This window comes from Triturus cristatus, chromosome 12 (genome assembly GCF_964204655.1).
Source record: "Triturus cristatus chromosome 12, aTriCri1.1, whole genome shotgun sequence".
In the NCBI taxonomy this organism is placed as follows: Eukaryota; Metazoa; Chordata; class Amphibia; order Caudata; family Salamandridae; genus Triturus; species Triturus cristatus.
In genome coordinates, this window is record NC_140595.1 from 779620445 (window position 1) to 779897343 (window position 276899).

General features: G+C 46.7%; 1 protein-coding gene across 2 annotated transcripts; it reads left to right on the top strand.

Annotated features, from left to right (window-relative positions):
* The first annotated feature begins 98558 nt into the window (after positions 1-98558).
* On the top strand, positions 98559-222175 carry SLC25A35 (solute carrier family 25 member 35). Of its 2 annotated transcripts, none has more exons than XM_085637847.1 (5): positions 98559-99193; positions 129024-129089; positions 154502-154654; positions 163565-163699; positions 220468-222175. In XM_085637847.1, exons 1-5 carry the CDS (start codon positions 98837-98839, stop codon positions 220630-220632), a joined length of 876 nt encoding a protein of 291 aa, XP_085493973.1. In that variant the 5' UTR covers positions 98559-98836; the 3' UTR covers positions 220633-222175. The 2 variants fall into 2 exon arrangements, with proteins under 2 accessions (XP_085493973.1, XP_085493974.1); XM_085637848.1 differs by lacking the exon at positions 220468-222175 and adding an exon at positions 170846-171309.
* Positions 222176-276899: the final 54724 nt, after the last annotated feature.

The window sequence follows — 276899 nt, forward strand, 5'->3', positions numbered from 1 at the left end:
CTTTCCCATTTCAGAATGCAAAGCCGGCGATGGCTTGCAGGCCACTAACCCTGTATTTATAGCCAATCACAGGGGGTCCCAAATTGCAACCTGTTAGTTAATATTCATAAGGCAGGTTGTTCTGTGACCCATAGAGAATGGTGATGTTGCAGCATGACATATTAGTACATAGTCGCTTTAAAAAATCAGAGTCTGTCACTAAAAAGTCAGTGCACATTTAGCAACTGTTTTTAGCAAACAGACTCCGAGTACACCAGGCCCACTATTTTTCCACTGCTTTGACTGAAATATGTATCGTGCATTAAAGCAAGCACCGGCAATGCAGATCGTTTTGTCTTTTGTGTAGTGGAAAGTTAATACAGAGCTTCACATCACAACAAAGATACAAAGTGGGCAGCCGAAGCACAACAGTCCCTAACCACAGAATAAGTAAAAGAGAGAGCGCAGAAGCAGAAGGGAAATCACACCTTTCTCTCACACACACAGAACAGTACATTTTGCTAACACATTAAGGAGGAAGTGAGCCTCACTCAGTGAGGAGAGTTAAAGGACTGATGTATGCTCTCCATGAAGAGACATAAGCATACAAGAAGCTCAACAGTCCAGGAAGAAACAGCAAAATCTCCTGTGGAAATACCATACATTCATAGGACGAGGAACCCTCAACTACCGAGTGTGGTATACTTTGCGACATCTAGTACCGGGAAGCAACTAAGGGTACTATTATTCACAGCGAGTACATTCTCCTTGTTTTGGTTTCCCTAGTTTGGGTGAGGTTATGTCAACATATATGTTCTCCTTTTGATAAACTCAGGCATATATTGAAATTGTGTGGTGGTCAGCTAACCATGTTTTTACTGGTATTTCCCTACTACAAGATTCAAAACAGGTGGGTAAAGCAACAGACAACGCTTCTCTTTTCCGTTAACATGTTTCGCCACTCGACTATTGCCCCTACAGGGTCATGAAGCCTTACTCAGGACTACAGGTCTTGGTATCTCATATCAAACATTGTGAGACAATTCCTGATTCATAGGAATTATTAAGCAGGTGCATTCAACATACCCCTTGTTTTTAGTGTAAGAGCAGTGGAAACAACCCCTCTCCATAGAACAGGTACGTCTTGGGCAGAAACAGTTATGCTTACATTCATTAGAAGAGGTGTACAGCTAGAGCAGGAGTAATGCAATTTTTCCCATCATAGGGCATGTACAAATCAGGTAGAAGCAGTGCAAACTTTGCTCCCTTACAGAACAGGTACAGCATAGTAGTAGCAAAGCAAGCTTCCCTCTCTCACAGGAAGCAACGAGTGGACCCTTCCATTCCCCGCAGAAGAGGTTCAGGAAGGCAGACTAGTTAGTACAAGCTTTCATCACTCACTTGCACAGTCAAACATGAAGGACATGTAGCCTACAGACAGATCTCTGCAATGGGTGCCTACCTCACTGACAGTAACGTATAGGTAGATGAGCGAGTGAATATTCACGTTCTGACACCATTCTCAGGTGATATTCATATCAGCATCAAGTCCTACTGCTGTCACTTGGAGACCTGCTGTCACCGCTGCCACTCCTGATGTCATATCCTGCTGTCGCTTTATTTAAATCCAATAGCTGCCATTCGCTTGCACATTTATCAAAGGCTAGACTCTTGCTGTTGCAGCTCTTTTGTTCTCCACCCACCATTTTCCCCTTTGGTCTCTATATTCCTTCTTTTTCTATTAAATATTGCCTTCTCTATGCCTCTATCCATCCCCCTTTATTCTACCTTTTCCCTCTTTACCTACCTCTCTCGATGTGCATCTCTTTGATGTACAGTGCTATCTCTTCTCAGCCGCGTCTCATTTTCTCTTGTTTCACCTTCATTTGTCTTCTCAACCTTTTCTCTCATCCTCAATGCCCTCACACTCTTCATTCCCACCTGACCCTGGCCCGCTTCTATCCAAATTTAAACTATTATACATAGTCCTATCACACTCTTCTTATTTTCCCACTTTTACCCCTCACATACCCCGTGTCTTTCTCACTTTTCCATACTACTGTTATCTTAGTCTGTTCCACCTAGGACAAGCACAGAGAATTGTGTAGCCCCTAGTTCAAGGTACATTTTTCTGTACCCCCCACCTTTCACGATGGTGCCCCATCTGCTGCTTGTACTGGAAATATGACACCCCCTGCTGCTGGCTGCCTACCCATTCACCACTATCTTCTTCCCCAAAACAATTCCCCTGCTCTCATGTGCCTCACACTGTTCTCTCTTCTCACAACAACTCCCTTAAACTTGTTTTTTCATCCCCCTTCTTTTTCTTAAATGCATAACCCTCACACCTTTTCTTCTCGACCCTCCATCCCCAACGTCCTCTCTCACACTTTTCATTCACACACCCATTTCTTTTTTTAATTTCAATAAGATTTTTATTGAGATTTTTGTCATGTAAAAAACAAAACAGAAACACACAAAATTCTATCTATCCTCCGATACCCCGCTCGCTGTACCCTTCTCTCCTCCCTCAACTCCCCACACACTTCTTTTCCTGACAATCTTCTCACAATTGTATCTCATACACTCCTTTCTGACATCTTCCTTGCCCATATCTGCTAGTTTCACCTTCTTACACTCTCCTGTCAAACACCCTCTTTTCAGTCCCACACACTCCTCTCACCATCCCATTGTCACTCACAAGCACTCTCACGCAGTCACCTCTCAAAGAAATGCTCCTCTCACAAACACATGCACAAATCCCATTGCCCTTTTCAGATCCTTTTTCCCTTCTCAAACCCCACTTACTTACCCTTCTCACACACTTAACCTTCTCTACACTGAGCCTTCTTTTGCCCTTACCATTCACTTGCTCACAAGCACTTTCCCATTCGCTCTCTCTGTCTTACACAGACGAATATTCTCAAGTGTGGCTCTGTCTTTTATTTTTATTTTTTCATGTTAAAGGATCATTTTGAAAATTACACTGGTGAAAATAAATCTGGATTACTCATTTTTGCAAGTCCAACTTAAGGGCCCTGATAACAAGGTTTGAAGAGAAAATCGTATGCAGGTTTGTAGAGTAAATTAAGACAATGGCGATTTCACGTTGACACATGGATATATGTATTTGGGAAATTGGATCAAAATGAAAGCTTTGGGACCATTTACAAAGTACTGGAGTATATGCTGAGTCTTTGGTTTTCCACGAGTTGTTTAGTAGCAGTTACCTAGGAGGTCACTGTTAAGTAACTATGGGCCAGGTATACCAAACTCAAGTCGCAAAATAATGGCTGCAATTTGCGACCAGTAGTTTTGTGACCAGTGTGGTATTTTGCAAACAGACCTATTGTTGAGGATTAACAACATGAGACGGGTGTAACTTCAACTCCGAGGTTTAATTCTCTCACAAACAGTACACAACCGTCCCTGACCGACTGCTCCTCCATCACAGTCGGGTGACATTCCAAACATGAGGTTCCATTGATAATGGAACTAAAGTAAACCCACAACACATCTTCCCCCTTAACAGACCTAAAAGCGAGTAATTAGAACTCATAACCCAAACATAGACCAAAAAAAAAAGAATGAAGATCTATACAAATAACTAGATGAAATAACTAATACAATACATATTTACGTAAATACGAGGGGCGAACAGTATTCCTCAAGTTGCATCCCCTTCCAGCTTCCGATGAAGTGCACCTAGAGTCATAGGCCCCATCCTGACAGTACACACTCCCTTCACCAGCAGGGCTGGCGTCCAAGCTAGGAGATGGCACACCTACGGGCAAAGGCCGGAGATCCCCACCCGCTTCACCCAGTAACTCCGTTTGACCAGCTCCACTCACGCCCTCCACCAACCACCAAGCATTGACTTCACCAGGTAGTTTTTGCGTTTACGCAATCGCTATGTGAGACTCTAGTAAGAGGGGCATTTCAAAGTGCTCCCAAAAGTGGATTGCATGGCGAGCACGCGCACAATCACGTGCATCGTGCCGCCATGCAATCCGTTTGAGGAAGCGCTTCAGCCCACTGGCGCGTGCACGTGTAGCCACAGCGTCGGCATCATACTTCAAAGGGTCCGCTCCCCCGCCTGGAATGCGGGGGGGGAGATTGTTTCCTCATGGCGCCTCTCACAACTGTCCCTCCCCCACCACAGGGCTAGTTTTCCATGCGGCGGGTACAAGTTAACTTTGCTATATTTTAACAAAGCATCAGGCATGGACATGTTTTTTTCCATTTTGCTCAGTATTTCAGCCGCGTTCTTCCCCCAACTAGAAGTGCAGCAGATTGGATAATCTGAACTTTCACTTGACTTGGTCCCTGGCATGAGCTGAATGCAGATTCTGGCATGAGAAACTAATAACAGCTGCTGGCATTTATTGTAAGGAAGAGGCTCGGTACTCCTGCAGCCCTATACTTGACGTTTCTCAAAATGCCAGACTGCAGAAGGGCAAAGTGCATTTGCTTCCACCCAAAAAAAATAAAAATTAAAGATGACACACATTATTTTCAGACCATCTTTCTCACCCTCTATTTCACAGTCACAGCAGCTGTGTGGATATTAGCGGCTGATTTCAGCATTCTGATGCTATGTGAGACAGACACACTTTACAGCATGTCTATCGGGCTCTCACTACAGAAACTGTATTCGCGCAGAACAAAAAAAAACAATTTGCACCAATTTTGCTTCCTCTGTAACAGAATGTGAAGTCATTATTTGCATCTTGCAAGCCTGGCACCAACTCATTTCATGCTATTACGTTTACATAAAGTGGGAACATGCAATTTTGCAATTTTTTAAATGTAAAAGATTGAATTATAATTGAGAGAAAATCGCTTTATCCCATTTTTATTTCACGACTGGTCATCCTGTCTATCTGCAACCCTTCACAACTAGTGAGACACCTGGGAGCTATCTTCGATTCAAACCTGTCAGCGATTAATACGATCAGGTGAACATTGCTATGAAAATGCTTTCCACCATCTTTGTATCCTGGAAGGATTCCTGCCTCTGCTGCTTGGCCTCAAAGGACAGGCACTGCTCTAGCAGTGGTCACCACCAAGGCAGACTACTGGAATGGGTATATGGAGGTCTTCTAACCAACCAACACAGGGTGGACAACCATGCAGTTCAACTCATCTTTGGTCTGGCACACAAGACCATGAATTGAATTCAAGATGTGTGCCTAGTGCACAAAGTACTGATGGACATGCATCCTATATACATTTCCAACTACATCACTACCTACTGACCGACCATTCCCTTGAGGTCGACCTCCTAAAATATACTCTCCACCCACCAGCTGACATGCAAACATTTTTGGAGTACTCCATCCACGTGCAAGGTTCCTCCCAGTGGAAAGAGACTCTCAAAAGCCTAAATATGTATTTCCACCAGTCTTTTGAATTTCTCCGAAGCTGGCTGCTCTCTGAGGTACTGGAGTGTTGATCACCCGATCCCCAGCCTAATCAGGGGAAAGGGAGGCTCAGGGACGGGCCTACTTAGCCTTTCATCTTTTTGAGGTTGATAAATGAGTACCTTTGTGTTGAGTGACAATAAACTTCTTTTATTCAGCCCCGGGATGCTCCAAGGGGTGAATGTGCACTTTACAAATACACTTTATGTTATGATACAAAAGGTTAGGTCTGAAGATGCCTGCCTAGCCCTCTTTATTTCTTTTTTCTTCCCTTGGTAAGCACTTTGAAGCAGTCTTAGGCCAGCATAATTGCTCTCTAAGTACAAATAAATTTTAAAAAAACATCTCCAAAACAATACAAAACTAGTTTGTTCTGTTTCTTTCTTTATTTTATTTTTTAAAGAAAATAGGTTATTTATGTCCTGTTATTTCTATGTTAAATTCTGGATTAGCCAGTTGTGCATAACCTAGAATCAAAACATGTGTTACATATCACTGGAGTTATAGAGCTTCATCTTCTACTTTCTTTTGGCAAACGTTTTCCCACATTTAGTTTTAAATCACATAAATGTCACAGCAACATGAAACAAACAAGCATTTGCAATGCAATAGGTCTCGCATTATTAAAGTTTGAGCTATTGGCATTGCTAAATAATGGAACACCAATAGCTCAAACTTTAATAATGCGAGACCTATTGCATTGCAAATGCTTGTTTAGGTCTCGCCTAGCTATTGCGTTTACGCAATCGCTATGCGAGACTCTAGTAAGAGGGGCATTTCAAAGTGCTCCCAAAAGTGGATTGCATGGCGAGCACGCGCACAATCACATGCATCGTGCTGCCATGCAATCCGTTTGGGGAAGCGCTTCAGCCCACTGGCGCGTGCACGTGTAGCCACAGCCTCGGCATCATACTTCAAAGGGTCCGCTCCCCCGCCTGGAATGCGCTCCCCCGCCAAGCGCGCGCGCCACGCTCCGCCGCGTCTCGCCGTAATTGTAAACATATGACAAATTTGCTTTCACTTTCGCGCGGCGGGCGCTCGCGTCCGGACCACTTTAGAAGCCGGGCTTGTCTTGTTCTGTTTTTAGCTGGTTAATCCATTTGGCTGCTTCTTCCTGTGCCATACCGCCGTCGGGAGTTTTTCAGCAGTCTGATTATTTCCATGACAAGATAGTAACGCTTATTTGTTCAGTAAGCCCCGATCTCAGTAGCTCTTGTTCTACTTGTCCTAATATTTCTACTTAGTGCGAACAACATATGCCCTAAATAATCCTCCTTTGCTCTGATTATTCAAAATATGATGACAGCTAATCTCAACTCAATTAATTTTGTTTCCCCTTTAAACTGTTTCCCTGCTAAGCTTATCAAAAGGGTTGCACCTACTCTATCGCCTTTCCTAGCATCCTTATGTAACTCCGTCCTGATTTCCGGTACAGCCCTAGACTCTTGGGGGGAAAAAAAGCATAAATAGCAGCATTGTTGTAAAAACCAAATGCAGAGCCATCTACGCTGTCTAAATATTGGCCATTTTCCGCTAGTCGCCAAAATCACTGAAAAATTGTTATTCTTCAATTATTGTCCTACATTGAGGACATTATTTATTACATTTCTTGTACTCTGGGCTGCAACCACATTTAAGCACAGAAACATTATTATTTACATCTGAATGGTTCTAGATGTTGGAGCTGCTGCTGCCCTTATTCTTTTAGAACTCTCAGCTGCATTTGACACCATATCTTAGACATTCTTCTCAATCAGCTTTCAGATATTGATGTCCAGGACACAGTCTGTTCATTTTTAGCCCTTCTTTTCAATCGGCTCCTTTTACTGTCCTTTCAAAATCATTGCATTTCATTCCTCTTGACCTTTTATTTGTGTTTTTACATTGACTCCTTTATCTAGTTAGTGAACACTATTTGCTGAAACTACTTTCTTCTCCTTCCAGCTGTTGTAGACAGGACACTCTCTCCGGCAACCGCAGTTATTTTTTTTATATACCAGCAGGCATGCCTAATGTTATACAGCTTCCAACATGTAAAAGAAGCAGCATGACGCGAGGGCCCATCGCGTAGCTGAAACATTTTATTTGTTTTTACCAAACACACACATGCTTTATCTTTACCACCACGCCTGCTTAAAAAAAAAACCATTTTATTCTACCCAGAATGCATTCAGTGCTTTATTTATAACTCGGGTGCACACCAGAAGCGAGGGTAAACAAACTTTTTGAAGCCATTCCGCCTTTTGTAAGGCGCGGCATGTTCCTTGAAGCTGCTTTTGCTTCCCCACTCCTGCTTCGCATTATGAGCCCTCCCCCACCCTCTGAGCATAAACTGAGCCTTTCTCAATCAAGTGGCAACGCTTCCTCAATCCTCCTCCCATAGCCATTCCCTGGTCTGCCTGACCCCCTCCCTCACTCCCAACACCCCCTCCCCCCACTCCGCACGGGTCCCTCGGGCACCTACAAGGTATGGGCTTCACAGTGGCATCTATATTTTTAACAAGCATTTGCAATGCAATAGGTCTCGCATTTATAAGAGTTTGAGCTATTGGCATTGTAAAATTACAATGCCTTTTATTTATGTTTTGGTTTTAAAACAAATAAAAGGCATTGTCATTTACAATGTCAGTAGCATAAACTCGCATAAAAGCAGTGTGTGGAGTGCAGCAGTGTGCGGCGTGCAGCAGTGTGCGGCGTGCAGCAGTGTGTGACGTGCAGCAGTGTTTCGTGTAGCAGTGTGCAGCGTGCAGCAGTGTGCGGCGTGCAGCAGTGTGCGGCGTGCAGCAGTGAGCGGCGTGCAGCAGTGTGCGGCGTGCAGCAGTGTGTGGCGTGCAGCAGTGTGTGGCGTGCAGCGGCATGCAGCAGTGGGTGGCGTGCAGCAGTGTGTGGCATGCAGCAGTGTGTGGCATGTAGCAGTGTGCGGCGTGCAGCAGTGTGCGGCGTGCAGCGGTGTGCGGCATGCAGCAGTGTGAAGCGTGCAGCAGTGTGAAGCGTGCAGCAGTGTGAGGCGTGCAGCAGTGTGAGGCGTGCAGCAGTGTGTGGCGTGCAGCAGTGTGTGGCGTGCAGCAGTGTGTGGCATGCAGCAATGTGTGGCGTGCAGCAGTGTGAGGCGTGCAGCAGTGTGAGGCGTGCAGCAGTGTTTCGTGTAGCAGTGTGAGGCATGCAGCAGTGTGCAGCGTGCAGCAGTGTGCGGCGTGCAGCAGTGTGTAATGCAGCAGTATGTAATGCAGCAGTGTGCGCAGCAGTGTGTGGCGTGCGGTAGTGTGCGGCGTGCAGCAGTGTGTGGCGTGCAGCGGTGTGTGGCGTGCAGCAGTGTGTGGCGTGGTTTGTAAACAACAAGAAAAGCGGACATCAAAGGAAGGGTGGGAGGGAACGAGCATATGGGGTGTGAGTTATAACGAAAGTTAATTGTTGTAAGAGGGGATGCAGGATGTGAGGCCGAGCGCTCGCTGGAGAAAGCAGTCTGCTGCTTTCAAGTCAGATGCCAGATGCCAGCTTCGCGCTTGAATGCCTCACATGCACTGGCCATAAACCGCATTCCTAAGGTCTTGTGCCCCTTACTAAATCTCTCTGAATGCGTGAGGCGGCGCACGCGCAGGAAGTAGCTGGTGACAAATGGAATGCGCGTGGTTGTGCGCGTAACCGCCACCCGATCCGCCTGAGAAACCTTTGGGAGCATTTTCTGAAGCCCCTACATAAGTCTCGCTGGGCGATCGCTTACGCGATAGCCAGGCGAGACCTAAAAAGTACAGTGTTAAAACATTTCCATTTGCTGCTCAGCCCGACCCCTCTCTCGCTCCCAACATGCCCATGCACAGGTCCTGCGGGCACTGTAGCACTTGTATTTTCAAAAGAGTAGCGTGTGTAGGCATTTGCAGTTTGTAAATGCTCTGTCACTGCAGGTAAATAAATATTTAAGGGCATGGACTGTAGCATATGAACTGCCAGAGCCGCGAAGAAATGCTTTCACATTCTTCCCAAGTGTCGGATTCGTGCATGGTGAAAAGGCAACGAGAGACTTGAGCAAAGCTGTCCTTTTAGACAAGTGCTATTTAACTCATGGGATGAAGTGCTCAATGCAGGCAGCGTGCGATCAAAGGGCGAGCAGACAAATGGACTTGCCATCCCTGCCTGCAACGAGTACTGCCACTTCTGGGCTTGTCTGCTTAAGGACGCTATGTTAACCAAGAGGGCGGGAGCTGGACATGAGATAAATACAACACTGGAATAAAGGAGCAAACCAATCGCCTACCACAGAATTTAGTCTTCCACCCCTGTACTCTTGAATCTTCTTTTCACTGACTCTCCCTTTTCTTTTTTAGCCTTTCAGAGTGACTGGACTGATTGGAAAACGTTTTATTTCCCATCAATCTACTCCAGTGTTGCAACCATCTCGTTAGCCGTGAACACAAGGTGGCCTGATCGCTTTACTCGTGATTTGTTTTATGCTCTGAAACTATCTAAGGAGCTAAATTGTTTCCTTGTAAAGAGCTTACTGTTTCTGCTAACATTTCACATGCCTTACTTAGTCTTGCATTAACAATAAATGTTTGCTTTTTACAAGCATTTTGTCACCTTTTTTTTCCCCAGGCAACATATCACTCTTGTCTCCCTTACCTCATAACCGATTTTCAGGTTCTTCAGCGACAGTCATACAAATGGCAGTAGCGCTATGCAAATATTATTATTCCATTGAAAATGAAGACAAAGGTAAAAACATTGACATTTCACCGCCAAGAGTGGTAACTTACCCAAATGCGAGACCTATTGCATTGCAAATGATTGTCCTCACTTGCACCAGAACCACACTCATGATCCCCTCTGATGAGGGCCGCCTCACTCTTTACTACACCATTTACCATTTTTCACCAAAATGGAATGATTGAAAACTAAACTCTCCGCTCACATTCCTCTCAAGAGGCCAACCATCAGAGATTCACTATCCCAAAATGGCTGAACAACTGACTTTCTCAGCGTGCGCTTTGCAACATGAGATGGTTTTGCTAGCAATTTCCACACTGTCCACCTTAGCAAGCACGCATTCAGCCTCATCCACTCTCTCCTCCACTGAGCCTTGAATGGGACACCTGGAAAGAAAACCTGCTCCGGCGTTCTTTGCACTTTGGATGTGTTTTACATCAAAATTGAATTCATACAACGGATCGACTTGTAAACCCGAGGTCTCAACCTACCGAAGCAGCAAGCGAGGCACTCTTTAGATTTGCAAAAAAGGTGAGACATTAACCCCCCGAAAGAAATAGGGATGTTATATAAAAGCAAGTGTCTGTCAGTCGCTACGTATGGAGCGGGACGAAGGGGGTATGCCCTGGGGTCGCCCTTACAGACAGTAGAGAATACATTTCTATTCAAACTTTTAGGACTCCCAAGATCCAGTGGCGGCCGGCGCAGGTAAGCGTGGTGAGGTGGTGTAGGGGGAGGAGTCGATAGAAGACAACGAGGGAAATTAAAATGAAATAAAAAATGAAAACCACTTAACTTGGGCTCTGTGTTGCGGCGAGCACAAGGTAACCGTAAAGAGGTTTTATCTTCTTTCACTATGTACCCTTTTGTAAATGCCTGACTCCACTGACTTCTGCTGAGAATACTTTCTTATCTTTTGATGTATATTTATGCTTTCATTGTTATAATGATATGGCCTCTAGGGAATAACAGTTTTTTTTAATTAAATCTTGGTTTCGACCTCTTATTTCTTTATCGACTAGCGATGACTGTTGTTACCACCCTTGATAGTCACATCCTTCGATACTGTTCTTTCTTTCGGCCTAGACTTAGGATAGCTGCCCTTAGGTGAAAACTGGTTTACCACTGTGGTTTCCCCAGACCAGATTTTGTGACTTCTTGCCACTTGAATCTTTCATGCGACCCACTCACAGCTAGCCTCCCAGAATTTCATCCAATCAGCAGGGCTTATTGTTTTTACTTTCTTCTACTAATAATAAAGGTTTTGCAAGTTTGCTAACATTAGGGCCTATGAACCCATGTCTAGGCCACTAGGCCAGAGGCAAAGACTTTAAACGCTTCTTCTAAGAGGGCAGAAAAGTCAGTGTTCAATTATTCCGTGAAAAGTGCACTGTTTTTTTATCTCCAAAGTGCGCCTTCATATGTAACGCTTGCGAAAGATTTGCACAACAGTGCTGTGAACCGTGAATAATGTCACTCATTCAGAGACACTCAGGTTAGACATTACCAACATTAGACCACACTTTCTACAACCAGTAAACACTGAGATCTTTCCTAAACCAAATGACTGCTGAGGTCTCCTGATGATCAAATACCTTCCATTCTAGGTGTGATAAAGATAACTAGAAGGGAACATGATAAAAAGTCAACAAGCATTTGCAATGCAATAGGTCTCGCAGTTACGCGAGTTTAAGCTATTAGCATTGTAAATTACAATGCCTTTTATTTATGTTTTTAAAAAGAAAACAAAAATAAAAGGCATTGTTATTTGCAATGTCAATAGCTCAAACTCGCGTCAATGCGAGACCTATTGCATTGTAAATGCTTGTTTTTGCTGCTATAGCTTTACAGCATTGGCAAAACTCATTGGCAACGCGAATAGGTCCTAAACTGGAGACCTATTGACCTTGTCAATGTTTTAGTACAAGCCAATCAGTGCAAATGGTGTCCTTCTTTGGTCGTTGTTGAGAATATTGGTGACAAATTGACCAGAACCAGTGTAAATGCCATGATATCTCCCATGCTGCACTTTAATGTATCTTTAGAATCTAACATTGATTCCGTCTGACCTGGAATAAGTCGTGTTCCCCACCTGCTACCTCAGCAGTACCATCTCCTTTGAACATCCGCGTCAGGAAACGAGTTATTTTGCACAAAGCAAGGGCCACAGTGTTAATCCCACCGCATCCTTACAGAGCCAATTTCAATTTCCAGGTGGCATGTCTTGTAGATGCTACTTCAAAAGGTAAAAGGTGATCGCGCAACTCACTGACTGACCTGTGTAATCTTTTAGGGCATCTGGGCTCCCGTGTATTGTCAGAAGGAATGTGTGTGTGTGTGTGTTTTTCTGTATTCCCATCTGCAGCCTGTGAAAAGGAAATGCGCTTAGAGGAAAGGCTCTAATGACCCGTATGACCTTTCTCAAAGGAGCGTTTAGCACACTCTGTCATGGCGTCGAATCGCTCACACCGCCCCCAGAGACAGAAATACAGTAGCGCGCGCACACTGCTGCAGAATACGAGTTGCCATCAGAGCAGGGCAGTAAACTGGAGGCGTGCGTCGTTTCACAGCTCAGTTGCTCGAAGACAGGCTGTCCATTACACGCAGCAGCCGCGGAATCTGCACCCGCTCCCCCCCCTCTCTCATTCCAGCCCTTTACAAGTGTAACTCCTTTATCGATATGACTCTTATTTTGCTGTCCCTCCTCGGAGCGTATAATGCGTTTTTTTATGCCAAAGCTCAGCATCCTGAAAAGATAAACACTGGATCTGAACATACAAAGCATGTTGATTGATTCACCTTTCTGTGCAGCATCTCACTCCTTTGGAATGCTGCTATCTGCAGCGTTTCTTTTTCCTCCGCTCAGAACACCGCTCTGTGATTCCTGGAACTCTCTGCGCCGTGTAGTATTATGAACACCGTGAGTTCAGCAGACTTAAAAGTGGTAGGAATGGAATAACTTTACAGAAGAGCATACATGCGCAGGTGCCTGGGGCACTATCTGCGACTCTGTAGCACTCACATCTTCTTATTGCAAATGTATTTTAAAAGAAAAATTAAGACTTTATAAACAAGCAATGGCTAAACCAATAGGTCTGGGTCTAAGGTACAAATGCATGGAAGTAGAAACACAAGCTTAGCACAGTATCGCCAGATATATCTTCAAACAAGAGACAGACTAGACTGCGGTAACATTAGGAAATGAGTGGTGCGCGCGCGCAACAGCGAGCAATCTGTTTTCAATTATCGCGCCCGTGTCTGGGCACAATAATTGAAAACAGATGTCGGCGTGCGGGTAACAGACACCAATAGGCCATGGGCAGAGCAACGCGACCGCCTTTGGCCTATTGCGTGCTGTGTTTCTAAAGAACAAGCATTCACAAGCCAATCCCATAACACCAAAGAAAAAGCACACGCACAAGCGTGTGCGATTCCAGGGTCCGTTTTGGAACCCTCCACAAAAGGGCTCTCGCCTGCGCGAGCAGTGCTACGCACTGCATCGCTAGGGGCGAGCCCTAAAAAGGAGGTTTGGGGAGTGTGATGGTTTGTGGTGATAGGCTGCTGGCAGGATGCATAGGTATCAATGAATTTCAGGTGCACATGACACCATGCTACGTCATCTATCTTAAAGGGGCCATCCACCCTAGAGAATAAACAGTCTCTTTCCCCAGTCCTGCATCTTTAACAATCACCAACAACAGGCATTCTAGAATGTTACTTTGTTTGATGACGTCTGCTTGGGTTTTGAAACGTATTCAATACACGCCAACAGACCCGTGCGAGGCGGTAGACTCCCCATTTTTAAAGCCAAAAATGGATTTAATTTAGTCTTCTTCTGCACGAAATCGTCGCCACTTCAATAGAAGCCAATAGGTTAACTATATCCCTCTGATTATTAAGTTTTAATTTCCCTCTTTCTAATTTGCAAATTTTGTCTTGTACGGCATTGTTATATAATTTACTGGAAGGCCCCTTTATGAATACCAGGGCTGCACTAGCAGTAATGGATAATACGAGCAGTCTCAGCAGCATTGCTATACTTAGGGTAGACAGCACTAGCACCGCCCTACAGTACCATCACACTTCTAAAGGGACAGCTACACTATTTCTTTGAAGGAAGCAGATGTTTAGTAACAACTAAGTAGTTTTGGAACCCTCAAATAGTTGAGCGCTCAAGTACACAGGAATAATGCAAATCCATACATGCAAGGTTCTCGGGTTTTACTGATTTTCATACTAAATATAGGCAGGAAGCAATGTGTTTCCTGTCTGCATATTTTTAAAAATAGAAACATATCGATAATTGGGATTATTTTGATTGAACAATCATATTGACACTCATGACTTTCATTCCAATATCTGTGTAAAGTGGTAGCGCGAGAAGTAAAACAAGCATTGGCAAAGCCAAGACGCCAGCCTTTGATACCAGACGCCGAATCATCAGCTTTGTCAATGCTGTTGTTTTTGCAGGTATTCATGTCCGCCACCTTCTATGATGATTAACAAGTTGGCAAAAGTGGCATATGTGCCATTAGAAAAACCATTACAAGATGGCTGCCGTGCATGCACATGCATGCTCGGTGGCAATATTGGACTGATTACTTTCAGCTTTATGAAAACAATAACAAGATGGCCACTATGCACCTGTGTACATGTTCTGTTGCCATCTTGTAATGGTATTTTATAAAATATAAGAAAATCCATTACAAGATGGCTGCCTTTCATGCTCAGCAGCCAACTCGGAATGATAATTTTGTCCATTTAAGAATGGCTTGATGATCTATTTCCATCGCAACGCTTTGTACATCTTCCCCTTTGCAAATCAATTACCTCCTCCCTTTAGATGTTTGTAACTGATCAATGGTTTTGTGACTGCAACTGTGGTCACAAACCATTGATACATGCCAAACCGAATCACAATTAGAAGAGGACGCCCATTTAGGCCCTTTCTTAATTGAGATCTGGTATCATTCGCTTAACCCATTTTGTGAGCTTTTCTGACATGAAAAATGGGGTTATATAGGTAAAAGCCATTTTGCATTCGCAAACCATGTAATTTTGCAAGTTGTCTTTGTCGGTGTGGCCCATAGTTGCATGTCACAATTCAACGTATGAGAAGAACCTGAAGCCGAGAGCTTGCCACATCCCCTCTTTTCACTCGTGCTCCAGATACTTTAATGAAAACTGCCAAAAAACAAGAACTGACATAAAAAATGGATTCCAACGAGTATCCTTTGAATGCCATTCTGTAGCAATTTTCCAAATATTTTAGATATTATATTGGTTTGTTAGTAACATACTTTAAGCCAGTGGTTTTAAATAGCACTACTTGCCCAGGATGCTGAGCTGAAAAATAATATGCACTTTTCATTCTGCAAATTTAACCATGAGCACATTTATAACCAAAGGTGACCTGAGGTGACATCACATTATACACACCAATAAAGTGCCTTACCTTTGTATTATACAGTTTTCTGTAAAGAGACGACAAATCAATATGATAAATATATACAAGATAAGTGATGTGGTAAAAGCAAAAATGATTGGTACAGGAGGGAATTGCTCTTGTGGGTCGAATACCAAATGTGATATGTGGCATATTTTGTTGGATTGCCTAAAAATCAAACAACAGCGGAGACAGTGGTTTCGCCCAATATTCCTGAAAAATGGAATTATGACTCGAGGGCACGCTGCAGAGTTTTCAACTGATATGCACCTTTTAGACATCGCATGTGCTATTCGAAGATTCACGAGGGCAGCCAGTGTAGTGTTGTTGAGAATTAGTAGGAGTGCGGATATTTTTATAGGATTCCCTGTAGAGTTTATTGGAATATATATTTTACATGGGTAACTTTTTAATGGTTTTATTAGATGAAATGTATCATTATATATGTATTTGCTATTATATTTTAATGTGGTGCTATTTAAAGGCCATTGGTCTAAATAAACATATCTTTGATTTATTGATTGATAAATATATTGGGTGGTTAGAGTCGCATTTGTTGAGTGTGGAACCAGTCCTTCAGCCTTTATACGCATAGGGCCAGATGTATGAAGCATCCAAATAGCGATTTACAAATGTACAATAAAACTCATATGTTTTTTTCCCTGAGTCATTATTTATTCGGTACGCTATTTAGGTAATCGAATTTTGCGATTCTCTAACTTGCGAATCAGTTTGCAAATACCAAACATACTTTTTGGCATTCACTAAAAACATCACAAACAGGGAATGTTGCTCATTTGGAAACTGGAGAGTATTCATCTTGAAGAGTGAGATCAGGGTCGGACTGGGAACCAAAACCGGCCCTGGCAAAGTGCTCGGCCGCACCCCCGGGGGTTGGGGGTGCAGCCGAGCTGTTTGCAAAGGGCCGGTTTTGGCAGATTTTGTTACAGCGGCCAATATTGTAGCTATGCTGCAAAAACGGTCCTGAAACAAAATCGTCCCCAAGGGGCCCAAAACCGCCCCCCAACCCTGGCGGCCCACCGGGGAAAGGCCCGGTGCCCGCTACGGCCAGTCCGGCCCTGATTGAGATCAGTATCCAACTCAAATCTTCCTGTTTTTTTCCCATCCACCATTCAAAAATAAAAGAATATCAATAAAGGGCACTGAGAAGGAGGCTGAGGCCAGAAAAAGAATATTTACATTTTCTGAAAAATAACTTGACATTTTGACAGACTGTGCTGGACACCAGCACGAACTGTTTGGCAAATCATCTCTTACAGTGCCTGAATCACAAAAGAAAGTTATTTGGAATGCAATGCAGGAAAAATCAACTCTGTTGGAGTGGCAAAGTGATCAAGAAAAGAAATACAAAAGCAATGGTTTAATTTCAGATCAAGGACTTAAGTGAGGCAAGATCAACGGGAGTTGGACACCCCACTGTTCTCCCACCAACTGCAATAGAAGAATTGGTGCAAAGTACTCTGGAGCCTTAACCTGTTTGTGGATTTAGTTCAATTGATACATCTGACATTCTAGGAACCTCTCAAGGTAAGTGTACAGATGCACTGCTAGCCAAATAATTTTTTATGGTTTAAATCTTTTTATTGAAGCAATGCAAGAAACGAAAGGGCATCAAGACGGGCTACGCAGAGCCTCATAGTTTGTATCGACAATTGCATTTATGAAGAAAACAATAAACAATAAGTAACTGAAACCTTCTCACATCTCAGCCAAAGAAAAAAGGGGGGAAGGTGGAGAGAAGAAGAAAGCTCAGAAGAAAACCCTCCCACCCCCACCTCATCCACTGAACTCTATATGTCGCAGCGCGGCGCTAGGCAGCCTCCCAGAAGCTGGTCCTGCTATGTGGAAGGATCCGGTGAGTTAAGTCGCAAGAGGTATAGGTATCTGGGGCAAGTCAACTCCCGGAAATCGTGAGCAAGAAGAGTCAAGAATGGCTGCCAAAGTTCGCTAAAGGTTGAGCCCTTCCCAGCCACTGTAAGTGAGATCTATTCCATGCCTAAGATATGCCACAGCCGCTGAAGCCACCCTGTAAGCTCTGAGATACGGGGGATCTCTAATGTATCCGTTTGTTCTGGATGGCGGTGACAAGCGCTATTGCAATCTGCTTTCCTCTCCTGAATTTCAAAGGGTAAGTGAGCGGGTTTGGCGTCCCAGGATCACATATGCTGGGAGCCGGGGGAGTTCCGTGTCGAGATATTTGTCAATGTCGCCAAGTATTTGCGTCCAGTAAAGTCGTAGATGTTCGCATTCCCATAAAAGGTGGACTAGTGTGCCCGTCTTCCCACACCCCCTCCAGCAGTCTGGGCTTTGAGCAGAGTCGGCCCGGTGGAGCCTCTCTGGAGTGTAGTACCAATAGTACACTAGTTTGGTGAGTGTTTCGATGAGGCCAATATGGCTCACAGTGTAGCGTGCTCTATAGCATGCTCCTTCCCACTCAATACTATTTAAATTGCGACCAAGGTCTTTTTCCCACCGTACTCGGCCTGCGTTGTAGGTGTGCGTGTAACGGGACAGAAGCATTTTATATAGGACCGAGGTCAGTTTCTTGTCTGAGGGCCGTGTGATAAGCCATCGTTCATACGTGGTGAGGCGTCTGCCTGCCTGTGATTGATTGTCGGGGTGCATGGCCCAGTGCTGCACTTGTAAATAGTGCAGCCGTTCAGACTCAGGGAGGCCGTAGTCGGTCCGAAGCTGGGAAAAGGGAACAATGCCCTCTGTGTCGAATAAAAGGCCCAGTGCTCAGCACCCGGCGGCTCTCCATAACGGGAAGGACGTTGCGCCCATTCCAGGGCTAAAATCAGTGTTATCAAAAAGGTGCGTGAGCGGAGGAGGGAAGGTTGTCAACCCATGGCGTTTGCTGGTCTGGTCCCAGACCAAAAGAGTGGCGCGTGTCACTTGTGCTTCTCTCCATTCGACCAAGTGCTGAAGCTGTGTGGCTTTGTAATAGAGTGTGAGACATGGGATCCCGAGTCCCCTTTCTTTAGGTGGCAGGAAACTGACCGTCTTTTTCATCCTCGGCTTGTGCCCTTGCCAGATGAAAAGAGAGAGTTCCGACTGTACTCAATGCAGCCAGCCTGTAGGAGGATGCAAGGGAAGGGTCTGAAAGAGATACAGTATTTTACGGAGGATCGCCATTTTAATAGCCGCAATACGTCCTAGCCACGAAATCGGGTAGTGCTTCCAGCGCCACAGGTCGTTGCGGATTTGCGTGTGTAGCTGGGAGTAATTGACCGTTCTTATTGCCTGCAGGGTTGGGGCCAGCTGAATGCCCAAGTATGGTACTGTTTCATGACACCACTGCAGAGGATGCTGGGCCTGAAGAGTTACCCACACCTGTGGCGGCAGCGAGAGATTAAATGCCGTGGATTTTGTAATGTTAACCTTGAGCCCGGAGGCCCTCGCGAAGGAGTCCAGTCCCCCCAAAAAGGCTCCCAAAGCAGTCCCGGGATCTGTCAGAGTGACTAAGACGTCATCCGCGTACAGGCTTATGGTGTGCGTGTCCCCCCCGAAGCGGATGCCTGTGATGTGAGGGTGGTCCCTGACTCTCTGCACCAGTGGCTCCATATTGAGGGCGAAGAGCAGGGGCGAAAGAGGGTATCCTTGCCTTGTGCCTCTGCTAATAGAAAATGGGGTGGGATGTGTGCCCGTTGACTCTTACCATTGCTGTGGGAGAACGGTAACAATTGAGAATGTGGGTTTGCATCTTTCCACCCAGACCAATGCGGATCATTGCCTGCTCTAGGTAGGGCCAGTGAACCCGATCAAAGGCTGTTTCGGCGTCTATGGTGAGGAGCGTGTAATCCCCTGGGACACGGGAAGCTTTCTCTATGAGATGCATAACTCTCTTTGTATTGTCGCTCGTCGGCCTCTGCGGGATAAACCCGGCCTGGTCAGGGTCTATAATCCCAAACATATAAGGTGCCAGCCACGCCGCCAAGATTCCTGTGTACAGCTTCAGGTCGACGTTCAGAAGGGAAATGGGCCTGTAAGCCCCGCAGCTTGTCTTATCTTTCCCTGTTTTAGTGATAACTGCAAGGGCAGCCTCCAACATAGAGGGGGGATCGCCCCGGGAGACACGAATGAGTTAAAAAGCCACGTGAGCAGGTGGGTGAGCGTGGAGCAAAATTGTTTGTAAAAAGCTGCCGGCCTTATCTCCATCTCTATGTGTTCTGGGGTCAGTGTAGGATGACGGGCCTGAGTCAGATATGCATCTATGTCTGCCCTCTCCAGGGGTTGCTCATCATAAAGTTGAGCATAAAAGGTGCGGAAGGTCTCGGCGATAGCCGCATCCTCCGTGAGCACTGTGCCCGTCTGGTCCTTAATTTCCTGGATGCTCTCGCGCTGCCTAACCTCCCTAAGTTTGTCTGCTAACAGGCGCCCGCACTTGTCTCCCCCCACATAAAAGGAGTGTCACAAACATAGTGCAGTGTATTCCGCTTTGTCGCGTTCGATGGCTGCCAGCTGCGACCGAGCCGTGGTCAGTTGACGACAGAAGAGTGGGGCTCCTGTGCGTTGAGCCATCTGTTCCAATTTGCGCACCTTCTGTGTAAGGTCCCCCCTCTTCCTTTTACGCTTTGCATTGCCTTTAGAGCTTCCCACCTAGTGGACATGGGTGTGTCAGGGTTGTCGTTGTGTACCAAGTAGTCGTCCAGTGTACGCTGTATCTGAGCAACCGTGTCCGGTCGATGAAGGAGAGTGACGCGCAGGCGCTATTGCCCAGATGGCCGTTGGGTCGGTGGAAGTTCCAGGGTAACTACTACTGGAGTGTGATCGGACAATGCTGTGACTAGGATGTCTGTGGACGTTGTGATGTTCTGGATCATCTTCGAGCCTAGGAAATAGTCCAACCGGACGTAGGTTTTATGGGTATTAAAATAGTATGAGAACTCCCAGGGCTGGGGATGGTGGAGTCTCCATAAGTCCACCAAGCCCAGATCGTCTAGAGCCCTGCGCGCGACAGTGCACCTACTTGACCTGTGCGCTGCGCCGATCTGTCTAATTCATTGTCGAAAACCAGGTTGAGGTCACCCCAATCAATAATTTTCGCTCCTGAGTCTAATTTGCGCTCCTGAGTCACCGTGGCTTCAGTGAGGGCTACGTGTAGAAATCTTTCTTGGCCTTCATTAGGTGTATAGGGGGAACAACCTTTACAACGCAACTTTTACAACGCACTACCATTACAACGCATTTTTTACAACGCATAATCCATTACAACGCATGACATTACAACGCATGACACTACAACGCATTTTTAAAAACTACCTTTACAACGCATTCCATTACAACGCATACTACCATTACAACGCATACCATTACAACGCATAATATTACACTATACTATCCAACACTTACCCTACTGATGCACCCCCTGGAGTTAGAATAGTAATTTTTACCCCTACACTATCCAACACTTACCCTACTGTTGCACCCCCTGGAGTTAGAATAGTAATTTTTACCCCTACAGTATCCAACACTTACCCTACTGTTGCACCCCCTGGAGTTAGAATAGTAATTTTTACCCCTACACTATCCAACACTTACCCTACTGTTGCACCCCCTGGAGTTAGAATAGTAATTTTTACCCCTACACTATCCAACATTTACCCTACTGTTGCACCCCCTGGAGTTAGAATAGTAATTTTTACCCCTACACTATCCAACATTTACCCTACTGTTGCACCCCCTGGAGTCAGAATAGTAATTTTTACCCCTATACTATCCAACACTTACCCTACTGATGCACCCCCTGGAGTTAGAATAGTAATTTTTACCCCTATACTATCCAACACTTACCCTACTGATGCACCCCCTGGAGTTAGAATAGTAATTTTTACCCCTATACTATCCAACACTTACCCTACTGATGCACCCCCTGGAGTTAGAATAGTAATTTTTACCCCTATACTATCCAACACTTACCCTACTGATGCACCCCCTGGAGTTAGAATAGTAATTTTTACCCCTACACTATCCAACACTTACCCTACTGTTGCACCCCCTGGAGTTAGAATAGTAATTTTTACCCCTATACTATCCAACACTTACCCTACTGTTGCACCCCCTGGAGTTAGAATAGTAATTTTTACCCCTACACTATCCAACACTTACCCTACTGTTGCACCCCCTGGAGTTAGAATAGTAATTTTTACCCCTATACTATCTAATACTTACCTTAAATGTAATTTAATATTATGCGTTGTAATGGTATGCGTTGTAAAGGTAGTATGCGTTGTAATGGTAATGCGTTGTAAAGGTATTTTTTACAAATGCGTTGTAGTGTCCTGCGTTGTAATGTCATGCGTTGTAATGGATTATGCGTTGTAAAAAATGCGTTGTAAGTGCATGCGTTGTAAAAGTGTGCGTTGTAACGTCATACATCCGGTGTATAGATAGACCCTATAATTACTGTGTGCCCCCTATGGCAAATTGGTATGTAAGCAGTCTGCCCTTTATCTCAGCCTCCTTCTGTACCACTTCCCCCTGAAAGACCTGGAAACCAAGATAGCCACCCCCGCAGTCCTGAAAGGTCCAGAAGAGAAAAACTGTGTCGGAAAGGCACGGGACGTAAGCTGTTGGCAGTCTTGTGAAAGTAGATGTGTCTCCTGTAGGAGGCAGATATCAGCGTCTGTGCTATCTAAGTAAGAAAGAATCGCCCTGCGTTTGATGTGGTTATTAAGCCCTCTCACATTAAGTGTGAGAACTTTAAGTGTGGATGGTGACATCTAAATCAAGGGGCTGGGTGTGCTGTGAGGTGCGTTAACCTGGAGACTGTGTACAATGGTCAGGGCCCGCGGAAGGGGACGCCCGGCACGAGCACTGCAGATATGTAAGTAGTTGGACTCAATGGACGGAAAGCCCCACAAAGAGAGAAAAAGGGGAGAGGAAGGGAGAAGAAGGTGAGAGGTGGACAAAAAACCGCAAAGAATGAAAAAACAGGGGCACAACAGGTGCCTAGGAAAGTCTGAAGTTCAGTCACCAGTCCGCCATCCATAGATGATCAGGATCGAAGTCTACAGGGGAATCATGTGGCCAAGTGCAGCCCCTCCCCCCGACCGCCCAAGGCATCGGGTAAATGAAATGTCACTTAGTCCGGGCTCGTTAATGAGGTTGATGTCTTGGCTAAGGCTTCTGGCAGGGCTTCAAGGGCTGCCTGCTGCTCCCTCTTGGCAGCCTCAGGGTCCAGACGGTTAGTTCGACGTCTTCGCCTCTGCTGTCTCCATCGTGGTTGCCCGTCGCTTGGCTCGCGGTCAGAGCGGTCGCCATCTTCGCTATCTTCTGGGATGTCTATCCCTAGTAATCTGCTTTCTTCCGACAGGGAGCGGAGTTGATAAAGCTTGCCATCATGTCGAAAGATGAGGCTGAATGGGTGCCCCCAGGAGTATGTGATGTTGCGTTGGCGTAGGGCATCTGTGATAGGTCAGAAAGCCCTACACTTCTGAAGCCTGATGGTAGCTAGGTCTTGGTAAAGGACTGGCGTCTGGTTCCTGAATGTAATCGGGGGAAGTGCTCTGGCCTTGCACAGGATCTCTTCCTTGGTGCGGAAGTCTTGAACACAGACTAAGATTTCTGCAGGTGGAGCGGCGGCTATGTGGGGAGGGCCCACCCTGTGTGCTCGATCCAATTTAAGATCAGTGTCCAGCGGATTACCCAATACATGATTAAAAAGGTCTCTCATATAGGTGAAGATATCGCCAACATCTTCATTGGACCTCACCCCCCTGATTCTAATGTTATGGCGACGCGAGCGATTCTCGAGGCCCTCCAGATGAGCTTGTACGTCCACCTGCTGATCATGTATTCAAATCACTTCCTGTTGCAGGACTGCCACTTCAGCGTCCCTGGCGTCGCTCTTGTCCTCCAGCGCCGCCACACGCTCCTCTATGCAGTCCATGTCTTTACGGACATCCTTGATCTCTGCGGTTAATTCACATTTCAGTGTTTGGAGGTCATCTCGCAGGGTCGAGAACAAAGACTCCAGGAAGGCCCGTTTCACTGGCTCCTCGTTGGGGGCACCCATCTGTGCCATGGTGTCAGGCAGTGTAGGGTCCCCCGCCCCTCCACCTTGGGCCCGTGCAAAAAGTTCCTTAAGTGTTTTGTCCTTCTTACCTCGGGTGGAAGTCATGTTCATTGCCCACCAGGGAGGATGGACGGCGTGAGAGTGGAGCTGTGGGTCTCTCTTCAGCTTCCCACTGTGCGAGCCGTGGACGTGGTCTGGCTTCGAGAGAGCCCCCCGGCGTGATGATGGCTGGATCTCTGAGCCAATGCGTGAGCAGGTGGAGGAAGACCCAGAGCCAGCGCCTGACCTTCGATGTACTTATGGAAAAACCACCACCAACCATAGGGGGCCATGGCCGACTCTCTCCTTGATACCCTGGGCGTAGGCCTTGCGTCACTGCGCCCTTCAAGCTACCCGCCGAGGGGACTTTGTGTTTAGTGCCACTGCTGTCGTCGTGAGCAGCCGGGGATGCGCCCTCATCTTTTGTGCTGGTCCGGTATGGCAGGTCTGGGCAGGTGCTGGGGATTGCAAATCCATCTCTCCACCCCAGTGCGAAGTGGGCCCACAGAGCACGGAACGCGCCTCTCCCGGTGTCCGGCTGGGCCATGGTCGAGCGGGGGGCCCCCAAACGTGCCACAAGCCGCACCTGGGCCTAGCCAGGCCGCTTCCGTGGAGCGCTGAGTCTCACACTCAGCGACTGCCTCTAACGGCGACGGCGCTCGAGTACCCCCAGCCCTAGCGTTGTGCTCGGCAAAAGCTGCTCACCTCCACGCCACAGGTAGGAAGGGCCAGCCAGCTGGCTGTCAGGGGGTCCCTTTCTGATGCTGTGTGTCGCGTGGAGGCTAGCGGTGAGTGTGGCCTTCTTTGGAGCCCCTCACTGGGAAGGTGTTCCGCGCTCGCGTCTGTGAGCGTGTCGCAGGCCCCACCAGTATGGGAACACAGCCCCTCATGCGCTCGCCATCGACTGGACCAGGTTCCGCCGACCCAGCATTCTCCAGGGGCGGACACAGCACGCAGCCCTCACCTCCGGTAAGGCTCCTGGCCGAAGCCGCCCCCTCCCGTAGGTAGCCGGTCCGGCAATACGGTCGATGAGCAAGATGGCGGGTGCTATCTGTGGTCTCTGCCGGCTCCAGGCCGCTCCTCCAGAGCTGTAGCGCAGGGTGCTGCGTGCCGGGGCTCCCTCGTCCAGCCAGCCCCGGCTCCTCCGAGTGGGCCGCAGCGCTGCTCCCGGCGGCCGATGCCACCCACCCCGGAGCTGTCAGCTTGCAGCTCCGCATCCTGGATGGGCCGCCAGGACCAAGCCCGGCAGGCCTCAGCTCCGCCCACGGCCGCTGAGTCCAGCCGCGGCGTGTTGATGGCTAGCTCCGGCGTCTGTCGCCGAGCAAACAGTAATCTCGGAGTGCCCCCGGCCGGTGCCCCATCTAGGCGTCAACTAGGGCTTAAATCATGGCTATGAGCGGCCCAGAATCGGTGCTTTCCTCAGGCGGCTGACCGGAGAGGCAGGGAGACGCGTCCTACCTCGTCGCCATCTTGGCCACGCCCCCCCAAATAGTTTTTAAAGGCTTTCTTAAAACACTTAGAGGCTAGATGTATGACCCTTTTTTTGTGCTTGCAAATGGGAGCTCGGCCCATTTGCGACCGCAAAAAAGGGCAATGGCATGTACAAACACTATTTTGCGAGTCACTGACTTGTAAAATAGCGTTTGCGACTCTCGCAATTAGGAAGGGGCGTCCGTTCCTAATAGCGAGACTCACTGCCATGTACTATTGTTTTGCGACCACATTTGCGGCCGCAAAACACTCGCAGTTTATCACCTACTTCAAGTAGGTGGTAAACCACTCGCAAACGGGAAGGGGTCCCCACGGGACCCCTTTCCCTTTGTGAGTGTGTGAGAAAATATTAGAAAATATTTTTTAAGAGCAGGCAGTGGTCCCAGGCACAACCACTGCTTGCCCTTAAAAAATTAAACAGAAAAGTTTAATTTTTCTTTTTTAAATGCAGCCCGGTTTCCTTTAAGGAAAACGGGCTGCAATTAAAAAAAAAACTGCTTAATTTAGAAAGCAGCCCCAGACATGGTGGTGTGCTGACCTCAGCAGTACAAAAGGGGGTGGTGATGGACGGAGCATCAGAACCAATCAAACACTCACACCCAGTCAACAGATCTGGGTTTGATCCATCACCGTTCTTTAGCCCACTCTGCCACCCCAGTTCAGACATGGCCATATGCAAATCAGTCTAACCCTGTGCCTCATGGGAACAGACCAGCCCGAACTGCCAAGCCATGCCTTCCCTGGACCGGAAACAAGCTTTCTAGGACCGGTTTCTGGCATTTCAGCCGTGTTCAGCCAGGCTTGCTTGAATCCAATGGCAAAGTGAGCAAGGGACTCATGTCTGAGCATACCCTTCCAACTTATGGCGAACAAAGCGGTACAAAAGGGGGTGGTGATAGACGGAGCATCAGAACCAATCAAACACTCACACCCAGTCAAGAGATCTGGGTTTGATCCATCACCGTTCTTTAGCCCACTCTGCCACCCCAGTTCAGACATGGCCATATGCAAATCAGTCTAACCCTGTGCCTCATGGGAACAGTCCAGCAACCTCAGCAGGCCACCATCCCTGGAAGTGCTAGCCATTCCCAATGGGGTCACAAATTGTGCTTGCCTCATGAATATTAATGAGGCATGCAATTTGCGACCCCATTGGGAGTCGCAAACAGTGTCTGAGACACTATTGTACATTCACTTTTATGAGTCGCAATTCGACGCAATTTGCGACTCGAAAAAGTGAATGGTCGTACATCTGGCCCTTTTACCTTTAGACAACCTTTCAGGTTCTTGTGTCTCTAAATTGCAAATGTATTCAGTATAGTAGGTTAACATGTAAATTTAGTGTACTTTCATAGAGGAAGTTTACAAAAATGGCCATTAGGTAATGTACAAAAACGTTCTTTGTGCCAACAAACTTAAACCTTAGTTAGCTTAATAAAAAAAATGTGTTATTTCATTTTCAAACAGATATCCCTGCTCAAGGAAGTGATGCTTCAGAAGGCGAGGGCCACGATGAATCTCGAATGCAACCTGGTGGTCTCATTTATATCGGCAGCTGGGACCCTACACCCCAGGCTGCAACTATGAGTCCCGAGGTACACAACGCACACAGTCACTTGGAGGAGGTGTTGAAAGAGACACACAGAGTGCCATGCAGGAACATTCTAGTGAGGCATACATAACTGCGGGGGAGATTTGGAGCTCGCTCTCGCTGTGCTGCCAACACACAATTCCAACAAACTTTGGGTGATGTAAATAGTGCAGAAAATGTACAACTCTTCAGTGGATTGGAAGCCTCAATGCTGAAGGTTCAGTGCCTTCAACAAAAATAAGCAAAACTTGTCAATCAGAAACTGATAACCATGAATAAAAGCAGCACATCTGGCTTCAACTACGTGGCAAATACTCTTTCTGAAAACCAGGTAACCATGAATGAAAAATTTGATAAATTGGCTGATGCAATAAAGAGTTTATGTTCGTAATTACATCCGAATAACATGAGTTAAAGACGGAGGGAATGCCATTACTCAGTCCGTATTGATGGATTATGCTGGTCAATAAATAGCCTTGCACATGCCACATTGTCAAGCCACAATATGAGTTTACAAGTCCTCATTCAAATAACTAATGCTGTGGAAACAATGTAAATATTACAAATTGCAAGTGGCAAACAAGTAGGAGTGGCAGAAATTGAGGATCCGCCCAGTCAGTAGCGGCTGCTACCGGATGGGGGTAGTGGGGCGGCGGGGGGGGGAATGAAAAAAAAAGGCTGTACCTGGAATGGTTGGCCGCTGCCCCTCCTCCATCCCCGTCCTAGTCCTCTTCCTTCTTCGTACAGTACCGGCCGGCTGCAGGAAGCACCCGGGCACACAGGCTCCCCTGAGCCAATCACAGTGCTGCATAGTGCCGTGGTTCGGCGCTCAGACGGGGACAGGGAGCATGTGCATGTTCTTCACCAGTCTGTGTAATGCAGCCAGGTGGGAAACATGCAAAGTGCGCACGTCTTTTTGGCCGGCCCAAGAGGGCCGTTAAACAGTCATGAACACTTAGGTTGTGCAAACTTCCCCCTGCTACGTCCAGCCCCACCCCGCCACTGACTGCAATAGGGAACATAAAATGATATTAACGTTGCGTTATTATCATTTTATTTTTCCTTTTGAGCGGTGGGGTGACGCACCTCCACCTTAGCAGCGGAGCTGCCGCTGAGTGCTGTGTCAGCAGTATTTCTGCAACAAACAGTATGAATCTTTGTAGAAGCAGCAGTTGTAGTAGAGCTGGGGAGAATGTAGCAGTTACAGCTTCTGCTCGAGGCAAATGCAAGCCATAAACAGTTGTGTTACCGAAGAATTTTGTTTATGTGCATTGGAAACATTACTAATGTTAATGTTTACTTACCTTACATAAAGTTGCATACCTGAAAATAAAGGAATATCATGGTTACAAACCTGAACATAATTTTTCTATTTATATAAAACTTACCCTAAAAATAATGTTTGTTATGTTGGTACATCTTACTCGCCTTTCTTCTGCTCTTGATGCATCATCTGGTTGAGGTGAGGGCATCTCCTCTCCCTCCTCATAAGACTCTGACATCCTTACTTCGAAGCCTTTTCTTGTCGCTATTTTGTGCAGAATTGAACATGTTGCTATGATTTTGAAACAAGTTTCTCGTGACTATTGGAGGGCACCACCACTTTTATGTAGGCATCTGAATAGACTTTTAGAAGTCAAAAAGTTAGATCAATTACACCTCTTATTCTTCCTGCAGAAGGGAAAAAATAAAGAGTCATTATCTAGGATCTTATGGCATTGGCAGGGTCACTTACAACAGCAAATACCATATTAACAAAGAAACTCAAATAATATGTAATGCATTGGTACAGTGACTTTAACAAAAATTACCCAATAAACATCCATCCTGAATTTTTTTTTCTAGCCTTGTGTAAATGCCACAATGTCAAAAAATAAAAGAATGATGAGTGCAGAACAGTCATTGCGCGACTAATCGCAATTTGCAAATGAGTTTCACATAAGTACAGCGAATCGCTATTACAGATTCGTTAAATGCTACTGGCCATTTTGAGTTGCAAAAATAATAATTTGCAAAAAAAAGCGTCAAAAATAAAAAATAGATGAGAACGCCTTTTGTACATACGAAACTGGTGTTTTTACGATCGGTACTCAGTTTGGGACTGTTTACCGATTCCACCCGTTGTACATATGGCCCATATTCTTTGGACATTGCCAATTCAAATGCCAACATTTCCGTCCACAAACCTTTCTTAAAAAGTGTGATAAATCCCTGCAGGTCCCTGCAGCGGTTTGCATTGAGCCTCAAAAGCCCGTAAATGAGCCTCAAACGCAAGAGGTCAAATCACAGTTTAAATTCTCATATGCCAGAATGAAGCCATGGACCTGTCCGGTGGACTGAAGGGGTGCACCAAGCGTGCCCTCATTGGACTGACACCTGGCTACCATCCCTTTAGCATCTAGAGAGGTGGTGGAAGCATACCGTGTTTTGCGAATCAGTGGTTGTGATTAGACCTTTTTATCCGTGTCACTGGAATGGAGGCCTACTAGCCCACATGTGAAGGCTCTGTGTCAATACCCTAGCACGGAGTCTGGCACTAACATCCCAAGTGCGTGATATGCATGTGCTTGTGTGGCCTGTGTGATACATATGTTGTTGGTGTACAAGTTAACCAGAGTAGTGGAGGCCTGTGCTTTGCCTTTTCGAAGCCCCTGGCCTGCTCCAAGACAGTGGAAGTGTATTGCTGGCATTCCTGAAGGTGGAGGAAGAAGACTTCGAAAAGAGGAGACACAGCTCTATTAAGAAATTCAATCCGGTGATTTTGCTCAGAGGGGTGGCGCCTGATTAGTCTCCCTGAGCTCTGCCTTTTGGTAGATTGTGGGGGTGAAGGGTTGGTCTGCAGTCTGAGTTGTTCAGACTGTGAAGTTGCTTCAGTTGAGGCCGGTCTTTTGCCTCTTTCCTGGTCACTGTTAAGTGTGGCTGTTGATAGCCATGTGCATAAAGCTCACACCTCTTTGTGGCTCTGTTGTGGGTACTCCAGGCTGGAAACTACCCTGCTGTGAGGAGCATCACTCTGCACAAAGGCTGTGTGTGGAAAAGGACAAATGAAAGTAGAATCCACCCAAACTGTTTCTTTTGCCGTTACTGAAGAACATCCATATCTCCACAGAGAGAAGTAGTTAAAATGTGGATTTATGTTGCTTATTTTTAACATTTCCCTCCTTTTTAAGCATCTATTTTCATTTTAGTGTCAAGTCCACGGGAACTTCTCGGAATCCGCTCGATGCTCAAAGGGGTCCACCTCGCGACATCCCCAACTCTAACACCTGAGGTACAGAGTGTTGGGGCGATCAAGTGTGGGAAAGGAATTAGGGTGAGAACAGCCGGCAAAGGGATACCTGCAACCACAAACACATAGATTAATACATGCCTGCAATTCTAGCTACTGTAAAAAATGTCTCACTAGGGGGAAACTAGTACCTGTAAAACAGGTTCCACCAGCTGCAGTATTTCTTTGTGATCTCTCTACCTCAGGCACGATTCGTCTCGCACAGGAGGAAAATACACCTATAACAAAAAGCACACAGACAACTCTCTCCACATCAAATGCCTCTCTCGCGGATTCAGAATTACGCTCGCAGCTTGACGTGCGCTCTCGAGTGAAATACCAGGAGGCCCCTCCCACCAAGGCCTTCTTGGAATTGCAGTTCTTTTGGGAATAGACAGGGAACAGCACGCAATGTAGGCGCACTGGATCATACCCTGACATTTAGTGGTATTTATCCCAATGACTGTCGATAAAAGAAATTAAATGCACACATATAACACAGTAAGTACACACTTCTAGCAGTACTGGTGTGGATTAAATCTGTTGATTGCCACCAGGCCTCTACAAAATGTTGTTGCACGATTGCAGCCCAAGGGCCGGACGTGGCCCAAGGGCATTAATAAAGGCTGGAGTGACTGCTCTGGCCTCTCCAGAAAAACTAGCAACTGACTGCATCTGTGCCAGTGATTTTTGTTATATAGGGATAGCAGGCTACCTCATCAGTGGTGCAATGAAGACTCCACATTTGGCGACGAGGATCACCCGTCCTGGGATAGTTCTGTGTGCAAGGCCATGTCGCCGGCCCCTTCTGTGCCAGCTGTGCTGTAGAGAGTGTGGCGAAGAGCTTGTGGTGTGGCCTCTGAGCTGGTGCTTCATTTTAGAGGGGCTGAGTTGTATGAACTGTTCAAGAACTGTCAAGAACCTGCCCAACACAGGTGCCGATGCGGACTTTTGATGCTACCATGGCGGTCCCAGACAGGCACTTCGACTCCCAGCTAAACCCAGACTATGAGCGGCTCAAACTGCGGCAGATCAGACAAGCTGAGGGTGAGACCATCGTCGTCTTTTACACATGTCTCAGGAAACTGCCAAGCACATGCGTAAATATTGACCAACCCGAGGAGATCTGAGCACAGCTGATTCAAGGCTGTAAGTTGGCGATCCTGCAGAGGCTCATTCTGCACCAGCCAGGTATCACTCTGGATGTTATCTTGGGGGAGGAGCATTGTGATGCCCCGATACCAGTAGGCAGGAGTAGGGGAGTTAAAACATCAAGGCCACCAAGACATGGTGAAAACAAAGTCACAATTGCGAAACAAGGTGTGGTTCCCAGGGATGGACGCCATAGTAGACGTGAAGGTGCAGGGTAGTCATTCTTGTCCGACCCCCATAATAACTGAAGAACCTTGCCTGAGACCCTGGTACCAAATCAGCATGGACTTCGGAAGTTTCCCTGATGGGGGACTCACAACAGTGCTACTGGAGAGTCGCATAAAGTACCTGGCGGTGGTGCTGGTGCAGTCCACTGCTTTTTCAAAAGTAAAACCTTTCCTGGAAAATATTTTTGCAATGTTTGGGTCCCTGATTAAATCAAAACAAAAAAGGACCTCCATTCCAGGGGCAGGACTTCCAGCGGTACTTGAGATCACTACGCATGTGACACCGAAAGGTGACACTGCAAGGGCCCCAGGCGAATTAAAAAGTGGAGTGTTTTAAGCACACGCTGAATTGGGCACTTCACATATGAGTGGAGCACGGTGAAGACCCAGAGTGCTGCCTTCAGTGGTTTCTGAGAGCATAGCGACAGACTTCGCATAGCACCACAAACTGTGTACCCATGGGTTTGCTGATGCGGCGGTCGACTTGAGATGAACACCCCCAACAGAGCAAGTCAGGCCTGGCACGCTGCCTCCCCTGAGCTATCTGTAAATCATGAAGTGGTCATGCAGGATCACCACCCTGGGTGGAGGTCCCGTACACCGTTCGAGAAGGTGGTCAGGAAAGTCGTTGACATCCAAGGAACTATGGTCACTGTGCGGAGTGGGCCAACCACCGTGTCCGGGAATGTGTCCTGGTTCAAGCGAGTACCACTCTTACACGAGGAGCAGAGCTACAACCCAGCAGACCAGGAAGAGAGAGTGACTGACACAGAGGTGGCCAGTGGCCCCAGAACTGCTGTTCTCCACAGTTGTCAATACCACACAAGTACTACGGCGGTGTCGCTCTCTTTGGCTGCACCCCAGTCTGGAGAGCAAGACGAAGGAGCTCGGAGCCAGAGGTATGGTCTTCGCCCTAACCCAGCACCGAGCCAGCTGCTCTGAGACTATGTGTATATGGTGTAGGTACAATGTGTTATCATTCAGAGTAAATGTTAGATGGGATGTAGGGTGCCGCCAGGCCTCTACAATATTTTGTTGCACTGTTGCAGCCCGAGACCTGGGCATGGGTGTAGGGTATAACTAAAGCCTGGAGTGACCACTTGGGCCGCTCCTGAAAAAACAGCAAGTGACTGCATGTGTGCAGGGGAGTAGCTTGGTCAATTACATTGGGGCTGTGAGCTTCAGATTTCCAACAATCACACTGGGATATCTTTTAAAACATATCATATGAGAAGCACAACATAACGGGGGCATAAAGGGCAATGGAAAGGAAGAGGAGGGTGGATTTTTAGGGGAACTAAAAACAGGAATATTTTCCCAACTAATCTACATTTTTAAGAGCCTCAAAACAGACGAGAAAGAGTGTGGGTGTGTTTTTGTCAGTGCTGGCATGTACAAATTCCAGGTGAAATTCGACAGACACTTCATTATAACCAACTGAAAGAACTTTCACCCAACTATTTACAATTGAATATATTTTTTAATGGGGTGTAACACCCCAAACAGCCCCCCTGAAGCTAGGCCCCTGCGTGTGTTTTAGTGATTCATGCTAGATAGCGATAGTGGCCTACCTCATCAGTGGAGCCACCAGGATTCTACAAAATCCTTTCTTGAAAGTTGGAAACAGGCAGGGCCTCTTCTTCTAGATGTGACTTTTGGACTAGGAAGTTTAGGGTTCCACTGGGCCCGAACACTCAGCCCTACACTCATGCCTATGCATCCCCACTTGCCAAACTCATGAGACCTTTTAGGTTGGCATTCTAGGACTTGTCAGGACTTGGCCAAGGGGTAAAACTCGAGACAAGTTCTGGTGATATTCTACCAACCTCCACCCTGTGATGACAGGTAGGTGCACATTTAGATAGAGACTTCCCTCAACAGGGGAGAAGGGGGTAAGAGGTTTAAGAGATAAAAAAGAAAAAACACACCTGTTGCACCACTTGTATTGGACTCAGTAAGGAAGGGATTTCATAACAGGTTATCAGTGGAACAGCTCACAGTAGAAAGGTGACATCTTTGAGGAAAAAGAGAACACTTATGTGTATGTCGATTAGAGCAAAGGCGGGAGGAGAGCGTATGGCAAGGTGGAATAACCCTCTTTAATGGAACTTACCAAGTCAAAGCCCTAAAAGAATAGAAACATAAGAAGGGAGAGGAAAACCAACAGATGTGCAGGAGCAAGTTTTCAAAGCACCGACTGTTTCACGCTGCCCCCACTTAAAATAACTGGAAAGTACCCACCATATCTGGATGACTGAAAGGGCTTTACTCATTGGTTCCTTGACTCAGGTTATATACACCCATCTACTACCGATTCCAACCCTGCCCAGATCTCATTCTATACATTCTGGTGTGGTCTATGGGACAATCTATTAGTAAGTCTTTCTCTCTTCTTTCCGACCTGGCTAGACTCTGACTAATTGTCTCTTGCCTGGAATAGGTGGATGACACGCAATTCTTCCTAAAAATGAAGGTAGACTCTAATGACAATGCAAGAGTCCTTCACAACTGTATGCTCTCTATTGCCACATGTAGGGCCAATAACATGTTTACAGTGAATCTGTGTAAGAAAGTTGGTATGGTGTGGGGCCTGGTGGCCTCAGACACTGTAGGTACAGTAGTATCCTGTGTGTGCCATTCCCTGTATGTATTAGTTGGTATCTGGAATACTGAGAGTAAATGATGTAATAGAATGTTGGCGTGCGGCCTGCGGTCAACTAGGAGATGAAGAGTTGGAGGGAAGACGGAGCCCTGACAGCACCGACCTGCTGTTGCTGTAACCCAAAGGCCTAACGTGAAATAAAGAACACACCTCCTACTTGAATGGCTCCAGGCTCTTGCATGAAGACTCTGCCCTCTTCCTTCAACAATAGCATCCTCTCCAACGCCCACAATTTAGAAGGTTTCTTGGCTACAGCTCTTGCACTGGCTCTCCAGATGAGCAGAGGAGCTTCCACCTCTTTCTGGCTCTTAAAGCCGCTTTGGAAGGCCATTCTTCTTCTCTGCAGCCAGTAAGCAGGCGAGCAGCCTTGGCAGGGAAATCCTCTCTCCTGGACTATCGCAGTGATATTTATTCAGGCGTGCCCAAGGCCCTTGGCGCCTGTACGCCAACAATTCCAGTCATCAAAGTCCTTTGTTTTTGCAGAAGGGTACTGTTCACTGCATGCCCTGCTTTTTTGGCCTCCCATTTGTTCTCTAATCCCCTAGGTGTACACCATGGTCGGTTACGCAGGTCCTATTACCAATCTTCAGAATTGGTCGCTTCGAGATTTGGGCCAGATGGTTCTTGCACGTTAGACCCAAACTTTGGGAACTGACACCCGCTTCACAAGCTCTGATCAGCTTTCATAAGATACTGCAATGATGGCTTTCTTAGCTATGGTTGGATGCTGTGAGCCAGCAGACACCCAGACTGTGTGAAGGGACCATCCATTGAATGACGTCACAGTAGGTTTACAAACCCTAGCTCACATCATAAACCAAAGGAGCATTATGGAGTGCGTATTGTTGGGGGTGGTGATGCGGGAGTGGGGAAAGAGCACACTTTGTTTCACCCCTGGATGGCCCCTTTAATAGAGACCCAAGTAAGCTCAAACATCGATTGCCCAAACATGCATTATGCACATGGATGCAAACAGCGTTGTGTGTCACACAACATGCTAAACTTTCTTTCATTCGTGTCGATGCAGAGCCCACGCCACGCGCATAAAAATCACCTTGTACCTAGAGGAGGTCACTCCATTGGCTGTAGGACCAAGTCCTGACTCCCACAAGCTGAGGCAGGAGGAGGTCAGAGCACAAGCCCCACACACTACAGCCCATCCAAGATGGTAGCCGAAAGCGCCCGCTGCCCATGCTGCAAACCCCAGAGAGAGGAATGTAGCTCAGCAGCAGATCTGTGCAGTAGGAGGATCAATGGTGCATATAAAAAGAGCAGCTGTACACTCTCAGTCTCATTGGCCAGCACTACGTTGACCTCACAACACTCTTGTGCACTCTCAGTCTCATTGGCCAGTTCTTCGTTGACATCACAACACTCTTGTGCACTCTCAGTCTCATTGGCCAGCTCTTCGTTGACATCACAGCAGCTAGGCAGGCCATCTGATGTTTTAAAGGAAGGGATGGCAGCAGCACAGCGCATGCCTTGTAGGGGCGTAGACAGATCCCACACGGACATCCTTAGCAGATGCACTGCCAGACATTACTACACAGTGCTTCATTTGTGCTGGTGTTTTCTGGTGCTTGGCACCGACACTTAATTCCTAACATCAGCACTTTTTTTTTTATTGCAGTCCAGCACATGGTGGCGCTGTCTGCCTATTTTCAGCAGAACACATCAGTTCACAGACTTAGCGATTGAATATACACTAATAGTAATAGCAGACTGCCCAGACCACCAGTAGTGTCATTTTGCATCACTAGTAGGGGCGGTGTGGGTGCAAGCTGCAGTGGCATCCTAAGTGGTAGCTTGGGCCCTGGCACTTATTTTTGGAGAAATCAAGCACTGTGCCTGGCTCCATGCGGATATGGTGCCTGGAAACAAGACCTTTACAAGGTGCTTGTGACAAGTGTCAACTACCATTAGGCAACTCTGTGACATAGGGCAGTGCACCCTACGGCCAGTAGTGAGAAATCCAGCACTGGAAGAATTCCCCTCCCTATGTGCCAAACCACAGGAGCAACACTACTCTCAGAAGGGAGACCCATGGCAAAGGAGTTGACCATATACCCGCCCCACTAGGAGGCATTAGGGACCTCTTTCTTCTGTTCACACTTCACTTTATACTTCAGTGTAATATCACACAGGTTTTGATTTTTACTCCAAGATGACACTGCCAGGCCACTCGACCATGAGTACATTTCCTGCAGTTGTCATGGTTCATTGAACAGTCTCTCTGCCTGCTGGAGATGAAAATAAAAAGCAACAGCAGATCTCAGATCTGTCAGTGTCATCACACTCTGCACAAAATAAATCAGAAATAACTGTGTGCCACCCTTCCTCCTAGCACAACCTTCCCTCGCTGTGCCGCAACCTGCACATGTAGAGCTTCACCATCGCCATCTACCTTGCCATCTCCCTACACTTTAAAGGCAAACTTCTGTGCATTGCTCTGTTGTGCAACAGAACACACATGGCTGTGACTTTACAGCATGTCAGGTTCACATTGCAATGATCCACTTGCCCTCTGGCTGCACCCATGACTGGGCATGCTCCCTCCGCAGCACTCCTTCTTCTGCACCTGTTGCAGCTGGGCTGTCTGCCTACAAGGGGGTGTAGGCACGGTGTGTGAGGACCCACCATCCTAACAGTACGAAATCCCTGGGTCTCAACAAAAAAGGAATGCAAAAAATGTGTAAAAACTACATAGCAAGTTAGAAAACTAAAGCATCACAGATACCACCAATATAAACTGGGCATTTCCCTTTTTAGGAAGAAATCCCTCACTCACCATCAGGTGACATGCTTCATCATAGGGACTCTCCTCTCAAAGGAAAAACCTAGTTCCTTTGAGGGCTACAACCCTCTCATAGGGAGAGAGGAGCTCAGGGATGTTTTACATCAAAGGATAATCTAAATCCTCTTATGAAGAGCACTACAGTTGTTATGGAGTAAGGGCGCAGCGCAAAAAATGGGAAAAAAGTGCAAGTAAAACTAGCTAGGAGGTGTCAACTGCTCAGTTTATTCCAAGACACCAAACTGCCAGGGTTAAAAACAGAGCACCATCGGTGTGAATTTATAACCGCTATGGTGGAACAAAACAGTGGTCAACATGTTTCAGCCATCCTACCCAAACGTGGGTTAGGCTTTCTTCAGGACCTCATATAGGTGCTGCTGCGGAAAGAATAATTAATCAGTGTGACAAAAAAGGATAATTAATCAGTGTGACAAAAAAAGGAGTTGTGTGAGGACCCACCCATGTGTGCAATGGGCACTGTAACTCAGTAAGCAAAAATGCAGTTTTCCCATAGATAGACATTAAACCAGCCTTTACACCCATACGCACCACCTCCCACTCGGTGATGTATAGTGCTAGGGGGGTGTTTTACTATTCCGCCTTTTTATGGTTTCGCTTCCAACACAAAGTACCTGCACATTCAGTGAGAGGGACCCTGCCTATGTTTTTTAAATGGTGGTGTGTAGAAAACATTGGGCACAGCAAAATATGTGTGTTGCTACAACCACATTGGGAGAGTGTGGAAAGTGGTGGGGGCCCTCCTACATATTCTATAGGTGAGCAGGAGTCTCAGGGGAGTGGGTGTGTGGTTTGATGGTTGGAAGCAAGGAACAGACAAAAGGGTGGAGTGAATGCGACATGTGTACTCAGTGAAATCCCTCCTGAGATGGAAGCTCTGAGTTATAAAATCCAGGGGCAACTGCTATAAAAGAGGATTGAGAGGAAACAATACCCTCCGGCTGTACCCTATGTGTTCATTGTGATCTAGCCCAGCTAGTACCCAGGGCTACCAACAGTAATAATGTGCACAAGGGTTGGGGTTCTTTGATACTCGGTGTGCCATGTTCCGTCAGTGGAAATGCTTAGGGATGAGATCAAATAATACGTCTTGCAACATGCATTGGCAAAGCCAACAGGTCTCACCTTTCAGGCCTATTGCATATTAGCTATACTGCACACCATTCAAGATGCTGTTCGCCAGTGCTTTATTCGGAATATATATAAGTGCCAGGGCTCTCGTCTGGAGGCCACTGCAGTTTGCATCACACATTGTCCCTGCTAGTGCAGCTTATGACACTACCAACATAGCTACTAACCATCTCACTCCTACAAGTGTGACAGTTTAGGCTATTCCAAACCCCCCAAAGCTATAAGAAAGGCTATGGCAGCGGGCATTAGTCATTTTAATCTATGTTGAAATAATAAACAACTATAGTTGTGCTCATTTCTAAATTAGTCAAACACCGCCACCATGTGTCAGACTGTCATGTGTGCCAGAGTGGACAATTACGTACCTGTGCCGAGCACCGGAAACCACTGGCTGAAATTAAGCACTGTGTTCAGCATGGCTAATAAACAGGGGGGGAAAACATATGGCTGGCTTTTATTTTGTAGGCACGTGCACCACACATGCATACACCTACAAAATCACGCAGGCGTTTTGTTTACTGATCCAAGTTACATCAGTAAACATTAAAAACAAGCATTGGCATAGCCAATAGGTATCGCTTTTGGGACCTTATAAGTGTTTAGCCATGCAACAGTTGATGTTGTTGCATCAAGGATATTGTGCTGCATAACTAAATACTTATAAGGTCCCAAAAGCGAGACCTATTGGCTATGCCTAAACCTGCTGGGACTTGTAGTTTTACTTGTCGCATAAGAAAGATGGACTACCAGTCCCAGCATTCTCACTGCTGCTTTTTGAAATGCCAAGACCGGCTTAAAGTCTCCCGCACCACATGGGGATAATTGAACTAGCTGTGCTTGATGTGGAAGTGTGAAAGGAGGTGTAGGGAAAGGAAGACCTGATGTGTGAGTGACGACAGATGAAGAAAGGAAAAGTAAGAGTCGGAAGGAATATTAGATCAGATGAGCGCTTCGATGCCTCATCAGGGGTAGTAAGCGCTATATAAATGCAATTATAATTGCATTATGTGTGTAGGACAGAGGAGGTTAGAGACAGATGGAAGGGAACATTAGCCATGAAGTGAGTGACAGAAGGGATGAAAGATAGAGGAGGGGAAAGAAGGCGTGGTGTGGGAGTTGAGGAAGACAGAGTGAGGCAGGTTGGAGGTAAAGGAAAGATAATATGCCATGGGCAGGAAAGAGGAGGCACGACGGAATGGAAAAGAAGACCTGTGAAGAGAGGGTGACAGACTGGAAATAGCAGAAGAAAGGGAAACCGATGAGCACCTGGTGAGCAAGGGCCTGATATGGAGGAGAGTGGAAGACAGAGGAGAGAGGGCTGGGTTTGTGAGTGGGGGTAAGGAAGACAGAGGCAAGAGAGAGAACAAAACCAAATATGTGGGTGCCAGAGTAGGAGAGGGAGACAGAAAGGCCTAATGAGTGACGGGTGAGAAGAGAGAGGAGGTGGCCAAGTGGCTGGAAACTGTGCTTGAAATTGAAATATAGAATTGCTAGTACTCTGGTTGCAGAGTAGCTGTTTGCTGCTGCTAAGTGTCGGTACTCTCCCATTACAAGCATTGGTGCAGTGCTGAAAGGGGCAGGTACCATCCCTCTCTAATGAAAGAAATGCGGGTTCTTAGTTCTGATAGCGCCCGCCCATTGAAAGCATTGGTTGGAAAGGAAGCCTTGGTGTGTGAGTGACGGGGAACGTCGGTTGGAATGGAGTTAAATTAACACCCGATATGCGTGTGATGGGGAGGAGAGAGAGACAGAACAGAGGGAAAGGAAGACTTAGTGAGTGAAAACGGGGAAGACAGGCAGGAGTGGGGGGGCATTATGACTGGCGTGAGGAGACAGAGCGGAAGGAGACAAAGACACGGTGTGTTAGGGAAAGAGAGTTAAACAGGAGTGGACGGAAGGTAAGTCCTGGTGTGTGAGAGGTGGAGAAGGAGATAGAGGTGGAGGAAGGCCTAGTGATGAGAACAGAGATGAGGCATCTGAATTGAGGTGAAGACGCGGTGTGTGAGTGATGCGTAGAAAGACACGTGGAGGGAAGGAAAGACATGGAGTGTGACAGAAGGGGAGGAGAAGTGGGCGAAACCGCGAAGAATGAAGACGAGAAGGAAGACAATGAATATGACAAAAAAGGAGCAAGGCTGAACTGGAGCCGCCCGGCTGTCTGTCTGTCTGTTACCGAGAGCTGCGTGGGTGAACACGCGTGCGTGTGCAGGTGAGAGGTGGACATGTGACAGCCTCCTCTGGGGAGGACCTGGGATGTAAACTCCTGACATCCAGTAGACCGGCCCTGTGACAGCTGCAGATCAAAATTATCAAGTCAAAGAGGGGGGCAGGGGCAAAGAGACAAAGAACTGGAGGGCAGGTGCTCGAGGATGCACGTGGGGGAGGCATAGCGATAGACACATTCTCACTGAGCTCCGAGACTCCCTGTTCGCCAGGCAGCCTCCAGAAACTAAGCGAAAATCTCACAAAAACGCGCGCCTCACGCTGCAAGTTTTAAAAAAAACAAAGCATCGGCCGCGCGGCCGTGAAAGAGACACAGCCGTGCGGCCGCAAAAGTGAAAGTGATAGCGATCAAGCACGGCGAGCGATGCGCTTAATGAGCATGACGAGGAAAGCCATATGGCGCCTCTGCTCGTAAGCGTGCGCCCGCGCACATGCACGCAAGCTGTAAGCCACAGTGGTAGCATTTTTTGGAGCCCTTACTAAAAGTCTCGCCAGGGCAGGGCAGCAAAAGGAATATGAGCAGGTGGGGTGGGAAGCAATGCGAGTGTAGGAAAGAGCACATGTAGGCTAAGAACGCAGGTGGGGGTAAGCAATACGGAGAGTGTGCTAAAGCAACTTGGTGTGGGTGCAGGTGAGTGGGAGAAGCAAAACTGCAGGCCTGGGTGTGGGAAGCAAACAGAGACATGGCAATATAGAGGGGGGGTTTGAAAGCAAACGAACAAGAACAAGCAGGATGAGAAAAGAACAAGGAGGGGCGAAGAGAAGCCAATTAGAGTGAGTGTATCATGGAGTATGGCCAGTCAGACAGCAACATGAGTGTGATTGATGGGGAGAAGTACACAAGAGGGACAGCTGGAAAATACATGAACCCTCATAAAGTGGCTAGACAAAAAGAAAAAATAAGTAGAACCTGAAAAAGTGAGCCTATTAGGCAAGACCTACACATCTGTACTCTATAGTTCTTCCTGATTCTACCTTTTCTTGAATATCCGCTCCCTTTATCTCCACCTGTACTCATTCTCAGCTGTCTGTAGCCGCACTCATGTTAACACTGTGTAGGCGCTGGTGTGGTGTCTACACGTTACGCATTTTGTGGTTTCTTTTAAACTTTGCAATATTTTGTGTGTGGGTTGGGCTTGTGCAATTATCTACTTTTTTCCCAAACCTTTATTTAATGTTTTTCCACACTACAATGATATTCATCTGTATATCGAGGCTATCAATACCCAACTTTACTCCCAACCATGGTCTCCTCCCTTCCGCTGCCCCTTGCAGCCAAACAGTTGAACAACTAATTTTGTATACTCTTGTTTAGCGATATTCACAAATTGCGAACTCATTTTGCAGGGTGACTTTGCGACTCTGTACATCTGTGGCGCCATAGTGAATCAGCCGCAGGATCTAGGCGAGCGGGGTATGATTGCATGTGTGTTTCCGTGGATCTCTGTGTTCAGGTTTATATGTACATGTGTATGTTGACGTGCATTTGTGTGTGCATCCGGTGCCTGTACATATGTAAGCATGTTAGAGAGGACAGAAGTGTGCAACTTTGACAATGAGGAGGGCATGGCAATCTGTAACAGGAAGCAGGCTGTGGATATTTTGACCGACAGAAGAGGTATGTGGGGGTGAGGGACGCACTTGCCCAGGGCACAGAAAAGGAGTTGTCTATGTTGACAGTAAGGACAAGCAATTGTGCACGTGTTAATGAAGAGGAGAGATGTGTGCATGCGTAACTGAGGAGAACAAGTGTGCCCAGGTGACACGCAGGGGCGGCTCCTACATGTGGGCGTAGGAGCGTCACCCCACTGCTTTCTTGCAGTGCTAGAAGCAAAAACATAAAATTGTACTATAAATACCAGTTTATGTCTCTGCTTCTCCCACTGTGAGAAAGCAGAAGGGTTTGGTTGGGAGCAGGCGGGCGGGTGGGTGGTCCTGTTCCAGGGCAGGGGAGGAGTGGCTTGCCCACTGTTGTGGGCGCTGACTGTTTGGTCGGCCCCAGGTCCGCTTTTTCTATGTAGGCTGCATGCAGCCTATATGGAGAAAATGGCCTCCCCACAGCTGCCTATGCGGTCAGTGTCCCAGCCAATCACAATGCTGCCATTGCAGCTTTGTGATTGGCTTGGGGGAGGGGAAGGAGGCTGCCTGCTTCCTGTATGGAGCAGAGAGAGAAGGAGACGCAACGCAGGACCGGACTGGGCCGACGAAGGTAAGTTAACATTATTTTTTAAATTTAAAATGACCCCCCCCCCGCGGGACCACCACCCCCGCGCCACCCACTGCCCTCCCCCGCGAGTTATTCCGGCCATGAATGACAGTGAGGGGAAGACGTGCAGGTGTGTGTGTGCACGTGAGAGGGAGGGTGCGTGCCTATGTGGCATAGAGCAAGGAGAGGTGGTTGTCCCTGCCCTGGAGGTGTGTTGCAAGTGTTATTTGAGTGTAGCAGTGTGGGAGGCGGCATTTCACATCAAACAGTGAGGGTAGAAGTGTGTATGCATATGACAGTCAAGGGAGAAATGTGTGGCTGATGGTGGCACAGAGAAGTTTGTTGTATATGTGAATGTAAGAGGCAAGCTGGAAGTGTGCTGGTGTGCTTAGTGGAAAGTAAAATGCGTGTGTGCCTCGTGAACTGGAGTTGTGTGCATTTGACAATGACTGTGTTATTAGGAGGAGATAAAAGAGAAAGCCTGAGCGTGAAAGTCTGAGCGTGAAAGCCTGAGCATGAAAGCCTGAGTGTGAATGCCTGAGTTGAAAGCTTAGGTGTGAATGCCTGAGTTTGAAAGCCTGAGTGTGCAAGCCTGAGTGTGCAAGCCTGAGTGTGAAAGCCTGAGTGTGAAATCCTGAGCGTGCAACCTGAGCTTGAAAGCCTGAGCTTGAAAGCCTGGGTGTGAAAGCCTGGGTGTGAAAGCCTGAGTGTGAAAGACTGGGTGTGAAAGCCTGAGTGTGAAGGCCTGAGCGTGAATTCTGAGTGTGAAAGCCTGAGCATGAGAACCTGGGTGTGAAAGACTGGGTGTGAAAGCCTGGGCATGAAAGCTTAAGAGTGAAAGACTAAGTGTGAAGGCCTGAGCGTGAAACCTGAGCGTGAAAGCCTGAGTGTGAAAGGCTGATTGTGAAAGCCAGGGCTTGAAAGCCTGAGTGTGAAAGCCTGGGCATCAAAGCCTAAGATTGAAATCCTGAGCGTGAAAGCCTGAGTGTGAAAGCCTAAGAGTGAAAGACTAAGAGTGAAAGCTTGAGTGTTAAAGCTTGAGTGTTAAAGCCTGAGTGTTAAAGCCTGAGTGTTAAAGCCTGAGCGTGAAAGCCTGAGCATGAAAGCCTGAGTTGGAAGCTTAGGTGTAAATGCCTGAGCATGAAAGCCTGAGCATGAAAGCCTGAGTTGGAAGCTTAGGTGTAAATGCCTGAGTGTGAAAGCCTGAGCTTGAAAGCCTGGGTGTGAAAGCTGGGGCGTGAAAGCCTGAGCCTGAAAGCCTGGGTGTGAAAGCCTGAGTGTGAAAGACTGGGTGTGAAAGCCTGAGTGTGAAGGCCTGAGCATGAGAACCTGGGTGTGAAAGCCTGAGCATGAGAACCTGGGTGTGAAAGCCTAAGAGTGAAAGACTAAGAGTGAAGTCCTGAGCATGAAACCTGAGCGTGAAAGCTTGAGTGTGAAAGGCTGATTGTGAAAGCCAGGGCTTGAAAGCCTGAGTGTGAAAGCCTGGGCATCAAAGCCTGAGATTGAAAGCCTGAGCGTGAAAGCCTGAGTGTGAAAGCCTAAGAGTGAAAGCCTGAGCGTGAAAGCCTGAGTGTGAAAGCCTGGACATGAAAGCCTAAGAGTGAAAGCCTGAGTGTGAAAGCCTGAATGTGAAATACTGAGCGTTAAAGCCTGATTGTGAAGGCCTGAGTGTGAAAGCCTGGGTATGAAAGCCTGAGCGTGAAACCTGAGTGTGAAAGCCTGAGTGTGAAAGGCTGATTGTGAAAGCCAGGGCTTAAAAGCCTGGGTGTGAAAGCCTGGGCATCAAAGCCTAAGATTGAAAGTCTGAGCGTGAAAGCCTGAGTGTGAAAGCCTGAGTGTGAAAGCCTGAGCGTGAAAGCCTGAGTGTGAAAGCCTGAGCGTGAAAGCTTGAATGTGAAAGCCTGAGTGTGAAAGCCTGAGTGTGAAGGCCTGAGCGTGAATGCCTGAGCGTGAAAGCCTGAGCATGAAGATGTGAGTGTGAAAGCCTGGGTGTGAAGGCCTGAGCGTGAAAGCAGGGGTGTAAAAGCCTGAGTGTGAAAGCCTGTGTGTGAAAGCCTGTGTGTGAAAGTGTGAGCGTGAAGGCGTGAGTGTGAAAACCTGTGTGTGAAAGGCTGGGTGTGAAAGGCTGGGTTTGAAAGCCGGTGTGTGAAAGCCTGAGTGTGATAGTCTGGGTGTGAAGGCCTGAGTGTGAAAGGCTGGGTGTGAAAGGCTGGGTGTGAAAGCCTGTGTGTGAAAGCCAGGGTGTAAAAGCCTGAGCGTGAAGGCGTAAGTGTGAAAGCCTGGGTGTGAAAGCGTGTGTGTGAACGCCTGGGTGTGATAGCCTGGATGTGAAGGCCTGAGTGCGAAAGGCTGGGTGTGAAGGCCTGTGTGTGAAAGCCTGGATGTGAAAGCCTGGGTGTGAAAGCCTGTGTGTGAAAACCTGTGCGTGAAAGCCTGAGCATGAAGGCGTGAGCGTGAAAGCCTGGGTGTGAAAGCCTAGGTGTGAAAGCCTGTGTGTGAAAGCCTGTGAGTGAAAGCCTGAGTGTGAAAGCCTGTGTGTGAAAGCCTGTGTGTGAAAGCCTGTGTGTGATAGCCTGTGTGTGAAGGCCTGAGTGTGATAGTCTGGGTGTGAAGGCCTGAGTGTGAAAGCCTGGGTGTGAAAGCCTGAGTGTGAAAGCCTGTGTGTGAAAGCCTGTGTGTGAAAGCCTGTGTGTGAAGGCCTGAGCGTGATAGCCTGGGTGTGAAAGCCTGGGTGTGAAAGCCTGAGTGTGAACGCCTGAGTGTGAAAGTCTGGTTGTGAACGCCTGAGTGTGAAAGTCTGGTTGTGAACGCCTGAGTGTGAAAGCCTGAGATGCCCGTATGGAGGTGATCAGGGGTGAAGAAAAAAACATAGGAAGGAGGCAAGGCGGGTAACTATGTCTCCTCCCGGGTCAGACCCTGAACAGAAAGTGAAGGGAGGAGGCAGAGTGACGGAACAAGTTATCATCGTGAAACTGGAGGACGTGTCAACGCCCACGTGCAGGACAGGTTGTTATTATGAGCACGGATGAGAGGCCATTATTCTGAAACGGAGGGTCATGCAGACATTCTGCAGACACAGGAATGCAGTAACTCTGAAAATATATCTAAAGGGGATGGAATGATTCTGGAGTCGGGAGAGTCATGTTTCCTTAACTGTGAGACTTGTCATAAGAATACAGGTTACCACCACGGAGACAAAGGCAACACACTTCACTTACACACCGCATCTACAACAACAAGCACCACAACTCGCGCACATTCACTCCAGTGACACTTAGCACTACAACACATACCACAACCATAGCTGCCAAGTTTTAGTCTGCTAGTGTGGGCAAGTCCCAGAATGCAAAGCAGCCACCTGGATTGGATATGACACTCATACATGAACCCGGGAAATGAGACAGCTCTGCATACTCATAGCAGACATGCCCCCCGTCCCCGAATAAAAGGTTGCCATCTCAATGCTTGTTTGGAGGACACTACTTTTAAAGTTCTCTGCTTTCCAGTTACAAAATATTGTTTTCAGATGCCTGAGTCCACCTGGGTGAAGGACAACAAAGAGTAGAACTCACAGAAAGTGAAGCTAAGTTAAATGAAAGGCCAGAATTTGAAAACAGGCCTTCCCCTGACAATGTAGGTTGTAGCAAGGGCACTGCAGCCCTTTGTGGGAGACAAATCATGTTAAGTGCTCAGGTTCTTCTCCAACAAATAACAGAACGAAACTAATACATATTGATGCTGAACACAAACTATTTAGTAAGTAGAGATAGGTCTGCAAGACTAGTCAGTCGCTGTGCGTGCACCCTGTTCTCCCCAGCCTTGCTCCCCCCAGCCATGCTCTCCCCAGCACTGCTCCCCCCAGCCCTGCTCTCACCAGCCTTGCTTCTCCCAAGCTCTGCTCTCACCAGCACTGCTCTCACCAGCCCTGCTCTCACCAGCCCTGCTTCTCACAGTCATGCTCTCCCCAGCCCTGCTCTTCCCAGATCTGCTCTCCCCAGCCCTGCTCTTCCCAGCTCTGCTCTTCCCAGCTCTGCTCTCCCCAGCCCTGTTCTCCCCAGCCCTGCTCTCCCCAGCCCTGTTCTCCCCAGCCATGCTCTCCCCAGCCCTGTTCTCCCCAGCCATGCTCTCCCCAGCCCTGTTCTCCCCAGCCATGCTCTCCCCAGCCCTGTTCTCCCCAGCCATGCTCTCCCCAGCCCTGTTCTCCCCAGCCCTGCTTTCCTCAGCCCTGCTCTCATGCCCTGCTCTCACCAGCTCTGCTTCTCCCCAGCAAGGCTCTCACCAGCCCTGCTCTCACCAGCCCTGTTCTCCCCAGCCATGCTCTCCCCAGCCCTGTTCTCCCCAGCCCTGCTCTCCCCGGCCCTGTTCTCCCCAACCCTGCTGTCCCCAGCCCTGCTCTCACCAGCCCTGCTTCTTCCCAGCCCTGCTCTCACCAGCCCTGCTTCTCCCCAGCCCTGCTGTCCCCAGCCCTGTTCTCACCAGCCCTGCTTCTCCCCAGACATGCTCTCACTAGCCCTGTTCTCCCCAGCCCTGCTCTCCCCGGCCCTGTTCTCCCCAACCCTGCTGTCCCCAGCCCTGCTCTCACCAGCCCTGCTTCTTCCCAGCCCTGCTCTCACCAGCCCTGCTTCTCCCCAGCCCTGCTGTCCCCAGCCCTGTTCTCACCAGCCCTGCTTCTCCCCAGACATGCTCTCACTAGCCCTGTTCTCCCCAGCCCTGCTTTCCTCAGCCCTGCTCTCATGCCCTGCTCTCACCAGCTCTGCTTCTCCCCAGCCATGCTCTCACCAGCCCTGCTCTCACCAGCCCTGCTTCTCCACAGCCATGGTCTCCCAGCCCTGCTCTCCCCAGCCCTGCTCTCCCCTCCTCTCCCCAGCCCTGGTTGCCTTTCGTGTACATGGCAAGTGTTGATTCTAAATCTGAACTGGAGTCTGTGGTCTAAATGAGCTTGGATTAGTCAAGGGCTGGAGCCTGAGGCCTTGAAGGGCTCTTGCCGCCACTTCAAGAAGCTGTCATTGTTTGCTAATGTTTTAAACACAAGGCTTGCATTTGCATGCAGGTCATTCTCCCCGGATGCAGCCCCTCTGCCACGGGGCAGCCCCTCTGGCACTGGGCAGCCCCTCTGCCACTGGGCAGCCCCTCTGGCACTGGGCAGCCCCTCTGGCACTGGGCAGGATGCTCTTTCCAAGCTGCACTGGTCTGAGCTGGTCATGTGGCACTTTGCAGGATGGGCCCCTCTGTTGGCCCCCAGTCTGGCTCTCTCTTACAGCAGTGGCCCCTCACAGAATAGAGGGTTATAAGGGGGTGTCACGGTCCTGCCACAGCCACTTGATCAAAACAGGCACTGGCAAAGTCAATAGGTCTCAGCAATGTGAGAGCCACTGTTGCTGTGAATGTCTTTTAGCCATGTTGTATATAGCAACACATCTGCTGTTCGCCATAGCTGAAAGTCTCGGTAAAAAGCGCTATGACATGACCAACACTGGCGATGTCATGACGCTTTTTATGTGGCATGAGGGGTAGGACAAGCAACACGACATGGGAGGGCGAAGAGACAGCACACACACTGTGTAGCCGAGACCTAAAATGAATGTGTCCTTGTGTAATGGAACTGTTGCTCATGTAAAGCGCTTCAATACGTTCAGGTTGAGTTTGTGCTACAGAAAATTGCAAAAACATAAATATGGAGTTCCTAACTGTGCCTGCTGGGCATGGCCAAAGACAACGCAAAAGAGGCCGAGAGTAGAAAGAAGATGGACAGGGAAAAGCCAAACACGAGTGAGGTGGGGGGGTTTAAAGAAGAAGCGGACGGGGCAGGCGGTGAGAGGGAAACGAAACAACAGGGCGGGTGTAAGAAGAAAAGAAGCAACATGAATGGGGGGGGGGCAGTGGGAGGGGAAAGGAGCGACTGAAAACATGAGCAATCATTGGAGTGCTTAAACACAAATAAAAAAGTAGCTCCTAAAATGGGAGCAGTGGATAGGCACAAGTACTTGGTCAATGCTCCAAGGGAGAGCCGAACACAAGGACAGCCATGACGCATGCATGTCATGGACAAATGAGAACGAAGGGAAGGAGAGCCCATTGAAGCAAACAAATGGTAAGCCTCCAGGCAGAATGTAGCCCTCTAACAATAAACAAAATGTCTCGAAGAGACTGCGCATGCCATCTGTCTAGACGAAGCCTAATAAAAATAAGGTGGGTCAGGGAGCCTGACTGTATCCACCGCAACCTCTCGCCTCTTCTCGTCCCTGGGTATTCTGACAGCATCTGGGCACCAGGTAGTGGGAACACTGAATGACAGATCCAGGAAAATATTAAGGAGTTGTGGGACCTCGAACAATACATATTTTTGTGCTCCTTGTTTGGAAACACTTTGACTTTATTACCCTTTTTCAGCTCATTCAAGCCCTTGCTATTAAACAGCATCACATTAAATGTACAACCTTCAGAAACTGGGCTATGCAAAGCCTACGGAAGCTCAAGCTGCCTGGTGTCTGCCAGCCAAATAGTACCAAAAGAAAGCTTGAACAAGCATTGATAAAGCCACTTCTTTTTAAGTGCCAGATATTTCTTTACTTGCAACAGCATTGCATGTGTCTAACCAGCTTGTTTCTCCCATTGTAGGGAAAGAATGCTAAGCCTGACTTGACAGACGTGCAGTGGGCCAGTGCATGATATTAAAATAAGACATGTCCATATAGCACCTGATATTGTAACTTTGTTTGTTGGATGTATGTATTCACCAATCTATTCCCTTTCAGTATTAACGTTTTTGCTGCAAGCAGTGAAAAGTGTTGCTCTTTTCAACACTCCATTGGGTAAAATCTGATCATTTTATCCTCAATTCTCTTGACCTACCTTGTCCCTCTTACCCTATTTGCATGTGTGCACTTCTCTGGTAGACAGTTACCTCTGAGTAAGAGAAATTGGACAGGGCAAGCTACCGGAGAAGGACAGAGACATAATGAGAAGAGCATAGCAATAGACGTGAAGTACTGGGAGAAGGTGGTAGGGATAGAGAAGGCATAGAAAGATATATGAGGTAGGGAGAGATGTAGAGTATGTATAAAAAGGTGAGGTAGCCAGAAGGAAAGATAACAAGAGGTAGAAAGAAAAACATGTAGGTAAAGAGGGCAGTGGGGAAGAGAGAAATATAGTGAGAGGGGTAAAGGGTCGAAAGAGAAATGTTGTTTAGAGCAAAAACAGGAAGTTGATGGACATATGTGAAATAGAGAAAGAGACCTGAGGTTGATACGGAGATAGACAGAGTTGTGAAATACAGAAAGTAGAAGAGGAGGTGAGGTAAAGAAATTGTTAATGAAGAGGTAGATAGTTAAGGTTGAAGGGGTAAGCAAAAATGGAGAAGGAGTTCCAGAGATTTATGTCTTTGTGCATGAAAGAGCAAGAGAGAGGAGTTTATAACAGAAGTAGAGAAATCGAGGTAGCTGGAAAGGAATAAGCTATTTAAAGAGGCAAAGGAAAGGCAACATGGTAGAAGGAGAAAGGGAAGGTGGAGTGGTGTGGTCTGGTAGTGAACTAATGATGAAACTGACTGAGAGCTATGGGGTAGACAAAGGTAAGGCAGTGAAGATGTGAGGTATAGAGAGAAATGAGATAGAGAGGTTAGGTGTGTGTGGTGCAGAGAAACAGTCAAGAAAAAGGTAGAGAGATGTATGTAGTAGAGACATGGATTGAGAGGTATAGAGATGTAGTTATGCGAGGGATGAAGTACGTGGAGGAGAGATACAGGAAGGCATTAGGACACAGCGGTAGGGATGAGACACAGAAAGAGAGGAGGTGGAAAGCGTAGATTGAGAGTGACAGATGTGGAGGTAGGCACAGAACTGACAGAGAGGTAAAGTCATGAGATAGCAGGAGAGAGAGAGGTGAAGTTGAGTGAGATATATGGGTATATTGAGAGACAGGTGAGGTAGACAAAACTGAGTTAAAGGGAGCTGAGATTGAGAGAGAGGATGTAAGCACATGCAGCTGTCAAGAGAGAGTGTGATTGACAGAGCGGTGTATGGTAGAAGAGGTGAGGTTAAGTAAGGAGTGAGAAAGGACACAGAAACATTATTTTTTCAATGTAATTGCTACCAGCTGCCTGGGAGTGTGAGGGTTAATGCTGGGCGGGCCAGGCATGCACACTAAGTTACAGATTTACCAAAACTTTGAGCTGGTGCAATGTCACCAAAAGGGACACAAACTGGTGCAAAATGTTGATTTGGGATCTACTTTCCAGCACAAAACGCGTTTTGCACTGGAAAGTTGTGAAAAAGATGAAGTAGTGCTATGCACTGCTGTACGTTACTTTGCATCCAGGGGGCATTCCATGGGTGGTACATAGGTGTTCCCACACTACCTCCCATTGTTTATGCCAAGTCGTATCTATTAACATTTGCAGACATGGCTTTGGCCCAAAAACACACCCCTTTGTGTTCCAAATTTACTGAGATGTGTTGTTCTTCCAATCGGCATGCATGCTGCACGGTACTGCACACGTGCAAAGTGGGAAAAGCTTTAAAGATGGTCTAAGCATAGCATTTTGTGCAGGAAGGCTGCCCTTCTAAAACAACAACACCCATGCTAGACTCACGCACATACCCTCACACGATAGTGCAAATGTGTGTGTGGTACAAGGCTGCCAAACTGTGTGCGAGTGCTTAAAAAGAGAGCAGCTGCACGATATCTTAGTAAATATGGCGTTGTCCTGTTGTCTCCCTTTCATGTAATGCAGAGCAGCAGATATGGGAGCTGCACTGAGCTGCGTCAAAAAATAGTACATTTGCCCCCATGCGTCTGTTAAGCATGTTCAGCTGTCAAATTAGAAAAAGAAGCTGTTTTATGAACATGGTTATTATGGCAGGTATTTCACCTGTCCCGTTCACTTAACCAGGGGCTCCTTGGAAGGTGGGCCCTTAGGCAATTGTCCACTTTGCCCATGCCTTCAAATTACTCTGAACAGATCGCATGGTCTGTAATTCGTGTGATGACTGCTGCAGGATTCACTGCGTCAGGCGCTACACAGAGCAGCGCAAGTAAAGCGTGGCATTACATTTCAGTGCGGTAATACACTGAAATGGGTTAGATGAACCTGTGCTACATGGAACTTGGTAGTGGTGCACAGCAATGCAGTAAAACACACTTCCAATGCATTTATTTGCATACGCTAGCATAAATATCACCCAGTGGCAGTTGCCACTGGGTAGTTATACTTAGGACCACTTTTCCATAGGAAAAAGCACTTTTTGGTTTGCTTATAACTTTGGTGCCATTTGACAAATCTTCCCAAGCTTCCCCAAAAAACAGTCTCATCCACCTCAGCTCCTTCCTGGAAAATTGTTGGGTGATCTGTCGAGTGAGGACCAAGAAAAAGGGAGTCCCCAAAACGTGTTTTCCTCACTCATTTTTAAATAGGAAAATTAGACAGGTACAGGTAAAACAAAAAGCACAGACTTTAGAAAAAAGATCCCCCCATGGTGGGCCAGGGCCTGGGGGTGAGGGTGGCAATATGTTTTAGAAAGGGGAGGGGGTGTGAGACCCCCCTCCCGGGTCATATTTAGGCCCCAGGGGCCCAATCCCCGATTCATGTAAAAAGTTGAATGGGCATGCACCCCCCCCCCCCCCCCTCTCCAGGCCATTTCCAGGCCCCAGGTACCCCATCTTCTGGGGCGCAGGTCCATAGTCACGGGGGCAGCCCATATTTATCTTTGTCCATATTTATCTTTGGCCCCTCAACTGACGGAGGCAGCTGGCACAGTATTTAAAGGTGCATGAGTTTTGAAGGTGAATGAGCAATAAAAATGACTTTAAATGTTGATGTTATCTTGTTCGATTTGGCGCATGTTTCAAAACAGGTAAAATGTCAGGCTAGGTCTACTGACAAATTGTGTGGCGATGCTGTTTACTTTTCTTTCTTTGACTGAAGCTACGCCATATAGGGTAGTGTGTGGTCGGAAGGATGTTGTCTTAGTTTTGTGATCCTGTGTGGGAAGTGCTTCCATGTTGTGCGTGATGACCACCGGTTATTGTGTTACGCAATGCATCGTGTAGCTGTGTCGTGGATGATGAGCTGTGGAGACACAGATGCTTTTCTTTTGGTTTTTCAGTATGCCGGCAGCTTTGAACAGCTTTGCAGGAGCCTTTATGGGGTTTCATATGATATAGTCTGCTTCGCTGGTTACTGCACTGAGATGTCCAATCAGATATTTGGGGCAAATGTCTGGGGTAGAGGTGGTATTGCTGGAGGGAGAGAGTAGTTAGAGCGATCTGCTGGGATGTGCATTGTTACTAGCTTCTCATACATGAAAGCCATTGTGAGATGTAAAGTAGTGCCATAGTGTGGGACCTACAGTCATGGACTAGATTGAACAGCTGTGTGGACAGAGCTCTTCAGTTATTCCATGCCTGTTTATTTGGTGATGGCTGGTTTATTGTATGCACAGTACTGGTGATGGGCACCCTCGTAGCAAATATGTCTTAGGTGAATGTAAGAGGCGTAAGTTACAGTTGACTGCTGATAGCTGAGTGTTATGGTATTAGTATTATTTTGAGCCAGAAATGTTCTGTATGAACTTACATAACTACATACTAACTATACAGTACCCCAGCGAAGCATTAGTCAGCCCTCCTTAATTTACCAGCTTATCGAATGTAGTTTGCTGGGTGGGTTGTTTTCAATCTGTGGATTGTAAGTAGGGCTCCCGGTTTTATGGTATTTATATTTTAGTCATTTCCGTCTGTATTTATCCATATTTATTTTGTGCTAATTTTACAAGTATTTAGCCATATTTATTTAAGGTTTTGTGAAAAAATGAAGCTGAAATGTGTATATTTCTGCATTTATTTAACCAGTTAACGTGCACTTGTGCCAGAACGCCTGACAAGTTTCAATAATATATACACAATCAGATGATAAAATATGCACTTATAAGATATCATGCAAATTTTAGTATCAAGGTTGTGCAAATCTGTTTATGGCTCTTTATTAAATTTCCTTTATTTTTTATAATCCCCTTGCCTGTCAATCTGCACAGCTATTGGCCTGGAAGTCATGACTGATATCATTTAGAATCACTCAAAAACAACCCCATTTCCATTTTTATCCACATTTAAAAATAAATACAGACAGGAAAATAAATGGATTTCTGTCTGTATTTATCTGTAAAAATCAGTAAAAACGGAAAACAGGGAGCCTTAATTGTAAGCTATAGACTGGAAATATGGATTTTTCTGGTCAGTTATGTCCCCTATCTTGGACCCCAACGGTTCTATGTGCATGTTACAAGTACATGTATGTTCCCTCCAGTTCCAGTTATGAAGACGCAAACACATGTGCGTCCACCGTCAACATGTCCTCTGTCAGATCCGCCATGAATAGGCTGGATATTCCATTCCTAAGTATGAAAAGCCACCGGCTTTATATGGTTCACCTATGCCATTTTACAGTCCAGGCAAGTAGGCCCTGATTCTGTCGTCAAACTCTTCTTGCCTTCTGCCTCTGAAAACTCCAGTCTGAGCCTGCATCTGTGACCATGAACTTTGTCTCATTCTCTGCGCGGCTCACGAAGCCTGACATCAGCCTATTCTCTGCCAAGAACTGTATTTCACCTTCGAGTTATCTGCTTCCCCCTCAGCCGATGCATTCCTGTCTAGTAGTTTAAATAAACATTCTTCCAGCTACCGAGCAATGGCCCGGCTTCTCTGTCTTTATACAAGTAATTCATAGCCCTGTTACTATGGAAGATTCCTGCCTCCGCATTTAGTGTAGACACTTAGACGCTTGTACACGCACGCACAGTCAGTATAGAATAGATTCTGTCCGAGAGTCCTTCTTTTATGGATAACATAGTTCTTTAAACATAGGATGTTAGATATGATTTGGGATTAGGTTGACTTGACCCCCCAGACTTTTCGTCTCCACATGTAGAGCTAAATGTCAAGTCCCCTTCACCCCCTAGTTGTACGTCAATTACACGTCATGCTGCTGCGCGCGCATCTATGCCAAGTATTATCTTATAGATCCACCTATATGTGACATCATAACCAATTATGTTCCTTTTTACTCCTTATTACACCCATTTTCGGTTACGCATATGAATCGTCATTTTCCTTACCAATTGTTACGCCTACTGTATTCGCTTCATTGTAATGTATGTACTATAAAAGTCATTTCTTGTCAATAATGTATGTACTTCACTTCCTGAACCTCCGTGGTGATGGAACTTGGAGCAACCGATTATAATCGTTCATTGGAATAAAGCCCATTCCGAACCTCTAATACCACGGATTCTGCCTCTCATTTTACTGAGCTGTTTTATTATGTTTCCGTATCAAATTAAGTCCCGGTAAAGGAATTTTATTTACCACATGAATGGCGCCCGAATAGGGACACTTTCTCATCTCACGCGCCGGCGGTGAGTTGCAGGCCCGGTCTCCTGCCACAGCTGGACGGACAATAACGCGTACCAGCAGGATTTCCTGTATCTCCCTCCGGTCAAGCGGGGGCGACTGAGGCTGCGATCAACACCCAGACGAGGCGGTGAGAAGTGCGAAGTATCCCGACCAGAGCCTAGCTGAGAGAGCAAGATCCGAGGTATACAGAGGCCCACCAGTTCGAAGTCGAGTCCAGTTTCCGACGAGTCGAGTCGAGTCCAGTCCGGTCCAAGTTCAGTCTCCGAGGCCTTCCGTTTCCGAAGCTACCCGGTGAGTACCATTACTGGGGAGGCATTTCTGACGTGCACATAGGTTGTGCCGGTCAAGACGGGTTTGGGTACACAAATCCGGTCTGCACTGTTTTAGCAGTGTATATGTACTGTTTAGCAGTATGTCAAGTATTCCGAAGTATCTAGTTATTGTCAAAGAATTATGCTTGGTGATTAGTTATGCAGACGATCATCATTGTTGGTTATTTTAAAGGTTAAAAAATGTTTAATGTTTAATGTTTAATGTGTTAAACGTCCTGCATATTGTGGTATGAATGGTTGTTCATTATTGTGCTTTTGTACTAAGTGTGTTCAAGATCAAGTATCAGATCAGTTCTCAATATGCCGTTCTTTTCGAAACTAAGACAGATCACTACCAGAAAAGGGGTACTCGAAGAAGCCGTTCCTATTCCTCCTAGGGACACTCCAGGGTACTTCATGTATCATAAACATGGCTTAGATGCTATATTATTTCTTGATTTATGGGTAGACTACACCAAGGAATTACCAGAAAGTCAGAGGTGGCCCACAGCGGGAACCTGGGATGCAGAGTGCATCATGAAAGTAGAAGAAGAGTTATGGAAAAGGAAAGTCAGACAGTCACAGAAAGATGCCATTGAATTATGGCGTAAAGAATCACATAGACGAACAGAAAAAGCACGTAGACAGGAAGAGAAGAGTAAAGAGAATTCTAATGAAGTCCGAGAAAATCTATTAATTGAGGAAGGTATCCGAGTGAAATCAGAACAAGTAGACAGACAAAGGAATGCCCTTATGAATGGTATGTATCCCCTTCTGGCCGAAGGATTACCTAAAGCTACTCCAGAAATACCGAAAGACTTGCCGCCCCCATTATTCCCAATAAAGGTACATCCTAAGGGGCATCCTAGAACCGCAGAAGATGTCTTTCTTTCCTCATACTTAGATGACGCAGCTCCCGAATATGCTAGTTCCGCCCCACATAGACCGCATACCAGGGAGATTCAACGCCAAGATCCAGTGCCCGTATCCCTACAGCAACAGATCGTGTCACAAGTTCCGGCAAGCACATCTGTTTCTGCATCTGTTCCTACAGCTACTTCTATAGCTGTGTCCACACCTATAGTTGCTGTGTCACGTTCAACGAATCCTTTCACACCCGACACCCCAGATGGGGCTACGGGAGGTGCTACCAATATTTTTTCTACGCCACCCAGAATAAATAAACTTACTTTTCAAGAGTCAGCACATTCACGTACACCCAAACTCATAAATGCCCGTACGCTTAAGGAACTTCTGATAGATTGTAGATATGACCCTGTGCCCGGAAAAGAGGACGAAATGACCCTAGCATCATTACGTATCAGACGAGCCGCAGTGTATTTAGGGAAATTACCAGGAATGACTGCGCATCTAGATAAAATATACCATTTTGTCCAAACAGGGCGAGATCCAGAATGTATTAACAGAGCTATGGAATACCAGAAAGTGGAAATACAAGGGGAACTGTTACGTTTCCTCATAAATTGTGTGATCAGAAATGAAGACCGACCGGGGGTAGACCCGGAAGCAATGCAAATTCTTACCAGATGGAGCCAGAATATATCAGAAGGTAGACATGATAAACAAAATTGTATAATAGCCATGTGCCGAAAGATCCGTAAAGAAATAGAACGCCTACACGAAGAAAGATTAGCGGTAGACGAGTTCGAACAAAACGAGGAGGAAGGATCAGGACTGCCCGCAGGACAGTCAGACACCATAGCCTATGTAGGTAAAGGAAGATCTTGTAATAGTAATAGATGTCCTATTGACCCGATACGTCCGATATGTCCAGATAATAACAGGAATTTCCAAATACCTATAATTAACATCAGGTCTAACGAGCATTCGTTCCAAGCCGCCGACAAACTACTCCGAGAACGAAGGGGTTATCATTTCCTCGATTCTATGGATGAACAAGATTTAGCTAGGGCAGCTGTCCATTGGGTGGACAGTCCCGGAAAATATAGTGATGATACAGTAGCACGCACATTTTTGAATCTCACCCCAGATGAACAGCGGTTAGCTGGGATTTATATGATTCAACAACTCATTATACTATATCAGAGTCAGCATTCAGATCCTGGTCCCTTACCTGATATATTGACTGAATTACTCATGAATAGATGGAGAGGTTCAGGTACTAAATTAATTAAAGAAATTCTAGGATCAAGAAAGCAGTATATTCTTTTTGTATGTTCAGACCGTGTCTCATTGCCCATCAAGGAAAGAACCACGTATTACATGGATAGACAGAATCCTTTACGAGAAGTGCACCCAATAAAGGGCGAGGACAATGAGTTTAAGCGCGTATTTGTATACACGCCCATATCAAAAATAGAATTGTTAGAAATGAAGAAAGTGGTACCCAGTCATGACAAAGACCCAGCGGGTTTTCACCGAGAAATTAAAGACATGTTACTCATGGGAGAGTATACTTATCCCGACATTATGACAATATTAAAGGTATTGATGCCCGCTGGCATTTATGAGAAACTCAGGGAAAAAGAGTGGGAGGTAGGAGACCAAAAGATAGAATGGTCAGTATTAGAAGCAGAAGAAAAGGCCCGAACTGCAGGAGCAGGACTTGGGGATAAAACTAAAGCACTACCAGGTTTATTAGTACAGGTACTGCCACGTTTACTAACTACAAAAAAGGAAGATTGGGGTACAATTTCAGCCTGTAAACAGAAGCAAGATGAAGACACTAGTGATTACTATGCCCGATTTGAAAAATGTTTTGGTATAAATAGTGGCATAAAAGCAAGTAGCGAATCATACCCACATCTGTTTGTAACAAAATTAGTAGAAAATGCCCTACCCCAAGTAAAGAATAGAGTATTAAAATTCGAGAGTACCTGGCAAGGTAACACTCCATCACAAATGTTACAAATGTTACAATACCATCACAATAGAATTAGAGAGGAACAAGAACATGAACACAGACGCATGAAAGACACGAAAATGAAAATGCTAGTTTCTCAGACAGTTCCAGCTGAAGGACATAAGAAGGGTATGACACATTCCGGTGATTCAGCAGGACCTGTAAAAGGGACATGCAATTATTGTAAAAAGCCAGGTCATTACGTACACGATTGTCCAGTTTTGAAACATAATATCAGCATAGGTAAAACACAAGAAAGACCACGGCCACCTAGACAGGACCAGAATGAACAAGGAGCTCCGCAGCATGCACAGTCCATGCCAGCTTCACAACAGTCTATACAGTTTGTGCCAGCTGCACCAGCGCTGCCTGTCGCTGCCACACAAACCACGACACGACAACTGTACCAGACCGCACAGTACGACTATCCTGATTATCAACGATACGCATGAACCAGCCTAGAGAGGGAAGTTGACTTACCCCTTATCGAGATCCCTGTAGATCAAGAAGGACCTTATATACATAGTGAATTATTAGGCCAAGACAGAAAATTTTTACTCGATACAGGGGCAAGTCGAACGACCATAAAACGTAGTGAAGTTCCAGGGGCACCCCTCTCAGGCTCACAGAATATTTCCCTTGGTTTTTCAGGAAAACCTATTGTTAACGAAGTATCACAGCCTCTCCCACTTACGATAGGACCTTTGACCCGAACTACCGATTTATTGCTTACTAAATCATGTCCAGAAAATCTGTTAGGAATAAAAACACTGAAAGCTCTAGGAGCCATAATATGTTGTTCTCCGGAAGGAGTAAGATTGTTTTTACGTGATTTTAAAGGTCACTATGTATCTAGAGACATGGATCCCCGATTGCAGACTTTACCTACACATCTATGGGCACAAGGCCCTACTGATGTTGGTTGCATGAATATTACACCATATCGAGTCACATTAAAGGCAGGAGTGGTACTACCACGAATGCGACAATACAAGTTACCCCCAGATGCTGTAGTGGCTTTACTGCAAATCATTGACGAGCTCATTGCCCAAGGAGTGGTTGTGGAAACAGACTCTAATGTATGTAATTCACCGATAATTCCGATTCTTAAACGGACAGATCCAAAGGCCCCGCCAGTATATCGATTGGTTATTGATCTGCGCGAGTTAAACAAATGCATTGTGCCACAATTCCCTGTGGTCCCAGATATCTCGTCATTACTGACAGCTATTGATTCCGAAGCAACATTCTTTACTGTAATTGATCTCAAGAACGCCTTTTTCAGCGTCCCAATAGATCCGGAAAGCCAATATTTGTTCGGATTTAGTTTAAATGGACGTAGCTTTAAATTCTCACGCGCACCTCAAGGATTTACAGAAAGCCCCAGCATCTATAGCCAAGCACTGAAACGAGAACTTGACAGTATCCACATGCCAGTTAACACTGCTCTGCTTCAATACGTCGATGATCTGTTGATCACCGCGAGAAGTGAACCGGAATGTGAGAAAGCATCACTGACAGTTTTACAATTTCTAGCCGAAAAGGGGCACAAGGTGTCCCCTTCTAAGCTGCAATTCTGTGTCCAGCGAGTTATTTATCTTGGACACTCGCTGTCCAAGGAGGGAAGGCAGCTTACACCCGACCGCATTCAGTTAATAGCTAACATGCAAATACCCAAGACACAAAAGGAGGTGCGGGCTTTCATAGGCCTCACTTCATACTGTAGACAGTGGATCCCGCAATACGCATTATTAGCAAAACCACTCATTCAGTTGACAACACAGGAGGCAGCCACATCGACTGTTCTCCCTTGGACCCAGGAACATACACAAGCTTTTGAAAGCCTAAAGAAAGCTTTATGTCAAGCACCTGTTTTAGCAACGCCATGTTACAGAAAACAGTTTACACTCTTTGTTACAGAACGCGAAGGTACTGCCTTGTCAGTACTCACACAGGAACAAGCAGGAGCACACAAACCATGTGCTTATTTTTCTAGTACATTAGATCCCGTAGCTCAGGCTTTGCCTGCATGCCTAAAATCAGTGGCAGCGACAGCTTTAGCAATCAGACAAAGCGATGCCATAGTGTTAGGACATCCATTGACAGTTCAAGTACCACATGCAGTAGAGGTTCTTGTAAATAGAACGCAAACACAACACTTGACTATAGCGCGACTTACAGGGTACGAGCTTACATTGTTTCAGCCACATATAGAAATCAGACGCTGTAACACATTGAATCCTGCCACACTTTTGCCAGTAACCGGAACAGACCCACTAGCCCATGACTGTATTGAAGTTATTACAATAACGACGAAACCCAGACAAGACTTAACCGATGTCCCATTGTCAGACCCAGACCTGACATTGTATGTAGATGGTTCATGTATGAGAACAAATACAGGAGAGTTGGTGGCTGCTTACGCAGTCACAACAGATACTGAAGTCATTGAAACTAATCGTATAAATACTTTGTCAGCTCAAGCCGCAGAGCTTATTGCTCTGACACAAGCCTGTATTCAAGCCACAAATAAAAAAGTCAACATATACACTGATTCACGTTATGCATTCGGAGTTGTACATGACTTCGGCGTGCTGTGGCGAGAGAGAGGTTATTTAACTTCCCACGGTGCCCACATTCAGCACGGACCCCTCATTCATGCCTTATTAGATGCAATACATCTACCTACTGCAATATCAATTATGAAATGTAAAGCTCATACGAAAGTTACTGATATCATTTCTCAAGGCAATGATCTAGCCGACAGAACAGCTAAACAGACTGCTCAAGCTCAAACCTCCGACATGACAAAGACAATAGTCCCGATGCCGACACATTGTATGACAGTTAAAGATCCTACTTTTGACGTAATTGACATCCAGACACATGCTACACCAGATGAAATAAAGAAATGGACCGAATTAGGAGGGATCCAAACGGATCAAGGATGGATTCTGAAGGAAAAGTCTGTGTGGTTCCTTCCTGATTCAATGGTCCAAGTTATAATTAACACTATACATAGTCCAGCACACCTAGGAGAAAAAGCTATGCTAGATAGCATTCAACACATTTGGTTCAATAAACATTTGCGAGCAGCAGCCAAACAAAAGGTCCGTACCTGTATGATCTGTTGCCAGTTCAACCCAGGAAAAAGTGTTCCCGTAGAACAAGGTGGATTTCATCCTCCTAATCACCCTTTTGAAGTCCTCCAGATGGATTATATCCAGATGGAACGATGTCGAGGATTCAAATATGTTCTCGTAGTTGTCTGCGCTCTGTCCCGCTGGACGGAGGCATACCCGGTTTCAGATTACACTGCCCCGACTACTGCCAAACAGTTGGTTCGAGAATTCTTCCCACGATACGGTTTACCACGTGTTGTTCACTCAGATAACGGCCAGCCGTTCTCATCCGAATTAATGAAACATGTTTCACTTTTGTTAGGTTATCAGTGGAAATTCCACTGTGTCCGACACCCCGAGGCAGCAGGTCTCGTAGAAAGACATAACCAGATACTGAAAATCAGATTGTCCAAAATATGCAGAGAGAAAGGTGTCGACTGGGTAGTAGCACTACCAGTTGCACTCTTTTTCACAAGAATGGTCGCACACTCTCGAACAGGGCTATCCCCGTATGAGGTGATCTTCGGCAGACCACCAAATATGTGGGGGACGCCTATGCCACGAAAAATAACTGATATTGACTGTAATATGCTGACAGATTACTTAGCTTCCTTGATGTCTGCACTACAATCTTGTCGTTCACAGGTAGCTGCAGCCTTTCCCGACAACACTGAGGTGAAACCCCATGACGTAGTTCCGGGTGACCTTGTACTTGTGAGAAATTTCGACCGAAAGACTCAGCTGGAGCCCAGGTGGAAGACACCCAAGTTGGTCTTGCTGACCACAAGGACAGCCGTGAAGATCGAAGGCAGGAAAGGATGGATTCATTCAAGTCATATCAAGAAATTTCATGGACTTCCTTCAGATGTAAACAGCCCACCTCGTGTGTCCTCACCAATTGACTCAAAACTACCTCTGGTTGAGACCGACAGTAAAGAACTTTATAAACTAAAATTAAGGCCTAGACCGTCGGACGATTTGATTGTTTAAGTCCTCTCCTAGGTGAAGCGGTTGAATCTGTCTCCGACATGTATCGCCTAGACCTGAATCATGGACAGTCGCGAAAAATAATAAAACGACAGGCGTATTGTAAATCACTGCGTAGCCATTGCATAGTGACATTAATAATATTGTTTTTCTTAAGTCTTTTAATAATTACTGCAAGTATATTGTTACACATATATTACCCTATTGTCAGAAATGTTTACAATGTTACTGCTGAACATTCTTTTAGTGACTTACCTCCGCATGAATTGTCTTATAGACTTGCGCTGCGCAATAACACTTTCATTAGTATGTTACATCATTCCCATCAGACTAGTAATGCAACTAATTGTTGGGTGTGTGGCCGGCTCCCTCCCTATCAGAATTATGAAGGAGTCCTGCCTTTCTTTCCACATCCGTTTACACATAATGGCTCCTGTGGAGCATGGTTTAGTTTAATCAATTCCATAGACTCAGATACAGCCGTTTATCAAGACCATTGGGTATGGGGAAATTTGAACCTAGTTTTATTCAAAGTCTGTTACCCTGACAAGGAGGGTCGCCCCAAAGGAACAGGAACTGATCTAGAAAATGAAGTATATGGATTAGGTAACTTTACTCCTAATCTCATGGTTCTAAATGTCGAATCCGAAGTTGAACTAGTTTTACCAACCATGTCAGTATTCCCAGCGAAAGGTGAATTGTGTGTAAGAAAAGTTGGTTCCATACATATGGGCCATAGTAAATGCACTACTACAGTAGAATTCAGCGATCAAGGCAAATCTTCATTTAGAGCTTATCGCCACTCCTACTTTATATGTGGTCAGACTGCATATATGCGTCTACCTCTAGATTGGGATGGTACCTGCTACATTGCATTCCTTTTGCCACCTGTTTTCCTAGCTCCTCCTGATTATTATAGAAATATTCATTTAGTACACAACAGAGAGCGGAGAGATCTCCCAATTGTCGATTACACTGAAACAGCATGGGAAAAATACACAGATTTCAATAAAGGCATCTTTCCCTATATAGGTACTGTTACTAATAGTAAGCTGATACGTAGATTAACTAGAACCCTTGAAGCAGTAGTGAATGAAACTATTTCCGCCTTAGGCAATTTAACAGAAGAGCAGTCTGCTATGCGGATTGTTGTGCTTCAAAATCGTCTTGTCCTTGACGTCATCCTGGCTGATAGGGGCGGAGCTTGTAGGGTCATCGGATCAAGCTGTTGCATTTTCATACCAGAAAATTCGCCATCTGTATATAAAGCTATAACTCGCCTTCATAAGATTGTAAGCCAGATACACCAGAATCCAGGCACCTGGACTTGGTCCGGTTGGTTTTGGAGCGTGATATCAGCCTGGGGATGGAGAGTTCTATCCTTCCTAGGTATTGGCCTTCTCATATTATTCAGTTGCTGCTTATGTCTGCAATGTGGACCAGCGATTTGTGGTCTGTGTGCCACATCGTGTATTCCACCACCAAGATCTCATTCGTCACGGAAGAAGAAAGAAGAACAAATGATGTTATATGAACAGATCAATGGATTGATGAAGATTGATATCTCTTAACGGGCAAGTAGGGGACAAGGAGGGAATGTGGAAATATGGATTTTTCTGGTCAGTTATGTCCCCTATCTTGGACCCCAACGGTTCTATGTGCATGTTACAAGTACATGTATGTTCCCTCCAGTTCCAGTTATGAAGACGCAAACACATGTGCGTCCACCGTCAACATGTCCTCTGTCAGATCCGCCATGAATAGGCCGGATATTCCATTCCTAAGTATGAAAAGCCACCGGCTTTATATGGTTCACCTATGCCATTTTACAGTCCAGGCAAGTAGGCCCTGATTCTGTCGTCAAACTCTTCTTGCCTTCTGCCTCTGAAAACTCCAGTCTGAGCCTGCATCTGTGACCATGAACTTTGTCTCATTCTCTGCGCGGCTCACGAAGCCTGACATCAGCCTATTCTCTGCCAAGAACTGTATTTCACCTTCGAGTTATCTGCTTCCCCCTCAGCCGATGCATTCCTGTCTAGTAGTTTAAATAAACATTCTTCCAGCTACCGAGCAATGGCCCGGCTTCTCTGTCTTTATACAAGTAATTCATAGCCCTGTTACTATGGAAGATTCCTGCCTCCGCATTTAGTGTAGACACTTAGACGCTTGTACACGCACGCACAGTCAGTATAGAATAGATTCTGTCCGAGAGTCCTTCTTTTATGGATAACATAGTTCTTTAAACATAGGATGTTAGATATGATTTGGGATTAGGTTGACTTGACCCCCCAGACTTTTCGTCTCCACATGTAGAGCTAAATGTCAAGTCCCCTTCACCCCCTAGTTGTACGTCAATTACACGTCATGCTGCTGCGCGCGCATCTATGCCAAGTATTATCTTATAGATCCACCTATATGTGACATCATAACCAATTATGTTCCTTTTTACTCCTTATTACACCCATTTTCGGTTACGCATATGAATCGTCATTTTCCTTATCAATTGTTACGCCTACTGTATTCGCTTCATTGTAATGTATGTACTATAAAAGTCATTTCTTGTCAATAATGTATGTACTTCACTTCCTGAACCTCCGTGGTGATGGAACTTGGAGCAACCGATTATAATCGTTCATTGGAATAAAGCCCATTCCGAACCTCTAATACCACGGATTCTGCCTCTCATTTTACTGAGCTGTTTTATTATGTTTCCGTATCAAATTAAGTCCCGGTAAAGGAATTTTATTTACCACAGTTACAGTTGACTGCTGATAGCTGAGTGTTATGGTATTAGTATTATTTTGAGCCAGAAATGTTCTGTATGAACTTACATAACTACATACTAACTATACAGTACCCCAGCGAAGCATTAGTCAGCCCTCCTTAATTTACCAGCTTATCGAATGTAGTTTGCTGGGTGGGTTGTTTTCAATCTGTGGATTGTAAGTAGGGCTCCCGGTTTTATGGTATTTATATTTTAGTCATTTCCGTCTGTATTTATCCATATTTATTTTGTGCTAATTTTACAAGTATTTAGCCATATTTATTTAAGGTTTTGTGAAAAAATGAAGCTGAAATGTGTATATTTCTGCATTTATTTAACCAGTTAACGTGCACTTGTGCCAGAACGCCTGACAAGTTTCAATAATATATACACAATCAGATGATAAAATATGCACTTATAAGATATCATGCAAATTTTAGTATCAAGGTTGTGCAAATCTGTTTATGGCTCTTTATTAAATTTCCTTTATTTTTTATAATCCCCTTGCCTGTCAATCTGCACAGCTATTGGCCTGGAAGTCATGACTGATATCATTTAGAATCACTCAAAAACAACCCCATTTCCATTTTTATCCACATTTAAAAATAAATACAGACAGGAAAATAAATGGATTTCTGTCTGTATTTATCTGTAAAAATCAGTAAAAACGGAAAACAGGGAGCCTTAATTGTAAGCTATAGACTGGTCTTGAGGCTGCGACTGTCTTTTCAGGTTCTGCAGCCAGGATGTGTGGTGCGTTAGTTGTCTTGGAAATAGCCATGTTTTCATCTGTCTTCTGAAGCTAATATGCTCCTGGATGCTTTGAATGCTGGCTGTTAGTTCCACAGCTTGGTGGCTTATACTGAGAAAGCAGTGCTGCCTACAGATTTCTTATGGTAAGGTGGTTTGATGACAAGTGGTGCAAGCCTGGAGCGCAGTGTCCTGATTTGTTTCTATTGCTTGAATTTAGCTTGTAAGTATAGTTGTCCTTCTCTTGGAGATTCTGTGAAGAATGCAAAGTGCCTTGAACTTTGCTCTCCTAGCTATAGGTCGCCAGCGGAGTGATTGCAAGACTGGAGTCATGTGTTCTCTAGGGTGAAGGCAGAGAAGGAGCCTTTCAGCAGCATTTTGGATGAGTTGTATTTTGCGTATGATGAATGTGAATGCACCAAGGTGTAGACTGTTGCATAGTCAAGCCTGGAGATTATTCAAGGCATGGGAGGCTGCCACATAGTGTTTTCATTGTGTAGATGCCACTGTTTTACTTTCTGAACATGTGGTATTAAATACAGGTCTTAATCCATGGTTACCTCTAGGTTTCTGACTTCTTTTGATATTGTTGGAGGGGCCTCATGTTGGCGGTAGGCTTGTATTTTTGTCATTTTCCGCAGGTCATCATCCATGTGTTAATGGCCCGAAGTCATGTTTAAATTGTAGACAGGTGGGGTTGAATTATGTTTTCAGGATTGGTAAGGGGGTTAGGTAAATGTTGCATAATAGAGGGGATATAATCGACCCCGGTGGGACTCTGCAGTGTTGTGTGTGAGAGGTTGATATGAAAGGTGGTACCAACACTAGATCACGGTCACAGTTGAAAGGCCAAGAATTCAGTGAGCATTAGCTGAACTCCCTTAACACCTTTTGTTGGAAATTGGGTTACTGGTTGAGTGGGTTAAGACCCTACTCAAGCAGCAAACCCAAAATTAACCTGGGCTTAACCCTCTGGTAGCTTGGCACAAAGCAGTCAGGCTTAACTTGGAGGCAATGTGTAAAGTCTTTCTGTAGTACTTCAAACAGTAATAAAGTGAAAACATAACATATAGAAACTCCCACACCATTTTAGAAACATAAGAGTAAAATGTTGTAAATTGTTTGACACAAAAACGACAAAATTCCAATCAGTAGAACCAGAGATATGCCATTTTAAAGATTTAGATAAAAGCAGTGCCTAAAAGCACAAAGTGCAACTGTGGTGATCTGGTCGCTCTGGACAGGGACAAAGTCACAAGTTCAGGTCGACCACGATGGAATGCGGGCCAGATACAGGGACCCAGTTAGGTCCGCTTAACAATATACCTTAAATTCTGGTTTGTAGAGCATCGCGACATCCCGCATCGAGGATGTTTTTGCACAGCAGCGGATCTGAGGCAGCTGCTGAGCTACAATACAGAGTCCGGCGTCGTCATCCAGGATGCTGTCGATGAGGTGCTTGCAATTCGAAGGCCTGCATCGAGGGTGCGTTACGCAATGGCGGTTCAGAGGAGACTGCGGGTTGTGATGTTGAGTCCGGCACCAGGGATGCACCGGGCTACAGTGGTGCCGATGTGTCTGCAAAGAGATGCATCGCGCTGTGGCGGTTCTGCCTCCAATGATCTAGGACTGGAGGGGCACCTCTTAGGGGCCAAGACCTGCAACAAATAGAGTCTAGGGGCTGGGTTCAAGATGGTTTGAGCCTTTTCTGTCCCTGAGGCTCTGATCAGGAGACCAGCCAATTAGCCCTTGGAGTCACTCTGGTGGTTCTGGGATCAAGATGCAGGTGTACTCGTTTTTTTCAGGCAGCTGCGCAGCAGGCAGCTGGGCAGCAAGGCAGCAGAGTGGCAGTCCTTCTTGCAGAGCAGCACAGAAGTCTTTCTGAGTCTACCACAAGTCCAGAGGTCTACTGAACAGTTGGGCCTGAGGGTCCGTTAGTTATACCTGGTGCCAGCTTTGAAGTAGGAGATGGTTCTGGAGGTGTCTACCCCCAGAGGTATTTGGAATTTCCTGCCTTCCTGCCCCTAGCTTGTCTGGGGTCAAACAGAATAGTGTCAAATTCTTTGTGAATGTGGTCAGGCAAAGCTTTTGTGATGTGCATGTGTGGTAGGTAACAGCTCCTCCCCCTCATGAAGTCAGAGGTGGCGTATCCTGCCAGATCGAAATGGCAATTTAAACTGCACACAAAGGCTGCAAAGGCCAGCCGGAGGCATGTTTCGAGGGATACTTAAGTGGGAGGCACAATCAGTGCTGCAGGCCCACTAGCAGCATTTAATGTACAAGCCCTGGGTACATGTAGTATCACTTTACTAGGGACTTTCAAATAAATTAAATGAGCCAACTGAGTGTAAGCCCATCTCAACATGTTTAAAGGAGCGAGCAAGCGCACTTTAGTGCTGGTGAGCAGTGGTAAAGAGCGCAGAGTCCTACACGCCAGCAAAAACAGATTCAGAAACAAAAGGGTGAAGGCAAAAGGTTTGAGAATGGCCATGCAGAAAGGGCCATGTCAAAAGTTTGAGAGTGGCCATGCAGAAAGGGCCAAGTCCAACACCTTTCGTGTATTGTATGTCAAAAAGGAATTTGCTGTGTGATAAGCTCGCACAGCTGTACAGGGCACTGAGTCGTGCTCTTCTTAAGCCAGCAACTTTCATGACCATTCCTATCCAGGATGCATACGTGGTTGTTACTACCTAAACTTACCAGTCATTCAGAAACAGTGTCTAATCGTGAAACCCCAGATTCCTATATGGCATAGTGCTTTCATTAGCCTATTATGCTGGGGCAGAGTCATCACAAGCCGGGCACAAGTTACTTTTGGTTGACATTGTTCAGCCGACACTGGCCTGCTGTGAAATATAGCCTGGTGAGATAACTGCTGCTCTAGAAATCTATATTTTGTTTGTAGGAGCAAGATATTTCGTTAGGTCAATCTCCTAGCTACAGAGGGCAGAGGGCTTCAAATACCCCAACCAGCAGTACTGTGAATCTTAAGTGATCCAATATAGTCTGCCATGTCACCGAGGGCTGCTAAAATATGTATCTTTCAAAAATGGTTCAATATCTAGACAACCCTGCAAGGGTCAACATGCTGAGGATCCGTAATCCTCCAAATATTGCGGAAACCATAATCAGGGCATCTAGTTTTCACCGTTGCTGCAGCCGTAAAAAGTTAAAAACACTGTTTGCCAATACTTTCCCAAAATGTTCTTGATGGATGTGCTACAAGCTCTCCATAAAGTTATTTTTTAAATTAGTGGTGAGTTAAATTAAAACATCACTTACAAAGTTGCTTGGAATTGGGAAACTCCACACTTTACGAAGCAGATGAAGTTTCCATGAGGTAAGGTTTATCCTTTCGGGCATTCCAGGTGTGATGATTTCCTGAAGCAGAACGTCCCAGGTAGGACATCCTCCAGCAAAAACATTTTGAGTGTGGAGGCTGGATATCCATCACCTAAGGTATGAGGCAAGCTTATTTTATTTTTTAAATAACTTGATAAGTTTTGCATTCCCAAAGCTTGAAGAGTTTTTAAAATACACAAAGTTGCAATTCAGACTTTACACCATTCTACTTTAAATCCCATCTAATTGATAGGATTTAAAGTTGGATTGTGAAAAATTGATTGAGTGTGCTCTAATTTATACCTTACAAAAATCCACGCATTCCTTCACACAGAACCACATGGTGTGCACCAGAATATCGAATCCAGGATATTGAAGACTGAATATTTTAACAATAATATTAACAGGTAAGTATAGATTTTCTATACCTTACTCCACATATATGTACCTACACGGTATATATATCTTTAAGGTATGTAAGATGTGGAGTTAGGAATAGTAAATCTACACTTCCTATAAATGCACTTACCTTTCAATATTCTGTCATCGATATTCTTTTACTGAAATATTCTGGGAAAGAATGTTTCTATAGAGCACAGTTTTAATGTGTGATCATAGCTGATGGCCATGCCCCCCTAAAAAGATACTTTTGGTTACGGGCCTGCCAGGGCGTGCATTTAATTAAAGGAAGGGGCTGTGCGGCCCCCTCCCCGAGCCTTGGTATGAGACTGGGGACCCCATCTCCCTGGTTCCAGCTCAGTGATAGTGTCCCGGGGACCACATACCCTGGGACACCGTAGTTTTGCGGGCAGGGAAGTCTTCTGTGCTCTCACCTGGAGGAAGCAGAAAGGCTCCCTCCGGGTAGGGGAATAAACGTTTCTCCATGCCAGTGTTCTCGCGGGCAAGGAAACATAGATTGCTCTTACCTGGCGGAAACAGGAAGAAGAGCTGCTCCTGGTGGGTGGGAGCATTTCTGGATTGGTGCTGGCAAGGGAGCCAGAGGAGCTGTGGTGGGCCTCGGGGCCCAAGTAAAATAAATAAATATAGTGTTGCAAGCTCCTATCTTGCAGGGAGCTGGTAGGGCCGTGGGGGCCCTGGCCACCTCCCATCATCAACAAGCATTGGCAAAGCCAATAGGTCTCGGCAATCCGAGAGCTAATGGTGTTGTTAATGTCCATGTCTTTTAGCCATGTGTTGTGGAGTGGATGCATGTGGTGTGGAGTGGAAGTATGTGGGCTGGATTGGAATTGCTTGTTTTGGGATTGTGTGGCATGGAATTGAGTGGTGTTGAGTGGAGTTATGTGTAGTGGAATTATGTGGATTGTAACTGTGTGATATTGAGTGTACTGTGATTATGTGGAGTGAGATTGTTTGTCATGGAGTATAATTATGTGGAGTGGTATCATGTAGTGGCATGGAATTATGTGGTGTGGACTATTGTGGAATTCTGTACTGTGGATTGGATGTATGTTGTGTGTAGGGGAATTATGTTGTGGAGTGGAATTAAGTGGCAAATTTTGGCCAATGCGAGATTTACTGTATAAAAGACAGCTGCATGATGGGCGGAAGGCAGCATTTCACAGATGCCTCTGCGTATTATATACTTTTGGGTAACAGGAAAACAAAATCAAGGCTGAATCACCACACAATCAAGCATGCAATAGCAGAGTCCATGACGAGAAGGAATCCGGAGACCAACATAAGACTGGGATTTGCACAGATAGGTTCAGGAGGTAATGCACAACAACGTGTACACATTTGAAGACGGTTATCAGTTATAATGAAAACTAACCAAGGGGGTTGGAGAAGGGAGAGAGCAGATGTTAAACAAGCCAGTTTTTTAGGTCTCGCCTGGCGAACAAAGCGCGAAGCGCTGCTGTCGCCAGCGAGATCTATTGTTGCTGACTTGCCTCGGAAGGGGGACAGGAGATGGGCACGCGCAGGCTCTTAGCGGATTTGAATTGGTGTACGCGCTTACAGCCACGCGGCGTGCACATCTCCTGTCCCCCTCCGACCACATGTCAGCCCTGTTGGAGCAGCCCGCTGCAAGACGGGGCCGCTCAGAATGCCAAAAGGACGCTCCGCCTCGATCAGGCACCAACTATAGCCCACACGGAGCCCCCCAGCCCTTCTTCACTCACCGGGCTGCTCTTCTGGGGGGGCTCCTCCTCGCGGCTGCAGCACTTCTCTTGCGGGGCTTCCCTGGAGCTCCGCGCTGCCGTGGGCAGCCTCGGCCGCCGCAGTCAGCCTCGGTCGCCGCAGTCTTCACCCGGGCCCCCTCCTGGAACCCGGGGCTTCGCTCCACTCCGGTCGCCACCGCGGGGCTCTCCCTTCAGCATGGGAGCCCCGCGTTAGCATGGCACACCGTTTCTCTTCCTGCCGGAGCAGGCCACGCCCACGTCCCGGGCAAGGGCGCCTGACTTTCGGCTTGTTCACTTATGCTACTATTGGCACTTTAGAGTTTCCCAGGTTCGTGTACGAAGTTCTGCTCCAGAACAGTTTTTTTCTTTCATTTCTGGGACTTGTAGTCTTGTTTAAAAAGATTCCTAGTCAGGATCGCGCCACGGCTCACCTCCCGATCAGCCTCGGAAGTTAATGGTTCGCTCTTCTCCATGGCCCCGATATGCTGTGGCTGGCTTTAGAAACTGCACGCGCTTTACTTCCTTCATCTGCAACGCCGGTACTTCGGACCGGACTCCTGAAGCTGTGACTATCACATTAGCCCGACCTGTGAAGCTGCACCGACTCCCCTCAGCGGCGACCCTTCCAACTGAGCCCAACTTATCTAGACGTCCGACTCTCCGCAGCAGTAGCCCAGGTACCAGGGCTTGCTTTTTTGCCATAAATTGCATTTGTTCTTTGTCAGGGGTGAACGGGTTGCAGGTGCTCTTTCGAACGTAAAATAAATCTAACATACGACTTGGCATTTTTTCCGCGCTGTCCCTAGTTCAGTCCCTCATGCCTTTCTGCTTTCTGCGCCCCAGCCCCACTGTCTCTGCTGAAAGCCTCCTCCACTCTAGTGACTTAACCTCAATATCCAATCTCTCTTCCATCTGTTGCTGATTGGCTACAGCTTGTATGAGCTGCTATTCTGCTGTCCCTGCCCCAGCCCCGCTACTCCTGCTAAAAGCGTTCTTCACTACAGCCACTTAATCCTAATATCCGGCCCTCTCTTCCTTCTATTGCTGACTGACTGCGGAGTCTCAGCTGCTGTTCTGCTGTCTACGCCCCAGCCCCGCTGCCTCTGCTGAAATCCTTTCACGCCAGTCACTTAATCCTATAATATCCGGCCCTCTCTTTCTTCTATTGCTGACTGACTGCGAAGTCTCAGCTGCTGTTCTGCTGTCTACGCCCCAGCCCTGCTACTCCTGCTAAAAGCGTTCTTCACTACAGCCACTTAATCCTAATATCCGGCCCTCTCTTCCTTCTATTGCTGACTAACTGCGGAGTCTCAGCTGCTGTTCTGCTGTCTACGCCCCAGCCCCGCTGCCTCTGCTGAAATCCTTTCACGCCAGTCACTTAATCCCATAATATTCGGCTCTCTCTTCCTTCTATTGCTGACTGACTGCGGAGTCTCAGCTGCTGTTCTGCTGTCTACGCCCCAGCCCCGCTGCCTCTGCTGAAATCCTTTCACGCCAGTCACTTAATCCTATAATATTCGTCCCTCTCTTCCTTCTGTTGCTGACTGGCTGCTGTTTGCCCGCTGTGCTGCCATGTGTCCATGCATGTCTCCCACAGCACACTCGCACACCCTTGGTCACTCGGTGCACTACAGGCCCCTGTCACACCTGGCAGCCCAGCCCTCTGTTTTATGATGTCGCTACTCAATGCATGCTTCACTTTGCCTGTTCTCACAATGTCCCTCAGTACAGCGCTCTGATACCTGCTCAGGCGTGGTTAGCGCTTCATAAGACAACACATACGTAAATAAAGGAAGTCTGCCTTTATGTAGGAGTAAAACAAACTGTAAGCTCGATCACAGGGGCCTTTAGAGATGGTTAGAGGGGCTGCCGGAAGTGACGTCAATTCGCGTGTCTTGTGACATCAAAGTTACAAGAGAGTGTAATGAAACAGACGGGGTTCCTTGTGCCCTGGGAAGGGGTAAACCGGGCACAGAAGCCAGTTTGCCTCACAGGGCTCTCACCAGACACAGGGCGAGGTATTCTGGGCGGAAACATTCATATTTTGTTGTCAAAACGGCACCTGTGCATGGCATTAGGTGGCACTGGGCACCTATGTTTGACACCATAAGTCCACATTTCAAACCTACCAAACCCCCGCGCCCTTCAAATGGCGAATAAAAAGCACAAGGCTAGGTTGTTCCTAGGGGCGCTCTGGCCTGAAATTAATTTACACTGAAGAATAGCGTAAAAGAGGGCGGTGGGCTAGTGTGCACAGGGAAGGAAACAGATGAAGAGAAAAACATTAACAAGCATTTGCAATGCAATAGGTCTCGCATTATTAAACTTTGAGCTATTGGCATTGCTAAATAATGCAACACCAATAGCTCAAACTTTAATAATGCGAGACCTATTGCATTGCAAATGCTTGTTTTCATTGGAAGAAAGACAGAGTAAGGGTGATGTGGTGGTTGTTTAGTGGTCTAAAGAACAATATTAAAAAGAAACGTCCACATGGTGCTACGGATGCAGCTTTAATTGCTGGATATTTGACAATATATATTCCTTTCGAAAGTAGCCCCTTTTATAGCAGCGAAAAGTCAGAGCACCACTCCAAAGAGTTTCATCTTAAATCAAGTGAAATCTGGATCTTTTCACCGTACTTTTCTTTCTTTACCTAGACCCTTTTTTCCTCTTTCAAACTATACAGAGAGGTAATGAGAATGGCACTGCGAAAGCAGAGAAGTAGCGTGAGAAGAAAGTAGGGCTAGAGAGACGGATGTAGTAAAGAGGAACATAAGGTAAAGAGAGGAAGATGAGACCCCGATAAAGAAAGATAAAGAGTGGCAGAAAGAGGAAGAAGTAGGTAGACAAATAGAGGTAGAGAGATGGGTGACGTTTTATAATGTGGTGGAGAGAGCTAGAGATAGGGAGGAGGAAATGTTGAGGAAGAGTTTTTGTGGCACACTGAAGTTGAGGTAATTTAGAAAGGTAAGTAAGGCAGACAAGGGAAGAGGTAGTCATGTAGAGAGGTGAGGTAAAGAAGACTAGAGACAATGTAGAGAGAGTGGTGTACTAAAGGCTAAATGAGAAGAGGTACAGAAAACAGGGCAGGTTAAGAGAGTAGTGAGGTATAGAGAATAAAGGGTGCGGTAAAAAAAAAGGTGAGTGACAGGTGCAAAAGAGAGAAAGGGTGAGACAGAGAGAAAGAGTTGAGTTAAAAAAAAGTTGAGATCCATAGATGCAAACGAGAGAAAGGGTGAGATAGAGTTTTGCGGTAAACAGATGTTTGAAGGGGGATATGTAGAGGTATATGAGGTAGAAAGAGGGAGCTGACACAGAAGGAGTTGCAGAAAAGATTACAGAGAAGATAGAAAATATTGAAGAGAAAGGAATAAGTAGGTGAGGATAAAGAACAGAGGTAGAAAGAGTGGAGGTATAGCTGTGCGGTAGTGACAAACGTAGAAATAAATTGAGAGGCTAGGTAGTGAGAGAAAGATGCGAGGTACGGAGAGAAATGAGTTAGAGAGGAGAGGTATAGAGTGGTGAAGTAGAAAGGGCCTAACAAGATAGAGAGGTTAAGTATTAAGAAATATGAAGTAGATGGAGGAAAGATACAACGCTCAGATGTAAACAGCTGTGAGGTGCAGATAGAGAGGTTTAAGATGGGAGCTACCATTTAAAAAACAGAACTACCCTGGTGATGGGGTCCCCAGGCCTAAGAAGGCTTGGGAGGGGTGCCACCTGGCCTCCCTCACCTTGAAAATACATAGAGCCCTGGGGGATGGAGTTACCAGGGCCTAATGAGGCTCGGCAAGGAGGGCCACACAGCTCTCCTCCCCTTTAAAAGAGATATGGCCCTGTGGAATGGTGCTTTTGAAAGGCTCTCAAAGCGGTGCCACTTGGTCCCCCTCCACTTTAAAAAACATAATGCCCTGGGGGATGGACTCCCCAGGAACTAATGAAACTCGGGAAGTGGGAAGTGGTGCCACTTGGCTGCCTTCCTCTTTAAAAACAAAAAAGTCTGGGGTATGGGGGTCCCCAGGCTCTAATAATACTCGGCGAGGGGGCTCACTTGTCCCCCCTCCTTTTTTAAAAACATAAGGGCCTGTGAGATGGGTTTCCAAGGCCTAACAGGCTTAATGAGGCATGGGGAGGGGGGGGGGCAACATGACCCACCTCCCCTCTAAAAAACATAAGGCTGGCAGGGGTTTGCGAGATCATCAGTGATGTCATAAATGATGTCATAGAACATGTCATGAGTGATGTAATATGTGAGGACATAAGCAGTGCATGGCAGGGGCGCAAGTTATAGTTAGCCTGCTAACTGTAACAGGGGAATTTCTGTTTTTTTTAGTTCAAAATGTGAATGTTGTCACTGACATATTCACCTAACTATAATGTTACTTTAACCTGTGGTATTTTCAGTGCACTTCTACGTTTTTATTTTTTAAACAACAGGTCTTTTTATCACATCTAACTATAACGTTACCTTACACTTTGGTTTTTTCAATGAATATATATATATGTGTATATACACATATATATATACATACACATATATATATCCATAAACACAGATAAATCTATGTATAATTATGTTTAAACACACACATATATAAATATATATCTTCAACCAACTTCTCTTCCTTCAAGAATCACCCTCACCTCTTCACCATATCCCACAAAAGTTGCGCAACACCATTGAGCTGCTATAAAAATGCTTTATTCTCAATTCAAAACAGCCAACATAGGACGCCAATGCGTTTCAGCTTAAGCCTTCAACAGAGCAACACTGATTCCTACAAACTACGTGAATACAAGGTAGTCCTTCCTGTTTCGCACTTCCTCCTCAAATAACTAGACCGTAATGAATGTACAAATGAGACCCAGTGCGACGGCCATGATAGTTGCCAATAGTATATAAGGTACACTGAAATAGTCAGTTCATATTACATCACTGCATTGATGTTTATCAACATAATGCAAGATTTCATATAACACATACCAAGAAAGCAAGAGATTGAAATATATACACATTCCTACCATACTATAAAGACTTAATTGTAAAGTGTATATTTTCATCAGGTATGTTATATAGGCATATTGTATATATTGGTACAAACCAGACAAATGAAAGTGCTTCCGTGCTATATATCAAACAAACCATGGGTAAAATTAATTCAAATCAATTTCCACAATCTCTGCGCAACAAGATATAATAAAATGATATGCATGTAAAATTCATTAGTTTCTGAATTTTCAGAAATAGTGCTATATACGCTAAAGTTCAATAAGTGGTATAGCTGCCTCAAAAGTCATAATAGAGATCGTACGCATATTAACATTTTTGTTTGCATCTAATTAAAGCATCAAATATGTTTGCACAACTATCTCAATCAGGATGTAATTAGCATGAGCAATCTTCCATCCCCATTGTTGCTCTTATATCCTCAGCGTACCTATAAGTCGGACAACATTTCTACATTACTAATAAATCTCCACAGTTCAACATTAGATAGTTCGCACCAATATAAGTACCACCGTTGTTCATCTATGGGACATTTCCCAATTTCTTTTGTCTGGTTGATACAGTAAAGTGCCACTGTATATTAAAGTGCAAATACAGTCATTCCTGAGATGGGTCATTGTAACAGTCACAATTAACTCACTGTTTCACTAGAGATATAAAGTGCTGGTACGGATATGTCAAACCCCAAAGTAAAGCACACGTGCCAACTATACAATAAGTATAAAATAGATGTACATTTGTGTGTAAAAATACAATCACATATCCACATAAAAATAAACTCATAAGTAAAAAAGCCACCATACCCTGATAAAAACATTACAAGGATAGATTTCAGCACTCTTGCCCCACATGAGCTCAATATCATAATTCAATCATATTACTCTATCGATTAAACCAGCACATCATTAGAGACTCAATAATGGTCAACCTTTCTAGAGTCACCAGATCACCATTTCAGTCAATTCATCGTGTTATACTCATAGTGTCCGAGGATTCTGACAAATGTACATGTAATTCTGCATCCAAGATTTGCCCCCATGGTTTCTCTGTGCCCAACAGGATGATCCTCTTAGATTCACAACGCCGTAGTTCCAGCTCTCTATTACCTTTTCTGGAGTGAGTTTTAATATGTTTGATGCCATAATATTGCAGGCTACTCAGATTTCCTTGATGTACCTCCCAAACGTGTTTGGCCATTGGATAAGTTCTGTCCTGATGTTTAATGGCCTTTAGGTGTTGTAAAATCCTAATCTTGACTTTGTTCACTGTGCTCCCAACATACCGCATTTTACAACCACATTCTAAAATATATACAACAAAGTCTGTCTCATGTGTAATTCTTTCTTTGATCGTACAGGTTCTACCTTCAAATGTATCATATGTAGTGTGGTTGACTTCAAATGTGCAGGCTTTACAGCTATTGTACTTTTTGAAACCCAGGTTCCTATTAGTTAACCACTCTGTTCCCTCAGTTTCAAGGAACATAACATGGATTTTGTTAAAATGTTTCCTAGTGACAATGCTTTCCAATACGTAATGTGGGGATACAGGCCCAGTAGATGTTTAAGATGATCATCACGTTGCAATGCATGCCAATAGCGCATCAAGAGGGAACAAATTTGGGTAGGCTCCTTGTTATACACCATAAAAAATCATGTGATTTCATCCTCGGACATATGATCAAGTGGCAATACCTTCTGTTGTTTTTGTCTCTGATTAAAAAGCAATCCACAATGTTCTTAACAAGTACTCTTTGTTGGGTTTCTCTAAGCACTTTTCAGGATATCCTTTTCTGAAAATCTGTGGATCATGGCTCTAGCTTGAATTTCAAATAAGGCATCTGTGGAGCAAATTCTGTGTGCTCTGACTAACTGACTATAGGCTATGTTCCACTTCAAAGATGATGGATGACCACTATTTCCATGTAGGATGGAGTCGCAAGATTTTTTTTGTTGTGAAAAATAGTTGTTTGAATAGAGTCATCTAACACCTGTAACTTGACATTCAAAAAATCAATTTCTTGTGTGCTCAATTTATCTGTCAATTTTATATTACATGGATCATTATTTAGAACAGCAATATATTGTCACAAAGGTGCCTCTTCTCCATCCAATAAAATAAAAGATCAGTGATGAAGCGCAGCCAAAGTACGGAGCTGTTCATATAATGTATATTGCAGTCAGTCCATGCCACCTCTTTCTCCCACCAACCCATATATAGGTTGGCGTATGTTGGGGCAAAAAATGCCCCCATTGCCGTACCCTGTTTCTGGAGATAGATCTTCCTATCAAAAAGAAATATGTTATGAGTGAAGCAAAAAAAATAGCATTGCCAAAAGCATGGTAATATGTTGAGCATTTGCCAGTCATAGAGTTCTCACAAAATACCGGCATGCCTCTATGCCGAATTGATGTATTATAGACACATAGAATGAATGAGCTGACATCCATTATAACTATGATGCACTCTTACGCCATGGTAGATTGTTAATCTTGCACAGAAAGTCATTGGTATCCTGTATATACCCTTACTACCTCTACAGCCCACCCACCCCTAAACCTAAAAAACCCTTACTACCCCTACAGTCGTTCCATCCTTGAAAACTAAAAACCCCATACTAGCCCTTCAGCCTAGCCATCCCTAAACCTAAAAACCCATTGCTACACTTACAGCCCATCCCTCCCTAAAACCTAAAACTCCACACTACCTCTATACCCCAGCCATCCCTGAAACGTACAATCTCCTTACTACCTCTTTACTCTACACACCCCTGAAACCCAAAAGTCCCTTATTCCCCCATGCACCAGCCATTCCTTAAACCTAAAAACACCTTGCTACCCCTATTTCCCAAACATTCAAGAAATCTAAAAATGTTTACTACCCCTACAGTCTACCCATATCTGAAACCTAAAAACCCTTTACTACCTGTACAGCCCACTCACCCCTGAAACTTAAAAACCCCTTACAACCCCTACAGTCCACTGCTACCTGAAATCCAAAGCCCCTACTACCTTACAGTCCACCCATACATGAAACCTAAAATCCCTTTACTACATCCCTTTACCCAGCCCTGAAATCTAAAAAACCCTTACTACCCTTACAGCCCACCAATCTCTGAAACCTAATAACCCCTTATCAACCCTACAGATTACCCATCCCTGAAATCTATAAAAACATTACTACCCTTACAGCTCACCCACCCCAAAACCTAAAAAAATGACTACCCCTGTAGGCCACCCAGCGCTCAAACCTAAAAAACCCTTGCTACCCCTGTACTGTATACCACCGATCCATCAGCCCCAAAGCATCCTTTTTACCCTTATGCACTGCCCATTCCTGATCCCCACAACCCCTATACACTACAGATCCCTCACCTCTAAAAACCCCTTGCTATCCCTAAACTTAACCTATACCTAACCACCTAATTACTCGTATACACCACCATCCACCACCCACTCACCCTTAAACCCTTAAATGTGTTGTAAATGTAATGCATTGTAACTTGCCTCGTTGTAGTGGTAAATGCATGGTTGTAGATGCTCTGTAGCGGCCCCTCATTGCTGCGGATGTGTTGTTCCAGTGTACTACCTTCCCATGAATTTGGAAATAGAGGACATACCGCTTTTCTCAAATTGGTTCACCTGCCGTGAAGCTGCTGAGTGCGCAAAGAATGCAAAACTGCCATGCTTTCTTTGATTCCGGAACTTGAGAGCATCCTTTCATTCTGTAATAGGTGGCCATGCTTGGATGTTTAGAAACTATCAGAAATGGAGGAAATGCCAGGATTCCATTGACAGAGAGACTTGGAGTAATTCTGTAACTTGGAGAGCACATAATGATTGTGAAACTAAAGGAACATGCAGTGGTTGTGGAAATAGGAGGATTTTACATCACTGTGAATCTTACATGCATGATGTGTGTCTGAAATGGGCTGAGTGGTAGCAGAAGCACCCAGACCACAGGAAACACATGCCTTTCTGTTAAGCTCCAACAACTGTGCAACAGCAAGAGAACTGTGCGCCAAGGCTCCCCTAGGCTCATAGGAACAAAGAGGGGAAGCGGCCAGGTGTTGAACGTACCTATTGTTTCTGGTCAATGTCTGTGAGGTGGCAGTAATTTGAAAGGCCAGATCACAGCCAGGTACAGAAATATACAGAATGGCGGCCAATAGGGGCGTAGCTGTCATTCGGGCTTCTAAGGTTTCCGGTGCTCGGCACCGGCACTTAATTATCAATTCCAGCACTTAAGACAGTCTGCTACAGGGTGGCACTGTCTGTTTAATTTTGAGATGACAACAAGAACAGCTGTTTATCAATTCAGTATACATTAAAAATGATTAATACCTACCACCCAAGCCATTCTTACAGCTTTGTGGGTCTGGAAAAGTCTGAATTGTGCCACTAGTAAGAGTGTGATGGTTGTAAGTTGTGTTGTACTATCATTGACAACACTGGCAGTGGAAATCGGTGTAGCAAGCTGCAGTAGCCTCCTGAGGAGGGCCCTGGGCCGTGGCACTTTTTATTTTTTAACAAATTAAACACTGTACTATCGAGGCCAGTATCATCGGCCTGCGCATATGTCAACCCCAGAATACTGACTGTTGTCAGTGAAATAAATCGTCCTGACACTTCACCTTACCTGCTATTGGTTGTTGAGAGTGGAAACGAGAAGAGCACAGGATGGACACTTGGAAACGAGGTTTGTTGAGATGACCACCAAGTGCTCCTGATTGCACCTTACCTCGCCCCCTTTCACTCAGTTGGGGGACAGCAGAAATGACATTTGTGCAACGCATTCCCTTAGTTTCCAATTGGCCCTTTTTAGGTCTTGCCTGCGTTGCAGCGCATGCGCTGCTTCGCATTGGCAAGGTCTATAGTTGTTGCTTTTCTGTCCGGCTTCATTGGAAGCGGGGTTGGTGTCCACCCTGTCGCCCTTAGGCCCCACCCACTCATCTAGCGTTTCAGCGTCTCTTCACATTGTGTCCTTGCTTTCACTTTCACAAAGGCAGCGCGTTGCACTTTTTAATAAATGTCTGCGATGTAGTCTGCAATCTCTAAATTACAAGAGGACTGTCCCCCCGTTGTCCCTTTAAATTCCGCAGCACCTAATGCACGTCGTCGCTGTATGGTAAGAGAGACGGAATATACCAATGCAACGGGAAAGGGGGTTGCGGTGGCCAGAGCACAGTATCCCGATTCCCTTCTCTGTCAGCATTCGTGCACTCTTCGGCGCTGTCCTCTAACACCCTCGGCCTGTGCTGCTCGCTGGCCAATCATCATTTTCCTGTGCCCGAACCACGCCACCATCTATCATGCAGTTCTATAAGAAATCGGAGCACCCCATTTAGCAAACTTGTATTTTTTTTTTGCGTAAGGCTATTGAGCGCATTTTTAAACCTGTTGGTGAGCGTGTTTTTGGGAACTACATTAGCGCACATCTGTACAAAGTAAGAAAGAGCACGATGGTGATATAAAAGGCACCCCTTCAGCTTTGACTGCAAAATTTCATTCAATCAATCATTCACTCGCTAACACTTTTAACGGCAAGGAAAAGCCAAATGTTCAGAGGTTTAATGATAATAGTCTCCAAATTTCCCCGAATTTGATGTGGTTTATAAATATTACAGGACGAGGTGAAACAGTTTCCTCTTTCTGCAAACTTGACGACTCTTGTCAACATGTCAGTTAAACTAGGGACACGGGGAGCTGCCGACAGTGGAATAATGTGAAACCAAGCTAGAAAGCCGGCCTCGGCTCAATAGAGTGTGGTTCTGGACAAATCACTCAATCTCACAGTGGTAGAAAAAAGTAAACAACGGGTAACTGTCTAGTTCGGTTGTAAATTGCCCTAATGCTATCGGTAAAAGGTTTGCGCTATGAAAGAAAGAAATAAAAAGACATTGATCTCAGATATCCCCAAATTTAAAGGGCATCCACCCCCCCCCCCCCCCCCCCCCCCATTAGTCCACTATGCCCCCTTCCCGGCAAAACAAGTATTTGCAATGCAAAAGGTCTCACATTTGCGAGATTTTGGCTTTTTACATTGTAAATGACAATGCCTTATTTATGTGTTTAAAAAACCTGCAATAATAAAAGGCATTGCCATTTACAATACCAATAGGTCAAAGTTATGAAAATGCGAGACCTATTGCATTGCAAATGCTTGTTACTGCTTAAGAGTTAGTTTATCTGGTGTGTGTTTCTTTCAGACAGTCTCTTGACTGCCTAACCTGACATACTGGTGAAGTGATGTTCATGTGATAAAAAAACAACACAATAAAACGTTATTGTCTAAGAAACAAATAGACCATGCGTCATGATTGTGAAAGTAGTTGACTTGTACGCATCACGACTCTGAAACTTGCTGGCAATGCCAGGCATCTGAAATTGGTGGAAATGTTATTCCTATGAAACTGTTGGACATGCCGTGTTTTAAAAATAAAAAGTTTAACATGGAAGTTGACAATTATCGTGACATGACAGAGGGTGAGAATGATGTTGGGGTGGTCACAGGGTGAGGGCAGAGCACATGAGAGTGCTAAACTGCTATTTGTCCAGAAAAGTAGGCATCCTGGCACCAACCTTGGAGGGTTTAATGTCTCAGTGAAGGGTGCGCAGATGTCAAACATCTATGTTTACCCGCAGCTTTACAGGTTTCAATCCAAGTAAAACAGCTCAAGGGGTGAACGTACCATGCAGGAATCTTTGTACAATGAACGCCAATAGGATAGCATAGGGCGTAAAGCGCTTGCTGCAAGCGATCGGGGTGTAACCTGTGAGTCACAAGTAGTTCCGGGAAATACTGCCTTCTCACAGAGAACTAGCTGTGTTTTACCTACAGGCTGCAGTTACAATCCAAGTTACCTGCCTCCACTTGAGACCAGCTCGATCATTCACAACAATAAATTAATGTAAATTGCAGTCTCTGCGTCGGATTAATCCTTGGATTCTAGGTAAATCGCTTAATCTCCCCACGCCCAAAAATATGAAAGTGACCTTGTTTAATGTAAGCACTTCAATACCTTCGGCCAAGTTTGCGCTTTATAAGAACTGCAGAAAAATACACGAAGAGGTAAAATAAAAAAGCGTTAAAGGAATGACAAATAGATATCCATTTAGTAGCTTATTTGTAGAAAGTAAAACCAGAAAACCTGGATAATTTGCAGCTTCACTGCTTAAATTATGTGAGAGGCCAATGATTGGATGAGCATGTGGTCTGACCACCTATATGAGTCACCAACTGGCACTGTGAAAAGCACTGATTTGATCCTCAATCCAGAGACTTCAGTCATGCTCCATAATGCACACCACCCATAAAATGAATTTAATGGCGACATTTAGATGCAATGCAGTTCACTTTTCATGCACTATACGAGAGTCATATGTTGAATGGAAATATACTATAAAAACACATGTGGTAACACTATATATTCATCTGCAATGCAAGAATAAGTAAAGCAGGGTCGGACTGGGGTATAAAACAGGCCCAGGCACCAAATTACTAGTGGCCCCAGTTAATGAATCAAATAGCTAAAAAAGTGGCCCCCATTTGCAAATTGGGGTCGTTTTGAACTTGAAATGAGTGTTTTGCAAGGATTGCGGGACTGCAGGCAATGTTTGCGGTCAGGCGGGCTGCGCCCATTGGGGAATAAGGACTTCAACCCTCCGCAGTCCCCTCCTCCACCGTCAGGTTTTTTAGACAGGGCTGCTGCAGCTTCCAGAGTCGGTAACTGGTTGAAACGCCTCATCCTCTCCCATCAGTGAAGAGAGTGAAAGCTCAACTTAACTTACAGACCGGTCTTGTTACAATAATGTAACCAGTGAAGGGTGGTTCAACGGCAGCAACGCCCATGAGGACAAGTCCTTGCTGATGCAGCGGCAGCAGAATCATTTCTCTTCCCACTGTATCGATTCAGCCATATTGGGAAAAGCCTGCTCGCGAGAAGTTGAACTTACAGCAGGCCAGCCCACCCCTGGATGGGAGAGTCTGTGTGTGTCTCTCCCCAGAGACAAGCCGATTATTGTTTCTGGATGCACTGGGCAGAAACAATGCACACATACAATGCGACAAGCTGTACCCAGAGTAGGTTTGCATGGTATCCCCAGGCACCTCTGTGGCCCGGCTCAGACTGCAATAAGATTAAACTAATGAGAACTGGGTGCACTCAAGCCTCACTGCAAGAAAAGCGCCTCAAGCAATGCTCAGAGGAGCTAATCATTTGTAACAAATGCATTTCTAGGGTGGAAATGTGGTGAGATGTGCAAAAATGCATTACAATAGCTCCTGACGTTTTAGACGCATGACCCACTTTTTGGAACAACAAACTTTCGTGACCATCTACCTTTAACGGACATGTGGAAGGGATGATTTTTTAATGTAATAGTAGACATGCTATCAAAAAGCTGTGAACTACCAAATAAAATACTCTTTACAAAATGTTGCATTCCTCTGTAACAGCAATTGTTTGTAAATGTCGCAAACTTGACCATGCCCTTCGATATGTCTTTATTGGATTGTGGGCAAGAACTTGCTCTGCCCAATAAAGTGGCAGATGGTGAACTGCACTGGAGCTGGAACCCTTTTCAGGGTGGGCTGCTGGCCTGTGGCATCTGTTCACTAAAATCACAAGGCTTCTGAAAAATCTTGGTGTTGATACCAGTGATTTTAGCAAATTTGAAAAACCCTGTCAGCAGCAGAGTATGGGGTTAAAGCCTCACATCCATTTCTGTGTTAAAACGAGACCCAGTAGTGCATTTTGGACTATATGCATAAGTTCCGAATCAATTTATATAAAGCACAGAAGAGTAAGTGATTTGCCCAGAATCAAAGGATGTTGAGCCAACACTGGGACTCAACTATGGTCCCTCAAATCCAAAGACAGCAACTCTGCTCGTTAGGCCACATCCATGTTGAAAGTCATACACAAGTAGGATGACTGTGCATGATCTTGTATAGTGAGCACAATGTTGAAATGGCTTTGTGAAGTTAAAAAAAAAAGCAGCAAAAAATACCAGAAGGTTCACCTGGGTGCCGGAGCCTTGCTCGGGAATTCCTACAAGGGTTTGTTTTAAAACTGGACTTAGGGTCATAGTTCAGCACCTTCCCACCAGTGGTGCTGGAACAATTTTCAGAGTGGGGTGCTGACATCAATGTTACATCTCTGAAGTCATAGGGATTGTGAAAAATCCTAGATTCATAAAACGTTTAGTAAATGTACTCAGCAGTAGAGTAGTAAGGGTGTAGTATGTAGATGGTGGTGCATTTTGGAGAAAAGTATTGTAAATATATTACTAAAACATTGTGTGGTAGTGCACTGTCATTTACAGGAAGCACACTTTTCACTGAAATGGCCACTAAATTAGCACATGCATACACTTTTATTAATCAAACTACATAGCACACGAATAATAATGTGCGGAAATCATGTTTCAGTGAATATTTATCATGTGTGCATCAATTAACAAGTAAAAGTGTCTTGATTATTTTAAGCCAATTAAAATCTTTGTTTCCATCACATTTCAGAATTACAAATAAATATGCTTTGTTTTCGCTTTTCTAACTGCTGATATATTCTGGAATGTGTGCAGTTTATTTACAGGTATTTACATTTTGTTGTGCATTGATGATATTTTACAGTCTTTTCTTTCACTCACAGCATACCAGCAACACTGTTCACAAAGTTCATGTTATAAACTCCTCTCACTTTGTAGTCAGAGAAAGAAAAGTAAACACCAAACTCTATGTTAAAGGAATAAGAAGCAATTTGTTAGAAGACACAGCCTGACATTTGACCTCTGTCTCTGAAGCACAGAAAATGTGACAAGATAAATACAAAATGTAAAGGTATCTTCATTAATTGGTCTTCTGTGCCCCACCAGAAATTGACTGGTGACGCACCAGTGGGTCATGGCCCACAGTTTAGGAAACTGATCTGGGCCATGTACAGGGTTTACGTGACAACTGTCTTGCCTCATAGTTCACTATTGACACTGTCACCAGGGTGGCAGCTGGGGCAATAATGGTTTTAAGTTCACGTTTAAAAACTTTTAACATGTACTTCTCAATACAGTGCAATAATGTGATTTTTAAAGCCACAGATTCCACATGTTAAAGAAATATATATATTTTTTAATTTTGAAGAGACTTTATCATATTTGACATTATGTTTGCTGCATGATTGATTTACATGGCAAACGTTTTCAGGGCTCCGTTCATGCACGGGCTTCAAGAGCCAAGCCAGAGCATTAGCTCGGCTATCCCTGTTCAGGGGCGGCTGGTGACATTTGAAGGTGGTGGGCGTGGAGGTCGGAGTTGAGTGCCCGGTGGTGGGAGGGGGGCTCGGGAGGGTTCAACTGACTTCTGCCAAACCGAAACAATGCCTGATGCCTCCTTTCGGCAGCCAAAGCTCAACTCCGCGTGCGCACAAATCTATAAATTAAACCACCCAAGCCACATTCGGGAATTTCTGAAAGTACTGTACACATGCGCTACTCTAAGACTTCTGCAGTCACCACCACAGTCGATCTTTCACATTCGCACCTTCTCTCAAAACTCTAATTAAAGCCTGGCTGGCGTGAGAATGTAATAGCGCAGAGGAAGTAATTCATGAAAATCAGGAAATCATAATTTAATGAGAGAAGAGGGCATGCTTGGCATTGAGGCTGTAATTTTCCCCATGCAGGCATGCCATGTCTGTTAAAACATAATTGAAACTGTGAATGTTATGCCACATCAATACTGTTGTTCCGAGTGTTGACAGCACCGCTACATTAATGTTATGACGGTTCCCTGAAGAGGAACCCAACATTTTATAATTCTCTTTGGCTCAAATTTAACCCATCGCCTCGTAAGCATTTTTTAAGCGGAAAGAATATTATTACAGCCTTGTCAGGAAAGGATAGTATTAAAATGTCTCTTTATTAATGTGCCACGGACTTCCGTAAAAAACAAGAAACAGTTTCTATTCCCATGAGGAGCACGCTGATTGCAATGTGAAGCCAATCCAGGCAGGGAGGGAAGCCTGGAACGAGCACGCTTTTTGCTAAGTGACAACTCTGCAATTGATTATTATATAGGTAGCCCAGAAAATAAAGAAAGCAGACTTACTCCAGCTGAATTATGGATCGCCATTCCCCAAGGCTCGAGGATGGCATGATGATCCAATCAACACCGCCAGCCCCTCAGCGAGGCAGGAGTTTAATAGGAGGGGGCGGGGGAGAGAAATATTGGCCTTCATGGGAGATTGTATGCTGCAATCTGTGATTAGGTAGAGAGAGACTGCGCTGGCAATTCATTTATGACCCGTTTGTTGCATAATGTGCGGTAAGTTACAGCTCCCAAACAGATACCGGCGATTACATTTAAAGCCATAATTCCAAGAAAGTTACAACTGTTGTTCGTAATACCAATTTTTATCACCTTCCTGTTCATAAAAACATAATGAAAATAGCACAAAAAGGTTTTATTGAGACAATATTTTACAGAAACATGGATTATTTAATTTTGTGCCTACCTGGCATCACTCTGCTTGTGCTTTCCTAGTTGCCGAATCGATTAATCATTTTTCAACACAACCTGCATCGTTCGTGAATGTTCATGAGCGCCACCCACTGCACTGTTTATTTTGCACGATCCACTTACCAAGTGACATCGATCTCTGCTCAAGAAACACATCCGGGCCTGTGGTGTGTGAGAGGCTGGAGGGAGAGTGTTCTGCAGTGCGGTGCTGTGACTGTGGCCGGTGCCCGTCCTGAGCAATGCACAAGCTCCCGCCTCCCATTGTCCAATCAGGAGGCCTGGGACTAGCACGAAAGCAAGGGGAGTGCTCCGGTTGTGGCCAACCACTGCCCTGCCCCTTGCCATTGATTTCAGTGGCGCGATGCTGAAGACGCCTGGGGCGCAGCATAGGCGCCCCATTTGAAACCAGACATTTTCCGCTTTCTTTGGCCACTCCCTTCATGATGACATCACTCTTTCCGCATGTGATTCCAGGGCGATCAATATTCCTCGCCCCGGCCAGCACATGCGCAGGAGGTCTCTGACCTGCTGTGACCTCGTCGTCGTCCGTCCCTTGAAGAAAAGAAAACAGAGTCAGAGTCAGACAGGATTTCATTTGTATTGTCTATTGTGATCGACACACGGGGCAGTGAGCACTTCTTTTGAGGCTGCTGCATTGCGTGTGGTGTCTTTCTTGTCTTCCTCCCCGATCCTCGTCACGAGGCTAGTGGGCCAACGCCCCATTCGCCCCTATGCACCAGCCGCCACTGTCCCTGTTAATAATAAAAAAAATATATATATGAATGTGTCCATCTGTAACGCGACTGGTGCTCATGTAAAGCGCTCTGATACCTTTGGGTCAAGTTGGCGCTATTTAAACTACGCCCCCCCCCCGCCACCACCCCAAATAATTTGCTTTTTACTGAAGCTGGGGGGGAGGGAGGTATGAAATTCCCACAATGCCTGTACCTCTTATCTGTTGCCCAACGCTGCTTCCCCTGCGTCCCCGCCCCCTCTGCGCCCATTCGCTACACCTGACACACGCCTCCCGCCTCCCAGCTGCTCCTCCCTCCCCACCTTCCCATATATGGCGGCCGCTGTGCGGCTGCGCCGCTGGCTCGCCGAAGGCACGCCTAAGGCGAGCCCATCTGCGCCCGTCTGCGCTTGGACCGCGCCCAGCACCAGAACCCCTGCCCCCTGCACCAGCTAGGAAGACCGCCTCCGCTACGACCCCTCGTCGCTCTCAACCCCGGAAGAACCCACACCTGCTGCAAGGCCGCCCCGAAGCGCACCCACAGTCCCTTCGCCTGCCGGAACTGCAGCTTCTCCTGCCTCAAAGGCGCCGAGACACCCGCAATGACGGATCCCAACCAGCTCAGATACATCCTGATCAACACCCGCTCCGCACGCAAACATGCCGTCGAGCTCTGGGACCTACTCGACACCGCATCCCCGGACGTCGCCTTCCTGACCGAGACCTGGATGAACGAAGCCTCCTCTCCAGACATCGCCATAGCCATCCCCGACGGGTACAAGATCACCCGCAGAGACCGCACCAACGGAGCCGGAAGGAGGAATCGCCATTGTCCACAAAAACACCATCAGGGTCTCAACAAACACCAACGACACTCAGGACCGCCGAACACATGCACTTCCAGATCCACACAGACCCCAAGACCACCCTAAGAGGCACCCTTGTCTACAGACCGCCAGGACCCCGGCCACAATTCTGCGACTCCATCGCCGACCTCATCAGCACGCACGCACTGACCTCCACCGACTACATCCTCCTCGGATACCTGAACTATCATCTGGAGAACAACAACGACAACAACTCCTCCACCCTGATCGACAACCTCGCCAACCTCGGACTAAAACAGCTTGTCACAACACCGACCCACATCGCCGGTCACACGCTTGATGCCATCTTCTCCTCAAGCCCCCACGTCGCCTTCAGCCACGCCTCCGAAATCACCTGGACAGACCACCACTGCATCCACTTCTCCTTCCGAAAACCCCTCACACACCACCGCACCATACAAATCCCCGCTGCTGGGGCAAAGTCACTGAAGAACAACTACAGACAAGCCTCGCACTCAACCCACCGACCAACCCCACCAACCCGACGATGGTGCACTCACCCTCGGACGCTGGATGAATGACTGCGCCAACACCTTAGCCCCGCTGAAAAAGCCCACCAACAGAGACACCAGCAAAAGAGCCAGCTGGTACTCCCCGGAACTCCTCGCTTCAAAGCGCACCTGCCGGAAATTGGAGAACATATGGCACAGCAACAAGACGCCGACAGCCGCGTTGCCCACAAAGACGCCATCCGCAACCACCACCACCTCATCAGGAACGCCAAAAGGACCTCCTTCTCAGACCGCCTTCACATCAACGCACACAACAGCAAGGAGCTCTTCAACATCGTGAAGGAACTCTCCAACCCCAGTTCCAGCGCCAAAGACATCCCGCCATCGCAAGCCCTGTGCGACTCCCTCACCACCTTCTTTCACCGCAAGATCACCAACATCCATGACAGCTTCAACCCCCAGACGACCCCTACAGGCCTCGACACGCCGGACCCACCGCACCCCACCAACAACGACTCCTTGACAACCTGGGCCAACGTGAGCATCGAGGACACAATCAAGACCATAGGCACAATCCACTCCGGATCCCCGTCCGACCCTCTCCCACACCACATCTTCAACAAAGCCGGCAGGTCCATCGCACCCCACCTGCGCAACATCATCAACCTCTCCTTCGAGACTGCTACCTTCCCTGAGAACTGGAAGCACGCAGAGATCAACGCCCTACTGAAGAAACCCAAGGCGGATCCGAGCGACCTCAAGAACTTCCAGCCCATCTCCCTGCTTCCGTTCCCAGCAAAGGTCATCAAGAAGATAGTTAACATCCAGCTCGTCCGCCACCTCGAAGACAACAACATCCTGGACCCCTCCCAATCAGGATTCCACAGCAACCACAGCACCGAGACCGCCCTAATCGCCGCCACAGACGACATCAGGATCCTGCTAGACAACGGCGAGACGGCGGCCCTCATCCTCCTGGATGTCTCCGCCGCCTTCGACACCGTCTGCCACCGCATACTACGCACGCGCCTCCACGACGCAGGGATCCGTGACAAGGCCTTGGACTGGACCACCTCCTTCCTCACTGGCAGAACTCAGAAAGTCCGCCTCCCCCGTTCCGATCCAAAGCCTCCGATATCATCTGCGGCGTCCCACAGGGATCCTCCCTCAGCCTGACGCTGTTCAACGTCTACATGGCACCACTAGCACGCATCGCCCGACAGCACGACCTCAACATAATCTCCTATGCCGACGACACGCGGCTGATCCTCTCCCTCACCAAGGAGCCTCTCACCGCCAAATCCAACCTCCACCAGGGAATGAAGGCCGTCGCCGACTGGATGAAGGAATGCCGTCTTAAGCTGAACTCAGACAAGACAGAGATTCTCATCCTCGGGCCCAACCCCTCAGCATGGGACGACTCCTGGTGGCCCGCATCACTGGGGACACCCCGGCCCCTACCAACCACGCACGCAACCTGGGAGTACTCCTCGACTCAAAACTCACCATGACCAAACAAGTCAATGCAGTCTCCTCCACCTGCTTCAACACCCTCTGCATGCTCCGCAAGATCTACAGATGGATCCCGACAAACACGAGGAAAACAGTCACCCAGGCCCTAGTCAGCAGCAGACTCGACTACGGAAACGCCCTCTACGCCGGAGCCTCGTCCAAGCTCATCAACGGACTGCAAAGAATCCAGAACGCATCTGCAAGCCTAATCCTCAGCGTCCCGCGCCGCGACCACATCACCCCCCACCTGAGGAACCTGCACTAGCTCCCCGTCGACAGAAGAATCTCCTTCAAGCTCCTGGTCCACGCACACAAGGCACTCCACAAAACCGGCCCAGCCTATCTCAACAGTCGACTCTCCTTCTACGTACCCAACAGGAAACTCCGCTCCGCTGACCACGCCCTGGCAACGGTCACGCGCATAGGCAGAACCACATCCGGAGGCAGGTCCTTCTCCCACCGCGCCGCCAAGACCTGGAACACCCTCCCCCTCAACCACGCGACAAACCGAAGACCTGCTGACCTTCAGAAGACGACTCAAGACCTGGCTCTTCGACCAGTAGCAACAGCACCCCCACCCACCCACTTTCCCCCCCCCCTCAGCGCCTTGAAACCCTCACGGGTAAGTAGTGCGCTTTACAGATGATTTGATTGATTGATTGATTGATAGTATTTAATGTATTATTATATTATCAGAGCCAAGGCACAGGCGCGTGTACTATTCAAAATTACAAACAGCGGGATTAAAACACGTAACATGTCCATGGACATCACGAAACAGCTGAGAGATTCTGAAAGGTCTCTTCCTAGCCATCACATGAAAGAGGAAGTCCCCAGTACCGCTCTGAAGGACGGTATTATGCATTAAGGTTGAAGGCTCTCTCCATTGTGCCACATAGCAGTTTCCCTTGACACGATTTACTGGAAGTGTCTTGTCTGGTGCAAGTCGCGTGACCTGCAGGAAGCTGAACAATGTCTATAATTACCTTCCGACCACGCGCTCATTCCGCGGCGGTGGCACGTGCTCAGCCGACCCGACCCTGTTCAGGGCTGGCGGCGCTGACCCGCGGTTACGTCAGACGCTGGGCCCTGCACGCTTTGCGCAAGAGGACCGGAGGGTGAAAAAGGAGGAAAATGACCTGCCGAGCAGAGTGACAAGGGCATCAATCGGAGTTTACAAGGACCGAGAGGCCTGTCAGGGTGTTTTGTCTTTAAGGCGGCTCCATCCGAGTTACTAAGCGCTATATCAATGCAATTGCAATGCAATTAAACCTTAAATAATTTAAAGTGGTCAATAAATATCCCCATAGGAATCGAGGCTTCATATACATATAAAAACAAGGTCAGGCAGCTGAATCAAACTCCTTTGGGCTGGAGCAGCTGCTTCCAAGGCTGGTGACTTGGAGCTGGAAGCAGGCAATTTCATTTTCAGCAGCAGAGCAAAAACGTCAGACCTGTGCTATCAAGGGTGCAATGCAGCAGAACCACTCCTTGTTTCTATGGCATTCCCACACATCTCTCTTGATGTTTTTGTGTAGTTCAGTTGATCCGTGTATGCGGGATGTGGCACAGGGCTACGTGACCAGAAGGCCAGTCTGGCACGGAAGAGTTAGGGGGCTTTTCGATCACTAGGCCCTCATTTCTTCCTTTAGAACACTCCATCACAGAGCCTGGCAGTCATTTTCCACAATTTCCACTCACCCAAGAGCAAGCTATGATGCAGTGGGGGCTGGTGAATTTTGAAAGTGGTAAGGCGAAAATACCTGGCCCTAAAAGCTTCAAGCATGCTAGTGAGCCTTACTTTTTGTAACCAAGTTTAAATGAGTTACCCGCAAACGTTAGAGAAGACAGGGCCAAACTGTGCATTTCTAAGCACACTTTCTTTATAAATTGTCTAAAAACAAGAGGTTCTGAAGAGGCACAAATAAATATTCCAATAATTTCATGTTGCGCCAGGCAGGCTTTGTTCAGCATAGTGTATTTGGGGATTCAACCTCCCAAAGAAAGCTTTGAAATAACTGTGGCAGATCGTGTATTTTTACCATAATTTCTGCAAAATTGCCAGCATATCCTAGATCAGACTGTGATCAGTTTGTGATTGATGACTAGTCATGGGAGTGGTTTGATTCTACTTTATAACACTCAAATGATTGGGTTGGCTATTTCTGTTCTGCTCTCTATAACCTTATACTTCCATGAAAGTACGGCAACTTTATAGACACAGCATCTGGCACACAAATTGTACAATGCACTGTAAAGACGTATGTGTTATGCCATATTGTGTGTATTTTTATAGTACGCTATCACCTGTGAGGGTATTCTAGCACTTTGTGGGTGTGTGAGGCCAGTCTTGTGGGACTCATTTGAAAAGCCAGGTCTTCAGCTGCTTGCACAATTCAAAAAAAGAGATGAGGAGGCTCTGGTGTGGAGTGCACAGTCATTCCATGCTTTAGGAGCGATGTGGGAGGCAAGACCTCCTGATTTGCTTTCGCGGTCTTGCTTCACGATCTTCTATCAGACAGGGAAGACTGTGGTGATGTCTGATGTTGATGCTGTGGTCAACCATGTTTCGGTGAGGAAAAGGTCTGTGGAGGCAGTGGTGTCCAGTAGGTCCCAGATGTCTGTAGCATGTTTGCTGAGTGAGCAGGTGTTGGGCAGCAAGCACGATAATGAGCAGCAGCAGGGCTTGTGTTGGTGTTGGATCATGTGTGCTTGAGCATGTGGGGTGTTGGGGCCTTTTGGTGTGGTCGTAGTGGGTGTTGGAGCGGTGGCTGACATGATGTAGGTGAAGCAATAAGGAGGTTCAAGTGAAGGCTCCTTCCACGTTGCATGGTGTGGCGTGGCAGCAGCACGTCGAGCTGCGGCTAAGGTTGAAAGAGTGGAGGAATGCAGTCGGGTAGTGGTGTAGTGGGTAGGACCAGGGTTCCTGATGCTGGGCACGGTCCATACATGGACAGGCACAGATGGGCTTGTCTTGGACATGCTTTTGGCGCACCAGCGGCTCGCCTGCTGCACGCATTCGCTCTGTGCATTCACGCTCTGGCTGTCATTAAATAGGTCCCCATGGAGGGATGCTGAACCTAAGGGTAGAGGTCAGGGCAGTGAGGGACGTGGGAGGCGGAAAAGGGCGAGCAGCGACAAACAGGTAAGGAACACCGGAGAGAAGGCGTGCGCAGAAAAGGGAGGAAAGGGAATAGAGGCAGGAGAGAGCAGGCAAACAAGAAAAAAGGCAGTAACACCACAGGCACAGTTACAGAAAAAGCAGCAAGATTAAAAGGTCACAACAAGAGAAAAAGGCAAAAACAACACAGGCACAAATGGAGAAAATGGGTGAGAACAGTGAAAAAGCAGTGAAAACATGGACACAAACAGAAAAAAGTAGTAAGAACAAGGCAATAACACAGGCAAAACAGGAGATAAAAGACTGACAGAATAACTAGAGAAAAAGTAGTAAAACAGGCACAATTTGAGAAGAGGCAGTAAGAACAGTGAGAGAAAAGTAGTAAAATACACAGGCACAATTGCAGAAAAAGAGTGAGAACAACAAAAGCAAATGCAGTAAATATACAGGCACAATGAGAGGCAGGGAGCGGAGTGGAAGAAGGTGGTGGGACAATGTCACAAAAGAGATGTAGTGTTAAAGACAGAGGGCAATGAAGAGACAACTGAGGCAAGAGAGCGAGAGAGAGAGAGAGTGAGCGCGCGCGGTGGGTGCCTTGGAGCAGGGTCTTAACCAGCCAGAGACATAGTCCCAGGTAATTTGCTTGTGTACATAACATAAAATGAATCTAAAGCCCTTTGCACATTGAATGTCTTTAAAGAAAACTGTCAAAAGAACTGTTAGGTCCATAGAGTCTTTCACAGACAGCACCCATTGTCACACTTCATCAATATATTGGCTTTTACACAAATGTTCCCAACAGCCCTCTGCACATCCACTGCTTCAATGAGCAGACATACCACCATTACCTCGGAATTTACATAGCACCTCACAGACAGCCCCTGAAAACTATATCTAAAATACCTTACAAGAAATACCTTTCACACAAATTGTATAAAGCATTTTAAAGAAACAGCAGCTTTCAAACTTCTGTCAAAGCAACTTTCAGAAATTGAATGTTCACATACACTGAATCGAAATCACACCTTTCTTGTAAAATGTGTGAGCACTTTACATGCAAGGTGATGGCTCGGAGGCCTTCCACCTGAACCACAGCTCCAGAACGGTCTGTGTGCGTCTGAGCCATTCCTCTTACTTGGCAGCCCTCTATCTCTTGAAACATTAGGAGGCACTGCAAAGCTTGCATGTGTAGACAAAAGGCCGAGAGATCACAGGGCAGGGCTCCAGTCCTGGAGAGGGACAGACCAGGCGGCCCCTGCACCTGGGCCCAGAAGCAGGTAACACAGACAGTAGGCCCTGGCACCTGCTTTACGCTCTCTTGCTTAGCTCCAACCTCCTTCTCTCATTAGCTGGCCGACTTAAAGGTCAGCCAATGAGAAAAGGAGGAGGGTTCTAGAAGCCTCAGATTAGAACACACCATGGCTCAAGGCGAGCCCAAATGCGAGCCCTGAGCAAAGGAAACTTTGCAGCTTTTGCTAGTGCCTCCCTGTCTTCACTGGTGCCTAATAAATACACATTGGGCATGTGTGAGTGGTGCAAATTTGAATTTGCCCACTCTTGCAATTCCATTGTGTATCTGAACACTAGTTTGCTCCATACTTACTGCTGTGTCTGGACTGCAGCAGACCCGCTTGCCAATCTCCTACATGATGGGTGAGGCTCTGCCCCAAATGCCCCTACGGAGGAGCCCCCCTGCTAGGGAACCTCTGTTATGGCCTGGATAGACCTAGTATCCAAATGCCTGCCTATTTCTGACCTCCAGGCTCTTTGTCACCTGAATGACAGCACCAGGTGTCCAACACTCCCCAAAGAAATCCTTCTCTCACACCAGGTTCACTCAAACAGACAAACTTTCTGTGTTATAGTTGGAGGGCAGGGCATGCCTACAAGAGTCTGGAGGTAAGTTCTTTATTTCATGTTATGCTCATAGGTTACAGCAATGGCAGGTAGGTCCTGCCAGGGCTCCATCGTCCCTCTAATCGTGTCTGCCTTCCAGTTGCACTCCACATCACCCACCGTCATTCTACTACATTGTTCACTCTCAGCACTTCAGTCACTAGCTCACACACACCTCCCTTTCAAAGATAGATACAGTCCAAGAAAACAACACAATTAAATGAATTGTATTTCGACAATTTTATGAAAAGGAAAAATTCAGAAGCCAAACATACACATAGGATACCATGGCTGCGCAGTTTCCAATCCACCTCTTGTCGCTCTAACCCACTTCAGGACACTCCCTGCCCCTTTATCTCACTCTCTCAGGTTACTGCTTCCTCCCTTTGAGACATTTTTTTCGTTTTTTTCTTCCTCCTTCTTTACCTTTTGTGTAATTTCCATCTATTTCTCTCTGGAAATGTCGGATGACATCAAATAAGCCACTGGATTCAAGCAAGCCTGGCTGAAGACGGCTGAAATGCCAGAAACCGGTTCTAGGAAGCTTGTTTACGGTCCAGGGAAGACATGGCTTGGCAGTTCGGGCTGGACTGTTCCCATGAGGCACAGGGTCAGAAAGATTTGCATATGGCCATGTCTGAACTGGGGTGGCAGAGTGGGCTAAAGAACGGTGATGGATTAAACCCAGATCAGTTGACTGGGGGTGAGTGCTTGCAATGTTCAACACTCCGTCCATCATTTCCATTTGGTTTTTGCTTTGTTCGCCATAAGTTGGCAGGGTATGCTCGGACGTGAGTCCCTTGCTCACTTTGCCACTGGATTCAAGCAAGCCTGGCTGAAGACGGCTGAAATGCCAGAAAACGGTCCTAGGAAGCTTTTTTCCGGTCCAGGGAAGACATGGCTTGGCAGTTCGGGCTGGACTGTTCCCATGAGGCACAGGGTCAGACTGATTTGCATATGGCCATGTCTGAACAGGGGTGGTAGAGTGGGCTAAAGAACGGTGATGGATTAAACGCAGATCAGTTGACTGGGGGTGAGTGCTTGCAATGTTTAACACTCCGTCCATCATTTCCTTTGGTTTTGCTCCGACATCAAATAAGCGCTAGTTCCAAAAGATAAGTGTTGTGGCCCCAATTGGCTCAAACTAAGCACTGTAAGTAAATATTATTTTCTATCTGATTAAGACAACCCAATAATGCCGTGTTTCCAACAGAAACTAAACTCTGTCACATAAAGCAGAAAACGAAGACTGCAAGGTATGCTATTTTTTTGGGACGTCTTCATCATTTGCTAAAAATGTCCCCTTGAACTTCGTCTTCTGGAATTCAATTGATCTACTGCTTATGGTTGCATTAGGGGTTGTCACCTGTCCGGTTTTATGCTGGGATGACCAGCATTTTTATTAATGTCCTGGCCGGTACACCAATTAGGAAAATCACCTAACGCTGGTATTTACTCCCCTTATCAATACATACTTTAAATAGAAAATGTGAGAAGGAAACACTATCAAATGTGTTCCACAGCTTGTTTGGTCCTTTGCAGGATGTAAACGCGTGACCAGATGGTGGTGTTTTTCTCCGAGAAAGCAGACCACCCTAGTTGTATTGCACCTGTATGGCAAGAATTTACTCCAAACTTCAAAATGTCCTGCAAAGCACTTGACACTTTGATGGAGGTGTTTCCACCAACTTCCCTGATCATTCTTTCTCTGGTTTTATAGCCAGGCATGGAGTCAATTTATGCGATTTTATATAGCGTGTACTTTACCCAGAGGTGTCAGGACGCTTTACAATAGAGCGAACTACATTAGAGCAGACATTCCAGGTACATGGTAGAGGTGACAAGACATATAACTTACTAGAGTTGCGCAGAGTGATGGTTACACATTTACAGAATATAGATTCACTAAAAATTACACACTGCAACCTAACGTTGGAGACGTGGCTTGTGCAACAAATATAACAATGGACAGTTATGCAAGAGGCGCTTCCTGCTGGGATGTCATGACCTGCTTCTATAGTGGGAAAGTCCTACTGGCATTTCTAGAAGTCAGGGTGCTTGCAACAGACACGTCCGGTGGAATGAATCAGGCGACTGGGGTGGTGCTAACCGGTTCCTAATGCCTCCCTGGGAGCACAATGCCCACAGATGACACTTTAGGGCAAAGGGAGAGGCGTGGCGTGGGATGGTGCTGAAGTCACGCGCTGATTGGCTTGAGGGCCGGCACACATCTTCTTCCGATTGGTTCATCGTTTCTGGTGCGTCATTGATGCTCTACTGTTTCCTTCAGGTGAAGGATGCCGGCTCGCCCTGTTTCCATATCATCTTTACACTTGCTTGACAAGTTAGCTTTCTCCTGTCCGGGCGGCTTCGCTGTTGTCTGGTCGGAAGATAGGAACCTGCCGCGACCCGCTGTCCGACAGTTGCGCTCCGCCGCGAGCGCTTAGGCATGCGCCGGCTCCGCGTGCCACCTTGCTAGTGGTCTCGCGCTCGTCTCCCATTGGCCCGTCGGCGGTGTCCGACAGTTGGGCTCCGCGTACCACCCTGCTAAGTGTCTCCCGCTCGCCTATCATTGGCCCCCTGGGGCATCCCCCCCTGCCTACGATTGGATGGATTTCCTCTTGAGCGGGATGGCCGCGAGCGGCGCCTGTCTGTTCTCCAACCCGCTGGAAGTGGTGAAGACGCGGATGCAGCTGCAGGGCGAGCTGCGCGCGCCGGGCACCTACCGGCCGCACTACCGCAACGCCTTCCAGGCGGTGGGGGCCATCGTGCGCGCCGAGGGCCCCGCGGCGCTGCAGCGCGGCCTGGCACCCGCGCTGCTCTACCAGTTCTTCATGAACGGCGTGCGACTGGGGGCCTACGGGGCGCTGGAGAGCGCCGGGCACACCAAGGGACCTCTGCGCAGCACCGGCGCCGGGGCGGCCTCCGGGGTGCTGGGGGCGCTGCTGGGCAGCCCCGTCTACCTGGTGAGATGCTGAGGGGCGCCTAGGTGGACAAACGCGGGGGAGGGCGGGTGTGGTGTTGAAAAGTTTGTGAGGGTGGTGGTAGACACTTGATGCATCTAATGTTTAAGGTTATTTGAAGGTGAAATTGAATTGGATGGGATAGGATGTAGTTTCAAAGAAGTTAAATACCAAAGTCTTTGAAGAGAAAAAGAAACATCTGCAAACCCGCTAGGTGTGGTGTTAATGAGATAACACGGGCGCCCTTAATTCATGTGTTGCTGTGTGTTTGTGCAGCCTGGCACATTCAGTTTCTCCCCGTGTTTGTGCTATTTTTATTTTCCAAGATTTCGAGGCTGCAACACACGCATAAGGAATAAAAAAAGAAGCTGCAACTCAAACTTGAGGGTGTGAAAATGACAGACCTTAAAAGCTTAGAAAGAGGTTGCCCAGTGTAGTATCTCACAATCAGCACATTTCTGCGTGCATATGATTGTGCATTAAACCCAGATCAGCCGGCTTTGTCTATGCCTGTAGTTCGCGGGTGTTTAGTTATTTTTTGTTTTCTATCAAAGAGACAATGCTGTATCTTCGTAGTAAGATAATAGTTTGTAGGCTAAGCAGAGACAGATATCCATGAATGCAGTGGAGCCAAGGTCACAGTCTGGGATAGGAGCGAATAAAAAAGTTACATTGGAGACTGTAGACCTACCGTCCAGGAAGCAGCTTTCATGTTATAAGAGGGAGAGGGGTTCGCTGGTTGAGAGGAAGTGATTCTTTTGAGGTTGCCTGAGTAGAGCTATTTTTGTTTAAATGTCTCGCCCTGGAGCTTATGGTAGTGGGATGATTTGTTGTCACAAAGTATTAAAGTATGTTGAATTACGGTAATGTGTGTAGAAGAACACTTCCGAGTATTGGTCTTGATGTACATTTCGAGCTCCTCGGGGGGGTGGGTGTTTCAACGGAGGATGGCAGGGAGGACAGAACCGGGAAAAGTGTAGTTTGCACTTTGTATAATTTCGTGTAGGTAGTGATCCAGATTCAGTCTGTTTCCAAGCAACTAATTTTAGGGTGTGGAAAACAGATTCGAGTTATGAAGTGGTTGTACAGAAGTATGACGTGAGTAATCTCAAACATGCATTATGCCTATGGGCAGCAAGTCCTTTTATGCTTTTGTTTTTATGTTTTGGGGGCGGGACCAAAAGATTTGTTGACTGAGGCAGTCAGTATCAAGGGGTGATGGTGCCTTCTGGGAGGGCAGTGGGTTTAGTCCTTCATGGTATTTTAGCCTATAAGCTGAATGAGTATCCTTATTCTAGGTTATGGCCAAGATGTCCCTTGATTCATTCTGGCATTATGTTGTCTGGCTTCATTCCTTGAAGGGGGGATTTGTAGCTGATCATCGAAAACTGACAAGAGGGGAGGAGGTTTAACTAGTAGTGTTGTAGTAGTGTGGTGATGAGCATTGTAGTATTAACGTCTCTAGCCATGGTAGCAGCTTCTTGGAGCTTCAAATTATGTGGAGAAGATATGGCAATTAATATCTGAGAATTGGATTATGACGTTTCCATTTTCATCCTGAATGATGCAAATTCTCGTTTTCATATTTCTTGTTATGTTAACCTGGGATAGTACTTTTTGTCTGGAAGGGATTTCAGTAAGAAAAAGCGGTGTGTATCAGTCCAAGAGATTAAAAAAACAGTTGGTCGGTTGTCAAGGAGTCCTTTCTTAAACTATGATATTTGCTTCTGATTAAAATGTCCAAGTGGCACTCGGGGCTCTGTGTGATGATGTTTGATGGTACTTTTGGGTACGGTGACCACCTCTTTCCAAGTCTCCAGTTCTGAAGTTTTGTCATGATTAAGTAATTCATTCTAAGTTTTGAAATCTTGCTTTGTTTCAATTGAACAAATTAGAATAACACACCTGAAAAAAATGATTTGTACTTGAAAAGTTTAGGACTGGAGAGAGTGGCCATAGTGATGTATTGTGTTAGTCATCCTATTTTTGTGTTCAAAATCACCCTTAATGTAATCGCACAAGTGCAACAACGTTCAGGAGCACAAATCATATTTTTGTGCACAATTACATTTAGTAGTGCAAAATCACTATGAGATACTATCACATTTAGATTTAAAAATGAAATTGAGGTGCAAAGTTACCCTTGATGCATCAACTCCTAAAAGAGTATATACACCTTTTAGGAGCAGCAATCATGTTGGGGGTGCAAACTCACCCTTGGTTTGGCATCAGCAGGAGGATAGGGACTCTTGGGTGCAAAATCATCCTGGATGCAAAGTCACCATAGCTATGGGCTCATGTTTTTATATAAAATCATTCAAGACTGGCAGAAAATGCAGAGCTAAAGTTAATTGTAAAAGGTGCAACGTCATGTTTGCTTGACAGCACATTGGTGAGCACAAACAATATGAGTGTCCCTTGTAAGGTCCGTTCCCCAAGCGTTTTTTCAGCCCCTACCCCAACACTTCCTTGGGGCTTGTGCTCATGGACCTCTCTTCCAAGGTCAAGGTCAATTCGGGCTTAAGTTGCCTATTGAAGGGTTCCCTTATAGTGTTTGAGGGGTTTTAGTGTTTTTCCGAATTCCCCTCATAGTAGATTTATCATTTGGTCTGAATCCTGTGATAGTCTTGGTTATTGGATCCTCTGTGGTTTCTCCCATACTCGTGATTGCTATCTTAAGCTCACTGTGAACCTCCACACAAACCTTTACACAAAATATATTAGTATGGATGCGATTACGCTTGTGTCGTCATTTAACTCCACTAGGTTAACATCAAGTGGTGCTCATTTCACATCTTTACAAGGCAAGTTCACTTTTGATCTCTGATACATTGGAGGGTGGTGGGAATTGCAAGGTGCATCGGCCCAGGCACTTAAGAACATGCATTGTGAGATGTATATGATGCTGGAAATAGTGAGGGGGGAGGGGCGCTGTTGCTGAAAATAGCCTTTCACCCGTCAGAGCCTCTGCTCTCCCTGCAGATCTTCTTTTTATTTTTTGTTACGGTTTCACCATTGCCCATCACAAAAAAAATACTAACATTTGTTGCAGTGAGTGTCGGTGTGGCAGGGGTAGCAATAGGGTTAACAATGGTGGAGGTACTTGCTGACGTGAAGGAGCAGACCAAATGTGGATGGCTCAATTCTAGTTCTGACTGGGGGTGAGTGCTTGCAATGTTCAACACTCCGTCCATCATTTCCTTTGGTTTTTGCTTTGTTCGCCATAAGTTGGCAGGGTATGCTCAGACGTGAGTCCCTTGCTCACTTTGCCACTGGATTCAAGCAAGCCTGGCTGAAGACGGCTGAAATGCCAGAAACCGGTCCTAGGAAGCTTGTTTCCGGTCCAGGGAAGGCATGGTTTGGCAGTTCGGCCTGGACTGTTCCCATGAGGCACAGGGTCAGACTGATTTGCATATGGCCATGTCTGAACTGGGGTGGCAGAGTGGGCTAAAGAATGGTGATGGATTAAACCCAGATCAGTTGACTGGGGGTGAGTGCTTGCAATGTTCAACACTCCGTCCATCATTTCCTTTGGTTTTTGCTCAATTCTAGTTCTTCTTTACCGAGAATTAGCTTCTTTCTCAAACCTCTTCGATGGTGCAAACTTGAAAAAAGCTGGCTGAGTAATCTATGGAAGAAAAGAGAGAGAACAACCTGTGATAGCAGGTTTTGACCAACTTTGTTGTGCATCGGCGGCAACAATCTCAAAGATAAATCTCCCTGTGCTGATCGTTTCCCTGGTGTCTTTGGACACTGATAATCTGAGTCCTCTTGGTAAGTACATTACAACTATTGGGTGGCAGGGAGGGAGGTAATTGGTAATTACACTTGGTAGTGTTTGACCATGTCTGCATTAGAGATTCAGTGAGAATCGATGTAGCGTCGCAGGGACACAAGGACTGGCAGGTAGTGGAAGAGCTTCAAGACTTGTTTCCTGACGACTCAGAAAATGAGTCTACCTAGCCCTCTGCCCTAGCAATGAGGGGGGTTTGCGGTTAGTTTTCTTGACATGGCATGAAAAAAAGAGTTGGAATCCTACGCGTTTCTTCCAGTTTTGTCTCGGGTATCTTAAAGTACATTAGTTATGAGTATGGCTGACATTTTCCCTAGTCTCCTCACTCATTAAGCTATGTTTTGCTATGGTGCAGCCATGTGTATAAGTGCACATTCACTTGTCAATGTATGTCTCAAGCAAGCGGCATTTGTTCCCAGCGACAGTTAAATGCTCTCCCCACCCCTTCAAGCGAAGGCTCCTTTCAGCCTCTTTCAGTCACAACAGTTTCCCCAAAACTGCTGTTAACAGTTGTAGTACACATTGCAATGATATCTGAAGTCTTGCTAAAGGACTGCCTTTTGATTTAGTAACATGACCCCTGGGCTTCTTGTCCACCATCCTTGTCCACCCTGTTAAGGGCCTCACTCAGCCTTTTAATCCATTCCATGCTATGCTGCTGACTTCATGTTATCCTCGGTCTTTCGCAGGGTGCTACCCTGGGGTGCAGTGGGACCCTCTACTAAGAGTGGAAATGGGCCTGTCGCTGGGACTCAGCCTGTTTCTCCTGCCCTGCTGTCTTCACATGCAGGTTGGAGATGAAATAATTAACACAGCTCCTGCCTGATACCTCCTTTTATTTGGAGCAAGAAAAGGTGTGAACGTTGTGTCTTAGGTACTATTCTAGGAGTGTAGGCTTTTTGCAAAAGTGACGTTGTGCTTTTTAAAAAAAATTGTGATATCTTGAAGGGTCTGATTAAAGTTTTGTAAACAGCTACGCCAATATTAAAGGCCATAAAGAAGCCAATAACGTTCTGCAACCAATTTAATAAAAGAGAACAACGTAATAAAGCAAAGGACACCAGAGTTTTAAAGTCTAAAAATGCCAAGAAATTACAAAGCATCCATGGTTGAGTTTGACCTTGTCCTACTTATGGTTTCAGGCTCTCCGGAATGGAGCGGGTATTGGGTAGGCTTAGTGGCTCTTATCGGTCAAGAGTTTGACATTCTGACTTAGTCTTTACCCTTCAGCAGAGAAGTAGCCACCAATATACTCACAAAGTTGAAACTCATATTATGGGGTCCTTCTTGAGCCTTTTGTTTTGGCACCAGAAGCTCTAAGAGGGACAACATTTCAGCAGACCTGCTCTAGCCTCAAACATCTCATCAAAATGCTCTCAGCGAGTCAAAACAGCGAATAATGACTGCCAAGGTTGTCTGGTTTTCTTTCTGGGGAGACTCACAGTGGAGCCTGTCCTCATTTATGACATTGTCTCTTAGTGTATGGCAAAAGAGTCTCAGAAATGTCTGTTGTGGGATACTTCTAAGATGGCAAGAAGCCTGTTGGTGTGCAGAGCTCCGAATCTGCTCAACGGAGAGATAGAAAGGTTAGGGGGTAGATTAGGAAGCAAGAGGAAAGTGAAAAGAAGAGAGGCAGAGGTGTATCCCCGGTGTCAAGGATCCAGTCCCGAAGGGGAGGGCCCAGTCTTGCCTCTTAGTTGCCCTCACACACCCGCACTATTTGCAGCGACTTAATAGTGATTGTGAAAACCCAGCTTTCTTGTAGGAGCACACTGTCCGAGACTTGCTTGCTTCAGAGCTGCACTTTCTCACTGACCTCTGTTCTTTATGCGGCCTTTCTGTTTCGTGTGTTTATCTCCTATTCTTAAGTGTATTGCAACGAGGTATGACCTCTAAGGGACTTTCACTCTCGGCTCTTCGGTAGGGCTCCCTAAATGTGGGATTGTGGAGCAGGCGGGGTTATTGTTTTCTTTCATGCAGTTGTGGACCGTTAGAGCCGATGGTGCACAGATTACTGTAAACACGTTTTCAAGTCTTCTATCAGCTATAATAAGTTCATGGCAAAGACGATGCTGGGTCAAGCTCTCTGCTGCATTTTCAATAATAACTTGTGGAGCAATGAATGTTTAAAATATAATTAAATTTTGCTGGATCCGGCACAGCGCATGCGTCGCCTAGCTCTTCCCGCACACGACCAGCAGGTTCCTCCCCGGTTTCTGTCATCCTCACTAAAGCATCGCTTTTTAAATGTGTTTTCCAGCTGCCTTCTCGTTTCCTGTAAATGTACCTCTAAAACTAACACTGGCTACCGGACCAAGGACAAAGTCCTAACCATTTACTGAAATATAAACACTGCCCTGGTAATCACGAATGAGTTTTATTTAATGAATTATCTGAGCTGAGCCTTTCAACGTGTTGTAAGATAAATTGGTTAGCAGGATATTTCTGTATGGCCAAATAAGAAAAAAAAGACCGCCACTTACTGCTAAATCTCAGTATTAAGTACACCCTTTAAAATTTGAGAAAATAAGAATAGCAAAAGAACTTGCCAAAGTCACTATTCTACAAAATGTATTCAGTACCACTGTATTATGTATCCATCCACAGTGACACACCCTCCACATCAATCAGTTAATCAGTCAATCTAACTTTATTGCTTCTGGTTGGAAATAGACCATACAAGTACATAGAAATATTGCACATAGCCGTAATCGCACAAAATTAAAAAATGATCTTGCATTAGAAACGGGTAAAAAAAATGTATGTACATAAACAGCTTTAAAATTCATCCAGTGCAAGTCGTAATCAAATTTTAAAACACCATTACACTCATACAGAGAATGACTAAGATTTAAAAGGAATGATGGGGAAGTAGAGTGAACAAAAACCTCTTATCAGGTCTGCTATGCGCTCCTACTATCTCCCAAAACTAAGCAAAAACATGTGAGCCAAGCTTCGTATATTAAACCATAATTCTAGCAGATTAACTCAACATGTTTTTTCTAGCCATAATGGCTCCTTTCAAAAAGGCACAGACATTGAAAACAACTTCAGGAAAATTCAGAGATTGTAAACAAAGGAGAGCTGGTCTACAGCGTTGGAAACCTAGCCTCTGTAACAAAGGTATTAAAATGTGCTTTCGTGCTAGGCTGTGCAAATTGCAGAAAAAAAACGTGCAATAGTGATTGTGCAGAGTTATTGTCACAAGGACAAGTGCAAACTATATTTCCCTCTGGGTCTAAACATTTTTGGAAGACTAAGGACCAATGAATTGACCCTGCTCTGAAGCAAAAGAGATGTGACCACTCCCATCTTGACAAGTCTTTATGTAAAAGACTACAATAATGCAACACCGAGGGTTTCGATAACTCGTTTTTCAGTCTGTTTGCACAATAGTCTTTAAATAATATATTCACCTCTTCTTGACATTTTTAGGGATACAACTAGGATCAGTAAACCAATAGGATATACCGGGGGATCCAAAAGTGTTCCGTGTGTAACTCAGCCACGGTATGAAATAGGCCTTATCCAAAGTCAGGCAATCAATATGTCTTTACAAAGCTTAGTTGCTGGGTTCACCCAGATACTGACACATAAAAAAAAGTGGCGCCAGCTGAATCTTGTCTTCTATAAAGCCCTGGTTCAACTTGAAGTTGGTAATGAGATTAGAGGTGGACGGCGGTAAGCTCCGCAACTGTCACAAAAAACGGTTTTCCTCAACCTGTAAAGATCATTTAGTAAAATCCCAAATTCCGGCACCATAGGTGGCTGCGCTAATGCACTGGCAACTATATACCTTTCCGTGGAGGGCAGGAAACGCAGTCCCCAGAATATTTGGGCTAATAAGATTGCAAACTGTGCCGGCGATTTTGTTTAGTTTTGCGCTAGCCTGAGCAAGATGGGGATTCCACGACCCTGATGAACTAAAGGTTAACTCTAGATAACAAAAGTTATCAACATTCGTCAAATCGTGCCCATTGATACTAATTTTGTTTAACCTTAGTTTGCCCGGGCCACAAGACATGATGTGTGACTTAATATAATTAGTTTTTAAGTTTAAGTTATGCAAAAAAAGAGGCAAGACAATCCACCTGATGTCTCGGTGCGTTTGGAGCAAGGGCTAGCAACACTTTGTCGTCAAAATAAAGTAAGGCAGGAATTGGGGAGCCTGCGATTCTAGGTATGTCTAGATGGGAGGGAAAATGAATGAGCTTTAATAGACCATTAATATATAAAATAAATCATAAGGGTGCCATTATACACCCCTGCCTCACTCCACTCTTTAATAGAAAATCAGAAGAGAGTTCTTCATGAGAGTTTAAACAAACTCGAGCTGAGAGGTCTGGGTGTAGACAATACAGAAAGTTTACTAAAGGGGGGGGGGGGTCTACGCCTTGATCCAGCAACATTAACCAAAGTTTAGTTCTGTTCACTGAATCAAAGGCAGTGGATTAGTCCATAAAGGTAAGTAATTAAGGGAGCGCCATCATCTGCGCCCCTCTGCACGCAGATGGCAGTTTCTCTCTGATCTCTGTTCGCACCTTCTGATGTGGAGCCCATAGAAATCAAACTGTGCATGTGTGCAGAACTCTAGGTTGGAATCTTATTAGAGGACTGTAGCGTCAATTCCACAGAACATCAAGGGTGGGTCAGTGAAGAATCTGCAGTACATAGTCTCTACCAGAAAACGCGTTATCAAAGGTACATAACGTGTTCTTATGATAGAGAATTTTAACCACAGATCCATCACCTGGTGAGTAGATACCAAAGCAGTATGTCCCCAGTTGTTGGTCTGGGGAATGACTCGACATGAAAATAATGCAGGACACATTGGGTGAAGTGCCTGGCCCGCCAGACCAGGCTGACCAAGCAGTAGTGCTTTGTGAATGTGTGGAGGGTCGCCCACATTAGTCTTGCAGGTGTTCAGAACTGGCACCAGCGCAGTGGTGGCAGCCTTTGCTCTTGTGGAATGAGTATGCAAGCCTTCAGGAGGCTGTATTTTGTCTAGACCATAGCAGAGCTAAATACATGAAACAGTCCACTGAGAGATGGTTCTTTTCTAATGTTCCCCTTTTTTGCTCCAAGGAAGCCCACAAAGAGCTGATCGCCCAGTTGGCCTCTGATCTGATCCATGTAATAAGTGAGAGCTCTGTTAGGGTCAATACGGTAGAGCTGTTCCTCCTCCTTAGATGGGTAAGTGGAAGTGTAAAAAGCTGGCGCGGTGATGGGCTTCCATATGCGAGAGGGCGTGACTTCCTTTGGCTGGAAAGTCGCCTTTGTCCGGAATACCAGCTTGACAAGGAAAAGGTCCGCATATGGTTGTTCAACGTACAAGGCCTCGAGTTGGCTCACATGCCTGGCAGATCTTGTGGTGATGAGAAACACTGTATTTTATGGTCAGCAGATTGCATCAATTCAAAGGGAGCACACATCAGGTAGGTGAGAACTAAATTAAGGTTACATTGCAGCATCACCAAAGGTGTTGGCTGGAACATGGGGCTCAGTCCTTTTAAGAAATTCATCACTACTGGTGATTTTAAAAAAGAGATCACCGATCTAGCAAACATAGTAAGGCTGAAAGATAACCCGTTAACAGTTGTCACTGCAAGGCCACTCTGGGCTAAGGATATATAAAACAGAAGGTCCAGCAACTTTGCATTCAAGAATTGCTGTTACAGTAGGAAGAGTCAAACAAGGGGTAATTTTAGGTGCTGGAATCGACTGCCAATTGCTTGCCTTCATTCGCTTCTGACTCAGCCGTGCACCTCACGGATAGGCCAGCTGCTATAAGCTAATGGCAGTGGGTAGGGCGCAGCGGATGGCTGCAACCATCCCACTGCCCAACTCCCACTGCATACGGTTGAAGGCTGCGGGGACTGGCTTACTGTTTGGTTTGGGTGGAGGGACTGGCCAAAGGGCAGGCTATGCACCAAGCTACTGCTATGCACAGCTGAAGACTGAGGTGCAGGGTTAACCACTCACAGCTGGGTGGAACTTAAATACTTGGGGAAAAAAACAGTTAAAACTGAGACACAATGTGACAAACCACTGAAATTCACCTTTAGGATTGCCAATGAATGCAACACACGCCATAAATTGTGCTGACCACCACCATGCTGAAAACAGCGATTTGCATACAGTCCAGAAACAAATGAAACAGCATCTAAGAGAACAGCATGCTGGTTGGTGCAAGTAAAGGTGTGTGTTGTGTACGTTGGAGACCATAACCAACAAATTTCAGTGATTTGTCGCCTTTGAGCCAGAACCAAAACTACGTTTATAACGCTTTATTTTCAGTTGATCTGTGTGTGTGTGTGTGTGTGTGTGTATATATATGTAATACATATTTTTTTGAGGTACTCATTATTTAAATGTTTAGTTTTCAGACATAAACATTTTCACTTTAAAATAATAATTTTTTTTTTTTTTTTTGAGGGTGGCTTTTATATATAGCGCAAACTCAACCCAAAGGTATCAGAGCGCTTTACATGAGCACCAGTTGCGTTACACAAGGACACCTTCATTTTTGGTGGGCATGAGGAGATTAAGTGATTTGTCCAGAATCCCAGGATGTTGAGCGTCTCTGCCGAGACTCGATCCCGGTTCCCCAGCTTCGAGGTCGACTGCTCTAGCCGTTAGGCTAAGGTTTATCCAGTCACTATTTCAGTTAAATATAGAAGATTTAATGCCAAATTACTCTAGATCTCTTTGTCTTGTAGATATCCACTACATCCTGCAGACATCCTTGACCAACAGAAGTAACAAGTCTGTGATGGATTCATAGTCTGTTTTTTCACTATGCAAAGCCTGGCGATACTTTCCTGGCTCGGCACTTGAGGAGTCCTGGTTTGGCTGGGCAGTGCATGTTACAGTTCAGTGGTTGAGTTCTTTACGGTAATGATGCTTTTTGCAATGGAAATGGCCACAATCCTTAGTCAGAGGAGGATAAGGACTTTGAAGTCTTGATGATGTAAAGACTTTCTGGTCTGATGGCAATGACCTCTTTGTGTTATAACACCAACTCCCAAGCTGGCTTCAAACCTCTAAATTAGCAAACGAGTCAGGAGGGTCCCAAATGAACAAATAAATTGGTATACACTGATAAGAGTAATCAAACAAGAGGTGAAGATTAAGTATATTTTTGCCATCTAGGGAATGCGATAACTACAAGAAGCCATCCAAGGTATTTTTGCCTTGCAATTGTCTCAACACAAGCTAGCCCCTATGTTTCTGTAAAGGAACACTTTGCACTAGAACCATGATGGCTTGAGATAATTATGTAAATCTGTAAGACATGACTTTATTTGCATTTCTTTTTTTTTTTTAACTTTACTTTTTATCTTTAATTTGTCATTAGCACCCTCTTCTGGAAATGTGGAATTTTGCTGTATGAATCATTAATGAGGTGCACATCTTTGTGCTGATAGCTCAGGATCCTTGAGATGTTGTAATGAGGTCTGGTTTGACAGCACAGCTGTTGCCAGACCTAATGTGCTGGACATTAAAAAGAGCTTTCAAGAGTACCACAGAGATGGGCTTTGGTTACGCCCACATGTAAGCAGCTAGGAGTATATGTTTTGATTGGGCAGAAGTTGTGGACTTCCATCTAAAGTGCTTTCCCCTCCACACAGCTGAGATTATTTTGCTTATTTATCCAGCTGCCTGAGCAACCGTCAGTATGGCTGCCTGAACTTGAAAGAGCACACATGACATTATAATGCTATTAAAATGTCTTGGATAACTAGTTAATATTTGTTTGTTTTTCTCTGGCAGCAGCACAGATGCCCTGACAGGCCATCATCAACGTTAGATCTCAAAGTATAGTGTGTTGTATTTGAGAGCAGTATGGGATGCCTACACTAATCTACATAGATTTTTAGATTTGGCTGGCAGTGCAGCTGCTGCAAGACCTTATGTGATCAACAACAAAAGAGCCTTGAGTACTACTGAGAGATGGTCTTGGGCTCCAGCCACATGTTGGCCCTCCTGAGTACAGGATTTGATTGGGCCGACTTTGTGTGCTTCAACTAAAAAGACCGTTTGTATTGTGCTTTTTGTCTTGTGGGAAAGCTTATGCTCGACTTAGCAGTTGGTTATGGTAGCAAGCCAATGATCATGGCTATAGGCCTGCTCTGTTTCATATGAAATGCTATGATAAAGGTCAAGAAATAACAAATGAAACGAAGTGTTCAATTCTATACAGGATTATCTGTTACAAATTCAACAGATGGTTAAACTGTTCTCCAGCAATAGATCAAGTAGTCATGATGTGATGAATAAAAGTTATTTAGGAGTCTTGCGAGATATTTTGATTCCAATTTTATTCAAAAAATGGCAATTTGACAGACTCGATCCATTCGGCTCAGCCATCGCGTTTCGTCCCTGTGGGACTTCATCAGGGCTTGATCTATATCCCAATGTTGTCTTCCACCCAGTGTTGGCTCCTAAGGCAACTCTCAAGACTCCTGAATAACTTTTATTCATCACATCATCACTACTTGATCTATTGCTGGAGAACAGTTTAACCATCTGTTGATTTTGTATCAGATAATCCTGTGTTTGAGGCATATGAGCTGCAGATCACACACTTGCATTAGATCGCCATCTGGTGTTGGGCTCGGATGCTTGCACGTTGGTGTCTTGGAAGAAGTCTTTGTAGTCACGAGATAGGTGACTCCATTGGACGATAGTGCGCATGGGCATCGACTCCATCCTTAGATTGTTTTTTTCCGCCATTGGGTTCGGATGCAACTTTTGTGCTCCGGTTCGAAATCTTCATTTTCAAACTTTTTCGACGCGCAAAATTTCCACAAACTCTTTGGATTGACTTCGAACATCTTGATCTTCGACGCGCCTTTCATCGACTCTATTCCGGTCGCAGACGCGGGCCGCTGGGCCTATCCACGCTGTAAGGCCTACGGCTCATGGAAAGGACGCCATTCAAAAAATGCCCCCAGTGTGAAGCAACATTCCCACACAGTGATCATCACAGGGTCTGCAACCTGTGCCTCTCTCCTGAACACGAGTCCAGCTGTCCAGCCTGCGCATCCTTTCGATCGAAGAAGACTTTTCGAGATCGAAGGGCTCGACGTCACATCATGGCGCAGAGATCAGCTCTGGAACCAGAGGACATCTTCGACGAAGGCCCTGGATGTCCCAGAAGAAGATTCCGAAGCTCTCAAAATCGTGTCAGAGGCAGAAGACTCAGACGACACCATCACTTCTGGTCAACGAGTGAGTACTACTGCCCCTACCCGAACCCCACCACCAAAACCGAAGGCACTGGTCAAGACTTCGCCTGCTGGCCCCAGTCGCGACCGAAAACACACTTCAGAAGCCCCGCCCCCAGGCCCGGCTCCGAAGGAAAAAATACAAGTCTTTCGGTAGCTCGGGACCGACCAAACCTCACGTAATCGTCCCGCCAGCGCCTTCAACACCGAAGCCAAAGGAACACTCTGCTCCGAAGTCGGTTCCGACGCCTTCCACCTCCAAAGACAAATCGGCCCCGGAAATCTCGAGGTCTGTGGATAAGCCGGCTTCGAACGCTTCCAAGCCTAAAGATCCTGCTTCGGCTCCGAAACCAAGACCCTCGGAACCAAAAGACAAGCCTAAGTACTCTACCACGCCTCCTAAGGCCAAAGACCATATAACTCCACGCCAACCACGCTCGGAACCGAAAAAAACGGCACCAAAGTCGGTTCCAGAGGAAAAGGAACTTTTTCACCCGGATCCTGTCGATCCTGGCAGAAAAAGATTTATATTAATCCTGAAACGGGACCTGTCGCAGCTGTGCCATGTAAGAAGAGGAAGTTAGACACAGCACCTGCCACTCCAGTGCCTGTGAAAAAGAAGGACTCTGCTACATCACCTATGCCTCCTTCTTCTCCGGTACTTCCTTCTAACCCACCTCCTCTCCCTAAATCTGTTACACCACCTCTGCCTGTAACTTCTCCACCACATACACCACCTCCAGATGATGAGGATGATAACCAAGGGGTGGGGGGTGATCCAAATGACCCGTTCATAGATCGAGACGACCCACCACAAGATGATTGGGAGTACCCTGTCCCAACAGATCTACCAGACCTCCCAAGCCCCCAGCCATACCCCTCAAAACCATCACCCCCCGCTGATAATATTGGTTTTGGACAACTGCTTAATAGACATGCCGTTTATCACGGCGTCACAATGCACTCAGACACAGCAGAAGAGGACTTCCTTTTGGATACTTTCGAACAGTCCCAAAAGAAAGTGCAAATATTGCCAATGATCAATGGAATCATTAAGCATACCCCTGAAGTTATCAAAGATTCCGTACGTGCCAGGATTCTTAACCCCAGAATCGATAAGAAATATAGACCTGCCCCTGAAGACCCTGCTTACATTAAGGGACAGCTGCCCTTGGATTCTCTAGTAGTTTCCAACGCTATAAAGCGCGCCAACTCACAAACCTCTGGGGATGCGCCAGCCCCTGATAAAGAATCCAAATTAATAGACGCTTCTGGCAAAAGGATAGCTGCGCAGGCAGCCAGTCACTTGCCCATAGCCAACACACAAGCACTGCTGGCTAGATATGATAGGGCCAACTATGACCAACTGGAAACCCTATTACAACATTTGCGTGACCAATATAAAACCCAAGCAAATGATCTAATCCAAGAGGGCAAGCTAATTTCAAACGTGTCAATTAATTGCGCACTTGACGCGCCAGACACTGCCAATAGATCCATCAATACCAGTGTACTCCTTAGACGACATGCCTGGCTGCGCATTTCAGGCTTTAAGCAGGAGGTCCAGACTACCATCCTCAACAAGCCGTTCAACCAAGAACAACGTTTTGGCCCGGCTGTAGAGACTGCACTTGAAAAGATGAAGAAAGACACTGAGACTGCTAAGTCCATGGGAGCGTTACAGTCTCCACAAACACGTGGCTCCTTTTGTCGCTTCTTCTATAGAGGAGCCTCCAGAAACATGGGTGCAGACACCTCATCTTCGTTTAAAGCCACTACACAAACATCCCCCAATAGAGGGTATTTTAGAGACGGATATAGAGGGAATAACAATAAAGGAAGAGGCCGAGGTAATCGTACTCGCACCTCACCCACTACGAAACAGTGACTTCCTTCCGCTTCCCCCAGACCATTCCACTCCGGTCGGGGGAAGATTATCACAGTTCCTACCTGTCTGGAATTTCATCACAACAGACAAGTGGGTAAGACAGATTATCCAATATGGTTACTGCATGGAACTTACAGCTATCCCCCCCACACATACCACCCAAGCAGCGTCCAATGTCCACAGATCATCTCACGCTCCTAAAACAAGAGGTGATCTCACTGCTTCAAAAACACGCAATAGAACCAGTTCCCTTACAACATCAAGGAACAGGGGCTTACTCGCTGTACTTCCTAATACCCAAAAAGTACGGGACTCTAAGACAGATACCCGACCTCAGACCCTTCAAACTATATATACATTCGGATCATTTTCATATGATCATTCTCCAACAAGTGCTCCCGCTGCTACAAGAAGGCGATTTCCTTGCCACACTAGCTCTCAATGACGCTTACTTCCACATTGATTCCCATACATACTGCTCACAGGAAGGATCTATGGTTTGTAGTGGACGGACAATACTATCAGTTCAAAGTCCTTACATTCGGAGTCACCACTGCACCCAGAGTATTCACAAAATGTCTGGCGGTAGTAGCAGCACATCTGAGAAGACAACAGATCCATGTCTTCCCATATCTAGACGACTGGCTAATAAAAGCCAAGTCATTCAACCAATGTGTTCAACTCACTCACCAAACCATCCAAACATTACACAACTTGGGGTTCACGGTCAGCTACACCAAGTCGCGTCTCCAGCGCTCTCATACACACCAATATCTGGGGGCCACAATTAACACCTCCACAGCTCTAGCATATCCCAGTCCAGCCAGGATAGCCAGCATACAAACCCTCATCACAAAATTTCAAGCCCAACACTCTCTCCCAGCCAGTGTGTTCATGCAACTCGGGCATGATGGCATCTTGCATTTTTATTGTACCTTATGCAAGACTTCAAATGCGCCCCTTACAGGAATGTCTAGCACATCAGTGGAATCCGGCTCATGGACAACTTACAGATCTGGTGTTGGTAGACAGCCGTACATATCGCTCTCTGCAGTGTTGGAATACAAAAAACGTGTCCAAATGGCGGCCGTTCCTCGAATCTGTTCCACAGATAGTGCTCACGACAGACTCATCACTCACAGGATGGAGAGCCCATCTCCTCGGACATACAACCCAAGGCAAATGGACCACTCAACAACAAGTGCTCCACATCAATCACCTAGAACTACTAGCAATATTTCTAGCTTTAAAATCATTCCAAGTACATGTACAAAACAAAGCTGTCCTGATCCGGACGGACAACATGACAGCCATGTACTACATACAAAAACAAAGAGGCACACATTCTCTGCAGCTGTCCCAGCACGCACAGAACATTTGGAGATGGGCCATCCCACAAAATATGTATCTACTTGCCAAACACCTACCAGGAGTTCACAATCAGATTGCGGATCTCTTAAGTCGACAAACAAAACAGATTCACGAATGGGAACTACATCCCCAGGTTCTTCTACCGTTTTTCCAGATGTGGGGCCACCCAGACGTAGATCTGTTCGCCACACACAAACGCAAAATGCCCAACCTTCGCCACCAGGTTTCCACACCCATTGTCCGAGGGCAATGCGATATGGATGAACTGGTCAGGCAGATTTCCGTACGCTTTTCCACCACTCCCACTGATTCCACTAGTGGTACGCAAGCTCCGACAACAGTCTCTCAAACTAATCTTAGTAGCTCCCACATGGGCACGCCAACCGTGGTTCACAACACTGTTGGAACTCTCACTAGTTCCGCACCAAAAACTACACCTGTCCCCATCCCTGCTGACGCACAACCATGGAGAGATCAGACATCCAGATCCAGGTCAGCTGAATCTGGCGATCTGGCTCCTGAAGTCCTAGAGTTCGGTTACCTTAACCTACCACCAGACTGTATGAACATCATTAAAGAAGCCAGACGCCCTACTACTAGAGCTTGCTATGCTGCAAAATGGAAAAGATTTGCCATTGACTGCACCAACAACCATATTGATCCACTGGATGCCTTCATCCAGAATATCATTTGCTACCTATTACCCTTGCAAATATGTAAACTAGCATACTCATCCATACGTTTACATCTAGCAGCACTTGCTGCTTATCTGCAAAACAGACAACACTTGTCACTTTTTAGAGTCCCTGCAATTAAAGCCTTCATGGAGGGCCTGAAAAGAATCATTCCTCCTAGATTACCACCCTCTCCAGTGTGAAATCTAAATATTGTTCTTACCAGGCTCATGGGACCCCCATTTGAACCTTTACATAAATGCGAACTGCAGTTCCTCACATGGAGAGTAGCTTTCCTTATTGCCATCACCTCTCTTAGAAGAGTAAGTGAGATCCAGGCTTTAACCATACAAGAACCATTGTTACAATTACATCGTAACAAGGTGGTTCTCAGAACAAACACAAAATTCCTTCCTAAAGTCATCTCTCCATTTCATCTTAACCAAAAAGTAGAGTTTATCAGTGTTTTTTCCAAACCCGGACTCCGTAGTGGAGAGAGCTCTACACACACTGGATGTTAAAAGAGCCCTGCTTTATTACATTGACAGAACCAAATCCTTTCGCAAAACTAAATAACTGTTCGTAGCTTTCTCCCCACCGCATAAGGGTAATCCCATCTCCAAGGCTGGGATTGCAAGGTGAATCGTCAAATGTATCCAAATATGCTACCAGAAAGCGAAACGCACATTGACAATTCCCCTAGGGCGCATTCCACACGCAAACTAGGGGCCTCTATGGCATTCTTAGGGAACATTCCCCTAGAAGATATTTGTAAGGCAGCAACATGGTCTTCAACACACACCTTCACTAAACGCTATTGTGTTGACGTGCAAGCCAAGCAGCAAGCTTCTGTGGGCCAAGCTAGGGGAGATACTGCTGTGCAGTCTATGCAAGTGTGTGATCTGCAGATCATATGACTCGAACGGAAAATGCTACTTACCAGTATGCATCTGTTCTTGGCATGTAGAGCTGCAGATCCTCACACGCCCACCCACTTCCCCGGGACCTGTATCTGCTCCAGTTCTATCTTACTTAGATATACTCACATGAACATCTTTTTCTTTCTACTAACTCCATCATTTCCCATCATGGCAAAAAACAATCTAAGGATGGAGTCGATGCCCATGCGCACTATCGTCCAAGGGAGGAGTCACCTATCTCGTGACTACAAAGACTTCTTCCAAGACCACAACGTGCAAGCATCCGAGCCCAACACCAGATGGCGATCTAATGCAAGTGTGAGGATCTGCAGCTCTACATGCCAAGAACAGATGCATACTGGTAAGTAGCATTTTCCATAGAATTGAACGCTCCTTTTCATTTGTTATTTCTTGACCTTCTGTTGGGGTGGCCTCTTAGCAATGGGGTCACAAAAGTAGAGCGTTGGAGGAAATTGGTATTAATTACCCACCAGTGTGCCGTTAGGAGCCCACATTGCCAGTGTGCCTTTTTCTGCTATGATAAAGGCCTAAAGCCTGACATTTATTGTAAATAGGCATTTGCATGGATTGTTGTTACTCTATAATAAAGGCTAAAGGTAGGTATTTTGTTAAATGGAATCTCAAAGATTGCTGTAATAGTCAGTGGTTTTGGTGACCCGTGTGACTAACCATGGATATGGATGGTTTGCTTGGTGAGACTCCTCGTTAAACCCTTGGATGCCAAAGGTCTGCTCTCTCTATGAAAATATATGATAATCTAAATGGGCATGACATTGATGGTGAAAAGAATATGTTCAACTCAATATGCATTTAAAGATGGGTTATTTATTTGCCTACTAATAGTTATTTTGGTGCTTCAAATGTCACAGATTACCTTTTTAGGAAAGGATTTTGGTGTTGGTTACCACCTCTGACAAACCCTAAAGGGAGAAGATTTGCGCTGTAATAATTCTTGCTAGGATCCCTTCTAAGCTGTCTGATAGGATCTTGTATTAAAATATAATTAAATAATACATACATATAGAGTGCCTTTGAGTAAGCTCTGTTTCTCCATTTGGTCTTTCTCCTTGTCATTTACATTCTGCTCGCCTGTTGTGTTTAGACAGCAGCATGTTTTCTTTGTATTATTATTCATCTTTCATATGTTGTTGAGTACCTGTTTTATTGTGATTGAGCCACAGGGTGAATGCAAGAACGAGTCTGTGGATGGATGGATGAAGGGATGCAGGAGTGCAATGAGGAGTGGAAGAGTGCATGTATGATGACTTAATGAGTGCCTACACCCATCAGTGATACACACGCAGCACACTATTCATAAGCCAGACTGTAAGAAATTAGATTATTATTGTGGGGTTGGTGACTACCCGCCTCTAAGGATAATTACAACCTTTGTCAGGGTGAAACTTCAAAGTCAATAAATGAAGTTGAGCTCGAAGCCCTTGGAAGCAATGGCACAAAGCAGACCGGCTATAGGGAAATGGCACTAAAAGGCTCTGAGCATCAATGATGGTGTATGGTTTGCGGTAGATCAGGACTAAGACTCAATTCCAGGCTGATTGTGATGGAGCGCAGGTCTGATACAGTAAGCGGATTCATCGGAGTCGAAAATGTTACCTTCTGACTTAGTCTCTTAAGCCCCAATCAACCACAAGAGTACACTTCTGAAGCTCCTGCAGGACCTAAGAGGAGGCACTTCGAGACTCGGATGGTGTCTGACAGAGGCCAGGGTCCAGTCCAGGTCCATTTGTCTCTGTTCATTTGGATATTTTCAGGAAAAGGCTTCTTCAGACATGTTGTCTCCATATATCCACATATAAGGTTGGCCAGCTGACCCTGGATTCCATATCATTGTTATGGGGACAAGAGGTAGCAGGTCCAGTTCTTCGTGGCTCATCTCGGGTCACAATCTGAAGGTCCAGTCCTCTTCTGATCTTCCGCAGGTCTATAAAGTATTCTGAAGAGGGGTCTGGGATTGACACATTTATGCCTGTCACGAATTAAGGGGTGACTCCTGGGCACTGCCTAACTAATAGGGTAAAAGTTCCCGGGCCCAACTCTACCCACAGTTTCAATAGTACCTGTTTGGCTTACTGCAAACAGCCCCAATGTGCCATGTATCATGGCATTTTCAAAATTGTGAAAGTCTTCGGACGTACTAAACCTGGACTCTGAGGGCTGGGGAGTGTACCATGAAATCCTAGTTTCCTTCCACATTGAACACTAAAATCCATTTTGAAGCAGGTACTGTACCCACAACAAACCCAGAGATAGAAGTCTGGTAGAACAAGAGTAGGGCCCTTCAGCTACCTGACCGGGGATCCATAAGAATGTTCTTTGCATCCTGTTCTCGCTCTTTCAAGTGTTCCTGAAAGGTTTGCTGTGGCTCAACAGACCAGTAGGCAGGATTTGACAGTGTGTTGTCACCAGATGCCTACAGCCCCCACTTGGAGTATCCTATGAAGTTTAGAGGAGTCATCTTTGCCTGTTCAGGGCAGCCTATTGTTTGCTCCTGGGAGGCATTTCACTCATTTTAATGGCTGAGCACAGGCTGAGAGCTGGCAGAGGCTTATTCTAACTAACCCTCTGACAGGTCAGGCAGGTAAACCTCTGAAAGTTACTTTTATGTAATATTTATTAAAAAATCCTAAGTCACAATGAACTTGGATTTCTAATAACTATTAAAATAGCTGTTTATTTTTCTAGCTGGTCCCATTGTGAGATACTGTATCAGTATATTAATCTCTACTCTGGCTTTCTACATAGGACAGGCAGGCCTGCCCCAGGTAGGCCTGCCCCAGTAAAATAGCTTTTTGTTTCTTGTCACTGTAGGGCCATGGTAATATGTTTCTACAGAACTCTGTTTTAAATACCATGAACCCTGCCTTGCAGGGCCTACATAGGGATGGTTTATTATTTAAAAGCAATGTTTTCTACTGTTGAGAAGAATTATTTTAGCAGGGCTAACACTGCAGCAGTCAGGCTACACAGGTTTGGCTTGAAGTCATGTTTGCCCTGTTACTGTAGTGGATGGTACAATAGGTGCTGCAGTCCCCTAATGGCAATTAACTTACAGGTCCCGGTGCACTTTCTACACCATATACTATATACTTTTTGGCAAGTTAAATGTACTAGTTAGAAATAAGCCAATTCACCCATGCTTAAAACAGAAGCACAGACACTCTACTCCTGGTTAGCAGGGGTAAAGTGCACTGTTCTAATGTGTGCATTAAAACAGGATCCAGCAAGAGGCAAACAAATCTGGGGTGACCACTCGGAACAGGAGATTTCCTACACAGACCTATTGTCTTTGTGCATTTTGAAGCACTTGCCTACATGGTTAGCACACGTCACCATGTAGGGTCTGGTTGGAGGTGTGCTGTCTTTGTTTTGAACATATGTGGGAAGTGTTTCTATGTTGTGTTTGATGACTACCAAGCTACAGTTATCACATTATGGGATGCAGTGCCAAAAAGTGTGATGGATGAATGATTAAATGAATGATTCCGTTATATAAAGCGTGCTGGGGCATCCTGGCAATGGTTGCGTAGAGAGAAACTAGAGTCTGAGAACCTCTGGGGACCAATTAGGTAACAGGAGAAAAGGACCAGGCCAGGGTCCTATCTCTTTGAAGAAGTGTGTCTTTAAGAGTGCCATGAAAGTGGACTCTGAAGAGATACTCTGAAGGTGTTCAGGAAAGAGAGTTCCGCAACTTATGGGAGCCAGGAAGGTAAAAGCGCAGCCACCATCTCTTTATTTATGTACCCTAGGTATGCACAACAGATTTTGGTGAGTTTAATGCAGGTTTCTAAGAAGTCAGTACTTTTTTACCTTTTCTTGAATGTGAGCCGGGCCTGTCTGTTGCATCGTCCTAAACATGAATAAGGGCTTTGAATTTTATTCTTTGGCTAATAGATAGCCAAGAAAGGTCTATCGGGCCCTTCCAAATTGAATTACGTTGTGGAATGTTCAGCACCAGTTGACCCGCTGCGTTCTAAACTCGCTGTAATGTGTTGATCACCTCTTGAGGAGACCCAAGAAGGAGGACATTTGCATAATCCAGCCTTGATGTAATGTCCATGAAGTGTGAGGGAAAGGCAAAAGTTTATGGTTTTCAATATGCTGACCGCTTTGATCATTTCTGCAGGTCATTTTTAGGTCTCGCCTAGCGACGCAGCGCATGCGCTGATCGCCTTGCCGAGATCTATTGTTGTCGGTTTGGTGGGCGAAGGGGGACAGGACATGTGCATGCGTACGTCTAACAGCTTAGCTGAAGACACAGCAGATGTGCGCGTACGGGTGACAGGAGATGTGCACGTGTACGGCTCTGCTCGGTTGCTCCCTCTCTCCTTCCATGTCTGTGCGCACGCAGGACAAAACATATGCAAGCGCTCTGCTTGCGTTGTTAAGGACAAAACATATGCACGCTCTCTGCTTTTGTTGTTAAGGACAAAACATATGCACGCGCTCTGTCGGTAGCTTGTTTATACTTACACTGTCACTTTTAATGACAGAGTGCCTGTTTGCAGGTCCACCGCGGCCCTAAATAAAAGCCTTGCAAATACCAGCCTGCACGCCCTGTCCACGGTCCCCAGCTCTCGGTGGCAGTCTTCCGATTAGCAACGCACCCCTTGATGCGGGCGAGGCATAACATCCTCCAGTTTGAGACACATTAGTCCTTTTCAGGGAGCTGCCAAAATGCATGCGTTGACCCCCCCCCCCCACCCGTCCGAAGCCCCTTGCTCAGCTGACAAAATGGCCCAGACAACGCGCTTAAAAGCCTCGCTTGTTCCTCGTGTTCAGCTTGACTCCTCGGGACGTCTATATTGATGAGGTATTTCCCTGCGCGGGCAGGCCATTAACCCCACGGAGGTGTCAGGACGGCTCACTGTCTCGCGTCCCTCTCATCCCCCTTGTTTTTAGTGGCGTCCAACACTGCAGACGACATCGGGGCCTGGTACATAAGTGGTATTACACAAGTCAGCCTCCACCTTGGAAAAATGAAAAGCGGACTCGAGCCCTTTGGGAGTTCAACTTAAGTACTGAAAGTTACCGAGAGTGCACTAACTCACTATGCTACTGCGCCATAAATATGTGAACGTTTAGTCTGTAGGTCACCCAAATACGTCAGCAGTATATGTATTAACACTAAGTGATACCTCACATATTTTAACATTTAACCTGCAGGTTATATTCTGATGTTTCCAATATGCTCTTTAACTCACTAACCTATGTCGCCAGTATGTTAACAAGGTGTGTGGCTTAACAGCTTGGGCGGCCGACTTTGAAGCTGGGGAGCCAGGTTTGAGTTCGGGAGGCTCAAGCATCCTTTGTTTTTGTGCAAATCACTTAATCTCCCCGTGCCTAGAAATCAATGTGTCCCTCTGTAATACACCTGTTGCAGCGCTCTCATACCTCTGGGTCGAGTTCGCAAAATAAAACTCCCCCAAAAAAAACACATATACCCTTTAGGTTATACACTTATAGCTCCAGCAGGTGCACTAACCCACGGCGCAGATTTGTAGTGCGGCGCACAGGCATTCCGAGGGTGCCTGTTCCCAGCACTTTCCCCTCCTCTCCCACTTGTTTGGGCTTTGCGTACCTAAGATTCCTCAAGCCTACAAACTCCCAATGCCGTCACATAAGGGGTCTATTTAGTCTCTAAAATGGGTGCTGTCTGGATGTCCCAGTTACTGAGAGGACATTTTAGAGCCAAGGGTCACACGGCAGCTATAAACGCAATTATTTACGCCACGCCACAGGGAAGACAAACTGGTTATTTGACTTGAGGGGGGGGGAGGAAAACAGCACAGAAGATATGTAATCATATTTCATGGCGGCGTCTTGATGTCTCTACGACCAATTGTTTGTATATGTAGATTTCATGTACTATTCGTTTTCGCTTTACACTACCTCTCTTCAAGTAGGCGAATGAGGGAATACCTCTTTTCTACACTCGCCTCCATAAAATGGGACCGTCAGTGTAAGAACGAACATGTCCGCTTTTGTGCCGGTCGTCTCCAAATGGGGGCAGTTGGGAGGGGTGCCGTATTTGATGGAAAACTGTCAAATCCGTCCCAGTGATCTTTAGTTTGCCTCTTATGATTCAGTGCGTCAGACAGTCGCCATTTTAATTAAAGCGATGGGCGTTTTTGTGTTTCCATAAAAATGCTTTTTTTCCACGTGTCAACACTGGGCGCAGCCCGCAGGGTCCATAGTTTCGGAGCTGGCCACTAACCCACATCTCTCTCGCTCTCTTTCCATTGCTTTTTGCTGCACTCCCCAGCACCTGGCACTCTGTCCATCTCTCCCGTCTCCTCTACATCCGTCCTCCCTGCCCTGTCCCCTCGATTCCAGTGTCTTTGTTCCCTTTGGAGTCCTATTGCCTCGGTGCTATTCCCCCCCCTCTCTTTCTTCCTCTCTGTCCCCCATTCCCTCCATCCCACTTGCTCTCTCTTCTTCCTTCATCTCTCCCTACTTCTCGGTCTCTTTCCCCACTGGATCTCTCTCTCTTACTTATCTCTCTCCCCCTCTTTCTTCACTCTCACTTCCCACCGTATCTGTCTCCCCGCCCCCACCAAGTCTGCCTCTGTCTCCTCTTTCTCTTCTTCCTCCTCCTCATCCTGGGGCTGTAATAGGGAGCCCCGAGGCCCTCTCTGAAAATGCGAGCTGGAGGTGACGTTAAGTGTGATAGCACCAAGGTGTGAACCGAGAGAAGAGGCGGGGGCGGGGTGGGCGGCAGGTAGAGGGTCAAAGGGGGCACTGGCTCTCAGAGAGGTGAGCAGGGGCGGGCAGCAGTCTGAGCACAAAAACAACACCAGGCAGACGCTCCGCGGCCCATCGAAGCGCTAAACTTGTGAAACTGAAACAGCAACACAGCATCCAAAAACCCATCACTGCCTTAGGGCAAATCGCCCCGGCAGGTACCCAAAACTCATCACTGTCAGAAGGCAACCGCCGCGGCAGCCTTCAAAAGCTCATCGCCGCCAGAAGACATTTGGCAGACGAATACAAGACTCTGCGACTAAACTTGCTGACACTTCCGCAACCCAAACTTGACCGCAACCCGCGGCCTATCACATTGCTGACCTTGTGATCCACCCTCTACTGTGACAAAGCGTCACACATCAATAAGACAACCTAAACAGCGATTAAAAAAACTCAAAATGAATGTGGAGTAATGAGGCTATCGCCTCGGTATCCAAAAACTCACCGCTGTCAGATGGAATCTGACAGGCGAAAACAAGACACACGGACGCTCCGCGGGGAGCCTGGTGTAAACTGAAGAAACGTACACTTCTTAGCACTACAAAGCAGCCGAAGTGCGCCTTTCACTAGAGCCAACAAACGGCTGCCATTGCCGGCTTAACAGACGGGGGATTAAAGAAATAATTAATTGTCACTTTAATTTGTTTGCTACATGTGAAGGCTTTCCTTCCTCTTCTGTTTGTCCCGACTCTGGAGAATGTGTGCATTGCTATGTCCTTACAATGCTCACTTTTTCATGTGTTCTTTTTCCCCATTCTCTTTGTGTTGCCTTCTCGCTCGTGTGCTTTCTCACTACCAGCTCTACTTTCCTCTCTTTAGCACCTTTCATCCCCACGCTCGGTGTTTCTTCCACCCCTCGTCTCCATGTTGTTTCCCCACCCAGCCCCTTGTAACTTCTCTGCCACCCTCTTTAAAGATAAAAGAGCGCTTTCAAGCTTTTTTCCCCAACTCCGATTGGTAACTAAAAAGAACAAACATTTGCAATGCAATAGATCTCGCATTTACGTGAGTTTGAGCTATTGACATTGCAAATAACAATGCCTTTTATATTTGTTTTAGTTTTAAAAACATAAATAAAAGGCATCGTCCTTTACAATGCCAATAGCTTTAACTTGTGTATCTGCGAGACCTATTGCATTGCAAATGCTTGTATAGTATTTGTTATGATCTCATTCAGCTAACGTGGTTGCTACACAGGGTTGTCCATTTTGAGAAATGGCCAGGAGATCTGTTGGGGTGGACTTTCTCACATACGACCACATACACTTGGGATGTTAGCACTAGATACTTTTCATATCTACTTTTGCTCTGCTGTGCCCTAGAAACATCCTATAATGGGATTAAGTAATAAAACAAGATATAAATATGACTGCACATTGGTGAGATGCTCTCACCCAGTGCCAAAAAATCTTTAGGGAATGAGTGAAACAACCTTTAATTCCGACTAGTGAGGGAAGATCATTAAATGAAACTTTTCTTTTTTCTGCACTACTTCGACTTATGCCATTTACCAATGTTGGGGTGCTCCAGTCCATGTTTGAAAGGGCTGTTTTAGGCTTGGCGTACATCAGGCTTGGGTTCTTAATGTTTTAAATGATTTATTCACTCGGAATTGCTTGTTTAAGCTGTCTGCCCCGAACATGTAGCACTATATATAATGTTGTTTCTTTTTACAGTTTATTTCCTCAGAATTCTTGATATCTCGTTAAGTGTTCCCTCTCTCTACTCCTAAAACCTTGCATGGAAAACTGACCTTGCTTTCCAAAGAATTCCCCTCACTCCTTTCTTTATAGGGACCCTCTCGTTAGCCTCCATGGCTTCTATTTCTTAGCATAGTCATCTCTCATGCCTGTCTGCCTTAATCTCCTATTGTCATTCTGCAGATTTCTCGCACTTCATTTCATAGCTCGCAACCGCTCCTTTTTTTAAGTTTAATCCCTGCAACCTAATAGTTCCTAACCTCCACCAGCCTACTTATCTCACCAGCCCCCACTAATTTTCTGACCCCTCCCAACTGGCATTTTCATCTACCACAAAGAAAAAGAAGGGCATGCATGGATTTGTAATCCCAATAATGAACTATACCACTGGATGAACCTTGGGTTTCGGACTAGTGGGCTAATCACCATAAAGCGTTTTGTAAGCGCTATACAAGTGCAATTACAGTCCCTTATGCTCAAGAACGCCTCAGCGGTTCAGAATTGTTGTCCACCTTGGAACAATCGTTAGCCAAATAAAGAGAAATTCAAGAAAAAAATGCAGTACGCTTTTTCCCCCCAAAAATGTAAATGAAGGCTAGGAGCAAACAGTAAAATCTTAAGGAGATTTAAAGATAGCTGACACTGGTAGTGTCCGGTTTGATGTAAAAAGGAGCATAAACAAATATACGTAAATAAGATGAGGACGTACTGTCGGAGGAAGTTAACAAAGTGTTCCGCTGAACTGTCAAAAAGGAATCCGAGAATAAAGTATTGCAGAGCTGTGTGTATACACACAGGAAAACACGAACCGGTGCCTACACCCAAGTGTGGCACGCCTTCATTATTGCGCCAGTACATGCGTGGCCATGGCCAGCACCCAAAACCAGCTAAGTTTCTACCACTTCTGGAGAATAGAAGTCCTGTCCTGATCTCTGACAGGCATCGGGCATCATCTCATTGACAGTAACAGTTCACCTTTTCGCTCACGTATAGTATTTACCCCAGTTCCGCGTGTCTTTAGACACTGCAAGCTCACTCTTGCACACCAGGTTGGCGTTCATCGAAAGGGAGGTTCTTTTTGAGGAGATCAAGGAATGTTTAAAGGCTTACTTTACTCCACCCAGGCACATCCGTTTACACCATTTGTATGGAATGTGTAACCACAAATCTGGCAAAACGGATGCGCACCAAGTCAAATACGACACAGGACAATTTTATGCTAGTTTTGCTTTAATTAAGCCTGGGCGGTGAACTCCGCTCCACTCATGGAGTTTTTAGGCACTCTGCGTTACGCGGCGCTCGCGGAGTTCCGAAAAACTCCGCTCAGCAGAGCGGAATTTTTTTTCCTCGCTCGCATTCGTCAACCGCATTGTTGGCGAGCGAGGAAAATCCACCCCCCGGCATGATTTTTCCTTGTTCGCGATCATCAACATCAAGTGGGCGAGCACATGCGTGATAAAATAAACCTCCCGGGGAGATTTCTCAATGCGGGGGGGTCAGGTATCTCATTGCGAGCGGTCGTATATGTTCGTGGCTGCTTGCGTTGAGAAACTGCCCGTTCGCGTTGAGAATGCTGCTGCTCGAGTAAAATTCTACTCTAGCGGCAGAAAGGAGAGTAGCACTCGCTTGCGCTGTGCATAGTGCCGTTCGCGATCATTGCGCAGTGCGGACAAGCATCCGGCACTGAAAATCACCGTGAACAGCATTTTTATATCGCACTCCGCTGCTTGCGGAGCTCCGCGTAGCGCAGCAGAGTTTTTTTTCACTTCACAGAGTTTCGCGTAGCACAACTCCGCGAACTCCGCCCAGGGTTAGCTTTAATTACGAATAGTAAAGAAAATACATTTTGTCAACTTTTCAATGGCACTAATATGCTTTTCCCGTTCCCTATTACATAAGCCGTACAAATTGAGTTGCCTAACTTATTTTTTTTTGTTGCTTTTTGCTCCAGTGCAAAGTTTCCATAATACAGCACAAGAGCTGTTAGATTTAACCTTGTAAATTGTAACCTTACAATTACTTTTTAACTCTTAGCCACTCATTAGGAACAGCCCGGTGATTCGGTGAAAATAACAACCATTCTCCGCGAGAAGGACTTTATCAAGTGCGATAAATGGCAACTGTTTGGGAGAGTAGAGTGGATTTTGGTGCTTATCACACCAACGTTTCGATGGATCTGTAATTGCCAGGCATTTTTCCTCCAGTAAATTTCGGCAGGTTTTACCTGTCGATATATATCTGGAGAAAATACGATTCTGCTGTGTTAGCCACAAAGCCTATAATTCCAGTATGTTCTGCACTAGGAGTGATCATACATATCAGAAGTATACAGACCACTTGTAAAATGAGTTGTTGCATTTTTATTCTATAAGTAGCATAAATAGTGTGAAATGAATTTGCCCTACTTTTTTGTAAAAAGGTTATTCATGGACTATGATGGATTTGTTGGACGTCTCTTTACGATGCAAATCGTTTCATAATTAGTTCAGCAAAGCAAAATATATTTTCTCCATTTCCTAGGAAACAAGTACTAAAGATGGTACTATAGGGTTTGCATTGTTGTTTTGAACCAGTGTAAAGAGGATGGGCCACAACCCCCACTTACTTTTCATGATGGGCCACAGCCCCCACTTACTTTACAACGAGAAATAGACGCAAGGCCCTGAGAATATTTATCTGTTCCTGAAACAGAGTGAAATTTCAGGATGTGTAAAAATGATTACTGACAGCCAGGAGTAGGATGAATAGTTGAGTCAATCCACATATTTTACTGCTGGAGAAGGAAGGACTGCTGTGGGCGGGTACTCTGGAGACCAGGCAGTGAGCCCCAAAGTATCCTGCCTGGCAGAGTTGGTAGCTGCCCTGGTATGACTGGCAGGGCCTAGTGACTGATCTGCAGTCCTGCAAATAGGTTTGTCCTAGTCTACGTTTACCACAGCTGGGAAATCTCCTCTGGTCCTGTGTTAAAGTCCTAATTCTGTGGACTAACATATTGTTTCTGTTCCCTCCGTCTTTACCCACTATTTTGCTTTAATAATATGCAGACTTTATTTAAAACAAAAGAAAAAAAGCAGAATAAAGTGGCTAGCACTTTGTCATCTGTTATGTTTTGTCTTCGAGTGATGTAGATGCTTCTCTGATTTAGGAAAGCTGATATGGTAGCAATGAGGTATTACTGAAAGTGTCGTGTGTGGCAGACTGGTGGATCAGGAGTCACAACGAGGGGTAATTGCGCTTATATGCATCTTAACTGGAACTGGTCATGAAATGTATCTAACGTGCTTTTCAGATTATACTCCACCTTTTATCTTTACTGATTTATAAGTGCCAAGGGTTAATTCAGCGTTGGGTGTGCTGGATGAAAGGTTTGAACTATGATGGAACACTGGTGGGAGAGCTTCGCTTCAAGCCAATGCTGCCTTCAAATGTAAGGGCTGGGCGTACCCTGAACAACATGTTTCTTCTTTGCAGGTGAAGACCCACCTCCAGGTTCAGTCTGCCACCGAAATAGCTGTGGGGCACCAGCATTCTCATCGCGTATGTATGGCTTTGTGGAAACCTTTTCTCTCTGTGTGATGGTTGTACTGTGTCCCTGGGTCCTTGCTCTTCAGAACCTATGCTCAATGCAACACAAGCTGCTTACCCGTGACAATAGGACTATCGCTTAACTTTCTTGTAGTGTATGAAGCCATTCGACTTCTTCCTATCGCTGCTAAGATGTCAGCTCGGCCTGAAGTACATATTTTTACCTGCAGTGCGGTCCCCTCCGTCTCCCGTGAGGAGACAAGGCCGGCCTGCTCCCTCCCTCCATCCCTGTGGGTGGACAGCCCCCCACACCTCCCATATGTTGCCACATCTCCTGGAGATCCGCAGGTGGCTGCTTCTGACCCCACCCAAGATGAAGCTCGAAAAGGGTGTTCTCATCCGGACGGTGCTTGCCGTGTGCGACACGGAGAGTGCGGGTAATGATTACTCTTCTGCTATAGGGTGCATGGCCCATGGGAGGGCTGCCAGCAGTGGGAGATTCCCTGGAGTTTGCACCACTGGGGCTTAGAAAGGGCAGGGCACACGCCCCCATGTCCAGGGTGTGATTCTTGAATCTGCGTTTGGTAACGTGGAACCTGCTGCTTTGTCAGTCCAGGCCCGCATTAGCCTTTGTTTTCAGCGACTTGAGAAGTCTGTCGCCAATCCTGGGAGTAGCAGGAAATATTCATACTTTGCACGGTTCCAATGGCTCCGCTGTCTGAGGGCTGATCTTGAGAGTGAGAGCATTTGTGTGTCTGTGCTAGAGTCCAATAGACGCCAAAGTCTTTCAAAGAACCAAACCCCCTCCAGGCGGCGAGTCTCCCTTCCCCGCTTCCCCCCTCATTCCATCCAACTGCGCTCTGCTACCTTAAATCACCACTGACAACTTTATTGGGTGCCTGAAAAGGTCGCAGTTTATTCGCATAATAACAATTTATACATTTGTATCACATTGTTCATGGTTATGTACATGTTGCATTATTAGTATTCTTGACCCAGCTTTAACCCAGCTTTATCAATCACCTGGGAGGGGAGGGAAACCCTTTTTGGGTTTTCTGATTTCGGGTCTAGGCTTCAGCTTGCTACCGATTTGGCGGGTCTCCGTTTGGACCTGTCTGGGCCGCAAGCGCCGCCCCGCTCGCCCTGTACCCTTTCGTGGGCCCTCCCTTCACCCAGAGGTCCCTGCCGGATGGCATCCCAAGGACCTTTCTTGAGCATCTACTCTATTTTCTTGCGACTGGGTCCTTTGCTTTTGTCTCCTTCTGAACCCCTGCCGTGAGGCATCCCAAGGGTCATGGGAGAGCATTATCTCTATGCTCTCCCATGCACTGTTGAAAGTCACCATGTACATTGTGCACAGCGTCCTCTCTGTGCCATATTAAAGACCCATTGTGTGCCCTTGGACGGCTGCGTCAGCCCTCACCTGGAGCCACGTGTTTCCAGCAGGAGACTGCAAACGCAGCTGTGTAGCATATGCAATGCAAGCTTTTCTTTAATGCATATGGACAGTTTAGCTTTGTATTTTTACATTGAAATAAATGATCCCAAACTCAAATGTGAGGCACAAAAAGTATTTGTCCTGTAGCCCATTGATGCAAAGCGTGGGACATATTATTTATTGTTCATGTGGTGGAACCACAGAATACAGACCAGTTCCATTAATAGAGATCTGGCAGCCATAGAAGTATGGCTCAGTAATTCAGCAAGTATTTTCATAAAGTTTAATGATTAAACCCTGTTTTCCACTCTTGTACAGTTTTCACATGTGTGTTTTTTTAAATAGCTAGATTACATTTTGATTAACACTCTTATACCATGGGAACCAAATCAGATGACCGGGACTGCTAATAAATACATGGATGGATGGCAAGAGTGTGACTAGTCTGAATTACTCCGTTACACATTTCTTTGTATTCGTCTAAAGAAAAGGCCAGGAGAGGGGGCAAGGGGGAGGTTGGGGGTTAAGGAAAGGGGTTGAGGAGCTAGGGTTGAAAAAATCGGATACTACCCAGATCTCTGGTCAACTGAAAAATAGTTAACTGGCAACCGAAAGTACAGGCAATAAAGTAATGCATCAATCTTGCACTACAGGTTAGTCTCAGCACCAAGGTACTGATTCCTGCATTAATCTGCTCAAATATTTACTTCTTGTTTCCCCACTTTATAGGTTCGTAAACACCCTGGGTAAAAATACATCTCAACTGTCTGCGGTGCCTCGGTCTGCTCTTTCTCTGTGGTGGTATAGCTGTATTCCCCCATTATTTTCCTCCTCTTCGAGTCTCCCTCTACCCTCACAAATATTTAGGTTTTCCAAAAGGACTTTTTAATGTCCTCAAGTCTCATGCTACTGTTAAAAAATGTCTTTGGGTGTCACTGGTGTAACTAGATAGAGTGCAGGATGGCTCCCGCCGCCTCACTCGCAAAGAAAAAGGACATTTTCAGTCCTGCCTGTTAAGTCATTTTTAAGTCCTATAATATTTTGACTTATGTTCTTACAAAATCGCCATTTACCGCTGCATTTGTCGCCATATCCTACCATTCACACCTGCTGGTCTTCTGTACCAACGTAAAGGGGCATAGCAAATTTCATACAAGGTATGTCCCCACTGCTGCCATTCTGGCTACAACCCTTCTGGAGTGTCTCGTCTGGTTTCACTTTACACTGAAAAATGTTTGCGTTTTCAATGTATACTTTTCATTCCTTTCGAGTCCTGCTCTTCCTGGTGCATAAAGGGTACCCCCTGCCCCCCTTTGCCTGTGCCTCATCTTAAAAGTTGTAGGAAGCATATCAACACCACCCTCTCCCCACAGAAATAAAACGCATTAAAATGGGACCAGCTACCAACAAGGCGCAATTTAATATGACCACAAACCGTACAGACTTTCTCTTAACGCCTGCTTGGACTCCATTTCCTCAGTGGGGAATAAGAATCCTTAATCCCTGGGTGTTGTCCTTTTTATCTTTTATTCTTCAGAAAATATTTGAATCAATACTGAGGCTTAAACTATAGATATTTACTTACTTTTGCAACCAATATTCGGGGCAGTAAATGTTATTTCACAAACCTTTCCCCGCAGTTTTTTTTCACTCTGGTGCTGTCACCATCACAGCTATTTCTGAGAAACTTCCCTTCTGCAGTAGGAACAAGTTAAAGAAAGAAGACGTGCAGACAGACAATAGCAGTGTTTAATGTGATCAGAAGCTTTATAGGACACCGAGCAGCAAGGAGACAGTTCACCCTTAGTCCAAGACGGTTGTGTTGAGGAAGTGTTTGAGATCTTCAGAGAGGAGTCCCTTGCTCAAAGGATCATGATTCTTAGGAACAAAGGGCACTGGCTGTCCTGTCTTTGTTCATTCTGCCAGCACTCTGACACCGCTCAGTGTCGCTTGGAGAAACGGCCCATTGCAGTGGCACTTCATGGTCAATGTTAAAACACTGGCCAGTAAACAGCGGGCCATTTTTTACGGTCAAAGTTTTTTTGTAAATTGAGTGCATTGAAGACCCCAACAGAAACCGACAGGGCTCATCAGTCTCTGGCAGTTATCCCTGTTCTTCCACCTGTCTATCCTCATGGCCCTCCTGTCCCAGCTAAGTCTTGCCCACATCCCTCCGGATCAAAATATAGAAGAAGAGCCAAAGCAGAGGGGTATAGCTGATCCCCACACTAGCCATGCATCAGAAAGATCCAGGGGCTTGCCTTATTGAAGTCTTCCAAGAAGGTGTCAGAGTGCAGGTTAAGAAACAGACTGAATAGGATTGCATTTTACCCTCCTCTTCAGGTTCGTTTTTCCATAAGGACTCCACTCTGATGGTGTGACTGTGTCCTCTGATGTCATGAATCGATATGTTAGCAAGCTCAACATCCAAACTACCGTGAGTAGGTACAGAGATCCGGGTTTATTCTCCACAGAAAGCATACTTATCTGTTTTCACAGCCATCAATTTCTTTTGCGCCAAATCTGCTCGAATTTTTGTAACTTTAGCTGTAGCAAAACCTTACGTGCAAAGACAATAGAGAGCCTATAGCACGCTGTATCAAGAGTTTCTATTCCCAATTAGTAATATGCTATCGAACTTGGAGGAGGCCTCATTGGTGTGCACAAAGTATCCCTGTGGGCATTATACATTACAGAGGGAAACAAAATATTGATGGGAATTATTTTTGAATTCATCTCAACCACAAGGTCATTTCTTAGGTCGGGTCCCAGTCCATCATTTTTTTGCCTGTTATGCCACCTCAGACCTGTACCTGCCGTATTCAAATCAGACTGGATACTGCTGCCATGAGAACAGTCCAGCACGAACTGCCAGGCCAGTGTGTCAAAATAGCACAAAGACAAATGGGAGGTAAGCACTTTACCGAATGGTTATACTCTACATTTAAAATGCCCTCCACAAACATCCCACCTGCAAAGTCACGCAAACCTAATGATCCAGAACAGCTTGTTGAAGAGGTCTGAATACCTCTTAACAAGGCATAATAGACACATTTATACCTGTTGTTTTCTAATAAAATAAAGTCCCAAGGGATAAAAGCATCACAACAAAGAGCTGAAACGACAGACAGATGGATGAAATAAGGCAAAATCAAAATGGACATGCTCAATTGACGTTCAAGATGAATATTTTTTGTATCTTCCTCGCAAAGAAAGATGGGAACATTCTCTTCATTTTACTCAACCTCCCTAAAGTTCCCCAAACTAAAGAAAACCGAATAGAAATGTTATCCAGATAATCACTCTACACAATAACTCAAAACAAATAGCTATGCTGGCACCCCAAATAAGGGCAGTGGTCAACTTCTTATTTTTTTGCATTTCCACAAAAGGTAAGTTCTTAATTTGCCTAAATAATGCTCGTGAAGATAATCATAGAACTGTTTGAATCCCAACCTTTTCTATGCCGGATTTTACAGCTTATTTATTGACTGACTAGGTGAAAGGAATGATGAACGTAAGTATAAGTTCCCTTGGCAGCCTGCTCTTCTAGAGTTTGAGAAAGAAAACACATTCTCAATTTTAAAAAAAGTCACAGAAAAATGTTGCGGATTGTAGTGACATACCAATACAGGGTCTTGCAACTAGGCCGCAGGCCAGTTTCCCAACTTTGAGTGCTTATTGGTGGTAGTGGTGCAAAAGAGGAAGATGGACATTTTCGAAATCTTTGTTTATCCTTGGAAGTCCTGGAAGTGTTGTCTTACTGGGATGTTTTACCTCTGTGTGCTAGGCTACAGAGGACCAACTTGTCATCTCTCCGTATTACCAGGACAGAGTCTTACATATACAACAGTTAGCAGTACCACTAGGTGCGGTATTCCCGGCTCCTATATCTATGCCACATGTTATGCGTGCCTAGTAAATAGTCTTATAATGTGCCATAAACCCTCAGCTGTTCATCCACCAGCAGGGCTATGAGGGCGGTACAAAAGGCCCAAGACCTAAAATAGGAAGGTTTGCCGCCCATTCCTGAAGCTACCGTAGTATGCAGCATCTTAATTATAGCTGGAATGTGTCACTGTTACTCCACAATACATGAACCATCTGCCATTCCACGTGTTTTTTTTCTCATAAAGAGTTGTTAATCGTGACTGGTCTTGTGATCTCAGTGCTAACTTTGCTAAGTACAGGATCTTCGTACATCTCCAATGGTCAAAATCAGTCTGTCTTAGCTCTGCACTGGAACCCTCTTACTTTCCCTTTTCCAGTTATTTCTCTCTCTCTCCCACTTCTTTTTCTTCTACCTCTCCAACTTTTTCCTATTATCCTCCATCCCTCAAACTAACTTCCTCTATCTTTTTGTTTCTTTGTTTTCCCTAGACTTATACTACCTTCTCCTCTCTCTCCCTCCTTTATATTTCCACTTAAACAACATTCCATCTCTTATTCCTATCTCCTTACACTGGCTTTCTCTCCCTCCCTCCTTTCTCCTGCTCTTCCCACTCCTCTTTTTCTTATCCTGTGCACTGGCTTCCTGTCTCACTTTCTCTTGTTCTCTTGCAGAGACACTGTACTTCTCTTTCCCTTTCTGTTTCCCTTGTACCTCATAATGGCTCCTGTTTTTGTCTCTCTCTCCTAATACAACTTTCTATTTCTCTTTTATTCCATTCTACCTTTACTGGTGTCCCCCCCCCCCCCTCCCCTTCACTTTCTCTCTCTCTGTCTCGCTCATTCTTGCACAGATCTATTCTCTTTCCTTCTTCCCCTATATGGGTTTTCTCTCTCTTATTCCCATTTCCTCCAACACTAGTGAGCCTTCTCTTTCTCTTCCATTGCCCCTACAAAGGTTTTCTTTCCTCATCTTCCTTATTCTCCTGTAGACTTGCTTGACCCCTCTCTAGCTTTCCTAACCCGGTGCATACATGAAGCACAAACGTGTATTGAGTTCTGTAACATCTTTTTCTTGTCTTCTTGACAGCTTTTAGCTGTCCTAGGTGAACACATGTGGGCTATACCAAGAACTTGCTGTGGGCTTAAAGCCTAGCCACGTCCCTGGTTGTACTTGATTTAGGGGAGGTCTCCTCCGTTGGGAAGCCAATTCCTCCCGTTACTTAGGCATCCAAATATATCACTCTCCCCTCAATCTCCTTGATGGTAATCAAACTAAAACAATCCAAGCCCTTGGGGGCACTAGGTGGCGCACGAGCAGGATGGCCGCACCGATGTGAGGCTCCTGCTGATCGGCTCATCCATCCGCTAATTAATCCTGCCTGTTATATTTTAATGCTCATACTACTTATGCCATAAGGAGACATAAGCATTTGGCATCTTCGCTGCGAAATTGGACTTTGCGGAGTGGGCTGTGCCGCCACTGCGGCCGCGACACACTTGTATCGTTGCAGCGTCCATCCTGCATGGAGCCGCGGCTCGTCGTGCGGCGCTACGAGAGGCCGCGGCGCCCACTTGGTGCTCAGGCCGGGAGACTTAATCCGGGACCAGAGGTGAGGGAATTATAACATTGCCCCCTCCAATGCTAACGCCCAAGTACATTGCCCGCATTACTGCGCTATCCTAATACACCACCGCCACTGACGAGCTAGCTAGCGGACCCCGCCTGAAGCCGGCAGTTTGGAGTGGCGCGCTCTCAAAACCGTGCGCCGGCTTCGCTTGCAATGATTAAGAGATTGCAGTGGCGATAGACGGTGCAGCATGAGCCGCAAGGGGGGAAAACACGGCCTGAATCACGGCGTTACAAGACTTTGTCGGTGCCTTCTTGACGGACAGTGATAACATCGCTCACTATCTACCTGCGCTAAAGCTACGCGGGTACTCGCTACGTCATATAACAAACGACGATTAATGTTATGAAACTGCTTGCACTGCATGCAATATTGGCGATTAAAGCACCAAGAAATATTGCTGGCTGTACATAACAGAAATTGGGGGCGGCAGTACCGTTTTTACACAGCATTTATTGGAACTGGTGGTGTGAGCTTATTATACAGCAAGGACGAACTTGAGGGGGCATTCTCTGCCGCGCCCCTCTACACATTTGCGTCGCTACTCAGAGAAGAACTGCCTATTGGGAGAGTCACTCCGCAGACACCTGCAGAGTGCTCTCCTAACACTGTCCTACAACAACGACGAGGGGTGAGGTACCTACCTATACTGATATCTCCGTGCCACACGCAGGTGCTATGGGTACAGCACAACTAAGACCACTCATGGGGAAGCCAGATGCGAGGCAGCTACAGCTGACATTCGATAACAAAAAGAGCACTAGACTCCATCAGGAGAGGCTCGGCGCAACGGGTGAGGAGGCGACGCACAGCTCCACACAGGAATCTCCCACTCCATCTGAAGAAGACATGAAAACCATCATTCAAGAAGTCAGACAAGGCATAGCAGCCATAGCCAACAAAATGGATTCCATGACAACGCGTATGGACGCGATAGTTCATAAGATGGACAGACATGAGGAACGTATTACAGAGGCCGAATGCCGTATCTGACACAGAAGACGTAACTTCGCAGACACAGTCGACCATGGCACAAATGGAAAAGCTTCTAAAAATAATAGCAGCTAAGAACGAAGACCTAGAAGCGCGCAGCCAGCGAAATAATATACGCATTCTGGGAATCCCGGAGAGCACAAATACCGGGAAAATGGAAGAATATATTGAAAGAATGCATATAGCGACTATTGGAGCGGAATCGTTCTCCCAGCAATTCATAATTGAGAGAGCACACTGATCAAGGCAGCACTCCACGCCCTATCATCGCGCACCTCCTGAATTATAGGGACCGAGAGGTTACATTGAAAATAGCACGGGAAAAACGCCAACTGAATTTCGAAGGAGTTACGTTCTCTATCTATCCTGACTTTACAGCAACAGTTCAGGAGGACAGACGGAAATTTCTGCGACAGGCTCAGATGCACTATGCACTCCTGTATCCGGCATGTCTCAGGATCACACATCAGGGGAAGCAGTTATTTTTCAAAAAGCCTCAACAAGTCGACGACTTCCTGAAGCGCCTCAAACTGAACAATGCATCCAGCGATAGACAGGATATGGGCTCACGATCTCCGCCCAAGAGAGCAGAGCTGTGCTGAATAGACACCAAACAGAAGGTTCAGGTCTATGTGACTGGTGGTAATGTGAGGTCTTCAGGAAATGACCTGGACTGCACCCCAATGTTCATTGTGCACTGGCCAATGCAGACAAGATACGTGCCATAGTGAATTTTTTTTTTGTTTTCTGTTCTCCTATGTGGTTCTTAATTTTATCTAATGCATGAGAGGACTTTATTTGCCGAGCACCCTAGGCCCCCTCCGAGAAAGACAGTGTTAACACCTCGGAGCATTAAGGGCGAGGGAACAAGTGCATACACCTAGGGGTATCCCCCTCTAGGGTGCTCCCCTTACTGTAATCTGCTGCGATAGGAAGCAGCATGTTCTTCTGTGGTTTGGGTGGGGGGCGGGGACTGCGATGCTGGCATGTTTGGGATGCTCCAGTGGGTGGGGGAGGAGGAGAAGGGGTTATTCTTACTGGCATTTAATACAGATTTGGCACAAGGTATGGAATTGCACTATTGTTCCGCTCTTACTCATGTACAAATCCTGAGGGCACAGGGCCCTATCTCGAAAAACACTGGGTCTAATGGCTGATAACCCTTCCAAAGAAAAACTACAAATTATTACATGGAATATCATAGGGCTAGGGGACTCGCGAAAACGACACCAAATATTATCGTACCTAGACAGGCACCAAATTCACATAGCTATGCTACAGGAGACGCATTTTAATCCCAGACATACCAAAACTTTGCACATAAATGGGTGGAACATAGAATATTTTCCTCTTACTCCTCTTATGCCAGAGGAACGGCCATACTCGTATTAATATTATTATTATTATTATTTTACATTTATAAGGCGCACAGCTACCCAGGGTTTCCCGGCGCCGCCTGAGAGGACCAAAAGAGAAAAGGGGAACTTTATTGATTGAAAAGCCAAGTTTTCAATGCCTTACAAAAATGAATAAAAGTAGTCTCTTGTTTAAGCGATAATGGAAGGGAATTCCACAGAGTAGGGCCCAGGCAGGAGAAGGATCTGCCGCCCATACGAGACAGTCTATGCCTAGGCACCGTAAATCTCGACTGAGTGGATGAGCGGATAGAACGAGCTGGGGCATATTGATGGACAATAGTATTTAAGTATTCAGGGGCCTTGTCTGTTTTGATTTTAAACATATAGGTTAAAGCCTTAAATTTAATGCGGTTTTCAACCTTGAGACAGTGGAGTTCACATAAAGAGTTAGCAATGGGGTCAAATGTCAGAATATGGCGGGCTGCAGCATTTTGTACAACCTGTAACTTATGTATGACATCCTTATTGGCTCCCAGGAAAAGGAAGTTGCCATAGTCCAAGCGAGAGATGCCAAGAGCCTGGACTACCGTTCTTTGGGTAGAGACTGGCCGCATCCACAAAATTTACCGAGCCATTTAAGGATGCCAAAGCAGGTTGCAGCCACCATTACCGCCTGATGTTTCATGGAAAGCCGATCATCCATCACAAAACCTAAGTTGCGTGCTTGTTGGACGGGCTGAGGAAGGGGGCTCAGTTCAGATGGCCAGTGTTGGGGGGGCCCCATAGTTCTTTATTCTTCCCCAGTATCAGCACCTCGGTCTTTTCCCCATTAAGTTTTAATGAATTGGCTTTCATCCAGCATGCAATTTTACAGAGCCCTGCTTGAAGGGATGAGGTCTTAGACACTCCTTCCGGAGAAAGGGAGAAGATTATTTGCTGTCATCAGCATACGAAAAGATTGCCAACCCTGACTCGGTGGCAATGTCAGCCAAAGGTTTCACATATATATTAAATAATAAGGGGCTAAGGATAGAGCCCTGAATTTTGGACGTTGCGGCAGAGGAAAAGACCTGATACGTGCGGTCCTCCAAGAAGTCCTCCAGCCATCTTAGGGCGAGCTCAACCACACCAATGGATCATAACGCTTGCAATAGTACAGTATGAGAAACAGTGTCAAAAGCGGCACTCAGATCTAATAGTATGAGTGCCACAGTGTCACCTGCATCTAAATGACTACGCAGCATCTCAGTAACTCCTAGAAGCGTGGTTTCCGTCGAGAAACCTTTCTGAAAACCTGACTGAGAGGGATGTAAGAGCTCATGGGACTCAATGAACTGAGTCAATTGTTGGTTCACATGTTTTTCCATAATTTTTGAAAAAATAGGAAGCAGAGAGATGGGGCGAAAGTTAGATAGCTGTGTTGGATCAGCGCTTGCTTTTTTCAACAGTGGAAGAATCATAGCGTGTTTCCACTCAGGTGGAATCACCGCATCTTGCAGGGTAGCATTCAGTAGCCCCATGATCAATTTCATGGCAGGTGGCTCAATTTTCTGTAACACGGTGACCGGAAGCAGGTCTAAAGGAGAACCAGATCTCAGGTAGCCTAAAATCTGACTAAGAGAGATGGAATCAAGCGGGAGCCAATTCTCTAATTTATTCAAACAGTTTTCCTGTGCAACCTTCGGCCAAGGTTCGGACTTAAAAGGTAGGGGAGCAACAGAAGCTAGCTGTGTAATATTCAAGTGTGAAGAATTTAAAGCAGAGTAAATTCTCTACTTTGTTTAAAAAAAACAATGCAAGATCCTCACATTGTGATTCCGTGAGAATAGGAGGGGGAGCTTGGGTACCAGCTCCGGAGAGTTCCTTCACCAATTTAAAAAGGATTTTTGGACAATTTTGGGCGTTCGTGATAGTGGAGCTCACGTAATCTGCCCGGGCAGTATTACAGAGGGAATGATCATTTCTAATTGCTTGTTTATAAGCAATTTTAGACTCAAACACATAATCCTTCCTCCAACGCCTTTCCAGCATTTTGCATTTACTTTTTTCTGTTTTGAGGTTTTGTGAAAACCAAGGGGCAGGAGGCGATGATTTTTTACCTTCTGGGTAGAATTGGGGGAGGCAGGTATCCATTGAGTTAGAAATCCAATTACTAATCGACTCCAGGTCTGTCATGGAGACCTGGTTAATGGTAGAGATAGTATTAGTTAAGAGTGTTAAAAAACTTCATGTCTAATTTCCCCCAGTTCCTAGAGTTGAACTTATTACCTTCAGCAGGAGTAAAAAGGTTATTCAAATCTGTCGTGACCTTGAAACCGACTAAGAAGTGGTCTGACCAAAGAACAGGGAGAGCAGGAGAGCAACATACATTGAGAAGGGTTGAGAAAATGGGATCCAATAAATGACCTGCCACATGAGTGGGACCGTTATTTTGAAGCAAAATATTCATGGCAGCTAGATCAGTAATTAAAGTAGTGCTACAGAGCATGTAGGATCGTCAAATTGAAGGTTTAGGTCACCCATGATCGTAAAATTAGCTGCTCTTAACAAGTGAGGGGCGATTTAGGTCTGGCAGGGAAGCGGCCCAAAGGGTGGAAGGTAAATTAGCACTCCTGAGAGGGTGAAATGGGGGATCAAGGCTAGTTGGAAAGACATAGCCTCACATCCCTTAAGGGTTAATTTAACAGCTTTGCATGTATACCGGTTATTAAAAATAATAGCAAGCCCACCACCCATTCTATCTTCGCGATCACATCTTAGAATGGAATAATCAACTGGTAGCGCGGCCGCTACATCAGGGCCAGAACTCCTGTGAAGCCAGGTCTCGGTTAAGAAAATGGCGTCTGGTCGTGTACTGGTCAAAAGACCAAATATGTCTGCTCTGTGATTGGGAAGCGAACGACCGTTCAGATTAAAAAACCTTAAAACAGAGCTAGTAGAATTAGGACTACTAGAGTTTCGAGTTTTAGTATGGTGCAGAGGGTCAATGAGGATTTTTTTGAACTTTTTGGGGCGGAAAATCCAGTCTCAAGCTACACTTATCGCAGCTATTCGGCAAATACTATAAATAGTATCAAAATGCACTTGCACGCAGTCATCATGCTGACGGCTGCGGAGCTCTAAAAGTTGTTTAGTGGAGTAAGTAAGCCGAGTTATCGGAGATTGAACAGGGGTTGCCCCTGGTCCCGGTTGGGCGCAGACTGGCTTGCCTTAGGCGCGCCATTGGCGCGTCCGCTGTCCGTCCGATCAGTGGCCATTAAGTAGAGATTATGACGGGACGGCGTGTAGCGACTGGAGCGCTGACCGCAAGCAGCGCGTGGCCGAGCAAAGATGGCCGCCCGGGATCAAATGAGTCCCGTTAGAACTAAGGAGTATAACACACTCCAAATGCACGGATAGATTAGCAGCAAGAACATAGTTTTAAAAGTGTAAAAGCCCCCCAGTAATGCTCAAAACAATTCCCACAGTGCGCTGTTTTTAAAAAGCCCCCCAGTGGTCCTAAAACAGTTTCCCATAATAACAAATAAAAGTTTTAAAAGTAGGAACTCATAAAAAAGCGCACCCGCTTTGCTCTAGCAGGTGCCTCCTGGGACACACAAAGGAAATACTGCCTGGCTTGGAAAAGGCTGGGATCAGATTCGGTCACAGCATGCTGCTATGGCCCCAATGTCGACGCCCCCGATTTTTACACTTTGCTCTGGAATGAGTGTCAAGAATTCCTGTCATACGAGGGGAGGAAAACGGTAACCAGCGAAAACGGACTACATCTCCCAGGATGCTTAGCGGTTGAGAGGTTATGTAAACAGGAGAGCTGTTACATAACTCAAGGAAAACACGCCCTTATGTAAACAGGAGAGCTGTTACATAACTCAAGGGAAACACGCCCTTATGTAAACAGGAGAGCTGTTACATAACTCAAGGGAAACACGCCCTTATGTAAACAGGAGAGCTGTTACATAACTCAAGGAAACACGCCCTTATGTAAACAGGAGAGCTGTTACATAACTCAAGGAAAACACGCCCTTATGTAAACAGGAGAGCTGTTACATAACTCAAGGAAAACACGCCCTTATGTAAACAGGAGAGCTGTTACATAACTCAAGGGAAACACGCCCTTATGTAAACAGGAGAGCTGTTACATAACTCAAGGAAACACGCCCTTATGTAAACAGGAGAGCTGTTACATAACTCAAGGAAAACACGCCCTATAAAGGGAGGAACCGGGAGGTACAACGCTGTCGGATATTGTGTTCACACCGACGTACCTGCTTCGTGAAGAGCAGTGTTCCGGAGTGGTGCTCCAGTAAGGCAAGAACGGAGGTAGGTCGAGTCGTTACTCCCTGGGCCGTGTCTTGCCCCATCGTCACCTGTGAAGGACCCGGAAGCTCTACCGGTCAACCATTGAGCTTCGCTTTTTGACTCGGCTGAGTCCAAGCGCAGTGGCGCTTTTGCTGGTTGGAGTCGTAACTCCCAGCCCGACCAGAGACACAGGGACTGCCAGCTGTAACGCACACCAGGAGGTGTTTGCCGCGTTACAGACTCGGAAGTCCACAGGATCGATCGAGCGGCTGCTCTCGGTTCAGTCTTCTTGCTTGTGATTGGGGTATCGGTGACGCATCACCAGGAGGTGACTCCGCGTCCCGGTGCAGTCTGAGGAAGAGGTTGAGCGGCTGCTCCCTTCAGGTAGAGACCCCGGCTGGGTGTTTCCCTGACTCCTCGATTCTCCCCAACACTCTTCGTGCCCCTCACAGCCTACCGATTGGCATTGTCGGCCATTTCATTTCTGCCCTCTGTTGGCATACGCCGGGACCGGCGTATATGCAGAGGACGGTTAGGACCATCCGTGCTGTGGGCTGGTAACGTACTTAGCCTGGAGGATTCCAGTGACTATAACTTTTGTTTATTCTTTGTATTATATTTGCCTTCATTAAAACAACTAACCCTTCACTAGTGGTTGCGTCCTCATTGTCGTGTCTGTTAAACGATCCTGAGACGTTCAGGGCGTTACAAAATATCCGACACTTAATAACACTAACTGTCTCCCGGTCGATAACAGACATGGCAACACTTGATGATGTGCTGGCTGCTTTAGCGGCCATGCAAGTTGAGGTGGCTGCCTCTAGGCAAGAAACAGCCGATGTAAAAGCCAGACTGGATGCTATCCAATTGGACCCGCTCACGCCCAGCACCTCCCTCACGAATCAGACCCCTGCGGTTGTAGTGGAATTGCCGGTAGCCATCCCCTTGGCGACACCAGAGAGGTACAGTGGGGATCCTAACACAGTGCAGGTATTCCTCACACAAGTGGCGCTACATTTATCGTGCAAACCAAAGGCGTTCCCCACGAGTCAGGCTCGTGTGGCTTTCCTTATATCCTATTTGGCGGGAAACGCGGCACAATGGGCCGTACCTCTGGTGAGCAGGGACGACCCCCTCTTATGTGATTGGGGTGCTTTTCGCGAGGAATTCCTGAAGGTATTCGACAGAAGGGCTGACTCGTACACGGCGGACCGTGAAATGCTTGAGTTGAGACAGGGATCCAACGACCTGGTGCAGTATCTCAACGCGTTCCGAAGGCTGGTTGCGGAAACCAAGTGGCCTGTTGCTAAACAGACGGCGCTCTTCCATCAAGGGCTGTGCGATGAGCTCAAGGACGCCGTGGCTCATATTGACCCTCAACCCAAGACATGTGAGGGCCTTATCAACCTGGTATTACGGCTGGAACATAGGCTAAGTGAAAGAAAGGGGGATCATGGGAGAAAAGGAAAATCCCTTCCATCCTATGGGACGGTGGGAAGTCCTGAAACTTCCACCGCATCCAAGGGAGAACCCATGGACATCGGCGCAATACGAGCGAGCCTCACAGCCACGGAGAAAGAGTCACGCCGTAAACAAGGATTGTGCCTATATTGTGGCAAAAAAGGCCACTACGTACGTGAATGCCCTGCCAAACCGAAGACGTCACGTTATCGGGCCAACCGGTCGGTAACAGCCGTGGTGGACATACCGGCGGAAAACTAGAGGACTCCAAGACCAGAGAAGGGGCATCTCGGAGTCACTCATCCATCCCTTCACTTTCCAACTCGGTCACTAAGGGACAACGACACCTGTTTATCACGGTGCACGTGGGAGTGCATGACCAGTGGATACCCGTTGTGGCCATGGTGGATTCAGGAGCCACTGGCATGTTTATGGACCACAACGAGGCATGCAGGCTAGGGCTAGTGCTTCTTCCCAAAGCTGTACCCGAAGACGTCTATGCTGTAGACGGAAGGCGATTGGTGACGGGGCCCATCGGGCAGCACACGGGGGTCCTTCCGATGAGATATGGGTGGAACCATTTGGAACAAATCGATTTTAACATCATCCGAGCGCCCCAATATGGCGTGATATTGGGATTGCCGTGGCTACAGAAACACAACCCCTTTGTGGATTGGCCAACACATCGCATCGAAATGACGTCACCGTATTGCATCCTGCATTGTGGAATAAGAACGGAATCCCTTGACGCAGATGAGAGCGGGAGTCAGACGGTGGCTACAGCGGCAGAAAAAGATGTGGCTCTCCCCCAGGCTTATCACAGTTTTGAGGATGTATTTGATGAGGTGAAGGCGGAAGTGCTACCACCACTTAGACAGTTTGACTGCCAGATCGACCTGGTGCCAGGGGCCAGCGTTCCCAGCGGCAGGCTGTATGCCCTGACGGAGCCTGAAAACGTGCATCTCCGGGGGTACCTGGATAAACTCCTCAAGCTAGGATTCATCCGCCCGTCCAAGTCTCCGGCCGCCTCGCCACTCTTCTTCATCCCGAAGGCTAATGGGGAGCTGAGAGCCTGTGTGGGCTTTAGGGCATTGAATGCGATAACCATAAAAAATCGGTACCCCTTGCCTCTCATCAGTGTACTTCTGGAACAGGTCAAGAAAGCTCGTATCTACACCAAGTTGGATTTGAAAGGGGCATACCATCTGGTGCGCATGAGGGACGGAGACGAGTGGAAGACCGCCTTTAAGACCAGGTTCGGCCTTTTTGAGTACCTCGTCATGCCGTTCGGTCTGTGCAACGCCCCGGCAGCCTTTCAGTACTTTTTGAATGAGGTATTCAGAGAGGAGTTGGATATCTACGTGGTCGTATATATCGACGACATCCTCATCTATTCGTCCAGTGTGGAGGAGCACGTACACCACGTCAAAGCTGTGCTCCAAAAGCTGAGGGAAAACATGCTGTTTTGTAAACTCAGCAAGTGTGACTTCCACGTCACATCTGTGGAATTCCTCGGAGTGATGCTGAGTCCAGAGGGACAGGAGATGGCAGAACGAAAGATCAAGGCGGTGAAAGAATGGCCGGTGCCCCAAAGCGTGAAGGACGTCCACAGCTTCATTGGCTTCGCCAACTTTTACAGGCGGTTCATAGATGGATTTTCAGGAGTGGTGGCCCCAATCACACAGCTACTGAGGAAGTCCAAGGAGTTTGTCTGGTCCCCTGAAGCGAACAAAGCCTTTGAGGCCCTGAAAAGCGCCTTTGGTAAGGCGCCGGTGTTGGCTCACCCCGATCCGGATCTCCCCTACGTGGTGGAAGCGGACGCGTCGGATGTGGCGCTGGGGGCTATCTTGTCCCAACGCAACCACGACACAGGGGTGCTTCATCCCGTTGCGTACATGTCCCGCAAACTCAACGACGCCGAACGCAACTACCATATTGCGGAGAAGGAGCTTCTCGCAATCAAGGACGCCTTCACCGAATGGAGGCATTGGTTGATGGGGGCAAGACATGTGGTATCGGTGTACACGGACCATCGGAACCTACAGTTCATGACGGCCACTAGACACCTTTCTCCCAGGCAGCTGCGGTGGATGATCTTCTTTGCGGGGTTCAACTTCCGCATCACATATCGGCCGGGGACGGAAAACCGAAAGGCGGACGCCCTGTCCCGTCAATCTGCAGTTAAGGAACCATTGCCTGCGACCGAGCGTTCCATCATTTCCCCGAGGATGGTATTGGGGGTTATCCAACCGGATACTTTCCTGAGGGGAATAAAGAGAGGGATCAGGTCATTCGCATGGCGGAGGTGGCTCCTCAGTCACAGAGAATGGCAGCTGAAGGACGGGATACCCCTGAAGGGCAGGTGCCTATTGATACCCACGCCTAGGCTAAGGAAACAAGCATTCATCTGGTGCCATGACTCTCCATGCGCAGGTCATTTGGGCTTTGAAAAAACGGTGGCTAGCATGGGACGGCATTTCTGGTGGCCAACCATGAGAGTGGATGTCAGGAGGTGGGGACAGGAGTGTCCTACGTGTGCTACCATGAAGGCCGACCATGGCCGAACCCAAGGGCTCTTACATCCACTTCCGACCCCGGATAGACCATGGGATAGCATATCACTGGACTTCGTGGTGGGCCTACCGGTAGACCAGGGGATGACGGCAATACTGGTGGTGGTGGATTACTTGACGAAAATGGGGCACTTCATCCCCTGCAAGAGAGTCCCTACGGCCGGGGAATTGGCGTCACTACTCCTAAAGAATGTGGTACGACTGCATGGATTACCTGGGGTGATCGTGTCGGACCGGGGGTCGCAGTTTACTGCGCAATTCTGGAAGACTTGGTGCACTGCGCTGCATGTTAAGACCGCCCTGTCCACCAGCTACCACCCTCAAACGGACGGCCAAACCGAGCGCCTGAACCAAACGCTCAAACAGTATCTGCGATGTTTTGTGGACCAGGGCAGGGTAGAATGGGTTGACTTGCTATGGGTTGCAGAGATAGCCTATAACAACGCCACTCACAGCTCCACACAGTCATCTCCGTTCTATAGCAACTATGGCCAACATCCCAGGTTCTTGCCATTTCTACATCCGTTCAGAGAGGACAGGATTCCCGCCACAGCGGACAGGATGGCACACATAAAAGACACATTGATGCGCTCAAGGGCTGTCCTAATAGAGGCCAAGAGAAGATACAAGGCTGCGGCAGATAGGAAGAGAAGGCCCGGGCCACTGTACCGCACTGGAGACTACGTCTGGATATCCACAAGAAACATGAGGTTTCGAAAGAACAGTGTGTTCCATCCCAAGTACATGGGCCCCTATCGAATTACCAAGTGTATGGGTCCCGTAAACGTGAAGGTGTGCTTGCCCCAGTCATTGCGGATACACCCTGTCTTTCATGTATCATTGCTCAAACCAGCACCCTCCAAGCCGTCTGGGACACCTCGGCCGGTATGCGTGGAGTCGGAGGTGGAGTATGAAGTGTCGGGCATACGGGCGTCCAAATGGCGCAGGGGGAAGCTGTGGTACCTGGTTGCGTGGAAAGGCTATGGCCCGGAGGAGCATTCATGGGAACCGGCTGAAGGGGTTCATGCTCCGCGCTTGGTCTCCTTGTTCCATCGGCGTTTTTCTGCCAGCGCTGGACCCGTGGGGAGCCGCTGAGAGGGAGGATGTACTGTCAAGAATTCCTGTCATACGAGGGGAGGAAAACGGTAACCAGCGAAAACGGACTACATCTCCCAGGATGCTTAGCGGTTGAGAGGTTATGTAAACAGGAGAGCTGTTACATAACTCAAGGAAAACACGCCCTTATGTAAACAGGAGAGCTGTTACATAACTCAAGGGAAACACGCCCTTATGTAAACAGGAGAGCTGTTACATAACTCAAGGAAAACACGCCCTTATGTAAACAGGAGAGCTGTTACATAACTCAAGGGAAACACGCCCTTATGTAAACAGGAGAGCTGTTACATAACTCAAGGAAACACGCCCTTATGTAAACAGGAGAGCTGTTACATAACTCAAGGAAAACACGCCCTATAAAGGGAGGAACCGGGAGGTACAACGCTGTCGGATATTGTGTTCACACCGACGTACCTGCTTCGTGAAGAGCAGTGTTCCGGAGTGGTGCTCCAGTAAGGCAAGAACGGAGGTAGGTCGAGTCGTTGCTCCCTGGGCCGTGTCTTGCCCCATCGTCACCTGTGAAGGACCCGGAAGCTCTACCGGTCAACCATTGAGCTTCGCTTTTTGACTCGGCTGAGTCCAAGCGCAGTGGCGCTTTTGCTGGTTGGAGTCGTAACTCCCAGCCCGACCAGAGACACAGGGACTGCCAGCTGTAACGCACACCAGGAGGTGTTTGCCGCGTTACAGACTCGGAAGTCCACAGGATCGATCGAGCGGCTGCTCTCGGTTCAGTCTTCTTGCTTGTGATTGGGGTATCGGTGACTCATCACCAGGAGGTGACTCCGCGTCCCGGTGCAGTCTGAGGAAGAGGTTGAGCGGCTGCTCCCTTCAGGTAGAGACCCCGGCTGGGTGTTTCCCTGACTCCTCGATTCTCCCCAACACTCTTCGTGCCCCTCACAGCCTACCGATTGGCATTGTCGGCCATTTCATTTCTGCCCTCTGTTGGCATACGCCGGGACCGGCGTATATGCAGAGGACGGTTAGGACCATCCGTGCTGTGGGCTGGTAACGTACTTAGCCTGGAGGATTCCAGTGACTATAACTTTTGTTTATTCTTTGTATTATATTTGCCTTCATTAAAACAACTAACCCTTCACTAGTGGTTGCATCCTCATTGTCGTGTCTGTTAAACGATCCTGAGACGTTCAGGGCGTTACAATGAGATAACGGAAATGGGTTCCAATCATATAATCTGGGGGGGGAGATTTTAATGTTGCATGTAATCCTGATATAGATAGGTCTAACCCAGCCTCCCACCATTACAACAAAGCCCGAGCAGTCATTCAGGATATCCTAGTAACCCACCAACTAATCGACGCCTGGAGACATATGCACCCTCATAAGAGGGAAGGCACACATTTCACCGCGCAAGCTGCATCATGGGCGCGTTTAGATTACTGTTTTTTATCGCGGGGCTTAGGGCAAGCTATATCTATGGTACACCACATGGCAAGAACATACTCCGATCACGCTTCAGTAAAGCTCACACTAACATCATCGGAGTATGGTCCCCCCACAACAGCTGGAAATTGCAGCCCTCCATCTTGCTGGATGCGGTCTTTCAGACTGAACTAGGGGAAGAAATTCAAGATTTTTTTTCAGAGAAACTAGGGCTCAGTAGATAGCGTGGATACCATCTGGGAGGCTTTCAAAGTTACGTTGCGGGGAATCTGCATATCGAAAGGCTCAGGAGTGCTTAGAGATATTACTAACACTTTGCGTAAATTAGAAGTAGAACTCAAGGCACTAGAAGCGCATCTGTCCTTAGGTCCCGATGGTAGCACCCAACAAAAATTCCGGGAGACACTCACAGACTACACAGATACGGCTAATCGGGAAGCGCGATTCAGGGGTAGATATTGGGTGGCCCGCCGCTATGGGGAGGGTGAGCGGCCAGGTAAAATATTGGCAGAAACCATTCGGAAACCTCGGTTTTTAACTATGTATTAGAATTAGCTGGGCCAGGTGACATGCTTTATCGAGACATGGCAAACATTCTAAATACTTTTACGAGTCACTATGCCCAACTTTACACCACAGGCAGAAAAGACGAATTATATCTCGAGGGCTTTTTGGGAGATGTGGCATTGGGGTGGCTGGGATATGCACAGAGGGAGTTCTTGTGTGCCCCCTTTGAGTTACACGAGGTAAGAGAGGCCATCATGCACATGCAGTCTGGCAAAGCTCCTGGTATGGATGGCATACCCATAGAATTCTATAAAATGTAAATAGACCAAATGGCTCATATACTGCGAGAGGTGTATGAAGATTCGTTAGAATCCGGCAAACTTGCATCATCTATGAGGGAGACGCTTATTACCTCCCTCCTCAAGCTGGGGAAGTCGCCCCTTCACTATGACTCATACAGACCATTGTCCCTCCTCAATTGCGACACCAAAATATTGGCCAACTTAATAGTAAACCGTCTTAGTCTCCTAATGGAAAAGCTGATCTTTCCTGATAAATCGGGTTTCGTACCCGGGAGAGCCACTTCGCATAACCTAAGAACCCTCTTTACAATACTTAATAATGTTGCACCTGAGTTGCCCCTCGCGGCGATTTTCCTAGATGCCACTAAGGCATTCGACTCAGTCGAATGGGACTACATGTTCAGAGGGATGCGACAAATGGGCTTCCCGATACTTTTTCTGTCCTGGATCCAACTCTTGTATCAACTACCAACTGCTAAAGTTCTCATAAATGGATGCATATCACAGGCCTTTTCGATCACCAGAGGCACCCCACAAGGGTGTCCTTTATCCCCCTTACTTTTCGCACTAGCGATCGAGCCTCTGGCGGCCAAATTGAGACCACACCACCAAGATAAGGTACTCCGATGTAAAATGTGACAGATCCTTGGATCTCTATATGCGGATGATATCACCTTATATATCCGAAAACCGCAACAAAATCTGAACCCGATTCTCAGAGAATTTATTGTCTTTGGGAAACTATCAGGAATACAGATTAATTGGGGAAAGTCATCCATATTCCCCTTAACGGCAGCTACAATTCAATTTCCTCTAGACTACCCGTTAGAGTGGTGCGATGAGGATCTGCGCTATTTAGGTATACGCATTACAAGGGACAGGGAGGAGATGATGCGCCTTAATTATGGCACTGCCCTAGATCGCATCAATGGTTATGTCAACCGATGGATCTCTTTGCCCCTCTCAATGGCGGGAAGAGCGTCCCTAATTAAGATGGTGATACTTCCCCAATTACTCTACCTTTTCTTAAACATTCTGTTTCATCCAGGAGCTAATTTTTTTAAAACACTTCGGTCCGAAATTATACGTTTAATATGGGGAGGCAAGCAACCACGACTACAGTGGAGAATACTCACCAGGTCACATTCACTGGGGGGTTTTGATATCCCAGATTTTGAATTATATTATATGAGTGCACAAGCCCATTACGCCTATTACTGGGTACACCAACTGCGGTATATGCCACAAGTGACGGCAGAGCATTGGTTGGCTGACCCCTTACCTATAGACGGCATGCTATGCGACACACCGCGCCCCAAAGACAAAAATCCAACCACTGTCACATGTACAATGCAGGCATAGCACCGCATTGGCAATCTGCTGCACAGTCCCTTGCTTTACTCCTCACTGCTCCCACTCACTTATCACCCCAACATGCCTCTTCTCCAGGAAATAGCATTCCACAAATTGAAGGAACGGACTAAAATTACCACATGGGGGACCTCTACCACAATGGACAATTTCGTACATCCGAACAGATATTTCAAGGGCTTCACCCATCTCCATTCGATGTCTTCTTATATATATGTCTGCGGCAGGGCATTCGCTTTGTTACCCCGGAGTTTCCCAGTGAGCCCCTTGTTCTAGCTCCCCTACAACTGATGTTAAAAGCGACAAATGCCGGGCATTTAGTTTCCATAATATATCACACAGTGCACACGCAAAGGGTAGAACCACCGGCCATATCGCGCACATATTGGAATGCGGAATTGGGCTATGAATTGTCGGCTGACCACTGGGAATACTGCTGCTTGCAGACATGAGCAAATCTCTGCTAGCGGCAGACTCCTCATAACGCATTACAAATTCTTCCACCGATTATACTACACCAGTCAAGATGCATAAATATAAACTAAGGGAGTTTGACAGATGCGATAGATGCAAGGCTCCAGGGGCCGACTTTCTGCATCCGGCTTGGGAATGCCCAGAAGTACATGACTACTGGAATCAAGTGTTCAATGCCATAGCGCTAATGACAACACATAATACTGAGCGCACTCCGCTACTAGCCCTGCTAGGGTACACCAAACTAATTCCTGCACCACACCGCAAATGCATTGCTCTTGCACTACTGATGGCAAAAAGACGAGTTGCCTGTCGCTGGAGCAGGGGAAGGCACCCAAGTTCAAAGACTGGCTCAATGACTTGATATTCTGCCAAGAGCAACTGTCCACCTATGCAGAGCTACTGCCACGCAACTCCTGCCCCAAGGACATTTAGGGACTCCTTACAAGCTACCTTGCGGCGCACCCTCGAAGTCCCAAGTGTCGACCCTGAGACGAGTACGATCTGACACTGCCCCACCACATTGAGACAAGGGGTCATTGGAAATTCTGTGCCAAACACTGTTTAAACACCATCTCTATATGCAAAGTGTCCTGAATACTATGCTGTCTCCGCATGACAATTTTCAATTTGAGAAATAACTAAAGAGTGAGGATACACCATAATCCTAGATAGTAATGGAATTGGATGCCTAGAAATGAATGAATGTACAATGTCGTATGCAATGCCCTAATTAATGTAAGGTCGTGTGTCCTAAAGACCGTAACTGCACGAAGTAAAGAACCATAACGTTCCATACAGTCATATGTCAATAAGACCATGATACTGTAATCAATTGTACAAGTACTGTGCACACTGCTAATCTGTAAGCATTATTGATGTACTGCTCTTTTAAAAATCAATAAAGAGAGTTAACAAAAAATAAAATAAAATAAATCCAAGCCCATTGAACGCATATAGGTTGCGGAAAATCTTTGCCCTTGTCGATTGCCAGCTGCTTAACCCTCTCAAAAATGATCATGCTCCGGTGCCTCCTTTACCACTTTGCCAACGTACCTCTTTTTCTCACCAGGAGGATCTATTGAAACTTCCATTATTTGCTTGGGGATCTTATTTGACGCATTGGGACCCGTGAAGTTACTCATGTAGCTTCTCCTCCTGGTTGACCCCGTGGAGGTCTAGATGTGCCCATCTCCCTCTATTATCCTGCTGCCTGATGGGAGGGACCTTGAAGTCCTTTCAACTAAGGGTGGGGACTGTAGCTGCCGCACCCTTTGCAACCTCTTGCTCCTGAATGATCGCCTCCCTCATGAGGCACCAGTCTTCTGCTGGTAGTGCTGCAGTGCTACCCTAAAATAATCTACATCACTGAAACACTGCTCAATATGCTCCCGCCGTTCCTCTCCAGGGGCTCCTCAGATTTCAGGCCAGCAACGTAAGCCGCGACCTCCATCAATGGGATGAGACTGGTGTCACAACCTTGGGGGACTTGTTTCTAGACAGTCGGCTTCTCCCCTTCCCTGGTCAAACAATTCAGACTACACAAAGGCCAGTTTCTCACATATGGCACCCTATGCCATTTTTGCATATGTTACGTGGCTGCCCTCACTGTTTTCCTTCTCAGAAGAAGTACTTACCCAGTTGGCCAAGGTCAGTGACTTCCCTCCTTTGCAGTCCAGGGAATCCTGTGCACTGGGCAACTTTAAGCGCCCTAAGAGATGTAGACCTCAGCGCTTCCTGGATCTCGCACTCTTGTTGCAGAGGCGTGTTAGCACTACCAAATGGCAATCTCCTCAGCCCTCATCTCTAGTGAAGCAGAGATGCGACCTGCTTCATTGGGCAGTGGTGGAGGGCATGGTCCACGGTAGAGAGGACGCCCGGGGTCTTTGCAAACCCCCTATCGTTGCTGACTGGGACGCCCTGTGAATGCCACCCCACATTATTATGGTTTCCAATTTCTTATATGCCAATGGGGGCGGGAATATGGTGTAACCCGGGGTTAAGATTATTGATTAGTGTTTGGCAGTTCAAGATTATTTTTCATCCAGAGTTGCTCTTTGTTGGACATTTTGGAAAATTCCCATAAAAAAAAAAAACGATAAAAAAAGAATGGTAACCCCCATTGTAAGCGAGCAGTGTGCACACAAGCATTAGCAAAGCCAAAAGCTCCACAGGTTACCACTAAAGGCCCGATCTGTGTGCTTTGCCAGAACTTGTTAAGGAGTTTGGGCAAGTCTTGATTAATGTAGATGGTGGGAGAAACCTGATGAAAGTGGGGTCTGATTCAGCAGTTTTTCTAATTCAGGTAGGTCAATTCAGTTATGTGGCTTAACTATAGAAGAGCTCTCCTGACCTGCACACCACTAAACAAGGGGAAGTGGTGCAATCACGGAGACTGGTCCTAGTCCTGTCAGCAAGTTCCACAGTGATATTGGGCAATCATTCTCATTAACACAGTAGTAGTAGTTCTCTCCTACATAAGTTTGCGCTTTAAAACCCCTGTATTAGACGGACATTCACAGTTCATCCTGAATTGTGAAATAGAACATCCATGTGTTACTTTCAACCAAATGTCATTTAATTCAGGTTTATCGATTTCTTTTTTTCTGCAGGGAATGGTCCATGCTTTGATTTCCATTTACAGAGAGCATGGCATCCTGGGCCTATGGCGTGGGGCCAGCGCTTCTGTGCCGAGGGTCATGGTGGGGTCAGCCGCTCAGCTCTCCTCCTTTTCATTATCCAAAGACATGGTGGCAAATCTCCAGGTGAGAAACAGCTCAGATGTGAATCTCGAAATGACTAGGGTATTGGCCCTTCCGAATGTGCAAATTTTACAGAACCACTGTTTCTCCTCGTGCCGCGCTCATTTGCATTTGTCATACATCCTTCCTTCCTTCCTTCCTTCCTTCCTTCCTTCCTTCCTTCCTTCCTTCCTTCCTTCCTTCCTTCCTTCCTTCCTTCCTTCCTTCCTTCCTTCCTTCCTTCCTTCCTTCCTTCCTTCCTTCCTTCCTTCCTCTCTATCGCTGTATGTTCACTCTCCCCCTGCATGTATTTCCTTTCATCCTTTCCACTTCACCATCCCACACAGAATAGCTGCATTTTCTTTTCCGTTGGCACTGTCCATATTTCGACAGTTGTGTACCGAATTCGCCCACTTTCTTATAGAATCGTAAATACAGTAGGCGCACGCGTTTAACCCGTCCAGTGTGCTGTGCATAAGGCAAAGGCCTGGGTGAGCATGTAGTCAGAACATGTTATAAGGCGCAGTGATGGCCGCTGTCAGAAACCTGCATTGCCTTCAGGTGCTTCTCAGGAGTTTCCAATCGTGTCCCTTCATGTACAACCCGGTTTGCACTATATGCTTCAGAAGGCTCGTGTGTTGCATGAAAAACATAAGTAAACAATCATCTATGTAACGGAAATATATAGGGAGACACACCATGCAACATAAAGCCAAACTTATGGAATGCAGCAGGCACTGCATCACGCGCTCTAGCGCTTCTTGCATTCATTGTCCAGAAAAGGAACAGTGTTTTTGCTTGTAAAATGAAGGATGTGAATGTGTGGCCCAATAATGACAAGTTTCTGTTTTAAGTCTCACGTATCAAAGGCTAAAGCCACTTACCGCGAGCTTAGAGCCCACCCATTGCTTTACCATTGGCTGGCTTGATTGTCACTGTCATTTACTTGCTTCTTGTTTGGTGGATTGTCTTCCGTTTACTCTTTCCCATCTTTTAGATTGGCTGAAACATCCTTCCACTGCTCACATTCTGGGAACATTTTTTTTCTTTTTCACTGCTGAATGAAAACACATGCACACAATGAGAATGCATGGGGCTTCTTGCTCTCTTCCTCGTGTGATTCTCTCTCCCGGCTGACAAACGCACCCAAACCCTGGCGCTCTGTATCATTCCTCACCACCCCTCCCAGTGTGCCTGTAAAGGCACAGCAATAGGTATGGTTTTTTCCAGGGTATGACTTGGAAGTGGAATTTAAGGTTTGTTTCTGTTTTACCCCCCTGCATTGCACATGACATACTGCACAAAGCTCAGGCCTTGCACACACAGGCGTATAGTGCTGGGGAGGGACTCACTGCTGCCCTCGCTCAGCTGCTGTTTGAGGGAGAAGATGTAATTACCATGGCTGAACAGAAGATGGCTTTCTCTGGAAGGCCCATAAGTCTGCTTCCTGGGCTACTTCAGAGGATGAAATGGCTGGAGCATGTTTCAGGCCGGAGTCCTGTATTAAGTAAATTTGACCGTTTTCCTTTAAACTTCCTATTAATTTTTATATTCTGTTGAGTTTGAGTGAAAAGTATTTGAAAAATAAACCATGATGCTTACAAAGAGTAAACATAATTGAATTCAGTGTACAGTTTTGAGATATCTTAAATATGTTTGCTTTTCCTCCAGTATTTTGAGAAAACAAATATATATATATATATATATATTGCTTAATTTAGAAGTGTTTTGCAAAGCCAGTAACATGCTGTCTTTTCTAGGCGAGCATGGTGACTTCGAGTCTAGTAGCTCTGTGTTGCGCTTGTAGGATCTCTTACTGTCTAAACAGGCATATTCTGTTGTCATGACATTGGCATTCTTTACGCTGAGGGCATTTTCCTAATGAGAACATTGGCGATAAACCAGCTCCCGAAGGCATCTAGTTCATGCTGAAGGACTCTTTCGTTCATCTCTCATGGGCATATCTATGCCTAGGTTAATTTCCTGCCACAGTCGCAACTTACAAATCTTCCTGTCTTGGCAAAAGCCGTGTGACTCGCTTTCTTTGGTCTTACCTACATACAGCTTTAGCGGAGCGTAGGCGCAGATTTACTGTACACATATAGAATGCAGTTGGGCAACAGTGATTAATGGGTTTTTTTTTTTGCCGTGGGGTTTTGAGTTATATTAAACAGACAGTGAGATCAAAGCTCAAGGTGTCTATGATTTTTTAGTTTTTTTGTTGAAACATCTGTTTATTGGATTTTCTGTTACATACACAATATATAATGCATACATTCATCATCACAGTATCACGAAGAATAGATTATTTCCTGCAGCAAATAAAGTGATTTGTGTGATTATGCCTCCGAGAAGCAAGTGCCTGGTTGTTTCCCACTAGCGTCCTGTATTGAGGTTTCTGTTTATAGCGCCCATGCAATGTCCATGCTACATTTGGCAAATTCCAAACGATGAGTCATGCATGTACAAGTCAGTAGAAGTCTTTCAACAATTTTAAACATAAACAAAGGTAACAAGTGAGCGATGGAGCAATAATTTCCCCTTGGATATCAACCCATCTCTCCACGCCCCCAGTTCAACCTCCAATGTTTGACTACAATAAATATTTACGCCCCCATACATACAGACTTTGAGAAAGCTGAGCAGCCGTTCACGCAGGTGACTGGTAGGCTGTGTCGCCGGATGCTTCACCCCACCCCCGTCAGTCAGATGGCTGCTCTTCCATGATTCAGTTGCATATAGCTAGGGGCTATCAATGGCAGGTTGCAACCACTGGGACCTCACTAACTTGGTGCGGTCACCTCATGTGTATGTAAGGGGGGAGCACTCTGTATATGTCGACCACGATGAAGTAAATCGTATCGCCAAGCATGTGTTTGTAGGGTAATACGATAGGTAGCAGGAAATGTAGGATGACTGCCGAAAAGGAATAACCCCAGAGGGGCGCGCAATAGAGCGCACCCAATGGTGGCTTCGCTCCGCTTGGCTATGCCCGCAAACCACAATATTCATGGAGGGGAGAGGTGAGGACAGTCATTTGTAAGGGTTTCCTCCACCACACTTCCCCCAGCCTCTCAATGCCCCGGAGTAAGGTTTGTAATGTCAACTGCTAGTTCTACCAGGACAAGGCTGAGGAGTTATCCGCTTGTCTCCAGGTTGTGTCCCCTGAAAATCGTGTATGATGTCCTCCCATTGTGCTGCATTAGGCTCCTTGTGAAGCGACTGTCTCCAGGACGATAGGGCAGGGGGATCAGACCTCTTCCACCTCTTTGTGATCGATGGTTGTCCTGTCGAGGGTTGTCTCATCGAGCCTGCTTCGTCGGCGATGGTGAAGCCTTTACAAATGGAGAGTCAAGTGTGTCTTTCGTCGACGGCTGCAGCCTCGTCGGCGGAATCTCTAGTTTCACCGCCAGGTTTGATGCCTTTAGTGCCTTTGAAGCCTTCAGCAGCTCTTTTGCCACCCTCTGAGTCAAGGAAGGTCTCGTTGCTTCAACGTAGACAGTCTTCAATGGACCTTTTGTTGCCAATACAAGCTTCTCCTAATCTTCCAGTGCAGTTGTTGGATTATGGGGCGGACGAGGAGGATTCAGAGGAGGACGATAGGTTTCGAGCAGCTCGTAGTCCTTCAAAGCTCCTCATTAAGTACCAGGACATAGATGATGAACAAGACTATGACTATTATTCAGAACCAAATTTTCAATCACAGTCTGAAAATCCGGCTGCACAGATGCCTTTGTCACTCAACACATGCTGGATGACTACTACCGCCGTTTTCCTCCTTCAGAGCCAGCTTCTTCGATTCCTCAGACGCCTATCCCTCCACCATCATCAATCAGGACAGAGAAGAAGGGGAGTTAGATGATAGATCCCTACTGACTGAATGGGACAATTACCAAATTCAGACACCGTCGCCTACCACTCATACTCCTGTCGACTCTCCACCTGTGGATATAGGTGGATTTCACGTCCTCATGGACAGAGCAGCCAAGAGATTTCATCTCCCTATGGTCTCAAAGGATGAGCATTGTTTTGAGTCAACCACAGAAACAGGTTTGGGCGATTCCCATAATTGATTTCATCTGGCAGGAGGGTTTGAAGGTCATAAAGACCCTGCCTCCATTCCTGCAGTCCTGCCGCGCTTGGATAAAAAGTACAAGGCACCAGACAATTCACCAGCCTATTTAATTGGCCAATCGAAGCCGGATTCAGTTATTTCGCAGGCGGCTCAACGTCCTGCCAGAAATCCTTTCTCTCCTTTGTCGGCTACTCCTGATCAAGATGGCAGACGCCTTGATGCGATTGGGAAAAAATATTCCACCATGGCTGCAACTACTGTCCGGGCCGGTAATTCCCTTGCCTTCCTAGGCCGCTATGATAGGCAAATGTGGTAGGACATTTCTCCTTTTATTGATTTGTTGCCTGAGGACTCAAAAAACCGAAGCTTTAAAGATTATCCAGGAGGGTGAGAAGATCTCTGCCAAGATCATTGACTGCGCAGTGGATGTCTACCATGAAACTAATGGAACCCACTGAGGGTAACTACATTATCCAGCGTGCACCTGGGCATTAAGCCACACCCACTAAGGGCGGGACAATACTTAAATGCATGCTGGGTCTCCTGTTGTTTTCAATGCAGCTTCCCCTGAGGAAGAAGTCAAATGGACTTTAAAATGCGTTGGGCTGTAAAATCGTGTCTGGTGCGAAGTAGCTGGCCGCAAGGTTAATAAAAAATACCAACAGCAGACGAGTGCATCTGGGTATGCTTGGGCATTTGTTTAATATATATATATATATATATATATATATATATATATATATATATAACACTATGTACAGTTTTGGAATTACTGTTGTCTACTCTGATTCAAGCATGTGAATCTATAAAAGACACCCCAATACTGGAGAATAACAAAAGTTACTTACCTGTAAACTGTGGTTCTCCAGTATTGGTGTCTTTCATAGATTCACATGCGACCCACCCACCTCCCCTCAGAGGCTCCCCTCGTGTACTTGACTATTATGTCACCCTCGTGCTAGAAAATCTGAGGATCTGAGCCTCTGGGGAGAAGGTTCTAGAGGGTGCTGATGCATGATTGGCTGGAGTTTGGACTATATCTAATGACTTGGACGAGCTAATAAAGTGACAGGCTTTGTCCTATTGATTGCTATGCTACAATACATCCTATGGAATTTTTTTAGCTATGCTATTGTTATAGTATGTATATATATATATATATATATATAGCTATTTTATGAACCGTGGGACTCCCACTTCGACGACGGGGAATGATTCAAGCATGTGAATCTATGAAAGACACCAATCCTGGAGAACCACAATTTCCAGGTAAGTACCTTTTGTTCTAACAATTCACCTTTTTTCGTTTTATTGTGTGCTTTTGTTGAAAGCATGGCTGCTTGGTTCTTGTGACTGACTTGAGATTTGTAAACTAATTTGTAGGCCAGATAGTGCAATATCTACATAAAACATGTATGCGCTAAACTACAACAGATTCTGCAAACATTCAAAGGGACATGATATCAAATTCATAAGCGCATGAAGTTGAATATTACTCACTTTGAAAGAGGCTATTTTTTTTCTTTTGCGTCATTGAAACTTCATTGAGAGGCCTGAAAATTAAAATTGTCCCATACAGGATCATGCACACATTTTTAAATGCTTGGTGACCATATAGAATCGAGGTGCAATAATAGAAGTGTTAATATGTTTTGGAGGTGAAGGTACAGGTGTTATCTTCCTTCACTTTTCCATCGAGGCTCATTACTTGGAGTGACATCAGGTGGCAGTGGTTGGCATGGGGCCTACATGTTAGCAGGAAGTCACCGAGAAGTCACCGAGATGGACCAGATACATTTGGAAGTGGGGGTCATCGATTCTGCAGAAGGCAAAGTTTTACTTGATTTTGGGCCTTCTGGAAGAAGAAATTACTGGAATTGGAAGAAGAGTCTGGGCCTTGTCATCTTCCAGTATAATGTGCATAAGGGTCTGAGGTCCACCTGAAAATATTGCCAGTGAAGATGATGTAGAAGGAAGTCTATTCTACATTGATCTCCTGTGCTTCAACATTTATGACCTCCACAGGAAATGTTTTGAGACGAAGTGCCGCGTCCTCAAATGGCGCAGCTTCGAGTTGTGAGTTCTTGATGTCTAACGGTTCCTCGATATTGGAAAGGTACATCTTGACGCTGTTAGTCTTAGGCTTGGAAGTGCTAAAGCCTTCAATATCATTCTTCAGTGGGTGTGGAGCGTATGCATTGAGGGGTGGTGCTTCTTGCGTTGTCAAGAGCTGGGGCACTGAAGCAACAGTCAGGATGACACATGGTGGGTTGGGCAAGCTGCTGGTGCCTTGAAAGGTGCAGTGTCCCGTTTTCTTCTTTACTGGACATTTTCTTATTTGGCTCAACTTGCCTTCATTTTGCAGATTTTTTCACTGTAGTTTTAAGCAGCAATGGCAAGATAATGCTACAAGACTGTTCTATGTATTTTTTACGTCAAGGATTCTTCCAAAGAGATGCCATCTGGACAGAATAAATCATTAGAAGAAAGACATTTCAAATCACACGAATCATGGCTGCATTATTGTTTATTTTTGTATTGTTTTTTTAAAAAAGGACTGATTGATATGTAACGTTTTTTATCATCACTGGTTAAGTTTATGTAGTTTTTACCATTACGGTTATGTTTAGTGGTAGATAGATCAGGGGAGGTTGCACGATTACGGAGGCTGCACACAGGGTGGAGTTGGGAAACCACGTGACAGGAGTGAGTGCAGGTGGGACTGGAGACGTTAAATTCAAACTCGGGTACTTGCTGAGAGAACAGGATGTTGAAAACCGTGGTTCAGCCGGGAGTTTAAATGGTCGATACTACAAAGATACTGCAGGTATATATTGGGCTGTTAAGGCATGGATATATTGGGTCAATTGGAGAGATTAGATTTCGAGGGAGGATATTTGAGGAGTAAGGAAGTTATTGGAAAAACAAAATATATATAAAATGTAAAGTGGTTAAGGTGAGAAAGAGCTGTTGAGAAGTAAATAAGGAAAGAAGGTGGGAGGTTTAAATATGTATTTGCGGGTGGACGGGGTTTTGAACGGGATTTGAACACTCTGATTATACAGGCTGTATTATCAACAGAATCTATGAAAGCAAAAATCGGGGAGTTGGGTGGTATAACTGAGAGGTTTAAAACTGAAGTGCGTGGGGATTGAAAACAATGGGTATTTCATTTGGGTCACGGAGGAGTTTTGGGTTAACATTAGATTGGTAACTGTGATATATGTTTATGGATGGGGACGTTCTTTTATAAGGGAGGCTTGTACATTGTTAGATTTTGATGTCGCACAGATTAATACAAAGTTTGTGTTTGAAATTAATTTTGATTCATATGGGGCTGATGTGTACTTTCAATATTTATAGATACCCCTGAGGAAGGTCTAAAGTCAGACCGAAATGCATTGGGTGAAAAAATATGCAGAAGGAATGGAGACAGATTACGTGCCTGTGAATAGGCCCGGATGGGCAATTCCAGTGTCATTTAAAATGCTTAAAAAAGTTGATCTTCATTTCCTTGACGTAACGGATAAAGCTGGATGAATTATGCAAATAAAATTTGGATGAAGTTGAACAAAATTAACGAGTACGTGTAAATAATTCGCAAATGTGCAAAAGGCTGTGCAACTCACTGTGACATGAAAACTTGCGTGTCACATTCTTGGGATGTTTATATCAAATACACGTTTTGGAACGGAGCGTGATTGAGTGTATGCACGCCAATCTTGAATACAGCAAAGTAACAAAGTTTGAAAAACCGAAGGTGTGCTTCAGAACTCTTCCACTATGTATTTTTGTCCCAGTTGAGCATTGTATAAAAAAAGGACAACGCCAGAAATTTGGTTAATCTAGCCTTAGTTGGACTACTTTATATTGCTATACAAAAATGCATGTGGTTTTAACCATTTGTTTGTGGTATTTGTGTACATATAGTACACTTGTTCTAATGGTGGACTTCAATGAATATTGCACAATGCAGAACTAAGAGTACAAGTAACTTTACTTCCTCCATCATAGCCTCTCATTCGCTATTCATGAGCGTAGATTAGCCAGCTAACGCCTAGAAGGGAGGCGGTAAAGTTTGCTACTCAAAACTGGAAGGAAAGCCAAAATGATATTGAACACAGCGTAGTATCCACTTTCGAATCCGAGTACTATAATGGCTCTGTAGAAATGTCATTTAAATTTCTGTATTTTTACCCTGGTGCCACCATCCCTTAAAGGCACGGTTTTTAAAGTGGCTCCAGTTAGTGATCCCTAGGACAGGGCAAGGGTATCAATAAGAAAGCTGTTTACCTCAGAAGCTTTGAGACTGGATCTCGAAAGATCCTCTTAATAGAACTGTCTCGACCCTGCCAACTTGTTGCTGGTTAGAGTGTGCCAGTGTCCTGTGGAAACAGTTGGGGCAGCAGGTGAAGCCACAGCTCGCTCCTTCCGAGGCACACTAAGTTCACTAAGAAAGTATGTTGCTGTGACCCCCGCCCTCAGCCCCCAACAAAGGGGGTTCATTTCTTTAATATGCAGTCAGGCTGCAGCAAGTGTAATGTTGGAGACATGCGAGCACTAGAGTTCTGTGGCTTCTTTCTCTGCGACTATTGCTCGCCAAATGTACCACAACCAGATTTTACACTCATTATTTGCTTATATATCTGTTTGCTGTTAAATATACTTTATATCTGTAATGCTCGAATGTCTCAAGGACTGCAAAAGCTTTATTTCCCAGTGGTTGCTGGAAGTGTTCTGCTGCTGAGTGGTGGTGTAGGCTAGATCACTTGTAGGGATACCACACGAGTTGTGAACCTTGTAATGGGGTGAAAGGTGCTGTGTGACAGACTGCTCACTTGCTTTCCTTTCCTCCCCAGGTCTTCTCTCCGAATAGTTGGCTGGTGGCTCTGTGCGCAGCGATGATCAGCAGTGTGGCGGCGGTGGTGGCCATGACCCCGTTTGATGTAGTCAGCACTCGGCTTTATAACCAGCCAGTAGACCCGCAAGGCAAGGTAAAGAAATGATGAACTAGTAATGCAACTACATTTCATCTTGGCTCCTGACCCATTCAAGCACATACCACAGCTTCCACCATTGTGGGTTCCATAGCGCAGTTCCAGTGGGAAAAGACGGTGCCGTCACCTCTTTACTTCTTTAAAATACATACCTTAGCCTAGGATGTCATCACTGTTTGCAAACTGCTGCCTCCTGCATGATCTTCTCCATTGAATGCACACCTGGTGTAATCCCAGCGTCCACTTGGTCCCTTTCGTAGCCGAATCGCTGCTCGAAACAAGTTTGCCGTTCACAATGAGAAGATCATCACCATCATCTAAAGGTTCATCACAATAATTCACGAAGGTCCAGCATGATACTGGAAAACCTATGATGACAATATTTAAAAATTTAAGTATATTAAGCAAAAACGTACGTATTTTTGTAAATATCTTTGAATATGGAATTAGGTGCTGCCCCTAAACCGACCACCCTGGCAGTACCTACAATGCCCTGCACTAGCTACTGCCGTTCAGCCACAAACTATCCCAGAAACTATCTTTTTTTTTACCATTGTTTTCAATCGGATTTCTTCTCTTTTTTTTCTCCCCGTTTAACTCAAACTCTTGCAGAGTGTTATGTTATCTGGTGTTTTATTGAGCGCTCAGCTACTCCAGCAGAGTGTCCCGGCGCTGTGTACTGCTGGGGAACCCATCCTGGCTTTCCCTGTGAGATGGTCCCTTACTGGGCATCTCCAAGGTGAAGACCAAGCATCCCCGGCGCTGGTGGGGCCGTAAGTGGAGATTAAGCAAGCTATTGCCCAGAGTTGCTGAGTGTGATCCATGATTAGAGTAGGCACCGGGGCGAGAATTATCGAGTCCGCTGACCTTGGCCCAAGACCCTGCCGCGTCGGGAATCGAACCCTGGTCCCTGACCGACCTCTGCTTCCGGGTCTGCCGCCTTTAACCAGTGAGCCACACCACTCCACTGTTCTTTCTGAATTATTAAAATGCCTGCTCTGTTTTAAAAAATGTTTTTTTTAAATGGGGCAGGAAAGTAAAGAGCACGCCTTCCTTGGTGCTTTCCTTACTACCATGATGCAGAAGATTGTGAGAAGTGCTGGAAACAAGTTACTCCAGAAACCCATAAATTGGGAGTTAAGGTGGGGGAAGGAAAGGAGGCGGAGTCACGAATGGCTGAGCTTGAAAAGCAGATTCTGATACATTTAGTTTTAAAAAAAACTGCCAAAAACAAATTGGTAATAAGGACCTATTTGACAGTAAAGCTGTAATGATTTACTTGGTCACAAAGATGTTGCATTTTAAAATTTCTTACAGGGTTAAGACACCTGCTGCTGAGATCTTTGTGTGCCCAGCAATTTTGAGGCGATTATAATAGTGGTTAATGGAGTTCTGGAGAAATTTGGGTTTTGTCCAGTCACAGTTCGACTGATAAAGCGGGACGGAGGGTTAATTTACCCTCTGCAAAGATAATCATGTAACATGCAGGTCAGATTTGTACTTTATGTAGGTAGGTAAGTGGGTTATTGCTTTTCACACCGACACCATTTTGTTACCTCCAGGTCTTAAGGTGCAATTCTTCTAATATAGCACAGCGCTGTATTTGCTAGCATCACAGAGCTGCATGCAAACTGTAGGTCATGGGTTCAAAGTCTTGTTAGTACAGATAACCACAATCCCTGCATTAGGCTTTATAGCCTGACTGTGTGTTTCTGCCGACCATTGACTCTTAACATATAATATCTATAAGTACAGATGATCTGTCATTCCTACACCTTATAACCCACATTGTCTTATGTAACATTTTCTGTACATTGATTTACACAATTGTATGATTTCTTGTACGTCTGTGTGATGTAAACTGATCCGGTACCCAACACTGGGATGAGGCGCACTATAAAAGAATTAAATTAAAAAAAATTGTAGCTGTCATTTAAATCCTTCTATGTGTTATTACTTGGAAACACAGATAAATCTTGCATTCTTATAGTGCATGCATCTCTCTTACATAGGGAGTTGAACAAAGTCAAAAACCTGCCTCCAAGTCGTATTTTCTCCAAAGTACTTATGAAGCGATGAGCTGTGTGTCTTTGTTTCTTTGACATCTAGGTGTGAGGCTCGAGATTGCTCCCAGCCAAGGCGATACCCTTTAAATCAGGCCTTTGTTATTGACCCGGCCGGCTGCTTGCCGGTGCTGCACTGAACAGAATGCAGACAACGTGTGGGCACTGCTAAATTCTGTCCTGGTCTCCGAAAATGACACCAGGTCAAATTCAGCATATTTCCCTAAAATAGCTGCTGGAACTTGTATCCCATGAGATTCCCCTACTTTCCTGCACTGCTTGAGGGAGTAGCAGCAAGATGTCTCTAGTTAGATGTGAATAATGTATGTGAAAAGGTGGTTCTGCCACTCTTCAAAGTCTAAGGAATTTATACAATTTAGGTCTCTCTAAATAGATGAGAACAATCAACAAATGAGATAATAAGACATATATCCAAACCAAAAAACGCAAAGCTCGTGTCTTATATTAAATGATATATTTTTATCTGTTTGTGAAAAATCAGTGTAAGCTTATTGCAATACATGTATTTACATACACACAGAATAGTTCTTTAGAACTAACATGGAGGACTCCATAGTGCACATACATTGAAATATTTATAAGTCACAAAACATTCCACAAATTACATGGACATATACTACATAGAAAAATTATATTTAAACACAGTGTGAGAAAACAGAAAGCAGGAGCGTGGCCAAGATGGCGAGATGAGCGGTCGCCCTCTCCGCGAGCTCCCAAGACCCTAGGCCCCTGGACCGCGCTTTCTGGCAGAATCTCCCCCTGTTCTGCCAGGAAATCACTGTGGAGGTGGTGGAGTATCGGCGGACTCACTTTGAGGCTTGGAGTAGCCCCCAGAAAGCACCGCCGGAGCCCAAGAAGAGCGGGCAAGGGAAGGAACGGCGCGGAGGCGGGGCCGAGAGCCGGGGCCTGACGGCGTGGACCGTGGTGTGTAGCCGGAGCACGGTCTAGGATCGGGCAGCGCGGGTCGACTCCACCCGACGGCGAAGCCTGGAGGAGGGTTGCCGGAGGAGCCTCACGGTGAGGGGACGTCTGGAGGCGGCCCGAGGCGGGACCGAGCACGGGACCCTGCACCATTCCACTGCGCTTGGCCGGGGGCGCGGCCTACCGGCGAGGCATAGGCGCAGGAGGTGGAGAGCGACGGCGACAGGGCCACGAACCGGTGGCGCAGGTGAGGAGTAGCGGCAGGGGGAGCGGGTGAGAGCGGTGGGCCCCTCCCCCGGCGGACCGCGTGGAGAAGACTAGGCCGCAGAGACGCGCGGCCTGAATCCGGAGGGAGAGCCTGTGGGAGGGGCGACCGGCCCGGCAGCGGAGGGTCTTGGAGTCCGCCGGGGCCCCCGCGGACGTCCCCTCGATCACCTGACACCAGAGGGGGAGCAGCGGAGAGGCCACAGGCCCAGTAGTGCACGAGGGAGAGCGAGCCGGGTGTGCGTGGAAGGAGACGAGGCCGGTGTACATCCCTGCGGCCTGGCCTGGGCCCCGGCGGGCACCCGCCTGGTGGCGCCACCCCTGCGAGGTCCAGAGATTGGCCGATCGGATCACTGAGCAGCCTGCGGGCCCCTGGGGATTGCGGTGGCGGAGCGGGGCTCGGACCGGGTGACCTGCGATCCTTGAAGGGACACGTTGCTCCATACGCGGAGCCGCCGGGGGCCTGCAGAGGGAGCCACCGGAGGTGGTAGGAGCTGGACACTGCCTGCGTAGCCGGGAGACGGCAGGAGGGGATCGGAGGCCCTGCGGTGCCCTGGGAGTGACTGGGGCGGCCCCCCTCCCCTGGTTGGCGCTAGCACCGGGGAAGGATTGAAGAGCGGGATCCCGGAGAAGAGGTGGGCCCCATTGACTCGCATTGCCTCCCAGAGGTGAGGGGGAGTGGTGGCCGGCGGCGGCAGTGGCGGGGCTGAAGTCCCGGGAGTGGTGCAGATTGTGGAGACCCTCCTGCAGTGGGTAGTGGAGACGGGAGCGTGGCGTGGGCCTGGCGGGGCCCTGGTGCTTGGTGGCGGGCTGCACCCGATCGAACGGCACGTAAGGAAGACGGGTGCCCGGTGGGGTGAAGGGCGACCCCCCGGGGTACAGCGCTAGAGGTTGGCAAGCAGCAGCACGGCAGGCCGAGCGCCCGTGACGCAGGAAGAGCCGGCTGACTTGCGTCCCCATAACAATGGCAGGCAACCGAGGCGGCAAGAGGGGGGACCGCACTCTTCCCGAGATGCTTAGCAGGAACCACCAGAGAGCGGACAAGGGGCAGCCATCGCCGTGCTCCTCCGGGGGTACGCAGGAGGCAAGCGGGGGGGGAGCCGCCGGTCACCAGATCCTTCCTGGAGTCCCTCTTCAGCTCCCTTAGGGATGACTTCCAAACGTTGAAACAAGAGGTCGCCGGTGAGGTGCGGGAGGTGCGAAGAGAGGTAGATGGCCTGGGAGAACGTGTGGTCACCGTGGAGAGTGCAGGCCAGAGGAGGGACGCCTCCGGGACCAACAGCTCGATCTTCAGGCGCATAACGAGGACCTTGAAAACAGATCCCGGCGGAATAACATTCGGGTCCGGGGAGTTCCGTCCACGGAAGAGGGTTCCGAAGTTGCCGGCTACTTACAGGCCCTGTTCAGGGAGATCTTGGGAGAGTCGGCGGACTTCCCCATCCGGATCGACAGAGCACACAGGGTGGGGCCGCCGAGACGTGCGTCGGCACCACCGCCGGATATTCTGGCCTTTCTTCCGGACTTCCCGCTCAACGAGCGCATCCTGGTTGAGGCACGGAAGCGCCCATCCCTGACCTTTCGAGGCCACCCTGTCGCTTTATACCAGGACTTATCTGCCATTACACTTCAGAAACGCAAAGCATTCAAGATCGCTACTGACTTTCTGAGGGAGCATGAGACGCCCTATGCCTGGGGTCACCCCTTCCGTCTTATCTTTCGGTGGAATGGCACTATGCACCAACTACGCTCACTGCAGGAGACATGCGGGGTCCTGGGCATCACCGCGACGGAGGAGGACACGACTACGCCACGCCGAAGGCGCTCTACTAGAGATGGCTGGCAGCGGGTGTCCAGGCGGCGCTCCTCTGAACGCTCCGGGAGGCCGGACTCACCCACCATCAGGGCCGGCATGGCCGGCGCATTGCTCGGGGTGGCCAGGGACACTGCCTCAGGCGACGTCGCGCTGACGGCGTAAGAACACTCTGGGGGGAGATCATCACAGCCTACTTCATACTGCAGGTTTGGGGGCTCTGGGGGGGGCTGCGGGGAGGGGACAGTGGCTGGACGTCCACTCAAGTAACTTACCACAGACTTGTCCCTCTTGGGACTCGACTGGGACTATGGTTTGCGGGGGTTGGAAGAGGGAGGGAGGGAGGGGGGGTCAGGGGTTGTTGGCCTATTCCTGGGGGGTTGGTTTGTTGGTAGTTGGGGGGGTTTTGCACAGGTTGTATGGTAGAGGGAGGGAGGGGGGGGTAGCCTGGGGGTTGGGCCGGGGAGTTGGGGGGGGTCGTCCAGTGCACCACAGGGGTCACGGCCGCCACAGCGACACTCATGAGACGGACTCTGCGTATGCGGAGGCTATGCGCTATCTCTTCTGTCATCCCCTATGCCGCCCGCAACCCTTAAGATCGTGACACTTAATGTTCGGGGCCTCAACAACCCGGTTAAACGGCATGCTGTGTTGTCCCTCTTAGAAAGCACCCAAGCGGACATTTGCCTCCTTCAGGAAACACACCTGTTGCCTCGGGACTGTCACAGGCTCAGCTCACACAAATTCCCGACACAACTCTTTTCTTCCAGCAACACTAAGACGGCAGGGGTGGCGAACCTGGTAGCCAGGCATTTTAGGGGAGAGGTCCTCCACAAACACACAGAACAGAAAGGCAGGCTGTTAGCCTACAGGTTTAGGGTGGGGGGTCTCCCCTTCATGGTAGGGTCCCTGTATAGCCCTAACGAACAACAGGAGCGCTTCTTACGCTCAGCGCTGGAGGACGTCACTGCCACGCAGGACAGGCACATTATCCTCGGAGGTGACTTTAATATGGTCTTCGATTCGGCCTTAGACAGATCCGCACACCGCTCTCCGCAAACTGGGGAATTCTCGGCCGGGTGTAAGGCGCAGTTGGCGGAGTTGGACCTCCATGACCTCTGGCGTCGCATGCACCCTACTGACAGGGACTATTCATACTACTCCCACGCACATAAAACTTATGCGAGGCTGGACCATCTCCTGGTCACGGCGCCGGTGTGCGAGAAAGAACACTTTCAGGACCTATATTGTTTTAACAGAGACTTAATTAAGTTCTCTCCTGCCTATATTAAGAGAAAAATTTTAAGCAAAACAGTAGTGTTATATAGTAACCATTTATATTATTTTTTTCTTTTTTTCTTCACTTTTTTTCAGTTTAGATGAAATCTATTTAAAAAGCATTATCCATTATTTTGTAAATGCTATACATACATATTCATTTCATGAAGTATAACATAACAACATCTACATAAAGTGTACATAACCCCGTAATTTAGTATTGCACAAAACAAACCAATTCATACTCTCAAGCATACATCATTCATACTCATACTCATAAAAATAGTGACAAGCCTAGAAGGTTTAGCAAAATCCTCAAAAGACAAAAGAGACTTTTTTTTAAAGGGAAGAGACAACAAATAGCACAATTGTTTCTGATCGTGCTGGGTCTCTTAGGACTTTTCCTCTAGATAGGTTGAATAGGCCTACGCGCGTTTCGGTGAGGAAACACCTTCTTCAGGGCCACCAACTGACTTTGTCTGCCTAATTACTCAGGTAGCTAATGTACAAATTGTCCTATACCTGTAGGTTTCTTAGTCTTTTAGCTTTAGTTTTTAGTTTTTGTTACACTTACTGTGGTCACTTTCTGGTGAAGGTTCACTCCTAAGGTTTGAAGTACTGATATATGTTGTGACAATATGTTGGATTTACAAATTGTTTGAACGAACCCAGATGTACCTACGGTGGTTCTACTTAAGTGGTATGAAGTCTTGACGTAATGTTTCAAATAAAATGTTCCTGCCGTTTCTAAAAATTCTAAAAAATAATATTTCTAATTCTTCACAGATAACCCCGTCTCTTTTTATGGCTGTATGCCCCTTCAGTTGGTGGCCCTGAAGAAGGTGTTTCCTCACCGAAACGCGCGTAGGCCTATTCAACCTATCTAGAGGAAAAGTCCTAAGAGACCCAGCACGATCAGAAACAACTGTGCTATTTGTTGTCTCTTCCCTTTAAAAAAAAGTCTCTTTTGTCTATTGAGGATTTTGCTAAACCTTCTAGGCTTGTCACTATTTTTATGAGTATGAGTATGAATGATGTATGTTTGAGAGTATGAATTGGTTTGTTTTGTGCAATACTAAATTACGGGGTTATGTACACTTTATGTAGATGTTATGTTATATTTCATGAAATGAATATGTATGTATAGCATTTACAAAATAATGGATAATGCTTTTTAAATAGATTTCATCTAAACTGAAAAAAAGTGAAGAAAAAAAGAAAAAAATAATAAAAATGGTTACTATATAACACTACTGTTTTGCTTAAAATTTTTCTCTTAATATAGGCAGGAGAGAACTTAATTAAGTCTCTGTTAAAACAATATAGGTCCTGAAAGAGTTCTTTCTCGCATCCTTTTGTTTATGCTTTCTCCCCTACTCTTGGACCTCTAATTACTCTCAGGGGGGGCCTTCTGCTCAGATTTATCACGGCGCCGGTGTGTGCACTAGCCACCGCGACGGAGATGGGGGTGGTCTCCCTGTCTGATCACGCCCCAGTCACCGTCGCGCTCTGTCTGCCGCCGATCTCGTGACCGCCGCGGGTTTGGCGTCTACGGGACACCTTACTGCACAGGAAGGCGGTAGTCACGCGCCTGACGACTGCAATTTGGGACTATTTGTCCCATAATGACGACTCCGATACCTCCCGGGCGACACTGTGGGCTGCTCTGAAGGCGGTACTTCGGGGGGAGTTTATAGCGCTCTCTTCTGCGGACAATAAGGAGCGGCAGCTCAAGAGGGAGGAGCTCACCCAGCGGGTCCGCGAACTTGAACATATGCACCGCAGGACGGGGGCTCCCCGAATCTGGCGGCAGCTCAAGGAGGCGAGGAAGCTCCTGGCGGCCCTGGACATGGACCGCGCGGAGTACGCAGCTTTGCGCCGGCACCATGCCTATTGTATGGGAGGGGACAGATGTGGCTGGCTGCTGGCGAACAGGCTCAGGGTGGCACGACAACAGCAGCTGGTGAGGGAGAGCTCTGACTCCACGGGGTCGACGGTTACGGAGGACGCCCATATAGCCGAGACCTTCCGCGGGTTTTATGCCGACCTCTACTCTGGGGACCCCCCGGATGCACCGGCGACGGCGGCATACCTGGACTCTGATCCCCTCCCCTCCCTGGCGCCTTTGCAGGCGGAGTACCTTGACAGGGATATACGAGTCGAGGAAGTGATTTCCGCCATTGCCAACCTTAAGCATGGAAAAGCCCCGGGGCCGGATGGCTATACGTCCCTTTTCTATAAAACGTTTTGTGCGACGTTGGCACCGCTCCTCACACGCCTCTTCAACTCGTTCTCTGCTCCTGGAGCCATTCCGCCGGACCTGTTGCAAGCCTCTCTCACGGTTATCCCCAAGCCGGGGAAGGACCGGACGCAATGCGGTTCATACAGGCCGATATCACTTTTAAATGTAGACCTCAAGCTGTACACCGGGATCCTGGCGGGCCGATTGGCCCCCCACCTACCGGGACTTATAGATCCGGACCAGGCGGGCTTTGTCCCGGGAAGGCAGACGGTGGACAACACCAAGCGGATAGTTCACCTCATAGAAAAGGCATCACGGATTCCCGGGGAGAGAATGATGCTCTCAGTGGACGCTGAAAAGGCGTTTGACCGCGTCCACTGGCCTTATCTGGAGCAGGTTCTGCTGAAGGTGGGTATAGGGGAAAAATTCCGCTCTATGATTCTCAATTGCTACAAATTACCGACGGCGGTAGTGCGGGTGAATGGCTATAGCTCCAGGAGTTTTGACATCGAGAGGGGCACAAGGCAGGGCTACCCGTTGTCACCTCTGCTCTTCGCCCTGTATATGGAGCCCTTTGCCCAGAGGATACGTCACAATCAAGCGGTGAAGGGGGTGAGGTTTGGGGGCTTCACTCATGCCGTTAGCCTCTATGCGGACGACGTCATACTGTCGCTGGATGACCCGCTCTCTGCCCTCCCGGCATGTCTCGAGGAGCTGAACTCCTTTGCTACGGTCGCGGGCTTCAAAATGAACGTGGGGAAATCGGTGGCCTTGGATGTGTCTCTTACACCAGCTACAACAACCTACTTACAAGGCCTTTTCCCGATGGTCTGGTCGACGGATCTGGTGCCCTATTTAGGGATCCAGCTAGCTCCCACCCTACCAGCTATGGTGGCGGCTAATTATGCCGCCTTGGGCAGGAAGATTCGGGAGGAGATAGGCCGGTGGGACCGCAGCGCCCTTTCGTGGCTGGGCAGAATAGCTGCCGTTAAAATGACTGTCTTACCCCAGATTCTGTATCAGTTTAGGGTGCTGCCGCTGCAGCCGCCTGTTGGCTGGATCCAGCAGACGCAGTCGGACTTGGCGCGGTTCATATGGCGGTGCAAGAAGCCCAGGATGAAGAGGGCGCTCTCTATGCTGGCGCCGGAGGCCGGGGGATTGGGGATTCCAGATCTCCGCAAGTACTTTCAGGCGGCGCAGCTGCGCTACCTGGTGGAGTGGAGCAGGTGATAATCCGACAAGCACTGGCTCTTTCAGGACCAGGCGGTGGCGGGCAGGCCCCTGCAGGAGGTGCCTTTCCTACGTAGGGCTCACCGCCCTGCGAATCTCTACGCCTCCTTCGTCACGAGGTTACCCCTGCGGGTCTGGGATGCCACCAACGCCATGCACGGCCTGACAACATTCCCTTCGCCACTCACGCCTCTGATTGATAACCCTGACTTTACCCCGGGACTGGAGAGGGGGGCCTTCGCTCACTGGCGTGCGGCAGGGTGTCTGGCCCTGTACCATATGTACGACCCGGAGGGGGTCGTCCCCTTCGTGCGCTTCTGACAGGTATACGCGCTCCCGGAGACTAAGAGGTTGCGTTACCTACAGGTTCGCCATTGGGCGTTGCACCCACAGGTGCGGGAGATGGCTGATAGGAGACTCCTCCCTTATGAATGCTGTCTTCTAACTCGCACATCCGACGCGAAGCTGATAACCGACCTTTACAAGCTTTTACAACCACCTTCCTCACACTTCTATAATCCAGGAAGGGAGCGCAGGGAGAGAGAATTGGGCAGGTTACTGAGTCACAAAGAATGGGAGCAGGTGGCATATAGGGCCAGGCACTCTGCTTACCATATGGGACTCACTGAACCATTAACCAAAATATCGACATACTGGTACTACACCCCGGAGCACGTACACGACATGGACCACAGCAAAGATCACGCCTGCTGGAGGGGATGTGGGCGGGTGGGCACGCTGACACACATCCTGTGGGACTGTCTGCTCCTCGACTCTTACTGGAAAAAGGTGATAGACGATATCGACTCCCATTTTGACACTGAACTGCCACGCCTCCCAGCATACATATTACTAGGCCTCCCGAACGGGTTGATGTATCCCTTAAGATCTCGCAGGGGTAGGCAGATAGCTATTGCGCTGGGATCGGCGATGCAGAACATTCTCGCACACTGCCGCTCCACGACACTCCCCACTGTCACGGGCTGGCTTCATAGATTGTGACATGTGCTGGGGATGGAGAAACTGTCGCTTACAGTGGCAGGGGATATAGAGCAGTTTAATGATCTCTGGTAGCCGTTTCAGTCCCTGCTGGTTACTGAATTTAGGGAACTGACCTGCCCGAGATATCTTCGCCTCTTGCGGCTTACGACGCTAGAGGAATCGGCCTCCTGAATGGACATGTGGCAGGGATCCTTCATGGGGGGGCGGGGGGGAGGGCGGGGATGATCAGACCCATGCACTGGATGAGGGGAGGGCTGGGGTTGGGGGTTTTGGGGGTTGGGGTTCGGGGAGGGTGGTATGGGGGGGCTTTTTACGAATTTTGCAACACTGCTCATCCTCGAGTGTCATAGCGGACTAATGTTTTGTTGGAATGTTTTTTGAAGGGCCTCCAGCCCAGTATATGGCCTTTGCCGCGGTGCCCTGACACCTTCGATGATTTGTGTTGTTTGTCTCTCTGTGTTGCACCAATAAAATACCTTAAACCTAAACACAGTGTGAAATGAAGAGAAGGGAATATCAACCCAGTAAGCAATTAATCAAATTATTGGTCTAGTATCCTGGGTGATCCTCAACACTTGTTGTTAAAGTGTCGATGTTTCGACCCCTGGAAAAAAAGCGATCTTTTAACCGTCTTAGTGGGGTCTTCCTCGGAATTGACTGGAAAGGTCTGTGTGCAGCCTTTGTGGGGTTCCAACCCTTTGTGGCACTGTAGTCTTACTCTTGTACTGTTAATGATTTAGTTACTTCAGAGATAACTCGGATAAGCCATTTCTCCTTATTAATGTTCCTTATGTGAAACGGAGCGACGGGCAGCCCTCGTCCTCTGTATCTTAACGACCGGGATACAGAGGACGAGGGCTGCCCGTCGCTCTGTTTCACATAAGGAACATTAATTTTCCAGTTTCAAAAGGCGATTTATGGGCCTTTGGAGTTAATAGAAGGGCCTGGAGAGGAGTCACAGAGCCCCTTGGAGTCGCCCTCCCATATTTACAAAGAAATCCACATGGAGCCCCGTGCGCTTGGCGCCGGAGGAATGGCTTATCTGAGTTATCTTTGAAGTGACTAAATCATTAACCGCACAAGAGTGAGACTACAGTGCCACAAAGGGTTGAAACCCCACAAAGGCTGCACACAGATCTTTCCAGTCAATCCCGAGGAAGACCCCACCAAGACGGTTAAAATATCGCTTTTTTTCAGGGGTCGAAACGTCGACACTTTAACAACAAGTGTTGAGGATCACCCAGGATACTAGACCAATAATTTGATTAATTGCTTACTGGGTTGATATTCCCTTCTCTTCATTTCACACTGTTCAAATATAATTTTTCTATGTAGTATATATCCATGTAATTTGTGGAATGTTTTGTGACTTGTAAATATTTCAATGCATGTGCACTATGGAGTCCTTAATGTTAGTTCTAAAGAACTATTCTGTGTTTATGTAAATACATGTATTGCAATAAGCTTACACTGATTTTTCACAAACAGATAAAGATGTATCGTTTAATATAAGACACGAGCTTTGCGTTTTTTGGTTTGGATATAATGTCTTATTATTTCATTTGTTGATTGTTATCTATTTAGAGAGACATAAATTGTATAAATTCCTTGGACTTTGAAGAGTGGCAGAACCACCTTTTCACATACATTAGTAACCCTCAGGTTCTGCACTAGACTGGGCTACCCCATTGTTTTATATTGTCTAGTTAGATGTGAGCACTTTTTTTTTACCTACCAGCTACAATGAGGGTTTATATAGAGTTACATTATGGGTCGCACCTATACAAATTTCCTCGAGATACATATCTCATATGCAATAAGATTCTATTAGACTTTGCGTGATGGTATTCTATATACCTGTATGGATGTAACCAAAAACTAAGCAAAACTAGATACCACCAGCTATGTGAGGGCGCTTACAAGAAAATGATTTATATATACGCCAAACATGCACATGAGTATATTTAAATAAATTATTCGCAGGTGTCACAATAATTGAATTCAGATTTTCAAAGGTCTTGAATCCATCAGTTATTGACTTGACTTAAATTATCTTGAGTAGCCTTCTGCTAGATTTTAATACAAAACCCAGCTTTTTATTTTTTCCATCTTAAGTATGATCCAGATTTTTTCATGGTCTTAATAAACGTTACCAAGGATGAGCTCCATCTGTATACATGGAAACGCCTTATTACCTACCCAATGACAAAACCAAACATGGTGGTACTACCATCATGCGATACTATACCGTCACGTTTCCTACTGACATAACCCCACCTACGCTACAGCGTATGATGTAATTCTGAACCCCCACCCGAAAGGCCAATCTGCGGCAAAAAGGAGACACTTTTATCAACTGGACCGGGTACCTCTTTCCCCTCGCTACGGAGAGTTGGAGGAACAGCAGTCCGGGTGCACTGCTATCCTTGATGAAGCAAATGACCTGAAATGTCCCCCTTGGATAACTTCATCCTACCACTATGCACCACGTCTCTGCTATGCCTACATACTAATTGTGAAGTTCTTTATCAGTCTTTGCCCACAGGAAGCATTGACCGTTTCCCCCCCCCATGAGGTTGTAATCCACCATAAATTTGGAGAAACATTTAACTGTACCTTGCAGCAGTCTAACCATCACCAGTGCAGTGTTTCAGTGTGGGTAATGGAAAAAGAGCTTATGCAATTCATGCAAAAAGTAAGTTTAACATGCCTGCTTCTAGGATGACGGGTAACTGATTGTACCCAGACCCGAAAAACAGCTGAAGTAGTACGAGTGATGCAGGTTTTCTGTTGCATGTAAATTTATTTGTTTGTCAGGCACTGCCAAAGGGCATGTTTGAGACTCACTGCCTTGACAAGTGTATGACCCTTGATGATCGAATGAGAAGGCTGAGACATGTTGGCATATATCTTATGATGTGTGAGTCCTTCTAACTCATGTCTCACCTCTCTTTTTACCTTTATCAACGAACTCCCATTAATGCAGAGAATGCAAAGTCCCGTAGATAATTTTAAGTCAGTACTTCAACAGCAATTGATCACGAAAGACGCTCCCTACACTGGTAGTAGCGCACCCTAGATGTTAAGTAATAGCCAGGTTACCCAATGATGCAGCATGTCACTTGACCTCCGCTGATTTATCATTATCTAGTGACGTGAAACTATCTGGGAGTACAGCAGTATCGCAAGCAAAAAACACACTATATGATTGGCTTGTGTGGTACTTCATTGGTATGACCGCGGTGCCGTGATGTCCAAACACGCGATCTGATTGGCTGCTCGTAATTTGAAGAGAACTTGCGCTGCCATTTTATGATTCGGACTCAGTCCTTATTTTTGTTTTGTACAACATGGGGACAAACGGGCAGGGCTACCCTGACCCGGCCTTGCAGAGGGGTTCCAGGACACCCCCGGGGTCAAAATAAAAAGAATTTGTAATTTTGCAGCAACACGGTACTGCCTTGGGGCTCAACACGACTCTTGTCATTTTATGGTAGTACTGCAGCACTGTGGAAAAAAAGCTAGGGTCTTGTGACTTGTTAGTCTTGGCTGCCCATTTGTAATTGGGGGCTCGGCCTGGCCACAGGTGTGGCCCTGTGGCCAACCGCACAGTGGAAGGCTGTACGCAGAAGTGGTATGGGCACAGGGACTGGCCACAGGTGAGGCCGTGCATCCAACTTCACACTGCGCATGACTGTAGGCCGTGTCGGTGGGGAGGCGCCTGCGGGGTGTTGGACGCGGGTCCTTGCCGCAGGCCAGGCCCTGATATCAACCCCACGTTGCTTGTGGCAGGAGATGTGTGGCGGGGGTTGGCCACCTGCAGGAGGTTGGTTTCAGGGCCTGGCTGAGGTCTTGCCATGCCCTGCATATTACCTTACATATTACATCACTAATGACATGTTGTATGGCATAGTTAATAACATCGGTGCAACATCTGAAATTAAATTGATGACAACACTGTGCATGGCGGGGGTGCGAGATATAGTTACTTCAGTCATACTACAACAGATGAATCACCTATAACTATATAAAGTAACTATAACATCACTTTAACCTTGGGTTTGTTCTGTGAATTTCTGAGTTTTTCCTAATGTAAAGTAGGATATTATAACCATACCAAACTATAACGTCACTTTAACCTTTTGATTTTTTTGGGGGTGTGTGCGCATGTGTGTGTATAGTTAGGTCTGCTTATAACTTTGGGGCTTACCGGGGCATGGGTTTGCACTGCCAAAGGCTGTATGCGCAAGGAAGGGCTACTCTGGTGCAGGCTCTGCGGCCAACCCCACTCGCACACCACCACAACTATGCGTGGTGGGGGGTAATGGGCTGCCTACAGCCCTTTGCCATCCTTATTCCTATTGGCAGTGCACATCTACCTTTGTTAAAAAGAAAATATAGAAATTCACTAGGAAAAAAGGTTAAAGTGACAGTTATACTTGGGTCAAAGCGTCAGTTTAAACATACCGTTTTTAAATAACTGAAATTAACCAGCTCTACTTATATCAAGTAACTATAACTTGCGCCTTTGCCATTCACTGCTTATGATCTCACATATTACATCACTCATGACCTGTTTTATTAAATCATTGATAACATCACTGTAACATCTGCAAAGACCTAATTGATGACAACATTGTGCATGGCGAGGGTCTGACTTATAGTTATCTTATGGAAAATATATTTTGATTACATCTTGGTGTGGAATAAGGCACCCCTTAATGCCCATTTCCTATGTGGTGATTGTAGTGGTCACAAAATAGACAGCTAAACTGGAGGTAGGTCTCACAACACCCTGGCAACTGAAGGTGTTCACTAATTGTAACTTCACCAATGTAATTCGTCATTAAATATCCATGCAACCTCTTATATCGGGATTATGACCCGCAAAATAAAGATTAGGATTAATGAACATCGCAGCAGCATCCGATGTAAGAAAGATATGAAGTTTACAAGACATTTTCTACAAAAGAAACACTGTGAATGACAATGAATGGTCTGTCATTGAAAAATTACAGCCACTACTCTCACACATGACTTCACCACTGTTACAATATGAACAGCCCTGGATTTGCAGGTTAGGGACTGACAGTAAGGGTCTAACCGATGGAATTCCATTGTGTCAATTGAGTAGGGCTGCATTTTGAAGCAAATGCCCCTGGGAGCCTGTGCTACACTTACATTCAATTCTACCGTGCTTTTATTTGATGGATTACCCCCACTAAATACCCTTTCGGGATCATCACCTAAGTTTGTTTGCAGGCCATATAATCATGAAAATGTAGGTATATGCAGGGTTATTCTAATTTCCCTGTTACTTCACTTAACCAATCAATCAGGGGTTTGTAAAGTGCACTACTCGCCCATTAGGATCTCAACGCACTGGAGGGGAGGGAGGATCTGAGAGGAAGGGCGGACGTCTGACTCTGTGTTCTTCCTGTGAGGAATGAGCGTATCCAGTCTAGGGCCTTCCTTGGATGCCGGCATCGTGGAGTCTAGTGGCTAGTGTGCGGTGGGAAACGGTGTCAAAGAGGGCTGCCATTTGGCCCTGGTCGAGGAGGGCGCGAATGTCATCAGTGGCGGCGAGGAGGGCAGTCTCGGTGCTGCGGAATCCGGATTGGGAGATGTGTAGGACGTTGTTGGCTTCGATGAAGTGTGCCAGCTGCGCATTGACTGCCTTTTCAGTGACCATGGCTGCGAATGGGAGCAGAAAGATGGGCCTGAAGTTCTTCCGGCACGTCAGGTCAGCGGAGGGTTTCTTCAGGAGGAGTTGACTTCGGCGTGCTTCCAGTCGGCTGGGAAAGTGGCGGTCTCTAGGGAGTAGTTGATCGTTCGACTTAGCTCGGGTGCAATGGCCCCATGGAAGATGTAGGGTGGACAGGTGTCTGAGGGTGCTCCGGAGTGGATGCCTTTCATGGTCTTTAAGGTGTTTTCTGTCATGAGCGGGGTCCAAGTGAGTAGGGTCTGTTAGATAGCGACGCTGGGGGTGGGGGTTGAGGCGGTGCTGAGGTCTTGGTTGTTGAAGTTGTCATGAAGCAACTTGATCTTGAGGTGAAAGAAGGAGCTGAGTCTGTTACAGAGGTCTTGGGAGGGTGGGACGTCTGTTGTTTTGGTGTCAGGTTTGGCAAATTACTGTATGATGGAGAAGAGTTCCTTGGAGTTGTGGGTGTTGGAGAGGATTCTGTCTTTGAGGAAGTTATTTTTGTGGACTTGAAGAGTTGGTGGTGTGCTGTGGGGGCTGTTTTGTGGGTGGTGCAGGTTTCAGGGGTTTTGCTGTTTATCCATGTCTATTCAAGTCGTCGGCAGGAGCTCTTGGATTCTTGGAGTGCCGTGTGTGAACCAGCTTGCCTTGTTGTCATCCTGTAGCCTTCTGGAGGAGGGTGAGTATGTTTGCGCAGTTGGTGATCCATCAGTGGTGGTTGCTTGCCACGGTGTTGGCATCTGGTGTCGTTGGGAGTGGAGTGCTGGTGAGGGCGGAGGTGAGGTGTTCGTCTGTGACTTTGTTCCAGCTTCTGCGTGGGAGGCAGCGCGCATGCTTGTGTGTGATGGGTTTTCTAAAGGAGAAATGTATGCATTGGTGGTCCGTCCAGAGCAGTTCCATGGTGTGGTTGAAGAAGACTGTTTCCTCCTGCGAAGAAAGGGTCGGGTGTGTTTACTGCTGTGTGAGTGGGGGCGGAAACACATTGATTCAGTCCTATGTTGGTGAGGTTCTCTAGGAGGGCGGTGGTGTTGGGGTCACTGTGGTTGTCCAGGTGGAAGTTTAGGTCTCAGAGTAGTATGTAGTCTGTGGAGGCGAGGGCATGGGTTGCGATAAGGTCGGAGATGATGTTGATGAAAGGAGCGTGGGGGCCAGGTGGTCTGTAGACGAGGGTTTTGCATAGCGTCGTTTTAGGGTTGATCTGGAAGTGGAGATGTTCTATGGAGGAGGGCGGGGTGTCTTACAGGTCGGCGGTTGTCATGCGGAGGGAGCCTTTGTGGATGATGGCGATCTGGGCGGGTGGTGCGGTCTTTCCTTCCTCAGGATCCTGTATCTGTCGGGAATGGCGGATGCAATGTCGGGTGAGGCGTTGGTCCAGGTCTCTGTCGTGAAGGTGACGTCGGACTTGTGAGTGTTGAGGAGGTCCCAGATTTCTATGGGGTGTCTGTGCAGGGAGCGCACGTTGAGGAGGATGCAGTTCAGTTGGTGCGTGTGTGTTGACGTCCGGTGGGCTGGGAGCTACTGCTGGGGTCCGTAGGTGGGTGAATGTGCTGCTGCAGTGTCAGCAGGAGATCGGTCCTAGGGCATTGCTCGCCATAGAGAGCTAGCAGTTGTTGCTACATCTGGGGTTGAGTGTGGAGGGTGCTGGAGTCTTAGCGGCAGGAGGACCAGGGTCCCTGGCACTGGCCGTGGAGCAGCCGCCATTAAGTAGGGGTTGGGGGTGGGCGGTCAGCTGGGAGGTGGGAGTGACACGGTGAGAGGGAAGAGCCGCAGGGGCAGCAGCGGCAGGAAGCACGGGAAAGAGTATCAGAATAGAAAGAGGGGGCAAAAGAGAACAAGCATTGGCATAGCCAATAGGTCTCGCTTTTGGGACCTTCTAAGTGTTTAGCCATGCAACAGTTGATGTTGTTGCACCAATAACTAAATACTGCATAACTAAATACTTATAAGGTCTCAAAAGCGAGACCTATTGGCTATGCCTAAACATGCTAGGACTTGTAGTTTTGCTTGTCTCATAAGAAAGATGGGCTACCAGCTCCAGCATTCTCATTGCTGCTTTTTGAAATGCCAAGACCGGCTTAAAGTCACCTGCACCACATGGGAATAATTGAACTAGCTGTGCTCGATGTGGAAGTGTGAAAGGAGGTGGAGGGAAAGGAAGATCTGATGTGCGAGTGACGACAGATGAAGGAAGGAAAAGAAAGAGTAGGAAGGAATATTAGATCAGATAAGCGCTTCAATGCCTCTTCAGGGGAGTAAGTGATATATAAATGCAATTATAATTGCATTATGTGTGTAGGACAGAGGAGGTTAGAGACAGATGGAAGGGAACATTAGCCATGAAGTGAGTGACAGAACGGATGAAAGACGGAGCATGGGAAAGAAGGCGTGGTGTGGGAGTTGAGGAGGACAGAGTGAGGCAGGTTGGAGGTAAAGGAGAGATAATGTGCCATGGGCAGGAATGAGGAGGCACGATGGAATGGAAAAGAAGACCTGTGAAGAGAGGGTGACAGACTGGAAATAGCAGAAGAAAGGGAAACCGATGAGCACCTGGTGAGCAAGGGCCTGATATGGAGGAGAGTGGAAGACAGAGTAGAGAAGGCTGGGTTTGTGAGTAGGGTTAAGGAAGACAGAGGCAAGAGCGAGAACAAAACCAAATATGTGGGTGCCAGAGTAGGAGAGGGAGACAGAAAGGCCTAATGAGTGACTGGTGAGAAGGGAGAGGAGGTGGCCAAGTGGCTGGAAACTGTGCTTGAAATTGAAATATAGAATTGCTAGTACTCTGGTTGCAGAGTAGCTGTTTGTGCTGCTAAGTGTCGGTACTCTCCATTACAAGCATTGGTGCAGTCCTGAGAGGGGCAGGTACCATCCCTCTCTAATGAAAGAAATACGGGTTCTTAGTTCAGATAGCGCCCTCCCATTGAAAGCACCGGTTGGAAAGGAAGCTTTGGTGTGTGAGTGACGGGGAACGTCTGCTGGAATGGAGTTAAATTAACACCTGATATGCGTGTGATGGGGAGGAGAGAGAGAGACAGAACAGAGGGAAAGGAAGACTTAGTGAGTGAAAACGGGGAAGACAGGCAGGAGTGGGGGGGCATTATGACTGGCGTGAGGAGACAGAGCGGAAGGAGACAAAAACACGGTGTGTTAGGGAAAGAGAGCTAAACAGGAGTGGACGGAAGGTAAGTCCTGGTGTGTGAGAGGTGGAGAAGGAGATAGAGGCAGAGGAAGGCCTAGCGATGAGAACAGAGATGAGGCATCTGAATGGAGGTGAAGACGCGGTGTGTGAGTGATGCGTAGAAAGACACGTGGAGGGAAGGAAAGACATGGAGTGTGACAGAAGGGGAGGAGAAGTGGGCGAAACCGCGAAGAATGAAGACGAGAAGGAAGACAATGAATATGACAAAAAAGGAGCGAGGCTGAACGGGAGCCGCCCGGCTGTCTGTCTGTCTGTTACCGAGAGCTGCATGGGTGAACACGCGTGCGTGTGCAGGTGAGAGGTGGACATGTGACAGCCTCCTCTGGGGAGGCCCTGGCAGGGCACAAGTCCTAAAAAAAGAAGTGGGGGGACGCTGTCACCGGAAGTGACGAGAAGTGGGGGGACGCTGTCACCGGAAGTGACGTCACAACAGGAATCTCATGGGTATTCATATGCCTTTAGATGAAAGGTGGTCTGCACCCTACCTCGCGGAGGCTGCGTTTAATCCCCCCGCAGTGAATGCAGGTAGACGTTCTGAATAAGCTCTGATCTCGCTCCAGAGAGGCCAAAGAGTGAAGTCCAGCTTTTGGGCAGGGGGGACGGCATCCACCCGTTAAAACCTGGTAAAATAAGTGGGGGGACGCCGTCCACCCGCGTGGTACCCCGACTCGAGCCCTGGGCCCTGGGATGTCCACTCCTGACATCCCGGAGACCGGCCCTGTGACAGCTGCAGATCAAGATTATCAAGTCGAAGAGGGGGCGGGGCAAAGAGACCGAGAACTGGAGGACGGGTGCTGGAGGATGTGCGTGGGGGAGGCCTAGTGACTCCCAGCACACTGTCACCAATCTCCTCTTCGGTAAGGAGGAGAGATTTCAAGTGGGTTCGGAAGGAGAGAATAATATTGTCAAATGATCTCAACAGCAAGGCTAAAAATGTGGTGGCTCATCTCCCAAATATGCCAATAAGCATTCATAAAACTCCTCTCTTAAGGCGAGAGGTGTGGTGCAGCAGCCTGAGCGACTGACTCCGGAGCACGGAGCTCATGGCAGCTCAGCTCAGCATCATGTGACTCTGCGCAATACCACACTTAAACTCCCCAACGGACCCCCAGAGCCTGGATACCCTTGGGCGTGATACGTTTGCGTTTTACAAATGTGGAAAACTGACCAAAAGCAAAGTTGGAAAACCATTTTTGGCAGTGCCTGGCAAACTCCCAAACCAGCCAGTTCAGTTCCCCTGCCCCCTCTGTTAAACATCCATATGCGAGAACCATCTTTCCCGCTGTTTAAGCATGACCGAACATAACGGATGACAGATCGATACTCTAAAATTTCAAAAATCTCTTCTAAACATTGAACCTGAAAACACCTGATGCAATTGGTTCATGAGGTCTATATCCTACAAGACAAAGGTGGAAAATAACCTACAACAAAGAAACAAAGGCATCTATTGTCATACTTTCTAGTGAAAAAGTGAGACAGTAAGTGGGAAACTGGACTATGTTACAAATGAAGACCGCAAATACACAGGTTATGAAGGAGAAGTTCATAATGCTATTTCTAAGTCATTTTTTGATACGGGGAGATAGTTCTTTTATTATTGTTTTTTGTTTAGTGCACAGTCAGGATAAACAGTAGCATGTGCCTTGCAAGCCTAATGTTTGTTTATATTCTACCACAGGCAAAGCTCCAACTGCTGCTCTAATGAGTGTCCCTTTTTAGGACCTTGTAGGGTGCCACGTAAAGGTTGATACATACCTCTCCTAACACTATGTAATGAAAAATTTCCTAGCTAACATAACGGAAAGTTTCTATTCTATTAAGGACTCGGAGGAGAGGATTATGCCTCCTTTCTTCACTTTATTCAAATAGCAGCTCATTAAAGGACAAAAAAAAAAAACTATGTTTCCCATGAACCCTTGGGAGAAGGTAGTTTAGAATAAACACAACAGCCAATCATGGTATAGCCACAATGTCTAATCAGGGGGCTCATAGCCCAACATAGTCCTTTCCTCACTGGCTGTTCGCCCTCTTTCGTCACGCGAAGCTAGCTGTCGGATTACCTTCATGCATCCTGTTTGTTTGCATCAGACCCTGCAAAGACAGAGAAATATTACCATCTGAGCCCAAACTATAAAGCCTGCAAAATTAAGCAGCAAACGTAGTTAGTGCACAATAGAACAACGTTTCTCACCAAACCCCTTATAGATAAGCAAGATTACTTACTCAAATACGGGGAGGGATGTCGTTTCTTGGACCCTAGGGTGGGATAATCCTCACCTCCGAGTCCTTAATAGAATTGAAACTTTCCGTTATATTAGCTAGGAAATTTTTCAGTCTATGTCCGGACTGGAGGCGAGGATTATGCTAGTTCAAAGCTTGCTCACAACGAGGTAAGCCATGTCCAGCACCGGCTTGAAATAAAATCTTTTGAACGTTGAGTCTGAAGACCAATCTGCCGCATTGAAGATATCCTCTAAACGGACACCCAAGCCGAATGCTTTAGAGGCCATTGCCCCCCCCCCCCCCTTGCCCCCCGTTCCGAATGGGCACCAAAAGTGACGGAGGCTAATGCCTGCTTCTTGCATCACCCATCTGACCCATCTAACAATGGTAGGTGATGAGACCGCCTTGAAAGGCTTCTGGAGAGCAATAAGAAGTTGGCGTTTCCCTGGTGGATGAACCTCTCCCGTCATTTCTTCAGATGCCTTACGGCACTGAACCACACACAACTTCGGAGAGTATGGAAATTCTGAGTAAGAAATAACCCTGGTATGACACTTCGTCCTTCTAAGGAGAGTGAAAGTCACTCCATTAGGAGTAAACATCCTACTTGTGACATCTAAAGCCCTGACATCGGAGACTCGCCTGCAGGAGATGAGGCAGAGCAGCATCGCCAACTTAGCCAAAAGCTCTTTCCTGGAGAGAAAACTGTTCGGTTGCCAGGACAGAAACAAGTTGAGCACTTGGTTCATGTCCCAAGGGGCAGAGTAGCTAGGCTCTGGAGGTAAAGAGACCTGAATACCAAGTAACTGTCTGCATACCATTGGGTGCTCGCCCACAGAAGTGTCATTAATTGGCACATGTCCGGAGGATATGGCAGAGCGAAAGGTGTTTATCGACCTGTATGCCATGCCATTGGAAGCCAATTGCACCAAGAAGTTCACAACATGCACTACGTCTGCGACCAGGGGATCGAAACCCCATCGCAAACACCAACGGGACCATCTTCCCCAAGCGGATCTGTACCTCTTGACAGTGCTGTCTGCCCAAGCCTTGGATATGAAGGTTTCAGCCTCCTGCGAAAGGCCTGGGACCGCCCATCGTCCCCTGAAATCCGCAACGCCATGAACCACAGCGAGTTCGACTGCACCAGAGGATGCGGAGCCTTGTCGGGACTCAGTAGGAGGGTCGGAAAGTGGGGGAGTAGGATTGGATAATCCCAGGAAAGTTCCAGAAGAATTGGAAACCAGACTTGCGACCTCCAACAGGGGGTGATCATAACCAACTCCGATTTTTGTCGCCTGACCTGAGCCGTTGTCCTCATGATCATCGCAAAGGGAGGGAAGGCGTACCCCTTCTCTGAGCTCCAATCCTGGAAGAAAGCATGCGGGCCACTGCCAAGGGATCCGGTCTCCAGCTGACGGAGCGGGGAAGTTGGTGGTCCGATCTCGAGGCGAACAGGTCCACCGAGAAGGGACCCCAACGGTTGTTCAACATCGCAAATATGTGTGGATCAAGCATCTAGAGACTGGAATCCCTGAAGTTGCAGGACTGAAAATCCGCCTCCTGATTCTCTCGACCTGGTAAGTATTCTGCTGTGACCGAAACCTGGCTGTTTAGGCAGTACTGCCAGAAACTCGCGGCCAAGTCCGAAAGGGCTTTGGATCTGGTGCCTCCCAGGTAGTGTATATATTTGGACCGCCAAAATGTTGTCCATCGTGAGAAGGACGCATGACTGCACCGGATCCCTCGTCCAGCAGCGGACGGCGAAAGATCCCTCCAGAAGTTCTAAACAGTTGATATGTAACTTCTGTTCGTCGGGAGACCACAATCCTCCCGTAGAGAGATCCCCGCACCTGGCGCCCTAGCCTAACTTGCTGGCGTCTGACTCTATAACCAGATCTGGCTCAGAGCCGAAAATTGCGCAGCCGTTTCAGGCCTCCATGTGGTCCAGCCACCATTGGATCTCTTCGCGAGCCTCGCTGGAACGGGAAACTTTGTAAGAGCAAGGAAACCCCTTGCGAAGGAAATGGGCCTTCAGGCGCTGTAGAGCCCGATTAGTCAAGTGGGCCTGGGAAGATGGCTTGAATCGATGCCGAAAGGAGGCCCACCACCCGAGCCAGTTGGTGGAGGGACACCTGTTGTCTGTAAAGGACACATCTTAGTTCGCTCTGGATCTTCGCCACCTTCCTGGAGTTAAGGCTTAAAGTGAAGGAGGTGGAATCTATTACTAACCCCCAAAAAGTTACGGACTGGGTGGGCTGTAATAGAGATTTTTTCTCGTTCACTACAAAGCCTAAGCTCTGAAGCAGATCAACCGCCATCTGAAGATGGGCTGACAGCTGGCGTGGGCAAGAACCCATCAGGAGATAGTCTAGATACACAATCATCCGTATGCCTCGATCTCTCAGGAACTCCACCACTGGTTTGAGCACCTTGGTGAAGCACCAAGGGGTTGAGGACAGGTCAAATGGAAGAGTGGTGAATTCGTAAGTTTGATGACGCCAGACGAACTGGAGGAATTGTCTGTGTGGAGGGAAAACTGGGATTACTAGGTAGGCATCCCTGAGATCTAGGCGCACCATCCAATCCTGGGGATGCAAAACATCTCTGAGGAGGTGAATACCCTCCATCTTGAAGTGGCGGTAAACTAGCCTCTTGTTGAATTCGCTTAGATTTATAACTGGCCTCCGGCCACCATCGGTCTTGTTGACCAAGAATATGTTGCTTATAAACCCCCTGGGGTGTGGTGAGGAAGGTGAGATGGTGCCCTTGTTGAGGAGAGATGTAACTTCCTCAACTACCAGGGTGGTCACTTGGAGTGACAACTGAATGGGAATGTACCCTCTGCAGAACCCATGCATCTCGTGTGATGGAAATCCAAGCCTGGAAGAAATTCGCCAGCCACCCCCTTATTTTTCGTTTGGAAGAAGGGAGAACACTCACTGGGACTTGAGTAGGCCGCTGCTACTCGGAAGCCTCTGCCCTTGCCACGCCGTCCTCTCATGGGGTAACATTTTTCGAATCGGGACTGGTCTTGATATTGTCTGGAGCCTTGTCCCTTTTGAGCATTCTGGTGGGACTGGCGACCGGTCGTTCGGCCCCTACCTCAACCGGCTCCGTGAAAAACACGAGGGAAAACCCTTTTTATGGTTGTCTGGGCCTTGTCTAGTGATGTAAATGTGTTGACTAATTTTCCCAATTCTTTAACAAAAGGCTCGCCGAAGAGCCTCCTTGGGAAATGGCACCCGCCTCTGAGTCCGCCAGGTCCCCCAATTCTGGGTCGACTTTAATAAGAAGGGAGCGGCGGCGCTAGATAAAAAGGGCGTAATTTGGGTTGCCTAAAAAAATTATGGCCATCTGGGCCCACCCTGACAATGTGTCCGGGGAATTTATGGAGCCAGATTCTTTGGCCTCCTCGGCCATATCCAAAATCTTTGTAATGGGGCCTAAGGCATCCAGGAGCTCGTCCTGGCATGCCCGCCATGAACTGTCAATACCCTTCTTAGGGTCTTTAATAAACTTCTGTTAGAAGGTGGCCATGCGAGGATCAATTTCCGGGGTAAGTACTATCTTTCCGTCAAGGGAGAGACGGGGCACTCCACCTGGAGACCATTACATGCCTCCTTTTCCAGTGGCCTACGAATGCGACGCGCCACGTAACTAGTGACCTTGTCGGCCGGGGATTTCGGAGGAACGTGGGTGTATAATATTGTTAGGGTCCAGCATGTCTGAGGTGTTTGGGAGGACTGGGTAGGACGGGATGGAAGCCAAGGTCTGGATGGGCCTGGTTCCTCATATGCATCTCCTGCCGCATTTAAATCTGTGTTAGGGTCAACTGGTGGTGGAGTAGGAGATTTCCCTGCAGGTAGGGCAGGTTGGCTGACAAGGAAGGCTTCCTTAAGCCTGGCAAAAGTATATATATCCAACCCCGAGTCACGGGATCTTTTGGGTGGTGGTGGTGGGCCTTGTTGTGGTTCCTCTAGGGTGGGCAGGAGTAATGTATTGGGGAGTCAGCCTCTCAAAGGTTTGGACAATCTGGTGGGAAAGCCTCTCCTCTAACGGAGTCATGGCCTTCGCCACTGCTCGATAAATTGAGGTGTCAACTGCCTCATAGAACTCATCACCCCAAGGGAGTTCAGCCAGAGGGTCCTCCATGTCCTGGTAGTCCTCCTGGTACTCCATAACTAAATAAACTATAAAAGGTCAGGGACCAATTAGGGGTGTCTGGGTATCAGTACACCAGGCCTTGAGGTAGGTCCTTTAATTTTAAGAGCTGGGTATCAGCCTGAAATTAAGTGCAAGCTTCTCGCAATTTAAATGGGGTTCGAGCCCCTCGGGACACACATGCTGGTGAATTAGGTTTTAAATTGGGAGTAATGACCCTTGTCACAGGGGAGCCGGTCCGGGCAGTGTCCCACACACAGGCCTTTAGTCCTAAAGACAGATCCTAAATCAGGGCGTAATAAGCTCAAATACAGACTCTGCTCCCAATCTCACTGCGAAGCAGACCGTTAATAGTTTTCATAAGCGATCGGCTGCTTTCTTCCTTGTCAAGCCGCCTGATCGCGTACAGACCCAGACGGACGTCTCGCCTTCAGGACCAGCCGCTTGAGGAATGCGCGCGATGACTGAATTCCCAGGAATGTGAGGAATTCAAACATCGCGCTGCACTCTGTGTCGCCTCCCATGCCCCCTGGCGGTGGGAGGTCGAAGCTTCGAGCGAGACACCAGCAACCACCGAGTAGGAGCGGGAAACGCTCCCGCGGTGAGACACAAAAGATTAATAATGATTAAAACAATTAAAACCCCAACAGCGCGCCGAGCACAGATGGAATGAAAACACAACGTCCAAAGCGGCGAAAACAGAGGAAAGTCTCGGTGACACGCGCATGCACAAAGCAGCAGGAAACTGAAGCGGAAAAACAATTACACGCAATACAGCAATTGCAGTCTAACACAGTATAAAACAGTATAATAACACAGAACTTCAGAGCCAAACAGTGAAAAACAGCTTGAGGGTTCTTATCTCTACTGCATAGCAGCGAAGAAAGAGGACGAACGGCCAGTGAGAGAGGACTATGTTGGGCTATGAGCCCCCTGATTGGACATTGTGGCTAAAATATGATTGGCTGTTTCTATGTGTGTTTTTCTAAACTCCCTTCTCCCAAGTGTTCATGGGAAAGGTAGTTTTTTTGTTATCCTTTAATGAGCTGCTATTTGAATAAAGTGAAGAAAGAAGGCATAATCCTTGCCTCCAGTCCTGACATAGAATTTATTCTGGCTCGTAGACTGATATACTGTTAGGCCAATCTTTCCTTCTTAAAGTGTTTGCATAAAGTTGACTAGTAGCTACATTCTGCGTTTTTGATCCTCTCATCTAAGGCAGGGTTGTTTATTAGTTTTGTTTCCTTTTATTCTGTTTGTATTGTATTGTAATTGCATTTCTATAGCACTTACTACCCCTGATGAGGCGTTGAAGCTCTTTTTCGGCGAGTAGCACGCTACTCCGGAACCCTTAAAGGATTAGTGTTGAACTAGTATAGTGAAATATGTAAGTAAGTTGAGTGGTGGCTAGGTTTGTCAGTTATTTGGATTCAGAGGATAGCGGAGGGATCGAAGAGGGAAAAAGGTTTGCATTTAAATAGAGCTTTTTACCCCTGATGGGGTGTTGAGGCACTTTTTTGGCGAGTAGCACGCTACTCCGGAACCCATAAAGGATTAGTGGTGAACTAGTATAGTGAAATATGTAAGTAAGTTGAGTGGTGGCTAGGTTAGTCAGTTATTTGGATTCAGAGGATAGCGGAGGGATAGAAGAGGGAAAAAGGTTTGCATTTAAATAGAGCTTTTTACCCCTGATGGGGTGTTGAGGCGCTTTTTTGGCAAGTAGCACGCTACTCCGGAACATATAAAGGATTAGTGGTGAATTAGTATAGTGAAATATGAAATTTGAGAAGCGGACACGTTAGTCTGTTATTTTTTGATTGAAAGGATAGTGGATGGATAGAAGAGTGAAGGAATTTTTTTGTTGTTGTTTTGGAGGTCAAAGCAAACACAAGGAGCGCTGAAACCTTTCAGACACTCCCCCCCAGTCACAGATCTGGATTGAATCCATCATCGTTCTTTAGCTCACTTCGCCACCTCAGTTCAGACACAGCTATACGCAAATCAGTCTTGACCCTGTGCCTCATGGGAACAGTCCAGCCCGAATTGCCAAGCCACGTCTTCCCTGGACCGGAAACAAGCATCCTGGAACCGGTTTCGGTCTATGGCTGGGTCCAAACTGGAATGGCATGGGGAGCAAAAATACGATGGATTTAGGCCCAGATCTCTGTACTGGGGTGAATGTTTGGCATTGTTCTGCATTCTGTCCATCAATTTTTATTTTTGCATTGGAGGTAATGGCAGTAGGAGGAGGCTTGCGATGAGTAAAAAGGGATGTGGAGGGGGAAGAGTCAGAAGGAAGAGTTTAGAAAGGCTTGTTTTGGGAGCTCGGTATAGTAAAGAGGTGTCTGATGATGCAAGGAGAGGTAGAGTAAATGAGAGTCTAGAAAGGTTTATTTTGGGGTTCATAGTAGCAGTATGGGGTTTGGGATGAATGAGAGTGGATGTAGAGGATATATTGGGAGAGGTATAGGGAGAGGAATAGAGTATTGCATTGTATTCTTTTTTAGGATAAAAATAAGAAATATATAGATCCAAGTACATGGAAGGTATATAGATGCATAAAGTAGGTAAGCATATGTAGATTAAAGATCCATTAGATAAACTCTGGTTTTCAAGTGTTGTTGTATGTGAAAATGTATTTATTTATATATATTTTTTAAAACCTAATTATTCCAAATGTTTATACAAAGCAATACACATATATATAGGTACATATCTATAATACAAATAAATGCTTATATACAGAGTGATATGCTGTTTATTTCTGTTTGCGTATGATGCTTATGTGGAAAGAGCCAATTCTTGAATAGTTTTCTGAAGATAAGGTGGTTGTCCGTGGATCTTATGTTGGGGGGGGGGTAAAGAGTTGCATCGCTTGGCTGCTAGAACAAAGAAGGATGTGCCACCCATGGTTTTTTTTTTTTTTGTATTTTGGGATTTTGAGGCAAGATGCCACTCTAGAGCGGAGGTTCCTTTGTTGAATGTGTTTGGTGATTTTATTCCTGATGAAGAGCGGTCCCTTTCCATGTATCACTTTGTGGGTGATACAAAGCAGCTTGAACGTGGACCTTCTGGCAACCGGTAACCAATGCAGGGCTTTCAAGGCAGGGGAGATGTGGTCTCGTGGTTTGATATGCAAGAGTAGTCTGACAGACAAGTTCTGAATCCGTTGTAGTCTTTTCATGGTTGTTAAAGGTGATCCGTGGTAGAGGCTATTGGCGTAATAGAGTTTGAACTGAACAAGAGAGATGGTAGCCTGGACCTTGTGTGGAAATCCCAAATGGGGAAAGATTAATTGCAGAGTTTTTATAGTAACAAAGCTTGATCTTGCTAGTTTGTCCGCTTGGGCATTCATTGATAGCTTGGAGTCCATGGTCATCCCGAGGTTTCTTACTTCCTTCAATACTATAGGCGGTGATCCCAGTTCATCAGGCCAGGCAGCAAGCGGGTAATACTGTTTCCAGTCGCCACACGTGAGTATATCCGTTTTGGAAGCATTTAATTTGAGATGGCTCCAAGTCATCCATTGATCCACGGCTCTGTGGATAACAGAGAATCCAAAGATGGAATGGGAACAGTTATCTGTAATCATGGTTATTTTCTCTGACTCTTCGCCCCCCTCCCCAACCCCACCGGGACCAAAAACATAGTATGAAACGTTATTTTTCTGTCATGAGAATGTCAGTGATCTAGAACATGTTGAATATGTTGATTCATGCGCTGGATCCCAGAATGCTCTTTATAATATATTTTATTTCTGTGAAAAAACATTGACGAAAGCCAGCTTACAAAGATGCAGTTTCTAAACATTTAGAAACTATATCTATATATGAACATATTGCGTCCAGTTATTCATTCACTGAATACCAGAAGGTTATAATTTTCTATAAAATGAAAAGCTACAGGAAAATATACCCTGTAATATAGTTTGTAAAAACTGCATCTTATAATACTTTTGACTCCGGAGCTCCCTATCCTGCAGGGTCAGTCGGGCAGTTTGTTTTCAGGGTCACTGAAAGAATCCCTGAACGGAGGTGGTTTTTATTGTTTCTCACTTGATTTCTTTTCTGGGGTTTTTTCCCACCTCTTATTACCTCTGCTATGCCTGCCTCATTAGTAATATCTACTTGTCCATTGGACAGGTTGCTTTATAAATCTACTTGTCCCTTTGGTGCCAGAAGTGTAGTTACAAAACACAAAGGCCTAGTTGCAACTGACACACAATGAACTTATGCATTCTTCATCCACTGGGTATCAAGTATACCTCCTGGGTGCGGCTATGCTAATTTTATTTAGTCATACCCCCCATGTGTGTTCAATTATTTTTAAAGAATTATCAACCACCAAGCATCCCTTCCAATTATCCTAGGAATTAAGGATGTGACTGGAAAAGTAGTCATAAAATATGTGAGGTGGGTCAGAGTGCATCACGTAAGCAATCGCCACAGAGCTGCTGGTTGGTACTCACTAGTTTGCTCACTTTGTCATCATTGGCACTTTCGTGAAAAGGAAATAAATGTGACCTAACTCAATATAATATGAAGATTTAACCCATGAATGAGAAAGGTGTAAAAATAATGGTGTAAGCTATCTACTATCTCAGCCCCGTAACGTGTAACAGAGTCAACCGCACTCCCCATTAAAATAGGTTGTGAACACCTATCATACGTATTTAATATTTTTATACTAGTGTTCACACCCAGTTAAAAAAGACGGCATGTTTAGACCATTTTAACCTGAACGGCCGACATGTTTCATTGCCCTAGGAATTTGCAGCAATGTCATCAGGGCACGGGACACATCTCCACGTCAATAATATGCTGAACCTGCAGTGGTTGATAAAAAGAGAAGGAGATAATGCCAAAGACAAACATTTACAAAGAAAACTTAATATGGTGTCTTTTAGGGACCCCACGTGTTGACAACACTCGCAGTTTGTGTCATACTAAAATGATAAGCCATAGCTGCCAGGTGGACGCCTGCCAGCAACTCACCAGGGAGGGGCTTGCCCTCACACAGCCTCATGCGCCAAGAAACGCCTGCACCTGTGAGTGAATGTAGGCATATTAGCAGGGCCGGATGGGGAACCGAAACCAGCCCTGGCAAACTGCTCGGCCGGCCCCCCTTGGGGTGAGGGTGGGGGTGTTAAATGGTAGCGGCAGTTTCAGTCGATAACCTTTCAAGTATTTGCCCGGCGGTAATCGCCTCTTATACCACTCGATAATTTACCAATGAAAGAGGCAGGCGCCGGAGACTGGAAGGCAGGAAACAAAGTTTTATTCCGTCGGAGCAGAACACATCAGATCAGACAGCAAGGTATCGTCACGAGGTGCTCTAACCGCATCTCTGAGACCTGGTCTCTTATACACCGGTTTATTGCTTTATTACATATAGTACATTCTTGAGATTCTCTTGATGCCTGAAAGAACATCCCCTGAAGCCCCGGCTCAGATCCGATCCCACACATAGTTACAGTAGAGGTTCCCACCCTACCCGCAGTGGGAGATGGCTATCGCGCAGCAGGGAGTTCCGCTAATTCCCGGGGGTGTGTGCAACCGGCCGGGTCTCAGGGGGTAGGGGCTTTGATCTACTGTAATCCCTTTGATGCGGGGTGTTTCCCTTACAGTAGGGGCAATAAACTGCATCCGCAGGGCTAGGTGATGGCCTGGGACCAGTTCAGACAATGGGGCGCAGAGGAAGGGGGTTATCAAAGGAGAGGCATGACCATGTATGGGTTGTCGGTCGGAAGTGGTTCCGTAGCAGGGTCGCGCAGAAAGAGAGGGTTTATGGCCTGTATGAGAGAGCGGGGGTGGCCAACGCGCGGGGGATGCTCGCAGCGCCAAGGGGACCGCGCTGGCGATTGACAATGAGTGGGGAGAGAGTGGGGTGCCTAAAATGGCGGCCGTGCATTCGCTGTGCGTGGCGCTGGGGAGAGGCAAGATGGCGCAGATAATGTTCAGTTTGCAAGCTAAATTTCCACAGTCCTCCCTTTTAACATATCTCGCCAGCTTGTCCGGCCAATATTCACCTTTGATAGCCTTTAAGTTACAGTATCGTCAATGTTCGTCATACATTTAAAGATACAGAGTCTTTAGGGTAGGCAGGAGTAATCTGACACATTTGTACATTGTCTCATACAGTTTGATAAAGTAGGCGAGGAGGAAGTACATTCAAAGTTGCAGTATAGTCGTGTACATGGCTGGTGTTGTATGAATGTTACTATACAAAGTTACATTTTCTTAACTTCTCAGTGTACAGTCGGAAGTGATTGATGCAACACCATAAAAACTTGATAAGAAGATAGTTAGTATAAAAAGGTGGTTGGGAGAGGATTTTCGACTTTGACATGGGTTCTTCTTTCCAGTGTCCTTTTTATAAAGAGCTATCACTGGTAAGCTCTCATTGTTGTTCTTCGTTCGTTGGCACTGTTGAGTACCGGCGGTGGAGCTAAGGTCCAGCTCAAATCCAATTTCTCACGTTGCAGGGTGTGATCATTCATTGTTCTCCGACCACAGCCCTGTTCATTAACACAGTTCACCATAGGTACTTTGAGACAGGGTACCTGCCTTTTGGTCTTCTGTGGGTAGGTCAGATTCATAATCCATATAAAAGATGGTGAGAGAGAGAAGGGTGTGACGTGCTTCGGGACGCCGAGGGAAGAGGGGGTGGAGTGGGATCAGATCAAAAATGTGGACCAAGGGGAGCAGAATCTTCCAGCACTGGGCCCATCAATCGGGCCCGACGGGTTTGAGACTTCAGGCACGCTGGTCGGTGAGCAGGGGGCCTCGATGTAGTCCCTCGCGCTTATCATCCTGAAAATGGTGTCTCGTCCCACGCCCTTTTTGCTTCGTAGCCTCCCCCTTGGTCGATGTCATAGATGTTCCAAGGTCTGCAGCCAGGCTGTGCGTCACGTCCGACCCCTCCCTTCCGATGGCAGCACGTTATCTTTAAATGGGTACAAGAAACAAAAGTCTTAGAGAGTTGGCAGGGAAGACATTTACATACTTCATCCTCTCTCCCAACCACCGAGTAGTTGCGGACATGTTTTTATCGGTTGCTGCATGATTGGTGTCTTTTAACTCTGATGTTAGTGTGTGCGTTACTAATCTATTAATCATTGCTGTGGTGCAAGTTTCTGTGGGTGTCTCTGTCCATCGTCTGGCCCCCTAGGTGCCGATTCCTGCGCCCGATACTGGGTGCAGGAAGCCTGACATCTGTCAACCTTCTAGTCTATTAAAAATTCGAACCGGCTTCTCCGGCAGAGGCTCGTTCGTCTCAACACAAGTTTTGTTAATATATATATTTCCTTCCGAGGACTGCTAAGTTTATGAAAAGAAAGTGCGAGGTGCTACTGTCACGGGTTCACGAGTATCCATTTCGGGGAGGAACATAGGCTAAGCATTATTTTTGCTGGCGGCAATAGGTAACCCTTTAACAGTTTAGGCGATGTATTATTAGTGAGGCGGCTAATATAGGGCTGGGGTTATCTTGGGAGGGCGGGGTGCTTTAGACGTTCTATTTCGGGGTAATTGGGCAGGGGTAATTCTGGGCGGTGGAGATGGTGTCCCTTAAAAACAAAAAACCACTGACATATAGTCCCCGTTTTGAGGGTCAGATTGGGGGACATCAGTCGTCTTACCTGTCCTTTCTTTCTCAGCCGATTAGGCTCAACATTTGCAAAAAGGAGAGGTAGTAACGGTAAAGTATGGTCGTTTTTGTTTCTGTCAATTTGTTCGAACACCACCGTGTTCAGGCCAATTATACACTTACCGAAAAGGTATGTGTCGTTAATTTATTCAAGAAGAAAGAGGGCAAGTAAGAGCCTTTTTGTGAGGGAGGGGGAGAGAGAGAGAGAGAGGGGGAGAGAGAGAGAGAGAGAGAGAGAGAGAGAGAGAGAGAGAGACACGTGTGCATCAAGTAGGCTATTTGGCATACATACGACACAAAACGAGAGAGAGAGAGACATGGGTAAGATAATAGGCCACTTGGTGCACACACAACATGGAGGAGCATGGGTTTGTTCCATGTAAGAAAACACAGGCGGGGAAAAGACATAAATTCGGTGATCACGTGAACACAAATGCCGGGTAGGGTGTGACGGTACATGCATGCAAGACGGAGACTCAGGGCTACGTTGAGTATGGGGACCTCTCCTTTCCTGTCCTCTTTTTCTATGTTGCGTACTTCCAGTATTTTGTAGTTCATCCTAGGGGGTGTCGGACCCTTTATTCTCCTCCCTTTGATCGGTGGACGAGCGCTTCAATCATACAGTGACGCTCTCTTCAAGTGACCCAAATATAAAATGCATACGCATTCATGCCGTATAATCGTAGTACACACGCACAATCATATCATACAGTTTTTCATGTTCCTAATGGTGGTCTGTAACTTTACGCACTATCTCACAACGTTTGTCTATGTTTTTCCCTGATATTGAACTCAGTGCGGTCCATGTCCACTCCACTCTTCAGTCGGAACTTCGTTGTGACCTATAGAGGGGAAAAAAGAGGGGAGGGGATGTGCAGTATTCAAAGTACCCCAGCGCGCGCAGACACGAAAAAGTTCTACTTACCACGTACCAAGCTAGTCGCAGGAATGGGTGATACCACAGACCTATTATTCTCTTTGTCCGAGACAAAGATGCTCTAATTTATTTCATTTCCTAAATTCGGGGTTCCCTTGTCATATATGCATTTCTCAATCGGTCGTGTATTAGGGTGCAAGATACCGTACCTTGCGTTCGGCATATACCCTGAGCTGTGGTTGACCATGGTTTAACAACTCTTGGAAAAGATAGGTGTGATGGGTACAAATTCCGTTAATCAAAAAGATTCAGGCAAATGGGGACTGCATTATCGGTTTTCTATTGCTTGGGGGTAACAATCATTTATTCAAATGAAGAAATCCCTATCAACCTATGTGATTAGTCATGGCACTGATTCCGTAATTCTTTCAAGAAACCCTTTATTTAAAACAATGTCAGCATACAAGATACGGGCCTACAACCGTTCAGGCCGGCCACGTGGTGGGGAGGCGGCGAGTGTCATAAGCAACGTTACTACGGCATAAAATCGGTTCCCTTGCCGCCCCTCCCCGACCATCATGTGTGGAAGCATTGCATATATATATATATATATATCTGTTTAACACAAATGTCACGTGACTGGGACGCCACAAGGGTGTGTAGGCCTCTCCTACATCGGCGCCATCTTGGGGCGAGGTCGGGCCAGAGTACAGTCTAAGTCTTTCCATGAATTAGCTGTTGGACCAGAATCCCTTTCAGCAGTTCGAGAACTTTCGTTAGCGTCAATTTTGCATCAGCATGGCGTCACTGCGACCCCGTAGAAATGCCATGGTTCGTTCTTGGGGCGGGGCAGGAGGCGGGTTCTTCCGCCGACGCTTCGAACCAGTCTTTCTCACTGCACCAAGCGGAGGCAAGGTGGCTGTCGTCCGGGGCAAAGAGCAATCGCGGCGGTTTGTCCTTACCGGAAGTCCGCAGGAGTCGAATGTCAAATGACTCCAACCAATTCTGCAAGGCTGAGGGGAGCGTTCTGTCAAGGGTGGGGCCCATGCCCTAGCAAACAAGCTTTCGAGTCCAGAATTGTGTCACGGTGGGCCAGGCCTGGAACCGGAGGGGTCAACCGCCGGAGTTCAAGGGCAGCAGTAGCAGCAGCTCTTCGGTACGGCTATCGGAGAGGGGCCAACAGCAGCTACAGCGGCAGTTCAGATGGTATTGCCACCGGAGTGGTTCCAGTAGCAGCGACAACAGCAGTTCGGATGGTATCACCACCGGAGTGGGCCCCTGCTTACTTGGCTGCGGGGGCCCACTCCCCGCGTCGGGTGCTAGCGGCAGTCCTGGTGAACCCTGTGCCTGGGTGGTTGCCTGGCGGCCGCGTGCAGGGGTGCCGGCTCAGCCGAACGGCGAATGAAGTGGCGGGGCGCAACTCAGCTGGCTGACGTGTGAAAGATGCGGTTGGGGTGCCCTCATCTGCTGGCGAGCCTCCACCTGGGGAGGTGGGGGAGGCCCGTCCGCGTCGCCTCCCCCCGCCAGGGCGTCAGCCCTTAAAAGAAGAGGAGAATGGGAAGGTCCGCACAGCGTGCCAGGGTGAAATTCAGCAGGCCGATGAAAAAGATGGCTGGGTGCAGCTTAGCTGGCCGGCGAATCAAAGACGGTTGGGTGCAGCTTAGCTGGCCGGTGAGTCAAAGACGGTTGGGGTGCCCGGCGAGCCTCCACCTGGGGAGGTGGGGGAGGTCCGTCCGCGTCGCCTCCCCCCGCCAGGGCATCAGCCCTTATTGAAGAAAGAAGAAAGAAGACGGGTAGGCCCGTACAGCATGGCGGGCTCCGCCTTGGTGTTGCCCGAACTTCGGCGCTTCGTATAGCCTCCGGCCTATTCGCACAGTCGCCCGCCACTGATGTCAAGGGATTTTTGCATGGCTTTTATAGCCCAAAGTCAACTAAAAGAACCGCCCAAAACAGGCCAATGTTGCAATTTCGAGGAAGGAGAGGCGAGGACGGTGTCACGTGGACGTTAAGGCTTTGGGATGGAGGTTGCAGCAGACTGTCATGTAAATAGTTGTTTTAAAACGTGTTTTAACCTGTTTACCCTGTTGGTGTGTTTGTTATATCCTATAAGTTATTAAAATGTTATAACTATACTACTTCGTTGGAGTGTTTGTACATATTCGCAATCTGATGACGAGCACAAGGAGGTTACTGTGCAATCGGAAAAATAACATAGCCCAATTGTGCGCGATCTAGCCCTAGTTTGGTGACGTCGATGGTGGGTGTCAGCAGGCTTCGTTTGTGCGGGATTTTGTCATGCTTATTGGGCGGGGTGGGCAGTAGGGCAGACATGTTTTAGGTAGCGAGAGTAATGGAGTCGGGCTACCTCGTGGTCGTCTCGACCGTGAGCTTGACTCCTTCCCTTGGTTCCATATGTCCCACAAAGGGCTAACTCCTAGCGTTACTTTAGTTTTTGTAAGGTCAAAATGGATCCTACCAGTGCCTTTACTATCTTGTCGATTCCTGTTCGTTCATCCTTCGCTAGCCGATTCATTCTGGTGGACTCTTTCTTTCTCATCTCTGGGTCGTTTAACGTTATAGCCGACGTTGTGTTCAGCACAGGAGGCTCGGCCGGCGCGGAAGCCGTGAGGACCGAGGCCCCTGTACTGCTTTCGCTCGTGTTCGGGGGTTGTGGGTGTCGCACTACTGATTGGGAGGGTGCATACGGAGGGGGCATGTAAATGATCGGGGGACCTAACAGTAATTCGTCATTCGTTCGCTGCTTGGAGGACAACTCAGGGTAGAGCAAAGAAGGGGTCCTAACAGCGTACTGGCCTGAGGTTTCGGGCTCCTGTCTTAGTTTAGTTTCCCTTCTCTCCTTTATGTCTTCTTCTAACTTCCTAGCGGCAAGGTGAGCTGCCTTTCGTAATTCCTTTTCTGCTTTTACTTCTTCCCTCTTTTTCCGTTGCGTTCCTTCTTTGCGCCACATGCCGATACTGTCAAGCATAGTAGGCGTCGTCTTATTGCTACGCAGAGCTATTTCTAGCGCTTCTATCTTATGGTCGTCGAAGGATCCCATCAGTGGCCACTGACTCTCGGGGTCCTTCTTTGTATATTTATGCCATAGCTTGGTATAAGCTACGGCGACTAGTCCATATTTAGTGAACATGTCCTTATTAGGGGTGCCCTCCAGTGGAGCCGGATGGTTCACCTCTAATAAGCGGTCCGGGCAGAACCAACTACCAATCAGTGGGGAGAAGATAGGCATGACGGGTTTCAACGGGGACAAAAGTCAGCACTACCTATCTTTTCACTGCTTGCAAAGACTAGACAGAATATCTCTATTCTTCGTTATTTGCAAGCAGAGAATACCTCCAAAGAACCAATATCGAACAACTAGTGTTCGGACAATCAATCAATCAATCAATCAATGGGAGATAAAGATAGGCATGACGGGTTTCAACGGGGACAAAAGTCAGCATTACCTACCCTTCACTATTTGCAAAGACTAGACAGAATATTCCTATTCTACTTTATTTGCAAACAGAGAATATCTCAAAAAGCACTATTCTCCAAAACAATCAATGTTCGGACAATCAATCAATGGGGAGATAAAGATAGGCACGACGGGTTTCAACGGGGACAAAAGTCTGCGTTACCTACCCTTCACTATCTGCAAAGGGAGAGAGAGAGAGTATTTCTACTCCTCCCCGTTTGTAGACAGCGAATATCTCAGAGAACAATCAATGAGCACAATCAATGAGCAATACTAGTATTTCCAAAGCTTTAAACAATCAATCAATTATTTCTCAATTTGTCGTGTATCACGACCTTACCCGGACCGCGTGGACAGTTTCTCGTCTTCCGCCTCCAGCGCCCGATCGTCCTCTACTCTCCGTATTTGCCGCGGCACTCCTGATGGTTCCCAGTCAGGACCGTAGATCACTCGAGAGAGGTCTGCTCGGAACCAGTGAAGTTCGGATGATCGGCTGCCAGACGAGGGTCTATTGGGCAGGAGCTCTCCCGATCGTTGCAGTCGTTCACTCTGTCGTCGGGACCTCTCCCACTGGATCCACGTGTCGCTGATGGGCCCCACGTTTGGGACGCCAATTGTTAAATGGTAGCGGCAGTTTCAGTCGATAACCTTTCAAGTATTTGCCCGGCGGTAATCGCCTCTTATACCACTCGATAATTTACCAATGAAAGAGGCAGGCGCCGGAGACTGGAAGGCAGGAAACAAAGTTTTATTCCGTCGGAGCAGAACACATCAGATCAGACAGCAAGGTATCGTCACGAGGTGCTCTAACCGCATCTCTGAGACCTGGTCTCTTATACACCGGTTTATTGCTTTATTACATATAGTACATTCTTGAGATTCTCTTGATGCCTGAAAGAACATCCCCTGAAGCCCCGGCTCAGATCCGATCCCACACATAGTTACAGTAGAGGTTCCCACCCTACCCGCAGTGGGAGATGGCTATCGCGCAGCAGGGAGTTCCGCTAATTCCCGGGGGTGTGTGCAACCGGCCGGGTCTCAGGGGGTAGGGGCTTTGATCTACTGTAATCCCTTTGATGCGGGGTGTTTCCCTTACAGTAGGGGCAATAAACTGCATCCGCAGGGCTAGGTGATGGCCTGGGACCAGTTCAGACAATGGGGCGCAGAGGAAGGGGGTTATCAAAGGAGAGGCATGACCATGTATGGGTTGTCGGTCGGAAGTGGTTCCGTAGCAGGGTCGCGCAGAAAGAGAGGGTTTATGGCCTGTATGAGAGAGCGGGGGTGGCCAACGCGCGGGGGATGCTCGCAGCGCCAAGGGGACCGCGCTGGCGATTGACAATGAGTGGGGAGAGAGTGGGGTGCCTAAAATGGCGGCCGTGCATTCGCTGTGCGTGGCGCTGGGGAGAGGCAAGATGGCGCAGATAATGTTCAGTTTGCAAGCTAAATTTCCACAGGGGTGCGGCCGAGCTGATTGCCAGGACCGGTTGCGCCCGATTTTGTTAAAGGAGGCTGAAATTGCCGGCCCCCGGTAACTAAAATGGACCCCCAGGGGCCCAAAACCGTCTCCCACCCTGGTGGCCCACCGGGGAAACGCCCGGTGCCGGCTACTGCCAGTCCATCCCTGCATATTAGTATAACCCATACTAGAAAGGAAGAAGTGTAGAGTGTGGGAATCAAACACCCATCAACCTCCCCATTATAAAGTCATATACATCCATCGTTTAGGCCTCCCCAGTTACATTACCCAGAGAGTTACCTTTCAACTCCTCTTGTGGGTGTTAGATTTTAATAACACCATCGTTGTCAAAACGTAGCAAATATATAATATCTGATAGACTCTTCCAAAACTATGCCGTAATCATTTTAAAGTATGCACACTGGTTCCTTACAATAACTCGCTGCCAGGACCGGGCGTTTGCGTTTCACTGCTCGAGTTGTTGATACGAGGGTGTTGCCTAATGTGTCTCGAGCAAGCGTTGCCCAGGAGTCCTCCCGGGTCGTAAATATGCGGTCCTGGATCTGCTTCCGGGTCGGGCGTTGCTACAGGGTATTTGAGACGCATTTGAATGAGCATCAAGGACTCGAGCTGGCTGCCTTTCAAAATAAAGATGAACGCTTGTTGCCCTTGACCCCAAACAATGTGCTCTGGGAGTCAATCTATAGGAATTACACACCCCTGGATTTCCTTTTTTTTAAAAAAAAAAAAAAAAAATGGCAAATGTGGTTTGACTAATTTATCTAATGGAATACTCTCATTCAAACTAAGTAAAGTAAGATAATGTTACCTATTTTTTTAGGTCTCGCCTAGCTATTGCGTTTACGCAATCGCTATGCGAGACTCTAGTAAAGGGGCATTTCAAAGTGCTCCCAAAAGTGGATTGCATGGCGAGCATGCGCACAATCACGTGCATTGTGCCGCCATGCAATCCGTTTGGGGAAGCGCTTCAGCCCACTGGCGCCCTCTGCATCATACTTCAAAGGGTCCGCTCCCCTGCCTGGAATGCGCTCCCCCGCCAAGCACGCGCGACACGCTCCGCCGCGCTTGTCTTGTTTATTTCGAAGCGGTGATAACTCGCGCCGCAGCGTCTCTCTTCATCCTAATGGGATTGTAATGTCGTTTGACAATCAGAGCCTTTGAGCAGCAGAGATATTTCCAACTCCTGGTACATTCGTCTTTCACTGCAATCCATTCTGCAGATTTGTATCATTAAAGTAATGTGGAAATTACCATTGAGGAGTGACAGAGCCACAAAGGGGCAGTGTTACGGTGCTATGTTGCAAGGTCACTGCGAATTCTCTTTGCATATGCCGTGTTACTCGGAGTGACCGTGTTCCAGCTGCAGATAAAGACGTGTCTGACATGCAGCTTTTGAAAAGGCAGCTTTTGTTTGGCGCCAAGAAATAGCTGCTAGTGCTCTTCACAACTGTCCTCAATGTTTCACTTTCATGAGGCAAATTCAAGCTCAGGACACTTTGCACTGCAGTGAATAAGTCGTCAGGAAGAAGAAACCGTAAATGAGTAAGTCACAAGAGTAGAAATGTGGACATGTATACTATATCATCCTTAATAAGGCTTTACTAATGTATGGGTATTCACAATATACTCATGCCATGCACAAGTAATTAATACCTATATGTAATGTGTTACAGTAAGGTATTCAGGTATATTGGAGACCTATGAAGAGGTCTCTAACTTGATTGTGTACATTATGCATGCACAAAGTTGTCCCAAATATGAAATTCTATACAATGCGACAATCTGAGCTTTCTGGGCGTATTCATATGGTCACACATGCAATTGTACATAGTCTACAAATTCACAGTGTAAATGTTTAACAGAAGTTCATACAAACTTTTTTTTCCGCCTGCAAAATATTATTTCCACCGGTGAAACACCTATCCTTGTACACCCACTAACTTAGAGAATGTTCCTTCCGCCTTTCCCAGCCTCTCTCCTGTCGGTAACTGGAGTAAATATCCAACTTTACTTGCCATGCAAATGCCCCATGGTAACATTTGTGGATATCCACATCTCCAGTATTGGGGTGTCTTTCATAGATTCACATGCTTGAATATTCCCCGTCGTCAAAGTGGGAGTCCCACGGCACATAACATAGCAATGCAGTAATAACATAAGCCTAATAGGCATAAAAGAAAGTAAAAACCATAGAGTTTATGGATAGACAACTTGTCACCTCTATAACATATTACTGTCATTATGTTTTAGTCCAAAATCCAGCCAATCAGGCGTCCGCACCCTCTAGAACCCTCTCCCCAGAGGCTCAGGCCCTCAGATTTTCTACCGCACGTCGTGTGAAGGGAGTCTCCCTGAGCTTGCTCAGTTTTTCTTCTCGTATCTCCTCAGAACATTACCTCTATGATGTCTACATCCAAGAAATCCCTCTTCAGATCTTGTGGAAGTTGTGGTAAACTGAGGCTTCATTCTGAAGATCCTCACAAGAAATGTATTTATTGCTTATATCCTGAACATCCAGTAAAGGATTGTAAAATTTGTAGAACCTTCTCTCAAAAAACTTTAAAGAACAGAGAAGGGCGTCTCCTTCTGTGGCTACAGAAGCTGAAGACTTCAGAAAGTCCTCTTTCAGATGTGGAGAGTGTGTCTTCAATCAAAACTGCTCCCTCCTTGAAGAGAACAAGTGACTCTCAGAAGGTTTCTCCAAGACCTAAAGTGGTGAAGAAACATCATGGAGATAAGACCACTACCCAACCTTCTACTTCTAAGGGGGTGATTTCCCACCCCAGGAGTCTATCTGAATCCTTCACGCCCCCGAGATCTGATTCTCAGGCGTCTAAGACTCCATCTGCGCAGTTTTTACCTCAGAAACTGCCTCTCTCGTCGACGAGCTCATCAACGCTTCCTCCGTCGACGAGAGCTGCCGTCGTCGCATCTACATCGACGACTTCGACCTCTATGTCGATGAAGCCAGCTATGATCCTGTCGTCGGCGTCTTCACCGTCGACGTTGGTATCAGTTAAGGTGAGACCCATTTCATCTACACTACCTTTAACTTCGTCGTCGACGGCAATCAAACATAGAAAGAAGCAGACGTCATCGACGTCGTCGGCGGTGGCTTCGTCGTCGACGGTGGCTTCGGCGGCGGCTCAACGACGAATTTCATCATCAGCAACAACGGCTACGACTCCATCTCAAGATTTGATACCACTAAGGGCTTCAAGCTCTCTGCTTCAACGACGACATTCCTCTTTGGATACTCTGATGCTAATTAAAGCTCCTTCTCAGCCTCCAGAGGTGCTTTTTTCGTCTGATGATGAGGAATTCGAGGATGATAGATTTCGGGCTGCTCGCAGTCCCTCTGAACTCCTAACAAAGTGTCAGGAATCAGATGATGAGGATGAGGACTTACAAGAGGACGATTACTCTACTTGTGACACACATCCAGTTCCAGAACTTCCTATGGCACAACTGCCGTTAAGTCTTATTTCCAACCTTCAATATATGTTGGATGATTATAACCGCCGTTTTCCACGGTTTGTGCAGATTTCTCCAACGCCGCAGACACCTCAGCAACCTGTTTTGAATAAGGAAACAGTAGTCACACCTACATCGGCAACAAGAGTTCAACATCTTGCGGTTCCTCAAATCATAGAGGAAGATGTTGTCTAGGAGCAGGATGATGACGGTGACAAAGAAGAAGGCGAGCTTGATGATGGTTCCTTTTCTTTCTGAATGGGACAACTATCAAATACAAACGCCATCTCCTGCTGATCCAGCTCCTTTGGATTCTCCACCGGTCGACATTGGTGGTTTTCATTTGCTCATGGAAAGAGCAGCTAAAAGGTTTCACCTTCCTATGACCACCAGGGAGGAGGATTGTTTCCTATATGATTTTAAGGATCAACCTCAAAAGCAGGTCCGTTGTATTCCAATCATTGATTTTTTATCTGGTAAGAGGGCCTTAAGTTGATGCAAACTCCTAACTCCATTCCAGCTATCCTTCCTAGGATAGATAAAAAATACAAAGCCCCCCCAAATTCTCCTGCTTGTTTAATATCGCAAACAAAGCCTGATTCCATCATTACTCGGGCAGCTCAACGTCGATCCAGAAACCCATCGTCTCCTTTGTCGGCACCACCAGATCGAGAAGGTCGACGCCTGGATGGTATAGGAAAGAAATTTTCCACTATGGCGGCTACTAAAGTACGGGCGGCAAATTCTTTAGCGATTCTGGGCCGTTACGATCGCCAAATGTGGTCAGACATTTCATCTCTAATTGACCATATCCCTGAGGCATCTAGGCCAGAGGCTTTAAAGATTCTCCAAGAGGGGGAAAGGATTTCCTCGGAAATTATCGATTGCGGCATTGATGTATCCTCTACTGGCTTCCGTCTTTTAGCTGGTGCAGCAGTCCTCCGGCGTCAGGGCTGGTTACGGGCCACGTCTTTTCGTCAGGAGGTACAAACAAAAATACTGGACATGCCTTACGACGGTGAATCATTGTTTGGCCAGCATATAGACGATGCCCTTCAAACAATTAAAAAGGACACTGACACTGCTCGTGCTCTTGGGTCTTTACAATTCAAAAAACAGCTTTTTCGAGGCGCAAGAGGTCGTGGTTTCTCTTCTTCCTTTCGAGGAAATTCGAATCAGTACAGACAAACTCAGAACCGCTACTCTTCCCAGAATCAACAGTCATACAGGCAACAACAATCTTCCAACTACAGGCAATACAGAGGAAAATCCTCTTATAGAGGAAAGTATTCCTCCAAGAAACAATGACTCTCACCACACACCGTCGCCAAATCCTCCCACTTTTTCAAAACTTGGAGGTCTAATCTCCCACTTCTACTGCAAATGGTCACAAATTACTACTGATCGATGGGTGCTAGATATTGTGCGCAGGGGACACGCATTGGAATTCGTAAAGATTCCTCCCAATACTCCACCAAGAGGTCCCCCTCCTGCTCACCTAAAAGAACTCTTGAATCAGCTGAAAATGTTATTGAGAAAGGGCGCGATCTAAGTGGTGCCACAACTACAGAAGGGCAGGGGGTTCTATTCAAGGTTCTTCCTCATACAGAAAAAGTCAGGAGACTGGCGTCCCATTTTGGATCTACGTGCTTTAAACAAGTATATAAAGACACAAACTTTTCATATGTTGTCCCTTCAAGAAGTACTCCCTTTTCTATCCCAAGGAGAATTTATGACAACTTTAGATCTCCAAGATGCTTATTTTCATCTTCCCATACTGCCGAGACACAGATAATTACTCAGATTCAGAGTGGGCGGAAAGGATATTCAATTCAAAGTTCTGCCATTCGGCCTTCGTTCTGCTCCCCTAGTGTTTACGAAAGTCCTTGCACTGGTGGCAGCTTACCTTCGTCTACAAGGAGTGCAAATCTTTCCATATTGACAACTGCCTACTGAAGGCAAAGTCGTTCGAACTAGCGTCCAAACAAACTCTATTATGCAGGTCCCTCTTCCAATCTCTGGGCCTCACACTAAACATAGGAAAATCTCAGTTTCTCCCGGCTCAAAACAGACTGTTCTTGGGAGCCATTCTAGATACCAGTCAAGGGAAAGCTTTTGTGTCGCACGAAAGACGTCCGCGTCTTCGCGATCTAGCGACTTCTATCCATCTAAAAGAGTTCGTTTCTGTCCGACAGTTGAAATCTTTCCTAGGGATGTTGTCCTCCTGCATACCTCTAGTCCCTCACTGCCGCTTGAAAATGAGTCCTGTCCAGGAAGAATTGGACAAACAATGGACTCCGGTCTCAGGAACTTTCAACGATTTAGTCAGAGTCACACATCGTCTAAAAAGAGCTCTTTTGTGGTGGACTCACGAACAAAATGTCTCCTCAGGGCGTCCATTTCTGGCAGACACTCCACTATTCACGCTCACGACCGATGCATCTCTCGAGGGTTGGGGCGCCCACTTACAAGGACTGACAGTGAAAGGCAAGTGGTCTGTTCAACAAAAGACAAACCACATCAACCTTTTAGAATTACTGGCCATTTTTCTGGCCCTGAAAGCTTTCCGAACCTGCATTCAGGGAAGCACGGTGTTGATCCGTACTGACAACACAACGTGCATGCACTACATCAACAAACAAGGAGGCACGAGGTCCGTCTTGTTGTCCCTTCAGGCTCAACAAATTTGGAATTGGGCGATTCAACATCACATCGTTCTCACAGCAGTCCATGTTCCGGGAGCGTCGAACACTCTTGCGGATTCCCTAAGCAGATCGTCCACGACCAATCACGAGTGGGAATTACACCAACCCATTCTGGATCACATCTTTCAGCTATGGGGTCCCCCAAATCTGGATCTTTTTGCAACATATCTGAACCGAAAATGCCGGTTCTTCGCAAGTTGGCTTCCCCAACCAAAGTCATGCGGGAATGCCTTTTTGATAAACTGGTCCAAAATATATGCTTACGCTTTTCCACCAATACCTCTAGTCCCCAAGGTTCTGCGGAAAATGAGGAAAGAACCCTTTCACATTATTCTTATAGCCCCCCGATGGCCTCGACAAATCTGGTTCATGGAACTGCTGCTCCTGTCTCAGTGCGAACCGATCATTCTTCGCCCTCTTCCAAATCTTTTGACCATGGAACACGGCCAAATTTGTCATCCCGATCCTGCATCTCTACATTTAGCGGCTTGGAACCTGAGCGCTATGAATTTGTGAATTTAGACATCCCTTTAGATTGCAGAGAAGTCTTGGCTAAAGCTAGAGCACCTTCAACGGTGAAAACATATAAACTCAAATGGAAAAGATTCTGTTTATGGTGCAATGAAGCACAAATACATCCTATGCATTCCAAGCCAGAACAACTTTTGCCTTTCTTTTTGCACCTAGCGAAATCAGGCCTCTCATACTCTACCCTTAAGGTTTTCCTAGCAGCAATCTCACGATTTCGACAAGATGGCTCTAACTCACTTTACTCGCCAAGAGTAATTCAACAATTTTTCAAAGGGCTTTTTCGGATGTTTCCTCCGATACGTCGGCCACCTCCACCTTGGCATCTAAACATTGTATTGGCACAGCTCATGAAACCACCATTTGAGCCAATCCATAAGGTCAGTCTCAAATATGTCACTTGGAAGACTTCTCTACTCCTGGCTCTTACATCCTCCCGCCGGGTCAATGACTTGCAAGCGTTTACCACTAAACCACCTTTTCTTCAATTTTCTAAAGACTCTGTCCTGCTCCGCACCAATCCGGCCTTTATCCCCAAGGTGCCATCGGATTTCCACCTTAATGAGCCGGTTGTTTTAAAAACATTTTTTCCAAATCCTCAAACTCCTTCAGAGAAAACGCTTCATTCTTTGGATGTCAAAAGATGTCTCAAATTTTATCTTCAGAGAACAGCTACTATTCGTAAGAATGGCCAACTCTTTGTGGCCTACGGACGGATGCGACAAGGTCATCTGGTCACCAAACAAGCTATAGCACGCTGGATATCTTCTACTATTGCCTTTTGCCATCAACAAGCAGGAAAACCTCTTGCTTCAAACGTTCTAGCGCATTCCACCAGGAAGGTTTCTTCATCTACTGCGCTATTTGCTGGGGTGCCTCTTCAATCCATCTGTAGAGCGGCAACATGGTCCAGCAGACACACCTTTACGAGACACTACTGTCTGGATGCTGCAGACAACACGGACACGGCCGTGGGACAGGCAGTCCTTCGTAATCTTTTTAAATAAGGTGAGCCTCTGATGCTTCCCTCCTCCTGTATATCACTGCTCACTACTCTTATTCAAGCATGTGAGTCTATGAAAGACACCCCAATACTGGAGAAGAACAAAAGTTACTTACCTGTAAACTGTGGTTCTCCAGTATTGGTGTCTTCATAGATTCACATGCGACGCACCCACCTCTCCTCAGAGGCTCCCATCATGTATTTGACTTTTATGTCACACTTGTGCTACGAAAATCTGAGGGCCTGAGCCTCTGGGGAGAGGGTTCTAGAGGGTGCGGACGCCTGATTGGCTGGATTTTGGGCTAAAACATAATGACAGTAATATGTTATAGAGGTGACAAGTTGTCTATCCATAAACTCTATGGTTTTTACTTTCTTTTATGCCTATTAGGCTTATGTTATTACTGCATTGCTATGTTATGTACCGTGGGACTCCCACTTCGACGGGCAATATTCAAGCATGTGAATCTATGAAAGACACCAATACTGGAGAACCACAGTTTACAGGTAAGTAACTTTTGTTCTTACTCATGATATTATGGATTCACTAAATTTCCACAGCATTCCTGCAGCAAGGGGCAAGTTTACGTATACATACAAATAAATAAAGCGGATGCAACATTACGTGTATGTATTTCAATGTATGGGTATGAATTTACATTTTGTGAATTCGATTGCATCTATCATTCCATTTGCTCTCTGTGTTGAAGATAGGGGTACAAATGGCTTTGTAAATCGGCTCCATAATATTTTCCCACACAGACCACCCTATGCCCACCGGCATTCTGTGAAAATTGTAAATCGTTCCATGGTTTTCCAAACACTTGTGCCAGATCAATTTATGAGTTTAGGTGCACAATACGTGTGGAAAGAGCATCTCTTTGTATCAGTGATTAGTGTTTAGTGGAATCCCAGGTGGATTGAATGCCCTTGGCGGGCAACGAGACTGAACCGGGCGCCAGAGCGCCACCTGTAGCAGTGTAACGAGATTCATTTAAGGCCAGAACGTCCCGCACCAAAGAGCAACGAGAGCACGGTTGAGGACAGAGCAATGCCGAGTGTCAGAGAGAAGCAATAACTGGAAGGCTAACATATTTCGACATTAACAAGACTAATGTGTCTGTGTAGACCCTGTGGTGCTGAAATTGCCTGTCTCAAATGTTAACAAAATAAAAGCTGTAAATGTTTTATATTTTGTATTGTAGGTTAGGAACCTGATACTTAAACAATGAGATAGAAATAAAGTTTAAAGCGTGTAGTTCTAAACTGCTAAAATAATTGTGAGATTTTACCTTGTTTTTTTTTTTACTGGACGTGGTGTCCGCTTCACTGTATTAGTTTTTTTTCTCCATAGTGGTGCAGCCCTCACTCTCCTTTAAGCTAGGGTGACCAGACGTCCCCGTTTTCCCAGGACGGTCCCCGTTTTTGGAGAAGTGTCCCGACACTTTTCTTCAAGTGACTCAAATGTCCCTGTTTTTAACAGTGTCCAGGTTAAACACAGAAATGTCCCTGTTTTTCATCGTTCCGGTTGAGCATGCGCGCGCATGCTCTCTTTGCACTGTTTACGTCATGTGTTGTCACTGAGGTGAGCGCTGTAGCAAGAAGGGAAATCCTTTGAAGAGAGACATTTTACACGCAGCGCCACCTACGTCATCGTGCCAGCCAAAGTTTCTACTTTGGATAAAACAATATTTCTTCGTCCTGTAGCTTGTATTCATAGCCATACAAACTTTTCAGTAGCCCTTATGCATACCGTGCAAGGATTAATGCATTGCTCATTGCATGTTTTATTCCCAACCAATTGATGCATGCTCTGTGTTCTCCATATCAAAGCTACGACTTGACCTTTTGACTGACCTTTCAGATCACGGCAAACTGTTTAGCTGGAAAGGACTTAAAGGAGCAGGGTTAATGCCTGTGGGAGAGGCGAGCAGCGCTGCTCGAGCTTTTTGCTCAGGTCTTCACACTATTGCACTATGAGATGATACCAATGGCTAGAGTGCACTATACATACCCCAGTAAGGTAACATGACATCCCAGCAGTGACCACGCAAATGTGGGAGAACTGTGTGGTCGGCCAGCCTTTGCGACCCTTAAGACCCTAAGGCAGTAATACCTGGAGAGAAGTGGTGTTTTTTTACATTGGTCCATGGCTGCCCTTTGGCAATTTAGCATTCCGCAGTTTACTTCCCATGCTTTTCTGTCATGAGCAACTAAGCAACATTGGTGAGTTGTACTTTACGTGGTGCTGACGCGCAGCTATCGAAACTAGCATTGATAAAGCTAGTAAATCTGGCGTTTGCTAGCCTGTGATGTTTTATTGATTTTTGGCAAATATATGCTATAGTCCTTAAAAGTGTAAATGTAATAACCAGTACTAATGCCGCTGTGTAAAGGAGAGGGTTGCCAAATAAAAGACAGCGGATTTGTTGTCTGTAATGCTTCATCTCGGTCTGTGGAGGGAGCTGTCATTGTAGTCCTTTTTCTATGTCTATAACAGTGTCAAATAGTCCTACTTTGTCGATGGTTACTGCAAACCATAGTCCTACTTCTATGTCTATGACCTGTCCCCGTTTTTTAGGTCTCGGCTCGAAGGCTGCGCTTGCGCAGTCTCGATCCGAGATTTAATGACTTGGAGAAGAGGGGCTTGAACCCGCCCCTCTTCTCCCCTGTTCTCCATTGGCTGGCCTCTTCAATGCTGGCCAGCCATTGGAGAAGAGGTCCCGTCACTCCGATCAGGCCCCGTCCTTTTCGGATCGGGGGGCGTGATTTTTGCAGAAAGTCTAATAACAGCAAAACACGCCCCCGAATCCGAAAACGACGCTGCGTTTCTCCGAGGCATTTCTGCTTCGCCTCGGAGAAAGGCAGTGGTGGGCTCATTGTACTGTCTGTAATGTATTATTTGTGCTCAGTCGACGTAGCAATGTTTAGGATGTTATCTCCACATTTTACAGATAGCTGCCTCATAATGGTGGGCGTCATTTAATTAGCAAATAGGGCGACAAAGTGTTCTAACTGTTCTAAAATATTTATATAAAACTTAATTACGGTAGGTTGGGCTGCTGGCGCGGAAGTGCGCGAGCTCGCCGGGGCAGCAGGGCTCTGAGAGGCCCATCAGCACCCAGGCTGCATAGGCGGCCGCTGTGCACACGCGCTGAGCCGGCTGCCGCCTGCATCCTCGTTCACCCGCCGAGCATCTCTCCGCGAGCAACCGATGTGCAGCTCTGCAGTGTCTCCCCGGGACCCGGCGGAAGGAAGGCAGCTGCCCCTCCTCGTGCGAATCTCTTCTCTCGGGGTCTTCTGGAAATGACAATCACGCCACTTCTCAGCTGCCGTGTTCGCAGTGCGCCTGTCCTCAGAGCGGTCCTCCGGCCGGGGGTGTGCACCGGTTTCACCATCTGTGGGAGGCAGACCGTGCCTTGACAACAGCCAGCCTAGTCTGCAGAGGGACTTTGCATTTTCCTGCGAGGGGACGTGGCGGCTGCTGCCAGTGCATGCTCATTCGGTTGTATCATCGTAGACTCCTGTCCGGAAGCCCAGGAGTGGTGCTTACATTTATTGTACATAATGATATAGGCAGCCATGGATTTTAGTACCGCGTCGGTGTTTGACCGTCATAAAGGTAAGTCAATTTCTGTTAATTTCTAGGTGTCCTGCTTGCCCCCATCCCAACAGCATCCAAACACGCACAGACGCAACGTGTGCAAAAGGCATATCCGTAAGTCGCCTCGATGGCTTGTACACACTGGAATGCGTCTGTATGCTGGAACGCAGTTATTACTGGAGTGGAGGCCGTGTCGTTTGCTTGTAAGTGTCGAACATGTCATCCTTGCAATTAGCAAGTAATTAAAGCAGAGTTATAAAGCTCTCGCGGGCTAATTGACTTCTTTGCGACGCTGCTGCGTCGCACGCGCACTGCCCGCGCGGCGCCAGTGCACCACGGCGCCCAGCAGTCTACTACGAACTCAGCTTCACTTGAGGACAGCGCTTTCTGGGCTGGTTGCTATGGAGATGAGCGGGCTCTCAGCTGTCATTTCACAGCGATGTTTTGAAAAACGTTCTTGTTGGCCGTATGTATATTCTGTGTGCGTGGTTGTCCCGTTTTTATACCGAAACTTCAGAGCTTCTTGTAATACGTTAAAAGGCTGCTGGTGTTCGTGTGAACTGAATTACATAGACGAGCGCTCTACCTCAGTCTTTCTTCTCTGGCCCTAGCCTGACGCTATTTCGACCACTTCTGACTGATAAGCTTTCTTTGATGGCGGTGTCCCGACTGAAGCGCACAGCCACTTCAAAACCAGTTTCTTTTCCTAAGAGTATATCAGTTAATATCACCGATATTATGAGCGGTATTTAAAATGCGGCCTACATTCCCTTTCCTTTTTTTGTTGCTATTATTTTCCATTGTTAATGGGGCACATAAGTGCTAACTAAATAGCAGAAAGATGTAGTGTTTGACCAGTGACGTATGTGTTTAAATGCTTTGAAAATGGGCTTTTCACAGGTTGCACTGAGCGATTCATAAATTCGCACATCTGTGCAAACACACTAGTTCACATTTGTGGACTTACAGGCCAGTATTTTCAAGAATAAGTTGTTGAAGTTCAGGTTCCTTCCACAATTCTTGAAGACGTCATGGTTTGGCATTATGAAAATGGGAATGTCATCATTAACAGATAAACAATTTGCAATCTTTCGAGGTAGGAATGGAAGGCACAAAAACGTAGACTCCCTCCCTTGAAGGATACTGCCTCATATTTTTCAAATGAATATCATATTTGGCAGTTTTAATTACTTTTTAATTAAAGCCTTATCAATAGCATGGCGTGCGTTTCGGGTTTGTATGTGTTGAAATTTACATTTTATAATTCTCTAAAAAGTAAACTTTAGCGATAAAGCCAAGTAAACTCACGTTTCTCTTTGCAAGTTACTGTAATTTTAAATAACAAATTTCATCTACGAGTATTAATTTACATACCCGAGTATTAATTTGTATACTCATTAGGTCTCGGCTCGAAGGCTGCGCTTGCGCAGTCTCGATCCGAGATTTAATGACTTGGAGAAGAGGAGCTTGAACCCGCCCCTCTTCTCCCCTGTTCTCCATTGGCTGGCCTCTTCAATGCTGGCCAGCCATTGGAGAAGAGGTCCCGTCACTCCGATCAGGCCCCGTCCTTTTCGGATCGGGGGCGTGTTTTTTGCAGAAAGTCTAATTATCTCCTCCAGCCAGTGGCAAGAGGAGATAACAGCAAAACACGCCCCCCGAATCCGAAAACGCCGCTGCGTTTCTCCGAGGGATTTCTGCTCTGCCTCGGAGAAAGGCACTGGTGTGCTTGCCTTTTGCTCTGCCTTGTTAGTAATGTTCTTTACTCTATAACGTGTGTTTTAGATATTCTCTTCTTTCTCACAGTGTTACATGTTCGGCTCGTAGCAGTGTGTCTAGGTGTGATGGTCAGGCTCACTGCTCGCTCCAACTAAACTACGTTCTTGGAACTTTACATTATTAGCGGTTTGTGTTTAACAGACTATAAATACATGTGGAACAGCACGTGCACGTCGTAGTGTTGATGTTGAAGGCTTGACGTGTTTTGCGTTGGCAAAGGCACGCGCGTTCGAAGATAAAAACAAGCCTACGTGCTGTCGCGCGAGATTTATTTATCCATACTGCTTATGTTACAGAAAGGTTGCCACGAGAATTCCTCAGCCAGTAAAGGGACGTGACTCCAACGGACATTTTAATAGGCAGTCAGCAGTGTGGCCCAACGTCATCAACTATGAAGGTCGCTAGTGCTGATTTAAAGGTAATCTCAATTACCTGCGTTTTCCTTGCCTAAACTCTCTCCGAGAAACAGTGCCCCTTACACATCCGCGTTTAATTATAGCAGAAGAAAAAATAAACCTACGTGCAAGCCGATGTTCAAATATGCGGTGATCCGATCTTGAAAACCAGGACAGTCCACAACCATAGAAGTAGGACTCTCATTTTGCCTGGACCAAGAGGCGCACCACGTGACATCTCTCGCGAACATAGACAATACAGATGCAGAGGCATTAAGTGTAATTAAATCAAACGTGTTAACTCAGCAGTATCTGTGTTATATGAATAAATTGCTTCCTGTTTAGGGCTGCTGACTAAGCTTGCATCGGAGCGCATGGAAACGTTTCTCCCTCTGTGTTTAGTTGACTGCTCTGAAAAGCTGGGACATGGGTTACATTTATTTGAGTTTGGTGGGACAATTGCTGAACTACTGGCACTGCCCCGACAAAACCTGATCAGCCGAGGCGAACAGCTTGCGAGAAAGCTACGGTGCAGATTGCAGTAACTTCCCTATTGGTTGATAGCTTTGGGGTATTTCCTCATCTGAGTTTCGCAGATGGTGGGTGAGTTTACGCACCTTCCCTGTCACTGATTGGGGCACATACTTTCCCCTCCTCAGGTACCAGTTAGTCCCTGGTTTACACAAATTTCCCTACCAAGGGAGATTTCAATGCCGTGGACACCCTCCTCCCTCCGGGGGGCGGGAGCTGGCCGTTTGGTGTAAAACGCTTCTCTTTCTCTAGGGACTGTCGGAGTAACGCACTACACTCGTTTGTGCTCTGTCCGTTCTGGGTGCACACACACCCCCCTCCCCAGGGTCTGACACTGTTGCGGTAACACACCTTCCTCTCACCCGGACTCTGCAAGCGCTGGGGTTTACTCACCTTCCCGTCAGGTGGAGTCTGTCATCGTTGGAGGTTTCATCTCACCGCTAGGGCCTGGCCCTGCTATGCTTACACACCGCCCCCCCCTGCTATGGTCTGTCAGTACTGGGGTAAACACTGCATCCAGGGGGGTCTATAAGCAGAGTCACACAACACCTAGCTCTGTCGCTAATAGGCGACTTGTGACGCACCCAGGCACCTATTATGAAGAAATGACATCAGAACTCAACTGTAATAACAGATAGGGGCCTTGCCTTATGTACAAGGCAGAGGCTTAGCGCTGCCTTGTACATAAGGTACCCTTTCACGCTATGGTTAGCGTGAAAGGGGTGTGCAGTTGGTGTTGTGCTGTACAGATGCATATAACATAACACATAGATCCAGGCGCGCAACACCCATTGGGCTCACCGGCCTTCAGCCCCCCCCCCCCCCCATGTGTGTCAGCCCGGCTGACACAGCCTCGCGGGCTGGCGTCCCTCTAATTGCAGCCGGACCAGAGTACTTCACAGGTCTTTAAAAGACCGTTTGCTCGTTAATGAGGCTTTTGTTGTGTTTCCACCCCTTTTTACAGCCACTCTGCCTATGGCTGGAAGACGTAGCCCCCCCCAAAATCTTTTTCACCCCCCCCCCCCCCCAAATTTGGCTCTAGTTGCCCGCCTGCATAGATCTTATGTGGGCTCCACTTTGCATCCGTCGGTGTTTCATGTCAGGGATTAATAACAAGCATTTACAATGCAATGGTCTCGGCATTGGTAAAGTTAGAGCTATTGGCATTGCTCATGACAATGCCGTTTCTTTAAATGTTTTAAAAACAAAAACATAAACAAAAATAATGTCATGAGCAATGCCAATAGCTCTAACTTTACCAATGCCGAGACCGTTGCATTGTAAATGCTTGTTGTTTTGAGAATCTGGTCACCCTACTTTAAGCTGTCCTCTGCCTCTACAGTACACACGCCACATGCCACTACCACAACTCCAGTTGCAGCAGTAGGGTCTTCCAATTACGTGTAGCCAGGATCGACCAGGAGCGTCCTGCAGTGGTTGCATCGGACCGAGGCAAAGAGTAACTAGGTCGAGCGTGCAGCATGAGGTGACCTGGTAAAGCATATTTTGCTTTAGTGCTGGAAAAACTTTATTTACACCAGAAAACCCATAATTTTAGGGTTAAGGTGTGGCTACAAAAGAGGGTAGGGTCGAAAGGGGTGGAGTCATGAAAAGCAGTCTCCGTCAATGTACTTGTTTTCTATTTGTGTTACAGTAAATGTCTCCCGCAAAGGACATCCCATAACATGCAGATGAGCTTCATTTTATGTAGACCAGTAAGTGGCTTACTATTTTTCACAGATAAACTTTTATTAGTAAAGACAACACTAAACACTGCGTTACTTTTTAAATCATGACTTACTGTTTCTATCAGCCATTCACGTTACATATAAATATTACCACCGAAATCTAACTCGTACATATTGAAACTCTCATTGTAACATCCTGTATTTCTTTTACATACTTGTAATTTATTGTCAATGTGAGCATGTGATACAAAGTGCTCCCACACCTCACACTGGGGTGAGTAGGGCTAACAAATTATATAAAATCACTAAGTGCTATTTCAATTGTGGTTCGTGTGAATACGCCTACAAATGCATTCGTTAAAGTTAGAGCTGCTGGCGTTGACAGTGTTTTAAACTTTTGCTTTTTTATACCAATGACAATAGCACTATGCAAATAATATTACTCCACAGCAGAGAGCAAAATTAATGAGTAAATAAAAAACATTGTCATTTTCAACCCCAACAACTTTAACTTTAACAAATGCGAGACCTATTGCATTGCAAATGCTTGTCTTTATTGGCGTACGTCTTAAAATAAAAAATATACTATAAAGTGTTCCCGTCACCCCGCCTGTGCAGCGAGATATTATGTTTCATGGATCCATTGGGCATACCCATGATGGAGGAGTAGGAGAACTGGGGTGAAAGGAAACCGGCCCTCGGGAAAGCACTTGGAAGTCCAGCATACGGATAACGCCAAAGAACACCAGCAGCAAGGACATTCGAGTTCGATTTGCAGTGTCAGCACACCAGCGCGGCGCCGTCTGCCGCGCGGAAGCACATATTGTTCTATTCAGTGCATTTTTACTCCACTTTTATGCATTGTCTTTCATGAGGTAAGAGGAGGAAAGTGCTCAGGATTACACCGAGACGCAAGGTAGACGAGCAGGTGCCTAGACTTTCTTGTGGGAGTGTGCGAGAGGACTTTGAGAGGGGGTACAGTACGGTAGAAAGGTGGCTTCAAACCTGCAGCTCCCACGCCAGTATCAAAACAAGACTGTCCACTACAACAACCAGGCTGAATGTCCAGTGTAGAATACTGAAATACAAAATGGCTGTACCTCTGTGTGTTAATGTGCAATAATGTAACGCCCTTTGCCATCATTTAAGCGAGGATAAAAGCAATTTCCCATGTGTTAATCCAAGCAGATATAAATTGTTCTCTTAGGTACTGAACTTTTCATTATCTGAGCTTTAATTGCACATTCAGTGTAACATAAAATTTGATTTGAGTTAGTGTGTGTTCTAAAATTGTGACATGTTAATTGTCTTACGCCGTTGCCTAAACAAATCAAAATTTCAGCCTTTAACAGTGTTTAGTAAAGTTTATTAGGAATCAAAGTATATGAGCATTGAGGTCCTCTGATAAGGCCAATGTTTATTCACAGTTGCCGTTCAGTTACCCTGAATTGTATCTTTCATTTGCAGGGACTCATGTACAGGGGATTTCTGAACTGCTTTGCCCAGACTATCCAGAAGGAGGGAATCCTGGGTGTGTACAAGGGCATTGGCGCCTCCTACTTCCGTCTTGGACCCCACACCATCCTCAGTCTCTTGTTCTGGGACGAGCTGCGAAAATACTACCACAGATGACCCTGAAGAGGCTCCGAAGGAGGCGGCACTGGGAGAATCCTGCCTGGGATTGGATTTTAGGCCTTAGTTTTCCATGACAATGGTACTCCGTACTCTACCAATTCAAGGGTCTTAAAGCTCTGAGTGCCTGTCATTCCCCAGGCGGAGACTGATGGATGCAGGTGGAAGCTGGAGATGACCTTCCTGCCTGGGTGTCCCAAAGTAGGCACAGCAGCGCCAGATCCATATCATGCTTTCAGATGTTCTAAATAAGATAAGTGTACATAGCATCAATCTAGATAAAACCTCAGGTAGGTCACTTTCTTTTATGTCTCCCACTGACACTAAAAATTATTTTTAAACGAATGAACTCTATGAAACATTTAAAAATTATTTTCCTTAAAAAACAAATGAATGAAACTGGGTAGATAAGTAGTAGTCTTACTCAGAGGTGAAGCTGTTCAGGAACTATGTATGTCTATATTTTTGAGCATCTGTACACTCTGATTTTGTGAATAGCCTAAAGTTGTAAAGTTACTGACCAGTATAAGAATACGTTGCACATGTAAATTACTCACCACATGTTTGGATTTTTGGTTACCTTTGTGAATAGACAAGAGTATGTTTTTGTGCTTTCAGTCCACTGCACTTTTTCTTTTGTCTTTCTTTTGTCTTTATCATCTAGTATTTATTGAAATGATTTAAACTAGACATGAAATCTTTTTGCTGCATTGCCTTTCCCTTGTTCATGGGGCAGACTGGTTATTGGGCAGTCTCCATGGTGGGTGCCGTCATTTCCCATTGGTATTCCAGGGGGTTACTGTTACATTCTAGTGGAATAAGCAACTTGTGCTCTTTGTACACTGAACTCTCCATTAATGACAGACCCAGCAGACTAGGCTCACTCCAGAAGGCAGCGTGCAGGAACCTGCGATTCAGAATACTGCACCAATAATACTAAACCATAATGTCCAAAGAGCGCTCCATCATAGATCTTTATTACATATTGGAAAGATGGGGCAGTTAAAACGATGATCGCCACAAAAACAGACACCTTTACACCTTCTGTCGCTTAAAGCGGTAGAGTGCTAGCATGGTGATGACACCCATGGAAAACGCTATCCCGTGCTGGCGGTTCTGAGGTTCTCTGCCGTCCTCGGAACCCTTTAGGTCTCAGTCCTCCTACTTCGGCTTTGTACACAGCACTTCTTGTTTGCACCAAGTGTCGGACGGGATGTTAAAATATACTAAATCTGCTGTGATCTATCTGCCCTACAGTGTGCTATATTTTTTCAGCTGCTCTATGTGCAAAGGTGGGCTGGAATGGAAGGCCGAGGGAGCTAGGAGTCTGCCACAAATGTCACAAAGCACAAATATGGGGTGCCACCCCCAGAAGAGGTTCTAATTGTAGTGTGCTGAATGAAATGCCCCACAGTAAAAGGTTAATATTCGAGGCATATGAGCTGCAGATTATACACTGTGCATAGATCGCCATCTGGTGTTGGGCCCGGATGTTTGCAGTTTGTTTTTCCTTTTGGAAAGTCTTTGGAAGTCACGAGGTCGGTGACTCCTCCTTTGGTTCGTATTGCGCATGGGCTTCGGCTCCATCCTCAGATTGTTTTTTTCCGCCATCGGGCTCGGATGTAATACTTCGCGCTCCAGTTCAGCGATCGACGCAAAAATCCTCGCTCATCGAGATCCTTCAGACAATAAATCATCTTAATCACCTTCTCTTCGGCACTTCTTCGATTCCGGTCGTCGACGGCGGCCTTCGGGCCTATTCCGGCTCCGGTCTCGGCTGATGGAAAGAACTCCCTTCAAGAAGTGCCCTCGATGTGGGTCCAAATTCCCCCACACCGATCTTCATGAGGTGTGCAACCTCTGCCTCTCCCCTGAACACGAGGCCCGAGACTGTCCCGCCTGCAAGCCTTTTAGATCTAAAAAGACTATTCGAGGTCGAAGGGCCAGATGCAACATGGCGCACTCCTCGACCTCCGCTCCAGTCGACATCTTCGGGGACGACGTCGAAGCTCCGGGACAGCGGAACATCGAAGAAGAGGGCGACGACCCCGTCAGTGCTTCTGAGGCCGACAACTCGGATGTGGAGGACATCACCCCGGCGCAGAGGGTCGTGAGTACTATACCCTCTCCCACACCCACGCCGATACCCAAAAAGGCGTCGGTCACGCCTTCGAGCCTAGGCAAGACCAAGGATACTGCTTCTCACACCCCACCTTCGGGCCCGGTAAAGAAGCCTACTAAGCCTTCCGGAAGCTCGGGCTCGAGCCAGCCTACCAGCGGTACCGAAAGACACTCTTCGGCACCGAAGAAAAAATCGGCCTCCACAGCGAGTCCAGCACCAAAGCCCTCGGTGACGAAACCTGCCCTCTCGGTGCCGACCAAACATCATAAGGCCCTCGGCACCGACACTCCCGTGCCGAAGCCTTTTTCGGCACCGAACAAAAAATCGGAGGTCCCGAAGAAGCACGGCTTAGACAAACCTAAAAAGCCGTCGGCCCCGAAAATCTCGGCGCCGACCGAACAACCAGTGTCGCAAGAACTTTTCACACCGGATCCTCTGCAAAAGACACTTACCAAGGATCCAAAAACTGGATATTTGACACTGTCTTCAAAAAAGAGACACTTGGACAAACCAGCTCCACCTCCAAAGAGGAAGGACACTGCTACCTCCCCTTTCAGAGTGCCTTCCCCACCTCCTCCACCTCCTCCACCCTCCCCACCTCCACCTTCTCCACCCCTGCCTCATCGCTCTCCAACCCTGTCTCCAGACCAAGATGATCTAGGGGACCTTTACTATGATCCAGCAGATGTGCCACAAGACCCCACCCCTACTGGATCTCCAGACCCATGGGATGACTATAACAATCCGGACATCCCAGATGTCCCACAGGATGACCTTTACCCATCTAGGCCATCCCCACCAGAAGATTCGTTAGGCTTTCACCACCTACTACAGAGGGCGGCACACTATCACGGGGTGGAGTTACATACTGACCCAGTGGAGGAAGATTTTCTCTTAGACACCTTCGATAATGCACATAGGTCTACTGCCATTCTACCTATGTTAAAAGGAGTAATCAAACATGCACCAGAGGTTTTTAAAGACCCAGTCAGGGCTAGGGTCCTAAACCCCCGTATAGAGAAAAAATACAAAGCCGCTCCACAGATCCTTCATACATTAAAGGCTCTGCACCACTGGATTCCTTAGTGGTAGCTACAGCTAGGAAGCGTTCAAATTCTCCGGCGTCAGGCGAAGCACCACCACCTGACAAAGAGTCCAAGCTCCTAGACGCGTCAGGCAAGCGCACTGCGTCACAAGCCGCCAATATATGGCGTATCGCCAACACGCAAGCGCTATTGGCGAGATACGACAGGGCGCATTATGATGAGTTAGAGACAATCATGCACCATCTCCCTGAAAAATAACGAAATAGGGCTAATGAATTGATCCAAGAGGGAAAAACTATAACCAATACCTCTATACGCTGTGCCCTAGATGCGGCAGATACAGCCTGACACCAGTGTCCTTCTCCGTCGCCACGCCTGGCTAAGAGTTTCAGGTTTTAAACCTGAGGTACAAGCCTCCATATTGAATCACCCATTCGACCAACAACATTTATTTGGTCCAAAAGTTGATGAAGCCCTAGAGAAGATGAAAAAAGATACTGATACAGCGAAATCCATGGGAGCCCTACAGTCACACACTCCTAGGCGCTCCTTTCGCCGTTCTTCCTTTCGGGGCACGGGCAGAGGTTACTCCTCGGATAGTGCATCCACGTCCTACAAATCCCCTCCCCAGTCTACCTTCACAAAAGGTTATCAAAGAGGCGGATACAGAGGCAATAATAATAAAGGCAGAGGCAAGACAAATACCGCCCGCTCTGCCACACCGCCTACCCAATGACTTTCCCCCGCTCCCTCCAGACCATTCCACTCCGGTCGGGGTCAGAATACAACATTTCCTTCACGTCTGGGAGACAATCACCTCAGACAGATGGGTGACCCAAATTATTCATTCAGGGTATTGCCCAGAATGAACATCTACCCCCCCCCCCAAACATTCCACCCAGGCAACGCCCAATGTCTCAAGAACATGCCACGTTACTAAAACAGGAGGCAATCTCCCTCCTGCAAAAACAAGCCATAGAGCAAGTCCCCATCAATCAACAAAATTTAGGGGTCTACTCCCTGTACTTTCTGATTCCAAAAAGAGACGAGACTCTACGACCTATCCTAGATCTCAGACCTCTAAACACTTACATACATTCAGACCATTTTCACATGGTAACCCTTCAACAGGTTCTTCCACTCCTCTCCCAGAACGACTTTCTCACCACTCTGGACTTGAAAGACGCATACTTTCACATCCCAGTACACCAGGCTCACAGAAAAAAGCCACGTCCTACGAACAATGTGTGCAACACACCGCCGCTACAATCCAACTACTTCACCAGTTAGGTTTCACGGTGAACCACAAAAAGTCCCACCTGGTACCATCATACACAAAACAATACCTCGGTGCCACCATAGACACCTCCAAAAGCCATATCCTATCCCAATCCTGCCAGGATTGCAAATATACAGGCTCTGCGTCAAAAATTCATATCTCAACACTCTCTCCCAGCAAGGGTGTTTATGCAACCGATAGGGATGATGGCCTCTTGCATTTTCATAGTGCCCTATGCAAGACTCCAGATGCGTCCACTCCAAGAGTGTTTAGCGCGCCAGTGGAACAAGGCCCAGGGGCAACTGACAGATCTGGTGTTGGTGGACGGTCGCACCCATCGCTCTCTGCAGTGGTGGAACACCACCAACCTTTCCAGAGGTCGACCGTTCCTGGACCCCGTTCCACAAATAATCCTAACAGACGCATCGCTCTCCGGCTGGGGAGCTCATCTGTTACATCTCACAGTACAGGGCACATGGACGCCGCAACAAATGCTACTCCACATCAACCATCTGGAGTTACTCGCAATCTTCCTAGCCCTAAAATCCTTCCAGACGCAGATTTCAGGCAAGGCAGTCCTCATTCGCACAGACAACATGACTGCCATGTACTACATTCAAAAACAGGGGGGCACACACTCTCCACAGCTCTCTCAATTAGCACAGAGCATATGGAGATGGGCAATTCCACAGAAAATCTTTCTCCTGGCCCAACACGTCCCAGGAGTCCAAAACACCGTGGCAGATCTGCTCAGCAGACAAACGCAACAGATTCACGAATGGGAACTTCACCCACAGGTTCTTCACCCGTTCTTTCAGAAGTGGGGGCATCCACACATAGACCTATTCGCCACCCACGAAAACAAAAAATGCCCAAGCTTCGCCGCCAGATACCCACACCCATTGTCCAAAGGCAATGCGATATGGATGAACTGGTCAAACAAATTTGCATACGCTTTTCCACCTCTCCCACTAATTCCATTAGTGGTGCGAAAGCTACAACAGCATTCCCTAACACTGATCCTAGTAGCTCCAACATGGGCCAGACAACCGTGGTACACCACCCTGCTGGAACTCTCGGTAGTACCACACCAAAAGCTGTACCTCTCACCATGCCTCCTAACCCAGAACCATGGAGAAATCAAGCACCCGGACCCAGCTCAGCTCAACCTTGCGATCTGGCTCCTGAGGTCCTAGAATTCGGATACCTTAACCTTCCCCCTGATTGCATGAATATTATCAGGGAAGCTAGACGCCCTACTACTAGGGCATACTATGCTGCAAAGTGGAAAAGATTTGTTGTTTACTGCCACAACAACACAATCAACCCTCTAAATGTGTCCATACAGCACATCATCTGTTACTTGCTCCATCTACAAAGGTGTAACCTAGCATATACATCCATTCGGTTACACCTCGCAGCAATTGCTGCTTACTTACAAATCAGGCAGCACCTATCACTCTTCAGGGTGCCTGCCATCAAGGCCTTTATGGAAGGCCTCAAAAGAGTAATTCCACCCAGGGTACCACCCTCACCTGTCTGGAACTTGAATATAGTTCTCACAAGGCTAATGGGACCCCCTTTCGAACCATTACATAAATGTGAGCTGCAATTTCTCACATGGAAAACAGCATTTCTAGTGGCCATCACTTCCCTTAGAAGGGTTAGTGAAATACAAGCACTCACTATACAGGAACCTTTTCTCCAAATGCATCAGAACAAGGTTGTACTCCGCACCAACCCAAAATTTCTACCCAAAGTCATTTCTCCGTTCCATCTAAACCAGTCGGTAGAATTACCAGTCTTTTTCTCAGAACCTCAAACCGTTGCGGAAAGGGCTTTACACACACTGGATGTTAAAAGGACCTTACTTTACTACATCCAAAGAACACAACCTTTCAGAAAAACCAAACAGCTATTTGTCTCTTTTTCTCCACCACATAAAGACAACCCTATTTCCAAATCAGGGATAGCTAGGTGAATTGTAAAATGCATACAGATTTGCAACCACAAAGCAAAACAAACGCTATCTGTTCCCCCTAAAGCCCACTCTACAAGGAAGATAGGGGCTTCTATGGCTTTTCTAGGAAACATACCACTAGATGACATCTGCAAAGCAGCGACATGGTCAACACCGCACACTTTCACAAAACATTACTGTGTAGATGTGCAAACCAAGCAACAAGCTAGTGTGGGCCAGGCTGTACTAAAAACACTGTTCCAAACAACTGCAACGGATGCCGGTGGTCGCCGCTAGGGTTGGGTACTGCTATATAGTCTATGCACAGTGTATAATCTGCAGCTCATATGCCTCGAACGGAATATGCTACTTACCAGTATGCATCTGTTCTTGGCATGTAGAGCTGCAGATCTATACACGCCCACCCGCCTCCCCGGCTACCTGTATCCGTTCCAGTTTATCTTATTTAGATACAACACACATGGGTTTCTTTACTGTTATCACTACGCTCCATCTTTCCCTGCTGGCGAAAAACAATCTGAGGATGGAGCCGAAGCCCATGCGCAATACGAACCAAAGGAGGAGTCACCGACCTCGTGACTTCCAAAGACTTTCCAAAAGGAAAAACAAACTGCAAACATCCAGGCCCAACACAAGATGGCGATCTATGCACAGTGTATAGATCTGCAGCTCTACATGCCAAGAACAGATGCATACTGGTAAGTAGCATATTCCTTTCTGGTTGATGGGGTTGTAAGACTCCATGAGTAAGTGACCGGTGTAGGCAGTTGACCCAGTGCTGTAGGAGACCAGTTACTGCAACACCCGGACTCCAGAGTGACATGGAGAGGCCTGGTGCTACGAATGAGCGAATACCCACACAGGTCCTTTGATGGTACTTGGGGCTAAAATCCCATGAACGGCTGACCATGGGGCATCCACTGGACCCACTCATATCTAGTCACTGGGTTGTAGGGCTATGGTCAAGATGATTTTAAAATTGCTCTTTTCTGGAACCCTCATAACTCTAAATATTGTTCAAACAGTTGTGAAATCGCGGGAGCAAACTTCGGCCTCAGACGTTGGCCGGAAAGCCTGAAAAGTCTGAACATCCCTAGCATGGGGACTGGTGGGACGATGGAAAGATGAGCCATTGCAGTATAAAGATTAACTGCACACTGAAGTTTCTCCTTGCTGTAAAAGCGCTAGATCATGGAATGCAAAAGCACTAAGTGCAATTAAAGCTGGCTGCCTTGCTAGAACATGGAATGCAAAAGCACTAAGTGCAATTAAAGCTGGCTGTTTCTAAGTTCCACGGTTCAACTTACATATGTATGACGTAACACAAGAACATGCACGTTTTCCTTTGATCTTAATATGCACTTTATGGGGTTTCCAGGGACAGTTATAGCTGTAACTGAGGCACTATTTTAATAATCCTTGTCCAAAATGCAACAATCACTGGCTATAAAAATGTTGTGGCAATGTATTTAAATGAATCCCAGATCATTTTTATATTTATGATGTTTTTATAGAATGTTTAATTTTCTAAAACAAAACAAAATATGTCAAGAGAATTGATAGTTTAAATAAAAGAACTACAGTAAATTCCGTCCTGTGTCACTTTTCTTTGCATTGAGCGGTTTTTCGCACGTTGAGAGCGCTTGGGCAAGAATCTATGCCGCAATATTGCTTTTAAATGCAGCATCTCAGACGCTTTAGGATCTTTTGAATATGTTCGGGCTATGAAAGGATGATAAGTAATACTTACTTTTACGTGGAGATGCTACCAGAGATTTCTAGTGTGTACACCCAGGCCATGCATTCCTCCTAAAAACCACCTGTCTGACCCCCAACAGTAGTGAGACTTAGCCTCCCGTCTTCCCTCCTCCTCAGCAACATCTGATTAACAGCGGGTCCCAGTTCCCCAGGTTTTGAGCCCTTTTTAGGGCTCGCCTAGTGTTGCAGTGCGCATGCGTTGCTCGCTTTGGGAAGCTTCTTGTAATCGATTTCATTTTAGAAGTGGAGTGTAGGCTCCACCCCTTGTTTTCATTGGGATGTCATCGTCCATGCTAATCGCTGGCTTCCCATTGTAAGTGAGGCTTTTTAGTCCTTCCTTGTTACCGCCCTGTCTCCTTTTGGCCCCGTCCCCCAGGTTGGATTGTTTACTTGCGGCATTATACTGTCCCCTTCAATTGCTGGATAAGCACTTTTTTTTTCCATTCGCGCAATGGGTCCTCTGTTTCCTGACTTCCTGTGTGTCACTACTGCCTGCTGCTTCCCTTGTGTACCGGGATGGCTCCCGGTGTGCACCCTCCCTTGGGCTCTGGTTCCGGCCGGCTACTCAACTCTGCACCAATGGCGGGGGGGCTCAAAGATAGCCTGCCCGCATCTTGCGGAGACATAATTGCGGTGCCAGCACCTCTGTAAGTACCGATGCTGCACCTTTCAAGTATCCGAGCACGGTAACTTCCCGTCGTGTGCGTTTATTTTGCTGTGTATTTTTTTGTAAAATTATTTCTGCTGTCCCCATAGCACCGCAGCGCAGTTAGGGGCTCAGAGAGGTCAGGTTTTTATCTCTGGTTCCGTCTGGCTACTCAACTCTGCACCAATGGCGGGGGGCTCGGAGATAGCCTGCCTGCGTCCTATGGAGTCATAATTGTGGTGCCAGTGCCTCTGTAAGTACCGATGCGGCACCTTTCAAGTATCCGAGCGCGGTAACTTCCCGTCATGTGCGTCATTTTGCTGTGTGTTTTTTAAAATTTATTTCTGCCACCCCCATAGCACTGCAACGCAGTTAGGGGCACAGAGAGGTCAGGTTTTTATGTTGAAGTTAGTAAAATTAGCATCTTTAAAACTTCTAACATTATCATGCTCCCTGCACTTCTTAGAAATAAAATTAGTGCGATATGAAGCGCTATTTAAAACATGTTGATGCTTTCAGCAGAACACGGTGGTGGTGTTGCTAAGCAAGGCCTTGTTTCCCTCCAGGCTGGCCTTAATCTCCCTTAGCAGTGCACACCCCCTTTCCTCCCCGTGTCTGAGCTGCAGCTGATGCCCACGGTGCCCCCTCCTATCCCTGGATTGTAGCGTTATCCTTTCAGCGTAAGTGGAGCAATTCATTATCCTTCTTATAGTTGTGATACAGGAGACTTTGAGGCAATCCCCCAAACCCTCCGTTTGGATATGGGTTTGTAGCATTTTGTTTCAGCCCTTGCGGGAAGCTGGCGAGGAGCGTCCTGCGGGTTTGTGTACTGCTGCCCACCCTCTTTGAACCCCTCGCAGGGCGCTCAGTGCTTCTTCGAGTATCCTGAAGAAGCGCCAGGGGAAAGGGGAGAAGTCGCTGGTGTCCTCAGCTGACAGTGTCTTTGTCGCTCTCACACTGGGGGCCAGTGTATCTTAAAAACTATGCGAGCGCTAGAATATCATTGGGGAGCTCTAGAGACCCTTTTAGTAAGAGGGTGGAATGTCTGGTCACCAAGAAATGGATCCACGTGAGACCTTCATCTTGTGCCTTGGAATCCAGCTCTTTACTCAGCCTTTCATCCTTCCGAGGTCGGTAATATAAGTACCGTTTATTTAGGTACTAAAAGAACACAGCAGTGGCAGAAAGCTCTACATAAGAGTGTCTACTGTTGATGTTGTTTTTCTTCCCTTCTAATAGTCTTATTCTTACTATCACTGTTGGAAAGTCTAGACACTTATATAAAAGCAGGGTCGCTAACTCTTTCCACGCAGACACAAGTGGTGTAGGACCTGTCCTGATGATTTTATTGTGAATTGGACCTGCCTATCCCATTATGGGCATGCCCCCAGGCCAAGTCTGGTGGGTTGCAAGTGGGTTGCAAGTGATGGAAGGACACAACTGCTTCTAGAGTCATGCAGGCCAAGAAACACTACTTTTTTCACACATTTCCATGCATTTTCTGTTGGTTAACTCTTCTATATCTATTAGGTGTTGAGTGCAGCGCAGTTCATGCATGTATAGAAAATCAGCCATTGTTTATTTCCAATTTCAGACGGAATTCATTTACACTGTAAGGCTGTAAGGCTCAAAATATCCACATACACTTTTTTTTTTTGTCTTTGCTCTTCTTTTTTCTTCTCTTACAACTTAAATTCTCTCTCTTTTTCTCTTCCCTGTCTTTTGCTCCCGGTCACACTTCCTCCTTCCTGTCTACTGTCACTTGTTCGTCCTTTCTCTTGTGGTCATGGATGTGCAGGCTTTCATGTGCTCTTCTCCAAAATCAGGCCTTCCCCTTTCATGATCTGTTTTGCACTGTTCTCTTGCACCCTTCAGTGTTGCCCAGCATCCCTGTGTACTATCTCTTTCTCGTTCTTTTGTATTGTTACACCCTCACGTTTTTATCTCTTCTCTTCTAGTCTTCTCTCTTTCCTGCCCCGCCAATTTCTTCCTTTCTTTCCCCCTGCTCAAGCTCCCCTTTCCCTCATTGATCACCCCTGTTCTTTTCTCTCCCTAGTCCCCTTTCTGGTGCGTCTTGCTCTCCCACCCTCTTTATCTCGCCCATCATCAACCCCTTGCCTATTTTTGCATCTTTCTCTCACTGGTGTTTTTTGCCTGAAAGGTCAGAGCTAGATTTCTCTCACCTACCCTCTGTTGACTCTTGTTCATTTAAATAAGGAATGTCCTAGGTAGGTCCAGGAGGACCGAAACCATGTGTCGGAGGGATGGGCGGAAATGGAAACTAGGAGGCCGCAGTGATCATCGTCAGAGTTGGTCAGGTGGTGTTGTTTGAGGTTTGACTTGTCCGGTTATGCTCCCCTCTTCTCCCGTGGTTTCTTCAGGATGGTTGGATGGTGACAGCCGTCCGGGAGTTGCTCAAAGAGAAGGAAAGAGCGGTCAATGGACTATACTGTTTCTGGCCAATGTTTCACCATCACCACACCCAGAGTGTAATAAGACTGCAGAATAGGAAAAAAAAACCAGGAAAACAAAATCGAGTATAGATGAACCTTCCACTTACGGAGAGTCAACCAGACAACAAACAAAAAGAAAGAAAAAAAAAACACCATGGCAGGTTCCCTTGCAGGGTTTGAGGTTGGCGGCTGGTGGAGTCACAGGATATCCTCTCCTTTCTAGTACGACCGTAATGGTCCCTTTTCCAGTTGCTGAGTTGGGTTACGTCAAAACCTCTAAAACAAAAAAACTCCTCCTGAGGTGAGGCGATTAAAAAGGAAAAAAAAAACCACTGCAGGACTATATTCGTCATGGGAGATACCTTCTCCCCCCCCCTCCACCCTTCCTTCTGTGACCTGAGTATGTGGGCGTTCAGTGTGGGAGCATGCAGGGGTTGGGCTTAGGTTAGTTATAAGGCCCGGTGCCCCCTTTTTCCCCTCCCGACCCTGTCCGTCCACTCACCGCGTCTGCCGCAACTCTCCAGAGTTGCGGCGGCCTCTCAGCGTCCTCCGGGGGCGTCCACCAGTCTTCGGACCACCGCTCAGCGTCCTCCCCATCGTCTTCGGTTCCTCCCGTGTCTTCCTTGTCCTTCGGCGCCTCCCGCGACTCCTTCTCCTTCGATTCCTCCCGTGATTTCTCCTCCGTCCACCGCTCTGTCTCTGTATCCTCGGCGTCTTCCTGGTTCCTCCTTCCGCGCCCCGCCTCTTCCAGCGTCCGTCTCCTCAAGGCTGGTTGTCCCGCCTCATCCGGGTGGTTTCTCTGTTCCCATTCGTCGGGTCTCTCGTTCTTCTCCTCAGTATCCTGTAGAGGGGAGGGAGGGGAATTAGTTAACTCTTCGTGTCCCTTTGCAGAGACCGGACAGAATGTGGCGGTAAATGTTGAGTCCCCGTCCTCGTATGGCTGTATTTTCTCACTCCATGTCAGACTTTAAACAAGCATTTGCAATGCAATTGGTCTCGCATTTACCCGAGTTTAAGCTACTGGCATTGTACATGACAATACGTTTTATTTATGTTTCAAAACCCAAGACATAAATAAAAGGCATTGTCATTTACAATGCCAGTAGCTCAAACTCGCGTAAATGCGAGACCTGTTGCATTGCAAATACTTGTTGAACTCGGCAGCAATATCAAAATTCTGCTGGGCCCATTCCTCCCAGCAAGGGATGTAGCTTCAATAGGTGCAGAGGCACCAGGGGCCACGGAACCCTAGTTATTCCTGTATTTCCCAGTTCAGACAGCAGCCACGGGGTCCATTTCCTTCCTTGCAGTAGGGCCCATGACACACTGGCTACCCCACTGCTCCAAGCACCCCACTCAGTTTTTCATTTAAGATTGTTAATAGTGCAAACATGACCTAAGGTCATACAAGCACTTTCCAAGAGAACTGGATTACATTACAACATTTGTTTATGCAGGAGGAGATTAGGTGATTTTCTCAGACTCGCAGGATGTTGATTGCAATTGTTGATGGCAATTGTAGCTAGTAGGCCATATCTCCACCTCAGTGTGCCTCTCACTCTTTCATAAGAAAGCAGATTCAGCCAGACCTAGACTTTTTCATTTCAAATTTGTTTTTGAAAATGCAAAAATGTGCTTCTTGGCTACGACTCAACTTTTATACCTGTGACCATTGCTGGGACACCCGGTCCACTTTCCTGCTTCTCCTTCGAGATGCCTGGAAGCAAATCATGTGCCTGGAACATCCGTTCCTTAGCAAAGTGGAAAAAAAAGAACCGCCGTCTTCAGTGAGCTGTTAGACCATCAGTACCAATCACGTATCTTTAGATAATGTACACATTGTCAAGCTTTTGAGAAATGAACAGTATGTTTTCATGGAATAATGGTTCTGCATTGTAGGATCTTCACTGATGGTCATAAATGTTACAATAGTTATGCATTGTGTGGGTGGACCGCGGAACACTTCATTTTAAAGCAGTTGTCCATATAGGTAAACACACAATGTATTATTCCATACGAGGAGAAGCACTCTTTGGAAGCCTATGCCAGGCAAACTGTTTCCAAAATGCTGCCTGTCAGACTCCAGAAGGATTATTTCAAGACTGCATTTCTGCAACTTAGGTGGAAAAAGGCTTAAAACCTGTCTACAATAGAGTGAAAGGCATTGAAAACTCTGATAATGGATTCCTGTCTCTTTAAGGCTCCAGGACCATGCCGTAGCCATGATGCATTGTACTGGCAGTTGTCTCCCAGGGTCAGTTCTGGGTTTTTCCCGGCTTGTGATAGAAGGACCCCAGACCAGAGTAAGATGGACACCCGTTTGTTTTTTCAGTCAATTTTCATTCCTAAATTGGCACTTGGACCTTCTCTCAATGTCTTGTACATCTTTCTGTTGTTAAGCTTTTTTTCTAGTATTAAGTTATTTTTCTGTTCGAAATGCCATCCCTTTTTGTTCAGTGCCCCTCCTGTGGGAGGAAGAAACCTGCCAGAGACCCACATAAGGTGTGTGAAAGATCTTCCGACAATGGTCAGGGACATTGATTTTTGTCAAAGAAATGTCCAGGACATTGAGGGACAGAAGGTAACAAATTTCAAGGGGACATTAGAAGTCAAGACAGCTAAGGAGGAAGAAGTAAAAAGCAGTACTGAAGACAGCCAGCACCTGCAAGAGACTCCCATAGAAGGCGCTCTAAGGAGAGTTCAAAGGAGAATGAAAAACATAGTCGAAGCCATTCTCAATGTCATTCCAGGTTGACATTCAAGGTAACAACGTCACTGTCAATGGCTTTGGCTCTAGTGTACTTCGTGTTGAAAGCTGGCTCGCTGCCAACATGATTTCATCAAAACCATAGAACATCCTCTAAGACTTCTGCATTAAAGCTATCAAGGACAACGGCGACCCACTCTCTCCATTGACACATTCTCCAGTGATATTAAAGAAATCAGGGTTGAGGCATCACCCTGCTTGAGGCACACCGTGGTTTTGACAGAGTCACTTTCACCATCGATTCATTCCATCTGCTCGAAGTCGACTCTTGTTTCAACAAGACTGGATTCACCATTGTACCTCATCTCAGCATCGCCCAAATCAATGCCAAGATTTTCGGCATCATCAGTCCTACTGACACACACCTGAAGAGTGTTCCTCCTGAAGAGGCCATGTATTCCTCCTGAGGTGCTGCTGCACCCTAGATTTTCTCCTGAGTGACCAAGACCACTTCCTGTGCATCCTAAAGCTGATTATTCTTCCTGAATACCCTTCTCGGTACCTTTGCATCTTCTGCATCTGCATACTCCGCAAGAATTGATTCTAGGCCACTCTGTGTCCTCCTTGTTTGGACGGCATACTGAAGAAGAAATGCTAAAAACGAAAACAATTGGGCAGAGATACTGAAGAATGTGGGACTAAAGAGAAGGAAAAGCTTTTTTACACATATAAAACTAAAGAAAAGAAGTACTTTCTACAGAGGGTTTAATCCCCTTGCTGTCCATACCAGCCGCAACCACAGTAAGGCACAGTACCAGTGGAAGACGTCAAAGCCCAAATCTACACCCACTAGACCTTCCAATCTTGCAAATGACATTGGTAAGTAATAGGTAGTGGCAATCTAAACCTTGCCCCCCTTCCCCCACTCGCCCTTTCCGTTCACCACTCCAGTGGGGGGGGGGGGGGGGCGGTGTTGTAGCATCAGGAAGAGTGGTGATGAGAAACCTCAGACACATGAGTGCTAAATATTGTGAGTCATGGCTGCTGAGAAACACGTGGGAACACGCCCTTGGGGTTGTTAATGAGAGGGTCCAGGGTGCCTGTACACACACCTTACTTAGTGTGGCAGACATCTGGAAGAGCGTGATTAGTAGGGTCCTGAGCTTGCCACAATTCGCAAGAGAGCTGGGTATCTGGACCGTGGTACCATTCAAACGTATCAGTGAGGCTATGCCGATCGCTCATTGGAGAGAGGGTGGTTAGGAGACGCTGGGGTACTTTTATCTGGATGAACGGTTTGTTACTTTTGAGGACGTTTGTGTCGATTTCTCGGTCGGGACTGGACGGTTTCTTCAGTGTGCTAAAATTGCCAGTATAGCTCTGGGAATTTGGTCAGGGTTTCCCAAGGCTCCCAAGAAGTTAGAAACGTTGTTGACGATGAGTATTGCCTGACTTTCGGAGTCTGTGTTCAATGGGGCACTCGAACAGTACTAAGTCGGAGGGAGCTTTCCTGCGAGGTGGGCCTGGCTAAATGATTAGTGGACCCCCTGATGGATAAAGAATGGATGGAGGCTTGAGAGCTAACTAGAAGGGTGTCCTACAATGCCAGGTTTAAACTGATCCACTTGAGTTACGTTCACCGCATTTACTTGACACCAATTAAGCTGAGCAAGATGTCTGCAGGTAGGTTGGCGGACTGCCTGAGGTGCAGGGCAGCAGGTGCCTCTTTCCTGCATTGGCCTGGCTGTGTCTGACAGTGTGCTCGTTTTAGGCTAAGGTGATAGCAAGATTGTGGAGGGTGACTGGCATGGTGTTGGAGACCTCAAGACGGTGTCTACTGAGCATAATTAAGAAGCCCTGGAGAGGGGTGATACGCTGGAAGTTCCTAAGGCTAGCACTGGTCATTGCCAAGTGGCATGTAGCAATGGTATGGTTGGGACTGAGGCCCCCCCCTTGGTGTTATGGAGTAGGGATACAGTTTAGTGGGCCCTAGCAGACCAGACACACATTTGGCTGGCTAGGAAGGAAGATGGATTGTGGACTTAGACACTGGAGACATTGTAGGAGGCCAAGAAGGGCACCCAGGAACCAGCTGCGGTTGTGAGTACATATACGATGAGGTGGGTGATTATGGTGCACAGTTGCAGGGCCTGCTGCACAGGAGGGATGCTGCGGGTTGATTGTGTATGGTCTTCAATATCTTGGGTGGGGGGTGACCCACCTATGGAGAAAATGATAATTGGGGATACTGTAAAGCTGTCGACTTTGATGCTGACTTATTTTTGTGAATCAGTGAAAAAAATAAAAACCTATTTAACAAAAAATACTGGGAGTCATGACTCTTCTCTACCTTGTAAGGCTAAACCACCACCAATTCCTCCAAAAAACAACACAGATGCTCCAAATTACCATCCTCAAGAACTAAACGTCAGTACGACTAAAACAGCTGGTTCCACATCAGCAAAAAGGTCCAGGTATTTTCTAATTCAAACCAAGGGTCCAAAACTGGAATACGGACCGATTTTTCGATCTATGGTTTACTGACTTAAATCAAAAGAGAAAAATTACAGATGCTGTCCCTTCATCAAATCTACAATCAAGCAACATGATTGGTTTTGTATCATTAGAACTGCAAGGTGAATATTTCTACGTAACTGTTGCAAAGCATCAAAGGAAGTACCTAAGATTTGCAGTTGGGAATTTACATTTCCAATATTTTGTTCTACCATTCGGCCTCAAATCCGCTCCCCCTCTGGTTCTCCAAATGCAAGGTAGTAGTAGCGCATACCTACGAAGGTAGTAAAATGTAATCTCTCCACACCTGGACAACTGGCTGATCAAAGCACACAGTGAACATCCATGTTATTTCAAGGACTAGGTCTATAAATCAACCTGAAAACATCAGTCTCCACACCAGTACAGCCATCTTATCTGCAGAAGGAAGTGTCTATGCTTCGGAGGAGAGAATGTCATCTAGCTGATAAGTGCCATCTCTTATTTTTTTTGTAGTTTAAGAGAAATTGTATTGATGCAAGATAAAATGCAATACAGTATAATGAGAAAATGTTAACATAAGAAAAATCGGTATGCAAAACTGGTAAGGCAATAGAGGTGAAAAGGGAAAAAGAGGAAAAGATCAATTATCAGTATATCATCGCAAAATTTAGAACAATAAAATGCAAAGATATATGGAAACTAAGTAAAATGGCTAAATAGAGAAAACAACAGGAAATATATATGCATATATATGAAAATAGAACTTATGGAGGTTTAGGAACTTCTTCAATTCGAGGGTCATGAGTTTGCGAGGCACGTGCAGATACATCTAGAAAATGGGTGACGGGTATCCATAGGAGGTCTCTCTTAATGGCAAGGGAGATAGAGTGAACATATGCTCTGTGTAACCTATGGTTATAGCAAACTCCATACCACCAAGCATGACAGGAAAGGTTGGAAGTATCTTTCCATGACCTGGTAATCTGTTGGAAGGCAATTGCAAGGAGTAGATCAATGATATGGAAGTTGCGAGGTTGAGAATTCCAGACATCAGAAAGACTACCTAGAAATATGTTAACAAAAGAAAGAGACTTGGATATGAAAAATGGTATTCATCTGTTCCAAGACTTGTTTCCAAAAACTATGAACCTGGGGACAAAGGAAAAGCATATGTTTTAAGTCCACTGAGTTTGTATTACAGGACCAACAAGAGGTGGAAATAGTAGGATTCATTTTGTGTAATGAGATGGGAGTAGATAAGTCTGTTATAAATGTAGAACAAAGTTTGGGTGGTATTAGCAGCTCAGGAAGATTTCCTAATTTTAATCCAAATCTTACTCCACGTAGACGTAGAAAAGGAGGAATGAAGATCAGTCTCCCAGAGTAGTTACACTTCAGTTTTATCTCTAATAGGTGAAAAAGGTGAAAGAGATTGGTAGAGTTGTAATGCTGATGGGGAGAGGGACAGAGTGGATTGAGTATGTGGGGGTGAAGAGGAAGGATGAGTTATGGATGTCATGGTGTGATAAGATGTTTGGATTAGAGAAAGCAAGGAGGTATATTTTGAAAGATATGATGAAGGAAAAGGAAAGCGTGATTGAGCAGAAGAGAAGGACAGACAAGTATTGTCATGACGGAGCTGATGAACCCAATGAAGACCCTTAAGATGCCAATCTTTCCAAAACAGAACTTTGTTATTTAGTTTGATATCTTTATTATACCATATGGAAGATTGTAGAAATTCGTCTGAAGGAGAAAGGTGATTGGTAAATAAGGGTTTAAGAAGTTTGCAAGAGTTATTGAGTATAGGTAGAGAAAAGGAATTAGGTAGTTGAGAAAAAGATACGGTTTCTTTAAAGGAAAAGGGCTGAAAAAAGGACCTTTCAACAGCAACCCATAATGGTAGAGGGCGGGAATCATCATCTTCTAATAAGAGTAATGAGGCTTGCCTAAGAGAGAATGCATCATGATAAAGTTGGAAATCTGGGTAGTTAACGCCTCCTAAACATTTAGTGCATTTAAGTTTATGTTATGAGATGCGGGGTGTTTGTTGTTCCATAAAAATTTAGACAATATGGAATATATGGTTTTAAAATGAGAGTTGGCAATATTTATAGGGATATTGGAAAGATAAAAGAGAATAACCGGGACTAACATCATCTTGATCGTATCAAGACCCCACCATGATAAAAACAAAGGATTCCATTTAGATGTAGCAGATTTCAAAAAGGACTGGAGTTCTTTTCAATTAGTTAAATTAGAGTTTTTAATAGAGGATTTAAGCCATAAGTCCAGATATTTAATTTTGTCAGCGTTCCATTTGAAACCGGATGTAGTATAATCTGCAGAAAAGCATAATTTATTTAATGGAAGGATTTCACATTTATCAATATTTAATTTTCTAGCTGGATACAGAGGCGAAGGATTCTACTTTTAATAAGAAAGCCGGGAGAGATGATTGTGGATGAGACAAAAAGAGCAAAATTTCTTCTGCGTAAACAGATAATTTCAATTAGTTACAGCCATATTTAAAACCTGTGATTTGGGAATTTAAACAGATCTTCATTAAGAAAGGTTCCAAGGCGAGAATAAAGAGGAGTGGAGAAAGGGGACAACCTTGTCATACTCCACGGTGCAGTTGGAAGTTTGATGAAAGAAGACTGAGAGCACAGAAGAAACTGGAGAGGAATAGAGTAAAGATGCATAATTTATAAATGGAGGACCAAAACCAAACCAGGATAAAGTAGACAAAATAAAAGGCCGTCCCACTCTATCAAAGGATTTCTCAGCATCTAGAGAAATGGTTGCTAATGAGTCTTTATAGGATCTAGCTTTAGTAAAGGCATTAAAAAAGAGTCTAGTATTGTCAGAAAGGTGCCTGCCTTTAATAAATCCACATTGTTCACAACCAATTAACGAGGGTAGAAATTTCTCTAAACGAAGCGCTCCGATTTTAGCAAAAATCTTATAATCAAGATTAATTAGAGAAATAGGTCGAAAATTCTTACACAGAGTATTGATCTTTGTCGTCTTTAGGCATAAAGCATATTAGAGCTTCTTGAAAAGATCCCCCAGATTTTTTAGAAGAAATAAAGAAGTGAAATAGTTGATACAGTTTGGGAATAAGGAAACGAGAAAAATGAGAGTACAATTCAATGGTAAAACCATCAGGTCCTGGGGCTTTACCCCGTTTAATAGTACGAATAGCATTACTGATATCAGATTCTTTAATGTCCTCATTTAACACCGAAAAGTCTAGATCTGGAGAGGAAGGAGGGGTAATAGTGGAAAGATACTGAGAAACTGAGTCTGGAGAGACCGAGGTTTCAGGGGTGGAGAGAGATTGAAAAAAGTGACTGAACTTCGACAAAATGTCCTCATTTTTATAAAGTATACGATTATTAGAGTCAAGAATAGAGCTAATCTTAGTGCGCTCTTTCTTAATTTTTAAATAATTGGCTAGAAGTTTTCCGGCTTTATTCTGGCCGCCATAATATTTGGCTGAAGATTTAAGTAGAAATGAGTTGGCATTGTCTGTGGAAAGTTTGTTGAATTGAAATTTAGTTTGAACAAGTTCATCCAAACAAGATTTAGAGCCAGAGATAGAAAAGGAAGATTCTAAACGCTTAATTTGTGTCATAAGATGTAGTAATTTAGAAAGGGAAGATTTCTTGTGACGGGATACAAAAGAAATAATAAAGTCTCTGGAGGCTGCCTTAAAAGAGTCCCAAATGATTTGAGGAGATATAGAAGGGGATTCATTTTCAGTAAAGAAAGTAGTGGCAAACGATTCAAATTGATGGATAAAATTAGGGTCTAGAAGAAGTTATTAAATCTCCACCTTCTAGTCCCTTGTATAGGAGAAGAGATATCTAAACTTAAGATAACCGGTGCGTGATCAGAAATTAGGATGGAACCAATGTCAGTTTGTAGGATATGTTGAGTGAGTGATTGTTAGGTAAAAAGGTAGTCGATACGAGAATGTGAAGTGTGCTGTGGAAAAGAAAGTATACTCTAAAAGAGTAGGGTTACATAAGCGCCATGAATCTACTAAAGGCCGTTGCTGAATAGTGGAGGTAAACTGGGAGAACATAGTGGACAGGATGAATTTAGAAGTGGATTTACGATCAATGATCAGATCCATAACCATATTGCAGTCACCTCTAACTAATAAATAATCATCTTGAACGGACAATAATTTGGATAAAATAGCGGGCCAAAAAGTGACATAAGGAGCAGTAGGAGCATAAAGGTTAAAAAGGGCCATGGGGATATTATTAAGTAAAAGTGAGACAGAAACCCATCTACCTGAAGTATCTGATTCTTGAGTAATAATCTGCAAGTCAAGACGTTTATGACCTAAAATGATAACGCCATTGCGATGGCCTGTGCCTGGGGATGCAAACATTTTACCTACCCATAGTCTTTTAAGTTTGAGAATTTCTTCATCTACAACATGAGTCTCTTGTAATAAAGCTGTATCACAGTTAAAGTTAGAAAAATGGGAGAGAACCCTCTGACGTTTGATCAGGGAGCCTAAACCTTTAACGTTCCGTGAAACAACTTTTAACGCCATTTATAAGAGATAAAACAATATTAACATTGCATGGTAATCAATTTAACAGTTGAAAGTTGGAGAACAGCAAAAAGTATCAATAAATAATACATTAAATATGTAGCCATACCAGATAATATTAAATTGTTAGTAAAAGATAAAAGAAAGGTAGTTATGAAGAGGAGTGTAAGAATGGAGGAAAAAAGAAGAGCAACAAAGTAGGAAGAGAGAAGAGAAAATAAAGGCGAGAGATAGAAAGAAGAGAGAGGGAAGAGAAGAACAAGGCATCATTGAGAAACAAGGAGATTCAGAAGTAAGAGAAGAAGGGTGAAGAAAATACAATAAAGAAAGGTAAATACATTGAAGAAAGAGAGCAAGATAGAAGATTCCAAAACACACTGACTTACTACAAGTAACATAAAAGGATGAAGGGTGGTGAAGCCACATAGGGAAAATGGCACAGCTGACCGGGCGACTCAGGGCGGATCAGGGAAGGAGGACATCATCCAGAACAGACCAGGGATGACATAGATTACATACACAAAATTACTGCACCTAGCGGATAAAAAAGAGAGAAAATATGAACAAGTGGGAAATACGAATATGGTACATTAACACAACATGAAATGGGCTGAGAAATGAAACACCAAAATGTTTAGATTGGAAAAGTACAAAGAGATATAAGAGGACAGCAATTAGACAGGCACAAAGCGAGAGATGTCGATATCATCTTCACGGCATTGGTCCAAGAATCTCTGGAGCAGAGCAGGATCTTCATAAGTCGTCGTTTTATTTCGATAAGTAACCTTGAAGAAGCAGGGGTGGAAGAGTCCATAACGAGCATTGAGAGTACGAAGAGCCGGGCGCATAGCAAGAAATTTCTTCCGACGTTTGTGAGAAAATGGGTTTCTGTTGCAGTAAACCCCTCCCCCCCTTTTTTTTGTTGCCAGACTACTGATGCTCTTTGACTTGATGTGCTCTGGAGCCCAGCCAATCAGGACCGCAGGGCCTGTGTTCTTTCCCCAAAACAAAACCCAATTGGCATCTCTGGCCACATGTCAGCCCCTGGTAAATGGTACCATAGGTACCCAGGGCACTGACCAGAGAAGGCCCCTAAGGACTGCAGCACTTATTGTGCCACCCTTAGAGGCCATGTACCCTGACACACACACACACACTGCCTTTGCAGGCAGGGTGTCTAGGTGCAGGACCAAACAAGGAGTCGACATGGCACACATCCCTGTGTGCCATGCCCACAAACCACTGTACTGGCATACATCAGTCACCTCTCTAGCTGGGTGCCCTATGCCAGTGTTGAGGGTACATGTGCATACCCCTACAGTACCCAGGTCCATTCCTGGGCCCTGTAAGTGCAGTGCTGCCATTAAGAGTATATGGTGCTGGGAGGTTGTCATTACGAACTCCACAGCACCGTAATTGCTACACTGAAGACTGGGAAGTTTGGTATCAAACTTCCCAGCACATTAAACCCACACTGAGGCCAGTGTGGGATTTAATGTAAAATGCACCACAGAGGGCATCTTCGGGATGTCCCCTGAAAAACAACCAACTACCAGTGACCTGACTGAGTGGCTGCACAGGCTGCCACCACCAGACATGTTTCTGGACCCCTGGGTCGAGAGCCTGCTGCTCTCTGGGGCCTGAAACAATGCACATCCTGGGATGAGGTGCCAAGCCTCCTCCCCCAGGATGGGCAGGGTTCACGAAGGAGAAGCTTCAAAGGCATGCCGCCTTTGTGAGCCTCTCCAGACCATTTGCTGCTTTCAGCAACTGGTCCCCACTGGTTCTACCCCCCACTTTGGGCAGGAGCACCGGCGGAAAAACAAGTGAGGAAGAGAGGTGTGCCCACCTCTGTCAACTCCACCCCTAAGGTGGGGGAGGCGAGGTGAAGCACAACCTCGAGTCCCCGCCATCTTGAGGATGGGGGGAGCCAGCCAACCAGGGACAGGCTCCTGCCCCCCTCCCACTGGAGAGTGGCAGAATAGGGGGTGTACCCAACCCAGGGAAGGGACCCATTGGTCCCTGCCCTTTACCTACCTGTAAAGCCCCTACATTTAGTATTTAGGGGCAACCTGAACCTTCCTTCCTCAGATTCCCGCGACCTAAGAAGAAAAAGGATGAAAGAAGACGCCCAGCAGAGGAGACTGCAGAGAACAACTGACTTGGCCTCAGCCCTACCGGCCCGTCTGCAGTTTCCAGAGATCATGCGCCAACAATAGTCTTTTCCTGCAGCTAGCGACCTCCAGAACCCCTGGGAGGACTGACTGCCTTCAACAAAGACCGGGTCTCCTGTGAACAGCAGCCCTGTTCAAAAGAAACTCAGAAAAAAGACTCTCAGCCTGCTGAAAACAAAGAAACCTGACGCCTGGAACTACCACTGCACCTGTCGCCAACGGCCTGAGTTCGAGTGGCTCACTGGTCCCAGCGAGGTCCCCCAGCGCTCCAGAGTCCGAGTCCACCTTGGGTTGACCCCTCCAGGACTCCCCAACGTCGCCTGCAGCCTCTGCACAGAGACCCCCCCTAACCGCGAGTGGCCCGGTAAGGTGAAATCCGACCTCAAAAGTCACCCCTGCATCCAGCCGCCCTGCGCCCTGGAGAAAAGAACCCGAGGTGCACCTATGTCCCCGAGCCCTCCAACTTACCTGCACAGCTGTTGGTTCCTCCCGGAAGTCTTCCTGGACTGAGCTGCAGCTGAAAACCAAAACCGAAAATCTCCATTGAAATCAACAGGGCACCCGACCTCAAAACAGCACCCTGCACCAGGCTGCCCTAGTGCCCCTGAGGGTGCCCCTTTGGTGCTGACTTGGTCCCCAACTTGCCCTGAGCTTAACCCTAGGAGCTTTGCTCCCACAACCCCGTGGCCTGCTTGCCAACCGCCACCAACCAGAGCCCCCTATCCTCCATAGGATAACATTGGGCCTCAACACCCTGCACCCGGCCACCCTAGTGCCACTGGGGGTGCAACAGTGCACCACTGACCCTGGGAGACCCCTGAGTCTAACCCCAGAACCTTAACTCAAAAGACCGATTAGTTACCTCGAGACCGATAACTCACTTTTCCTCATAGGATAAGATTGACACTTTTTCTCCCAAAAAGTTTCTAAGTGTCGACTTTTGAAAACTAATAATAGTCCTTAAAAATCGCACAAATAACCTAACTGAACTTTCTCAACTGTTTGCAGAAAAGGTCCCAGTGCTGAACCTAGGTGTCCAGTACTGAGTAAGAAAAGTAACTAAAAAGTAAATTGAATTTCCTACCATAGGATAACATCGGGGTTTTTTTGTGAAAAAGTTTCTAAGTGTCAACTTTTGAAATACAAGAATATTCTTTAAAAATTGTACGAACTACAAAAACGTAATTACTTACCTGTCTTAAGTAGATGTCCCAGTGCTGAATCTAGGAGTCCAGCACTGGATTACAAAAGTAACGCAAAAGTAACTTACCTGCTAAGTGAATTTCCTCCCATAGGATAACATTGGTGATTCTATGTGAAAATTTTTCTGAGTGTCAACTTTTGAAATGCAATAAAATTGTTTACAAATCATACCTTTAACCAAAACGCATTTACTCACCTGTTTTCAGGAAATGTCCCAGGGCTGAATCTAGGATCCAGTCCTGTGGTTAGAAAAGTAATCTGAAAAGTAATTAACTGCATTTTACTTAAAAAGCTCATTCAATTGAATGTACTAAACCTGCAATGTGTTGCAATCTGCTTTCTTAAACCTGTAATCAAAACCAGTACCAGTTATACTGCAATTCTGAACTGTGTTCAAACAAGACAATCACTACTTCAAAGTATTTATATGCTTACCTGTACCAGGCTTGCTTGGTTCTAGAAATAAAACAACAGTATATTTTTTTTATACAAAACAATTGGCCTAGAGTTCAGTTCTTGAGTGTGTGAGACCATTTGCTGACTGAGTGTGTACATCAAATGCTTTACACTGTCCTCTGATACTGCCTTACTGCTCGACCAAGCTACCACTTTAGAGAGTAAGGTTCTATCTAACTTTAACGTCTGCCAAACCTCTGGAGACTCTTGGACTCTATACACACTGTACCTTACTTTGGTGCAGTATATATAGAGCCAGTTTCTTACAACGTTCTGCTGTTGTCTTGGCATAGTCTTGAGCAAAGAAAAGGGTGGAGCCCTGCCAGGTGATACAATCTTTAGATTTATCTGGGGGTCAGCTTCAATGATGAGCTGAACTTGGAATCTCATGTCAATAAGCTGGTTGGAAGCTGCTACACTCTCATTAGAGGTCTCCGGAAGGTGCTGCCATTGCTACCTTCTCAGGCCAGAGCTACAGTGGTTAGGAGTGTCATCTTGAGCCGCCTGGATTATTGTAATGCCTTACTACTGGAGTTCCCGAGATATTTGATCACAAGGCTCCAGAGAATTCAGGCGGCAGCAGCGAAGCTTGCATTTGCAAGACCACGTCAGTCATCAACATCCCAGCCGTTAGCGGAGCTGCACTGGCTCCTGGTGACCCATAGGATAATGTTCAAGTCTCTGTACATTGTATTTAAAGCACTAAATGGACTTGGGCCAAAACCGCTTCAGGGTAGGTTTGGATGGTATGCACCGGTACGCAGCCTACGGTCCTCGTCAGCCAATCTTACCATTATCCCGAGGATAAAGAGATCTACAATGGGGGGGAAGAGCGTTCGGCGTGGCAGCTGCCCGCCTCTGGAATAGTCTTCCCTTGGAACTGAGGCAAATACAGGACTTATTGTTGTTTTGAAAGAAAGTCAAGACTTGGCTCTTCCCTAGAGCATAATCATTCGGTTTAGCCCCACTGCTCACCCGCCAGCATCTTACTCGTATCTTAGCGCCAGGATGCCCATAGGGTTACAGTACGCTTTACAAATGTCGATACAATACGTTGATACAATACAGCAGTTTGTAAGACCCGTAGTAAGTCAGTATACTCTAAAAAAAAAAAAAAAAAAAAAATAATAGATAATGACTCCTCTGGGTCTGGATGAAGAGGATGTTGCATTTGGATTCCGACCCAAACGGTGAGCTTGTTGGATGTTCAAAGCAGGAGACAAAGGGAGACCAAGGATCTGTGGAAGAAAAGTTTTAAAGAAAGAGATGGGATCTGAACCTTCCAAACCCTCTGCCGGGCCATAAATGTGTAGGTTATTGCGACGGCTGCGGTTTTCCAAATTTTCCACCTGTTTCTGGAGAGAGAGAATATCAGATTGTACAGCAGGAACTTGGTGGGCTACATCTTGGATAGAATCCACTCGTTCCATCAGTATGATCCTATTGTCCATAGTAGACCACTTGTCATCCAAGGATTGAAGACGTCTGTTTGTTTCTTCCATATATGGGCAAAGAGCACGTATTTCCTCAAGTAACACCTCCATAGTGTCTGGTGGAGGAGATGTGGTAGGTGACGGAGGATTTGTTTTAATCTGTTTACCAGTAGTGGTAGGTAATTTCGGAGCAAGAGTAGTTGAGGGGAGTGAGGTATTAGCAGATAGTACCAGAGCGTCCATATGAGGCAACGTTGCAGGGCCTTCAGTTTTGTCCGTTGTTGTTGAGAGAATTGAATAGGGGTTATGGTCTGCCAAAGAGGAAAAAGGGACAGAAGGGCCAGCTACACTATGTCGATATTTTGTTCTCCCCATACAATTGAATTTGTGATGTAGCGCTGTCTGCTGCCAGTAATGTTCCCTCAAAGAGACCACAGTGCTCATAAATTTGAAGAGAAAAAATAGGTATCTCACTGGCCAAGCATAGAAAATATAAAGAGGAGGCAGTCCTGTGAAGAAAAGCTCCAGGAAACTTCGCAATCCTTTAATAAGGTGCCAGCAGAAACATAAAGGTTATATAAAATGCTCATTTTCCACATCATGGGTTAAGTGAAGGCAATGATAATAATACCAGCATTAAATGCCATGCAATTGGAGGAAGAAAATGTGGGTTATAATCAAAACAGGTGTCTCTGTAAGCATTCCTAGTCGAAAAAGCAATGAGGCAACGAGCGTCATGAAGAAACAAAATGGCGGGTGCAAGGTGAGAGAAAAAACGCACCGGTCGCGTTTATCATGAAAAAATGCTCACCGAAGCCGCAGAAAGGCATGAAGCGGTGGCGGAATGTGTCCCATGGCAGCTCCGGTCCTCGAGGCGCAGCATTGTGGGGAAGGTCCGCCAGAGGGTCCGCACTTCCCTTGAGCCGCTACGGAGCCTGCTCAGGCAGCGGCCATCCTCGATTTGGCGCCAAGCCACGCCCCCCAGTGCCATCTGTTATTAACCAACAGATTTCCTCTCTCCTAGGTTCAGTGGCAGGCTGGATCTACATTCTCTCCAATGCAAGGCTACACATGAGACCCGTGCAGCAATGCCTGGAAGAATGATGGCTTCAACGACCAGGCAGTTGGGAAGACTAGCTGCAACTGACTATAATCAGCAAAGCAGTCCCTCACTTGCTGGTGTAATAGATATAATTTCCTCAACTAAGTTCTTTTTCCTCAGGAGACTGCGTTGCAAACCATTGTAAAAGATGCATCACTGAATGGGTGGGGAAGAAATCTGGAGCATCCGTCAATTCAAGGTTTTTTTGACAGTCAAGGAAAGCACTTACCATATCAACTATCTGGATCTACAAGTGGTCCATCTGGCTCTCAAGTCTTTCCTTCTGTCAAAGATTTTATATCAATTTTTTAATAGGATTCCTTATGATTTGTCTCACTGGCTCTACATGCAAATGATGAATGCCATAACTCCACAACTGACCCATAATCAAGGGGCCATAACTACATTTTTTCATTTTGTATCAGGTTAACCATAATGAAGACAATGTAATAGTGGCAACAATACTACCCCGTTTCCTCAGCCTAAATTTATGTGAACATGTACAGTGCCTTAATCTTTTATGCTTTTTCTTTATTCCTATTCTTCATCACCAGATTTCATTTTGGGTGTGTGGTTATTGTAGTTTGTTATTATGGTTTCTTCATTTTCACATAATGCCATCTTACCCGCTAGTGGTGAAACCAGTAATATACATACAACACACAAGGCATTATCACCTAGTTCTCCCTACCCAATTTACTTTTTAAACACTTAGGGCCTCCAATGTTGTCACCAAATGACTATGCTATAGTACCTAGAAACCAGCTGCCTTATTATGTGCCTTTTGTGCGATTGGTCAAAGATGGTGGTTACTATGTTTTAAATATGGGAAAGGGATGTAGGAAGCTGGCTCACTATATAGTGCACTACAATGAAGTACACTGTGTAGTGTGGGTGAGCAGTTAGGCTTATCAGAGGGTAGTGCTAAGCATTTGTTGTACTCACAGAGGCAATAAATGAGACACATACTCGAGAACAAATTGGAGACCAATTTACAAAAAGCAAATTTTTATATAATTTTTCAGCACAAGAACTTTGTTCTACAGTAAGTACTTTTTAAAATGGCAATTTTCAAAGTTCGCAAAATGAATTACTTTTGTGCGCAATTACGCACCATTGAAATCAATGGCAGAAAATAGAAAAATGCATATAAAATCACACGGTGGGATCTCCATGTTCACCTTCGGGATTTAAGAAAGTAGCAAGGCCAGGCCCAATATTCCACCAACAGATTCTCAGAGGGTCCCGGATTCGGCCAGGAGCACAGTGCTGAGGTCGTTGGTAGCTGGTGCGCTACGAAGAAGAGGGCCCACTTGAAAACACACTGCACAAAGGGACTTAAAGGTAAGTATGAGTGGTTCCAATCGGGAGCAGGTCGCAGGGGCCTCAAGACCACGGGATCATGACTGGATCGTTGTTACCAAGGTCAGTTGGGCCGGATGCAGAGCAGTACCTCTACTTCAAGGGAGTTCTTTGGCGATTTGAGAAGGCTGGAGGAGCTCTGGGGTTCTTTGAGGCCTCACAGTAGCAGGACGAGGCAGCACTCCACAAGTGTCGAGTCCTTAAGGCAGCAGGCAGTGTTTAGCGTCAAAATTCTGCAGCAAGGCTTCAGTTCTCGCGTCAGCAGCTCTTCTGGGTTCGTATCTTCTTTGGGTCCGTCAAATCTAAAGTGCAAGGTCCAGAGAGGCCACCTAAATACTGAATTTATGGGCATTGCAGGGGGGTGGACAGGGAGTAGCCAATGGGCTACCTAAAATTAGGGTGTCTACACCCACTAAGTGACCACTTCCTCTGGAAAGGGGCACTACCCTAGCTCTGATATGCTAATGCCTGCCATCCAAGATGAAGGAATTGGAAAAGTTGTGCTCACATCACCTGCCCCACCTTAGGGGTGGTGCTGGGTTAATGTGGGCACACCTCCTAATCTAACTAATGTTCCCACCTGTCCTCCCACCAAATGTGGAGCAGGAAAGGGGGGTTGGCATCCTCCACTATCTGGAGGGGCTTGGGTTGCATTTGAAAGGCGGCATCGCCTTTGGAGCTTCCCACCCTGGTAGGTCATCCTGGCCTGGAGGAGGTGTGCAGCACCTCTGCCCAGAGAGGGCTTTGTTCCCAGCCTCTGAGAGCGATGGCTCTCACCCAATGTCTGGTGGTGGCAGGATGGCTAAGACTAGTCCAAGACCACACCAGTGCTTGGTAGGTTTTCTGGGGACCCTCTAAGGTGTCTCCTGTGTGCATTTATCAATATATCCAAAACTGGCATCAGTTAGTGTTCGACATACCATCTTTTGGCGAAGCCTGACTGCTCGTGCCAAGCTACCAAGGGGGTGAGCAGGGGTTATTTTCAGTAGTGTATCCCCCTTATCCTGACTAGAAGAAGGGTCCCTATTAGGACAAAAGGTGTAAACCATTGCCAGCTAGAGACCCCATTTCTAACCGTGAGGATTTATTAAGACCAGATGTTTGGTACCAAACATCTTAGGGTACATTGAAGCTATAATGGAGCTAGGAAACTCGTAATGACAAGTATCCAGCTCATGCACTCTCTATGGCTTCCCTGTGCACTTACAATATCCAAGAATGGACTTGATATTGCAGGGTCATATCTGCTTATGCAGATATGTCCACACATGCGATATAGTGCACCCTGCCTTAGGACTATAAGGCCTTCAATAGGGGTGACTTACTATACCTCATGCAGTGTCTATGGGCATGGCACACAGGGCTGTGAGCCTTGTTGACTCTTCAATTCTCTCTGCACCAAGACACCCAGCCTGCAATACCTGTTTGCATGGTCTTGGTGAGGGGTCCCTAGAGAGGCACAATTGGTGCTGCAGCCCTAGAGGACCTTTTTCAGTCCCCATGCCCTAGGTACCATTTACTAGGGACTTACAGGGGCGGGTGAAGCTGTGCCAATTGAGGTACAATATTGGGAAAAGGCCCCTGGTACTGGGAACCTGGTTAGCAGGGACCCAGTACACCTCAGTCAAAATTGGATCAAAAACCCGGCAAAACGTGTTGGAAGGGATGGGGGGGGGGAGGGGTACTGTAACAAGAACTTAGTTTCCCACAAGGGGCATTTGGTGTTAACTTTTTGTAAGGATGGTTTATGGGTAATGTCCAATTTGTAAGCAATGTTAGGATTGGACGTTTGAGATTTCGTGACTTGAGTACTTGTACAAGCTGAAATTTGTGTGGCTTTCTTTAAAATGATTTTATTTGCTCATGCCACAATGAGTTGAGAGAAATGTTCAAGACCGTGTTTTGCATTTTTTGGGAGGGCTATGCAACCTTCCATATCATCTGTATTCAATGCACCCGATTCCATTATTTGTACCTGTTTTTTTCTGTATTTGGACCAGTGCTCTCAAGATTTCTTTGTCTGGTATGCCGTCTTTTTGCTCTTGTGCAGTAAAAATAATCAGGGTATTAAAAGGATTGGGATGTAAGTGTTTGCCACGTTTGCATATGGTGACAGACCTTCCCCAGCAACTATTTATCCTCATAAATGACAGATTCATCCTGTTTGGCTATTCTGGAGTAATTTGTAGGTCGAAGCCTACCCGACAACACAGCTGTCTGCTTTGCTAATGACATCTTAGGGACATTCGGAAAGCTTCCCTGGTAATGTATTACACCTATTGCTTACCATTGACTTTGTGGTTTGTAACTCACATTTGCTTGCTCAATTTGTTTTAGGCTGTTCAGCGTGACTTTGTCCTTGCAACACTTTACTCAACTTCTCTCTACGCCACTCTATTCTGCACCACTCTGCCACTGCACTCTACACCAATGCACTCTATGCCATTCTACTAGAAACCACTGCACTCTACAACACCCTGCAATGCTGCACTCTGCCACTGAACTCTACAACACTCTATTCCACTGCAGTCATGACATATACACCACTGCACTCTACCCTTCACCACTCAGCTCTATTTTGCAACACTGCACTCTCCGCCAATTAACTCAATGCCACTGGGGGGAGGGGGAGGGTCGCTAGAGAGCCCAAAGCAAAATGGGTGCACATTAGTGCATCACTGCTGGCTGGGCGAAATAAATCTGAATAAAATCCGCCAATCCAGTTTTCCAACATATAAACTGTGGTTCCTGGACAGCGGAAACAAACGAAGCGCACATCGGAGCCAGAAGGTCCAGAGAGAAATCATAAATAAGAAGCGAGACTGTGGCTGAGGAGCGCGCCACGAACAACAAAACCGACTGGGCCCTACAGCGAGGTGATCAGTCCAGGAATAAAGAGAGCTCCTATTGAAAGGGCAGATTAAGCTGGGATGCCCCAGTGGGGTGCAACAAGGGGCAAGCAGAGAAGTTGTGGGTCATGACGGAGCCAACGGTAAACAAGTGCGGGCAGACCGCGTGGTGTACCGCAGTGGCGGGTGTCTTATACTGGTGCTGGGCCACACAAAAATAAAACAGCTGCTGCTGGGGAGGCAGTTTGCGACGTGAGGCCTGGCAGTTCCGGGCTGCAACCTGACTGGGAAAAAGGCCAGTGCGGCATAAGCATTTGATACCTGGCGTGATAGCTAGCAACTGATCGGTTTAAGCAGCTCAAAGGGACTGTAGAAAAAGGAGCTGCGACACTCCGAGACCAAGGGGCGCATTCAGGCCCAAGGAGCAGGCAACAAATAACCTTACAGCTGGAAAGGCCCCTGCGACGTGGAGCTCCATCCGGCTAAAAAGAAGGCACTCACCAGGGAGTAGAACGTGTCGAGAAGACTTCAGAGCGGTGGTTGAGGGGCCCGCAAGAAAATCGTGACCTGTGGCAGTGGGGTTCTCTGCGGCATGGAGGAGAGCTGTTGCTGCTGATGCGAACTGGCCTACTATGTGGAAAGCTGAATCACTCCTCCTAAGCATAAGAAAAAGATGGTGAGAGAAGCCGAATGTAAGTGAAAGTAAGCAGAATATGTGGGGGATGGCTGCCATGGGTGCTTAATGGAAGGCTTGAGATGGTGCAATACCAAGTGGGGCTTCTTCGGGTGCGAGTTGCGGCCTTGCTGACCTAGACCGTAATATCGTGCGAATAAGGGCGAAGAGGCATGAAGATAGACATCAAACCGAAGCAGGAGGACTAACAACTGAAGCGCCCCTGAAACTTGAGAGGCCGCCAGCAGCAGTAAACAGAGCTAAGGAACTTAGGAAGATCAGGAGAAGGCCGCAAAAGAGCTGGATACAAAAAGAGACATTACCAACCTACAGAGCGGAGATACCTAAAGCCAGACATCCATCCCCTAGACTGCAAAGCAACAAGGTACGAACGGGCAGTTCTGACCTGCAGAGGAGGTAACTGCTGGCAGAAATGAACGACAAATACAAAAACAACAGTTGATGGACAGAATGCAGAACAATGTCATACATTCACCCCAGTACAGTGATCTGGGCCTAAATCCATCGTTTTTTTTGCTCACCATGCCTTTCCAGTTTGAAACCCAGCCATATGCAAATCAGTCTTGACCCTGTGCCTCATGGGAACAGTCCAGCCCGAACTGCCAAGCCAGGTCCTCCCTGGACTGGAAACAAGCATCCTAGGACCGGTTTCATATGAAATGAACGACAACCATGGGGAAAACAGAGAAAGGTCAGTCCCGTCTAACCTTTAAATAAAAAAAGCTATGAAGTCCGTGCAGGAAGAACAGAGAGACTCAGATCACAAATCTGAGACACAGGGGTCATCAGCGCTAGAGTCAACGCGACAGGCTATGCAGCAGAGCCTCCTTTCTATTGACGGCAAAATGGACGCCCTGAACCAATGCATGGATAACATGTCTGCCAAACTAGACAAGCAGACATCCAGACTCACAGAAGCGAAGCACAGACTATCAACAGCGGAGGACGAAATAAAAGCCATGACTAGTAAGTGCTCGGACATGGAAAAGCTCCTGACTATCGTACAAGCAAAAAACTGAAGATTTAGAAGCACGCTCACGACGTAGCAATGTGCGCATAATAGGTATCCCAGAAACAACAAACACAGGTAGGATGGAGCTTTATGTAGAACAAATGATCACTGAACTATTCGGCCAGGAGAACTTATCGAATATAATGGTAGTAGAGCTAGCACACAGATCACTGATGGCGAAGCCTCCGCCGGGAGCAGCTCCGCACCCAATCATCGCTAAACTACTAAATTACCGGGACCATGATACGGTGCTGCGCCTGGCAAGGGAAAAGAAGGATCTCGGATATCAAGGTTATCCAATGGCATTTTATCCAGACTTCACCGTCAGTGTGCAAGCAGCGAGAAGAGAATATCAATCAGTAAAGCGACAATTGCAGAAAGCAGATATAACGTATGCAATGCTATACCCGGCCAAATTGCGAATTAAGTATGCGGGAAAGCAAAAAATATACAACCCCCCAAAAGCAGCAGAGGACTTTTTGAAAACCGTTGCGAAGAAAAAACGTGTTCAACGCTCGCAGAATGACGAGGACACAGATTAGTAAGCTAGCTCGAAAGACGAAAACAAATCAAAGGTGAAAACCTACAAGAGGAAACAGAAACTGAATGGGAACCTAAAATGGCTTTTGATCCTCAAACAGTTTGAAGACTGATGTGTTGTACCGCCCGGCCACCTCCGACCTGGAGGGAGTCCGAGCTCCTGGCGAACCCCACCCGGGATAACCCCATTAGACCTGATAAGCACAGTATTATTGTTAGTTAAGTAGAAGTAAGATGATAGGATTTTGGGAACCTTGTCTTTAGCATGGTTGGGATGCTGAAGTGTGGGGGAAAGGGAAATGGTTATTGTTATGCTTACCCTAGCTTGTTGAAAGCATATGCACATGGTACTTTGATGATTCATTCGCATACACATACACTAAGCTCTAATACTTAGATGGCTGCAGATAGTACATCTGGCAAAATAAAGATCTCTTTCAGGACATGGAATGTATGAGGATTAAACAGCCCCAAGAAAAATCAGACAATGGCCTACCTCACCAGACATCATAATCATGTGGCACTGTCCCAAGAAACACATTTGACGAAGCAAACGGAGACGAGAGTGGGCACACACTGGGCAGGGGTCAGGTTGACGGTGTCATATTCGACATATGCAAGAAGTGTATTAACATTGATTAAAAAGGCAGGCCGTTCAAAGTGGTTACTAGCATGACACATGTGTCAGTGGATTCAGGAGCCAATCCACAAACATCCCAGGGGAACCCTCCAGGGTGTGTCTCCTACACATCCATTAACCCTTTTGTTCCTCAGGAGGATATGGGGGCCAGCGCCACTGGTCCTTGAGAGACCCATTCTAGTCCTGGCTGCCAGCTGAAGTTTTAGAGTCTCAAAGTCCATCCTTGCAGATTTGCAGCTGGGGATTATTCCAGTGTTGCAGCCCCAGGACCTGTGTCTTCGCAAGTGTCCCTCCCTTGTGCAGGGGTTTTTAAGTGGGGATGTATAGTTCTTAAAAGTATTCATCTCTGCCTGATACAAGGGTGCCACATCATCTTTCGACGGGGTTCATTTGGGGGTCGGGACGGCGTCGGGTGGCGCTGGCCACATTGCGAAGGCCACGAGCGGAGGGGGGCCTGGCAGCCCCCGACTTTGAATGGTACTATCTGGCGGCGCAGCTCCAGTGGCTTACGCAGGCGGTGGCCCGGGAGTATCGAGGCCCTGAGGGCCCACGGGACAGGTTGATCCCACGGCATGTGCTGGCCTTCATTGTTCTCCAGCAGCGACTGGATCTGCCTCAGCTGACCTTGGAGGAACGCACCCTCCGGCAGTGCTGGAATAGGTGCCAGAGGCGGGCAGGTATAGTCCGCCCGTACGCTCCGGAAATCCCACTTGGGATGTGTACCGCGTTCCCGCATGGGGGAGATTGGTCGGGGCTAGCGATTTGGGAGGAGCTAGGGGTACAGATGGTAGGGGACCTCTACCGGGACGGTGCACTATTGTCTTTTCAGGAATTGCTGGAGGCCTATGGGCTCCCGCAGGGGGACTTCCTGCTCCATGCGGCTTTGGTGGCGAGCATTCAGAAGCATTGGAACATGGGGCTGTCGGAACCCCCGACTGCGGCGGGTTGTCAGTATGTCGTGATGGCAGCAGGGACGGCCAAAGCCATAACCTGCTTATACCGCAGACTATCGACTGAGGGTTTGCAACCACTGGCCGCCCTGAGAGAAAAATGGGAAAGGGACCTCGGGAAAGCGATACCGGAAACCACATGGTCTACGCTAGTGCGGAGGGCCTGGAAGGGGACTCGGAACGCACGATTCCAGCTCGTTCAGTTCTTCACATTACACAGGGCGTATATGACGCCGGCCAAGATCCTGCAATACTTTGGTGGAGCGCAATCTCCCTGCCCTCGATGTGGGGGAGAGGGGGTAGATTTTTGCCACATGTTTTGGGCCTGTCCACAGCTAGGCGATTATTGGGCTGAGGTAGTAGATTGTCTGAACCAGGTGACGGACCGCTCCCTCACTCCGGAGATGGGGACATGCTTGTTGCTATGGTTTCCCCACACCCGCCGCACGAAGGTTACTAGTAGGTTCTATGATCTGGGGCTGATATTGGCTAAGAGAGAATTGACCCTGCACTGGAAATCCAGGGGGGGGCCCAGCTATATGCGGTGGAGGGCAGCCTTAGCGAGATGGGCGGGGGCGGAGGGTACGCTCCGGGTGCAGATGGCTCTGAGGGGTGATGATGAGAAAGCGTTAGCGACGGCGAGGGCATGGGAAGCGTTGGTAGTGGAACTCCAGGGGCTGATGTCTGAGGTGGAAGGAGAGGGGAGCGCTTCGGATCGGCGTGAGGCGAGGGGAACTGGGGATTGAATTAGGCAGGAGATGAGAGCGGTCCCCTGACTAAGGCCAGAGGCCTGGCTACGAGGGACGATTTGCTTACGTAGAGAGGAGGTGAGCAACTGTAATTGAATTCCAGGGTTGGGGGGGCACATCGAGGGTGAACTGGGGGACAAGGGCACACTGACATAGGGGTGGGAGGGGGGGACGAGTTGGGATTGGGAGGGGAGCTGATCTTCCGACACGAGGGAACTCGTGCTGTAATGAACAGTTGTTATTGATTTGGAAACTAATAAAAATGTTTCAACAAAAAAAAAAAAGGGTGCCACATCATCACCCCACCTCTGCCCCAACGTTGCTGCACACCATTCCGAGACATTTCAACATGGCAGCTTCACGTGGTCTATGGAGAGACTTTCTCTTGGAGCCCAGGCCCTCCCCCAACTAACATAGCTGCCTGACTCCCTTCCCACCAAAACTTCAAAGGGGAGCCCCTCCTGAATTTGGCTGCAGAGGTCTGTCAGTCCTCCTTTGTTTCTGTAGACCTGGGTTTGTCTAGGCCAGGTGTGTGTGAAGAGTTATTTAGCAGATGTAGATTTCCTCCCCACCCCTCCTGTTGCCAGGAACTGGCCCAGGCACTGGTAAATGGCTCTATTGTGTGGGAGTGGCCTTGGATCCTGCTGCTGGCCAGCAAAAGTAATTAACTTGACCAGTAAAGGACAGGGGTGAGGGGCAAAGGCCTGCAATCCTGGCTGCTGTGCCAGGGACAAATGACAGTTCTCCAGTATTTGGGGTGTCTTTCATAGATTCACATGCTTGAATATTCCCCGTCGTCGAAGTGGGAGTCCCACGGTATATAAAAAGCAATAAGTGTCATGTATATACATAAACATACATAACCACATAATACCATATACATATCCAAATAAACTTTATATACAATTCAAAAATAACATATCAAGTGAAAATACCATAGGATAGTATTGACACATAGGAAAGCATTGAGAAAAAGAATCACTTTACTGACATATCCTTGTCGTTTTATAGTCCAAACTCCAGCCAATCAGGCGCAAGCACCCTCTAGAACCTTCTCCTCAGAGGCTCAGGTCCTCAGATTTTCTACTGCACGTCGTGTGAAGGGAGTCTCCCTGAGCTCTGCTCAGTTCTTTGGTCTGGTTTGAGTTTTTCTCATCATGTCTTCAAGTAAGAAGTCTCTTTTCCGTCCCTGTTCATCTTGTGGGAAGTTAAGACTCTTTTCTGAGGCATCCTCCGAAATCATCGACTGCTCCGTCGACATTGCCTCCACGGGTTTTCGTCAATTGGCTGGAGCGGCTGTTTTAAGACGACAGGGTTGGCTTCGTTCCACCTCGTTCCGTCAGGAGGTACAGGCCAAGATTCTGGACATGCCGTATGACGGAGAATCTTTATTCGGCCAGCATGTGGAGGATGCTTTGCAAGCCATCAAGAAGGACACGGAGACGGCTCGCTCCCTCGGCACTCTCCAGTTCCGTAAGCAGCCCTTTCGGGGTGCGCGCGGCCGCGGCACCTCCTCTTCTTTTCGTGGGTCCTCTTCCCAGTACCGCTCCTACAACCAAGGACAACAACGTTATTCCTCACAGCCACAACAGTCTTACAGGCAGCAGTCTGGCAAATCTTATAGAGGAAAATCAAATTACAAGGGAAACTCTTCCAAAAAACAATGACTGGGTACATCAAAGGTCCCCTCTTTCCAGTTTCCCCCTTTCTCCAGTTGGAGGACGAATCTCCCAGTTCTTTTCAACTTGGTCCTCAATCACTTCGGACCACTGGGTTCTGGACATTATTTCAAGGGGCCATGCCCTAGAGTTTGTGAAGGTTCCCCCACACACCTCTCCATCCGGACCTCCTCCCGCTCACCTCAAAGAACTTTTCAATCAGATCCAGATAATGCTCAAAAAAGGGGCCATCGAAGTGGTTCCGAAATCACAAAAGGGATTGGGGTTCTATTCCCGCTTTTTTCTCATACTAAAGAAATCTGGGGAGTGGCGCCCCGTCCTCGATCTCAGGTCGCTCAACAAATTTCTCAAGGACCAATCATTCCGCATGCTCACGCTAAAGGACATCATTCAATTCTTCTCTCAGGGCGATTTCATGACAACAATCGACCTTCAGGATGCCTTTTTCCATGTGCCCATAATTCCACGCCACAGGAAGTACTTACGTTTTCGTGTGGGTCACAGGGATTTCCAATTCAAGGTCCTTCCCTTCGGCCTCCGCTCAGCTCCGCGGGTCTTCACAAAGATCCTGGCCCCGGTGGTGGCTCATTTGAGACTGACGGGCATACAAATATTCCCGTATTTGGACGATTGTCTCATCAAATCTCAATCCTCCCACCAAGCGGCCCTCGATACTCAGCGCTGTCTTAATCTGTTTCAGTCTCTGGGCTTGTCGATCAACTTGCAAAAGTCTCAGCTCACGCCACCTCTGTTCAAGACCTTTCTCGGCGCTACCATCGATACGAGCAGGGCTATGGCCTTTGCCTCTGCAGAACGTCAAGCACGGATTCGACAGCTTGCAAGCACCATCGCAGCAAAGCAGTCGGTTTCAGTCCGCACATTAAAGTCCTTTCTGGGGATGGCGTCCTCATGCATCGCTTTGATCCCACATTGCTTACTGAGGAGTCGTACCATTCAGGAGGAATTGGACAAGCAGTGGCGTCAGATCTCCGGTTCCTTCAACGACCAGCTCGTGGTGACACCCCGCATGGCTCAGGCGCTGCATTGGTGGACTCGTCCTTCCAACATCGCAGCAGGAACATCTTTTCTAACGACAGCCCCAGAGCTCGTTCTTACCACGGACGCATCCATGGAAGGCTGGGGCGGACATCTCCAAGATTTATCCATCAAGGGCAAGTGGACAACGGTTCAGCGTTCCTGGCACATCAACCGATTGGAGCTGATGGCCATTTTCTTGGCGTTGAAATCCTTCCGCCTCCAGCGGGAGTCCGTCCTCATTCAGACGGACACCACCACCTGCATGCACTACCTGAACAAGCAGGGCGGGACAAGATCTCCGCTGCTTTCCCGTCTGGCTCAGAGGATTTGGAGTTGGGCCATAGTCCATCGGATTACGCTCCAGGCAGTTCACCTGCCCGGCATTTCCAATACTCTGGCGGATGCACTCAGTCGGTCAACGTCATCGACCCACGAGTGGGAATTGCACCAGCCGACTCTAGACTTTGTCTTCGGCCTTTGGGGGTCGCCCGACTATCGACCTTTTTGCAACCCCACAGAATACCAAATGCCAGTCCTACGCAAGCTGGTTGCCCCACAAAGGGTCGTGCGGAAATGCCCTTTCGATAAATTGGTACAGGATATTTGCGTACGGTTTTCCGCCGATCCCTTTGATTCCTCGAGTGTTGCGGAAGATGCGTCAACAACCGTGCCAGATGCTCCTCATAGCTCCACGGTGGCCTCGGCAGGCATGGTTCTCGGAGTTGCTCCTCCTCTCCCAATGCGAACCCATCCTTCTTCACCCGAGGCCGGACCTTCTAACAATGAACGACGGGCGGATATGCCATCCGAATCCCAGTTCACTCAGCTTGTCGGCTTGGAACCTGAGCACCTTGAATTTGCTCATTTGAACATTCCACCAGCCTGCAGGAAGGTGTTAGCTAAGGCAAGGGCGCCCTCCACAGTGAAAACTTATAAGCTAAAGTGGAAGCGATTTTGTCTTTGGTGTGCGTCCGCCCATATACATCCAGTGCACGCCTCCCCGGAACACATTCTGCCGTTCTTCCTGCAGTTAGCGCAGTCTGGACTGTCACACTCTACCTTAAAGGTCTTTCTAGCTGCAATATCTCGCTTTCGGCAGGATGGCTCGTCCTCTCTCTATTCATCTAGAGTAATACAGCAATTTTTCAAGGGTCTCTTCCGAATGTTCCCGCCCATTCGGCGTCCTCCACCCACGTGGCGTCTGAACATCGTATTGGCTCAGCTCATGAAGGCGCCCTTTGAGCCAATCCACTCGGCGGATTTCAAATTCTTAACTTGGAAAGTGGCCCTCCTCCTTGCACTGACTTCCTCCCGCAGAGTCAGTGACATTCACGCCTTTACAATACAACCTCCGTTTCTTCAATTCAGATCGGACTGTGTTATTCTCCGCACTAATCCGGCTTTCATGCCTAAACTGCCATCCGATTTCCATCTCAATGAACCAGTAATCTTAAAAACCTTTTTCCCGCATCCGCAGTCTCCGGCGGAGCAGAGTTTACACTCTTTGGACTTAAAGAGAGGTCTTAAATTTTACATCAGCAGAACACAAGCCTTTCGCAAGTCGGATCAGCTGTTTGTGGCCTACGGACGCACTTGTAAAGGACAGGCGGTTACCAAGCCCACGATTGGCCGTTGGGTTTCTTTTGCCATCAAAGGGCTGGCAAGCCTCTTTCTTCTGGAGTAAGGGCTCATTCAACGAGAGCAATGTCATCTTCCACTGCCCTGTTCGCTGGTGTACCCATCCATCAGATTTGCCGGGCAGCTACGTGGTCCAGCAGGCACACGTTCACGAAGCACTACTGCCTGGTGTCGATTAATGAAGCGGACACGGCTGTGGGACAAGCAGTTCTACGGAATCTGTTTAAACAAGGTGAGCCTCTGCTACTTCCCTCCTCCTTGGGTATTCTCAATTGCGTATTAAATACATTGTCATTGTATTTCATGCAATATTAATACGGCCTTGTCAGCCGGCTGCTGCTTACTACTCACTATTCTATTCAAGCATGTGAATCTATGAAAGACACCCCAAATACTGGAGAAGAACAAATGTTACTTACCTGTAAACTGTGGTTCTCCAGTATTGGTGTCTTTCATAGATTCACATGCGACCCACCCTCCTCCCCTCAGAGGCTCTCTTCTCCTCTTTAGGCTCTTTTCTCACACTCGTGCTACGAAAATCTGAGGGCCTAAGCCTCTGAGGAGAAGGTTCTAGAGGGTGCTTGCGCCTGATTGGCTGGAGTTTGGACTATAAAACGACAAGGATATGTCAGTAAAGGTATTCTTTTTCTCAATGCTTTCCTATGTGTCAATACTATCCTATGGTATTTTCACTTGATATGTTATTTTTGAATTGTATATAAAGTTTATTTGGATATATATATGCTATTATGTGGTTATGTATGTTTACGTATATACATGACACTTATTGCTTTTTATATACCGTGGGACTCCCACTTCGACGACGGGGAATATTCAAGCATGTGAATCTATGAAAGAAACCAATACTGGAGAACCACAGTTTACAGGTAAGTAACATTTGTTCTTCTCAAAGTGCCATAAGGAGTACAGTTATCACAAACGTTGCAAGTGGATCTTCACTCTGTGTACGTTTATGGTACCTAATCAGTATATCTAGTCTCAGGTATGGCAAAACTGAGTGGTAGAATACATTTTGCCCAGAAGGAATAATGCAGTGAGCCACAGCCTTTCAGTATGCACTACACATGTACACTAGGAATGCACACTTGCTTTATAAGGCCTACACCAGGTCAGCACCAGTCCCTGAAGGGTCCCTTTTGCGACATTCAACCTATGCGCAGAGACCAGGCTGAGCAAGAAAGCCATCTCAACACGTTTAGCCTGGACATGTGTTCATATGTAACCAGCCAAGGGCTTCTTACCCTAGCCTTGTCCAGCGGCCCTATCTTAAAAGGAAGACACTGGCAGTTAGCACACTCATTCTTCTCAGAATCACTCACAGTAAAAGTCTAAAACTGGGCAGTCAAAAATAAAAAAAAGAAATCTAGGGGAATTACATGGGAGGAACCCATTTCCTCCAATTTAATTAGTTTTTGATCTGAGGGCATATAAAAATATTTCTTTCGAAACTCACTGCATTTTCTCTTGCATTTATATTTTTGAAGTGACTGTTCACAGTGTACTTTACTATAATTGGTTGATGGACATAACCTCTTCATTCAAATGTTTGCGAGTTTGAATGCCTTCTGCTGTAGGACAAGTTCTTGAGAGAAGCTGATTAGGTATATCACACACTGTAGTGTCCGAGTTTAAATAATGAAAACAGGATGCAAAATGTAGATTGCATTATGGTTCACTGTTTGTAGTCTGTAGGCACATGGGTTTTTAATGTTTATTTTTCATGTGTGTATCTGCTGCTATGCCTGCACACCCCACTGCTGCTTGACTTCCTCTCATCCTATGTAAAGTCACACCATCGACCATTGGCGGGGAGGTGTTGCCTACTGGGTAGGATGCAGACCTTCAATTCCATGTAAGTCCTTCAGCAGCATCAGACGTATGAGAAAGCCCCTATTCTGCTCCCGATGCACCACAATGGAGCTTACGAGCAGGCCACAGGGTTTTGGGAGCAAAGCTCCTAGACTTAAGCTCAGGGCAAATGGGGGTTCAAGCCAGCACAAAAGGTGCACCCTCAGCTGTACTGGGGCGGCCCGGTGCAGAGTGCTGTTTTGGCAACAGGTGCCCTGTAGCTTTTAATGGGGAGTCTCCGGTTTGCAAACACACTGCAGGCTCGGGGACGAAGGTCTTCTGGGTGCGACCACCACTTGGAGCGGTAAGTTGAGATGCTGGGGGTTGGTTAGGCACCGTCGGTTGGGCCACCCAAGGCCGTGGGGCGTCGGGTGCAGGGGTGCCTTTTAGGATCGGATCTTCTTACCAGCTCCTGGTCGCAGTTGGGGGGACCTTCTGGTTTGAGGATGCAGGCGTCGCCTGGAGGCTTGAGGCAGGTCAGGGGTCACCGAATCTTGGGTCAGGATCGCTGGGGAGACCTCCTCTTGGTGTTGGGCCACTCGAACTTGGGCCGTGGGCGTCGGGTGCAGAGTGGTGCAGACTCTCGGATCCTGCCGGACTGGAGTTTGTTGGTGAACAAATCCGGTGTTCACGGGAGACAGAGTCTTTTCTTTTGAAGGCAGGGCAGGTCCATGGGGTTCTTGAGGCTGCTGGCTGCAGGACACACCGGCGTTTCGCTTCTACAGGTTCGAGGTGGGGACAGGCCGGTAGGGCTGGGGCCAAATCAGTAGATGTCCTCCTCTTGTGAGCTTCGGCATGGCTGTTCAGTCCTTCTTCTTCTTTTCTTCTTGTAGGTTCTTGTCTGAGCAAACAAGGTTCTGGGGTGCCCCTAAATACTAGATTTAGGGGTGTTACAGGTAGGTAAAAGGTTGGGACCAATGGGTTCCTTCCCTGGGGTGGGTACACCCCCTATTATCAATGGTATGCGAACAGAAACTGTTACACAAGACAAGGTGTACTATTCACAAGCCCAAATTGGTGCTATGTATGTAAATGCAATTATTTACAATTCTTTCACTCTTTGTTCATTAGATTAAACAAAATCATAATCCTTTCGAATCACAAGACCAGAAAACAAAAGGTCACTAATTACTGCATTGACATTCTTAGGGTAAAACAATTAATGAGTAGGATGTGTCAAATAATCAGTTAACATATTTATTATACAGAAATTCATGTTCACAATCCGCAGTATCCATGAAGTGTTACACGTCCCAATGCATTCCGGGAAGCCCTTCGTCAGGGGAACACTGAAAATAATATAAACATTTCAAAAAATCTGTATCAATATGCTTGATTAACAGAAATACAAGATTATGAAGGCTTAAAGGATCAAAAAGACCCGCGACCCACAAGCGAACCATGCTGCTGCAATATGAATCCTTCAAGCTAGTCACCTGTGAGATAGTGTGCACCAAGCATCAAAACAAATACCATAATTCTCATGTTAAACAAACCATCAACCAAAAGACAACCCCAAACTACCAAAAGGTGCATGATGTGCCCAATGTTTGCAACCGTACTGCCCCCAAACCACTCAAGTAATAATAGCTTACCTATCTGCTCCTTAGTTGATAAATGCTGCAGTTTCTATAATATATGTGAAAATATATGTGAAGGGATATAGAACACAATGTAAAAACATGTATAACAGCATCGTAAAACGGATAGCAGCATCTGTGTAAGAACATTACTTACTATGGATAATCTCAGAGTCCCTGACCCTCAACCAAAAGACCACCCCAAACTACCAAAAAGTGCAAGATGTGCCCAATGTTTGCAACCTTACTGCCCAAAAACGGACAGCATTTCTGCAAGTAAGTAGGGCTATTAGCACCCCAGGGTTGAGTTTGGATAACCGGTATGTAGTCCTCTCAGACCTGGAAGCCTGTGATTGACTAACCCTAGCCGCTCCTACCGTTGGTGAAGGTGCGGTCACAGTAGCCAACCCAGTGCTTCCTTTCACCAGAGGAGAGGCTTGCCGAAACTCAATCAGCTTAGCGTTCTGGAATGTGGCTGGCATTACATCCAAGCTAGGACACGAACAGTGGCACAAACTTTGGCATACACAGGATATCATCTGTTTCCAAGAAACATGGGCCAAGGAGACCGTCTTTGTTACCGGGTATCGCACCTTCCACACACCAGCAGTGCCATCAGTGTCAGGCAGAGCAAAGGGGGAGCTTTTAACTTTTATTTCTAATACCCTCCCAATAAAAGTAAGTATGACTGACACTTCGTACACCCACTTTCATCTACTTTTGCTAGAGAACACCAGCTTTTAATGAAGTACTACAACAACCAATTCGGGGGAAATGCGAAACAAGTGGTAGTAGAACTAAATATTGAGCTAGATAAATTCACTGCATCCATCAAAAAGGATGAACCGAACATCATTTGGGTGGGCGATTTTAATACACAGCTTGGTAAGTATAATGATGAGCGGGTTTGCAGGCTGGAAGACCCAGGGTAACACAGTCCTTCACTTTGCCCATAACGACTATGGAGATCGCCTACACAGGACCTTATACATTAGGAACATGGGTATAGCTAACCACATGAATGCCGGTCACGCGGGGAAAACATTTAGGCGGTTCAATTATGAGTCCACTATTGATTTTATTCTAGCTCTGACTTCCTTCAATGGTAAAGGTGTCCCACGTACTCACAACGTATAGCGACCATGTCATCCTTACTATTCTCCTAAGCCTCCCTTGTAAGGTAGTGGAACAGCAACAGAAAGTAGTAAACATCTCCCTATCTAGGAAAAACGGGTACCAACTAAAGTGGACTCAAGTTGAGAACCAAAAGCTGGTTACTGTGTTCATAGCGACTATACTAGGCAACATTTTTAATTGCTTGGATCAAGAGTCTAGTCCCCCACTACTTGTATCACAGTTCAGTAACCTTCTAGCAAAAATAAAAGTGGCCCTCACTCGCATCTAAGAGTCTTCTGGAAGACCAGCGGTGTCTGACACATCTCTTCGGTTGTACCACACCTATTCAAATTGTGATGCCTGGTTTAATGGCTGGTACTGTACTGGATGGTGGAGAAGACCTGTATCATATATGTCTTATGTTTATGCTGGTAATATGTATGAGGTGATTTCATAACAACATCTTTGTACCTATAAACGTCACAATCATGTCAAACAGTTGCATACTAGTACTGTCGCGGTTACGCGAACACCGGCCAGGAACTACATTGCCCAGAACACCCTGGGGCTGGCGAACAGAACTCGGGTCAGCCAGGGTCGCATATCTCGCAGCAATAAAAGACCGCCTCCCCCTAGAGGAGGCGCTTGACAATCTCGCCCCAGTTCCGGTATTGTTTCCGAGACCTTCGTCGCAACGAGCGCCGTGTGCGCGCTAACCCTTGGACTTCGCGGATACCACGAAACCGGAGAAACCACCCCTCGCGCCGACAACAGCAGGAGCCGTGTGGGAGAACTACGGCGTCCCGCTAGATTCACCGGATCAACAGGAACCGGAGTAAGTATTCCCTAAAGCCTCTAATTTCGGAGACGGCTCCCGTGGTGACGGAACCGCGGAGAAGCAATCAGACCTGGCAGAGCTCTATGGTTCCGAGAGAACAGAGCACGACTGCCGTGATAGCGCAACAGCGTGTGCCAGCAAAAGGAGAAGGGAATTCTCTCCTCATGACCAGGGTGCCCTGCTGTGACGTAACAGTGGAGAGCACACATTCTTTTTGATTTACGCAAGGACGTTGGGAGGGAAGGTAGACAAGACGCAGGATAGTAGGGGGTCAGCGAGCCCTCCCTTGTCTCCCTTCAGACAGTCACTCCATATCTACTTTCACCGCGCAGAACACAGAGTCAGAACCTACCCTTTCCACAGAAGACTCTGTACGTTTTAAGCTGAACCACAACCGACTACCCATTACTCCCAGAGGACGATTACCGGATACCAGTTGTAGGACCACCCTCCTTGAAAACTGTGAGTTCTAGATAGTGGGACAGGGGGTGGGGATATTCATGGTAACGGTAGTGGCTTACGTGTCCTCTGTTTTCTTGTCCATAGTCTCCGACGCAAGAACCCTCATAGAACTTCTACCTGACCCACCTACTGGACAGTAGGTTGCCCTGCAAATCCTCCGGTGGTCATCTTTGGTTCCCTCCCCCTTCACCCAACCGCTTTCTCTCCCTACTCTGGTGGCCTTTCTGGGGGGAGCGTTAGCGAAGGGGAGAAGAGGGGGGATTCTCATCGCAAGCATCGTTCCTGCTGGCTGGCTCAAGTTAGTGGGTAGTGTATCCTGCTGACACGCTGACGCTTCCGCGACAGATTGTCAAGCCCAAGATAGTACCCCAGCCCGAACGATGGACACCAATGTAGTACTGGCCACGCTTCTTGACAGTCTCAACGCGTTACAGGTAGAGGTGCAAGCCTCCCGCGCAGAAAACCGAGACCTGAAAAATGAAGTAGGCACCCTCCGTAGGGAAGTAGCGGGCTTATCTCGTCAAGGCAAACCCGAATCCAGAAGAGCGGGGGGTTACATAAGAGACTGGACTCTCCCTCCTCCTAGTATGGTGCATCGACCAGACCCCCCAAAAGGGGTCTTTTCCCCCCCAGGCCCTACTCCGGTCACAGACTCTGTTCCTACTGTACATGTGTTGCAAAATACTGGGATACCACTGGCTCCCCCTGAGAGGTTCTACGGAGAGCCCAAAAAGTTTGAGACCTTCCTCAACCAATGCAGGTTACATTTTCTATGTAAGCCATTGGTATTCCAAGACGAGGCTGCAAAAACCGCGTTCACTATGTCCTACATGGGAGGGAACGCGGCCAGTTGGACTATCCCTTTAATGGAAAGGGACGATCCTGTGCTACATAACTTCTCCAACTTCTGCGGTGAAATGAGGAAGTTGTTTGATAGAAAATCGCACATGCTTACCTTGGATAAAGAATTAATGACCCTGAAGCAAGGATCTCAGGATCTCCTTACATATATCACTTCCTTCAATCGCTTGGTGGTGGAGACTGATTGGCCTCAAGAGAAGCGCACCTCCCTTTTCTATCAAGGGTTGAGAGGAGAGTTGAAGGACGTTCTTGCCCAGGTGGTACAACTCCCTCCCACTTGTGAAGAATTCATCACGCTCACAGTGCAGTTGGAGCATCGTCTTCTTGAACGAAAGGGAGATAGAAGCAAAGGGGACCCTCGCATGGCTTATGTAAGACCTCGCCAAACCCTTGAGGAATCACCGAAATCCGCAGATCCCACGGAACCGATGCAGATCGGAGGAGTCAAGGGGCCGTTAACAAACGACGAACGGGAAAGAAGAAGAAAGATGAGACTGTGCCTCTATTGTGGTAAGAGCGGGCACTTTATACGGGAATGCCGAGCACGGACCCGACTCCCAGAGAAAACCAACATCCCGAGACTGCATGTCTCCACTGTGCACCAGGACGAGAACTCGGAAAACTAGCACACCCGAGTCAGGAGGAGATCCCTGAACCGGGTGAGAAACAAACAGTGATCTCCCACGCCGTTGCAAACACCATCCAACCAGCCGTGGCCCACATCAATGTAGGGATTACGCTTTGGATAAAACCAGACATCCCCGTGGACATATCCGCGATGTTGGATTCAGGGGCCACCGGAAATTACATGGACTTAAACTATGCCCATACCATAGGGGTCCCCCAAGAGATGAAGAAACATCCAGAAGAAGTCAAGGCCGTGGACGGCACTACCCTGTCCTCTGGGCCAGTCATAAGTCACACCTCTCCTCTGCTCATGAAAATGGGGAGTGACCACTACGAATACATACGGTTTGACCTCATCGATGCCCCGCACTTCAGGCTTATATTGGGTATGCCTTGGTTAACCTTGCACGATCCCGTCATACATTGGGCGGCACGTACCGTTTCTTTGACTTCCACGTACTGTTTAGAACATTGCAACCACCAACCCCTATCACCGATAGGGGAAGAAAAGACACAAGCAAGCCTACTGGCCTCCGGGTGTGAAGAAATAAAGTACTGCTGTTCTCTTACCTTACCTGAAGTCTATCACCCGTACCTGCAAGTGTTCGACAAACAGAAAGCCACACGCTTCTCTCCGCATCGCACTTATGATTGTCGCATTGACCTGGTTCCTGGAGCCGCAATTCCATGTAGTAGGGTGTACGCCCTCACAGAGCCGGAAACAAAGTACCTACAAAAATACCTTGCGGACAACCTGGCCTCCGGATTCATCAGGCACTCTTCTTCACCTGCTTCCTCCCCTCTTTTTTTTATACCTAAGAAGGATTGCGATGAGCTCCGGCCATGCATAGACTTCCGTGCCATAAACCGAGTCACCATAAAAAACCGCTACCCCCTGCCCTTAATACCCGTGCTCTTGGACCAACTCAAGGGAGCAAGATGGTTCACAAAACTCGATTTAAGAGGAGCTTACCACCTGGTCCGTGTCAAAAAGGGGGATGAGTGGAAAACCGCCTTCCGAACCAAGTTCGGTTTATATGAGTACATGGTGATGCCGTTTGGGCTATGTAACGCCCCGGCAGCTTTCTAATATTTTATGGACGAGGTACTTCGAGGGTTCCTGGAGACGTTTTGCGTGGTATATATCGATGATATCTTGGTATATTCCACCACGCTAGAGGACCATGTGCAGCACGTGACAGCGGTATTGGACAGGTTGCAACAGCATTCCTTATATGCCAAATTGGAGAAATGTTTGTTTCACGCAGAGGAGGTGGCTTTTCTGGGGTACATAATTAACTCCCGTGGGTTTCAGATGGAGCAGGGCAAGGTTCAAGCAATCACGGAATGGAAGGCACCCCACAACGTCAAGACAGTACAAAGATTCCTTGGATTCGCAAATTATTACCGTCGATTCATTAAGGACTTTTCAAGACTAATCACCCCTCTTTCCACCTTGCTGAGAAAGAACACACCTTTTCGATGGGGAACCGAAGCAGAACAAGCATTCCAGGCCCTGAAAGACAGGTTCACACAGGCTCCCATCTTACGGCACCCGGATACACAACTCCCGTTTATCGTTGAGACGGATGCCTCACAATATGCCGTTGGAGGGGTTCTCTCTCAACACCATCCCGCAACAGGACAACTCCATCCAGTGGCGTATTATTCCAAAAAGCTATCCCCCTGTGAGGTCAATTATTCCGTCACTGATAAGGAGTTGTTGGCGATAAAAAGGGCTTGTGAGGAATGGAGACATTACCTTTTGGGCGCTCGACACACTGTCGAAATCTTCACCGACCATCGCAATCTCCTCTTCCTGAAAACGGCGAAGGCTCTGACGCCCCGACAGTTGCGATGGACACTTTTTTTTGCTGAGTATGATTTCGTGATTAAATACCGCCCTGGACCTCAGCATGGGAAGGCAGACGCGCTGTCGAGAGTGGAGGACACTGAGGAGAACGTGGAAGCGGATGAGAAAGAACCTCCTTTTATCCTCCCTGCTAAGAAGGATCCCGTCAAAATCATAGCTCAAACAATCTCGCAAGATTTCCTAGAAGACCTAAGAGTAGCTGTGGCAGATATTGATGCTCCTGAATGGATAGCTGAATGCCCAGAAAAAAGAACAGAGAAAGACAGTCTCCTGTATCATTCCCAAGTATTGTACATTCCAGATCCTCTTTTGCGAAACCAAGTGCTTGCGTGGGCGCACGATACTCCTTTAGGGGGTCATTTGGGTATTTACAAGACCATCTCCTGTTTAGAGAGATCCTACTGGTGGGATACGCTGAGAAAAGACACTCACGAGTATGTGAGCACCTGTTCCGTGTGTGCACAAAGTAAGGCGAGTCACACAAGACCTACGGGGTTCCTACGACCTATTCCTATTCCCCCTCGACCTTGGCACACCATTTCGATGGATTTCATCGTTGAAATGCCTCCCTGTGAGGGATATACAGTAATACTAGTATTGGTGGATCATCTAACAAAGATGGGGCATTTCGTTCCTTTGAAAAAACTCCCCACTTCTGCGGAACTAGCTCTTGTTTTTCTACAGCACATTGTCAGGGCACATGGAATTCCAAGTGTATTAATTACGGACAGGGGATCCCAGTTCACATCCAAGTTTTGGAAAGCTCTCTGTACATCTCTCGCCATTGACGCACGAACATCTACGAGCTTCCATCCTCAAACCGATGGAAAAACAGAACGCTTAAACCAAACCCTTGAGCAATACTTGCGATGTTTTACCTTACAGAATCCCATCCACTGGTTTCCCTTATTATGGATGGCGGAATTCGCGTATAATAACGCTGAGCATTCCACGTTGGGCTGTTCCCCTTTCTTTTGTCTCTACGGACACCATCCCAACATGCTCCCTTTTGAATGGCCCGTGCAATCCAAACTTCCCAGTATCCAGGAACACCATGCGCACCTCCGAGCAGTATTGCTCGAAGCAAAAAACAGTTTAACTTCTGCTCAGGCAGCGCACAAAAAATGGTCCGACAGGAGAAGGGAGGAGGAACCAATGTATCAAGTGGGGGACAAGGTATGGCTCTCTACACGCAATCTCCAGTTAAAAGGGGTTGATAAACTGAAGCCCCGGTACATAGGACCTTACAGCATAGAGAGAATGGTAAACCCTGTGGCCATGAGACTGTCCCTTCCCATCTCTTGGCATATACACCCCGTGTTCCATGTGTCGTTATTAAGACCCTGCCCTATCAGTACGAGACTCCCAGAGAAACCGCCACCCATAGAGGTCGATGGTCAGGAAGAATATGAGGTGCAGGAACTACTGGACTCTCGCTTAGTAAGAGGAAGGGTCCAATATTTAGTGGATTGGAAAGGGTTTGGAGTGGAGGACAGGACCTGGGAACCAGCGCACAATCTCCATTGCCCCGACCTGGTGGACTCCTTCCATAGAGCACATCCGGGGAAGCCGGGGCGTCCGCCGGGACGGCGGTCCTTGAGAGGGGGTTCTGTCGCGGTTACGCGAACACCGGCCAGGAACTACATTGCCCAGAACACCCTGGGGCTGGCGAACAGAACTCGCGTCAGCCAGGGTCGCATATCTCGCAGCAATAAAAGACCGCCTCCCCCTAGAGGAGGCGCTTGACAATCTCGCCCCAGTTCCGGTATTGTTTCCGAGACCTTCGTCGCAACGAGCGCCGTGTGCGCGCTAACCCTTGGACTTCGCGGATACCACGAAACCGGAGAAACCACCCCTCGCGCCGACAACAGCAGGAGCCGTGTGGGAGAACTACGGCGTCCCGCTAGATTCACCGGATCAACAGGAACCGGAGTAAGTATTCCCTAAAGCCTCTAATTTCGGAGACGGCTCCCGCGGTGACGGAACCGCGGAGAAGCAATCAGACCTGGCAGAGCTCTATGGTTCCGAGAGAACAGAGCACGACTGCCGTGATAGCGCAACAGCGTGTGCCAGCAAAAGGAGAAGGGAATTCTCTCCTCATGACCAGGGTGCCCTGCTGTGACGTAACAGTGGAGAGCACACATTCTTTTTGATTTACGCAAGGACGTTGGGAGGGAAGGTAGACAAGACGCAGGATTGTAGGGGGTCAGCGAGCCCTCCCTTGTCTCCCTTCAGACAGTCACTCCATATCTACTTTCACCGCGCAGAACACAGAGTCAGAACCTACCCTTTCCACAGAAGACTCTGTACGTTTTAAGCTGAACCACAACCGACTACCCATTACTCCCAGAGGACGATTACCGGATACCAGTTGTAGGACCACCCTCCTTGAAAACTGTGAGTTCTAGATAGTGGGACAGGGGGTGGGGATATTCATGGTAACGGTAGTGGCTTACGTGTCCTCTGTTTTCTTGTCCATAGTCTCCGACGCAAGAACCCTCATAGAACTTCTACCTGACCCACCTACTGGACAGTAGGTTGCCCTGCAAATCCTCCGGTGGTCATCTTTGGTTCCCTCCCCCTTCACCCAACCGCTTTCTCTCCCTACTCTGGTGGCCTTTCTGGGGGGAGCGTTAGCGAAGGGGAGAAGAGGGGGGATTCTCATCGCAAGCATCGTTCCTGCTGGCTGGCTCAGGTTAGTGGGTAGTGTATCCTGCTGACGCTTCCGCGACAAGTACATCCACAACCACTTACTTAAAAAAAATCAAAACATTGAAAAACTATCATTAAAATTGTATTTATTATTCAATTAAAATATGTTTTCAAATCTTAGATACAAATATTGGAGACACTGCAAATTAAAAACAAGTATTTGCCATGCAATAGGTCACACATTTACGCAAGTTTAAGCTATTGGTATTGTAAATGACAATACCTATTATTAAGCAAACACTGGTCCATACCAGTTTCAATAAAACATCTATTGTAAAAGTAGACCCAACTGAAGGTGCACCCGCCCGGAAAATGACTCAGTAGAATGAAGCTGTCAGTAGACTTTAATAAATTGGCACCAACATCTGGGTCAGTGGCTTAGTCCAGCCCCACGAGTTCTGTAGCACGCTGTCCTCACAAATAACTCCCATAAGAGTTATTCGTGTGGACAGCGTGCTACAGAACCCGTGGGGCTGGACTAAGCCAGTGGCCCATATGTTGGTGCCATTTTCCGAGCGGACTCCATACGATCGTTGCACCTTCGGTTGGGTCTACTTTAACAATAGATGTTTTATTGAAACTGGTACGGACGCTCATATAATTACCGTTTGTCCTGATGAAGACCATTTAGTTTCACTATGGTCAAAACGCCCTCGATGCACATATGTGGCCGTAATTGAAGAGGATGCATTGTTTGCTTTGTGTTGTTTCAGTTTTGTCCTGAATTTCTGATTTTTGTACACCTTTTTCCTCAGCCACTTGTCTGTTTACACATTGCACTGTTTATAGGTCTGTGATTGTGTATTGTGTTGAGTGCCTTTTGTCTTATATGTTTTAAGATTGAATTACTTATCATTGTTATTAAAACTTTTTCTATGAATTGTATATATTTCAACATGGGGTTTCTCTGTCTTTCTCTTTCCTTTTCTTTGTCTCCATTGGTAGTTTTTTGTTTTTTTGTTTAAAATTTGATGTACATATTGTGTTAACTTGAGCCCTTGTTAGGATTCTAATATTGTTTGTCCCTGCTTCAGGTTTTCAGGGCTGCCCCTGTTGTTGATAACAATTTAAATGAAAGCACAAGAAGTGAGCGCTGTAAGGGTGTTGCCACTAGGGGCAAAAAATGTGCCAAACAAGGGTTTGGAACAATTTGAAACAGTTGACACGGAGTTCACCCCTGTAAGTCATTCACTCCACAAATTTGATAGTAAAGGAAATCCCGACCGCAAACATTAATATATTGGTGTTAATTTTCAGTTTGAGTATCGGTCCTGAGATGCTAATGATATTTTAAACAGGAGTAACTTACTGAAATAGTTTTCACAATTAACTCTAGGCCACACCCTCAAACGCTTGCTGTAGAGTTGAATGGATCAAGAAAATTTGTGGAATCAACGAAAACCACTGTGCTGTGATCAAACAAGGCTGATAAAAATGGGAAAGGAGGTTAAGTAGTTTTTCTGAAACTAAAGTAGGGGTGAGAAATTTCATTGTGAAAATGCCCAAAGGTTGCAACAGAATTCAATGTGTAACTGAAGCATTGACCTTCAAGGTGGAAGCAAGGAATGGTAGAAAGTGTGAATTGATTAATAATCAGCCAGCATTACCCTGTTACTTAGGGCCTGAGTTGTATGCTGTCAGGAAGGGGCCTCCGTCCTGACAGAGTACTCCTCCCGGCAGCATAATGGTCTGCCCACCAAATTTAAAAGCCACCGGACCATAGTTTGGCGAAGGCAGAGACTACTCCATCTCCTCCATGGCCAACTTTCAGAGTAAGAGTCGTCATAGACTTGGCTATATGTCCACCGTCCTAATTTAGATTGGCGAACATATTGCCGTTTTCACTTCCCGTCACCACCAGGGAAACCCTGGCAGTAAGGGGCAGTAGAAACATAAAAATGTCCCTCTCCCCTCACAAGGGGGCATTCTTTCTTGTATTTCCAAAAACAAAATTACACTTTTTCTTTTATTTTCATTTTAAATCGCACTATGGGGTATTGTTTTTGAAAATAAATAAAAAAACTTTGCAATCCTGCAGTATGGCTCTTTCGTGTGTGACGGAGCTATACGTCAACGTTACATTGCATTCACAGAAACCGCTGTGGAATCACCTTGACAGAGGTTCCTATGAATGCTAGGAATGACTGTCACCTCAACTGACATTTCTTAATTTGGCTGTCGGGACCTGCGCCAGGGTGAAGGAGTAAAATACTCCATGTCCACCTGGAAGGCTTCAGACATGTTTTGCACTGGCTAGTGGACATAAAACTAGATGTCAACTCCTAGATGGTTTGAACACTTTTGCTGTTATCAATTTAAACCTTGTTTTTGGTCCACTAGGGCCGAATTAATCCACATAATATTACTGGAAAAAACATAGCTCCCATAACCCTCTGGAAGTGGTTTTATGGAATGTTACCCACAACCTTCCAGGACTAGTCAGAAGTTGCAAAGAAGAGATTATATGGTTGCTCTTGAGGCCCTTTGCCAAATATTTCCAGAAGATTTTCTAAGGGTTCCGGGTGACTTTAACCTCAACCGTAAGGTGGAGTCCAGGGGTGTAACAAAGGCCCCCGCAGCCCCCGACGTGCGAAGGGGCCCCAGGCATACCCATATTGAAGGGGCTTCCCTCAGTCCTTACTGATGTGAATGTGAGGGGCCACTTCAGCATATCTTGCAGTGGGCCCCCTCACGTTTTCTTACGCTTCTGGTGGAGTCCTAGATAAGTGGTATATTCAATACAACTTCATATGGCACCTATCATTCCCAGATTTGCGTAATCAAAGATGAGACCCAATTGGTGGTGGGCTGGTTTGGGGTAACAAGATCAAACCTGAGGGGGATTTAATGAGTGGGGTGACACGCGTAGGTTAAGATTGAGTGTCTCCAGCAGATGTGGAGCTTCATGATACGCCGGTCTCTACCAGTATTTATTTACTTTCTGTGCATTTGTAATTGAGCCCTGTGCATTGAGCAACTACACCCTGCTGATTGTAAAGTGGATATTTGCATTAAAGCAAGCACACTTGGGCCAGATTCATCAACAATTTGTGCCAGTTCAACGTCACCTGCAGTGACACAAATTGGGGCTAAGTGTCGAGTTGGGATTCGCTTTCCAAAACAAAACTTGTTTTGTGCTAGAAAGTTGCCTAAAATTAATGCGAAGTAGGACTAAGTGATACTTAGCATTACTTTGCCTCAAGGGGGGGGCGATCCATGCGTAGTACATGGGCATTCTCGTGCAACCATCAATGGTCTTTGACGCAAAGCTCTATCTACTAACATTTGAAAACAGCGCATTGCATCAAAAATGACGTCTCCTTGAGGTAGGTAATAAGAAGGAGGAATCTGATCCTTTCTTCAAATCTTTCTAATTTTGCTTGTGTGCTGTACTGTACAGCACACAAACAAAGTAGGAAAGTTTAAAACGAAGTCTAAATATAGTATTTTGTACTGGAAAGGTGCTCGTCCAGTACAAAACATATGCTAATCCAGCGCATTATTGTGCATAGGTGAGTGCTTGGTTCTAAACAGCAATAAAGTGCTCCAGCGCTTGGGAGGGGAGAGCAGCAGAGACTTATCTTTGTAGATATAGTAGTGCCCTGCTCCCTCCCTTTCACCCAATGCAGTGCAGCACCTTTGGTTCATGCACAGCGTTGCGTGTAAAAATAGCAGTTTTGCCCCAAGAGTGCACGCGGACACAAGATGGTGCATTGGTACGAAAGCGGTGGCGTGTAATTTGAAGG

Coding starts and splice junctions, on each gene's coding strand:
- SLC25A35 (XM_085637847.1), top strand. CDS start 98,837: ATGGATTTCCTCTTGAGCGGGATGGCCGCGAGCGGCGCCTGTCTGTTC. Junction 99,194..129,023: donor TGGGCAGCCCCGTCTACCTG/GTGAGATGCTGA, acceptor TCTTCTTTGCAG/GTGAAGACCCACCTCCAGGT. Junction 129,090..154,501: donor GGCACCAGCATTCTCATCGC/GTATGTATGGCT, acceptor TTTTTTCTGCAG/GGAATGGTCCATGCTTTGAT.